The sequence below is a fragment of the Phyllobates terribilis genome, unplaced genomic scaffold (genome assembly GCF_046119375.1).
Source record: "Phyllobates terribilis strain yellow unplaced genomic scaffold, ASM4611937v1 Scaffold_5__5_contigs__length_657084704, whole genome shotgun sequence".
NCBI classification, from domain to species: Eukaryota; Metazoa; Chordata; class Amphibia; order Anura; family Dendrobatidae; genus Phyllobates; species Phyllobates terribilis.
In genome coordinates, this window is record NW_027362765.1 from 149315608 (window position 1) to 149603965 (window position 288358).

The 288358-nt window shown below is 45.0% G+C and overlaps 4 protein-coding genes and 1 long non-coding RNA gene across 6 annotated transcripts in view; 3 read left to right on the forward strand and 2 right to left on the reverse strand.

The window, feature by feature from the left end:
* The first annotated feature begins 377 nt into the window (after positions 1-377).
* Positions 378-35038, forward strand: PSMD11 (proteasome 26S subunit, non-ATPase 11). The gene is made up of 14 exons (XM_073683169.1): positions 378-543; positions 4836-4937; positions 15932-16056; positions 16481-16552; positions 16737-16794; positions 17644-17838; positions 18010-18154; positions 20808-20868; positions 21877-21939; positions 22056-22181; positions 22953-22988; positions 28965-29016; positions 30009-30151; positions 34332-35038. Exons 1-13 carry the CDS (start codon positions 453-455, stop codon positions 30149-30151), a joined length of 1269 nt encoding a protein of 422 aa, XP_073539270.1. The 5' UTR covers positions 378-452; the 3' UTR covers positions 34332-35038.
* Positions 35039-45629: 10591 nt separating this feature from the next.
* CDK5R1 (cyclin dependent kinase 5 regulatory subunit 1) lies at positions 45630-55706 on the forward strand. Of its 2 annotated transcripts, none has more exons than XM_073683170.1 (2): positions 45630-46410; positions 51132-55706. In XM_073683170.1, the coding sequence occupies exon 2, from the start codon at positions 51236-51238 to the stop codon at positions 52112-52114; it is 879 nt and encodes a 292-aa protein (XP_073539271.1). In that variant the 5' UTR covers positions 45630-46410; positions 51132-51235; the 3' UTR covers positions 52115-55706. The 2 variants fall into 2 exon arrangements, with proteins under 2 accessions (XP_073539271.1, XP_073539272.1); XM_073683171.1 differs by lacking the exon at positions 45630-46410 and adding an exon at positions 46517-46630.
* Positions 55707-59531: 3825 nt separating this feature from the next.
* On the reverse strand, positions 59532-156982 carry MYO1D (myosin ID). Its single transcript, XM_073683172.1, has 22 exons — positions 156289-156982; positions 101097-101305; positions 100611-100704; positions 100315-100480; positions 99943-99996; positions 98297-98392; positions 97486-97602; positions 94977-95180; positions 94759-94904; positions 92142-92256; positions 91861-92031; positions 88067-88137; positions 87441-87515; positions 85563-85695; positions 84951-85117; positions 84575-84782; positions 84262-84485; positions 84034-84178; positions 82874-82978; positions 81351-81464; positions 67690-67847; positions 59532-60420 (listed from the first exon to the last, which is right to left on the reverse strand). Exons 1-22 carry the CDS (start codon positions 156381-156383, stop codon positions 60264-60266), a joined length of 3024 nt encoding a protein of 1007 aa, XP_073539273.1. The 5' UTR covers positions 156384-156982; the 3' UTR covers positions 59532-60263.
* Positions 156983-229967: 72985 nt separating this feature from the next.
* Positions 229968-255096, reverse strand: LOC141270971 (uncharacterized). Its single transcript, XR_012321785.1, has 3 exons — positions 253865-255096; positions 232060-232191; positions 229968-231209 (listed from the first exon to the last, which is right to left on the reverse strand). It is a non-coding gene; the product is annotated as an uncharacterized lncRNA (long non-coding RNA).
* Positions 255097-275615: 20519 nt separating this feature from the next.
* The window catches only part of MAP3K14 (mitogen-activated protein kinase kinase kinase 14), a 39197-nt gene continuing 26454 nt past the window's right edge, over positions 275616-288358 (forward strand). Inside the window, exon 1 of the mRNA XM_073683173.1 lies at positions 275616-275818. The gene's annotated coding sequence lies outside the window, so the exon portion shown is untranslated. The remainder of the gene's footprint in view (positions 275819-288358) is intronic.

Sequence of the window (288358 nt, forward strand, 5' to 3'; positions counted from 1 at the left end):
AGGCTCCACAGCGGAAACCGCCAGAAGACTAGACGTCACTTCTTCTAACCACTTGGCGTTCCTAGAAACCTTAAGTAGTTATACAAGACGTGCAAAAGGCTGAAGACAAATGAATAGGACTCTTTCAAGCGTTTCCTTGTCGCTTTTTCAGAACTCAAAAACAACTGACTAAAAAACGTTGTGTGAACATACCCCAACTAGTCCTACTCCTCCTGTATAACCAGTTATCACTATGTCCTGGCGGACCCGGCCCTGCGTCCCGCACTACCCCAAGCGCCTCGGTGCCTCCTGGAGACGCCACTCCCTCATACGCCTTCACTTCTGCTGAAAACTACACTTCCCACGAGCCCCCGCGGTTATCCCCCGGAACAAGCTTGCACTGAGGGGGTGAACTTCCGGTACCGCTACTTCCGGCCCGGAAGAGCTGTGTCAGGGTGCAGGAATAGGGCAAGATGGCGACAGCGGCTGTGATCGAGTACCAGAGAGCCCAAGAAATGCTGGTGACGGACCGGGCGGCGAGTATAGACATCCTGCAGTCTATAGGTGAGCGGGGCCGGCCAGGGAGCCGGGGGCAGGCCGCCAGTGCCGGCTGTGTGTGCGAGGAGCATGGAGCCCACAGTGCTGACAGTCTGCCATTGTTATAGATGGGGGCAGCTCGTGTATGGGATGGAGAGGAGCCGTGGCACGCAGCATCACTGGGGGCACTGCACGTGTGCATGTGGTGGGGTGGGCCGTGTGTATGTGTGTATACACCTCTGTGTGTCTGTATATAGGTATATAATATATACAGGTCTCGGGGTTTAGTTATATCCATCTCCAGGAGAGCTGGGCGACCCCTATCTCTGTGTAGATGTGTGGGTGCGGGGTATGTGTTACCGCATCAGTATGGAGATCAGCTGGGCGACAACCCACCGGAGTGCCATAATAGTGGCGTATTGGTTGTCATCAGCGCTAACCGAGACGTGTGAGTGGGATCTCTAAATAAGGGAGGTTTCCTGCAGATTTTAGTAAAGTGTTAGGGTACGTGCACGCGGTCAGTAATTGCTGTGGATTGGACGCAGCGCACTTGTGCAACCCGCAGCGGCCAGGTTTTACAGCATAGTGGATGGGATTTCAAGATATCCCATACCCACGGACATGCAGCGCGTCTTTACAGACCGCAGCAAGTCAATGTATCTTTCAGACACGCTATTTTCCATAAGAGAAATTATATACAGTGCAATGTATAGGATGCGGATTCACCGCATGGTTCAATGCACACAGGTGAATCCGCGCTTTGAACGCAGCATAAAGTATGCCATTACCGACCGTGTGCACATACCCTAATAATTGTATCATGAAGAATTGTTAGAATTTTGTATTTCAGTTCCTTGCCAAGATCTCTGCTTGCTGTCAGGAAATAAACACTTTCTTATTTACATCCAGAGGTTAAAAAACTGCTCCAGATTGAATAAGCCTCATAGTTACAAGGGTTTTCTGGGCACAGGCTATTGAGACCCTATCATGAGGTCATGGATATCAGATCGGTGGGGGTCCGGCAACCTCACGTATTAGCTGTTTGCACCTCCTGCAGACAGGTATAAACATTGAGGCGGAACAGAATGGCTCCTTTTAAAGCAGCCCTCCCAAGAACATTTTTTTTTAATTAAATGTGTGTATATATTCATGTAGTGCGAGTGTATTAATATACTCGCCTACCAGCTCTCTCTCCGGGATCCAGGGCCGTTCTGCTCCTCTTCTCGATGATGTCGCCGCAGTTGTGACTTGACGGATCACTTTATGCTCTATGTGTGAGCCAGAAGTCTCCTTTGCAATGTAAGTCTATAGAGTCCATAGACTTACATTGTAAAAGTCACAGAGCGCAGCGTGACTCGAAGAGTCTGCAGAGCGCTGACATCACTGAGAAGAGGAGCAGAACGGCACTGGAGAGAGCAGCAGTAGATGAGTATACTAACACACTACACTACATGCACATATACACACTGTTAATGGGGGAAAAAAATCTTCGTAGGAGGGCTGATTCACAGCTGGTTTCAGAGGAGCATATACAAAATCTGATTTTCATCCAAAAAAAAATAGATTATTATCTGCGTGCCGTCTGTAATGTACATCCATTTTTTTACAAACAATTAATAAGTCCAAATGCAGGTTTTTTTCTTAATAATTGATCCGTGAAAAATACCTAACATATGGATGGTAACCTGTATGTGATCAGTTTTTCACACACCCATTGACTTGTAATGGGCAAGTCTGACATGAAATACGGATCAAAGTAGTGCATGCTACAATGTGTTACAACGTTCATGTGAACTACTACATTGACTTGTATTGGTCCATGTGCTGTCTGTTTGTACACTAGTCTGAATGAGCCCTAATGTGTAGTGGCAGCTGCCAGGTACTGCAGGCAAGGGAATAGGAGCCGTTCTCTGCTCAGTGTTACCGTTCAGCTAATAGTGGCTGACTGGTGGGGCTACCAGGTGATGGACACCCAACGGATATTATTATCCTCTCTTGAGGATTAGATTGTCAGTATCCGATCACCCTTTACCAGTGATGCCAGAAGACTGTAAATGACGCGAGCTGAACCACATTATCGGTCATTTTACTGGAAAAAAAACTCATCGGATTTCTCGTTTTGTTTTTTTTTTTTCTGCAGCAAATATAATTGAGTCTGTGACTGGCTCTGTCTGAGGTGTGAACGTGGCTAGAGAAGTGTAACATCTGTGCTGGTTTTCTGCCTCTAAATAAGCGTGAATGTTTAATTTTATTGACAGCAAGCAGAGTTCTTGGCAATGACGAGCAACTGAAAGATTTATTAATCACTTAACGTTATTATTTTTGGGTTGAAATGAAACTTTTTCATACAATAATTACATTAATATGAAAATCTGCACAGTAGTTTACTAGATATGAAGAGGGACCTGGCCTCATACCTACAAGTATCACAGTCTAATCCTCGTTATATGGACGATCCCAGCGGAGGAAGCCCTGCGTGTTACCCATAGCAACCAATCACTTCCACCATCATTGAAATGTATCATTGTTGTAACTATGGGTGATAAGGAGACTAATGGTGACAAGTGCCACATTCTCAAGGCTTCAGTTGTGAAAACTTTCGACTTGTTTTGGTCCTTGTCATCTGTGATGACATGTGAATAGCACCTTAGATTATAATAGGTACGTGTTGTATCTGTGTAAAAGAAAAAAATCATGTATCTGCATCACAAACTTCTGAATAAGGCCTAAGCCACATCCGGTCCTGAATCTACTCAACCCTGAGGCGTCTGCACCATTACTGCCTTACACGGTAAGATGCATATCCCCCTGAGGCCACTACAGTCAATGGGTTTTCTCCCTGAACTCTCCCAGGTCTAGACCCTTGCCCGTGGCGGCGTGATATCGGCATTTGAGTTGTCTATTGTGTAATTTACATAATTTAATTCCTGAGAACAACATACCTTGTATGATCTTTGTATATATGTATATAATGTCCTATCTCATCCTTTTTCTGTGTCACGATTTGTACATATCCTCACTTTATCGTTTCTTTTGTCAGAGGCGACTCTATATGAATAAGACCCTGGTGGGTCGAAACATTATTTCTTACAGTCGCATAACCTGCACCTTCATACTCATGTGCAATCACTATTTGTGTTTAATAAACTTTATTGCATTGGAATAATTTACAACTGAGCGTGCGGTGAATCTTTCTACTCATCGTGAGGCCTAATAGAGACAGTTGTTCCTCGCTATGGCCGTCTGTAGAAGAAGCTAGCCCTACACATGAGAGATTATTTTCAGACGATTGGGTAGTTTTTATAAGACCCCAAATCCTGGACCAGGTTAATGGGGTTGTCCCAGGACATAGTTCTTTGGATGTTTTGCAATTGAACTTACTAATACACTTTAATTCTGAAATCAGGCACAATTTTATACCTCCTCTTGCGGTCCCTCTTCCACGTTAGTGATGTCAGGGGCTGGCTTTCAGGCTCACTTCATTATCTAAACTCTATCATCGCTGCTGCAGATACACAGAAGGGGGCTGGTTTATCTAATGGACTCCAGCCTGACTTCCAACCCCCTCCTGGTGTCAGTAATGTTCTGGTTGGGGGCTGGAGGTCAGGCTCAAGTTCAGTAGCTAAACTGAACCCTTCTCTGTATCCACATCAGACATGGCAGAGAAGGGGGCTGACTTGGATAATAAACTGTGCCTGACTGCCATCCCCAACCTCATGGAAAGGAGTTTGGCTCACAGACCTAGGACATTAGGTGAGCCAGCCCCCTTCTGTCATGGTTGATGCTGATACAGAGAAAGAGGATGGCTTAGCTAATTAACTGAGCCTGACAGCCAGACCCCTTCCAGCATATTACTGACGTCAATAGCCTCTATGTGTCAGAACGCGTGCAGAGCTGAAGCTGCCGGGACCACTAGACCAGCAGGGACATCAGGACAGGTGCAGATTTCATTTTTGCAATATAGTAATCCATTCTATTATTTCTATCTGAACATCATCCAGATATCAATCTATGATGCCGGACTACCCCTTTAATTCTCTGCTGCTCCTTCTATATATACTCTGCACAGGCAGAACTGTTAGGATCTGGGGGTAGAAGGGTAGATGGTGAATGGAAAAGTGAGGCTGCCAATATCAACCAATCAAATTAAAGCATTCATTTAAGAAAATAAAGGCGTACGCTGATTGTCTGTTTTGGTTTCCTTGCCCCAGTTGTGTTCGGTATCACTGGTCGTGCGGATGTGGTAGTACTTATATCTGCTGTATACGTGGGCCATATATCAGTCGGACGCTGAGTCTTCACACTTTCTTTGTTTGCAGTGAAGCGAGACATTCAGGAAAGCGATGAGGAAGCCGTGCGTGTCAAGGAGCAGAGCATCTTGGAGTTGGGTGGGCTCCTGGCCAAGACCGGACAGGCAGCAGGTGAGTTCAGATGAAGGCGATGCAGTCACTTTCTAGCATTTCTTGCACAAATTCTCATCTGCAAACCCCCGGTCTTCTCCATATATACTATGCTAGGGGCTCATTTATGGAATCCCTCACAAATAAACGCGTTGTTGCCCATAGGAACCAATTGCAGCACTACTTTCATTTTACCAAAGTGTTTTAAAACAAGAAAGCTGATCTCTGATTGGTTGTTGTGAGCAACAAAGACCATTTTCTAGTAGTCAGTTTTGATAAATGAGGACTGTTCTCTTGGAGGGCATGGCCACAGCCCCTCTACTCTATTACGTGGAGATCCTAATATATATATATATATATATATATATATATGTATATATATATATATATATATATATATAGATATAGAAATAGAAGAAGGGCATTAAAGGGGTTACCCTTGTTTTCACCTATCTACAGATCTGACCTTAGGGACCCCGAAAGCCACAGGAGCAGCAGTCTTATGTCTACCATATGAATGGGTTGATGGTGTGTGTGATCATCACCTCTCCAACCACTTCCACGGGTCTGTGGAGGGTAGTGCCAATGTGGGGCCCCAGCTCCTCTAGACAGTGGATATCACACTACCCCTCCATTCATACCGGGCCTCCTATAATCATACATTTATTACCTATTCTGCGGGCACGTGACTGATTTTGTTGGTGGCATACCTCTTTAGGGAAAGGCTAGGTTCACACTGGCATGCTTTCAGACCAATGTTAGTCTATGTGCTGCTGCACACAGGCTATTTTCCATATAGACCTCAGGTTTTGGTAGAAGAAAATAGCACCGGATTTATGCTACAACCTAGTGCAGGTAGTCAGTAGGCATCTCAGCAATGTGGGAACAGAGCAGTGATGGAGGTATGGTGATGATTAGACTTGTTGATGAACTCTTAGGTTCTGTCCCTTTAAGTTTTGTAACTTCCATGATGTGATGGGTACAATCTCATCCTATCTAGTGTCATTATTCCCATCATCCACTTCCTGAGCACACATAAATAACAGCAGGTGGTGGCTCATCCCGGGATGGCATCACAGGCTGGCAGTCTTCTGCATGGAGTCACATGGCAAGTCATTGTCATCAGTACTCTGGTCATGTAATATAGATCTCATAAGGCTTTCATGAAGTGAACAGAAAGACAGGGACCTGCTGCCAGATTATTACATTTTCAGGATTATTGGACAATCCTAACACAACAGATAAAATGAAGTACATGTCACATTGGTGGCTCATAATAAGCCGTGTGATATCCTATATGCTCACCCTTGTCTGTGTCTGATACGAGTACAGGACGATCAGATGCCGATATTGCTGAGGCACTTCATACAATCGATCAGTTATTCGTAGCTGAATTTAGAGGTCACTAGGTGTTTTTTTCTGCAGCAAAACCTGATCTCTTGGCAGGAAAGAAGCGGTGTAAAAAAACGCAGGTCTTGGTGCATTTTTAGTTTTTCTAAGACATTGGCAGTGCATTTAGTTTGAAGGACACTATTTATTTTCACACTATGGTCTGCCATTGAGTTGCTCATAGATTGTTAAGTTTCACACCTCTGTGGGCCACAGGTATTGTTCAGTCTCACACCTAGCTCAGTCAATGTTACATTTTACACATCACTAATTTAATTAAACTGTACTAATCCAAACTGCCATCTCAGGTGACAGACAAGATGGTAAATCAGAAAAATAAATGAGTTTCACATAATGCTGTACTTGCTTTTTTTCACTAAAAACGCATCAAAACCTGATAGCTATGGTCACACTAGGATTTTTTTTATAATTTTTTTCACCACCAATTACTTTCAATGGGTGAAAAATGCTGAAAGAAGTGACATGCTCTATTGTGCAAAAAAACATGCAAAACACAAAATACTGATGACCCAAAACAATGTATGTGCATGAGATTTCTGAAATCTCATAGACTTTGTTGGTGCTGTAAAACACAGCTGAAAATTTGCATAGGAAAACGCCTAGTATGAACATAGCCTTACGCCTTCCACATGGCATGCACCGAGTCTCATCAGATATTCATAATGAAGAAATAAGGAGGTGGTTTTCTGCGGTGTTGGTTGAGTTCCATGGATGAATCAGGACACCCAGGAGGAAGAAATGTGCGGTTTTTATTATCTACGCTTTTCGAAGTTATCTAACTGTAGTTTACTGTGGTTGTATCCTGAAAAAGTTGGATAACTTTGAAACGCTAATAATAAAAACTGCACATTTCTTCACCCTGGGTGTCCTGATTCATCCGTGGAACTAGACCAGCAGTGAAGAAGACCACTTCCTTATTCCTTCATTATACTCTTGTTTTTTTGACCCGTGGCTTGCAGCAGCTGATTTTAATGCTCAGAAAGCGTTGTGGGTTCACAACCTCATCAGGTGAGCAAATTTTCTATATCCTTCGTTCTTTTTCCATTGGATAAAACCCTAATGCGCTCTGTTTGCCACCCATCCCAGCTCTCTCCTGGTCAGAAATTCATGGCATATCTATAGTGGGTTTTTGTGAAGCCCATGGAAGTGACAGGAGAGGGGTGCACGTGTCCACACACCTCCTGCCATCACAGCAGCCTGCACACTGCTCCGTTCAGGAAGTACTATGGGTATGCATCAATGTCTTGTGATGAGACCACCACCTCTTAAAGGTGTTTTTCCCTTTTAGAAAGTAATGTCATATCTAGTATATGCCATCATGTTATTATTGCTGGGGTTCCATTTTCTGGGACCCCCACAGGTTCTGATAATTATGGGAACATAGTGCTTTTTCTCATTTCTTCTTTCACGGCAGCGCTCCCTGCACACGGACATTCAGCCAGCCCTATTAGAGTAAATGGGGCCATGCTGGGCGCCGCTATGCAGGGGATACAGCATTACACCGGCAGCCCTTTATTCCCAGAATCAGTGGGGGTCCAGCGATATGGAGGGAGCACTGAGCTCCGGAGGTATAGCTTAGTTATTGCTGTCCGGAGTCCAGCTGTTGGTAGTTTTTTTTTTTACCATACAGTGTATTAATAGAAAGCTGTCAATCAGTTTGGCCTGGGAGAACTGGGATGTTAGATATTGTTTAATGGGTAAATCACAGGGAACCTTTTGACCTCCGAGCTTCCACAAATCTCTATTTTCTATACTTGAGGCTCAGATGCCTGAAACTTACTATACAACTGTCAGTAATATTACTGAAAGTGTAAGGAGGATGGACAAAATCCTTCTTCTACCCTTCTTTTTTTTCTTTTTATTATTTAGGTACAAAACATAAAACACAGCAAGTATATTATTATTATTTATTATTATAGCGCCATTTATTCCATGGCGCTTTACATGTGAAAAAGGGATATACATGGCACAAACAATTACAATAAATTTTGAACAATACAAGTTGGCGACTGGTATAGTAGGAGAGAGGACTCTGCCCATGAGGGCTCATAATCTACAAGGGATGGGTGAGGATACAGTAGGTGAGGATAGAGCTGGTCGTGCAGCGAGAGTTACTGCAGATTGTAGGCTTGTCGGAATATAGAAAAAGCCATACACTAAACGTATTTTTGGCAGAGTAATACAGTAGAATACAAAAGTATCAGAACTCTCAATATATCTAAATATAATACACAACTGTAACGTGATCAAGAATCCACATTGGGGCTCTAGTTTTGTCCAAATTTTCATATTTAGACAGGAAGGAGAAAAAGAGCGGAGAGAAAAGAGAAGACCTTCAGGCAAAAAGGAAGGGAATAAGAGAAATGTAGACAAGAGGGAGAAAAAAAAAACACCCAAAATACACCCCATCCCGATCCAGACAACCATTCGAACAAAAATCTCCCAATGGCACTCAAGTCTGAGAGTCGAGCTGCACAAGGCTTCCATATTCATTCGATTGCTTAAACGCCATCCAATAGAAGCATGTTTTATAGAAGACCTCATATCTACTGTAGAGAGAAGCTGTCAAGTCTTCCATATACAATAAATCATTGACCTTAGAAATCCAGAGGGACGGGCTAGGTGGATTAGCTTTCTTCCATAACAACGGAATACAAGCTTTGGCAGCCAGCACCAAAAATCTTAATGGGGACCATTTGTAGGAGGAAACAGAAGTCTCACAGAGCTGTGGAAGGAATAGTTCAGGACTAGTGTTGAGCGATACCTTCCGATATCAGGAAATATCGTATCGGATTGGATCGGGCCGATACCCAAAAAGTATCGGATATCGCCGATTCCGATACCGGAAACCAATGCAGGTCAATGGGACACAAATATCGGAATGAAAATAAACCCTTTCTTTCCTTGTAGGTTAATTCTACATGAAGTAAAACAACTAAGAATAATGTAGAATGACATGAAAAGCCGGCAATTCATCAGCGGCATACACCGGTACCCGACAATTTACAACAGAAAGAATAGAGCTTCACACATAGATTAGATAGATAGAAACATGTCAGTCACATATATATGAAGTACTGTGACAGTGTTGCTTACTGTACTTGTCATTTAGTGTAAAGGATTTATTTAAAAAAATATTAGTGTTTTCGTGCACCGTCCCTTTAAGAAAGCCGGCCGGCAATTCAGCGTCTGTACCCGACAATTTATAATAGACAGAATAGAGCTTCACACATAGATTAGATAGATAGAAACATGTCAGCCACATATATAAGAAGTACAGTGACAGTGTTGCTTACTGTACTTGTCATTTAGTGTAAAGGATTTATTTAAAAAAATATTAGTGTTTTCATGCACCGTCTCTTTAAGAAAGCCGGCCGGCAATTCAGCAGCGGTACCCGACAATTTATAACAGACAGAATAGAGCTTCACACATAGATTAGATAGATAGAAACATGTCAGTCACATATATATGAAGTACAGTAATAGTGTTGATTACTGTACTTGTCATTTAGTGTTAAAATAAAGGATTTATTTAAAAAAAAAATGGCGTGGGGTTCCCCTTAATTTTAGGCTCTAGCGGAGGTTAAGCAGACAGCTGGGGCAAATGTTTGATGCCTGGGAAGGGGGTAATACCCACGGAGCTTCCCAGGCTACTAATATCAGCCTCCAGCTGAATACCTAGCCTTTACTAGCTATTAAAATGGGGGAACCCCCCAAAAAAATTAACGTGGGGTCCCCCCTAATTTAATAGCTAGCACAGGCTAGGCAGACAGCTGGGGGCTGATATTAATAGCCCAGGAAGGGTGCCATGAATATTGGCCCCCTCCCAGGCTAGAAACACCAGCCGTCAGCCGCCCCAGAAATGGCGCATCCATAGGATGCGCCAATTCTGGCACTTAGCCTCGCTCTTCCCACTGCCCTGTAGCGGTGGCAGTGGGGTAATAGGGCTGGGGTTGATGTCAGCTTATAATGCCAGATGACATCAAGCCCAGGTTAGTAATGGAGAGGCGTCTATAAGACACCCCCATTACTAACCCCATAGTCAAAGTTAAAGAAAAACACAAACACCCAGAATAAAGTCCTTTAATTGAAATAAACACACAATTCTTTATTGTTCTAAATTAAACCATACTTACCATCACGCCCATTCCAGCTGAAGCCAACGATCTCCTGCAATAAAAGAAAAATAATAAAGCAACATCATCCTTACCTTTCAATGGTTCCCAGGACAGCTCCAGCTCTGCTACATCGAGATGACAGGCTGGACCGCAGCAGAACGCTGCCATCCAGCCTGTCATCCCGCAGACACTGAGAAGCGCAGGCATGCTTGCGCTCCTCAGTGTCTCTGTGACGTCATCCAGATGAGCCGAGGTCATGTCCAATGAACTCAGCTCACCTCATGTACGTCACTGACAGCGTGGGAAAATTCTCCTGCACTCAGCGCTTCAGCGTGAGAATTCTCCCACGCTGTCAGTGACATACATGAGGTGAGGTCATGTCCAATGAACTCAGCTCACCTCATGCACGTCACTGACAGCGTGGGAAAATTCTCACGCTGAAGTCAGGAGAATTTTCCCACGCTGTCAGTGACGTACATGAGGTGAGCTGAGTTCATTGGACATGACCTCGGCTCATCTGGATGCCGTCACAGCCAGACACTGAGGAGTGGAAGTATGCCTGCGCTTCTCAGTGTCTGCGGGATGACAGGATGGATGGCAGCGTTCTGCGGTCCAGCCTGTCATCTCGATGTAGCAGAGCTGAAGCTGTCATGGGAGCCATGGAAAGGTAAGGATGAGGTTGCTTTATTATTTTACTTTTATTGCAGGAGATCGTTGGCTTCAGCTGGAATGGGCGTGATGGTAAGTATGGTTTAATTTAGAACAATAAAGAATTGTGTGTTTATTTCAATTAAAGGACTTTATTCTGGGTGTTGTGTTTTTTTAAATACTTTACTAGAAATTCATGGTGGTCATGTCTAATATTGGCGTGACCCCATGAATTTCGGGCTTAGGGCCAGCTGATAATGCCAAGCTGGCCTTAACCCCTTTATTACCCAGTGAGCCACCGCACCAGGGCCCTGGATGAGTTGGGTACAGCGCCAGAAGATGGCGCTTCTATGAACGCGCCATTTTCTGGGGCGGCTGCAGACTGCAATTTGCAGCGGGGGTGGCCCAGAAAGCTTGGGTCTCCCTGCGCTGCGGATTCCAGCCCCCAGCTGCCTAGTTGTATCTGGCTGGGCACAAAAATAGGGCGAAGCCCCACGCATTTTTTTTTTTTTAATTATTTCATGAAATTCATGGAATAATTAAGAAAAAAAGGGCTTCCCTATATTGTTGTGTCCGGCTAGGTACAAATAGGCAGCTGGTGGTTGGGGGCAGCCCGTTCCTGCCTGCTGTACCTGACTGGACACAAATATAGGGCGAAGCCCCACATAATTTTTTTTTAATTATTTCATGAATTTCCTGAAATAATTAAAAAAAAATTGACGTGGGGCTTTGCACTATATTTGGGTCCAGCCAGGTACAGCAGGCAGGAACGGGCTGCCCCCAACCACCAGCTGCCTATTTGTACCTGGCCGGACACAACAATATAGGGAAGCCCTTTTTTTCTTAATTATTCCATGAATTTCATGAAATAATTTAAAAAAGCAAAACGTGGAGCTTCTCCCTATTTTTGTGTCCAGCCAGGTACAACTAGGCAGCTGGGGGATGGAATCTGCAGCGCAGGGAGGCCCAAGCTTTCTGCCCCCCCCCCCGCTGAAAATTGCAGTCTGCAGCCGCCCCGGAAAATGGCGCGTTCATAGAAGCTGGATGCTGTACCTGGCTGGCATACAAAAATATGGCGAAGCCCACGTCAAAAGTTTTGGGAAAAATTAATTAAAAAATAAATAATAATTTAGGGACTGCATCTTTATTAACTCCTCAAATGTCATTTAGTGTTAAAATAAAGGATTTATTTTAAAAAAAAATGGCGTGGGATCCCCCATAATTTTAGTCTCTAGCGGAGGTTAAGCAGACGGCTGGGGCAGATGTTTGAAGCCTGGGAAGGGGGTAAAACCCACGGAGCTTCCCAGGCTACTAATATCAGCCCCCAGCTGAATACCTAGCCTTTACTAGCTATTAAAATGGGGGACCCCCCCCCAAAAAAATGACGTGGGGTCCCCCCTATTTTAATAGCTAGCAAAGGCTAGGCAGACAGCTGGGGGCTGATATTAATAGCCCAGGAAGGGTGCCATGAATAATGGCCCCCTCCCAGGCTAGAAACACCAGCCGTCAGCCGCCCCAGAAATGGCGCATCCATAGGATGCGCCAATTCTGGCACTTAGCCTCGCTCTTCCACGCTGCCCTGGTGCGGTGGCAGGGGGTAATAGTGGTGGGGTTCATGTCAGCGCCAGCTGCCATGAAGCCCAGGTTAGTAATGATGGGCGTCTATAAGACACCCCCATTACTAACCTACAAAGTGTTAAAAAGAAAAAACACACACTACACCCAGAAAAAAATAATTTATTTGAAATAAAACACACAATTTTATTTAATTCTTAGTTTACTAAAAATAATAGTTACCTGTCCACGTTCCTGCGCTGATCTCCCGTGCACAGCTGTCACATCTGGAGATGGTGACAGCTGTGCATGGCTGCTGTAAGCTCACGCTGCCGGGAACACGTCCGCTCCCGGCAGCGGGAGCCACTGACTGAGGTCACCGGAGTGCATTCAGGCAGCGCAGCTCCGGAGACCTCCTTTACGGCACTGCTGTACCGTGGGAATTTCTCACGATACAGCAGGGCCGTAAAGGAGCTAACCGGAGCAGCGCTGCCTGAACTCCGGTGAACCCGCTTATGCAGTGACGGGGCTGCTTTACGGCCCCGTCATTCTAGCGGCGGCAGCGGTTCAGAGTGGTCACATTCTATGTGGCTGCTCTGAACTGGAGATCTTCGTGGGACACTCGTGGACTACTCCGGAGGGGTAAGGATAAGGTTGTGGTTTATTATTTTATATTTTATTACAGGAGATCGATGGCTTCGGGGAATTAGGTGTCTAGGTGAGTATAGGTGTAGTTTTTTATTTTTTACTTTATTTTAGGTGGCGATCGGCGGGGACAGGTAATGTATGAACTAATTTCTTTTAGGTAACCACTGGCCACCAATGACATGTATTTAACATTTATTGGGGACACAGTAGGGCAATTTAAATAGCAGGATCAGGCTGATGGGAACTACTGCTCCCATCGAGCTGATCCTGCTGGCACGAGTGGACGGGGGACAGACATAGGCCGATGGGAGTAGTAGTGTCACATCGGCCTATGTCTGCCTGCACGCACACACACCCCGCACACACACCCCGCACACACACCCCGCACACACACCCCGCACACACACCCCGCACACACACCCCGCACACACACCCCGCACACACACTAATCATGACGGGTCTGGGAGGTGAGGCTGACCTGTGCGGCCGTGGGAAAGTTCATGTGAGTTCATGCAGTCAAGCATGAACTCACATGAACCCTCTGAGGGCACCGCAGCGACTTCAAATGAACAGCTGATCGGCATCACCTGATACCTCAGCTGTTCATTTGAAATAACCGGCGGGAAAGCGCAGCACAGAACGGGAAAGCCGGCGGTGAAGTATTTTCACTGCCGGCTTCCCCGCCCGGGTCCTTCGCTCCTTGGTGCTGCGCTCCCCGCCCGGTCCTAATTTACGATTGGGATGGGAGGTGGCGAGGGGAGCGGAGGATCGGGGTGGGAGGCTGCGGGGAAGCAGTATGGGGCTGTGTGATTGTTTAAAAGCCGGCGGCTTTTTACCGCGCGCCGGCTTTTAAACAATCAGGAGAATTCTCCCACGCTGGGATGGCATTCTGATGACAGGCTGGATCTCAGCTGAGCGCTGCCATCCAACTTGTCATCCTTCACAGACACTGCAGAGCGCAGGCATTATGGGAACTTCCGATTCCGGTATCCGATATTGTAAAAGTATCGGAATTAAGTATCGGAATTCCGATACCGCGAATATCGGCCGATACCCGATATTACAGTATCGGAATGCTCAACACTATTCAGGACCCATTTCAGATGAAATGCCTGTAATCGACCTGCTAATGCTTTTCACTTTAGTCCAGGACGGTTGTAAAACCGGACAGGACCAGAAGATATGAAGGAAATCTCCCTCGCCTGATCCACATCTTCAACACTTAGGGTCAATAGAGGGGAACATTTTGTTTAACTTAACCAGGACCCTGTACCATCTTGAAAGAAGTTTGAAGCTATCTTCCTGAAGCAGAGAACTTATGGAAGATTTATGCGCTGAGGACAGCAGCTTTTCCCCTTGTTCCATGGAGAGAGCGATACCCAAGTCCTCTTCCCATTTTGTTAAGAATCTGGGAGGAGGCTGATCTATTGGGTTAGTTAGCATTGTGTGTACGGAGGAAAGTGCATGACGAATCACCCCCTTACCCAGGCAAAGATTTTCAAATGTGGAAGGGATTTGTGTATATTGAGCGGAATTTGGAAGGGAGTGAACAAAGTGACGCAGTTGAAGAGAACGCCATGTGGTAAGGGATCAGTAATAGCTTGAAGCGCCTCTGAAGAAGGCCAATCATTATCTGGAAAGCCCTAAACCTTAACTCAAGAGATCCAGTCTTAAAACAGGATCTGACAAACCAGGGGAGAAGTCCGTAGAGCCGATAATAGGCGATAAAGGAGATGGAATGGGAAGGAGAAGTTTGCATATCTCTGGTCTGGAGCAGCAGTGGAGTGTAACACTAATTGTAAGATGAGATTTCAGTTAAGATTGGGAAATGAAGGGTACCCAGGGGAGAGCAGCTAAAGTGGCCTCTGAGAAGCTTTGTTCTATTTGTACCCATAGCTTCACCGAGGCATGCCTACACCAATCTATAACTCTAGACATATGAGCAGATAAATAGGATGTTTTTACATCCGGGAGGCACAAGCCTCCCCGACTTTTTGGTCTATATAGAGGGGAACGCTGGAGGCTAGCTGGTTTGTTAGCTCATGAAACCTATTTGCAAGGACACGATAGATTTAAAAAAGGATCTAGGGATTTTCATGGGGAGAGTTTGAAAGAGATATATACGAGGAAGGACGTTCATTTTAAAAATTTCACATCTGCCAAACCAAGCAAAGTTTAGACCATTTTAAACAATCATCTTTAATGTTCTCTAACAATGGTAAGAAATGAAGTTTGAAGATGGAATTAATATCAGCGGAGAGGAGAATGCCGAAATATTTCAGGGACTGAGATGACCAACCAAATTTGAATGAGTTCTGTAATGAGGAAACTAATTTCAAAGGGAGATTTATATTCAAAGCCTCTGACTTAGTTAAGTTGATTTTTAAAATTAGACAAAAATGCATATCTTAAATTCCAACATCAAGCCAGGGTGAGATGCAATCGGGTTAGTTATGAAGAATAACAGGTCATCTGTATAGGTTGCAATTTTGTAAGGGATATTTTGAATCTTTAGAACCATAGTATCATCTGGGTTGGACTGAATACAGCGAAGGAAGGGCTAAAGAGTGAGGATAAAGATTAGGGGGGAGAGGGGATCTTCTACCCTTCTAACTTCATTGTCTCGTTTTGTTTCAGAGCTCGGTGGTCTTCTGAAATACGTGCGCCCCTTCCTGAACTCCATTAGTAAGGCCAAAGCCGCCCGTCTTGTGAGATCTCTCCTGGATTTGTTCTTGGACATGGAAGCTGCAACTGGACAGGAGGTGAGCGCATGGTGATTTAGGATTTCCTGAAAACGCTATAGCAAGCTGTGGGCGTATAATGTTGCTTTTGTTAGTTCAGTGTCACAGAGACCAGAGATAAGTTGCAACCAAGTACAACAGACTTCGCTTAATGCTCTGGTGGGAGAAAAAGGGTCCTGCATGTTGGATCCCAGACAGACATGAGCATCCATACTCCTCATGACCAGTCCTGATCATACAGAGTCTGGTACAGAAAACTCCCAACACTAAGCAAAAGCCGGCTGGCTGTATGTCAGATTCTGCAAGAGAAAATGTAGTATTTTATGCCCGCCATCGAAATAAGTGACCTCCGTCATATATTCTACTGTCATATGCTGGTGATATATAGAAATGGGACCCATCCCCCCAGTTCTAGCATTTCATCTGGTTGTATCATGTCCTTCAGGTGGAGCTGTGCTTGGAATGCATTGAATGGGCCAAGGCTGAGAAGAGAACTTTTCTGCGCCAGGCACTGGAGGTAAGCGAAAAATGGGTCTGTTCCCTTTATATGGTGTGCGAGTATATAAACGTAGATGTGCTTACCGTATAAGCCTTAGGTGTCTGCATCTTATGACCAGATCCCACAATAGGATCACCCAGTAGCTTGAATAATATCAGTCTTCCATTCTTGCAGTCGCTCACTGTCTGGTGTTTTCTCCTAGGCTCGACTCGTGTCTCTCTACTTTGACACTAAACGTTACCAAGAGGCATTGCAATTAGGTACGTTTGCCAGCAGGTGGCAGCATTTCTCCTCTTATCGGGTTACAATGCATCATTCAGGCTCTGAAGCCTCCATGTCTCTGGGACTATGTGGTGAGAAATGACGATGCAATGGGACATTTACATTGTGTAAATGATAACTTTTCCTGTTAGTCATTTTATCAAAATAATTCTAATGTGCCATTGCTTTGCTGAAATTCTAGAACCTTACTCCAATTACCTGATTTTTTTTTTTTCCTTGGGCAATGTCATAAATGTCTGATACCTGCAGGTCCCACCTCGGTACATGAGGGGCTCTATTGTTAAGATGGTGTTGGGAGCCAAAGGTGTGTAATATCCTGCGGATCGTGAGATGGGAAAACCCCTTTATATAAATCTTCAGCTTTTACTTTGATACCTCACAGGAAAGCACTCTGGCTCCTGATTCATCAAGCCTTTTTTTTTCTTTTACAAAACTTTGAAAAGTTGCATTTTTTTGTGTAAGGCTGCCCTAAAAGTTTGCGAAATTTTGCGTTTTTATGCCATTTTTGCCCAGCTCCGACAAAGTGGGCCGAGCTGGTTGGAGGATGAGGCATGATGTTACTTACACGACAAATCTTATTCCAGCCCCTGACTGGAGTAAGGTTTCTGGCAAGTTGCATATGGAGGAGCACGCCACTTTGCACCTTGTCGGATTGTTTAAGAGGTATTACTTCTTAATAAAACAAGCTCCCTAACTTCACCCTGCCCCCTCATCAAGATCGGTGTGATGAAGCTGGCCCTTTGTATTCTTACACATCCCTAATGTTCACCTATTAGTTCTGACCAGCCTCCGTCCTTGTAATTTAATCCAACTTTCTCTGCTGCTAGGTTCACAACTTCTACGAGAACTGAAAAAGATGGATGACAAAGCCCTACTGGTGGAGGTTCAACTCCTGGAGAGCAAAACCTACCATGCCCTTAGCAACTTACCCAAAGCCAGAGCCGCCCTGACGTCTGCCCGTACTACAGCCAATGCCATCTATTGCCCACCCAAGCTCCAAGCTGCACTGGACATGCAGTCAGGTCTGTCACTGGCATTACTTTTTATTAACACTATTGCTTTTGGTGCTATATACAGATTTTCTGTATATTTTCCTACTGGCATACATTTAGATGTATTGACATTACCGATGCTAAAACCTATTACTGTTATGTAACTAACAAACCATTTACTGCACCTTGCATCAATTTCAGGTATAATCCATGCAGCGGAGGAGAAGGACTGGAAAACGGCCTACTCCTATTTCTATGAGGCATTTGAGGGCTATGACTCCATTGACAGTCCCAGAGCTATTACAGCTCTTAAATACATGCTGCTCTGCAAGATCATGTTGAACACGTAAGCATCGCTTTAAAAAAATAAAATAAAAATTGTGAGATTTGAAAGAAATCCGTTTTATCCCCAGAAACAGTGCCACACTTGTCCATGGACTGTGGGTGCAGTACCAGACTCAGAACATGGATAGGAGTGGTGCTGCTTTGGGGAAACATTCCTGTAGCATTTCATCATCACACATTAAACAAATATCTTTCTTCAGTAATATTGTTTTTAGGATTTTACATTTTTTACATTTTGGGCGGATTATTATATATGATATAGATCCTTTCAGGGGAATTTTTCTTTAATTTAAGTGAGAATCCTATACTGGGATATGTTGAAGATCTGACTATAGATGAGTACGGCAAAATTGCGGCGGCACATATGTTATATATGGCAAGAAAATTGATAGCTTAAAAATGGATAGCAGATCAGGAGCCTATGGAATCAGAATTTAATTGATAAAGTTAACTGGCTAGTAAATTTGGAAAAGGGCATATACCGTATTTTTCGGACTATAAGACGCACCTAGGTTTTAGAGGAGGATAATAGAAAAAAAAAATTAAGCAAAAAATGTGACCATGATGCCCTGTTAAGGGGGAGGGGCTCTGCTGATGACACTGTTATAGGGGTAATGTCCCCCCATCCTGGTATACATGGCCCCCTTCTTCCAGTTATACGTGGCCCTCATCCCCATCCTGATATGCATGGCACCCCAATCCCCCATCCTGGTATGCATGCCCCCCCCTCATCCCTCTTCCTGGTATGTATGGCACCCTTCATCCTGGTATGTTTGGCCCGCCCCTTCACACCCATCCTGGTATGTGTGGCACCTTCATTCCTTTTCCTGATATGTATGGCACCTTTCATCCCTGTATGTATGCCCCCCTCATGCCTCTTCCTAGTATGTATGCCCCCCCCCCCCCCCCCCATCCTGGTATGCTTGGCACCCCATGATCCCCGTTGCACTGCACAGAAAAAAAAAAATAAACAATTATACCATGGGTGTGGTGAATATTCATGGTCTTTAATAGCGGGCACACTGACCGCCAAGCGCAGCAGTAGCCGCACTGCGGCTACAGTGTGCGCGCTATTAGGGAGAATGAATGGTCACTGCTCCCCACGCATGCAGTCCCAGCATGGGGAGCAGTGACTATTCCGGCACAGAGCGGGACACAGTATAATTGTTTTTTTTTTTTGTGCAGAGCAACGGGGATCGGGGTGCCAAGCATACCAGGATGAGGGGGGCCATGTATATATAGGGATGAAGGGTGCCATACATACCAGTAGCCGCACTGCAGGCACAGTGTGCCGGCTATTTAGTAGCGGGCACAGTGTAGGCTGCAGCAGGCGGCTGCTGTCGCTTCCCCCCACAGCCACAGTATTTATGTATATCGGACTATAAGACGCAACCCCCCCACTTTCCTCCAAAATTTTGGAGGAAAAAAGTGCTTCTTATAGTCTGAAAAATATGGTACCTTAAAAGAGATGCTATCTCTCAATTTGACAAGATATGGGGTTTATGGATTGATGGCTCTGGTTTGACATCTTGGGAACTGAGGAGATTTCGCCTCGGCTTGCTTTGAGTTACGTTGATATGATACCTCAAATTAAACTTCTTTGAAAATTAATAAAAATGTTATTAGTACTTCCACAAGTTATATGTAATTGGATTGACTATTGTTACTATGTTCAAATATTTGTTCATCTAATTATGGTGGTTTTGCAGAGCGGAGATGTATAAATAACTCATGTTTAATGCTTCTTAAGGTTGGGGGGTGGAGAACTGTGTTTCTCAAATGTTTGTCTGGTTGTTGTGTTTTTTTTGTTTTTTCTTTGTTTGATTTTACCTTTGTGAAAATCTTTATAAATTTAATTTATTTATTTTTTTAAAATCAAATGTTTTTCCATCAGTGAGCTCGTTCTGAGAGTTTGTAACTCTACATCAGGTTTTTTTTGTTCTTCTGAGCTCTTGTTATCACGCAGTTCAGTTCAGCTCAGGTTTGATATGGTCATAAATCAGGTGAACTGAGCTCAGAAAGAGACAGATAAGTTATCTCTCATCAGAACGAGCTCGCTGATGGATTCGGAGTTAACTAATTTTACAGCTTGCAATGTGCAGGGAAACGGCTTGTAAAAGCCAAACGATGCGAAAATTTTAATTAAACCCAAGTGTATAAATGATTTAGCCTAAATACATGCATTTAAGTAAAAAATGCCCCTGATTGTGTCTATACTGTTTTAAGTAAAGCCTGAAACTAGTTGTATGAGGTCATGACAACACTTCCTGACCTGTGATCTGTCTTTATATTACTTGGATGAACATGATGAATCTTGATAACCAATGTCCACTGTTTAAAGGATGGATATATTTATGTTCAAGTAATGTCCTCTGGACCGATCTCGCCAGCCACATGCGTAAGCTGGAAGTGTTGTCATGAGTACGGCAGTGGATCGAGATGTGCTGGATGTTCTAGGCTGGTATCTGTATAGTTTGCTGGTATATACATTTAAGCCTAGATCCTGAATACAAGGATGTGCTGTTTGTTCAGCAGCATCGGTGCTAGAGAAAAATGGATTTTCTGTAATTTTGGGATGAGCCATTAATTTTTCATGTGAAATCATGAAATCATAGAAAGTGTTTTTAGAATTATTTTTTTTCTTCCGCGTACAGACCAGAAGACGTGCAGGCTTTGGTTAGCGGGAAACTGGCACTCCGTTACGCTGGACGACAGGTTAGTAGTCTGCCGCTTGACAATGTGATTGTACTGTGGGGGGGTCCTTCAATCATTTACTGTTATTATTGCTACTGCACATCCGCCTCTTATTCAAATCAATAGGAGGCGGATGTGCAGCACCCTGCGGAGGCCATTACAAGTTAACGGAGTAGCTTGGCAAGTTAGTACTGGTGGCCGCCGACACCAATGACAGCTGATCGGCGGGGGTGCTGGTTGTCTGATCCCGGCTGATCAGACATTGATGGCCATCAATGTAAATGTAGTGGACAACCTCTTTAAACCAATAATCCATCACACTCACAAGTTACCATTTCATACTACACCCCCTGTCTATTAACTACCGTCTACATAATACTCAACATTACGTTGTCTTCCTGGGACCACTGAAACAATAGTGACCCATTGATTTCAATAGCTCCCTATAATGCAAGGAAAATGAGTGCTTATACATAGAAGATCCCTACAACTAAGAGCTGAATGTGAATGATCCCTGCAGCATAAGCAACTTGTGCTTAATAGACCGTATAAAAGGGGCCTTTCAAACTAAACAACTCAAAGGAGTCTGGCTTATCTCACCACTTTTGTGATCCGCTGTCATTACCAGGCAAAACCACAGATGACCACACATTTTCCCTGCTATGACTGCTGGAGGAGCATTACTTGTCAGCTTGTCAAATGAATGACCTTGCATGGTACACTACTGGTCTGGCTCTACATTCTGTCACATTAGGGGATCCCAAGCTGGAAAACGTCCTTAATGATGTCCCAATGCTCTAGTAAGGCAGGGATTGTCCTGGTAGGAATAGCAGATCTATGGAATATCTCCCCATGCTTTGTAGATGTCACTCATCATAGGCTATGCCATATTGTGCATCTTTAGAGACACAAATTCTACTGTACGGTAATATCACCATGTACATGACAAATAACGACTGTCATCTGTATACCACTGTGCTCAATAGCTGTCTTGAAACTAAGGAATAATGATCTGTATTTGCCTTTCAGACAGAAGCACTGAAGTGTGTGGCCCAGGCCAGCAAGAACCGCTCCCTTGCCAATTTTGAGAAGGTAAAAGCTGCCATTGTGTGTAGAGCCGGGTATAAGACTTGTGTCATGAGTCATGTTATCCCTTCTCTGTGGCAATAGTGACTGCAGAACTCAGATACATCTTCTAAATCCTACAGGCACTGACAGACTACAAGGCAGAGTTGCGGGAGGACCCCATTATTAGCACTCACCTGGCTAAACTCTACGACAACCTGTTGGAACAGAACCTTATTCGAGTCATTGAGCCCTTTTCTAGGGTACAGGTAAGTTCTGGGGAGACGGTAAAGATAGATGTGTTTACTGTGATAGTCTTCCATTATATCGGCGTGAACAAATATGTCCTTCATATAGATAGAATGAACATCCATATTACGGACACAAGAGCCACACCACATGTGGTTTACTCAACTGACACCATATTGTTCTATTAAGATATCGCTTCAGTTCTGGGTTCTGCAACAGTAAAGTATGTATAACAGGGGGTCTAAAGCCAGCCATATGCTGCCATTTGTTTAGACTTTGAGTATATGGACATTTTGCATATATCAGTTACTTTTTAACCTTGTGAGTTATAATGTGAATATTTTCTTGCTACTTGGCATCATTATCAGTATTTGACCCTTCTTTAACCAAGGGCACATATGAAGGTCTGATGGCTCGTTGCACTGTGCCCGTAGCAAGGTCTGATGGTGCGTTGCACTGTGCCCGTAGCAAGGTCTGATGGTGCGTTGCACTGTGCCCGTAGCAAGGTCTGATGGTGCGTTGCACTGTGCCCGTAGCAAGGTCTGATGGTGCGTTGCACTGTGCCCGTAGCAAGGTCTGATGGCGCGTGCAGAAGGGTACATGAGTTAAAAATAAATTTACTGACTGTCAAGTTATAAACATCCAGTCACTACACCAGCACGGCGATCATTGTGGGTACATGTCATGCAATCAGTTTATTTTGTTTTTTTAACAAAAAGGGATGGTCACTATATGATCTGTTGCTACATGAGCTTTTGGATGTAATTTTTTTTCTATGCTTTTCCTTGTAGATTGATCACATATCCAGTCTCATCAAACTGTCAAAGGTAAGAAATATTTGTCGTACTCTGATTCACTGAGAGATTTTGACATCATGCTTGTCTGTCATCTTATTCCTTTTGATCATGCTGCCTAAACAAGAAGGCATGTGAAATCTAGACCAGCTCCTTCATTACCGAAGGCTATAAACCACCCAGGCAAAGGAGGAGAAGCTTTCTCTGGCTTCTCCTAACTTGGCATGATTAGCAGGTGTGTTCCCCTTTTTCGCATGCCAATCAAGTCAAGCTGTGTAGGGAGAATCCGAATGGAGGCGCTTATCAGACTTTTGTATAGCTCATGATGCCCCATAGTGTTTCAGTGTAAGGGTATGTGCACACATTCAGGAATTGAAGCAGAATTTTCCTGAGCATTTTTGCCTCTCCCTGGCACAAAAAAACGCACGCGGATTTACATGCGTTTTTGATGTGGTTTTTTAAGCGTTTTTGAGCATCAGTGAATGATTTTTGGAGCTACGTAAAGTTGGTGGGACATTGCTTAAGCCCTTGGATTACCATAAGAACTGGGGTGAGTATATTGGATCTTTTAAATGATTAAATAATGGGTCTGTTGTATTTCAAATAAAGTGTTTACACTGTGTTTGTGTGTTTCTTTACTTTGTTTGGTCATGAAAAGGTCTGATTGACACCTTGACATCACCAAACAAAAGAGCTGGGTGTCAGCTAGTACTATTCACCCAATCTTCATTAGCATTTCTATTCACGTAATTTATGCGACTGCTGTAAGCTGTTTTCTTTAGCCTGGGAATGTGTCACTAGGCAAACATTTTCCCTGGCAATAATTAACATCTCACAGCTGGTTCGTTAGCGCCTATGTCCCCCCTCCCTGATCAGCACTCAGCAGGGCTTTGGACACAACGTATTTCTGACTTCGAACCAGTCACGGAAGATGAAGTGATCAGGCTCCTTGCATCTTCTCGCCCTACCACCTGCACCAGTGACCCTATTCCCTCACATCTCCTTCAGTCCCTTGCTCCAGCTGTCACCATTCACCTAACTAAAATTTTCAACCTCTCCCTCTCATCTGATATCTTTCCCTCTTCTTTTAAACATGCCAGCATACATCCATTACTTAAAAAACCATCCCTTGACCAGAACTGCACGGCCAACTACAGACCTGTTACCAATCTTCCCTTTATCTCTAAACTCCTGCAACGCCTGGTCCATTCCCATCTAATCCGCTATCTCTCAAGACAACTCTCTTCTTGACCCTTTACAATCTGGTTTCCGCTCTTTACATTCTACTGAAACTGCCCTCATTAAAGTCTCTAATGATTTACTAACAGCTAAATCTAATGGTCACTACTCCCTGCTGATTCTCCTGGATCTCTCTGCAGCATTCGACACAGTGGATCACCAGCTCCTCCTCACTATGCTCCGCACTATTGGCCTCAAGGACACTGTTCTCTCCTGGTTCTCCTATCTCTCTGACCGCTCCTTCTCTGTGTCTTTTGCCGGCTCCTCCTCCTCCCTACTTCCCCTTACTGTCGGGGTTCCTCAAGGATCAGTCCTAGGCCCCCTTCTTTTCTCCTTATACACCGCTCCCATTGGACAAACAATCAGTAGATTTGGTTTTCAGTACCATCTCTATGCTGATGACACCCAATTTTACACCTCTGCTCCAGACATCACCCCTGCATTACTACAAAAGACCAGTGATTGTCTTTCTGCTGTGTCTAACATTATGTCCTCCCTCTACCTAAAACTGAATCTGTCAAAAACTGAACTACTCGTCTTTCCTTCCTCCACTAACCTACCTGTGCCCGATATTGCCATTTCCGTTTGTGGCTCAACTATTACTCCCCAGCAACAAGCCCGCTGTCTTGGGGTCATTTTTGACTCAGATCTTTCCTTCACTCCTCACATCAAATCACTCGCTCGTTCATGTCATCTACACCTTAAAAACATCTCAAGAATGAGGACTTTCTCCCCTTTGACTCGGCAAAAACTCTTACCATAGCTCTTATTCATTCCCGTCTGGACTACTGCAACTCTCTACTTATCGGGCTCCCTCTTACTAAACTCTCCCCTCTCCAATCCGTCCTTAACGCAGCAGCCAGGATCATATTCCTCGCCAACCGCTACACTGATGCCTCTTCCCTGTGCCAGTCATTGCATTGGTTACCCATCCAATATAGAGTTCAATTTAAACTTATCACGCTTACCCACAAAGCGCTCCATGCTTCAGCACCCCCCTGCATCTCCTCCCTTGTCTCTGTCTACCACCCTATCGGTGCCCTCCGGTCTGCCAGTGACTTAAAACTAAAATCCTCCATAATCCGAACTTCCGACTCCCGTCTCCAAGATTTCTCGCGTGCTGCGCCAATTCTTTGGAATGCACTACCCAGGACAGTTCGATTAATTCCCAATACCCACAGTTTCAAGCGGACCCTAAAAACGAATTTCTTTAGACTGGCGTGTCACCCCCACACACTATCTGTCCGTCCCAGTTTTCCCCCATATTAAAATCTTCTTCAATTTCAGGTTCATACCAACCATGCACATAATAGCTTCGATCAGGACTGCACACATACTGGCAGGCGACCAGTCCATGTATTATTTATCCTATTTAGTATATCAAGGCTGCATTATACAATATATGTTCATTCTACCTTTTGTGTCTCCCCCATTTCCTCATAGACTGTAAGCTTGCGAACAGGGCCCTCACTCCTTTCGATATGAAATATGGTTATTCTGTATTGTCTGTATAAGTCCTCCCTAAAATTTGTAAAGTGCTGCTTAATATGTTGGCGCTATAAAAATAAAACAAATTATTATAAAATTATGTTGCGTCCAAAATGCAGAGTTCTAATGCTGCACTTTTGTTGTCGGTACATGTGAATCCATCGTATATAATGACACTTCAATTGGTCAAAATCTGCAGCGGAGACTAGCGTGTCCGCTACAGAAGTTGACGTGCTTCGGGTGAGTTTGGGTACATGGCCACGGTCAGGAGCCGCTGCAGGTTTGACGCTGCGTGTTTATACAGCATCAAAACCGCAGCGCCCAAGTGTTACGTTATAGTGGATGGGATCTCTAGAAATCACATGTCCGCTATGCGTGCATCTGAGGCTGCGAATCACCCGCGGACACTGACATGCGGCGCGTCTTTCAGGACCGCAGCATGTCAAATTCTCTCGTGGAGTCGCTAGTCTCCGCAACAGAAATTTGACCACTAGAAATTATTGAATTGGGTAAATCCACATGGTTCAGTGAACACATGTGGATTTACCGCGTTCAATAGAATGCAACGTTTTGGACGCAGCAAAAATTTGCGGTGCTACGTCTAAATTATGGGCACAAAACCTAAAATTTAAAAAAAAAAAAAAAAAAATGGCATGGGCTCCCGCGTCATTTTTCTAACCAACAGGGGGATGATATTAGTAGCCGCGGAAGGGGCCATTAGCCAACAATGTTCTCTGGCTATTAATATCAGCCCACAGCTGTTTAGCCTTTACTGGCTAGATTACAGGGGGACTCCAGAAAAAAATTCACATGTGGTCCCCCTATTAAATCTAGCCAGCAAAGGCTAAACTAGACAGCTGCGGGCTTATGTTAATAGCCATGGAAGGGGCCATGAATACTAGCCCCCTCCGCAGCTATTAATATCACCCCTCAGCAGTCCCAGAAATGGACTGGCGCTTAGCCTCGCTCTTCCACACTGCCTTGTAGCGGTGGCAGGGGGTAATGGGGTTGGGATTCACGTCAGCCTTGTATTGGCGGCTGACGTGAAACCCAGGTTAGTAATGGAGGGCATCTATAAGACGCCCCCATTACTAACCGCGTGTCTAAATGGTCGCCGCTTTTTCAATAAAAGACTTTATTCTGGCCGAGTATTTTAATGAAATAAAAAACACACTTCTACAATTTTTTTATTACAAGCCTCCGCGAAGCCCTCGATCTCCTGCAAAAAAAAACCCCTAAAAAAACCAATATCCCTCACCTGTCCGCCGTCAACGACGTAGTCCACGATCACAACTGTCGCACGGCCATCACTGATGTCACAGCTGTAGAATACAGCACTGTATACTGGTATACTGACAGAGGTGTAAAATCACCCCCTGTCAAGTATTCAGTGCTGCTCTGGGGTTCATCAACTGATGAGCCCCGGTGAGCTTAGAGACTGTGGGAACATTCTTCCGAAAGTTCCCACGGTAAGCATCAGCTGATCAGTCTCATGACCGATCACCTGATTACCAGCTTCAGCAATCAGCTGATGGTCACGTGACCATCAACTGATTGCTGCCAGCACTGACCACCTGATGGTCACGCGACCATCAGGTGATCGCTGTCGTCACGTGATCATCAGGCGTTCAGTGACGTCACCGCAGGTCCTGGAAGAGATGACATCACAGAGGATGACCACGGGGGGGCGCCGGACAGGTGAGTATAAAGTTTTGGGGTTTTTTAACTGCTGCTGGCACGCGGGCTGGGAGGTGCAGACTGCTGCTTCTCCCATCCATTTTGCTCTCACTGTTATCAGCCAGAGCAGCGGTCGGATGAGAGGAGTTGCAGCCTCCTCTCCCGACGCGGGTACCAGCCGTGGCGCGATTTTGCGCCTATTGATTTACATTGAAACGCAGCAAATCCGCGTGTATAGATACTTTATATGCGGGTTTGCTGTTATTCAATGCAAGTCAATGGGCGTGATTTCGCAGCAAAATCGCACCTGAATTGGTTGTGCTGCGGTTTGTGCTGCAATGAATCCACAGCGGAAATTTCTGCATCATGTGCACAGCACATGCGGATTATCATTGCTCTACATGGCAGACCTATTACCTAAAAACCGCCTCGGAAGCGCATTAAAACCGCATCGTGTGAACTCCGCCTAAAGCTAGCTTTATGTAGCGGGGGAGCCTGACTGTATTCATTCTGCCCAAGCTTGAAACATTTGACAGTTTTTCATCTAATTTGTTGGGGAGGTGCGATGGCTAGTCTTTGGCTAGAGACCAGCAGTTTCACAGATTTTCGAGTCCATTAGATACAATGGGAGATTACATTTGCCCGTGCCTCCTAATAGACGCATTCAGATGACATATCTGTCAGAGTCCAAAGGATCCCAAATAAAGGGTCCAGTTCACTTTGAGAGCAGATTTGTAGTGAGCAGGACATGCAGAGAACTGGAGAAGGATGCTCCTTTGACTGTTTCTCCCAAATACTATAATGGAAGCGTATGATGTCGAGGGCTGCGTATGATGCTGCTGTGCAGGAGGTGAAATACCACGAAATTGGCCAAATTCAGGCTTCACCTTAACCTGTCATGAGCTTTTACACCATTGAAACACCAGTAGCTGTCATTAATAGTTGCTGTAGATAGTATGAGGCTTTTTTCTGGTTGCAAAATTGCTGACCTACCCCTGCTACATCCTATGGAATCTAACTAAAAGGACAGTGCCCCCTCCCCTATGACCCAGCCTTCTGGCCAATGATTGCCCCCAACGTCCCCTAAAGCATGCGTTGTCTTACAGGAAAACGTGGGGAGGTTAGGGTGCCATTTAGCACTAAACACGCAGACATGGGATTTCATATCTAGTGTGCAGGGGGTGGCTGTGCATCGGGTGAACAAAGGTGCAGTTCCCATGTAAAATGCTGGACCCTTCTTATGATAAATGTCTAGTGGACTCCTCTATTAACATACATGATAAGACATTTGGGGACAGATGGGAAATGTATAGGGTCTCCTTTGCACACAATTTAGGACTGGGGTACACATTTTCTGACTATATACACTCTTTAGTAGCTGAAATCATGCATACATGTGAGCTTCCAGCTGCTCCATAACCAGGAACTCGTAGGTCACCCCAAAATTTTGCAGATGGATTTACTGATCCAAATCCAGTATCTGTCACTGACCAATATATACAGGTTCACTCTCTTTTTAGCAGCCCATCTTGGGTTATGCCATCCTACACTTTGTCAAAACGTCACAGGTCACACCTGTAAATGCTGTCTCTTTTCTCCCTGTAGCCGGAGGTAGAACGAAAACTCTCCCAGATGATCCTAGACAAGAAATTTCACGGTGAGCATCCGAAGTACACCCAGAATGCTAGTACATGACTTCCAGCTTTATGTATGACATTCTCTTGTTTTCCCGCATGCCAGGCGGTGCCTGCCGGGGAAGAGTTTAATATGTTGGTACATTTAGTCTAAATAAGATGTTCACAGCCATCTGGGCAGAATTTATTAGCACATCCGTGCGGAGGATTAGCGGAGGCTCCGAGAGCAGCCTGCAGTCTACAGATAAGGGATCAAGGAGATGAGCGCTCCCTGCAGGCCATTTAAATACGTGTTATGTAAGGAGCTTAGCCCTTTCCTAATTGTTGGGTTACTCTTCGGGTAAAGAAAAAAAAAAAAAGCAGTTTGACTACAGTATATTTTACAGTGTCAGTGTAATTAACAGCATGTCTGTGGTTACCCGATACTCAGTCATGAAAATCCACTTGACTTGGCCAAGGGTGATACATTAGAAATATGTAAAGTGAAGAAAGTGCAGTTATTTCCTTATTGTATAGTAAAATATCCTCTGTACAGATAGATCACTCGCCAATGGCTATGGCAGGAGTGGTAGAATGGCATAAGATGCCCTTAAAGGGGTTGTACAGGTAGAAAGACATGGCTGCTTCCTTCCATGAACAGCACCACTCCTGTCCTGGTATTGCAACTCAGCAAAACTGAAGTGATCGGGGCTGATCTGCAGTACCACGAGCAACCTGTGAACTTGTATGGCTCTATTGCTGGAAGAAGCGGCCATGTCTAATCCTGTACAATGCTTGAAAGGGTTTTTCTAAATCCTGGGAAAGTGGTAGGTGGGGAGCTTGGAGCGGTACAACTGTCAGACCATGTGGGGTCCTTAGGCGAGCTTAAGAAGGCCTTGGAGCAGAAAGGCAAAAGCTCTCTTGATCTTGGATACAATTGTAGCAAACTCTCAGGTGAAAAGTAGCTGGTCAGGATGTCTTATTTGTCTAGATGAAGGTTTTAATCTTTTTTTTTTTTTCCTAATTTTCTGTACAGGTATCCTAGATCAGGGAGAGGGAGTCTTGATCATATTCGATGAACCACCTGTAGATAAGACATACGAAGCTGCTCTGGAAACCATTCAGAATATGAGCAAAGTGGTGGATTCTCTGTATAACAAGGCCAAGAAGCTCACATAGGTGAGTAGTAGTGGCGGCAAGTGATGGCTATCTCTGAGGTCGGAGCTTAAGGAGGGAGAGGTGACAAGGGGCAGATATAACTGTATGATCAGCAGATCAGGAACCTACTAAGATCGGTGCTGTTGGCTGCTCTAACCTGAACATAGTGTGACCCACTATGGAAGCTAGCACTGCAAGACAGCACTTCCCAGCTGGGTTTCTGTGGCGATCAAGCAGCAAAGTGAGATGATGAAATAGACTTTTATAGGAAAGGTCATGTTTATCCCTAGAGCAGAGCTCCTCGTCTCCTAAACTGTGATCCAGGTTGGCACAATGCTCCCCACACAGAATGGTGCCAATCGCAGCCCAGTAGGCCAGAAGTTCTTGTCTGTCATTTTGGACCAAATGGGCCAGAACTGTAGAAAGAAGTCCTCTCAGTGGGATCCTATTCTAAAGGCAGCACTGCACAGTGACCTCTTCAATGCTGTACCCAACAGCACATATGCTTCCTGGGAATTCCCCCATGGCCCTGGGTCCCATCCCCTTCTCAGATTTAATGGGGTCACTTTGGCACTAAGTAAAACTAAGTCGGACAATAAATGACAAATGCACACAGAAGTCAGTGCCTTGTTAGTAATCATTTGCCCTTTGTCACCCTTTTAATGCTATTCAGTCCTGTTCTTCTTTAGTTCTCAATTGCCATTATAGGCAACATGACTGTGAATACCTGCTGCCCGATCCACAGACAGCATGTCAGTCACTGGCGGTTTGATATCAGCCAGGTGTGTTTGACTCTTAAAACACTGCGACGTTTCAGAGGAAGATAGGCTTTAAAAGCTGGCAGGTAACAAGACACACGGGAGACTAGTCGAAGAGGTTGATCTCCAGTGGCTTCTCCCTGCCCACTCCCCTTGGGTGGCGGGTCTTTCCCTGTGTGGATGTGTATGGGAGTCATTGGCAGTGGGTGGGGTAAGCTGGCCAGGGACCCACCTCTTAGAATATATTTTATTCTGAAATGCCACAGCGAATCAGAGTCAAACATACTGTATATGGCTGAAATCATACATTCTGCCTGATCCACAGCCACTGTATCAGCTGTCAGGTTCCCTTTTAACTGCATTTTTTGTGCGCTTCTGGGGTAGAAGATGCTAAAAAAGCAATGAATGGAAAATGGGTTTCCAGTATCCACTGGATTAAAGGGCTCTAAAGTGGCATTGAATGGCAAATTGGCACTAAGGAGGCACTTATTGCTTTGTCTATTTGGCATTTATTCTATTATTGTACTTCTTGCGTAATGCCATAGTTCAGCCCATTTGACTCTTTAGTGCCAGTCTGTGATAGGCAAATGCAAAATAAGCACCAAGAATAAGATACCAAAGGCATTAACGCTTGAAGCTCAGTAAAGCTGTCACTTTTCTACATAAAGTGAACATATACCCTGTTGTAAGTAATAGCAATAGTGCATATAAATAACATAGGGTACTTACCAAACACCATTTTGGATTTTTTTTAAAAAAGCGTAAAAGTCATCTCACCAACATTAAGGTGTACCCAAATTGAGGGAGTCCTAAAGACCTTCCCGATTTGGGTACACCTGGACGCTGGTGGGATAGCTTTTACGCTTTTTTTTTTAATCAAAAACTGTGTTTAAGTACCCTATGTTATTTATATGCACTATTGCTATTACTTATTTACTTACAACAGGGTCTATGTTCATTTTTATTTCTGCCTTAGGTTTCGTCTGTATAATGACCAGTGTGAACGTGCTCCTATTTTGCATGCATACCAACTTATTCTCCAGTTCATTTTTTTTCGGTTCACTTTTCTACATGCAAAAATGTTCCATATTTCTTTCTAAGTCAGCCATGCACAATTTTATTTAAAAAAAAAAAGTAAGTTATTATTTGTTGAGGATTCCTTGAGACTTTTTTTCATCAGTGCTAATATTCTTGGCAAACACAGCTGTGGGGAGTTGCCATTCATTTCTGGATCACAGACTAGAAGAGACGCCGCTCACAGTACGGGCCATGGCCGGTCTCTGCTGCTGTTTAGAGGCTGAATCTTCTTAAGTCCTATAGCTGCCATTCCTTCCTCCCTCTTATCATACATGCATCCCTTTACCAGCGTGCATTGCCCAGCAGATGTTCAGAACAAGATCCGTATTCTGAGGTTAGAGCCACATCGATGTCTAGGACACAAAGATCTTTGGTAATTGGGCATTGCGCAACATCAGCTGTGGTGAGGACGGCTCCTACTGATAATGACACGTTACAATGGGCAGGAACAGCCTCCGTGCCATCTGTGGAACAATGTAGCCAGCTGCTTCTGCTTTCCACACCAGGCGGACAGGATGTGCTCAGTTATTTCATTACTACAGGGTTTACACAGCCGCTGTTGTTCTGGGGCTGCAGCCTGGATAAGGTCGCCATTCTCAGAGCTCCATGTACCGCTGCAGATTTCTATTCATGGATTTTAATACATTTTATTCAAGATATCTGACAGGGGTGTTAAGATTACAATGCTATGGCTGCTTTCTTCCTAAAATTACTCCATTCTTACCTATGAATGTGGTGTTGAAGCTCAGCCTCATGTTCTTCGATAGCGGAGTCAGTCCATGGCATTGATTCTAGAAGTAAGCAGACATCTCTTTATACTACTCATTAAAGATGATCATAAAGATTCACAGAATTCTGGTCTAGCGGCCTCATTAATAGTCCGTGGCCACCAGATCAGAGCCGGCTGCAATCCCTGGCATCTCTTCTTATTCATAGGCCCGGAGCACTCATGACATTACTTGGGCCTACTGAAGAGAAGGGCCAGGGATTCCAGCAGGTAAGAGGAGGTTCACAGGCGGCTAGTCTAGCAGCCATAGACTACCACTGTGGCCATTGGACCTGGGCCCTGGAAATCTTTTTGATCATTTTTACTATTTAGCATTTTTTAAAAATTTGCTTCATTTTATTAGAGAAGTCATATCAAGTCTGACCATGACTATGGTGATGGAGCTGATTTCACCCATATTCATGGTCTGATTAAGGACCGATGTCCTGACTGGCTGTTTCTTGACTCGAACTCGCCGGCCTCATAAATGCCTTAATCAGGCTGTGATTATCTGATTTGTGAAACCGACCTAAGGGCAGATTCACACGCCTATGTGTTCGCAGACCTAGTACAGGCTGTGATGGACCAACTGCACAAACACAGCCTCATATAGTTCAGGTCAGGAGACCTGTGGCTGGTACAGATCATGAAGCACGGACATATGAATGAAGCCTTAGACTCATATCAAATGTGGCCCAAGTTTATTAGAATGGGGATGGACATGTATGTTTTACAATTAACAAAACTTAAAGGGAATCTGTCAGCAGTTTTTTTGCGATGTAATCTGAAGACCGCATGCGGTAGGGGTTAAAACATAGATTTCAGATCAAGCCCTGTTGTGTACTTGTAATGATTGTTTTAGCACCAGGAGCTTAATCCTTGCTGGACTAGCACATGCTTGGTAGTCTTGACTCCACCGCCTCCTGCGATAAGCAGCTCACTGTCTATAGACATTGTATATACAGAGTCTGATGGGGGCGGGGGAAGCTTTCTCGGCTCTGCTACATTACTAAATCTAAAAATTCAGTTTACTGATAGTGATACATCGCTGGAATCAGGGTCTCTTTGCTACCTCATCTGCGAGCATCATGATGTAGGCAAAAACCTGCTGACAAATTCCCTTTTAAAGGGGTTGTCCAGGGTTTAAAAGAAAACAAAATAATAAAATCGGGGAATGCTATAAATTGAAAAAAAATGTAACCATTAATTCCCTTGCCACTCAGGTTGAGCCCTGCAGTCCTTCACTTGTCCTGCAGAGATGAAGTGCTGCACATGTGCTCACTGCAGCCAATCACTGGCCTCTAAGGTCACATGCTGTACCTGCAGCCATCACCCCTGAGGCCAGTGATTGGTTGCAGCGAGCACATGTTTATGCACCATATTTTGTCATCAAGACTGGGGCCACTGAGGGGCAGCAACGGAACAAGATATCATTTTATAGCCATTTTATTATTATTATTATGTCAATCAATTAGTTCTATTTTTATTTATTTTTAAATCCTGAACAACCCCTTTTAAGGCCACATTCACACAGTTGCAATTTCTGGTGTATTTAACAGAACGTCACACTGGTCCTAATGTGTTTCATATTCACTTTCAGACCATTGAAATCATCAGCCATTGAGAAATCAGAGCGGCAGGAGCAGCGGACACCTCTCCTCCTCGTGTGGGATGGTGGAAAAGGGGCAGGGGGTGCTGAAGGGAATCCTTTTTTTTTTTTTGTTTGTTTCCATCTTTCCCAGGAACATCTATTGTTTTGAATGATCAATTTTAAAATCTCAATGAATGGGCGCATCCTTGGCACAGGCCTCTTTTAGGTTCTGGGTTAAATCCATGCTCTGACTATTTCCACTCTTCCATCCCACGTCCGGGGGGCCGGGTTAGAACACTTGCTTGTTTTATAGGTTTTTCTGTGTACTTACCTGAAGCAGTGCTTGTTGGGGGGTCTCTTTGAGCTTACCCATGGTCCCCAGAGCCTTTGTTCCGTGGACGCACACATGACCTATACTGTATGTGCCACGAGCCCCAGAGGCTGGCTAGGGAAAAGACTCATTTGGGCTCACGGTTCAGCTCTAGCGGGGAACCCTCACTTTTCATAAATTAAACGGGTTTGCTGCTTGCAGGGATTTAACGAAACAAAAAATTGCCATTGCCGCTCCTGTTACCACTCCTTTAAGACATGCCCCCTCGTCCCTGCTGATGTCCTTTGGGTTTCGATATCCCATAAGAGGTGCACAATTTCCACCCAGCTGAAACCAGAGTATATCTGATGTTCAGATGTGTTCCAATAAAGATCTTTTTTTTTTTTTTTCTTCTTTTTCTTTTCCTGGTCTTTGGTGTGTTAAAGCTTTCTACAGAATGCTGCCCAGGTGAATAAGCTGAAGGACTTGGTATCCACACATAGGACGTCTGCAAAGTTTAGTTGGCTTTATGCAACATGGATGATCTTTAATGTTTTTTTTTTTTTTTACTGTATTTGGTTATCTTAGAGGACCCGTCAGCCCTTCTAATATGTCTGTTTTAGTAAACTATGATATAACACTTTCCTGGCATCTCCAAACTCTGTATTGTGACATTCCTCTGTTATCAATTAAGTTGTCCAGGAAGGCTGACAACAAGGAGCCACCGTTTCACTCACTAGAAGGGAGTCCCTATAAAGTCTGATACTATAAGCATGGGATAGTACAGGACTATGGAGGGGCACACACCAGGAACAGAGGAACAGCACAACTCAGAAGTCTAATATGCTCCAGAGTTGTTATACAACCGCTGGCAAAAATTATGGAATCACTGGGCTCGGAGGATGTTCATTCAGTTGTTTAATGTTGTTGAAACAAAGATCACAGACATGGCACAAAACTAAAGTCATTTCAAATGGCAACATTAGGGCTTTAAGAAACACTAAAAGAAATCAAGATTAAAAATGTGGTACTTAGTAAGGGTATTTTTTTTTTCAGACCAAGCAGAGGGAAAAAATTATGGAATCATGGAAAAAAAAAACACACAAAAGAACACTCCAATACATCACTAGTATTTTGTTGCACCACCTCTGGCTTTAATGACAGTTTGCAGTCTCTGAGGCTTGGACTTAATGAGTGACAAACAGTACTCTTCATCAATCTGGCTCCAACTTTCTCTGATTGCTGTTGCCAGATCAGCTTTGCAGGTTGGAGCCTTGTCATGGACCATTTTTTCTTCAACTTCCACCAAAGATTTTCAATTGGATTGAGATCTGGACTATTTGCAGGCCATGACATTGACCTTATGTGTCTTCTTTCAAGGAATGTTTTCACAGTTTTTGCTCTATGGCAGGATGCATTATCATCTTGTAAAATGATGTAATCATCCCCAAACATCCTTTCAATTGATGGGATAAGAAAGCTGTCCAAAATATCAATGTAAACTTGGGCATTTATTGAAGATGTAATGACAGCCATCTCCCCAGTGCCTTCTTTACCTGACATGCAGCCCCATATTATCAATGACTGTGGAAATTTGCATGTTCTCTTCATGCAGTCATCTTTATAAATCTCATTGGAATGGCACCAAACAAAAGTTCCAGCATCATCACGTTGCCCAATGCAGATTCGCGATTCATCATTGATTATGACTTTCATCCACAGTCCACGATTGCTTTTCCTTAGCCCATTGTAACCTTGTTTTTTTCTGTTTAGGTGTTAATGATGGCTTTTGTTTAGCTTTTCTGTATGTAAATCCCATTTCCTTTAGGCGGTTTCTTACAGTTCGGTCACAGACATTGACTCCAGTTTCCTCCCGTTCGTTCCTCATTTGTTTTGTTGTGCATTTCCTGTTTTGGAGACATATTGCTTTAAGTTTCCGGTCTTGACACTTTGATGTCTTCCTTGGTCTACCAGTATGTTTGCCTTTAACAACCTTCCCATGTTTTTGTATTTGGTCCAGATTTTAGACACAGCTGACTGTGAACAACCAACATCTTTTGCAACATTGCATGATGATTTACCTTCTTTTAAGAGTTTGATAATCCTCTCCTTTGTTTCAATTGACATCTCTCGTGTTGGAGCCATGATTCATGTCAGTCCACTTGGTGTAACAGCTCTCCAAGGTGTGATCACTCCTTTTTAGATGCAGACTAACGAGCAGATCTAATTTGATGCAGGTGTTGGTTTTGGAAATGAAAATTTACAGGGTGATTCCATAATTTTTCCCTCTGGTTTATCTGAAAAAAATTACCCTTACTGAGCACCACAATTTTTATCTTGATTTCTTTTAGTGTTTCTTAAAGCCATAAAGTTGCAATTTGAAATTACTTTAGTTTTGTGCCATGTCTGTGATCTGCTTTTTTTCAACAACATTAAACAACTGAATGAATATCCTCCGAGCCCGGTGATTCCATAATTTTTGCCAGGTGTTGTAGTGAAACGGACATGTTGGGAGAGATGATAGCTTCCTATGGCGCATAGAAAACATGTCAACGCGATAATTCTACAAAAAGTCCATGAGGTTGATTCTGATTTAAAACTTTTTTTTTTTTTTTAACTTTTCAGGTTCCATAGTATGGCACTGTTTGGTGGTAGTACGAAGCTACCACCCCATAGGCACTTCATGTAGTGTGACACCCCAAAAAAAATTATGATGCCATACTCTAACACTACAGCCTATAGATAAGCAATTCGATCTACTCCAGCCTGTTCCTCTGCGGCAGCTGGTCTTCACTTCTCTGCCCAGCATCCTGGGCATCCCTGGCCCTTCCTAGGCTCCTTAACATATGTTATGTGAGAGCTAATAAGTGCCAGAGGCGGTTACAAAAGTGGTGACCTGCTGTTGTGGACCGGATTGGACTCTAGACAAGGGTAATGCGAATTGCTCCTCTCTAGTACAGCTAAGCTGTGTGCTACTTACCCATGATTCCAAAATGGTGTATCTTCCCTTGGACACTTTATGGAGCCGACGTTCCTCCATGTGCCGCAGTACAGCCTCTTGCACGCAGTTAGCAGTGCAACACCCAGCGGGGAACTCCAGTCCCTAATAAATGAGTTATTACAGTCTTTATTCATGCGCCTTATCTACCTGTAAGTTATTGTAAACTTGCTCCTACTTCCTCTTATTGACCATTATGTCTGATAACAAAGCTTCGGAGGGCAGATGTATATGCAAATTTTCATTCTTTACACAGATGTCAGGCGCGCACAAGTCAGTCTCTCCCATTGTGTCAGTTAGGTAAATCCTGCATAACAGGGAATTTCTCTGTCATCAGTGTTTCACATGCCTTCCTCGTCATTGCCCTAGTATATTCTAATATTGTGATCTAATCTGTTGTGGAAAGAAGTGTTGAGCGTGACTAGAGAGAACATCTAGAGCCACAGCAGCTCATCCATGGGCTGATGAGAGGGGTGAAGAACAACTCCAGCAGAGATCAGGCCTTGTCTCGTCCTTAGCGAACGTATTCTTCTGACTTTGGGAAAGCTGGGTGACAACCGATTTGATGTCTCCCATTTTTTGCCATTGAGTGATATATTGATGTTTGGTACTGCAAAAAATTGAGAAAAGCTTAGGTGCAGTTGTCCTTTTAGCAAAAGTATCTACTCGTTTGTTAACTGATTGCTGTCAAAACAGATTTCCCAAGGATGGCACTCGTGTGCTACTTGTGATTTTCATGAACCCATAGACTTGTATGGATGATTTTACTCCCTGACTCAGATCAAACATGGGCATGTTAACTGCCACATAGAACACATACCCATTATAGTCTATCTGTGAACATGGCCCAGTGATAATAAGTGCACTTATCAACACATATTTGGCCTATTATTAGCCTTTGTAAAAGAACATTAAGCTACTGTTTGACATCTTTGAGGGCAGGTAATCTAAAAGCCACAATATTCCTTACTACATATGTCAAACTTTAGGCTGTGTTCACATGTTGCATTTTTTGTTCTTGTTGGAAAAACACGTTTGCAATTTCCAAACTGCAAAACAAAAGAGACACGACCACAAAGTGCAAGTGTAGCGTTAGAGTAGGCCAGAATGTTACAGCTCCCCATTCATCATTGCTGTTTCTCCAGTTTTCTGGAGTCATTTGTTCTGTTTAGTGACTTTAGTATTTGTGCCTTAATCTCTACATTTTGTGCCACTCTTTTAAGTGTGTATGTATATATATTTTTATATATATTATATTAGTGAACCAGACAGCTGATACATGCCGACTGATTTCTGGGGGCAGCATGTATCAGGCATTGCCTGTATGATCTCAGCCAGGTATGTATGACTCTGAAATGCTGCAGAGTTTCATAGAAAAACATACTTTAAGAGCCATCAGGGACTGAGCCTCACAGGAGACTAGTCAGACAAACTGGTCCCAGCCAGCTTCTACCTGCTGCCCTGGATTGTCAGGTCTCTGCCTCCATGTGTGTATAGGCCAGTGTTTCCTAAACCCCGTCCTTACAGCCCCCCAACAAGTCATGTTTTCAGGATTTCCAGTTTCTGATGCCTTAATAACAATTCCTTCAGCTGTGCAAAAATAAGGAAATCCTGAAAACATGATGTGTTGGGGGCCGGGAGGACTTGAGTTGGGGAAACATTGGTATAGGCAGAAACCTGTCACTCTAGGCCACTGGGCGAGGAGTCGGCGCCGGGTACCCGCCTGTCCGACTAGTCTCCAGCACAACTGAACTTAAAGTATGTTTTTCTCTGAAATGCTGAGGTGATACAGCTGGTGCCTGATACATGCTGCCCTTTTTTTTTTGGTTGCACAGGTAATGTCTAATGTAAAATTTGCCATAAGACAAAAGAGAAGTAACTTTAAAAAATCAAAAATGATTAATCAAGCCCAATGTATATACCTTTAACATCTAGCTGTGCCATTTATTAGGTAATACCATCTCACTATATGGACTTTAAAGGGAGCCAGGGAAGAAAAGAAAGATGGAGAACAAGCAGGTGCGAAGGTGTTTGTAACTGATATGCCCCGAGTGGTGGGACTCAAACTAAGTCTTGCCGCACGATGCATCATGGTGGGGCCAATCATTTATATACACCTTCCCACCTGCTTATCGTCACCACCCCTCTTATTTGATTGACAGTTTTGGTTTTCTAGACACACAGAAGGGAGGAAACAGATGGAAAACAAGCAGGTGGGAAGATGTCTTTAAATGATTGGCCCCAGTGTGATAAAACAAGCGGTGGGCCTCAAACTAAGGCCACGGCCCCACTATCAGTATGTGGTCAGTATTTTTTCTCAGGGGTGGGTGATAAATACAGAATTGGTGACTTGTTTCTATTATACCTTTTCTCTGATTGTTCCTCACCTGGTTTTGGCTCCCACTCCTGAGAAAAAATACTGATTGTGGGGCCCTGGCCTTAAGGCCCCGTCACACTAAGCGATGCAGCAGCGATCCCGACAACGATACGACCTGTCAGGGATCGTTGCTGCATCGCTAATACTTCGCTGGTGAGCTGTCAAACAGGCAGGCTCACCAGCGATGAGGGGAGCAGCGATATCGTGGAAAGAATCGTTCCACGATGTCCTGCTCCCGTTCCCAGCCTGCTGCTTAAGCAGGAGCAGGCTGGTAACTATGGTAAATATCGGGTTACTAAGTGCGCGTGTGCCCCTAGTAACCCGCTGTTTACCATGGATACCACTCTGCTACCGTGCGCTGGAGCCTCCGCTCACCGTAGCAGAGTGGTATCTATGGTAAACAGCGGGTTACTAAGTGCGCGCGTGCCCCTAGTAACCTGATATTTACCATGGTTACCAGCCAGATCGTTGGTCCCGCTGGTCACACACAGCGATGTGTGCTGGCCAGCGGGAGGCCAACGACCAAAAAATGGTCCAGGACACTTTGCAACGATCAGCGACCTCACAGCAGGGGCCTGATCGTTGCAAAGTGTCACACATAGCGACATCGCTGGTGAGGTCGCTGGTGAGTCACCAAAACCGTGACACAGCAGCGATCTCGCTAGCGATATTGCTTAGTGTGACGGGGCCTTTAGTCTTTGTGGCAGGATCAATCATTTATATACACCTTCCCACCTGCTTGTTTCCTTATCTCCACCACCCCCTTATTTGATAGCTCCGGCTTCATAGAGTCAGAGTAGGGAGGATATAGATAGAAACCAAGCAGGTGGGAAGGTGTATATAAATGATTGGCCCCACTATGAAGCACCAAGCGCCTGGACTTGGCTTAAACAGTCATTCTGTGCTGAGAGTCCCTTTAAGTGGGGGCAAAAGAGAGTACAAGTTTTTCAAACTGCTTCATAGAAATCTGGAATGGACAAGGCAAGGTGTATTCTTCCAGTTGTCACGGACAGGCGAGCTTGTTGGTTTCCGCTACAGGCGCACAGAGGTGGGTCTGGCTTCAGCTGTATTCTGGCCCCATTCTCACTTTTGTAATATGGCCACAGTGGGTCTAATGCCATGAACTAACAGAATTCTAGATGCATAGGATCGTCTGCGTGCTGGATGTAAGAACAGTGGTTGGACCAGGATGAGCAGCCATATTGTGGTTGGCAGAATGAAGCACGCATTATGGAGGTGCATATTGATCACACTCAAGCGATCAGATGTTTTGTCCAGTATGGGGAGAGAGGGGGTTGTTTTTCCCCTGTGTTGTTTGTGTCTGAAGTTCATGAGCCATTGAGGATGTCTTCAGAAAGAGAATCTGATCTGGCCAGTTCTGAATAACCCTGTTTTCCTGTACTTTCTAGGGCAATTTGCTGTCTCTTGCTTCCTTGTCTGATTGCCACAGGCCTCTTCATGTTATATAGGCTGCGCCACACACATGCTAATCTTAGTACACAAATCCCACTATGTCATATTGTATATTTTGTAAATCACTTTAGTTTACAGAAATTATATTTTCTTCCTGTTCCTGGATGACTCCTGATCTGGACTGTGCACATTTTGGAATTTTTCTGTAACCATCTAGAAGATTTCCCAAAAATGGGGGATAAATCACAGTGGCATCATTCCAGGTCATTGATTCCAAGACCCTATTCGGGCTGTTTTATCGAAGATCCAAACTGAATGCAAGGCCTGGACCCTCCACCTTTAATGGGAATTTAGGTTGCCATATTAAGTAATTAGAAACTAGTACTAAAATTTGTAGCTGTATCTGAAAGGAGTTGCATAATCTAAACATATTGATATCCTATCCTTCAGATAGATCACCAATATCAGATTGGTGGGATGTAGCACCTGACACCCTTCACTGATCCGCTGCTATAAGCTCTGCTGGAGCTGTGCTTCGGTACCCAGCAGCAGCTGCTACACATTGAATGGAGCTCCAGTGCACAGAACCATTCACTGGTTTTTCCAATGTTCAAAGCCTATAGCAGCTGATTGGTGAGGCGGCTGTTGGATCTCACCAATCTAATATTGATTATCCCAAGAATAGGTTGTCAACATCATTAGACCTTTTAAGTGTTGCTAAAAAAATAGGATGCTGTCCACTGTAGGGCTTCACAAACAGACTAATTCCTTTTTTATTATTTTTTGACCCTATAAAGCATTATAAAATGAGCAAATGGCAAGAATTTATTTGCTAAACTTGTCTAACTGCAGTGGGGAAAATAAGTATTTGATGCACTGCCCATTTTACACGTTTTCTCACCTGCAAAGAATGGAGAGGTCTGTAATTTTTAAAGTAGGTACATTTCACCTGTGAGAGACAATGTTAAAAAAATCCACACAATCACATTGTATGATTTTTACATTATTAATTTGTATTTTATTGAATGAAATAAGTATTTGATCATCTATCAACCAGCAAGAATTCTGGCTCTCACGGACCTTTTAGTTTTTCTTTAAGAAGCCCTCCTACTCTGCACTCATCTGTATAAAATTCACTTGTCCACACAATCACACTCCAACCTCTCCACCATGGCCAAGACCAAAGCGCTAAGGACACCAGGGAAAAAATTGTAGACCTGCACATGGCTGGGATGGGCTACAGGACAAAAGGCAAGCAGCTTCGAGAAAAGGCAACAACTGCTTGTGCAATTATTAGAAAATGAAAGAAACACAAGATGACTGTCAATCTTCCTCTGTCTGGGGCTCCATGCAAGATCTCGCCTTTTGAGGTAAGGATGATTCTGAGGAAGGTCAGCAATAAGCCCGGAACTACACGGGAGGACTTTGTTAATGTCCTGAAGAGAGCTGGGACCACTGTCTCAAACATTACCATTAATAACACACTACTCCGTCATGGATTAAAATCTTGCAGTGCATGCAAGGTCCCCATGCTCACGCCAGAGCATGTCCAGGCCCGTTTGAAGTTCACCAATGACCATCTAAATGATCCAGAGTAAGCATGGGAGAAGGTCATGTGGTCAGATGAGACCAAAATAGTACTGTTTAGTAACAATGCCACTCGCCGTGTTTGGAGGAAAAAGAAAGCTGAGTACAACCCAAAAAACACCGTCCCAACCGTGAATCATGGTGGAGAAAACATACTTTGGGGGTGCTTTTCTGCAAAGAGGACAGGACGACCACAGTATTGAAGGAAGGATGGATGGGGCCATGTATCGTGAGATTCTGGCCAACAACCACCTTCCCCCAGAGCATTGAAGATGGGTCGTGGCTGGGTCTTCAATGTTGCCCTGATCTGTATGGAGGAGTGGACCAAAATCCCTGCTGCAATGTGTGCAGACTTGGTCAAGAACTACAGGAAACGTCTGACCTCTGTAATTGCAAACAAAAGTTTCTGTACCAAATATTCAATTCTATTGTAGCAAATACTTAATTTGTTTGCATTTTATTGCATGAAATATGTAAAAATCATACAATGTGATTTTCTGGATTTTTTTTAGATTCAGTCTCTCACAGTTGAAGTGTACCTACAATAAAAATTACAGGCCTCCATTCTTTGTAGGTGGGAAAACTTGCAAAATCGTCAGTGTATCAAATACTTATTTTCCCCATTGTATATGTAATGTAGTGAAACAAAATACTTAGGGATCACCCTCTTCTGCGATTTCTAGATCCTCTATGGTCCACTTCTCACTTGATTAAAATTTTGACTAGCTTGTTCACGTGCCTCATTCTGACGCTACATAGATTTACATTGTAAAAATGATTTCTATCTCACACTTAAACCCCAGTCTAAGCCGGCAACTCAAAAAGTTAAGTCACTTGAGTTAGAAGAGGACTAGAGCGGTGCTGGAAATTGGGAAAGATGACTATCGGTAACTATTTTACTCGACTCACACTACATTATTTACTTATTTAGGTTTAGGGACTAAAAAAAAATGCTTGGTATTGCTTTTTTAATATTGCCACACTCATAGAAAGGATTGTGCAAAACCTAGCAGGGACATCGCTGGCAAGGCCAGCTTCATAGTTTAAGACTGGTCTATTTCTACTGGCTTAACAAATCTTAACGTCTGGCTGATTAAGATTAGAAGCTGTGTCGGCAAACTAGAAGTCTCCATAAGGGTTCATGCAGGCGTTTGTGGATTTTGGTCTGATATCAGACCACAATGCATTGACTGGCCGTGGGTCTCCCGACCTGAGGGTAACATCCTCATAGAAATATATGAAGCTGTCACACTTGGGTCGAGAGAGCCATGGCCAATCCATGCAGTGTGCACTCAGACCAATTGCCACTGACGTTTGAATGAGTCCTAAGGAGAAGGACCACCATGAAACTCCAACTCTTGAGTCAGAACCTTCGACAAAGGTCAGGGATCAATGGCCTTGTTTCACCAAAGCTTAATCCTTGAGGCGACTTGGACTACATTAGGAGTGTTTTCAGATGTTTTTCACAGATAGAACTCATTATACTTTATGGAGCTTCTCACATGTCCGTGTTTCCATTTTGTCGACTGAGTGGTCTGCACCAAATCACGGCGACATATCCAGTTTTGATCCGAGCCACAGATGAAACTCACCAATACAAGTCTATGAGTCTGTGAAAGAATCAGACGGCACTTGCATGCCAACCATTACTGTCTGGTTTTTCTCTGATTCTTTGCTAGGAGAAGCTTGAGAAACCTCAATCATTTTTCTTTTTTCTATCTGTGAAAAACTAATGAAACTGAAGATAAAAACTGACACAGTGCCCAAATTCTGAAAACAATGATAAAAATCTACATGTTTTGTATATGAGAATAATAACTGATGTCTGAATGAGCCGTTATGTTGGTTTATTACTGCTGCATGCTAAACGAGCCCGTTTTATCTAGTGTCTATGTCTTACCTTTTGTATTGTATTAAGCTGGCCATAGACATTAGATGGCTGTCGACCGATCGTACGGATGACAGACATCCTGGCCAAGTGCTCCTTTGATCTCTGTGAAAAAGCCACCAAATGACAAGTTAGCCGGCGCCTTATCTCTCGGAGAACAATTATCGGACATGAACAATTGACATCTTCCCTGACCATCAGCCAGCTAGCCAAACCCGTTGATAACAATGAGCTTGGGTGACAGTCCAATGTGTAGGTGATTGCCTTTGACATCATTGAGTATATAACTAAAGAGGTTGTCCACTACTTTATCATTGATGGCCTATCCTTAGGGTAGGCCAACAATGTCTGATCGGCCGGGGTCCAACACCCGGCACACCCATCCAACAGCCGTCATCGGCAGCCGCCAGGTGGAAGTACTCACTTGCGAAGCTGGCCGTCTACGTGTAGTGGCTGCCGCAGGGTACAGCCTTGCGAAGCTGGCCGTCTACTTGTAGGGGCTGCCGCAGGGTACAGCCGCCTCCTATTGATTTGAATATTCCTTAGGATAGGGCATCAATGTCTGATCAGTCAGGGTCCGGCACCCTCCGCCGATCAGCTGTTCTCGTTGGCGGCCTCTGGCCGGAGATACTCAATTGTGGAGCTGCTCCTTTCTATAGTGGCTGCGGCCCCGGGTACTGCACATCCACCTCCTATTGATTTGAATCGGAGACGGATGTGCAGTACCCGATCACGGCCAGTATCAGAAGAAGGAGCACCTCCGCAATTGAGCATCTCTTGCCACCGACTCCGAGGACAGCTGATCGGCGGGGGTGCCGGGTGTCGAAGTCATCAATGATAAAGTAGTGGACAATCTCTTTAAATTGCACATTGTTACTAGTGCTGCTAATTTCATCCTTGTAGCTTTGCCCTAAAAACTAGGCTTTGCTTTCCCATATTAAACCTATGTACACGATTTCGAGAGGGATGAATGAGACGTGAGCTTGCAATGGGCTGTGCTGGGAAGTGCAGCTGTTTCCTGGGAGGAGCAGAAGCCTGTGCTGAATCTGTCAGTCACTCACAGATGCTGGCTGCATTCAGAACTGCTGAGAAGAGCTCATCCTGAGAACATTACTATCAGTGCCATTCACCACCATGCAATAACATGGGCACTGGGCCTCTGCGGCAGGGCATGCACAGTGCATATATACAAGGAATCATTCACACATGAAAGAGCCAGTAATCAAGGCGGAATAGGCTGCTCACAACTGCTGGAGATCTGGGACACTGGATAGAGCCTGATGTCTCAGCTGGGGCACATAACAAGCTGCAGGAATCTACAGATTTAGGTTTAAAGGGTCAACAAGAGGCAGAAGATTTCCTGCTGCAATCCCTGATTACACGCCAACAGAATCTGTATGGAGCAGATCAGAACCCACTATTCTCCAGAATCCATAGGAAATAAGATCTGAATACGGGTAATCTGGTGGACCCCGCACACCTGCAGCACCTTGGACAGACCCAGGGGCATCAGAGGTAGGTGTTTAATTCATTGTGTATTCCCTGAAAGCGGTTGTGATTCCCTGGGGGCTTTTACAGGAGTCCCCATCCCCCCTCTCTATATAATTAACTGTAACCTGCCATAGAACCGCTGCAAATGGGAGGGAGGAACAATGGAGAACCCATAATAATGAGGTTACTCTGTTATTGCTGCTTGCTGTGGCTATACGTGTGCTGAACAATGGCCGTCAGTAAGGTAAGAGCTCCATGTAGGGAGGGATAAAGCCTTCACGTGTGTATAGGACAATCGGTGAGACCCAGAACAAGCCTACGAGCATTAATGTCCATAGGCAACCGATGGATTTCTATACATTTATATGCATAATAGGGAATGACCGGATCAGCAGATGTAGTGAGGACGAAGACCTGCTTTTCCATTCATATTTTTCCATGATTTAATGTCCCCATTGCCCTGATTGCGAAATTCCTGACCAAGTGAATATTACATGGAGCGAAACCCTTTTCCTTTGTAGATGCTCTGATTATCTCCTCGTGTGTTATGTATGGATTCCTTCTTTGTGTCATATGATTGCATGGAAATTGCTTTGTTATAGCTATTTATGGATAATTGAGACGTCCATTGATTTCGTCCCCTATCACAACGACCATGACCATCCACATAATCCATATCCTATTACATGCCATGGTGCTCCTCCTCACTTACATATCATCAATATATTTCTCCTGACATCTCCTCCTCATCTATATGTGCTCAGCAGACCACAACATCTTCTCCTTTTTACTGCAATCTGCAACTTTCCATCCCCCACACCATAATGTTCGTCATTCTATGATGTGCTCCTGGCAGGGACCTGTCATGGCAGCTGGTGCCCCTCACTTGCAGGTCTGTGCGTGAACGCTACATATACCATCTTCTATATTGTGTGCATCACTTATTGGCATCTTTTAAACCTGCAGTACTGAGCAGTGTAATGGTGGCTCCCTTGATGCCCATTGTTTGCATCCTCTCATGGATACACCACCAGGTAGGCCTTGTTTACCCCAGTGCATGCGTTACGTAATGTGGGATACATGGCTACACATGAGGCCATGTTCACATTGCGTTTGGGCCACATGTTGGTGGCTCTTTTAGGGTGTCCGGCTTAAGCCCTGAAAAACAAGATTCTGATGGAAACCCCAACTGACATTCACTTTATTGAGGCAAATAGTCACTTTGTGCTGTGCCTGGCGTCCATTTTGGCAGTGTCAAATTTTTACCCCTGGCACAAAGGCAATGTCAAACATGCTTTTGTGCCCGCCTCAAAAAGGTGAACACTACCGAAGCTAAACAGAGCAAAAAGAGGCGCCTTCTGCCCAATTAAAAAGTGAATAGGTTCCACCTTTTTTTTTTTTTTCCAGAGCTTCAGATTGAATCCCTGAAGGAGCCACTGACGTGTGACTCCAAACGCAGCGTGAACATCGCCTAAGTCTAAAGTTAATCAAGATGTAAAATTTCAACCAACATGATCATTCGTTGGCTTTTTTACTCAATAGTCGCTAGTAGAATACAGCAAAAAAATTGTGCTGCCATCCAGTCTGGTCATCTATGGCAGCCAGACCAGGCTTTCTGCACTCCTCCGGCTGCCATCCTTAGCACCTCTTGCACTTACTAGGCCCATAATGTATGTCATGACTTTGCACGGCCTAGGAAGATGCGCCCAGACTCTGGTCACCCGTATTATGGTCACTCGACTTTTACACAAACAATCATTTCTTAAAAAAAACCTACCACACTGAAAATTTATGGCCAGGTTCAATTTTGGATAAAGATATGTATGGCAGCATTGACCTAACATTCGTTCATTCAACCATCAAACAGCTTCTATCCAATCTATCGCCACCTTTAGTCAGGCGACAAATGCATCCCCCCTCCCATAAAATTCAATATGGAGACCATACATGCCAGCTTATGCACAGCACACAGTGATTCAGATTTATTCTCTGTCTTCAAAGGGATTGTACAAGATGTCTTCTAGAAACAGTGCCATTCCTGTCCATTGGTTGTCTCTGGCAACGCTATTTAGCTCCTTTTTTAAGTGAATGGGACTGAGCTGCAGCACCAGAGACAACCGTGGAGGACTGAGGAGCTGTTTCTGGAAGAAAACAGCACTGTCTTTCGAATTCTGGACACCCCTTTTGGGTAAAACTCCAGTTTCAGGATATTTTTATACACGCTACCATAATTACAATATCATAATACTTAGCAATCTATGATTACTATATGTTGTGATTTGTGCCAGGTAATTAACCCGTGAAACACGAGCACTATTGCAGGAGAGTTCTTGGAACAATTAGACTGGTGGAGCTGGTTACCTAGAAGGTGCTTATAATAACCTAGTTAGAAGCCTATGGGTTTGATTCTGAGAATGGCATGTCTGTATGAGGTAGAAATTCCTCCGACAGATCAATAACTTAGTTTTTTATAAAATTGCCTCTAGTGTAAATGTGGTGGGGAAATAGGTTGTGAGCGCCAAGTGTGACAGGAGCTACTGTTGACTGTTTTGGACGGGCCCTCCAGTGGGATAAGGCTCTAACGCAATAACTGACTCAAAGGTCCATCAGAAGACAACCCTATGTGGAGCCATTCACTTTAGTTTATTGACATATCTAGAAGGTTTAATATGTTATTTAATGTGTGTACAACTGTTGTAAATGACCTGTGTAGATAGGAGGGTCCTCAGAGTCATATCCTCTTGTGCGCCCAAGGGTCTTCGTACAATAACAATTAGGGGTGACCTGCATACAGGACTATATGTTGTCATAAGCAACACAAAAATGAACACCTGCGTTTACCCCATATAATAGAATATAAAGGTAACTTGGTTTAGTGATTGATAGAAAAGGTTGTGTGGGGGAGTGAGCAATAGCAATATATTCTCCTGTCCTTCACATGACTGCTTACGCTGAGAGGATAAACTGGTTTGAAAAGCTAATATTGGTTGAAATTACAAGGAAGTGGAGAAAAACACAGGTGACTCTGCTCACCAGGACAAAACCACCTTTTTTTTGCAGACTGTGCTTTGTTATATTTATGACAGCAAGTCAACAACATGTAGACGTCATGAAAAAGTCCAGGTGGTGATCCATTGTAGAATGTATTCCACACGTTGTGACCAAAAAAAATCACCAAATCTGTCCACAGAAAATAGCCTTTTTTTTCTAGTTCAGGACAATCTCTGTAATTTTAATGACTTTACTTCAAATTTTATCAAATTTCCAGTACAAGAACAATTGCAAAGGGTTTTGATGGCTCCATAAAACCATTTCTGGAAATCCATTGCAGTCCAAGATCTGTCTCAACAAATATGATCTTCTCAGGTGGATCAGACTGGATTTCCATGTTGCAAAATAATTTTAGGGTCCTGTCCTTGAGTTGCTTTTTGGGCACCTTGATATTGAATTTTATTTTAATGCTATCACACCCTTTCAGAAGCTCAGAGTAAGGCTGGATTGACACATCCTTTGTTTCATGGTCCAAGCATGGACAGCAATGCATGGGCCGGATGAGGGTTTCCTGACCTGAACTCGACAGGCTTTCCAGTTTGGGTCAGGTCACCCACGTCTGGCCCGTGCATTGCTGTCCATACTCTAACCACGAAACACTGATGTGCGAATCTGGTCTAAGGAGATCAGCTTCCTCCTGTTGACCACATTTTATAACAGTTGTGATTAATTTTTCACCATTGGATGTAACATCACAGTGCATGAGACTTTATGCAAATGATAAACTTTTTAATTATTAATGACTTTAATTGTCTCAGTAATTTCCCTGTCTATATTAAGAGCAGTGTGCTCACATAGCTGCGTATTGTTAGGAGCAGGGCTTTACCTCGTTGCTAATAACTAATTATTATTTATACGACAGATAATATGCATTGTCCATCCAACTTCTGACAGCTATAAAGTCATCTACTGTACCCAGATCCGATGCAGTTGGGCTACAAACCGGTGGATTGGACAATGCAGACAACAGTAATTTTACAGATGACTCATTGTTGTTTTCACTTATAAGACAGGAGCAAGTCGATAGTCATTGATGCACACACACATAGGAATGTAGACAACTCTCGGCATAGATACTAATGCTCTACAAAGTTTATATTTAGGTTTCTAGACTTTTAAATTATATAGTATATACAGCATGGTGGCTCAGTGGTCATCACTGTGCCTTGCAAATTCGACAAAGGGCAACCTCTATTTGGAGTTTGTAAGATTGATTTAATCAGGTGAAAAAGATTGGGAAATTAGCCTGTGACCCCCAATGGGGGCAATTTCAATACATCAATATGGAATATTTTGGTGCTATGTAAACAACAAGAAATATACACCTATCGTGGCAGTTCACGCTGATATACTAAGGGCTTCCGAATCATCTGGTGATGGATGATTGGATTTTTCTCTTGTACATTATGCATACTAGCTTTTTGTTTTGTGACATAATATGAGCTCTGCTTTTTGTGCTGAAAGCCACTAGGACAGTTCGATTCAATTAATAAAACATATGCTCACTCTTTGAGCCAGACTTTGACCCTAACTCAAGTCTCAGTATGGAGAGTGTCACGTGTTAGTTATGTGATCTTTCATTCAACCCTACAAGGCATCCCCAAATACTTAAGTAGATATGTTACTAACTCTATAAGTCTCCAGTATATTTTAGGTCACTCAGAACTAAATGTTTGTTTCGTCTTCTTTTCCAGGCGTCTTAATTTCATGAGAACAGCGATGAAATGATATATGAAAATTTCTGAATATCCAATCGTATCATCTATAATAAGAACAAAACCACTAAGTGTGAACAATCATGGGGACTGTCCTCTCTGTGTCCCCAAGCTACCGCAAGGCAGGACTCTTTGAAGGGAGCTCCTCAAGTGTGGCCCATTATACTGCCGTCCAAAACAGCAAAAATGGAAAATCTCTGAAGAGACATTCCTTCATCTCTGTCTTGCCATGGAAAAGACTGGTGGCTGTTTCGTCCAAGAAGAGACAGCCGAAGAAGGGCCAAGCCAATGGCAGTTACCAGAATAATATTACTAATCTCAACAGTGAAAATTTAAAGAAGTCTTTGTCTCCTTCAAATCTATCAAGCTTCACTCAAGACTCTAAAGATTCCATTATTAAAGACTCTGTTTCCTCTGTCAACAAGTCTGTTCAGCAGCAAGTGCACTCTTCTCCAAAGCGGGTGGTGGTTCAGGCATCCACCAGCGAGCTGCTACGATGTTTAGGGGAGTTCCTATGTCGAAGGTGTTACAAACTCAAGCATCTTTCTCCTACAGAACCCGTACTGTGGCTAAGAAGTGTTGACAGATCTCTTCTCCTCCAAGGGTGGCAGGATCAAGGCTTCATCACCCCCGCCAATGTAGTTTTCCTTTACATGCTCTGTCGAGACGTCATATCATCTGAACTTAACAGTGAGCAAGAACTTCAGGCATCTTTGTTAACTTGTGTCTATCTCTCATATTCTTACATGGGCAATGAGATCTCCTACCCACTCAAGCCTTTCCTTGTGGAGAGCTCAAAGGAAGCCTTTTGGGACCGTTGCCTTTCTGTTATTGGACTAATGAGTCCGAAGATGCTGCGCATCAACGCTGACCCTCAGTATTTCACTCAGATCTTTGCTGATCTAAAAGCCGAAGGTGGACAAGAAGAAAAGAACCGACTGTTCATTGGACTGGATCGGTGAACTAACTGGTGAAACAACTGCAAGGACTGCTGGAGTGGGAGAACGGACTGTGTTGGGGTCATATTCAAAAGAGGCCAATTAGCTTAGTTTTATATTTCAAAGGAGAGACAGAAAAGGGCATTGCCATGTGGATGATGGTGCAAGGTTGAAATGTTTTGATTTTATTTATTTTTTTGTGGTCCCTACTGGTTAGTCTCTTATATTGTATTATCGCTTGACAGGTCTCAAGCAGGAATAGGTCTACACATTGCAATGTTTTACTCTGTGTTGCAATGCTCTGCAGGTCTCCAATAAGGAACTTGGATTAGCACTGCTGGTAGATTAGAAGTATAACAAGTCTTGTCACAGATATCACTGTGTCTGTGTCCTCGTAATCCTCTAGGTTTGCTTCAGGTTGCTTTTCGATTTAAGTCTTCAGACATCACCTTTAACGAACCTCAAATCTTATTCACCAGTCACTGGCGTGAAAACTCCAGACAAGTTGCTTTGCAGAGCAGGGCCGGATTAGCATGAACTCTGGAGTTATTTAGGTCACATATGGAACTGTAAATGGTAGTACTCACGAGCGTAAAACAGCTTAGCACTTTTCTACTCCAACCCCCAATCCTACAGGCAGATGCCTATTAACCCAACATCAAGTGCTGTAGGTACAGTACATCCATATGCTGTGGTAAGCCAGTATAGGAGATCAGGAAAATGGGGATACCCAATCTTGACCAACAACTAACGAGCTAGGCTGGCACAAATCAGTACCTTCTATACAATTTAGGAGAAATTTGACTTGTTCAGGTGAGATAAATGCGGTTTGTGGTCATTTATGAATGTGGTAAATGCGAGATACTGATGTAAGGAGAGGTGGGACTGATTTACTAATTACATGAGGTTTCTTGGCCTGCATTATCCCCGGGTTGGTTTTTTATCTATGGTTTCCAAACTCCACTACAACTCCATGTTGGAAGTTTTACGTTTGTAACAGCTCAGAAACCACAGGTTGGAAATCACTGGTTGATACGAACTAAACATAGTAGTAAAACGAACTCTAGTTAAGTATTTGACCACTATGACTTTGAACCAATATTCAACTGGGGAAACATGGACACTGATGATGCAATAGGCATTTTGTGATGTCACTATTGCCTTGTAAATTTTTAATGGGGGTTTCTTAATCAGTTGAGCACATAAGATGGCTGCTTTTGTTCGGTGTATGCATGAAATAGGAAGTAGATCAATATAGCCTTAAATGTTGTAGAAAGAGTTTGGGTGGGATAATACGCCATCACTAGCCTTGAGTGACAGGTTCAAAATATAATAGACGTCCTAAAACTCTATATCCCAGGAATGTGAACTGACCTAATTTTAAGATGCTAAAATAGAATTTTATTACCGTGAAATGGCCTGGGTTGGGCAGTAGAGAAACTTTCCTGGGCCATCTTTTCAAGAGGTAGCCTTAGACTTGCGTACACTGCCTCTACTATGTGCAGGTATGACCTTGCCTATCTTGACTTGTGCAACTACTTGAGTGAAACCTAAAACGTGTAGCTAATTACTTGTAAGCAGAGGCTAGGACCAAACTAATAGGATCAGGTTGGTGGGTAATGGCTAAGCCCACAATAACTTGGATACTTGACAAATGTCTTTATCAGTAGTCTGTTGAAGGTTTGTTCCACTTTCATATTCACTGGGAAACTTTAAAAGAAGGATAAAGCTGGTACCATGCAGAGGAACAGTCAACCAGATTTGTATCTGCACTGAGGGAGGTTCACCATTAAAGGAGTTGTACTAAGCAATTTCCATAAACAGCGCCATGCGAGGCCCCAGGCTGTCTCTGGTATTGCAGTTGAATATCAGATACCTGGAAAAGGATGGTGCTTTTTGTCTTGTACAACCCCTTTTAATTGTGGTAACTTTCCATAAACTTGCCTAGATCCCGCATGATGTGAAAAATAATGCAATTTTGTAATGTGCATCACTGCTTGACAGTGTTGAAAAATTGATCTCTACTTCAGAAATGTGCCATTATCACCTCGTTTGAGAAAACGGGGAAGGTTTCCCAGTTAATGTTACTAGTACAGTGTTAGAGAAAAGTTGTGCTCACTTGTATTTTCATGTATTTTTCTTTGGTGTTAGGATGCAGGTTCCTAATCCCGGTATATACACTGGGGTCGTACAGCTACACAGTAGTCATATGGGACACATGCAAACTGTATCTGCCTGAGTAATGCATTGAATGGTTAATGGTGACCAGCTCACATTGACACTTATGATTAAGTGTATGCCATGTTGGGAGATTTGGGATCCATGTATACAGCGCTTATTGGCAGCAATGTGAGGCCAGCTGTCGGTCAGTAGTGCAGATTCATATATTATGTGGCTTGGTGGTTGATGTTACCATGTGTGAATGCATGCTATCAAACCCGCCAGCTCAAAACTATTAGAGGCCATAACGGCACCCATAATGTTCAGTAGGGGACGACCCTGTAAAGTTGGCAGTAGTGCAAGTCACTTTCTGATTGGGAAACATGCAGTTATTTTGCATTTCTAAAAAGTGGACCCTCTGCAGTGCCCAATTCGTGGGTGTGTGGTCAGTCAAGTCACAGTTGGCCTCCAGCCTACTTCACCCCTAGCTTAGAGAGTGTGTGAGCACAAAATGATTGTTCAAACCAAAGCACAGAACTTGATGCACCCTTGCTGTGGCCATACAGTTCAGTGCACTACTCCACCTACATGTTTTACAACTATCTCCTGAAAAAGCCAGAGCTGTTAATTGAGGAAGAGGAAGCCAGAGATCCATACAAATCAAATAGTTGGGAAGGTGCATTGAGCTGTTTGGCCACTCCAAGAGGGCATCGAGTTCATGTGATTGGTTTGACCAGTCTTTTTGTGCCGACAGTCTCGCATAAACATAGACAACCAAGTGGGCCAACAGAAGTCTCTTGGGATTTACGAAAACCTTCAAAATAATTCCCTCTGCTGTGGCCAAGTTACCCTACTACAACACTTCTAGATTTGGCACATATGTAATGGAATTGAGTACTTGACCATACTAGAGCCCACTCATGGCTATCGTGTATACAGTGAATGATGGCACTTTGTGGATGTAATTTCTGACAATTTATGATATCACTGGCCTACGGTGGTCAGCTCGTCCCCACTGCTTGATCGCTGTACCTCATGTGGTCACTATCTGCTGAAATTACTGTTTATAAGTGTCTGTAACATGGTGACCTCTGATGGGTATATATGGTTTAGGTGGGCAGACTGAATTGGCATGTTACCCAACATCTGCCTGTATTATATAAGTATATGTATATAAATATGTTTGGTTTGTGTGAGTGCATGATTGCCAATCCCACCCCACACGTGTACGCAGGGTACGCATGCTTCCCGTACAGGAGTTTAGGCATGAACATGGCAGAGTACATGTGTGGGATGATCTCACTTGTAGCATCTTACGGTTTACATGAAGTTGTTCTGTGGTTTGTGTATGAATGACACTAACGATAGGTGTGGAGGTGACAACTTCCACCTCTTGTCTAACTTGTGTTTTTATTTATTTTTGTACAGTGAGGATGAAATAAAGACTCACAATCTGTGTCATGTGTGATCATTTCTGGGGTGATGATACAGCCGTCACTTTCCGGGACACTCAGCAATAAAAGCAAACTATTACACTCTACATATTGCTATCGGTATATTGGTGCTCCTGTATATACTCCCTAGAGCTCTACAGGGAGAGATGCCCATGTGTAACCTGTCTGAGATTTATAGAATTCACCATGCAAATTGCCTCTTCAGAGAAAAAGAGGACTTGTACTCTATAGCGCCACCTATTGGAAGTAGCAATCCTACAAGTCACAATCAACCCTTTAACAAGTCGTGCAATATGACTTGGGATAAAAGCCAAATCAGAAAGAAATGCCACCCCACACCATTACTGACCCACTGCCAAACCGGTCATGCTGAAGGATGTTGCAGGCAGCAGATTGCTGTCCACGGCATCTCCAGACTCTGTCACATGTGCTCAGTGTGAACCTGCTTTCATCTGTGAAGAGCACAGGGCGCCAGTGGCGACTTTGCCAATCCTGGTGTTCTGTGGCAAATGGCAAGCGTCCTGCATGGTGTTGGGCTGTGAGCACAACCCCCATGTGTGGACGTCGGGCCCTCATACCACCCTCATTGAGTCGGTTTCTAGCCGTTTGTGTAGACACATGCACATTTGTGGCCGGCTGGAGGTCATTTTGCAGGGCTCTGGCAGTGCTCCTCCTGTTCCTCCTTACACGAAGGGGGAGGTAACGGTCTTACTGCTGGGTTGTTGCCCTCCTACAGCCCCCTCCACGTCTCCTGGTGTACTGGCCTGTCTCCTGGTAGCGCCTCCAGCCTCTGGACACTACACTGACAGACACAGCAAACCTTCTAGCCACAGCTCGCATTGATGTGCCATCCTGGATGAGCTGCACTACCTGAGCAACTTCTGTGGGTTGTAGAGTCCGTCTCATGCTACCACGAGTATGAAAGCACAACCAACATTCAAAAGTGACCAAAACATCAGCCAGAAAGCATTGGTACTGAGATGTGGTCTGTGGTCCCCACCTGCAGAACAACTCCTTTAATGAGGGTGTCTTGATAATTACCAATAATTTCCATCTATTGTCTATTCCATTTGCACAACAGCATGTGAAATTGATTGTCAATCAGTGTTGCTTCATAAGTGGACAGTTTGATTTCACAGAAGTTTGATTTACTTGGAGTTATATTCTGTTGTTTAAGTGTATGGGTGTGTGTGTATATATATATATATATATATATATAAATATTCATTCATTCATTGTTATGCATGAAACTCTTTTAAGGACAAGTCCAGGAATACCTTTCCGTGGCCAGTCTGTTCCTGGTACTGAAAAATCAGTTTGAATTGATATGCAAATGAGGCTTAAGAGATATGGTAGATCTGAAGCCTCTGTCACTGCAGCTCTATTCCACACTCAGCTCCACTTCCTCCTGTTTAACTGTGACAGCGTCTATCCTCTGTGACTTCAGGCTTTCTGTCCTACTGTTTTGTTAACATGCTTGTCCACCTCGTGACATGAGGCAAATAGGGAAGGGCAGGGCAACAAATTCAGACATTAGATGAGTCAGAGCACATGGGTTGGTTATCTGTATAAAAAAAATGGCCCTGAATTTACAGTAAGCAACCTGTGCTCTTAACCCTAAAGTGATGCATCTATTAGTCCTGCTCTTCTAGCTCTCTAAGCTTAGGAGTCCCGAGGATTATGCATCACATTGCTGAACAAGGACTGTTTGCCCCAGATCGGAGTGAAAGTAAGTTTAGAGATCAGAATCAGCCTTCTTTGTCTCTTTAGCCAGGTACACATTATTGTTTGAGGGGCAGGTTTGTTGGTGACCGGTGGAAATACCATTGGAGAATAACAGGTAAAGGTATAGAATGGATTGTACAAATGTCACACCATGTTGTTTTTAGGCTATTGACCATCTTGCAGTGCTCACACCCTTTTTGGTCTATGATGATGCAGGAGTCGCACCTTGAACTACTGTATTACCTGGAATTTCACCTCCATAGAAAAGAAGCTTTTGTTCTTAAAAGTATCAGACAGGAATAGATCCATGGTTGCAATTGCTCTGCACAGAAGGTGGCTTAGCCCTGTCACTTTGAGGTTCCCACTGTTTGCCTAATTACCATGTCCTTCTAATCCCTAAGATTTGCCTCTCATGTTCTCGTGTTCCTCTCATGTCTGCACCTGTCTTGGAAAATATCCAGGTATCGACTTAATTAACCGGATGGTCTGGAAACTTCTCACCAGCGACAGGTGAATATTTTACTAAAAATTGTAATTACATAGTTAATGCTCGTAAAAATACTGAATTATTTGTGTTAGATGCTACTGAAATGGTCATCCTCACAGTCCCAGTTTACGAATAGTTTTCTGACAACTTTTCCAGAAGATCCTGAAAGGGGTTGTATCATTATTTCTAGTGATGAGTAACGAGCACTTGCACTCGAGTTTGCCTAGGGTGCTCGGGAATGCACCAGGCATCACAGGTGCTCCAGTGACATGTTCGAGTCCCCTTGGCCGCATGTTTCGCGGATGTCAGACAGCCACAAAATACGAAGGGATTGCCTGACAAACAGCCGTGAAACATGTGGCCCCGGGGACTCGAGCACCCGCGATACTCTGTGCAGACCCGAGCACCCTAAGCAAACTCGAGTAAGGAGCACTTGCGCTCATTAATATTATTTCTATTCAAGCCAGCCAACGGTACAGTACCCCTGCAGTGGCTGCTACAAGCGAAGTGTAATAGTGCAGGACACCTACTCACGTGTAATAGAGGAACAGGCCAGGTCAACCAAAGCAAGTGCCACAGTGACAGGTTGAGCTACCAAAAAATTTTTGTACAATCTTTTTATGATTTAATATTGAACAACTAGTTGAGATTTTACTAAAAAAATAAGCTGTATGCAAAGTACATGGTGGTCTATAATGGAAAACTCATATGCAACCTAAAGGGAATCTGGAAGCAGGTTTTAGCTATGTAATGTGAGGACAGCATAACGTAGGGGTTAAAACATTGAATTCAGTAAAGTGTCATTTATTAGGCTGTGTGCTGTTGTTTCCAAACAATGAAGGTTTTATCACAGGAGATTATCATTGCCCAGACTACAGCTACTGTGAGCCCTGGTCTGACCACACCCCTCCTCTGATAAGCAGCTCACTGTTAATAGACAATATACACAGAAAGCTGTGTTGTGGCGGGGTTAGCATTCTGAGCTGTGCTTCATGCTACAGCTAAGAACTCTATTTCCTGCACTCAGTAAACTAAGTGACACATCGCTGGAATCAGGGTTTCCTACCTTATGCTGCTCTCAGATGAGGTAGCAAAAACCTGGTGACAGATTCTCTTTAATGCCACGGCCCCACTATCAGTATTTGGTCAGTATTTTTCTCAGGAGTGGGTGATAAATGCAGAATTGGTGACTTGTTTCTATTATACCTTTTCTCTGGTTGTTCCTCACCGGGTTTTGGCTCCCACTCCTGAGAAAGAATACTGGCCGAATACCAAATACTGAGTTTTAGGCCACGGCCCCACTAACAATCCAGTTGTGATTGCGTCATGTGCTGCAATTCAACCACATTGACAAACATTGCATGTAATGTTGCTAAAAGTTGCTCACAGTTCTGACCCATGGATGGGGATGTAAGCAGGATCTGCCTTTGATGTTCATATTCCCTAAAGTGGCCTATGGAAAGAAGCTTTCCTGGAGGAAATACCCCTCCGTCATGTGCTGAACATATGAGATTTCTTTCTACACACACAAGATGATGGTATCAATAATTTATTATACTAGATTTGTTTTGCTTTTTTTGCAGGATATTAATCATTTATCACAGAGATTCATACATTCTTAAATAATTTACATTTATTGGAGAGAGATGCCATCCTGACAGCATTGTACATTTTTTTTTTGCATTGATAAACGTCAGTACCTTATTAAAAAAAAAAATGAAAATAACGGAACGCTTAATATACATCGACAAGCAGGTTAATCCCGCCAAAGCCATTCATAAAAGCCACAAAATTGGTTCCCAGTCGTGACTGTGTAAAAATATATACCCGCTGGTTCCAAATCTACATGCTTTGTATTACTGCAGTTTTATAGAACGACCACCGCAAGAATGCAACATGGACCTTCAACAACACAACTGCTTCTACCACACAGGGCGACACTGCCATGGTGTGGGGGGGGCAACCATCTACACATTTGGGCTGTGATATTCTGAGATTCAATGCAATTCTATAGAAGTCACTTGGCTTTGGAAACCATGGACCAGCGCAAGTCCAAAGATGTCATCTAACTCAAGTTTAAGAAATTACATATACACTGACCATCAAGAAAAATTACCAGAATTTTAGAAACCTACATTTTTATTATTAATAATATCTGGTCAGCACATAATTATATAGATAATTCTAAAAAGATACAGCTCCAGGCTGAAGAACCTGGGTTAAAATGGCGCAGTTGAGTTGAATGGGAGAACCAGTCCCCCAAACCCATTGTATACCTGGGTGGTTGGCTATTTAAGGCACAGAGCAGAGATACTTGGTATCACTATATGGTGAAGGCGCACATCACTTAATTGGCAGGCACACTTAAAGTGAAGCCGGAGCGGCTCTTGTTGAAGTGAGGTTGTGCTTGGTTTATCTTGGTTTCCACAGTGATGGAGCAGGACTTGCCACGCTGGCTACACTGGACTGGGTGCGACACTGTCACCTGGAGACGCCTCTTCTCACTGCCAGGATAGAAGAATGACAGACACTTAATGAGATATTCAGGAATATATCTCCTCACATTGTTCTCTACTCATAAATATAAATGATTGGCATATGTAGTCTGATTTGCACCCCGGAGACGACTCGTGTAATGTAAATTCTGTATTGGAGACTATTGAATGTAATATTATAGCAAGTTGTGCCAAAATGTACTTACTTATATACTACTGTAAGTCACACATACTATAGAGGCGAGTTTCCCATAGGGATCACCCCATAATCCAGAGTAAAGACTCTCATATACATTGGATTATGGTGGTGAGCTCAACTTTTCCCCATCGTAAAGGTCCACATCACATTAGAGAAAAGTTGAGACCACCACCATAATCCAAAGTAAAAGGTCCCCATACACATTGGATTATGGTGGTGGTCTCAACTTTTCTCTAATGTGTATGGGGACCTTTTACTTTGGATTTTGGTGGTGGTCTCAACATGTCTCTAAAGTAAAAGGTCCCCATACACAGAGAAAAGTTGAGACCACCACCATAATCCAAAGTAAAAGGTCTCCATAACCATTAGATACAAGTTGAGACCACCACCATAATCCTACACATTAGAGGAAACTTGGGAGCACCATAATCCACAGCAAAGTCCTTTATACCGATTAGATAGCTGTTGGCTGAAAGTTTTTTTGTCCTACAGTTATCTGTCTCGACTACCCCATACATGGAAGCGCTCTGCTGACCGTGCCTTAGTTCTCTGCTGAAGGATCGGATAATTGAATGCTAACCACCCCATCCTTATGTTCATTGTGGGGGGACAGTCAGAAGGCCCCCGTGCACATTAGAAGGTCTGCCAATCTGGATAAAATTGTTGGATTCTGTGAATAAAGGCCTTTACAGGTGCCTAATAGCGTCTCTCTCCCCTCACACCATTGAGTGGATCAGATGGCAGAGGGCCATCCTAGGAATATGGGCACCTTAAGAGCTAATCAAACAGACCAGCCCTTCCAGCTAGAACATGGAGGCCATTTATTTGAATGACTGGCTTGTGATACTATATTGCCCCCGCAACAGCCTTTGCATATGGCTGGCTTGTAACTCCTCCAGTGACCACAGCTGATTAGTAGCCCGGTTAAAACCGAAAATACATTTTCTATTGATACCTCTCCCCACCCCCATCTTCCCTTTTCAGCACAAGACCTATAGTCTTTCTTTACATCCCCCTCTTGATTTGTCTGATTTTAATCTATAACCATAACTGTAACTATAGCAGATATGGCAGCTGCCGTGGGGCCCAGACATTGAGGCGGCTCACTCAGATGTAGGACCATGGTAAATGTTATAAGGAATGACAAGTTGGTGGCTTTCTTCTATCTGGGTAACTAACATGTGCTCCCTGATATATGGCTCCATTAAGTACTGCTACTTATCAGTCAGATTTAGTTTAGTTTTCAAATTCTTGTTACGTCTCTGTATCTTAATGATTTTATCTATTACGTTGCACCATGTTTTCTGTCTGAACAGGATGCACAGAATACAAGCTAGTGGGTCACCTCTGCTGTACATGCGGCTACATGTAAAGTAATGGTGGTCACAAAGACAGTCAAGTGGTTGCCAGGTAACACACGTAATATATAATAGGGGCTGCAGTCTCATTAGTAGCTTTATCTGTATGAAGTTTCTGGAGTAGAAACAGATTTGAAAGACTGTTTCCCCCTCAAAACCACAGTATTATTACTCCTTAAAGGGGTTGTCCAATAAACACAAGTTAGGTGATAATTGTTGATCAGTTAGTGTTGCACCATTGGGAACTGCACCTATTGGCAGATCAGGGATTTTTTATCCCGGCTGAGGAACTTTTATCCTTGTTACAACATGGCATGGCAAGTCGGATGCACTACAACCACTCCATTCATTCTCTATGGGGCTGAAGGGGAAAAAAACGAGTGCAGCACTTGGCAGTCCCATAGAGCGAATGGAGTATACTGCTGCTCCATTCTCATGGGGATAAAAGTTCCCTGCTTTGATGTTCGGTGCAGGTCCCAGTGGTCGGACCCCCACCGATCAACAAGATATCACCTATCCTATGGATAAGTGATAACTTGTTTTAACCGGACAACCCCTCTAATCTCATTCTCATTGGATAGTTTCACTATTCAGTTGGTTTATCAACTCCAGGTTTAGATCTATTATCAGCCAGGTTGGGACAGTGAGGGTGATCAACGAGTGGAACAGGATACCACGAGAGGTGGTGAGTTCTCCTTCAATGGAAGTCTTCAAACAGAGGCTGGACAGACATCTGTCTGAGATGGTTTAGTGACTCCTGCATTGAGCAGGTGGCTGGACATAATGACCCTGGAGGTCCCTTCCAACTCTAACATTCTGTGATTCCATGTGATACCCTTATTCACCCAATATGGATTCCTGAAACTTTCAGCCTCCAAAATACCACTTTCCCCAAAATAACAAACAGAAAATGGTTTCCCTTAATGTTACTATCCTATATAAGTGGTTGTCTTATCTGCACCGCTTGATCCCCGAACATGAGTAATTAGGGGAACAAGTGATTCACAATGTTTTCATTACCACAGAATGCAATTACTGGATTGTATCACGTCTGTGACCTACAAACTGTAAGCCTCTACCCATGACATGCACCGATATGACACCCCGGACATCTTGCCTAGGTGTCCCAACATCCTCTTACATCAGTGAAGGCAGAGGCATACAGGAACAGATCACATCTGCTACAAAGAAGCACTATATCGGAGGTTGCAAAACGAACATTGTCAGCAACTTGTGTAACAACCCAACCCTGTGACTGTACGACTAGGGCAATATATGAAGAAACCGTTCTCAGCAAGTTTTTTTTTCTTCATTAGCCTAAAGATCTAAACACCCCAGGACAACAATAGACATAAATCAAGTTTCCTGTTATTACTCATTCCTGGAGCATTTCTACAAACTGGTTACTAACGTCTCCGATTTCCACAGGAGTTAAAAGATTAGATTTAGGCCGGGTTCAGATGGGCGTATTTCATGGTCTGTATATGGACCGTAATATCTGCACTGACGGCAGGTCTCCTGACCCGAACTTATGCCTCGTATAGACGTCAGTATTTTCAATGTATGAGAAAAACGAACTGAAATTATTCTGATCAGACTTTGATCAGAGTGTGGTCCGAGTTTCATCAGTTTTTTTTCATACGAGGAGAAAAAAAAAAGGTTTCTAAAGCTATGTTCACACATTGCGTTTTTTCAGTATTTTTTTATGCAAATTTTTTTTTCCTGCAGTTTACAGTATCAGCAAAGTCTATGAGATTTCAGAAATCTGATGCACACAGCTTTGTTTTTTTGTCCTCAGTATTTTGTCAAATACCTTGTTTTTTTTTGCAAAATGCAGCATGTCACGTCTTTCAGCGTTTTTCACCCATTGTAGTGCAAAAAATGCTGAAAAAACACATATCGGGTTTTGCTGCTTTTTTGGTGCCAAAACCCGAGGAAGTTCAATAAGGTTATTTTTTTTTTGCACAAGAGACAAATGTACCCTGACAAAAACGCTGCAAAAAAAACCACAGCAAAATCTCAGGAAAACCTATTTTTTCGAAGCAGCTTCATTACTGCCAAGAGAGCACGTTTTGCTGCTGAAAAAAAAACCACATTAAAAATGCAACATGTGAACATAGCATAAACCTTCTCCTTTCTGATAGTCTGTGAAAATCGGACCACACTCTAATGTCATCCGAGTGCGGTCCAATGTTACATGGTCCCATAGACTTGAATTGTCGATTTTGATCCGACCCTTGGATCAAAATCGGACATGTCTCTGATATATTCTGCGAACCACTTGGTCTGAGAAAAAACATTGGTCATGTGCACAGCCCCATAGAATATCATAGGTATGAGTGTTCTCCATGAAAACCACGGATAGTACTCTTACGAGATAATTGGACATGTGAACGAGCCCATACAGCCCCATTTGTGGTATCAGAGGATGAAAGTTCGGATCAGGAGACAAGCGGTCAGTCCGGGCATTACAGTCCGTATACGGACCGTGAAATACGCCCGTTTGAACACTGTCTTTGGTCACTTTTTTCTGAAAGTGCATATTGCTAGGTAGGAGACTATAGGAGGCTTTTACGTCAGGTTGTCATGCATGTTTTTTGTGCATTTTTTTAGGATTTAATGCTACTTTCATCATTTTTGGAACGTGGGTGGAAAACTGGGAAAGTTTAATTTAGCAAATAGATCTAAGGACACGGCCCCACTATCAGTATTCTGTCAGTATTTTTTCTCAGGAGTAGGAGCCTAAACCAGGAGTGGATGATAAATGCAGAATTGGTGACTTGTTTCTATTATACCTTTTCTCTGATTGTTCCTCATCTGGTTTTGGCTCCTACTCCTGAGGAAATATACTGACCGAATACTGATAGTGGGGCCTTGACCTAAGCCAGAGATTTATGAACTACAATTTGTTTAAAGAAAAAAAAAAAAAAAAAAAAATATCGCAAAAAAGTTGCAATTTTCACTATAGTTGGTGGCATTAAAAGCCAAAAAAAAAGAACTGGCCAGAAGTTGTTTTCAAAGATATCTCAAAGCTATCAAACATGGAACACTGGTAATTTTTAATAAAATAACGACAACGACGCCATGAGCAAAACGGGCTTCAAAAATTCCCTTTGTGATAAATTTTAAACAAGATTTGTCTCATTTTTACAAAAGAAAAAATGTTTATTTCATAGATTTCACCTGTAAAAAAAATATGATGTGTAGCCATTACACAAACGTGGAAACTGGTAGTAAAACTGCATGTGTTGTTTTTTCGGGTGACGTGTGAATATATCCAAATTCCTGTGAAGGCTGGTGAAGTGTCGGTGCATGTACTGACAAGCCATTACCCCCAGCTTTAAGGGTGTGTTCTCCAACAACTGGGGGTAGGCTAAATTATTTTCTTGTGAGATGCCCAAGAGAAAGCATTTGGACCATGCCAACATGTACCATCACTCACGGTCTACAGGCTTGGACTGGCCCACAGGAGAACAGGAGAATCCTCCGGTGGGCCACCACCCTCTTATATGAGCAGGACTTGGCACAATATACTTGAATTACTATGTACAGACGAAGGCAGCATCTTATTCATTTAACAATCTACCCAGATCATTGTTATATAAATTTGTGAATGAGGATAGTGTCACATTTGTATGTAGCTGAAAAGTGGGGCCCTGGAGTTGGTTACTGGTGGGTCCTTTGCATCCCAATCTGACACAGACATGATGACAGGTAAGCGTGAGAGTGATTAATGCTATCACACAGCTAATGATATAGGCCAGGATCTAGCTGGTCACTTATGAATGGACAGGATAGGCGTCCATTGTGTTTTTATTTGATCTTATAACAAAGGCCTAAATGGAAATATATTACGGCAAGACGAAAATATATAAAGCGCTTTACCAGAAGATATTCTGCTGTAAGTAAGAGCCACGTCTGGACCTTAGAGACTGGCATATTAAGAGAAAATCTATAATTGCTGGCGTGATTCTGGGAAATCCTTTCCCGAACGCCTCATGTGTCCTCGCTGCAGCAGTCTCATAAGAGAGGAAGAAGGAAAGCGAGAGAAGGGAGGAGGCCCAGGATGAAAGGACGGGGAGAGGAGGGGGTGCACAAGAGACAGAATGGGGCAGGGAAGCTGAAGGCTACAAAGAGCTTGGATGGCTGCCTGGTGCTGACCAGGGATTTTTAGTGGAGCTCATTAAGCTCTCCATCCTCTCCGTACATCTATTCAGAGACTGATGCAGCTGCCATGGAAACAATCAGACCCTTCTCCTAAGAATAACCCCCTTTTCCTAAAGGTTAAAAATAAGAAGGTCAAAAATCATATAGAGGAAGGGGTCACCCAACGCCATAGCACACGTTGTCCCGTGATATGTCGTAACCGAAGCCTCAAGAGAGGACTGGAGGGGAATGAAGATGGAGGAGAGGAGCGGGCTGTTTTGTAAGGAGGGTAAGGAGGAAGTGGGAGGGTGAGACAAAAGGTAATGAAGACCGCTGAAAGCTAAGCATGGAAGTGACAGGAACAAGCATGGACCCCCCCCCAGCTGTATGTGTCACTCATAATATTACGGAGCCAGGCGATGGAGGATAGGAGTGAGAGGAGATAACCTAGAAATGAGGAAATTTCACTTCTACCCCCTTGTAATCAGGGCATCTCCATGGCTGCATATCTGGTCAGGTTGGGGTCCCAGATTATACACAGGGTGGCCAAAAAGTAGGTATAGGAATGCTGCAACGCTGATGGAAGACAACAGTGTCAATCAAATGTAAGTGTAATAAATTAACTATGTAACAAAATGCGAATAAACTTCTTTTTTTGTGTCGGTGTGTGTCCAACCTGCAACATCAGCATTTTTCACCCATTCAGAAAAATGGGAAAAAAAAACACACACAAAAACACATGTATCTAACGCACCATTATTCCTGCCAACAATCTGCTTTTTGCAGCAGAAAAATCTGCTACAAATACTAAAATGTGCCCATAGCCTATAGCTACTTTTGGGCCATTCTGTTTTTTTTACTTTTAATATTTAGATCTGGGACCTCGGCACATCAGGGTCTATTAATCCATTAAAAACCACTGATATCACTGAAGCGAAAGGCGATCTATGCTAAACACATGAGAAGGACGTTTGCAAGCCAAATCAATAGATTTGAGCACTCAGCACTGACCATTGATGTCCTCAGTGAATTTATGGGTTGTAATTGCGAGTAATGCTTCAGCAAACAAATTGACTTTTTTTTACTTTTTTCTCTGTATCTCAGGCAAGGTCATAGTAAAGGCTCTACTCTCCTGAATATTGGGAGAATGCGAACATTTCCAACTATGGCCTCCATATACACATTAGACTAAAGTTGGCTGAACCTGATTATATAGATGGTCTAATATGTATGGGGGCGCCAGCTGACTGATGGTCGAGGATGGTCACCGCCAACCGACGTTTCAGCCTGTGGCTTTCCCATAGAGTATTCAGCGAGTGCTGCTGTGTGTGGGAGAGTCGGATGAGATGGCTGAAGCATCTTTCGGCCAACAGCCATCTAATGAGTATGGCCAACCTTATAAAGCTGGCCAGACAATCCGGATGTGAATGGTCATACTAGAGAGATCAAAAGCAATTTACCAATAATCACAAAGATTTTCAGAATGTCAGAGATATTTCAGGAAGAAGAGAAATCTTGGATAAAGAATAGAAATGTTCTAAAGTTTATTACGAGTCTGTACTGCTGTATACTTACTTCTTAAAGTGGTTGGCCAGGACTCCAACAACTTCCCCCACACGACTGTCTTGAGGGGATTGTCCAGCAAAACGTAGACATACAATAAGGTCTTTGCGGTCCGTCGTGTGGAAAACCACCAGCTGGTCCTTCGCGTCGGTTACACTGATACCAGATACCTAGTGAAAGAAAAGAGATCGATCTGTGGTTTTCAGACATCACTTAGATAAGTCCACAAAAATAGCTACAGAACTGAGCTGAGAAGAAGCGCGATACAGAGCAAGCTTAGTATCTTCCATATGGCCACCTGTTGCCACTACATTGTGAGTCAGCTGCACGGCAGCTTCTGAAGAAATTTCAAGGGATTGTTCATCTCTGGGCACAATTTTTTTTTTTACTAAAATTCATGTATGCATTTGGAGCTAAAAATCATTTTTGAAATGGGTTTTCATTAAAATTTTGCATCGTTTGGCTTTGTTTCCCTGCACATTAAATTATGATGTAGTCTGTGGTGATAAATCAGCTGAGAGGAGCTCAGAAAAAGATGGATAAGTGTAGTCACACTGGTGTATAACATGGCCGAGGGTTATCGGAGGTTATACTATGGAGCAGTGCAGATCTGCCATTATTTTCTCATGCCGATTCGGCATGCTGCGAGTGCATCCGATGATTGGACCACGCACACCCATAAAAATCCATACAACATCGGACTGCACTCGGATGACATCCAAGTGCAGACCGATGTATTCACACACAGTCAATCTTCTGTGCACCTGTGCTACGATTCTCTCGTGAGAGAATCGGAGCACACTCAGATGACACTCGGATCAAACTTTAACAGAGCTTGAGTCAAGTGTCATTAGCATTTGCAAGAGAGAATAGACGCCAGTGTGAGCTTAACCTAAAAGAGGTACAAACTACAGGTCAGACTGTCATAGCAAGCTGGTTGACAGATTCTCAGTTAACTCATTCTGCAGCCAACAATAGACAGTGCAACACAGGCTATAGAATGCAAAAGGTGCAAAAGTTTTAATGAAACCCAATTGCAAAAATTATTTAAAGCCCTAAATACATGCATTTAAATTAAAAAAATGTTCCTAAAGGTGGACAATCCCTTAAAGATGATTAGGTTTTTTTTTCCATGAGCTGTGTCTGTTATTGCAATTCAATTCAAATGAATAGGGCAGACCAGCCCATAGACAAGAGTGCCAACATTTTGCTTTTCTAATATCCTACAGCCTGTTATAAAGGGTTTATATAGATTTCCAGGAAATGGCAGGATTCGTTACACGATGGACACTGATGTTTCCCATTAGACCAAATTAATGTACAACCTGGAGAATCCCTTCATTTTTTTTTACACCTGTCTGCCATGTCGAGTATTGTTTTGGAATAATTAGTGTCAGCAATGCTCATCTATACTAATTATTTTCTGAGTCAGCAGTCAATAAATCCACAAATAGAACAGCTATTACCAAGCCCCAACCCTTCAACCTCATAAATATGATAAGCCACAATTCCCAATTTCTCAAAAGAACAGAGGAATAAAATGGGACTTAACATTCAGGGTGATGTCATACAATTGGAAAGGAGTGCTGGCTGCAGGTTCTGGTTCTGTTCTAAAAGGGAATCTGTCAGCAGTTTTTACTATGTAATCTGAGGACAGCATGAGGTAGGGGTTAAAGCACTGAATTCAAGGATGTGTCACTTATTGGGCTGCATGCTGTTGTTTACTTACAAGGAAGGTTTTATCACTAGGATTCATTGGTGCGATTAGCTGCCTTGTGCCAAGTCATCCGGCCAAACCCCCTGCTTCGATAAGCAGCTCGCTGCCTACAGACAATGTACATAGGGAGCTGTGGTGTTGGCGGGGGCAGCTTTGTCAGCTCTGCGGCGTCCTGCATCTAAGAACTCTGATTGTGTCACAACTGCTGCACCCAGTAAACTAAGTGATACATCGCTGGAATCAGGGTCTCTTTTCCTACATTATGCTCCTTTCAGATGAGGTAGCAAAAACCTGCTGACAGATTCCGTTTACAATGTATATTGGAGACTTGTTAGAAGGTCGGCTACCACACTCGCTATTTATGAGACAAGACACATGCCAGTTCCTAAAGACTTCGGGTCCAATTCATTATTGCATTGGCTCTTTTTTTGTTTAGTTTTTGGTGCTTTCCACATGCATCTTTTTTTTGTGTTTGCCTATTTGTTTTTCTTATTTTCCTAATTGTGAGTGAGGTTTGGGATTTCCAGATATTTTCAGCTTATTCATTAATTATGACTTTTTTAAAAAAATAAATAAATAAATCTCAACATTTTTGAGCAAATGTACTAATATTTTCCCCTGTAATGATTTTATGTATGTCTGATTTTTTTTAGTGAGAATCTTGCGACATTTTAGCGGAACTTGTCAAAAAAGACAAAAACGAAGAGTTACAATTTTTTATTTTGAGCAAAATCAATGAACTGTATGCCTTTTTGAAGAATTTAGCGCAAAAAAATATATAAATTTATACAAGAAAATGAAAATTGGTTTAAAAAAAAATGGAAATGATCGATTCAGCCCGTAAGACCCCTCAATAAAAAGTGTTAGTCCCCCCAAAATGTTTTTTTCCCTTTTTAAAGGCAAAGAGATAGATATATTGAAGATAGAATAGTCAATGATAAGATTCTGGAATCTTATCAGAATTCAAAAAAGATTTTTTCTACATTGCACTTTGCGGGAGCAATGGATGAACAATACGGCGACTTGTGTAGTGCGACATGAGATCATGATGTCACGTGACATTGCATTTAACAAATGTCAATAGGGTCGCAAAAACTCCAAAAATGCATTGGATTTTTGGCTATAGGTCGCAAGATGTTCACGGCAATGCCCCTATAGACTTCAATGCACGTCACCGCTGACAGCGATTTACATCAGACGTGTGTACGATTTGTCTGCATTTTTTGTTTTTAGACAAATTAAAGGTCTATAGAGAAGTGTGAAATAGATTAAAATATTCAGACAAGAGGCAATTTACACAGAAAATAAAGATAGCTAGTAGTAAGAGCAAACAGCTCTGCAGGCCGAGATGAATGAAGCCAGCACTGGACCAGACATCGGCTGCGCCAATCTCCATGGAGATCTCCATGGTAACCCCATCCCCCAGTACTGGATGCTTTTGGATGCAGAATTCCTTGCATGTTCCAATGTGGATGCTCACAGCCTCTTTTTCCAGTTTTGTGTTGTATTCCCATAAGCTCCTTTATTCTCCTTCTCCCTGTAGATACCACCATGTCTCCTCTCACATCCTTTGTCTATTTTGACACTGGGTACTATTGTGCCATTAGATTTTGCCAACCTAATCCATACAATTAGAAGATATGAACAGAAATGTAACGTTTTCATGACGGCCATAGTGCAGGCACATTTTACTGTCTACATTCGGCTACGTGCCTCGAACACAGGTCAGTGTGACCGTCTGAATGAGGACTTACATAAGGGATAATGATACAATGCCGTTCTTCTCGGCCTCATATGATGAATATGCATTATGTATAGTTCTTACGTCGCACAATGTACAGACTCTGAATTATTCATTGCTGTGTATAACAGGGGGGATGACATGGCAATAGCTGAATTTAATGTATTGATGATCTATAATTCTGTTATCTAAGGGATAACGTTTCTCCTTGTGGAGAGTGACATGCCAGTGTAAGGAGACTTATAGGCCATGCAATGATCCACTGGGAAATTAGATAGCCTCTTTATAGGAGGAGGAGGAGGACTTGAAATTTAGTGCCACCTATTAGGGTATGTGCACATGATCCGGAGCCGCTGTGGGTTTGACGCTGCGTGCTTATGCAATCTCAAACCCACAGCGGGCAGATGTTACATCATAGTGGATGGGATTTCTAGAAATCCCATGTCCACTATGCGTATCTGGGCACCTGTGGATCACCCGCAGAAACGGACATGCGGCGCATCTTTCCAGACCGCAGCATGTCAATGTCTCTTGCAGGTCCGCTTGCAGGCTTTTCCCATAGACCTTTAGTTAGGTCCGCAGGTGAAAAAAAAAATGGCTCCGCTCATTTGCATAATGAGCAGAAGCCGAGCGGCTATTCCGCAGCCGGCTCCGGACAGTGAGCACATACCCTTAGAAGTAACAATCCTAAAAGTCAATATTGAACCTTTAACGAATTTTGCCACATGATTTAGCATAACTTAGGATAAAAGACCTTGCCCTCACCTGGATCTCCTCATACCTTTCCAACTGCACATTTAGCATCTGCACTCCCACACTACCTCCTCATCCCGCCGTCTCTCTGTTGGTGTCCCTCAAGGCTCTGTCCTAGGACCCCTATTCTTCTCAATCTATACAACTCATGAAGTCCCATGGCTTCCAGGACCATCTGCACGCTCACGACACTCAGATCTACCTCTCTGGCCCAGACGTCACCTCTCTGCTGTCCAGAATCCTGGAGTGTCTATCAGCCATATCCTCTTTCTTCATCTCTCGCTTCCTCAAGCTCAATGTGGACAAAACTGAACTCATCATCTTTCCTCCATTTCACGTATCTTCCCTACCTGATCTGCCGTATCTAACAGTAAACGAAATCACGTTTTCCCCTGTACCGGAAATCCAATGCCTTGGAGTAACCCTTGACTCTGCCCATTCCTTCAAACAGCACATCCAAGCTCTCGCCACCTCCTGCTCAAAAATATTTCCAGAATCCGTCCTTTCCTAAACCCTCAATCTACTAAAATGCTTTTGCATGCCCTCACTATTAGTGTTGAGCAAAATTGTTCGGCATTTCAAATTCGGGTCAGTGTTCGGGGTTCCGGCTTGTTCGCGCCAAAAAAATCGGCTCCGCCTACGAACGTCCCTGATTTGCGTGACAGCTTGGCAAATCAGGGATGCCTTGACCTCTGTGGCCTGCCTGCTAACATTCTCGCACCTCTGCAGTGCATTCTTAACTCTGCTGCCCGACTAGTTCATCTCTCTCCTCGCTACTCCTCTGCTTCCCCCCTTTGCAAATCCCTTCATTGGCTCTCAATTCCTCAGCATATCCAGTTCAAACTACTAACCCTGACCTACAAAGCCGTCCATAACCTTTCTCCTCCGTATATCTCCGAACTAATATCCCAATATCTTCCCTCACGTAATCTCCGGTCCTCCCAAGACCTTTCTTCTCTCCTCCAGACTTATTCGTTCCTCACCCAATCGCCTCCAAGACTTCTCCCGAATATCCCCCATTCTCTGGAATCCCGTGCCTCAACACTTCTGATTAGCCACCACATTCAGATCCCTCAGACGGAAACTGAAAACCCATCTCTTCAACAAAGCCTACAACTTGCAATGACCATGCTGCCTCCTCACCACCACCAGAGCTGCTGCAACCCCCAACCTACTGTCTCCTTCCCCATTCCTGTAGACTGTAAGCCCGCAAGGGCAGGGTCCTCTTCCCTCTGTACCGGTCTATCATAGTTAGTTTGTTTACTGTAAGTGATATCTGTATTTTGTATGTGCCCCCCTTCTCATGTACAGCACCATGGAATCAATGGCGCTATATAAATAAATAATAATAATAATAATAAAAAGCCAAACAAGAATCTTAACTTGCAGAGACGTGTTTCGGGGTGTTGCCCCTCCTCAGTGCAAAGCATGAGATCTGATTTGGCTGTTTGATAGGCCTCAGACTGAAATCTAAGGGGCAACTTTTCTTCTTGTGGAGGCTGACAAAGCTGTGTAAGGAGACTTACACAACACTCCTGAGAAAATAAATATGTAAATTGCCTCTTTAGAGAGGAAAACCAGAATCTCAAGTTGCAGACACGTGTTTTGGGGTATATCCTGATTTTTAGGATTGCTACCTCCAATAGGTGGCACTAGAGTTCAAGTCCTCTTCTTCTCTGAAGAGGCAATTTGCATGTGTAATAGCTGGTAAAAAAAACACATGCATGGTTGAATTCAATAAGGGACAAATATTTTTCAAATAATACAATTTTTTCTTTCCATGATTATAGCATATTCACACACAGATATATACATACATACATACAGCAAATTATTATTATTATTATTTATTGTTATAGCGCCATTTATTCCATGGCGCTTTACATGTGAAAAGGGGTATACATAAGAAAAACAAGTACAATAATCTTGAACACAATGTGATAGCGACTGGTACAGGAGGAGCGAGGACCCTGCCCGCGAGGGCTCACAATCTATTAGGGATGGGTGAGGATACAGTAGGTCAGGGTAGAGCTGGTCGTGCAGCGGTGGTTACTGCAGGTTGTAGGCTTGTCGGAAGAGGTGGGTCTTCAGGCTCCTTTTGAAGGTTTCCACGGCCGACGAGAGTCTGATATGTTGGGGTAGAGAGTTCCAGAGTAGGGGGGAAGCACGGGAGAAATCTTGTATGCGATTGTGGGAGGAGGAGATAAGAGGGGAGTAGAGAAGGAGATCTTGTGAGGATCGGAGGTTGCGTGCGGGTATGTAACGGGAGACTAGGTCAGAGATATATGGAGGAGACAGGTTGTGAATGGCTTTGTATGCCATGTTTAGGGTTTTGAACTGGAGTCTCTGAGCAATGGGGAGCCAGTGAAGAGATTGACAGAGAGGAGAGGCCGGGGAATAGTGGGGGGACAGGTGGATTAGTCGGGCAGCAGAGTTTAGGATAGATTGGAGGGGAGCAAGAGTGGTAGAAGGGAGGCCACAGAGCAGGAGGTTGCAGTAGTCGAGGCGGGAGATGGTGAGGGCATGCACTAGTGTTTTTGCAGATTCATGGTTGAGGAATGTGCGGATCCGGGCGATATTTTTGAGTTGGAGTCGGCAGGAAGTGGAAAGGGCTTGGATATGTGGTTTGAAGGAGAGTTCAGAGTCCAGGGTTATCCCAAGGCAGCGAGCTTGGAGGACCGGGGAGAGTGGACATCCATCGACATTGATAGATAGGTCAGTTGGGGGGGGGGTGAATGGGATGGCGGAAAGATGATGAATTCTGTTTTGTCCATGTTAAGTTTTAGAAATCTATCAGAGAAGAAGGATGTAATGGCGGACAGACATTGTGGGATTTTGGTTAGTAGGGAGGAAATATCGGGTCCAGAGAGGTAGATCTGTGTGTCATCAGCATAGAGGTGATAATGAAAGCCATGGGACTCTATGAGCTGTCCCAGGCCTAAGGTGTGGATGGAGAAGAGCAGAGGTCCTAGGACTGAACCTTGGGGGACACCGACAGATAGGGGGCGAGATGAGGAGGTGGTGCGTGAGTGGGAGACACAATGTCCTGTCTGTTAGGTATGAGGAGATCCAGGATAGGGCCAAGTCTGTGATGCCGAGAGATGAGAGAGTTTGTAGTAAGAGGGAATGGTTCACTGTGTTGAAGGCAGATGACAGGTCTAGGAGGAGGAGGACAGAGTAGTGTCGCTTGGATTTGGCGGTTAGTAGGTCGGTTGTGACTTAAGTCAGGGCAGTTTTAGTAGAATGGTGCGGTCGGAAACAAGATTGTAGGCGGTCGAAGAGGGAGCAGGAGGAGAGGTGGGAGGACAGTTCAGAATGGACGTGTTGTTCCAGTAGTTTTGAGGCATAGGGGAGAAGTGATATGGGACGATAGCTAGTCAGAGAGGATGGGTCAAGGGAGGGCTGTTTGAGGATGGGTATAATCGAGGCATGTTTGAAGCATGAGGGGAAGACACCAGTTGTTAGTGACAGGTTGAAGAGGTGTGCTAGGGCTGGGATGAAGATAGTGGTAAGGTTTGGCATGAGGTGGGACGGGATTGGGTCAAGTTTACAGGTCGTGAGGTGTGATTTGGAGAGTAAAGAGGAAAGTTGATCTTCAGAAATTGTGGAGAAAGTGGTTTAGGAGGAAGAGAGTTGAGTAGGTGTGGGGTAGGGCTGTGGGGGCTTTAGGCAAAAGCTTTGTCTGATGGTGTCAATCTTCTGCTTGAAGAATGGAGCAAAGTCTTCGGCTGAAATAAGAGGAGAGGGAGGAGGCACTGCGGGACCGAGGAGAGAATTGAAGGTGTTGAATAGTTGTTTGGGGTTGTGAGACAGGGAGGATATGAGGGATGCGAAGTATGTTTGTTTTGCTGCAGTGAGTGTGGACTTGAAGGTAGTGAGGGATTGTTTGAATGCAATGAAGTGCTCATTGGAGTGGGACTTTTTCCATCTACGCTCGGCAACCCTGGAGGCCCGTCGCAGTTCTTTAGTTAGGCTGGTGTGCCAGGGTTGTCTGTTTGTGCGAGCTTTGGTATGTGTGAGGGGGGCGACCGAATCGAGAGCTGCAGCTGTTGTGGTGTTGTATAAAGTGGCAGCAACATCTGCATCATGTAAGGAACTAATGTCTGTAAGAGGGAGAAGGGATTCAGAGAGTGAGTGTAGGTCAAGGTGTCTGAGATTTCTGCGAGGGTGTGCAAGTTTGTGGAGTGGGGATTGTTGACCTGGAGAGGAGAGGGTAGAGAATGTAAGTAGGTTGTGGTCAGAGAGAGGGAGAGGTGAGTTAGAGAGGTTAGATAGGGAACAGAGGCGGGTGAAGATGAGGTCCAGCGTGTGGCCGTCTTTGTGGGTGGGTGTGGAAGACCACTGGGTAAGACCGAAGGAGGAAGTGAGGGATAGAAGCTTAGAGGCAGCTGAGAGGGAAGTGTCAATGGGGATGTTAAAGTCACCCATGAGGATAGTGGGGATGTCAACGGAGAGGAAATGAAGTAGCCAAGTGGTGAAGTGGTCAAAGAAAGTGGTGGTTGATCCTGGGGGGCGGTAAATGACAGCCAGTTGGAGGTTGGAGGGGGAGTAGATGCGCACGCAGTGCACTTCAAAAGAGGGGAGAGTAACTGAGGGCGGCAGTGGGATATGGGTGAAGGAGCAGTTATCTGAGAGGAGGAAACCTATTCCTCCACCGTGCTTGCCGGTGGGACGGGGGGTATGGGAGAGGTGGAATCCGCTGTATGAAAGTGCAGCAGGCGAGGCCGTGTCAGAGGGGGTGAGCCAGGTTTCAGTGATGCCGAGGAAGGAAAGCTTGTTAGTGATGAAGAGGTCGTGAATGTAGGAAAGTTTGTTGCAGACAGAGTGAGCGTTCCATAGAGCTCCTGATAGTGGGACTGGGGAAGCAGGGGCTGGGCGTATAGGTATAAGGTTAGAAGGGTTATGAGAGTTTGGGGTAGATCGTGGGTAGGAGGTGGAAGTGATTGTAGGGATGTGGTGGGGAGGGCCAGGATTAGGAGAGATGTCGCCAGCAGTAAGGAGGAGCAGAGAAAGCGTTAGCAGGTGGGAGCAGGAGAGGGCGTGAGGTGGCTGACTGTGTTTGGAGACAAAGTATTGTATGTTGAGGAATAGCTCTGAGGAGGAGGTGAGGTGGGTAGGGAGAATGGAGGGAGAGATGAAGAGTTCCTTACTAGGTGTAGGGATTAGGGGTGGTTGTAAGAAGTGAAGGATTAAGGGGGTGAGAGTGAAAACAAAGACAAACATTGTTTACTGTGACTTAGTATCCAGTTACCTTCAGTTCCAATTCAGGATTAATTCTAATTTCTCATACTTCAGCTAATGGCCATACTTAAGGTAATGGCCACAGACTAAAGTCTGACACAGACTCATGGCTCTCAATATATTTGTAACAGAATGCATTCAGCTGTGAACCAGGGGGAGTGGTCTGTGCTCATTACCATCACAATTCATTATAATTAAAGGAGACTTGTTATTTGCCAAATTTATTTTTTTTTGCCTGGTGCAAATGCTGCTGTTCTCCTGAATCTGGAATTGTTTTTTTTTATACTCCAGCTAAGCTTCAATCCTGAGATATAGTCCCTTTTTCTTAATGTTTTTTTTTTTTTTTTACAGCCAACTGGGCGTGGCACCCAAGAAGACTCCTATAAAGAAATGTTACAGACCATGCCCACTTGGCTAAAAGTCTAAATTTATATACTGTACTTGGAAGAGTAGGCCATATTTTCAGGAATGGAGAGGCACAGGAACAAAAGGAAAATAACACCAGATTTTGGAAAGAAGCACCGCTTATATCGGATAAAAAAAATGCCATGTTTATGGCAAATAAATCCTTTTTAAGTTTGATCCCTGCAAATTGTTATTGTATTATTAGTTTTCCTGTCTGGTTGGCTACAGTAAAAACTTGTAATCCTCATAAAATAACAATTGTAGTGCAACTTCTACTTAAATCTCTCTATTGTGCCGCCCCTCTGTTAATACTCCTGGAACTGTATGAATAAACAGACAACTCGACATTCCTTTATCCATTAGGTGTTTCCCTAGCTAGTCAGACAATGTCAGCACTGATTGGTCAGGGTGAAGTACGTAGGGACACAGCCCATTGATAAGATAAAAGCCATTTAATCATGCATTTCCAGGAGGAATCACAATGGTACAAATTGTTATCTTATGGGGAATGCAAGCGTTTACTAAAATTGAACTGAGACAAAAAGCTGTTTTATTTTTCAACAGAACTGGGTGAGGGGAGTACCTAAACTTTTGCATTTGAATATTGCTGCATATAATTAAAAAAAAAATGGTGTCCTTTCCATTACACCCTTCAATTAATAATTCATGGCATGTGCACTATGTAATTTAAAGCCCAATATTTATGAAGGAGGAAGCTGACAGCTTTTAGCATAAGTACATGGCACTGTGATCATCATACATTTACCAGCAGTAACAGTAATCCATACATGATCAATGTCTCTAAGTGCAAATAATGAAAACCTGGTACTAAACCATTATTATTTATGATTATTATTATAGCGCCATTTATTCCATGGTGCTTTACATCTGAAACATAGAAATTTCTATTTGTGTGAATGAATCAGAATAAATTTTGAGAAACTATAGATAACAATACTAAAACCTGGGCTTGTGACAGTACACATATTAATATGCAGGCAACAGAGTCGTGTCATCTGATAAGGTAAGGATTATATCGACTTTCACTGTAGACATGATCAGACTTGTGGTCGCGGACCCTCGACAGCTGGGACAAAGCTGTCAGCTGTCATTAAGGTAATTATGATCGCAGGGGAGATATTCTATACAGGGAGAGATGGAAATATTGCCTTAAAAGACTTGTATCAAATAGAGCTTGCTTTCTATTCAATCAACACTGACAATTTTGACTTTGGACTATAAGTTAGCAGGGCTGAGCTGCAATACCGGAAGCAGCCTATGGACAAGGGTGGCGCTGTATATAGCTTAAAAAAACAAATACACAGACCTTTTTTCTAATCTTCTTCAACCCCTACAAGCGATATTCCAAATACAGTAGACTTAATACAAATTTACCAAATTATTTTCATTAACATGGCTACTTAAAGAGAATATGTCAGTAGGATCAACCCTCCTAAGCAGTTTATGTGGGCATGTAGGTTATAGAAAATTATATGAAAGGATACCTTGATATCTGCAATCCCATGTCTTATTCCCGAGAAATCCACGTTTTTCTTGATATGTAAATGAGCTGTTCAGGACTATGGGCCGGACACTGATCTACCTGAGAATCTGCCTCCAGAGCTTATTTTAAATAAAAGGGGTGTTACCAGTGTGAGACATGTAATAACTGACAGTCTGCTCTCCTGTTCTACATGTCTCACACTTGTAACGCCCCTTTTAATTTAAAATAAGCTCTGAAGGCAGATTCTCCGAGAGATCTGTGTCCGGCCCATAGATCTTACCAGCTCATTTACATATTAAGAAAAGTGTTGATATCTCCGGAATCAGACATCTGATTGCAGATATGAAGGTATCATGTTATTCAGCTTCCTATGACCTACATGCCCATATAGACGGCTTAGGAGGGTTGAGACTACTGACTGATTCCTTTTAAGGACAATCCGAAACTCCCGGTCGATTCCATTAATTCATTACTTTTTCCAAAGAAGTATGACTTTGGCTACATCACATCTCATACATTTCACGGATTGCAATTTTAATGTAAACAGATGGAAAATCTATCCATAGCATGTATAACGTAGGCAGCCATTAAATACATGTGTGAAGTAAACAGTAAAGTAAATAACTACCTGCTGTATATAAGAAGAACGTGCTTAATATAAAATGTTGCTGATTGTGATTAAGGACACTTATCATATAAAACATACTGTTCGGTTTGGATTCATTGTGAAATGATATACTCAATATGGCCACAAGGGGCGCTGTTGTGTTAGGTCTGGGATGTCACTTAACAAATGTATGAGTCTTATTGCTAAGGTTTCACATGGATCTTATTATTACAATAAGATCAGCACATACATGCCGAAACCACGATCATCACTTCACCAAGAGTATGTACGATTCTTCTACATAAAAGTTGGAAAGCTAAAGCAAATCTGGTCACTGAAACACTTTAGTTTTTCTATGAATTTTTAATAAAGAGGTCAGGCATTCAATAATCTAACATTCTGAATACTTATATTACCATGAGAGCCTCATCAATGGGATTGTCTCATCATTGTAAATGGGTAAAGTTGAAAAGTGCTTGTTAAAACAAGCAACTTTGCAATTTGCTTATTAAAAATCCTCTCCGTTCCCAAAAACATAGAGGTTTTTAACTTCATTATTTTGCATGACTTGTTGCCTAGTTTATTGGCCACCTGTGCAATGTGTCAAAGGTGACCTGGTATCCTAGGCAAGGAGCACAGCGCTTACAGGCTCTTTTCTATAGAGCTTGTAAGAGCTGCTGTGAAGTTAGCCAATTGCTGGATCTGGCCAGCTTCAGCGTCCCTGTGCTCCTCTGATGACGCAGAAGCAAAGCTACCTCTGTTTGCAGGGCAACGATGCTGATGGCCAAAAAGGACAATCAATCAGGAGCACACTGCCCCCTTCAGAGCAGATAGTATGAGGCAGATAAACGATGTCCTCCCGATTGAGAACTTTGGACAAGCCCTTTAAGCCCCTGACCTATACCGCAATCCTGCATACATGCATGAAAATTGGACATTGGTTGCATTGCAAATCAAATTCCTCCTTCTATTCTCTTTTCATAAGACACACACTTATAGACTGATTTAAAGGGGTTGTGCAGTTTCAGTCAAAACTGGGGCCAAGGTTGGTAATGATTTAAAATAACAAAACAAGCATTACCTGTTGAAGTCCCTGCCTCTCCTCTGCCGCTTCCCCATTCTGGACTTTGTTTATAGGCCTGTCCTGTCGACAACGTGTGACCACTGAAGTCAATCACTGGCTTTGCGTGTCATAGTTTTTTACGTTTAAGGTAGACATAAGTCCATCGAGTTCAACCTATAGCCTAACATGTTGATCCAAAGGAAGGGAAAAAAAACCCATTGGGCAGATACTAAATTGTCCCATATTAGGGGAAAATTCCTTCCCAACTCCAATACGACAATCAGACTAGTTTCCAGGATCAACGTCACAACACTCATAACCTGTAATATTATATTTTTCAAGAAAGGCATTCAGGCCCTCCTCGCACTTGTGTGTTTGTCTACTTCAGCATCATTACTGAGGCCAATGATTGGCCGCAGCGGTCACGTGTTGTAGATGGGACATTAACTGCTGCAACTCTGGAAATAATACTGGTGGGGAGCACCAATAGGGGCTTCAACAGGTAAGTAGTACCTAGTTTCTTAACTAACAGCAGCCTTGGTCCCAATTTTGTCCGTTCATGGACAAGTCCTTTAAGCTGTTGGATAACCACTGCAAAATATCCAAGTAACTTTCCCTACTTGGACAGCATTCATCACTTACATTATAAAGAGGGGTGCTGCTCATGACTTTATACTGCTTTTTGGGATCCAGTTTATACAGGTGTCTATCAGTTATAAAGATGGCCCGATCTTCTACTTTATTAAATCTGTTGACCTGTGTGAAGAAAAGAAGGAGACAATCTGATAAGAAACGCTACTAGTTCTTCATTACCATCCGCTGCAAACAGTCATCCCATGCTATTGAGAATGCTGATACTCATTCTTTTCCATTCACTTTGCCATCACTACTGACAAATAGACCCTCTAAAACCCCATGGTGTTGAATTCAGTGCTAAAAATAAGAAGCACAAAAAGTCCCACTCCCAATATAAAATGTTAAATACACGGCCCTACAAAGGCACAGTATACAAAGTTCTACAATGTTTCTCGATTAAACGATTTCTACAAAAAGTACAAAAATTGTCTAAAAGTTTTTCCATTCTATAGCTACTGTATGTTCACACAGAGGATTTTTTGGAGCGGATCATCTCCAAGCTGCTCTGTAAAAACTGTTTGAAAAACTCTCTTAGGTTGTGTACACACAGACTTTTTTGTGGCATTTTGAAAGCATTATTTTGAGAGTATCCGCTCAGTTTCTGCTCCAAAAAGGCTAAGTGTGAATAAACCCTTACAATTAATTTCTCTGGGAAATCCAGTGTGGTTTTTCATATGAAGAATGTTTGTGGTGTTTTTTTTTACTTATTGAAAAGGTTTTGAAAAATGTCTGGTGGGAAAAAAAAGAAAGTGCCTGTCACTTCTTTGAAAAAGATCCTAAAGGTAACCTCCCTAAATTAGGTACTGTCCTTTCACAATGCTACAAAGAATGCTTCAGGAAAATCAAAAACTCTTCAAAAACCGCTTCTGGAAAAAGAAACGAAAGAGTGTCTTGACTCTGTCTCAGCTTGAAAAACTCATGGTTTTTGAACTCCTCAAAAAACTCTGTGTGCACATGTCCTAAAAGTTTATCAGGGGTCTGTAATTAAAGGAAAACATCAAGTAACATCGCCAACAAGCCAGAGTACTTGGGGGCAGTATATTCAACCTTTTGCCCCGAATGAGGGAAATCCTAGCTACAGCTCTGCTCTTCATTGTGCCATGTGAATGAAAGTACATGTGTGCTGATTGCAAGGCTCGTTAAAGAGTCGATATTGACTTTTAGGATTGCTGCTTCTCCTTGTGGAGAATGACAAGCCAGGCCTGGCATGTCAGAGTGAAGAGGCTTATATGCCATACATGGGTTTGGCTTTTATCCTAAGTCATATGGAAAGGCTTGTTAAAGGGTCGATACTGACTTTTAGGATTGGTACTTCCAATCGGTGGCGTTAGAGTTCTAGTCTTCTTCCTCTCTGAAGAGACAATTTGCATGTTTAATGTCCCAGAGAAGCATGCATGGCTTATAAGTCTCCTCGCTCTGACATGCCAGGCTTGGCTTGTTACTCTCCAAAATGAGAAACGTTATACCTTAGACCCCTGATCAGTTTCCCAAATTCTTGATCCCACAGATATCCAGATGTATGTATATACCTTGCGCACATTACAGGAGAAGAGAGGTTGCATGAACTTGTCTTTTCTCTGTAGCTCACTTGCTCGAGATACAAAGAATCCCGAATCTTGACTGTTTTCTTGTTTCTGTAAGAAGAAAGAAATATAGCTTTCTGACCTTCAAGAAATGCTGGGAGAGTAAAGCTCTGAAGCCTGAAGAATTGTAAATGCAGCTTTGAAAGGGAATATAAGAAGTATCTTGGGAATGGTATAGCATACATAAGGTATTATAGGGTTATTCCCATCCTCTGAGGCCTCATACAGACGTTCGATTTACAAGTACGAGTGCTAGCCGTGTTTTTCACGGATAGCACTTGTACCTGTGATAGTTCATGAGGCCATTCACAAATCTGTGATTTTTCGCAGACCGAGGGGTCCGTGGAAAATCGTGGTGACATGTTCGATTTTGATCCGAGGGTCGTATCAACATCGGCAAAGCAAGTCCATGAAAATAATCGGATCACAGTCAGATGATATCAGAGTACGGTCCGATTTTCACAGACTGTCAAAAAGGTAAAGGTGGAGAAACTTTTTCTTTTTAATGTCTTCACCTACAAGAAAAACAGATGACACTGAGACCACACTCTTATCAAACTCTGATCAAAATAATTGGTCCATTTTTCTCGTGCATGAGAAAAATTGTTGTCTGAATGAGTCCTTAGACAGATAAACTGGCAAAGTGCTTGTAAAAACAGGCAACGTTGTAATTTAACAGTTATTAAAGTTTTGTCCCCTTTCTCCTTAAATCTTTACTTTTATTTTATAATTTACAGCTCACTGGCAAGGGATCAGCCACCATTAAAGAACAGAAATGGTGGCTGAACTTGCACAGTGATTACAAGCTCTTTCACAGTGAGTTTGTAAGTGCTGCACTGGGGCTGGCTTGGGATCTTTGGGAGGCATTGTTAGCTCTGGATCCCAGCCACCTTCATTTGCACAGCACTTCCGATGATGCAGAGCTAACACCTATAACAGCATTGGGCGCACACACTTTGGGCCAATAGCATGACAATGTTGCTGGCCTGAACTGTCCGCCAATCAGGACTCCCCGACCTTCTAGCAATCAAGATGGAGAAACCGTTTAAACAAGTTTCTGGAAAGTGATGTTCAAAGACAGACATGTGTTTTTCATTAGAACTTACCGACGACAAGTAGTTCCCTTCCCAGCTCCTCTGAAGACCCATATCGACTCTCTGCCCCTTAAGATTTTCAAAAGCAGCAACTTTGGCCTTGATTTTTGGTATGTCAGCGGGAGGTATGCCCTTTATTAGCTGATATGCTCTCCATCTGAAATAAAGAGATTGAACGCTTTGTTAATTTGGTAACAGCATCTTGACAAATTGCTAAATTCAATGCGACTTCCCAAGTACCTGTTGAAGATGATCTGCATACATTCCTGGAATCGTCGGAGCACCTTAGGAGGTGTGGGCCATTTTACATTCCTCCCGTGGTCTCTGCTGTTCCGTACCCCATTGAACCTCCGGACCACCTCAAGAATATAGGACTTCACTTTGTAGCGTCTATAGTAGCGCATTATTGTGTGGGCAGCCTTCATTCTCTTATATTTCCAGCGGGCCAGTGTTCCTCTCCATATCTGGAGGAATAACAAGAATGAACTTAGATTCCAAATATAGGATGTATGCCCCAAGAAGTCGTCAATACTTCAGTTAAACTCCATCGTACCTTCTGCAGGAAGAGGATGATTCTTATCAACATCTCGCTTCGTTTCTCCTCCAGGGAAAACAGGGTACGTGGGGTGCGAATAAACACTTTAGTTCTTCCGTAGGCCGCATCCTGGTGGAAGCCACACTCTGTCAAGAGTTTTTGTACAGCAATTTGGTCTGAAGGCAAGTCGTGGTTTGGCCACGTCAACTGGGAAATCATCTTGTACCTGGAGAGGTGGATATAGAAGCTCGATGATGAATGAAACAGAAAATAAAGACTATAAGAAGTATCGGACAGGTCTTCACAAAGTATCACCCAACCCTCCCATTCCATGTGATGGAAACCTGTTATGTCATAATGTATGTAGAAGGAAAGTAAAAAGAATTACACTTACCTATGAAGAAACCTCTCATACACCTGACGATAGGCAAAACCAGCTCGTCGGACACGGACGTTCTCCAGTAAGCCCAAATACCCCACTTGGTGTTTGCATCGCTCCTCATCAAACAGAGATGGCGACTTTTTGTCATTTGGTTTAATGCATCGGACATAATATGGCTCCTGAGACATTACCAGAGAACACAGGGTCAGGTAGGATAGAATAGATTTTTTTACATTACAACAGCCTTTCCTATATTAAATGATGGAACAAGCCATGGTGTAAATCATACATATTCCATAATGCAAATCACCATAGTAAATGCGGTATAGATATTGAATTTAATTTGAGATTTCAGCTCTGAAGACTGCAAAAATGTGAGTGCAGCTCTGTACTACACTACAATCTGTAAATCAAGATCACAACACATAACGCAAAATAGTTACAAAACTAATCCCGAAATATAACAACTGATAGGAACTCTTTGAAAGAAAGTATAAAATAACTCAAAGCTCACACATTGGAGCTAAGCTTTTTTAGGGTTAGAGTCAAACGTTGAAGTCTAGGCATTACTCCTGTACACAGATGTCACATGGCAGTAAAACATGGCATTCCTCTTTCTTTTACCTTGGATGCCAGGTTGTCCACCAGGGCGATCATGGAGTTTTTGAATAATGTAGCTGCAGTCAGTGGACGCTTTGTGACCTCGGTGATGCTCAGCTTCCCTTCTGGCCACATATTCTTCAGCACAGGGTTAGCACTAAAAATAGAATATAAAGCAAACACAAAGTCAAATAGTAGAGTTTATCTACGGGTCTCACAAACATGACACACCGTTTATTGTGTATTATATTTTCTATAGAGCTGATGCATAAAGTGAGGCCAATGTATAGAGTCATGGTCAAAAGTGTTGGCTCCCTTAAAATCGTTCCAGAAAATGAAATTCAAGTGTCCTGTAGGCTCAGGGTGCATCAGCGCAAACTATCCGTCGACATTTGAATGAAATTAAATGCTATGGAAGGAGACCCAGGAGGACCCCCCTACGAACACTGAGACATAAAAAAGCTTGATTTCAGTTTGCCAAAATGTATGCGAGTAAGCCAAAATCCTTCTGGATTGTGGACAGAGGAGACCAAGATAGAGCTTTTTGGTAAAGCACATCATTCTACTGTTTACCGAAAACGAAATGGAGGCCTACAAAGAAAAGAACACAGGTTCTACAGTCAAATATGGTGGAGGTTCAATGATGTTTTGGGGTTGTTTTGCTGCCTCTGGTACTGGGTGCCTTGACTGTGTGAAATGCATCACAAGATCTGAAGATTACTAAAGGATTTTGGGTCGCACTGTAGTGCCCAGCGTCAAAATACTGGGTTTGTGTCTTAGGTCATGGGTCTTCCAGAAGGGCAATGACCCCAAACATACTTCAAGAAGCTCCCAGAAATTAATGGAAAAAGCGCTGGAGAGTTCTGAAGTGGCCAGCAATGAGTCCAGATCTAAATCCCATTGAACACCTGTGGAGAGATCTTGGAGTGGTTGTGTGGAGTGGGCCAACAATTTTATTCGGCCCACTATTGAGGTTTTGTTTTATGTCAAATTTGCCTTTTTTTCCTCTGTTTTTTTTTGTGTTGTTCAAATTCACACAAAGGAAATAAATTTGTATAACAAAACATGCATAACTGCAATAATGTTCTGGTAGAAATACTTCATTTTTTCGAACAATTTCAGGGGTACCAACACTTTCGGCTGTGACTGTATAATCTGATCCAGGAGCGGACACAGACAGAAGAGGACCCCTGTGCAAGAACAATATATTGGCCCTTTGCAGTCCAACAGCTCATCATAATGCCCAATTCCACCTGCTTTGGAGGTGGTAGTGGGCTACTTTACCTCTGGGGCATCTGGGCGACTGCACAGATTGCATCAATGGTATGTCCTGGCATATCAGAAATCCCATATCTGAGATAATCAGGACCATTGGTAAAGGCCCCGTCACACTAAGCGACGCTACAGCGATCCCGACAACGATACGACCTGTCAGGGATCGTTGCTGCGTCGCTATGTGGTCGCTGTTGAGATGTCAAACAGTCAGATCTTCCCAACGACGCAGCAACGATGCGGCGACCCGTAACGATCTGTATAACGATGCACGCCTATGTGTTTCTGTGTCTGGGTCGTTAACAAGGTCGTTGGTAAGGTGTCAAACACACCGATGCATGCTACCCAGCGGGGCTTCAACGATCAAAGAAATGTCCAGACCATTCTGACATGACCAGCGATCTCACAGCAGGGGCCTAGTCGCTGCTAAGTGTCAAACATAGCGAGATCGCTACTGAGGTCGCTGTTGCATCACAAAACTTGTGACTCAGCAGCGATCTCGCTAGCGATCTCGCTTAGTGTGACGGGGGCTTAACAGGAAAAAGTAACAGGACCATCTGTTCTACTGTGTGATGACCACAAAGGGCTTCTTTATAGTTCACACACAAGAACACCATTGCTTCTTCTCACCTGTTGTACATGAGTCTCTTGAAGTCCTGAAATAATGTGTCCTTGTTCTTATCAATGAATCCCACCACAGAGTAACTGGAATGAAAATACATGGACATCACAAAACATCCACGTACAGGTCTCCACAACCAAATGTTTGGACAGATGGCCGAGTTCCTGTGATGTTACTGAACGGTAAGAAAAAGTAGGCTGCGTGGCACTCTCTGATATGCGGGTGCACGGATAGGATTTCACGCCACAATAATATAGATCCGGCACTCCAGGTAAGTTGAAACATGAGTGTTTATTAATACAAGTTTATCCACTGTATAGACAATATTGATGTTTCGGCCAATAGCAAGGCCTTCATCAGAACATCAGTGGAACTAGATTCTAATGAACAAGAAGGAGTAGAATTCACAGTATTCACATTGGAAATGTTCCATATAGCAGCACAAAGGCGAGGAGGACCATCATAAATAAGCCTCAAGTGGCGCTGGGAATAAGCACTGCTGTGCTAGTGATGTGGATACACCGGATAAACTTGTATTAATAAACACGCATGTTCCAACTTACCTGGAGTGCCGGATCTATATTTACATCTTACATGTTACTGAACGGTCGCACTGGGGCTGCCCAATACTCACACGACATCTCCGGCATAGTGTCGAATTCGGAAATCTCTGTCGAATTCCAGAGCTTTATCTGTTGCACATACCTTAAAAGACAAAGATTTAACATGATACTACATACAACCGATAACAGTAATTAGTCTAGACTTCATTTGCACATCATTAACATATCTATCCATCCTGTCATTTCCATGATTCCATAACTTTTCTTTCTTGTTGTTGCAACTTTATTGCTGAATCCTAATTCATAAAAGCTTCATAACCAGGGTTGAGGGTTCGAAACTGTAGGACATATGACATATGTATCACGGACCTGTGAACTGACCCCTGGCATAACGTAAACCCTGAGGTCGCTATGCCATGATGCAACTAAATCTTCTGCACCACCTATAACTATGTACCTGTGGTTGTTCCATATATTATAGGATAATGCACACACTCCTCTGGGTTTACGTTATGCCAAGTGTCAAGCCAAGATGCCCAAAGGTCAGCTCATAGGTCCATAATACATATGTTAGATGCACAGCCATTTCGAACCCTCAACCCTGGTTATGACGTTTTTGCCAATCAGATGTGCATATACATATAACAATCTTGTAATGTTTGTGCCTCCTCCAGTGACTCAAGAAGTTATTAAATGGCAAGAACTGACCAGCAAGTCCTCAGTCTGGTGGGTAATATCAAATAGTTGGGAAATTCTGAAGGAAGAGAGTCTCTTTATAGAAAATACTTAGAACCATTCTCTGTTTTGTTGACATTTAACACACAAAAAAATCCCAAAATTCCACAGTAAAGTGTTAGAGCCCGACGCTTCGAAGTCTGGAATACCAATAGGCCTGTAAATCAGGCGACAGCAGCATACAATGTCCATTGGCTAGACATGACCTCATCTCTCACAGATTGATCCCTGTACAACTCCTGCAAGTCAATCAGCAGGGATCCAGGCGACCTCTGCTGGAACGCTTAAGAACAACATCAGGATTTTCTTTTTCTTCCATTATTATGTACTTGGATCTAAAGGGTAACATTTCTCCTTGTAGAGTGACAAGCTAGGCCTGGCATGTCAGATTGAAGAGACTTATATGCCCTGCATGCTCCTCTGCGAAATTAAATATGTAAAGTGCCTCTTCAGAGAGGAAGAGGACTTGAACTCTAGCGCCACTTATTGGAAGTAGCAATCCTAAGTCAATATCGATCCTTTAACGAGACTTGCCGTATGACTTCAGATAAAAGCCAAACCCATGCATGGCGTATAGGTCTCTTCACTCTGACATGCCAGGCCTGGCTTGTCACTCTCCACAAAGAAATGTTACCTCTTAGATCCCAGTCTTAAACCTCTCACCTAGCCAAATCAGATCTTATACTTTGCACTGATGAGGGGCAATACACCGAAACACAGAGTATGCAAATTGAGACTGGTTTGGCTCCAATCTGAAGTCATATGGCAAAGCTCGTTGAAGGGTTGACATTGACTTTTAGGAGAATGCTGCTTCCAATAGGTGGCACCAGAGTTCTAGTCCTCTTCTTCTCTGAAGAAGCAATTTCTATGTGTAATTGGATAAAATTCTTTACTTAAAACAGGAAAGCACAGGATGATAATTGGATTTATCTGTTAAGTTTGTCTGTTCTAAACTGAACAGGACAAAACGAAAAACATAAATGGACATGTGAACAGAGCCTAAGTCTTTTAACGATCTGAGTGCCCTGGTTTTGGCATCTCTCTCCCTCTGCTCTCCTCCTTCCTACTTTTAGTGTTAGAGATAACAGCAGGTAGAGGAGGGGATGTACACAAATCTCAATGCCATGGACAGATGTCAAAGTATCTACAGTTTCGGGGAGGGCGTAGAATACAGGCAATAGAAAAGAAGGAAAAACACATGATGAGTAAATAAATGCAGGATAGAAGCTTTGCTGATATATTAAGTCACGAAGACAGCAGCACTCTAGATATGAACAGACCTAATATCCAGCCTATATTACTGAGAGAAATACTGCCACAAGAAAACGTAGATCAAGCTACAAAATCCATATCAGGGATATCGCTGGCTGATATTTAGTGTAATTTTATTAACTAAAGGGTAACCACTGACATACATAAAAGTCATTTATTCCATGTCAAATGGGTCAATAGCCTTTAAATAGCATGCCAGAGGAAAAAGTGCAGTAATAATATGTAGATGCAAATGCTGTATATAATAGCACATTGTTCCAGGAGGGAAACACAAGTGCAGATATCATTGTGTAGCTACTGATATAGGTCACTGCAGATTCATTGTATGAAGTGGTTTTCTTTTATTTGGATATCAGGGTGGTCAGAATGTAGGTCTGGTACACGTGCACTGGATCCACCTCTAACTGCTATTGATTTTACTCATCAGACCCCTAGACTAGCGCTTCTAGTAAGATGGAACTGACATTAAAGCAATGAGAACTTTCATACAAGTGGCTACCTTTGGTGGCTAGGTATTCAACTTGGAATCATGCTTGTCTGGAGAAATAAAGAGTTTACTAACGTCCAATTATTTATAAGTTGGATATTACATGCTTTATAAAAATTCAGCGAAGCGCAGGAAAAGGTTAAAAATTAATAATAAAAAAAAACAACAAAAAAAAACAACAACTCTGCTCCCCTATTCATTAGGCTACCACTACAGTGATCCCGGGTGGTCTTTGTTAACTTCATGCAGTGACCACTGACCTCAGCGATCATGTGCCATACAGGTTGGCATGACCAGTGAAGTAGGATGACGGCATGTGATCGCTACAAGTAAGCAATGCCTAAAAAGGTGAGTACATTTTTGTTTTTAATCCTTTTAATTGAACCTATTTCCTGAGGTGGGCTACATTATTATAAATTCAGAAAACTCCCTTTTAAAGTGAACCTGTTAGCATGTTTTTACATACAGAAGTAGTGGTATAGCTATCTAGGAGCTTATTCTCCTATGATAATGATACCTTTTTGTAGATCTGATGTGCAGGTCATGAGAAATCTAAAGTAGAAGCCGCTAGCGAATTAGACTGGAAGTGCATTGGGGGCATGTCACCCGTTTCTTTCAAGTGCTCTGACACGCCCCCAGTGCACGTCCTGCTTGATTTACATATGGCTTCTATATTAGATTTCTCATAACTGGCACATTGGATCTCTACAAAAAAGGTAGCATTTTTATTGCAGGACATTTACCTCTACAGCTATTCAACGGCTTCCATAAATAAAAGCGTGAGGACAACATTCCTTTAGAACCATGTAGATATCATCTTTACTTGAAATAAATTGAGATATTGTTCATGCCCCCTCATTTTTATAGTCCTAGCAGTTTCTACAGCCATGTACACACATTAGAATCAGTTATATTGGCCTTTTGGGGACTCACAACAGAGTTTACCTCTCTTACAAACTGGAGCTAGCTTCCTTGTAAGATTGTTAACCTTCATGAGCTTTTTTTTTAGATGTAAAACCCAAAGTATCAGGCGAAACCATGAAGAACAAAAAAAATCCATGCTGATGCTGCCTCGTGGGTCAGACACTGGTGTATTAGAGGGGGTCTCCGGTCTACGGCTGTAACTAGACCTCTTGCTTTTGAGAATTTGGCATGAACTTGTTACTAATGTAATAGTGACCTTCCCTGCAGAATGGTGCCAATGGTTTTTATTGGCAAGAACAGCTGATCACTAGAGGTGGCAGCAACCAGACCTTTCAGTAGTAACCCCACTTTATGCAGACCCCTCACTATGGAGTCTATGTCCACCAATGAGACATAATATGGACTTTCTCTTTACCCATCAGCCTTCCTTCACTTGACCATCCTTACCTTCCTGCTGGAGTAGTGGGCATGTTTTCCGAGCTGCTTGTTTAGTGCATCAAGGAACATGGGGTCCGTCACTTTGCCCACATTCATGCAGGCGTCATCCAGCAGCGATATGATTCCCCGATGTTGCTGCTCCACCAAATCCACAATGATTTGGTTGTTAAAATAATCTATCTGTGAGAAGAAAAAGAGGAGAAGTATGAGAAGCCAATCAGTGCAAACCATAGTACAAAAACTGCTCAGGATGAGACGTGTCCTCACTAGTGAATGATGGGGCTACTTACATGCTTCCAGGGAATCCCTTCCCTCTTGTATTCCTCTTGCTCCTGGGTCAGGACGAGCTGGATAAAGAGCTGCTGCAGTTTCTCATTACAATAATTAATGCAGAACTGCTCAAAGCTGAAAGAGAAGGAGAAGTCATCAGACAGTGAAGACATCACAAATATAAGAGGTCACCAAACACAGCTCACATGTTGGAAAAAGTGATTTTCCAAAGGCAAGACACAAATGTATTACTTCCTATTATTATATCCCGTCTGTTGAGACATGAGATATCTCAGGGATGAGCTAAATAGATTTAAAGGAGTTTTCCCACAAACGAAAGTTGATTTTAATCAATAGATCTTGGAATAATAATAACTTCCACAATTGGATGTGTTTAAATAAAATGTCCCTGTGCTGAGATAATCTTATAAATGTGCCCCTGCTGTGTACTGTGTAATGGTTGTGTCTGACCGTACAACGACATGGTCTGATCATACCACAGCTCCTGGGCAGGGGAGGAAGGAAAAGAGTATACAGACATTACAGCTGGGGATCACAGCTGATTCTTTTTGTGAGGTAAGACATTTCACTTCAAAGAAAGAATCAGCTGTGATCCCCTGCTGTAATGTCTGTATACTCTTTTGCATCCTTGTTCGTGAGAAAACCCCTTTAAGAGAAAGGAGTGAAATTTCTGCCTAAAATTCATTTGAATGTTTTTTTCCTGCATAGATGTCCTCACTCCAAGTTGCAGAAGTTTCTACAATACTTCTGTCATGTGAGCATACCCGAATCAACCAAAACATTTCGGTTCCAGCAACCCATTTCTAGGGAAATCTGCGACAATTTATCAACCCATTTATTTCTGTTTTTTGAATCATTGAAACCATTACTATCACTCCATTCATTCTTTATGGCACTAATGGTACTCAACTATACACGGCAGTCCCTTTCTGACCGGACATTTCAGAGCATCGCTCTCAAGATCTGTACTGGTCTCAAGAGTAGGACACCCACCGATCCACAAGACATCACCTATTCATTGGATAGGAGAACGTTTAGTGATAGGAATAACCCTTTAAGTCAGGGGGAAACTCATGCCCGTGGGCCATTTACAGCCCTTGATGATCTTTCATCCGGCCCCCAGGCAGATTCCCGTGGACCACAGTGCTCGGGTCGGCAGCTGTATTTTGACGGCCACGGGCCATTAATTTCTTCTTGCTCTGTGAGTATACGCACGCAATGTTCACTACTGAACGCTGAGGTGCGTACAATGAAAGATTACATCCTAAACACTAGTGCCATCGTCAGGAAGTACTTTGTGGGCAGAGTTAGCTCACGATTTGTACGGCCCCAAAGGATGGTATAAATACCCAAATGGCCCTTGGCAGAAAAGAGATTACCCACCCCTGCTTTAAGTCAATGGTAGACTCATCAGAAGGGTGTGGACCCTTCACACAGTACACAAGTATTAATAATTTTCCCTTTTTGACTTCTGTGCTCCACAGAAATATCCAATCATTAGATTGATTTCTTCACAAACAATATTTGGCATGTCAAGATTATTGAAGTGAAAAGTATCAAGGGATATAGTTACTGATGCCTATTATTTCACTAAAAGAGTAGAGATTGCTTGGACAAATGCATGGGATAAACATATATCTATGTATCGCCATCTTGGGGAAGAGGGACATGTGTGAAGCATATCCCCACTGACAGGTCCTTGCAATATATAGCACTAATTATACTCCTTGTTTTTATTCCACTGACACCTCCTGATGAATCTATTAATGAGCGAAACGCACATTGAGGGTCTTTGTGATCTGTCCGTGCAGCACTCTAATTTTAATATATCATTAGGTGATATTTGATTTGGCATTGATATGCATGTATTTGCTAACCATGAACTGTGGGGTGACTGGTAGATCTATACCTAATTCTGCTGACAATGCCTTTGATAACCAGACAAGTTTTACTTGATCTAGCAGTGCTCATTACACTTTGTATTATATTGCAAGCATTTATTTAACTTATTGTATCCTTTTCAGTATAGTTCTGGTATATTCCATATTTTGTGTACTAATCGCGATACGATACCGCACTTAGTGTATATTAGCATTTTGCACATTTTTTTATTACTTTTCTTCATAATTATTCTCTATTTTTTGGTGTGTGTAATACCAGTGCAGCATGACACGCCTGTCTTTTGCGTTCACCATCTCACCCATATAGGATATACTTCTGTTTTTAGCGATTTTTGTTTATTTGTGGGATACAATTAAGGTTTTTGATTAATAAAACAATACTTTTTTTGTTACAATCTCTGTATGGGTTTTTGGTGTTCTAGTCTTTTTTCACTAGGGTTTTCTATATATCTATATGAAGATAAAAAGCAAAATATATAAGGGTAATCTGGAGACTTTGTGTTCTTTATGTGTCGTCAGTCTTTTGTATTTTTGACTTATGGGGCTAAATTGTTATTAAAGGAACAGACAGTTTTGCATGTGCTTTTCTGTCCCTTTCGGACTACTTTATAAAATCTGAAAATTGGCAGATATCTGCCAAACTTTGGCAGCTACTAGAAAATTAGGTTTTCTAATTTATGACTCGTCGTTGCACTTTGGGTGGTCGCCATCATACCTGTTACTGTCGAAGATCTCAAATCCGTAAATATCCAGCACTCCGATAACTGTGTTTTTGCCATGGAGAGCTGCGTCCTGTTGTTTTACATCAATGACGTCATTAATACGACTCACAATCCAGCAGAACAGACGTTCATAGATGGCCTGTAGATATATATAGCATTTATCAATCACCTCCACAGCGTGGCATCACCCTAGCTGCCAGCCTGTTTGTACCTTGGCGAAGGCATCCCTGCCATAGCTAGCTTCTTTCTCAGTATGCTGCTTGTCGATGATGTCTCTGCCCGTGGCCACAGTCCGGAACAGAAGAGCCTTCTCCAGAAGTTCATATTTGGAGCCAAGTAAGTCAGCCACTACGGACACAACTTTACTATTCTCAATCAGGGGGGTATCTCCATCCAAAATAAACTTGAGGTTCCCCTTATAAAAAGATGACAAATTATAAAATCAGGCAGTGACAGAATGCATTATTATTTTATATACCGTCATGGAAGCCAGATAACAAAAAAATAATAACCATAATTTAAAAAAAAAAACATCTTTGTGATTCCCTGTGACGTTCCATGGGTGGGTATTGACAGATGACAGATGCAGAATGTAGTTAATGACTTAAAGGAATTGTCCAGGTTTGTGATGAATCCTCACAGCTCACGCACTGTGCCCTGACGGGATTCTCCAGTGCCAACTACGAGCGACGCTGTGCACGTCTAGTCAGAATGTGTCCGCAAGTATGCATTTTGCATACTTGTGGTCACATAACCACCCACTCTCGCTGCCAGAAATGGAGAATCCTGATGCGCTGTGAAGACTCATCACAAACCTGGACATCCCCTTTAAGGTCCCATAAACATTAAATGTCTGTCGGTCGAACAATGTTTTGGCCGATCATTTGGCCAACAGCCATGTAGACCGACTCTCCCATAAACAGGAGGGCTCTTCGGCTAAGCGCTCCTGTGTTCTCTATGAGAAATCCCCCACCAAACCCCTCTGTCACAAAGTGATCGGCTGTCCGAAATCAGAAATGTTCAATAGCCATATCACCAGACAATCATTTGGCCGGCTCCCCCATACAATTAAAAGTGTTGGCCGCACCCGTCAATATCGACTAGTGCGGCCGACAATAGTCTAATGTGTATGGAAGGCATTACTGTGTGGGACTGCTGTGCAGAATTCTTTATGTTTAGTACCTGAAAAACTGACAGGTGCCCATTAGGGACCCTGCGGTATAGAAAATCATGCCTCTACATTTCTGTATAAATATTTTAGAGTTGAAATACTGGGGTTTTGTATTCCAAATCCATTCTACAAACGAACACTAAATATTGAAAATGCAGCAAAAAATCCACAGCATTTCTACCCTTCATCTCACTTTATTTTTATGCTATATTTAAAACTAGTAAAGACATAAAATAACATTTTGTGTCTTAGGAGCTCAGTCATGTCTCCCTTCCTTCTAATCACTGTTGTGAGTAGTTGTAAGATAAGTGACTGCAGCAGACGCCTCCCCATACTGCCCCTCTAGATATCTAAGCCCCCCTAAGAGTTTGGTGTTCATCCAGCTTACTCTAAAGAGTAAGCAGGCCAGCATATGGTTAACCTGTGTTCTCTGCATGATTTCTTCAAGGCTCATTGATTTTAGGATCATAACAAAAATTCAGTAAGAGTGAGGACAATTCTATTTCTAGTTTCATTTTAACATTTATTTCCGAAGTTTATTGTTCCTTTAAAAAGGGAAATGATCTGCTGAAAAGTCATATGTACGCTTGATTCGATAATCCTTTGATCTTTAAGCACTATTCACTTCCAAAATTAAAAAGTGTTCATACAGTGCTTAAACCACTTTTGTGCTGCATAGAGATTTCTGACACCACAGTCAATTTCGGTAACAGAAATCTCTGAATATGTCAAAGGAGATACAGTGCTCCATTCATTCTCCAAATCAGCATTGGTTCAAGGTTACAGACTTCACCAATACGATCCTCTTTGATATATCAAAATATATTTTTATCTAAATTTCCCCTTTAAAGGGAATCTGTCCCTAGGTTTTTTGCTAACTAATCTGAGAAGTAGCATAAAGTAGGGGCAGATACTCAGATTCCAGCAATGTGTCACTTACTGGGCTGCTTGCTGTAGTTTTTATAAAATCACTGTTTTATCAGCAGGAGATTATCACAAGAGGACTGCTGACAGGTAGTCCAACTCCGCCCCCGCCACTGATCGGCAGCTTTCTGCCTATGAACAGTGTGCACAAAGCTGCCAATCAGTGGTGCTCAGCAGTCAGGGAACTGGTAGATCTGCGGCTGATAACATTTGGATTTTATAAAAACCACAGCATGCAACCCAGTTGGAATCAGGATCTCTGACCCTACATCATGCTGCTCTTAGATGGGGTAGTAAAAACCTTGATTACAGATTCCCTTTAAGAGGCGAGTTAGAGACCAATCTGATGGTCTGAATTTTCCATGTGAAAACAGGAAGCTGGTAGAGTCCTGCAAAGTGCTTGTTGGGTCTTATAAACCGGTGTGTATGTGTCTTGGCTGTAGTATGGCAGATACATGTTATTGCTGCACTAGAGATGTATATTTACACAGCTGTAGAGGAGTTCTGCCAAGTTTCATAGTCTTCTTCTTCTGGAGGATCAGCAGTAGCAGCTGGTTCTCCACACTGTAACCAAAGCGCTGACACTTTCTTCCTGGATCTCCACCGCATACTCGCACCTACTCACCAGATGTAGAATAGTGGCCAAGACTTTGTAGACAGTCTGGATCTCTTCTGGTTTAAATCCAATCACTCTCATGGCCTCCGACACTTCTTTGAAGTCTCCAGCATCATTGATGGATGACTGGACGAAAAGTGAAGTAAATAGCATTAGTCACTAAAGATGACTGAATCTTTCAGATCTCAGAACACTTTTCAAGCTCTAGAACATATACATAGCCTTAATAATGTCAAAATGAACTCAACATATATGGCTATGTGTAAATGGATGATAGCTGTTTATCACTGCTGTGGTATCACACATTATCTGTAATGATTATTCAGTGCTTTAGGACTTTCTCTCCTAATCTCCATTACTGAGCTGTGACTCCTCTCATCCTGATTTACTACAACGTGGAAGCTGCATTCCCTGCTCCTGGTTTTATACGGGCTATGATAGTCCCTGCTGATTAGCTGTACTATACCATGTAATGTGATAGCTGCAAGGTATTATGGGAAAGTCTGCGTGGCCATGCCTGGGGTCATGTGAGCCTTCTCTGCTCATGCAATCTTCTGCTTTGTGCAAAATAGCGGTGCGTATTTTTTAGTGATTCACGTGAGTCGAATCGAAAATTATGAATACTCTCTAAATCAAGCAAATTTACAACACAAATTCGATTTGTTTCACTCATCTCTATTAGTTATGAATTATATATTTGATTTTATAACATTTATTATAGTAGTAACATAACTATCAAACTTATGGAGAAAATATTAGGAACTGGGTAAACTTTGGGTTCATGTGTTTATCATGTAGCATCTTCAGAACCTGTACTCACCTTCATCTGAACCATGGATCTGGTATACGTGTAAGAGGAGATATCCTTCTGGAGATGGAGGGAACGTAGGGTCTGCTCAGGTGCCCCCAAGATCAACTAGAAAGAAAAAAAATAAATCTTTATCCTGTTCTTTTCCTTCTCCACTTTTAACCTCTTCTTGCCATGGCCCTGATTATTTTTGTGTTTTTCCTTTCTCCCCCCTTCTTCCAAGAGTCATAATAATTTTGCCGCTGACACACCCATATGAGGGCTTGTTTTTTTTCCAGGATGGTTTGTAGTTTTCAATCCCACCATTCATTCTAACGCTAAAATCTACTGAAAAAATATTTAAAGTGTTAAAATGGTAAAAAAAACTACATTTGACAGTGTTCAAAGTGTGTTAAAAAACTAATATTTTAGTTGTAGCAAAATTCTGAAATTTGTAAAATTTAGTTTGTGTTGCTGTTTTCTGAGACTCGATCGATCTAGCTATGTGGGGATTGATTTTTGCATAGGAAGTTGTCATTTTCATTGGTATCATTTTAACATACATACATATTGTTCTGAATGCTTTCACTTGCATTTTTGTTGGGAAGTGATGTGACAAAAACAGCAATTCTGACATCTCAATGTTTTAAATTAACAATCTCCTATGAAGTGCAACCACAAATTTCAGCAACTGCTATATCAACCCATCGGCACCCGATGACTGATGTTAAATGCATGTGCTGGCTGCATAACACAGCCGGCACCTGCCATCTCCTGGGCACACTCCATATATATATGTACACCGGATGAGGGAAAAGGATTAAATGCAGTAACTATGTGCAACCAATCATTGGCAAGTACAATTATTTGTACTCTTTGCTTCTGCTCCCTCTAGGTTCTTGCATAGAAAAGTGACTGCTGATAACTATCATATTTTCTCTATTTAAACTACTAGTCACAAAAAAGAGCCTCCCCTTCTCTTAAAATGGCACTCCAGCAAAACATTTTCTACCAACAATGCAAACTCACAAGCAATATTTTAGTTGCATGATTGGTATTATTCCAGCTCAATTACATTCATACATTTTAAAGCCTTCATTAATGATAGCAATGTCATGTGAACACCAGTCTGAATCAAGACATGCTCTCCTATGTAGTCAGGTCAGTCAGTTTCTGACTTCTTATGAACTAATAGATGACATCATCACCTATTAAATCCCTCCTTGAAGCTCTCAAACACTTCCCTTCCCTACTCAGGCCCACTTCTTTTGTTCCTCTGTATGTCCATGCATAGAATGCTACTGAAGATTTAATTTCTGCCTGATTTAGGAGAGCAGTGATTTAGTAGGTGTGTCCATACAATGATTAGCTGCAGATTTATAAAACTCCCCTCATTCACACTGCCTGCAAGTACAGATTCTCCAGTTTATGGTAAGAGATACAGCTTCAGCCTGTCGTCCTCGTCTCCTGCTTGTAAGAGTTGACAGGGAGAACCCTATCACAAGCAGGAGGCAGTGGAGTCAGGCTAAAGCTGCCTTGCATACAACAGAATGACACTCTGCTAGGTTTAGTTAAAGTGTAGCACAAACTTAACTATTTTTGCTGTCCTTAGATAAGAAATCAGAAGAGCAAGTGCAATGGCACATCAGATAAAACAGGTATACACAAGAAAACCTAACCTGATAAAAAGAGTGAAAATTCCTTTCTCCCAGCTGCTGAACAATCACCCGAGACTGAAAGAAAACACATGTAAATACAAATTAATTGCATTTAAAATATTTCACATTAGCAACAGGGTGTAACTAAATGAGATAACGTATGGTAGATTGGGGTCTTATGTGGTCAACTCACCCATATAGATATGATTATGTATATCCAGAACCCAATGGCAAGGGCTCCCACCCACCAAGGGCTATAATACCAGTCTCTTATTTGGCAGAGAAGTCTATGTAACACAGTATCGACTTGATTTATGAGCAATACCGCTCGTAAATCGACTATATTATTGCAGAAAAGTCTTTAAAGCTGTTCACACCAATTGCTGTACTTACTTTCTCCAACAGGTAGTTACTGATGTGTCCCCCAATAGGATCTCCTTTGAAGTCAAAGTTAATGTCCATGTATTTTCCAAATCGGCTGGAGTTGTCATTGCGGGTAGTTTTAGCATTCCCAAAAGCTTCCAGCACACAATTAGACTTCAGCAACATATTCTTCACCCTGTCAAATTATATAAAATGTGGTGGATGTATATGGTGTCAAAGAAACAATTGACCAACTCAAAGATTTCAGCTAAGCCCTCTAATATTAATGATGTTTAAAATATAAAAAAATAATTATATTTATATACCTCTCCACCTCGGCTCGCTGGCTTGGATTAGTAATGGCGGCTATGTACTGCATTATATATTTACTGGCTTCAGTCTTCCCGGCACCACTTTCTCCTGCAACCAAAAAAAATCAATCATTATATAACTGTAGAAAAATGTAATATAAACTGAAGGTAAGAAAAACTGGAACAAAGAGTCAAAAGACAAGGTATTGAGTAAATGTCTACTTTTTTTTTTACATCACACCATGTTAAGGTCCAACATTCTGTGCTGATTAAAAGGAACCTGTCATATTAAACATATACAGTATTATCTGCAAGCAGAATATTATAGGGCAGCAGGAGCTGATAAGATTGATATAGGCTTGTGTAAAAAAACAGAATAGCTTGTATTCAATTAATTGAAATTCTTTTTACGCTGAGGAGTCCAGTGGGCGGTCCTAATCAATGATTGACAATTATGCTAAATTATGGAACCAAGATGAAGAGTGATCATAGAAAGTATACCTGATATTACTATACACGTGTCTTTACAGCGTCTCTTCATGGCCTTGTAAGCTGCGTCTGCGATGGAGAAGAGATGTGGAGGTCTTTCATACAACTCCCTTCCTTTATACTGTTCTATTGTATCCTTCCCATAGATTGGAAGATTCTTGTAGGGGTTCACAGAGACCACCACCTCCCCAATAAAGGTATAGATACGCCCTTTGTCAAACCTGAATCAAAAGGACAAAAAAAAGAGAATAAATTAAAAGCACAATGCAGCTGGCTCGATACCTCCCTGCAATTTATGCAGCCAGTAAGTTGCCATTTAGCTATATCACCACAAGAGGGAACTGTTCTACCATTTATACTAAAAAATGTATCAAAAATCACAAACTCCAAAGTTGTAACATTGTACAGTGTACTCCTCTACTGCTCAACAGAATGCAACCATTGACTATAATCATGGTTTATAATCCACAATCCAAAGCAATCATCCCAACCCATACAAAAATTGTAATTCACATTCTTTACATTTTTTTTTCTTCCTTGAATTTGTGTTGGACTTTTGAGAAAAAGGCAAGAATAAAATGTTGAATTTAAAGAAAACAAAAAAGAGGCAGAGAGTGATAGAGTAACAAGAGGCTAAGGATTGTAGTAAAACAGAGAAAAATGAAGATTTGTATATACAGATTTCCTGAAACCTCAACCTGCCATGAATCGAAAATAACTAAGGAGTCCCATTCCAGTTTTTAAAGGGAGTCAGCCTACCCCAAAATTGAACTATTCAGATATTCATTGAGGGGATTAAGCCTTCATAAAAATCACACTTGTCCGGTAGATTTTAGTTTTCATGTTATAGTTAAATAGTATTATTAGCAATGTAAATAAGGGGGCTATGGTGCACACTTTGTGTAGCATAGGGGCTCAGTGTACGATCTGCCCACTCAATTACCATCCTCTGCATCTCTTATGGTGCTCATTTTGGACTCTTGCCTGATATAAATCCCCGCCAGCACATACTGACACTGCAGGTGCCATGATCTCAGTGTCAGGAAAGGCATAAGAACGCACCTGAAAACATTGTGTGTAGCGGCCGCGTGCTGCACGCAAAATCACACAGCAATGAGCAGCTGCTATGTAAGGAGATGGACATATTACCCGCGTTTCCCACTTGAAGAACAAGTGTGTTATCGTAATGTGAATTGTGCTATACGTTAGTGCCGGAAATTATGTGTGTTGTTCGACAGTAGGAAAAGTGAGAGTCAGTGTTTGGGACTAGCCCAGAGTGGGAGGGGACAAGCTGAAGGGAGAAAGGCAGTTTCCGGTCAGAAAGGGACCAGTGTGCGTAGAAAGCGGACCTAAGGACTAATGTGAGCAATGCCGCATGAAGTAGGTGTCTCTAACGCGGGAGGTGATACAGTGATCAATTGGAGGTGGTTCCTGGGAGAGGACGCCTAGCAGTACCGCCCAGAGTTTATAACTCATAGAGGTAACAGGCCTAGACGGGACACAGTACTTAAGATGAAGAGAGTGCCCGGGGCAGGAGGTTAAGAGCATCAGAGGCAGAGAAGATAAGTACCGGCCATACTGGCAATGTAGTTCCCTAGAGGGTGAAAAAAGATGCAGAACCGCAGGTTGAGAATAGGACTCTTACAAGCTGGACTGCAGTACTGAGCAAAGCTGTGGTGAAGTAGAGAGGAACAGTGAAGATGGAAGAAAAACCAAGCAAAGAGGAAGGAATTGAAACCGTATATGGAAAATTGTATTATTATTATAGTGCCATTTATTCCATGGCACTTTACATGTGAAAAAGGGGTATACATACAAAAACAATTACAATGATCTTTAACAAAAAGTGACGGCAACTGGTAAAGGAGGAGCGAGAACCCTGCCCGCGAGGGCTCACAATCTACAAAGGATGAGTGAGGATACAGTAGGTGGGGGTAGAGCTAGTCATGCAGCGGTATGGTGGAGCGAGGGTTACTGCAGGTTGTAGGCTTGTCGGAAGAGGTGGGTCTTTAGGTTCCTTTTGAAGGTTTCCACGGTAGGCGAGAGTTTGATATGTTGGGGTAGAGAGTTCCAGAGTAGGGGGATGCGCGGGAGAAATCTTGTATGCGATTGTGGGAAGAGGAGATAAGAGGGGGCTAGTGCAGGAGATCTTGTAAGGATCGGAGGTTGTGTGCAGGTATGTACCGGGAGACTAGGTCACAGATATATGGCGGAGACAGGTTGTGGATGGCTTTGTATGCCGTGGTTAGGGTTTTGAACTGGAGTCTCTGGGCAATGGGGAGCCAGTGAAGGGATTGACAGACAGGAGAGACCAGGGAATAGCGGGGGGACAGGTGGATTAGTCGGGCAGCAAAGTTTAGGATAGATTGGAGGGGTGCGAGAGTGTTGGAAAGGAGGCCACATAGCAGGGAGTTGCAGTAGTCGAGGCGGGAGATGATGAGGGCGTGCACTAGTGTTTTTGCAGATTCGTGGTTGAGGAATGTGTGGATCCGGGAAATATTTTTAAGTTGGAGTCGGCAGGAAATGGAAAGGGCTTGGATAGGTGGTTTGAAGGAGAGATCAGAGTCCACGGCTACCCCAAAGGCAGCAAGCTTGCAGGACTGGGGACAGTGAACAGCCGTTGATAGTTAGGTCAGATGGGGGGATAAATGGGAAAGTGGAAAGATGATGAATTCTGTTTTATCCATGCTAAGTTTTAGAAATCTAGCAGAGAAGAAGGATAAGATAGAGGACAGACATTGTGGGATTTTGGTTAGTAGGGAGGAGATATCAGGTCCAGAGAGGTAGATCTGTGTGTCATTAGCATAGAGGTGATACTGAAAGCCGTGAGACTATGAGGTGTCCCAGACCAAAAGGTGTAGATGGAGAAGAGCAGGGGTCCTAGAACTGAATCTTGGGGGACACCGACAGATAGGGGGCGAGATGAGGAGGTGGTGTGTGAGTGGGAGACACTGAATGTCCTGTTTGTTAGGTATGAAGAGTGTAACATCCCTGGCGGCATGCTTGCATGGCTTACCACCTTCCACCACGCAAGACCGCAATCTTACCTATCAGGCCAGGCTGCACACTTTTCTCCAGTACCTGCTGTTTGTCTCCTGTCTGCTCGCTTAGGGCGGCGGCGCTGTTACTTTCTGATTCTTAAAGCTACAGTATGCGCAGTCCTAATGCGTCCCCAGCCTATTGCTGTGAGTCACTGGATACTTAAACCCCCTCCACCCAGTAGGAGGGGCCTGAGCAACACTTTCCATCTGTTTGTTCCTTGCAACTGAGTTGCCAGGTCCTGTCCTGTATCTAGTCTGTTTCTGCCACCCTGGGGGCTGTATACCCAGGCCTGTTACCTGTACCTGTGACTTCTAGTCAGTTTCTGCCACCCTGGGGGCTGAGTTCCCAGGCTCGTTCATGTATCTTGTTCCTGGTTCAGATCCTGTCTGAACAGTGTCCTAGTCCATTACCCGTTTGTCTCTATGTCTGTACCTTCCCCTTTTCCTGCAGTATCTGAACCTGCACCTAACTCCAACTTGTTGTCTCTGTACTTCTGTTTGTGAGTTTTGTGTCCACTCGCTACTTCACTGCAAGTACCTTGTGAGTATCTGGTTCTGCTCGTTCTGTTTCCCTGCCTCCGTATCTACCTCCTGTGTTCCAGCTATCGTCTTGTGTTTTCCAGTCTGTTCCATGTGAACAGAGCCCTGTCCTGTCTACCGCATCTGTGGGTTTTGCTCTGCTCTGCTTGTTTACCGCATCTGTGGGTTTTGCTCTGCTCGTTTACCGCACCCGCGGTTTTGCTCTGCTCGTTTACCGCACCCGCGGTTTTGCTCTGCTCGTTTACCGCACCCGCGGTTTTGCTCTGCTCTGCTCGTTTACCGCACCCGCGGTTTTGCTCTGCTCTGCTCGTTTACCGCACCCGCGGTTTTGCTCTGCTCTGCTCGTTTACCGCACCCGCGGATTTGCTCTGCTCTGCTCGTTTACCGCACCCGCGGATTTGCTCTGCTCTGCTCGTTTACCGCACCCGCGGATTTGCTCTGCTCTGCTCGTTTACCGCACCCGCGGATTTGCTCTGCTCTGCTCGTTCACCGCACCCGCGGATTTGCTCTGCTCTGCTCGTTCACCGCATCCGCGGATTTGCTCTGCTCTGCTCGTTCACCGCATCTGCGGATTTGCTCTGCTCTGCTCGTTCACCGCATCTGCGGATTTGCTCTGCTCTGCTCGTTCACCGCATCTGCGGATTTGCTCTGCTCTGCTCGTTCACCGCATCTGCGGATTTGCTCTGCTCTGCTCGTTCACCGCATCTGCGGATTTGCTCTGCTCTGCTCGTTCACCGCATCTGCGGATTTGCTCTGCTCTGCTCGTTCACCGCATCTGCGGATTTGCTCTGCTCTGCTCGTTCACAGCATCTGCGGTTTTGCTCTGCTCTGCTTGTTCACAGCATCTGCGGTTTTGCTCTGCTCTGCTTGTTCACAGCATCTGCGGTTTTGCTTTGCTCTGCTTGTTCACCGCACCTGCGGTTTTGCTCTGCTCGTTTACCGCACCTGCGGTTTTGCTCTGCTCGTTTACCGCACCTGCGGTTTTGCTCTGCTCGTTTACCGCACCTGCGGATTTGCTCTGCTCGTTTACCGCACCTGCGGGTTTTGATTTGCTCCTCTCGTCTATCGCACTTTCGGGTTTTGCTTTGCTCTGCTTGTCTACCGCACCTGCGGATTTTGCTCCGCTCTGCTCGTCTACCGCACCTGCGGGTTTTGCTCCGCTCTGCTTGTCTACCGCACCTGCGGCTCCGTTCCTGTATCTCAGTCTGTACTGGTCCCTATCCTGCCTACGTTCCTACCTGCCAGTACCCGCCTCTCTGCATGTTAGCCGTGCCTGCCTGTGCCCACCTGTCTGCATGCCAGCCATGCCTGCCAGTGCCCACCTGTCTGCATACCAGCTGTGCCTGTCAATATCCACCTGTTTGCACACCAGCAGTGCTTGTCAGTACCCACCTGTCTATATGCCAGTCTAACCTGCCTGTTCCTGCATTCCCCAGTGTGGGTCAACAGCTGTGACCGGGGTCTGACCTGGAGTAGCACCTGGTCCCTCTGCTCGGTTCCTCCCTGGGTCACAGAGTCGACAGCTGCCGTGCGACCTCGGTCGGACCGGGTTGATACTTAGTTACGCCCCTCCAGGAACTCCTCGGTTCATAGTCCAGTGGGATCACTAATCAAGCTCATGCCAGTCAGTCCGGGCGCGAGCGTAACAAAGAGATTCAAGATAGGGCCAAGTCTGTGATGCAGAGAGATGACAGAGTCGGTAGTAAGAGAGATTGGTCCACTGTGTCGAAGGTAGATGACAGGTCTAGGAGGAGGAGGACAGTAGTGTCGCTTGGATTTGGTGGTTAGTAGGTCGTTGGTGACTTCAGTCAGGGCAGTTTCAGTAGAATGGTGCAGCCGGAAGCCAGATTGGAGGCGGTCAAAGAGAGAGCAGGAGAGTTGGGAGGACAGTTCAAAGTGGACATGTTGTTACAGTAGTTTAGAGGCATAGGGGAGAAGTGATATAGGGCGCTAGCTTGTCAGAGAGGATGGGTCAAGGGAGGGCTTTTTGAGGATGGGTATAATCGAGGCATGTTTGAAGCATGAGGGGAAGACACCAGTTGTTAGTGACAGGTTGAAGAGGTGGGTAAGGGTTGGGATGAAGATAGTGGTAAGGCTGGGGATTAAGTGGGATGGGATTGGGTCAAGTTCACAGGTGGTGAGGTGTGATTTGGAGAGTAAAGAGGAAAGTTGATCTTCTGTAATGGTAGAGAAGCTGGTTTTGGAGGAGGAGGATTGAGCAGGTGTGAGGAGGGGATGGGGGGACTTTAGGCAAAAGCTTTGTCTGATGGTGTCAATCTTCTGCTTGAAGAATGAGGCAAAGTCTTCGGCTGAGATGAGAGGAGAGGGAGAAGGCGCTGGGGGGCAGAGGAGAGAATTGAAAGTGTTAAATAGCTGTTTACAGTTGCGAGATAGGGAGGACATGAGAGATGAGACGTATGTCTGTTTTGCTGCAGTGAGTGTGGACTTGAAGGTAGTGAGGGACTCTTTGTATGCGATGAATTGCCCATTGGAGTGGGACCTTTTCCATCTACGCTCAGCAACCCTGGAGGCCAGTCACAGTTCTTTGGTTAGGCTGGTGTGTCAGGGTTGCCTGTTGATTGTGTGAGCTTGGGTATGTGTGAGGTGGGCGACCGAATTGAGATTTGCAGCTGTTGTGGTGTTCTATAAAGCGGCAGCAACATCATGTAAGGAACTGATGTCTATAAGAGTGAGGAGAGATTCATTGAGTGAGTGTAAGTCAAGGAGTTTAAGATTTCTGCGAGGGTATGCAAGTTTGTGGAGTGGGGATTGTTGCCCTGGAGAGGAGAGGGTAGAGAATGTAAGTAGGTTGTGGTCAGAAAGAGGGAGGGGTGAGTTAGAGAGGTTAGAAAGGGACAGAGGCGGGTGAAGATGAGGTCCAGAGTGTGGCCATCTTTGTGAGTGGCTGCGGAAGACCATTGGGTAAGGCCGAAGGAGGAAGTGAGGGATAGAAGCTTAGAGGCAGCTGAGAGGGAAGTGTCGATGGGGATGTTGAAGTCACTCATGATGATAGTGGGGATGTCAGTGGAAAGGAAATGAAGTAGCCAGGTGGTGAAGTGGTCTAAGAAGGTGGTGGCTGGTCCTGGGGGACGGTAAATGACAGCCAGTTGGATGTTTTAGGGGGAGTAAATGTGCACTCAGTGCACCTCAAAAGAGGGGAGAGTAACGGAGGGTGACAGTGGGATTTGGGTTAACGAGCAGTTATTTGGCAGGAGAAAACCTACTACTCCACCATGCTTTCCAATGGGGCAGGGGGTGTGGAAAAGGTGGAATCCACCGTACGAAAGTGCAGCTGGAGAGGCCGTGTCAGAGGGGGTGAGCCAGGTTTCGGTGATACTGAGGAAGGAAAGTTTGCTAGCGATGAAAAGATCGTGGATGTAGGAAAGTTTGTTGCAGACGGAGCGCGCATTCCATAAAGCTCCTGTTAGTGGGACTGGGGAACTGGGGGCTGGGTGGATGTGTATGAGGTTAGAAGGGTTGTGAGAGTTTTTGATAGATTGTGGATAGGAGGTGGAAGTGACTGTGGAGATGTGGTGAGGAGGGCCAGGATTTAGGGAGATATCGCCAGCAGTGAGGAAGAGCCGAGAAAGTGTTAGTAGGTGGGAGCAGGATAGGGTGTGAGGTGGCTGTCTGTGCTTAGAGACACAGTACTGAATGTTGAGGAATAGTTCTGAGGAGAAGGTGAGGTGAATGGGGAGGACTGAGGGTGAGATGAAGAGTTCATTGCTAGGCGTAGGCATTAGGGGTGGTTGTAAAAAGTCAAGGATTATGAGGGTAAGAGTGAAAACAAACACAAACATTGTTTACAGCGTCCAAGTATCCAGTTACCTTCAGTTCCCTTCAGGTTCAATTCAGGTATAATTCATATTTCTCACACTTAGGGCAATGCATTGCAGACACTTCTATAGCAGACTCCTTGCTCACAATATATGTGCTACAGAATGCATTCAGGTGTGAACCAGAGGGGAGTGGTCTGTGCTCATCTTGATTAGCTGATTAAGGTTAAAGGCCCCGTCACACTTAGCGACGCTACAGCGATCCCGACAACAATACGACCTGTCAGGGATCGTTGCTGCGTCGCTATGTGGTCGCTGGTGAGCTGTCAAACAGGCAGGCTCACCAACGATCAGGGGAGCAGCGACATCGTGGAAAGAATCTTTCCACGATGTCCTGCTCCTGGTTACAAGCCTGCTGAAGCAGGAGCAGGCTGGTAACCATGATAAACAGTGGGTTACTAGGGGCACACGCGCACCTAGTAACCCGCTGTTTATCATGGTTACCACTCTGCTATGGTGAGTGGGAGGTTACCGCTCACCATAGCAGAGTGGTAACCATGATAAACAGCGGGTTACTAAGTGCGCGTGCGCCCCTAGTAACCCGCTTTTTATCATGGTTACCAGCCTGATTGTTGGTCCCGCTGGTCACACACAGCGATGTGTGCTGACCAGCGGGAGGGCAACGACCAAAAAAAGGTCCAGGACATTCTGCAGCGATCAGCGACCTCACAGCAGGGGCCTGATCGCTGCAAAGTGTCACACATAGCGACATCGCTGGTGAGGTCGCTGTTGCGTCACCAAAACCTTGACTCAGCAGCGATCTCGCTAGCGATCTCGCTATGTGAGACAGGGGCTTAAGCCAGATGCAAGATATTCAAGGGCCAAGTAAACAAGGTCATAAATAAGAGTGGGGGGTAGTAGTAGTAGTAGAAAATGCTCCGTATTGTGAAGGAAACGTTCATAAAGTTGTGTGTCCGCTATCTACAGTATGTTATCCCCCCCAAGTTTATTTTTGACTGGTGGTCTCCCTCACTGAAGTCATCTGCATCTGGTCCTGGAGAACCAAAGTCATCAGTTACATGGGGTCTGCAAGGTCGTAGCACCCGCCCATAGCATAAGACCACACACCCAGCTAGGACCACCACCTTCATGTAACGTGCTGGGGTGTAAGAGATGAGTACCTCACCCACGTCACAGCTACACACAGTATAGGGATATTAGAGCGCACACACACTGACATTGTGCACGTTCTCATCTCCCTCTCATGCCATTATTGGTGGCAATCTCCTGATGTGTAATCCTGTGTGCAGCAAGCAGCCGCTACGTACCGGAGAGGGATGAGGATGCACCTGTACACACTGACACTGACATTATGTGCCCTTGGCCCCTGCAGCGTCAGTATGTATAGAGTTGGGGGATTTAGATCAGGCAGCACACAAAAAAGACAGCTGTCAATCACCATGAGGAAAGGGACAGAGGATAGTAATTGGGAGGATGGAACAGTGCACTGAAGCCCCCTAATTTACATATCTAATAAAAACATTTTTTTTTATATAACATTGTTTATATAACCAAATGTTTGTTTTTAATATAAAAACAAAATTACTAAACTCTACAGAACCAGTATAACTTTTATAGGGGCCAAGTCTCCTATCTTCAATGCCTAGTTCAATTTCAGTTTTGGGGGGTAACAGACTCCATTTAATATAGGGCAAATATTCAAGTTGCGCATGTTATTCTGAAGATTTACTTGTAAGTGTATTTCATCTATTCCCCAGTGAGACAATCACATAAATGGTTTTCTTTCCATTCACTGCAGGCAACAACTGTAAAGGGCCACAGCTGCATCTACCTGCAACAGGTATCCCAATGTATTTTCTCACCATAGTAATAATTACCGGCACCCTGATGATTTAACAATTATATTAAGTCATGAAAAAAATCATATGCATAAATTTCCCAGATTTTTTTTTATCCTCCACGATACTAAAGTGGAGTGTGGGGGCGGTTGGTGAAGGGGATTTATTGTTTTGGAATATCTTGTAATATGTATGAAGTTTCCAAGTTATAGTATTTTCACTGATTCTTTATTGAAGTGTGACCTGATCAGTGAAGCACAACGAGGAGGGTGGTGTTGATGCCTTTCAAAACATTGAGATTAGCACAAATATGGCGTTATGAAATCACCCCTATCCTTCTACCTGACGCCCAAATGACCAGACTGAACCTACCAAATAGGAGATCCAAGAATAGAAGGATAAAGAAGAAGATGGGCAGTGACAAGACAAGATGGAGGAATGCAGACGCTAACCTGATGTTTAGTATTGCTATACCTTCTTACTGGACATATTAAAGTGCAGTTATTGATAATTTGGCCATACAGATAAGCTGGCCATAGCTGTCAGCTGAGCATTAATGTATTTTAAAAAATAGGAACAGAGAAAAAATGGTGGCACTTACCTCGTGGCTAAAAATTTATTACTTTATTACATACTGGGTGGAGGACACAGACAGAAAGAAAAAAAAAGAGCGACGACTGTTTCACGCTGCCAAAAGCTTCATCCATCATCATTCAAGAGCCTGGATGAAGCACTTGGCAGAGTGAAACGCCCGACGCTCTTTTTTCCTGTCTGTCTGTATCCTCTGCCCGGTATGTAATAAAGGAATAATTTTTTAGCCACGGGTGAGTGCCACAGCTTTTTCTCTGTTCCTATTTTTGATAGTGCCTATCTCCTGTTGAGCACCAACATAATTGACTCAGGACTTAAACAATGATATTAATCTTCATATGTTACTTCATTAATTTGATTGCAAATACTAGTACTGCCGACTTACCCTCTTTTCATTTATAAATGCATTTTAAATTTAGCACGAGGAGCAAAGCAACCGCCAAACAGCTCTGGCAGCGGTTTATCTCCGTTGAAAACAAAAAGGATGAGACATTGACATTCCAATTACCTGATCATTCTCTCACCGACATTATCTGTCAAGGGAGAGACGGGAAGTCTCCACTTATGGTCAGCAAGTTGGACCAACTTTCATCTAATATATGTGGGGGCCTTTTCCCAATGTTTATTGTGGTGCATCATGCCCAACACAGCCCTGGGTCATGGATGGTGGGGTGTCCCTCAGTGCCACAGTCAGTTTGAGTATGCAAGGGTAGCAAGGTGATGCACCTTTCTCCTTGGCAGGTGGAAGCATTAATTTAATAGTGTCATTCCCTCTGCAGTTTTAGATGTATAGTATGGGTCAAGATAAGGTCCAGAGTTTGGCCAAGTTTCTGGGGCAACCTAACATACCACTTTTCAATGCCCTTGTATTGGAGAGGCACAGCCAATGCAAATGGAAGGTGTGCGAGTCACCGTGGCCAGAGTGGACTGGGACTATTGCCAAAAATTATTAGACCTGGTCTTACAGCAATAGGCCTGAGGACCAAACAGATGAAACAGTATGAAAAAACACCACACGTACAGTCCAAGATGACAACCCATAATAATGCCATGATTCAGTACAATATAATCTGACTATTACCCCTCCAAAACAGAAAACAGACTGTACGCTGCTTGACTAATGATATCCAGTCAAACACATCATCTCTTCTAAACCAGTCACAAACCAATAAAATGTCTAAAACTGACCATTGCTTTTTCTCGTAGACAGTGAAGAATAATTCTAGACCTTGAGGCGACTCTGGGGTTAAGCAGGGGAAAGCTCTAAACGGATTCGAAATACTGGCTATAAATAGGTCGCGTTTCCTTTCCCAAATTTTATATAATGCCTCTTTATACCTCAATGTCAGCAAAAGCACGAAGTGAAGAAAGAGGGGCCCAGAGCCAGCAGGAGGGGTGGAAGCAAGCAGCAAAGTCAACTAGTAGAACAGTATGGGTTAAAGGGTCAGCCTAACACCTCTGGGATCATCATAACTAGAATACACAAAGCTCTGACTAGACATGAGTACATCCAAAAACATGGGAAAATTCACAATGCTGAGGGTTATATACACTGAAGAACTCTACAACTGTGATTGTAGAGCTCAACTTTTCTCGAAAGTACAAATATTAAGACTGTAAAATCCTAAATGGCAATGATCAGGAAAGTTGACCAGGAACAAAATAGGGCACTTGACAGATTCAGTACAGGGGGTCTGGTTGCATCATGAGACCACCCTGTCTAAGCCTGCATTCCTTGCCACCTTTTGCAGCTAGAATGTGATGGTACCTACAGTTTTAGGCCGCCCATGACACTATGTGGGGTACAAGTCAGAAGGAACCACAGTGCCCCATGGAGTACTGTGGTACCATCATTATAGTCCCATCTGTCAGTGGCATATGCCATTACCTGCCCTGGCTTTAATATCCCAGCAAAATCTTACTCTCTATCTCACTCTATATCTCAGAATACTGAAGAATGTAAAATGCCGTCAACAACAGCTAAAAGTGTGTTTCATTGATTAAAGGGGTTATCACTAGAGGACAACCACTTCTTAACAGCTATAGTTCCTACATAAAAGAAAAAAAACAAACAACATGTACATACTTCTTGGACAGACACTGTTCGGCTGATGTTGATGCTGTGCCTACCAGCACTCACGTGATATTGTGATGTCACTTGACCACTGCAGCCAGTCAGCAGATGCTTCATTGGCTACAGCCTTCACTATTCCATCATAGTGGGACATACAACACGCCAACATCAGAGGAATGAAAATGGTCCCAGAGTTTATTTATTTTGTGTGGGGCACTTTATTAAGGAGGGATTTTGCAGTAGTGGACAAGCACCTTAAGTTATGCAATTTCCTAATATTCTTCTGGTCTGAAAGGTGCCGTGATCTTCTGCTACAACATCTGGTCGTGGGAGACCCTCCCCCAATTTGTGTCTCACAGTGTTTTCTGTGATGGTGCGTCATTACTGCTGTGTGTGAACCAGACCCTTCATTGTCTACACATCTTGGCTACTGAAAAAAAAAATCATTCATCCCACCTAGTCTTCGATCACAGCTGAGATATAGGTGGAGAAGGGGGTCAGGTTTAGCAATTAGTCAGCCAGCCCCCTTCTCATACAGCTCTGGTCATATGCTGATCAGGAAATGCTGTCCTGTATCGGAAACAATCTGGAAGATGACCTGACAGGACTAGAAATTGGAGGCTATACATGAAGAATAAGGGATGATGTATACAGGAAAGCTGCAGAACTTAATCATTTAAGGTCATTTTTAGCTGGAAATCCACCTTAAATGTTAACGATGTAAGTTCTTATGTACCAGTCAATCTGACTGACAATATTGAGCAAAACGTGTTAACCCAAGAATGAAATGTCCAGGTAGAAGTAATGTCTTGTGTAATAAATGAGACGTCGCTATGTTTGGAGACTCTCCCATCCTGTTCTGGGGTGCGGCAGCAGGAGAAGTAGTTCCTTCTAGATTACAAAATACTTCTTGATTATCTTCCCCTCCCTAGAAAAGGAATGAGTGAGAAGAGTGGGCTGTAGCTGTGCCAGGGTGTGATCTAATAGACTGGGCATTTACATGACGTATTGGTATATAAGGAGAACGGTGGTGGTGGAATCAGGTAAGACATTCACCATTGCAGCACTTGTTACAGGAAATCAGGGATTTGTTGACATGGTGGTTGACTGTTTCCAATAGCAACCAGCAAAATGTTGAATGCAGCTCTGGGCTAATGGAGACTGTAAAGCCCCCATATACATTACACTAATGTCGATATCAGAAGGATTGGTCGTTAATCTAATGTGTGTGGGCTTTCCGGAAAATGGATTGTCAGGGGAGTTAGATTGAACTTGTCATGTCAAAAACCACTATCAACCTGCAGATGTGGGATTAATCTGCATGTTCAGTCACAGCTCAGTACATAGTGAGCAGCAGCTGCAACAACGCCCTAGCTGAGCAGTGCATCAGTGGAGAGTTGACTGTCAGTCAGTACCAGGATGTACTTACAGCCGCCACTATGAACTGAACGGTGACTGAAGCTGTGCCGGCCGCACATCTATGACTGAAAGCTGGAGGCAGCTGGGAGGAAATAACCTATGTACCGAGCGGTGACTGAAGCTGTGCAGGCTGCACATCCATGACTGAAAGCTGAAAGCTGTTGGGAGGAAATTAACTATTTACTGACTGGTGACTGAAGCGGTGCTGGCCGCACATCCATGACTGAAAGCTCGGCAGCTGGGAGGAAATGAACTATGTACTGAGTGGTGGCTGAAGCCGCGCATCTATGACTGAAAGCCGGAGGCTGCCAGGAGAAGTAAAGTATATTTCTTCACTGTATCCAGGCTTTCAGTGCGGCGACCACACGGCTTTAAGACACCATTAACCTACAGGTTAATCCCATATCCGCAGGTTAATAGCGTTTTTTTGACATGACAGGTTCCCTTTAAGAATCCGTCATTTTATATATATGTTTGACCTCCCTGAGATAAGTCGCCACCAGAGATATATGGAAGAGGCTCTTTCACAGAAAACACAGGAGCGCTTAGCAGTGCGAGTGCTGATGTGTATGGCAGAGACAGCTGAGATATCTGCAGGCCAAATGATTAAACTAATGTGTATTGGAGGCTTTACTCTTGATCAGTAACATTAATATAATGTATTTCCAAGGTATTCAGCACAGTTCATACATCATGCATGGGATTCTTCCCTTCTCCATGGGCTTCAGACCACCAATGTGCATGATGTCACTTACCATGGGCTTCAGACCACCAATGTGCATGATGTCACTTATGATGACACGTACATTGGGGAAGACTTGGGAAATCATGTCAATGATGTACGATACAGAACTGAGAATAAGGTGACGCACACCAAAAAAAGCAGGTCTGTGAAGATATTATTAAGGTAAAATATAAAATGATTATTATAAAATATATTACGTTATTCCTGGACAGCCCCTTACTGCAGGACTCCAGGAAACTTTGCTGAGCGATCTGGAAGCCACAACTCAGTGTAAGTCTATGATGGCCAGAACGAAGGTCTCATAGACTTACACTGAGAGCTTGTGACCGTTACAGCTGATTTCTGGTCAGTCAGAAGTTGCGATCACAACATGGTGATGTGGGACTGGAGCTGTGCCGGGAAGAGCAGATGACTGTAAGCTGGTAAGTATAATACTAGGGTCAGGGAACTTATATTAGTGGCACCACTCCAGCAGAGCAATAAAAAAAACAAAACGCTGGAGCGGTTTTACAATTTATCTAGATATTTAGTAATGGGGGCTGAATCATACAAAACTAGGAACTTTCACCCATGTAGGAGTTAATGGGAGATAACCCAAGTGGCAACTGTTTAACGATCACATTGATTATTTGCCAGTTTTTTATAGAAACAGATATAACTAATAAGTGGAAGAAAAGAATATTAAACATAATTCTAGAATTTCTGGATTACAGGAATTTCAGAACCAAGCTCTTAATTTTTACATTATAGGTACAGCACGTTCCGATCACCCTTTTCCGTAGTTACATGTATGTTCAGGCTTCCACACGTCAAGTACACACAACCCTATTGAGATGAAGCAGCTGATTTCTCTAAGGTAACAGTATGATCCTCATTTTGCAATTTACTACAGTTGATTAAATTTATAGTTACATTAATTACTTATCTTGTACTCATCTTGAGGAACAGCCCATATCAGGGTGTGTTCACACGTGTCAGATGTGTTGCATACATTTTTGAATGGGGTTTATAAAAATCCATGCTGAAGAAAACAAATGTACTCCCATTAATGGAACAAATTTTCAATAGCAGGCAACACATTTGCTATGTCTGAACATCACAATTTAGTCCAGAGCTGCATTCACAATTCTGCTAATTCTCATTGTAAACTAGTGACAAAAGCATGTACAGACAAACCATTACCATGCTAGCTGTAAGAAAGTTAAGCTGGGCTTAACATGTGCCATCCGTGGTCACTGCAGATTGGCTATACACAAATCAACTGGTGTTCATTCAATTGTTCAGTGCAGCCAGAATATCAAGTTATCGGCAGCACATCATCTGTTTAGAGAAGACGATGTGCTGTCGAGAACAAACATTTTTACGCTGGCCAATGATCAAAAGACAAAATGTTCCTAGGAATGCTTATTCACAGTTATCAGATAATATAAATGAGTCCTTAACCAGCAGAAACTACCAAATTTTGGAATATTTGCTTCATTTATCATTTTGGAAATGCGATTCTAAGATTTGCCTTGCAGAGGATAAATCAACAGCAAAATTATACTTCCCATAGAAGACAATGTAGTGAGCAAACTGATCCAAACTCCAAAAGTCACACTCTGTAAAGTGATGTTTCTTGAAACCCTACAGACAAATGTGCCCCATTAAGAGAGCAAGGAATGCTGGGATATCTCTGCTCTGAAGGATGCAGCACTGAATGCAGCTCTGTATTTTAGGACCAGTAGAAATATTTTAGGCTCCTGCTACACTGACCGATAAATTGCCAGCAATGAATGCCTATAAATGTTATATAGGAAATCCATCGCCACGCATTAACTTTCAATCATCATGCAAACTAAGAGGTGTTACTGATCACTGCACGGAAACAACAAAATGGCCTGATGAGGCTGATGTACTTACACTGAATAAAGTCTGTAAGAACGGCTACATAATCCTTTTTAAAAGTTTTCCTGCCTAAAATTTAAATGAGCATTTTAGGAGTCAAGCTCTATCAGCACTCATAAATTGCCCATTGTAATTTAAGGATTATACACCCATTCTCACATGATTTTAAAAATAAGTACACCAGACTCATCAAGTCTAGAACAAGAAAATAGCAATGTAAGCTGTTTTTGTTAGGAATTGTGGTTCTGTACTCCTACCAGGTATTGGAACAGGTCCAGTGCTATGCTACTCCGGTCGCTGGCACCGCCATTGTCCTGACCCTGGAGGCGGAGTGACTATGCATGCACGGAGACGGTCCCAATCTTCTGGAACATTGCGTTCTGGTGTTGTAGGATGTTTGAGGACACGGGACACCATGTCTCTCACTGATTTCCCTTGTTACCAGGCAACGAAGGATGCTGCTGTGTCTGGCACTAAGCAGTGGTGTAATTATGTTCATTCTGCTGTAGCTAGCAGGGAGTGCCTGTCTGGGGATGATTGGGAGGTATTAAACACATGATCATAAGGCAGGCTATTTAACCCTGCTCCCTGCTCAGTGATTTGCTGTTTATTGCAGTTCCTATGTGCTGTGGTGGTGAGTGGTGCAAGCATTAGTGTTGCTATCTTTTCAGGGGTTTTCTCATTTTCTCTTCTCGTTTCACTTCCTGGGGTTCTTACAGAGGTACTCACCTGATTCTTGACTAGGCACCAGCCGCATCACCAGACGCCAGCTGTCTGGCGACAGTGGGCCTGGGAAGGGCTCTGCTAAAGTCCCCCTTCCATTTACTGGGAGCTGGGTGAAGAGTATTACCAGCCCTCAAAGGCTCGCCTAGCTGGGCAGCTTGTGCCAAGTGCATCTGTGGCTGCACCTTTGCTGGTTTGGTGCCAGTCTTGCTGGGTCCCTCTGCAAAGTGCATAACAGTTGTATGTTGTGAAGTTATTTATTTATAATATATATCATATATGCTGATTCTATCCATTCAATCATGTCCGACCCTTGGATACTATGTAGGCCAGTTCTCGCTATGCTTTCCTGTTTTCCATGCATCTTTCCAATACTTGATGTTCATTCCTCTGTCAATCATAATGATTATATAATATACACACACATGCACATATACACACCACTCTAATATTCTCTAATTAAAAATTCTCTACTATTCCCTGATTACTCTAACTCTTTATTTTTTTTTCTACTTCCTTCTTGATGACTTCTTGCTTGCGAATCCCAGTGCATGCTGGGATAGTCAAACGAATCATCATCAGGGGGCAGAAGCTGCTGTCACTAGCACAGCCTCTGCCCCCTCCCTGAAACAAAGCGTCATCAGTGACATCAGTTTCAGGGGCTGGGCTAAACCCTGCTATACTGATTATGTGCCGGTTATCAATTCTGATGTATGCTCAGTAGGATCTGGCCACTATGTGATATTACTTTAAATACACAGTCACAGTGCGCTCCCTCGCCGGCTCTGATCATAAGTAACGAGCTGGAAAGAGTGCACTGTCAGTACGTGTTGTAAGAAGATTACCCAAAGTGAAGAAAAAGCAGAGAGCAGCTCCGCCCCCTTGCCTGCATAGTTATTTAGGATTAAAATAAATTTTAGTTTTGGTCCACCCCTTTATCCTATAGTTAATAGTAAGTGCTAGTCCTGAGTCCAGGACACTGGTGTATTTTAAAACAAGAGGCTAGAAGAGGAGGAAAGGATCCTTCCTGTTTGTGCTATTTATATAGCCTTTTTCTGACTTTATAGGTTATATGAACACTCGTGTGCCTGCTAATGTAACCACTCCCTGGTTGTACAACACTATTGTTAACTTTTCAAATTGTTCTCCTAACATCCACAATAAACCTTTATAACCTTATCTTAGAAATTACAGCAATTAACCCATAAACTACTTTATTTCCTAAGGCCTGGAGAATTGCAAAAGAGGGCAGGGATGTTACTAAATCAGGTAGAGATTTTGTAACAGCTGTCATTTTTTCATCCTCTCACTGATTCATCATGCACTGTTCTATATGGCAACAGAAAAAAATGTAAAACAAAAAAAATAAAAAATAAATATTCTCTATAGGTTTCCCTGGAGGTATAAATTTTACCCCCCAACCTTTCCCTTCCACTGGGAAAAGCAGCCAAGCTTGATTCGAGCGCTTGCCGGGAGGCTGCCTGCTGCTGCTGAAAACTCCTTCACTGCCCTGTGGGGGACAAAACTATCCCGTCACTTTCTGTTATAACAGCAGTTACAGATGCAGGGGATAAAAACAGGGCCGGCGTCAGCACCCGGCGCACCCGGGCAAATGCCGGGGCCCTGAGCAGGCAGAGGGGCCCACTGGCGGTCGCGCACCGCGCTGGGCTACGGGCGGAGGAGAGCGGTGTCAGCGCCCGCCCTTCTCCGCCGCTTGCTCAGGGCCCCGGCAGCTGGATACTTACCTCTCCCCGTGCCTCCACAGATCCGCTGTCTTCCTGCTCTGCGCTCCCTGTGACGTCTCAGGTCAGAGGGTGCGGTGACGTCTTTTCACCGCGCCCTCCCCTGAGCCGTCACAGGGAGCGCTGAGCGGGAAGACAACGACAACGCTGGAGTTCGGACCCGAGCAGCGGGCACCGGGCAGCAGGTAGCAGGTAAGGAGAAGGGAGGTGAGTATTTGATTTTTTTTTTAATGTATGGAGGCATGTGGGGGGTAACAGCCAGCATGCAGCATTATATGGGGGCCAGTATCCTGTATGGAGAGTTATAAGGGGACCGGTATCCTGTATGGAGTTTTATAAGGGGACCAGTATCCTGTATGGAGCGTTATATGGGGGCCAGTATCCTGTATGGAGCGTTATATGGGGGCCAGTATCCTGTATGGAGCCTTATATGGGGGCCAGTATTCCGTATGGAGCCTTATATGGAGGCCAGTATTCCGTATGGGGCCTTATATGGGGGCCAGTATTCGTATGGAGCCTTATATGGGGGCCAGTATTCCGTATGGAGCCTTATATGGGGGCCAGTATTCCGTATGGAGCCTTATATGGGGGCCAGTATTCCGTATGAAGCGTTATATGGGGGCCAGTATTCTGTGTGGAGCGATTCACCGGTTTCTGAGCTATTGTGGAATTTACAATAGATATCACTCATGTAATGTAAGAAGTGAAATCTTTGCATTGTAATATATATATATATATATATATATATATTTCTCCGCTGTATCTCTGCATCATGAATCGTGGTATGTGTTAAAGGGGCCCACTGAGACTCTTTCGCCCGGGGCCCAGAAAAACCTGGAGCCGGCCCTGGATAAAAATACAACCCCTTCTTTTGCAGCTAGATTATTATAGGTCTGTATCAGAAGACTGCAGAAAGTTTTCAAACATTCTGTTTGACTGTTCTGTTTTAAGGAACAGACAAATGGAATTAATGTCTAAAACAGATCGGTTGCGTAACTGATGCAAACAGAAGCAGAGAGACCCCATTGATGATTATGGTGTCTGTCTGGGTTCCATTATGTGTCCGGTTTTAGAACTGAAGAAAAAAAAAAAACCTTCCGTCATAATGTTCTCTCTTCTTTTCTAAAAACAGACATTTTACAGAGCTCAGACTGTCTATAATTATCAGTGAGCCACTCTGCTTTCATTTGTATTAGTTTTGCAACAGATCCATTTTGGTTTTGGACATTAATTCTTTGTTTACTTTTTATTTTCTCAGGGAGAATTGCCAAAAAGACTCCATATACTGCTCGCCTCCTTAAAGGGGTTGTCCAGGTTTGAGATGAAAATCTGCAGTCACTCTCATGTGACGGCAAACTTCTGAATCCTTACAGTGTGCACACTGCACACAGTCAGGATTCTCCGATGCTGGCCACATTCCAAGTAGACATGTGCCGCCTCGCTCAATATAAGTGAATTGAGCAAGGCCGCACATGTGTAGTTGGTATGTGACTGCATATATGCAAATCGCACACTTGCAGTCACGTGATTGCCCACTCTTGCCGCTGGCACTGGAGAATCCTGACAGTATGCGGTACGCACACTGTGAAGATTCAAAAGTCTGCAATCACATAGAATGACTGCAGGCTTTTATCGCAAACCTGGACAATACCTTTAGGATGTCTGCAGAAAACTTGAACGATTTTTTATAATTTTTCAGCAGCATTTCAACCATGGGCCATCCGTGTGTCTATTATACTATATACAGTTGTGCTCAAAAGTTTACATACCCCAGCAGAATTTTTCCTTTCTTGGCCTTGTTTCAGAGAATATGAAGGATAACATAAAAAAAATTTTGCCACTCAGTTATTGGTTGGGTGAAGCCATTTATTGTCAAACTACTGTGTTTTCTCTTTTTAAATCTTAATGACAACCAAAAACATCCAAATGACAACTCACAGCTGTCATCAACCCCAACTTCCAGGGCAATCTGGAAGAGCTGGGTAAAGAACTAGAATTGGCGCATCTAATAGATGCGCCAATTCTAGGGCAGCTGTGGACTGGTATTTTTAGGCTGGGAAGGGCCCAATAACCAGGGACCTTTACAGCATGATAATATGAGCCTGCAGTTGTCTGCTTTACCTTGGCTGGTTATGAAAAATAGGGTGGAACCCACATCGTTTTTTTCATTCAATTATTTATTAGCTAAATACATGCACAGTAAACTACACAAGCACGGCACTAATTATGTATCTCACGGATATCTTTCTATCTATATACACCATATCTATATATCTCTATCTTTGTACATCTAACACCTAAACATCTGTCATTTCTATTCCGGTACGTGCCACATGGAAGGCGCAGAGATATCACACTTTAGGTCATCCGTGACATGTCCACGTGTGGGTCATACAGTCCGTGTGCACATGCGGACATGTGGACAGCCCCATAGATTATAATGGGCGTGTGCAATGGTCACCACACGTACTGGAAACACTGACTATGAAGGGGGCCTTAGTCTGCAGTTTTCCAGGACGTTCGGATAATAAGCACATGAACCTCTTCTGTATATGTGTAAATCTATTTACATGGATCCACGTGCACAGCTCCACCCGGCCGCTCTGATCCTGCAATGTGTTTTTAGCTAGAAGGGACATTTTTGTGGTGCGGTTGGCTTATTCCACAGGGGAAAAAAACATTAGAGACTTGAATTCCTGCACAGACCTTTGGCAGCATGATTTTAACTCATTCTCACTCTTTCACGGTTAATTGTCCAAGTAAGACCGGAGTCAGACAAGAGTATGAAAAATTGTCTGATTTTCATCCAGTAAACTTCCCTATTGTGATCCATGTGACATCCGTATGTCCATATGTGAAATCCGCATGGCATCCATATTTATGTAAAATGTACCTGATCAAATACAATTTCTGATGTTAAGAATTGCAATGAATCTGCTAAAATTGAATGCAATATGTATGATTTGTATGGCATCTGATTTTTTCTTTTTTGTGCACCCATAAACTTGAATGTGCAATGAGTAAATAAATAGGGTTGGGACTACAGTGTCCCGCTGCGGCCACTTTGCAGCTGACGGAGCTGTGCTGTTCCCCTCCGCAACTAATCACAGCCGGCATCAGGAACAGCTGACCGGTGGGGGTGCCAGATATCGCACCCTCGTCGATCTGGTATAGGTGACCTATGCTAAGGATAGGCCATCAATATAAAAGTATGCAATAACCCCTTTATAAGTATGTGCACATGACATCGTTTTCGGGCGGATTCCGAAGCAAATAATTGAACATATTGCTGTGCACATGTTCAGACTTTTGGTACTTCTTTTAAATGTTTCACGATTTAGAAACCTGTTAGCGGATAAAAGAAGTAACATGTACATTCTTCCGTTAAGAAGCCTCTCGCCACCATTATGGAAAGTATAGAGAAAAGACACTGGAGGAGGAACCATGGCAAGATACAACGTGAAAGCCGCTTCAGAAAATAGAACATTTTCATGAAGTTACTTTGCCTAAAAAAAATTGGCAGCTCCCTTAGGGTACATTTGCACATGGCCGATAAGCTGGGATTTTCCATACAGATCTGTGTATTTTATCAAATATCATCTACATTCTGTGGGAATAAATTCTGTAGCTGAAATTGACTAGCACCGCGAATTTACCATCTGCTGTATGTCAAATTAGACTGGTTTCACACAGTCCAACCACGGACTGTGGTTGGATCGGAAGCCCTGGTCCCACGGTTCACTTGACCTCAGCTAACGGCTTTATATATGCCTATGAGAAGCAGATAGATCAGGCTGGGAAACCAAGCAGTCAGGTTGGGTCTTCCGACACGAAACAATCCATATTTCACAGAAATGTGAAAACCACCTTATCCCGTGGATTTTGACTACAAATTTCACCATTTGCAATGAGTATGGTAAAATCTTCATCAAAATATGGATTTTGGATGGAGAAAGATTGAACTTGATGGACCTAGGTCTTTATTCCACCTACATAACTATGTAATAATTTGCAGAGGACCTGGAAGAAAATCCTCAGCAGAAAAGTAGTAACTCAAAGCACCACTCCAGCGTTCCTTTTTATTTCAGTGCTGGAGTGGTGCCACTAATCTAAGTTCCCTGTCAGTCTCATACTCACCAGTTACCGTCTTCTGTTATCGGCGCTGCTCCAGTCCCGCACCACCATCTTGTGACTGCAAGTTTTTACTGACCAGAAGCGGACGGTCTCAAGCTCCCAATTTAAGTCTATGAGGACCTCGTTCTGGCTCTCATAGACTTACATTGAGTTGTGACTTTATGCTCGCCCAGCAAACACTGGACGGTCCAACAGGTCATAACCGGCAGATGACCGACCGAAGCGGCAGCGATAACAGATGAAGACGGCGGCTGGTATGTATAATATCAGGGGTAGGGAACTTAGATTAGTGACACCATTCCACTGGTCAAAATGTAAAAAAAAATGCTGGAGTCGTGTTTTAAATCACTATATTGCAGGTCAGCAACTTTGGAGAAACACGTGACCAAACCAGTTGGTCAGACCTCTCCTACTGTAAAACATGTGCAAAAGCTTCCTTTGTATTGGAAGAGTCTGCTCACATCCTTCTCCACCATCAGCCATTGTATAGACAGAAGTATTGGTCAGTTTGTGAGGAAAACAGCACTAACCAGAGCAAATGACCGACCTCTTTAAGGAAAACCACATAAAACTAAAAATTGTCAACCCAAATCAGCTAGTGACCGGCTGAACAGGAGCCTCTGGAGTGTGGAAGACGGGACCAGGAAGCAGAGACCAGCAAGGACTGGGTAAACCCCAGGACAGAGCCAACAGAGGGCCGTTGAAGAGTATTACTATGTATTCTTTAGTGGTCTGTGGATTTGAAGCAATCATTTTTATTCACCAGAATAGCCCTTGATATGGATAAAAAAAAAAATGTTCTGCCGTTAAATTTTTCTCAACCAGCAGTGTGTTTTGGTATAAATAATAACACTAGGGATTGATGGGGGAAGGTGCAATGTCTATTTGTCTGTGCTAAAATATGGAAAATAATACAACCCCCTACAAAAGTATAATATTCTGCCGCCAACTAGACATATGCTCTAAAAAAAGCAATGAAAGAAATCTTTAAAAATGTTTTTAGCGAGTGAACACCATGCAGCCTTCACCATAGCACAATGATTGCTCTGACCTAAATTTAAGCACGTCTCAGGCCAAAAATAAAAACTTGACTGTGATCCTAAATCTTCATATGCGATGACTTTTTTATACGTTTTTTTTTTTTCTCCAGACGTCTCCAGCCTTTAGTTTCCGGGACAGGAAGTAGCTGTCTGACACCAATCATTTCAGCCAGATTAACTCTGATCTCGTTGATTTTTGTCATTCTGGAGGCCCAGCCCAAAAGTTTTAAGGACTATCTGTCAATCACAACTGCTGGGCACAAACATACTTCAATGAAACTATGGCTGCAATTGCCAAAAGATTTAGGACTAGTGACCAAATGATTGCTGGTCCATAGGTTCAATTTGTCAGACAGACTAGACTAGAGCCTTCATCCTCACACAGAGGTTATTTTCTAAAGTTTTGAAAACCCCATTTTCATACACCCATTATAGAAGGAGGAATACTTTGTCCTGGTCTTCATCTCTTGATCTCTTGGTTAATGTAGAGAGAGATTACAAAGAGGGTCACCTTCTAGAGGAGTTGCCCTGTTTTACATTACACAGACAACTCATTGATTTAAGGATTACCCTGTCACCAGGTTGAAAATTATTGCTCTTATTTTACTCCAACTGTTCCCCTGAATATGTATGTATGTATGTATGTATATATATATATATATATATATATATATATATATATTTATTTATTTTAAATCCGCTATATGGTTCCAGAGATATGGGCCCTTTTCTTTAGTTCTAATTTTCATGATCTTTACAAGAGGGTGTGGCTCATGGGATTCTCTGGGGGCATATCTTTAGGCTGTTCTGCATAATTATCCTGTGAGTCACACCCCATTAGTAAAGACCATATTAGCACTAAATAAAAAGGCTCATAATATCTCTGGAACCGTATAGCGAATTTAAAAGAAGCAAAAAAACCTGAATATTCAGGGAAGCATCGGGAATAAAATGAGAGCAACGATTGGTCACAGGTCCCCTCTAAATAGTAACTATGTAATGCTTCATTGTCCCTGTACTAGCACTGCAAGAAAATTGAACACTTACTGCCAGATTATCGCTGGGGGTCCCAAAGGGGGACAAATTGCTTTCATCTTATTGTCAAAGGACAATAAAAAAAAAAAGTAGAGGTTAAAGTAAAAAAAAAAAAAAAACGTTTTTGCAAGAAATTCTGATGTGTATCAAAGCCTTTTCTGAGACAGAAGCGGACAAGTCGCAGGAAATTATCGGGAATATGATGACGGAGGAGGATTTGAGAACTTCTGCCATTTGTGCCAGTTTCCATGTTGATGTGCTTCCGACTGGAATTGCTGGACCAGCTGATCCTTGGTGGAGACCTGCTCTGTGTGTTGTTTTCCAGTCTGGAGAAGAAACAGTTATTCGGGCACACCCATCCTGGAGAGCAGACACCCCTGTCTATTTTGAGATTTGGCTAATTGCAGAGTAGTGTGCAGTCACAACACCAGACACTGCGCTTCAAACAATGTTTGCACATGAGGATGCAGAAGGCGCTGGCACTTGGCTTTGAAGTAGAAGATACCAGTCCACAGCCATGGTGCTGTATTGCTAGTTCCCATCCACTGCCTTTAGCTTCAGGAAGAGCTGGCGATTCTGTGCTGTAAATATAATCTGACGTCATTTTATCATATTATAGCCACAATTCTAAAGTTAGCTCTGAAAGCCGGAGGTGAAGCTGGACGCTCCATCTGCAGCTTTATTCACAATATCAGATCCAGATATGTAGCCACAGGGGTAATTACTATTGGGTCTACACCATCCCATCCACAATGGGACTGACCAACTCTGATCATTGTAATTCATTAACACCTAGGTCATGATAGAAACAATAGTAATAAGCTAAAGGCCCCTATACACATTAGACTAATGTCGGCCGATATAGATGGATTTGTCTGATGGTTTACAGTGCATGGGGGAGCCGGCAAACTGATTGATCAGAGAGATGTCAATCGTGCATTTCTGATTTTGGACTGCCGGTTGCATTATCCTCCCAGAGATATGTTGGCCGACAGCTTGGCAGTCAGTGGTTTTCTCATAGCGAACGCAGGAGCACTCGACTTAACAAGCGCTGCTGTGCATGGGAGAGTCGTTTGAGATGGCTGTCGACCAAAAGATCAGTCAAAGCATTTTTCAAGCCAAAAGCCATCTAATGTGTATGGAGACCAGCTTAGTCTATACATTGAACTCAATGTGCACCTAACGAAGAGGTCCTCATATGCACATGATCGTTTTTTTAAGCCCCCCATTTACCAGAGGCCAAAAAAAGTCTCTTTTTTGCATATCTTTCTGGCCAGTATGTGCCTGCAGATCGTTAATTTAACTGCACTTTGCTATAAAGAGGACCACTGCAAGAATACATATGCTGTGTAGTCAATATCATGGCCACTATCACAAGTATTCCTTCATGGGTGTAAGCCCAAAATGAGCTCCAGACATAAGGTGCTCTGCCTTATTTAGACACCAATCTTGGCTACATTTATTATTATTATTTGGCGCTATATGATGATATTTTAACCTTTCCAAAAAAAGTCAATTCCCACTTCCTTTGATTCCAAAAGCCTCCGCAGACCCCGAACTTTACTTTGCATTGTCCATTTAGAATATTACAAAAGCAGGGCCCTTAGGCACAACTGTATCCCTATTTTGCCTATAAATTTACCCTTTTTACAGATCATGTGAAAATTATATTTCTATTTTTTTGTCTCATGCTTCAGAGATTCCCTAGTATAGCAACTACTGGAGTGATATAATGGCAGTGTAGAATAATAGGTCTTAAGGGATACTGTTCCCTTGAAAAGAAAAACTGGAACAGGCCACTACCAGTGTGTACACCGAGGGACAATGGTACAGAGCGGCAAATGTAAATTATCACAAAAGATTTAAGAGCCCCACAAAAGCTTCACATTCTACCATTGTATCACATATGGAAAGAGATAAAGCTGTGTACACACCAGTCAGCGAACACGCCTAGGAGAACCACATGATGGTAGATGGGCAAATTGGTGTCATCCCGCTAACACATAGCGCAGAGGACTTTACACTTATGCCTTATTTCATACGCAATAAAGAGTTAACTCTGCAAAAGAATAATGCTGCAATGCTTTTATTGCAGCAATAAAGAAGTCATGCAGAGAAGGTGCTCTCCAGAATCTGGACTTTGGCTCTAGAAACCATGAAAAAAAAAATCTGCACAAATCTCTATTGACCAGATTTGATAACCAGTGAACAATAGGTTAATTAGATAGGCAAATTTTCCTTTATTTAATGTGAATGGGTACAGATTTTATATATAGGTGTAATAGTCAAGTTTATCATGGTCCTACATGTACGTATTTCAAACATCACAATTCCTCTCTGTCTCAACTGAATGTAATCCCCCCAAGTGTCTTTTTCCACTTCTAGAAGGCACCTCTTCTTCATACGCCAAGAAAGCAGAAAAATGCTCAATGCAGGTCACCGCTTCTTTGGTGGACAGAGACTCCTTTCTACTGAGGACGCATGAGTAATACATTTAAAGACTATAATATTGCCTAGTTATTCTTAGGCTAGGTCATCAACATAGGATCAATGGTGGTCTGATCTCTGACTTCCTTAGATTTTAATAGGTACTGTGTTGCACACTTGGCAGTGACTGTACCTGGTACTGCAGCTGTGTATCATTCACTTGAATGGAGCTGAGCTGCAGACAGATGCAGTACCAGGTACAGCCAGTGCAAAATACATGGGGCTACGTCTGATAAACAATGAAGGGGACACATCGCTCTTTTGAGCTTAGCATCCCCTTAAATCAGATGATTTTGGTGGTGCACAGTTATACTATTACCATTTTGATAATGATCACCTATCCTAAGAATAGGTCATCGACGTTAAAGTCCTAGGAATAGTCCTTTAAGTTAGGGGATTACTCTAGTAAGTGAAGAGCATGTAACCTAGGGCTTTTGGTCACTTATCTTGGCCCCAACTATCTCCATATTCCATTATATCGGCATTTACCTTCTCCACCTGTGCCCCAGGAATCTATCACCACCCCTGGGGATGCATAAAGGAAGAGGTTTTTTCTCCATAACAGAAGAGATCATGTTTGCAAAATTTCTCCTTTGTGCTCTAAACATCTGTATAAAACACGACACAGATCTGCATATCTTATTTTCTTAGAAAATAAAAGTGAGTAAAGGTGTTTGGCAACACATCTATCGCTTGCAAGAACTCAACCAGTACATTGAAGTCTATGATAATGATCAACTGCGGCACAAATACCTTCTGGCAATAAACCTGCAAAGCTTTAGCGACAGCTTCAGAAGACAAGATAAAAAGCCTCATTTACAATGGAATCAATGGTAATAATACCTCCTGAAGATAAATCAGTTACTGTCTAGTAACTTATTGAAAATAAAATAGAAATACCTGCTTTAAGTGACAAATTTGGTTAGTATGAGCTCATCTGTCCAGGAATCATCAGTTTGAAATTGATCCAATTTTTTGTTTACTGGATTCGTTTCAAACTCATGAAAAGGCGATAACTGTAAACTGATTTGTTCACATTGTTTTCAATCAATTAACATATGGATTCAGCAGGAAACATTTTATTTTAGCCGGACCAAAGAGTTGTGCAGACATGCAACATGAAGCTCATCAACAAGAGGTCTACACCATAAGGTAACATAATAACATAGTATTTAAGGTTGAAGGAAGACTAAGTCCATCTAGTTCAACCCATAGCCTAACATGTTGATCCAGAGGAAGGCAAAAAAAAACCCCCCAAAAACATGCTTTTTTCTCTAATGGTAAATGAAGGTATGAGGCTATGTGCCCACGATGCAGAAATGAAGCAGAAAATTTCTGCAGCATTTCTGCATCTCCCTGGCAGAAAAAACGCATGCAGATTGTGCATGCGTTTTTCCTGCAGAATACATGCGGATCCACATGCGGATTCACATGCGTTTCCGCATGCAGATTGACAAGCGCTTTCCAGGCGATAGCATCACTTGGAAAGTGCTTGACAACTAGGTCACACTGTATAAATCCATGCAAACAGCATGGATTTATATAGTGTGAACCGTAAAAATGAAAACAAATAAAGCTATACTCACCCCCGAGGCCCCGGTGTGTGCTGCAGAGCTCGTTCCTGTCTGGTTCCTGGCTGCCGGCATATCGCGAGACAGAGCGGTGAAGGGCCTGCGGTCACATGACTGTGACGCCACCGCAGGTCCTCAAGCGATGCCGGCATTCTGAGAGAAGCCGCCGGACAGGTGAATATAAACTTTATTTGTTATTTTATTCTTTTTTTACAGGTACAATGGTACCCAGGTCTGGATGAGAGTCTCCTCTCCTCCAGAACTGGGTACCATCCGCACATAGAGACGCATAGAAGCCGCTTGTAAAAATGTACAGTCGCGGTTTCTATGCGTCTCAATGCAAGTCAATGGCGGGAGTTCCGCTGCGCTACCGCAAAATTAAATGACATGCTGCGGATTTTTGTACGCAGCATAAACGCTGCGGAAAAATCAGCAGCATGTGCATAGAACATGCGGAATCCCCTTGGGGACCATGGGGTGCGGATTACCTAGCGTTTCACAAGCGTTTATGCTGCGGAAATTCCGCAGCATAAACGCTTGAAAAATGCTACGTGGGCACTCAGCCTGATAGCTTCAGTCTAAAATATGACCACCCCAAAAATCAGAGGTGTACCTCTGCATCTTTCCACAGCTATGCCACTGCTACACATTTATGTTACCTCCGCACCTTCCACAGCTATGCCACTGCCATGCATTTATGTTACCTCTGCACCTTCCACAGCTATGCCACTGCCATGCATTTATGTTACCTCTGCACCTTCCACAGCTATGCCATTGCCATGCATTTATGTTACCTCCGCACCTTCCACAGCTATGCCACAGCCATGCATTTATGTTACCTCCGCACCTTCCACAGCTATGCCACAGCCATGCATTTATGTTACCTCCGCACCTTCCACAGCTATGCCACTGCTACACATTTATGTTACCTCTGCACCTTCCACAGCTATGCCACTGCTACACATTTATGTTACCTCTGCACCTTCCACAGCTATGCCACTGCAACAAATTTATGTTACCTCTGCATCTTCCACAGTTGTGCCACTGCCACATTCGTGTTACTTCTGCACCTACCACAGCTATGCCACTGCCATACATTTTGGTTACCTCTGCACCTTCGACAGTTATGCCACTACCAAACAAATGTATTCCTTCAGTAAGGTTTCCACCTCTAATGTATTGATTAAAGTCCAGTTCAATGGATTGTGCCTTGTGCAACATCATCATTTAAAGAGGACCTTTCACCAAATTATTCATGTTGAACTGGACGCATGATGTAATAGTGGCTGCAGAGCGGAATAAAAGGTTTAGTTGTTTTTTTTTTTTTTATAACGCCTCTTCATTGTGGAGATATTAGCAATCCAAGTATTTGTCAACTAATAAATTAGGTTTTTTTTTTACGTCCAAGTGGGTGTTATCAGACAGTTTTCACTGGGGGCGTGGCTGTATGATGTATGATGCTGACCAATCATAAGCAGGCAGCAACAATAAAAAGGAAAAAAAGAACACACCTCAACCATATCATAGAGCAGAGTAAAGTCTACTGTACACTTTAGATAGTTGGTGGCCCCAATGATTTTGCCCATCATTCAGCTGGCAATTATCTTGCCTGGCTCTCCCATGCAAAGAAGCGCTCAGCTGGCCTAGTACTCAAGTATCTTCTCAGAGAGCTGCTGCAGGATCTGCAGTCCGAAATTAGATATGCCGGATCATTAACTACCCAAACAATCATCTGCTGGAGGCCCCTATACACCTTAGACTGTTGGCCGAGCCGGTCGATATCGGCGGGTTCTGCTGATTTTAGTCTAACTTGTATGGGAACCTTAAAGAAAACCTGTCACCATGAAAATGCAGTATAATCTGCAGCCATCATGTTCTAAAGCAGGGGGAGCTCAGCAGAATAATGTATAGTGTTGTGAGAAAAGACCAGGTATAACCTGTATTTTCATTATTTAAGCCTCTGCTCTTTCTGGCATTTTTTGTCCAGTGGGCAGGGCTATCAATAACTGACAGCTATCTTTATACAAGTGTGCATATGGAAATAACTGTCAGTCACTGATAGGACCGCCCACTGGACCAGGAATCCCAGAAAAAGCAGAGGAATAAATGAATAAATCACAGGTTATACTGAATCTTTTCTCACAAAAACCACATATAATTCTGCTCACCCCCTCCTTCTCTATAACACGGTGCCCGCAGATCGCATTGCATTTTCTTGGTGACAGGTTCCCTTTAAATCGATGCCAGACTCAACTGTCAGCGTCTTATCTGCCTGCAGAACAAAAAGGTTCAAGGATTTGAATTCAAACTGATCCTTATTTTCCCTGACAGATGATGAAAGTAAGGAGGCCCACATACACATTAAATGGTCAGCAAGAGGACATCATAGAGGGGGAAATCCCACTAAGGACCCACTCTATATAATATAAGAGCGGCTCTGTTCTATTGGCTCCTGTTCTGGTGGACTTTAGTCCTTGTTTGGTAAAGATGTCTTCTAAAAGACATCATGAAGATTCCACATTTGCGGTGATAAAAAACTGAGTCAAGTCAAGAACCCCACAGCCGTTTATGGTTTTCCATCCCACGCCGTCAAACGTTTTTCACTTCTAAGTTTGAATATCAATTTAAGCACAAAGCTTTCAGATCCCCTTTGGGATAGCTTGGGTTCAGAATAGTATTTCCTGTTGTTTCAGTTCTACAATAATAAAATGTTATAATATGAATTCCATCTATACCATGACCACAGTACACTTATCTATTAACAATACATGCATTATTTAACACCCTACAAACCGCCAGTTGACCAATGACATACCCCTTTCATTACCCTTAAATAATACCTCCTACTCCACAAACAGTCATGCACAGACCCATCCCACTACATGTACATTGATGCACAGATCCATCACACATAACCACCATAGACCCAATTCTGTACACTGATTTTTGCACATCATTCTTCCTATCTGGCCCTTATTCTTTCCTTGCTGCCATACTTTATTTTTTTTTACCCATTGCACTTTTTACCACACAGTCTTATCTCCTTTACTCTTAACAGATACCTACTTTATCCTCTCCCCTCTTCCCTCCTGGCCCTTATTATTTTCGTATCATACTAATTTGTTGGAACGATTTTCCCTTTGGAAGCTTCATCATTGTTTTTTTCTTTTATAAAAATTATTTTTCCTCAATATAGATTTATTCCTTTGTAACGATAATTTTTCCTCTGTACATATTTTTTTCCTCTATAAGTTTTCTCCTTTCTATATTTAAATATTATTTTTCTGCTTAATTTTCCGTTGTAGCAACTCCGTCCTTTTCATCCTTATATATGTTTTTGACACTGTACAGATGACACGTTTACTTGTTGATAATTCTATGTTTGTATAACACAGATGTCCCTGATAAAGACCTCACGCAGGTCGAAACGTTTGACGCTATCTGTTCCTTATCCTTGATGCCGGATCTGATAATAAATCAGATTTTTCTCAAGCAAGAAAAATCTCATTTGTGTCAGTGCTGAGATTCTCTATATTTAGAATATGAATATCAGTTATCGCTAGTGATCCACAAAATGGACAATTAGGAAGATCAGCTATGTGTTTGCACAATCGGGTTGTCCAACAATAAGCTGCCGAAGTTGTGATGTGATGGCCCCACATTGATGGTTAATAGATAATAGACAATGATCCATATAACACGCTAATTCATTTTTATTCTCAGACAGCAATAATATAAAATATCCAAGTAGATCTGCAGGTGCTGAAAATAAATACGCAAATGAGCAAGTCATACAAGAACCGTATATAACGATGCTAGATCTGTGCAACGTGGTGCTAGGATTCATTTGCATTACAAATATCAGTATCATCATAATAAGTGTCATGTTCTTACACGAGATGGGGGGAGGACGAAAGGATACATAGGAGCGCTTACTCGGCCGGGTTCATTATTCTGGTAGCTTATCTCCAAAAATACGATCAGCAGTCCGAAATCAGACATGCCCGACAGACAACTCCCCCGAGAATCAGTCAGCTGTTGCTTCCATACACATTAGACTGTGGGTCAAACCCATCGATATCAACGGGTTCAGAAGACATTGGTCTAATGTGTGTGGGGGCCTTAAGTTGAAGGCAAGCTGCACAATTGATCGCACAACATATGTTGCCATATACAGCGAAGGGAAAGATGCGATCAAAGCTACACAGCAGGTAATTATCATAAAATATAGCTTTTATTAAATATATAATTAAGAGAGAATACACCACATAATATAGCAGAAACAGTGCACAACATACATATCAAAAATATCTTAAAATACCATCATGCTCAATGGACACAGAGGTCCACATATAGGGCACCCACCAGGACTATAATATAGACTCTAATGCACCTGATTAACAGATCTCTAATATATGTGTCCAAATAGTGTATCATTAGTGGTCAGCTAATATTGCCTAACTGTATATTGACATAACCATGTAAATGACCATATAGTATGGTAATAGAATCTACCTGGACAGAGGGCTATCAGCGGGGGTGCTCCAATGTGGACCACGCGTCCACCCCGACGCGCGTTTCAGCGTTACCTGAAGAAGGTAACGCCAAAACGCGCGTCGGGGTGGACGCGTGGTCCACATTGGAGCACCCCCGCTGATAGCCCTCTGTCCAGGTAGATTCTATTACCATACTATATGGTCATTTACATGGTTATGTCAATATACAGTTAGGCAATATTAGCTGACCACTAATGATACACTATTTGGACACATATATTAGAGATCTGTTAATCAGGTGCATTAGAGTCTATATTATAGTCCTGGTGGGTGCCCTATATGTGGACCTCTGTGTCCATTGAGCATGATGGTATTTTAAGATATTTTTGATATGTATGTTGTGCACTGTTTCTGCTATATTATGTGGTGTATTCTCTCTTAATTATATATTTAATAAAAGCTATATTTTATGATAATTACCTGCTGTGTAGCTTTGATCGCATCTTTCCCTTCGCTGTATATTTATGATTAGCGATTTGCCTACAGTAAATGTCATTAGGTGCTAGCCATGGAGCTCTAATCATTAGTTAATATGCACCTGCTGAGAAACTTTGATTATATAACATATGTTGCCATGTAGCCTTAACCCAAGTACTCATATACACAGAAGAGCTGTGTGCATGTAGGATGCACAGCACGTCACGGAGGTACTGTAGTACACCTGCCGACTATGGAGCTACAGACTCTCACAGGGTTTCCATAAAGCACAAATTCTGAGTTTGACATATTTACATGCTTCTAATGTAATTTGGAAGGATATGGAGTTTTCTTTTAACCCTAAATGTGCAGCTAATAAAACTCTATACAGACACAATTCAGCTCGTACATGAAGTGTTAGGGCAATCAGTAGAGAGAGAGGAAATACATATTAATTTGGGATCCTCTCAAGTTTCGCCTTGTTGCCATGTTCTGTGGTGTGGGCCAGAATTGGACCAGGACATAACATTAAATGTTATCCTTTTATACCAGGGATCCCCCAACCAGTAGCTCGTGAGCCACACGTGTAGTTCGTGGCTGTATGCTCAGGAGAGTACTACTCTCTGTATCAGTGTCCATAGAGGACTTGATCACTTGTTAGGGAGGGCGATCAGGGGGTATTATTTTAGAAAGGGCACTCAAGATAATATCACTTGATAAGGCTCACTTGGGTATAAGGGGGCACTAACGGCATTATTATTTTATAATCGGAATGGGACTAATTATGGCTTTATATGAGGGCACTGGGGTGGGCTTTTATTGCTTTATTAGGGGGCACACTAATAATTATAACCTTCAAAATGAGTAAACAGGGAACTACTAGAATTTCTTTGACTATAGTGTGGCTCCCAATCATCTCTCAGACCTGAATGTGGCTTTCGTGGTAACAAAAGTTGGGGACTCCTGTGCTATACCCATCACATAGGGATACAAGACTCAAACCGTTTCTTGGTGCAGATAAAAAAACGAATAATTGTCAATACCAATCATATTCAGGAATAGTACTTGAGCACATGTGGTGTGTCGCAACCACCTCAGGGTTAACACTATGCAGCCACATCTCCTTTGATGTTTGAAGTCTTCAAAGATGACTGCACACATTGACTAATACAAGTCACCTTCTGTCATGGCATGAACGATCCCTTATGTAAGTCACATATAGATTAGATTTAGTGGTGAATGCCACATTCCTGTACTTGTATTTCATCATTTTGATGACATTTTTTTTCTGAAAGGCCACAGTGGTATTTAGAAGAGAAGACGATGACACAAGAAGTGTCAAAACAACGGTGGAACAACCTCCCATAAAGTAAAAAGGGTCATCGATGGAATGAGTAACGCAATCGCAAATGGCTCAGTATTGTTCATCTGGGCGTTTAGTACTTAAGGAACTTTAGACAACACATACAGATCAGAACAGGTTTTTATATAAACTTTTACAGGGCTAATAAAATGATGCAATGCTTGCGATTCAGCATCTCCGGTGTTTGCAGGAGATGAAAGAGGCAATAAGTAAAACCTTTGGATCTCTTCATAGGAACTATGCAAGTCGTATTCACGCTAAGTGACAAGAATGTAATAAAATTGTGGGAGGGAAAATTCAGAAAACCGCCAAACATGGTTTGTTCTCACACTGCGTCTTTTTCCACGGGCGATTTCCAAGGGTAAAAAACAGTGCCAGCAAAGTGAATGACATTTTTGAAATCTCATTAACATGGTGCTTATTTTTTTACTTGTTGATTTGAACCAAAGAGTTTTTTTTAAATTTGCAGCGTATCAGTTCCTTCACCGTTTTGACATCGTATTTCACCCATGTTAATGAATGTGGAAAAAAAAACAAGTAAAACACATAAAAAATACGTGTTTTTTACGCAGCGTTTTTTTTCTGACAACACGGTGTTTCTTTGGTGCAGAAAAATATGGTGCAAATACTCAACTTGTGCATATACTGTAAGGCCTCATTCACACTTATCTCTTTTTTTCACGTAAGAGAAAAACAGACCGATCATTTTGATCAGATTTGTCAACAGTTTTTCTCGTACGTGGAGAAAATATATATAGCTTCTCCTGAGAGTCCTTGTAAATTGGACTGTACGCGGATCTCATCCAAGTGAGGTCTGATTTTTGTCACAGACCCATAGACTTGCATTGCCAATTTTGATCCGACACTTGAGAAAAATCACAGACAAGTAAATAGACCTAGACTATCACAGGTATGAGTGCTATTTGTGAAAAACATGAATGGCACTCGTACGCGAAAAATGGACATCTGAAAGAGGCCTCAGGCTATGTGCCCACAATGCAGAAATGCTGCAGATTTTTTCTGCATCTCCCTGGCAGGAAAAAAGCATGCGGATTGTACATGCGTTTTTCCTGCCAGGTAGAAGCGTTTGTCAAGCGTTTTTGCATGCATTTCTGCATGTGGGTTATCAAGCGCTTTTCCAAGAGATTTTAGCATCACTTGGAAAGTGCTTGACAACTTAGTCACACTATATAAATCCATGCAACCGGCATGGATTTATATAGTGTGACCAAGTAATAGTTAAAAAAAAAAAAAAGAATAAGGCTGTGTGCCCACGATGCGTTTTTAATGCGTTTCTGCAGCGTTTTTGCAGCTGTGGAAACGCATTGAAAACACATGGTAGAAGGTCTGCCATGTTCCCCAATGATAATCCGCATGTGCCATGCACATGCTGCGGAAATTTCCGCTGCGGATTATCATTGCGGAAAAAAACGCAGCACTACCAATTATTTTGCGGAAGTGCTGCGTTTTCGCCGCCATTGACTTGCATTAGAACGCGCCAATTCCGCAAGACTGCATTTGTACTTGCGTAATTGGCGCGTTCTAATGTGCGGATGGTACCCGGGTGTAGAGGAGAGGAGAGTCTCATCCACAGCCAGGTACCATTAAAAAATCTGTAAAAAAAGAATAAAATAAAAAAGAAATATATATTTACCTTCCGGCGGCCCGCACTGCTTCCCGGTGGATTGAACGACCTGCGCTGACGTCAGAGTCATGTGACGGGTCACGCGACGCTGACGTCAGCAGGTCTTTCAATCCACCGCTGTCGGCAAGGGAGAACGGAGTGAGCGGGACACCGGGGGCCATCGGAGGGTAAGTATACATTTATTTTTTTATTTTTAACCACTCTCTCGGGTCACACTATATAAATCCATGCCGTTTACATGGATTTATATAGTGTGACCTAGTTGTCCAAGCACTTTCCAAGTGATGCTAATCACGTTATCTGTTCAATCACATTTCAGTTCACTCTATTTAGAGTTTGTCTAAATCTGGTCAATTGAATGTCTACAGTGAATGGACAATGAAAGGTTGTCAAGCCCCTCTACTGCCCACCTTTCAAGCTAGGTTTCCACCCTCAGAAGTGCAGACTCCTTGAACCAGCTAATTTAAAGGGAGTCTGTTAGCCCAAAATGACTTTTAAAACCAAGCAAAATGTGCTCAATGCATCCTTGTGTGGCCAAACATTTCAGTGCACCTTCCTACTTACTTATTTTGCATGTATCTACCCCTTCTCTGGCTCTTTTAAACCCAGATCTGTCAATCAAGGAAGAGGAGGACGGAAACATATGGAAAACAAATCGGAAAGCTGGAGCACTGAACAGCTGGCCCCGCCACGAAGCAACACGCGCCTGTGCTTGGTTTGAACAGTCATTTTGTGCTGAATGATTCCCTTCCATAGCCTATCCTCAAGATAGGTCATCAAGTTGCAATTGGTGGGGACTGAGGACCCCCAGTAATCAGCAAAACAAGGTTTGTACTTTTTTGGGCTGGTTATTTTGTCTATATAGCTTTCCACGAGCAGGTATCTGAACAGTCGGGTCTGGGCCTGATCTGACCCCGTCATTTTGAGGTCTGCTGACACAGGAGAACTACAAGAGTTAGGGTCCATCCTGATTGGGTGCACCTTGTCGTGGTGGGATCACTTTTTTGATCAAAAAGAGTGAACTAAGCATGTTGTTTACATGTACCATTACTATTTATTTACTTACTGCAGTGTATTTGCTCATTTTGTTTTTATCCTCGGTTTTGTCTGTTAAATGACCACAATGTGAATTTGCACCTGCACATTGCATTTATACCAACATATGTCCTGGCTCATTTCTTCAGCTTTAAACTTTAGTGTCAAAAAGAGCCAAATGTATTGACACACTGTTCCACTTGGACAAACATAGAAGGGATTGGATAGTCACTGACAAGGCCGCTGTGATGAACCCGTAGCCGCCATCTTGGTAATGATAAATCATATCCAGGGATGGCCACACTTCAGCGGCCCCCACCCTTGGGACCTTCTGTTAAAACGTCAACTAGATAGTTTCCCCCCATCCAGGCTCCTGTAAGATAAGAAGCCTACTTAACACTTGAATGCTAGGAGCTTCAAAGACTTCGAGAGGAAACACAGCCAGCAGGGGGGGGGTGCTTCGTCTATCTGTACCTGACCATTTGTCCCATAGGACTAGTTTCTTTGTCTGTCACAAGCATGGAGGCATAAGATATAGAAACATGAATAGTACACGCATGTTGCGTGGGATGGGCCAATAAAAAAAATATCACGGCGTCCCGGAGCCATTGCGCACACAAGCCTCCGCGGTAGACGTTTGTACGTGCTCTGGAAGCCAAGATATAGCGCGGAGCCATTCCTGAGGACCGTATGGTATCATAATTGATATCAAAAGGTCGGTTACGGCGGCCCGAATCCATGGGAACCCCTGGGGGTATCATGAGACCATCCCAGAAGAAGTTATTGGGTTCCATAGAATTTGGGCTTCTGATCGAAGTTAGACCTGAGGGTGGAGACTGAGCCAGCTGACCTCACCAGCAGTGGGCGGGACGGGGCAGGTAAGATAGCAGGACAGACAAGAGACAAGTCAGTTTTTGACCCAAGAGTGGTGTGCTGAACATCTGAGCACCAGCTGAGGCCACCAAGGGGAGGAGCAGTTTGACCATGCGGTGGTAGGCCTCAGCCTGTAACAAAGAACCGTGCCTGCGACCGCAGAATCCTCTCCCTGCGTCACAAGAAAATCAAGAAACCGGTAACTGATATGCTGTGGTGATTCTGTGTGTTGTATTCCATTGTTGTATAGTTTAGCCTGACCTTATACCTGTGTATATTTAGTTGTATATCGTGTATCTAGTGTATTATTATAATCAATTACCTCAAGTAATTGTGGGCCTGCCTTTTATTCTGCATAACGAACGCACGTCCGTGTGAGCTCGGCTCAAGCCAAAAACGCTACCCAGGGTTGGTTCCTGACCCGATATAGGCCCATTCACGGACTGGGCGTATATCTAAAATAGGGACTGGTGGCAGCATACCAACTGGGGATTGGGGAAGGCTGGTAGTGACGGTCGGAGGTTCAGATATATATATTCCTGGCGCGGCCAAGGAAGATATATATACCGCCCTCACTACAGAGGGCCCCGATACCCAGTAGGTTACAGGACAGTCTCCCTGGCGACCGCTTATCCTAGGTGCAGTTCCTTGACTGACCTGAGGCTAAGAGGGCGCTAGCGAGTTGTGCTGTGTAGTGACGTTACGGTTTAGTGACGTTGAAGGGATAACACACTACCGTGTTCCCTGCGCTGGTTGCAGCTTCCGGGCACTACTTTCTCTAGGTGCAGTACCTTGACTGACCTGAGAGGTAAGGGGGCGCCAGAGAGCTGCACCCACCGGCCGGCTTTCATCACATTGGTGGCAGCGGTGGGATTGCAGAATAATAGTGTTGTGGGACCCCTACTCCCAGGCACTAAAGACTGCCAGTGGTAACTTCCACTGCTGGAGTCTTAAGGTCAGCCCAACGTTAGACGGTCAGGCTAAAAGTATAACAAGGTGTGTGCAAACTCAGGGTTGCAGCGGTGTCGGTTACCAAGATGGCAGACGGCACCAGGAGCAAGACCCTGCAGGAGGCTAATGCTACGGTCCGTGTGGCAGGAGGGGAGGACATTGTTACTCATGGCGAGGAGGAGTCCAGCCCGGGCACCTCAGGGAGCCAGTCCCCAGTATACGGTCCCGCAGTGGGCTGCCCACCACCTACCCAGCCCAGCCTGTCCAGATCACAAGCCCTTTTACAAGCGGCTATGGCAAGTCTCCAGTCTCATGGCGATGCCGTCTACAAAACCCTCCTGGCAGCATCAGAGAAGGCAGCGGAGGAGGAGCGCGAAGCTGCGGAGCGCCGGGAGGCTGCGGAGCGTGAAGCTGCAGAGCGCCGGGAGGCTGCGGAGCGTGCAGAGCGAGCTGCGGAGCGCCAGCACCAACTGGACCTGGCCCAGCGGGGGCTTCCGCTAGAGCAACCAACCCATCAGGAGACCAAGTCGTCCAAAGTCCGAGCTGAGGACTTCCCTCTACTGGAGAAGGATGGGGACCTGGACTCCTTTCTGGTGGCATTTGAACGGACCTGTCTTCAGCACCATCTGGCCCGGGATCAGTGGGCCAGATACCTGACCCCCCGTTTGAGGGGTAAGTCCCTGGATGCCTTGGGGGACTTACCTGCCGGGGAGGTACAGAACTACGACTGCATCAAGCGGGCCCTGATCCGGCAGTACAACCTCACTCCCGAGTCGTACCGCCAGAAGTTCCGGAGCCTGCTGCGTGGCCCCAAGGACACCTGGACCGATCATATGCGGGCGCTGTTGAGAGCCGCAGAGCACTGGACCTCGGGTCTAGCGCTTACTACCCGCCAGGAGGTCCAGGAACTGTTCGTCACGGAGCAGTTCTTGTGGAACTGCCCAGAGGACCTCCGACAGTTCCTCCGTGACCGAAAACCAACAGGGGCTTCTGCTACAGCCGCCCTGGCAGACGAGTATGCCAATAACAGGGCGCCTGAGCTGAAGAAGTCTGCCAGCAGCACCTGGAGAGGGGGTAAGCCCAGTCATGCCCCTGTTTCCCCGGCCCCTAGAACACAAGGGGTGTATCCCCCTGTTGCCCTCTCCAGGCAAGGACCAGACGTAAGACGTTGTCATCTATGCAACAAACCAGGACACTTTAGGGCTGAGTGTCCCCAGCGCCAAAAGACCCCATCCCAGTCCCAGAGAGCGCCCAATGTTTTGTGTGTGGGAGGGGGTGGTGGTAGGTCCCTGGACAACATCCAACCCGTCACCATAGGCCGTTCTGCGGTCATGGGACTGCGGGACACGGGCGCTGAACGAACACTGGTACGGCCTGAGGTGGTGTCCCCCCAGGACTTGGTACCAGGAAAGACTCTTTCCGTCTCCGGGGTTGGAGGCGTGGAGCCGGCACTTCCCGTTGCCATGGTGTATTTGGACTGGGGTGCCGGAAGGGGGATGCGGGAGGTGGGAGTAACGCCAAATATTCCCGCAAATGTTTTATTAGGGACCGACTTGGGGCGTCTAGTATCGCAGTATGTACCCTCTGAACCCCCAAGTTCGGCCCCCCAAGAGTGTATTGATTTGTCTGCTGCTAATGCCAACCATGTTGTATGTAGTGTGTGTCCTGCTGAGGAGGAGGGAGTGAAACCTGAGGGTAACACCTGCACAGACACAACACAAACAGGGTTAGTGAAAGCAGGTGGGGAGTGTGGGGATGCCCGCAGAGGTGCTCAGCCGGCGTGCCGTGACCTCTTGTCCTCCGGTGAGGGAGGGGGCGGGCAGGATTCTGTAGAGGGAAGCTCAGGGATGGAGAGGGGGGCAGCTACCGGCAGTGTAGGGCTCCCAGGGGTATCCAGGCTGCTGAGTATAGGCCCACTGCAGGGGGAGGAACAGGCCATGGGAGGTGGGGGTGTCCCAAGAGAGGAGCCGCCAGGTAAGACCCCAGGGCAGGAGTTCCCCACATCCGAGATGTCCAAAGGCCTAGGAAGCCTGCCTGATCGGGCGGCTTGGTCAGAAACAGAGGGGAAGCAGGCACTACCCACGGTCACAGCGGTCATAGCCGCTGTCACCAGGAGTGGGAGCGCCGGAGCCCAAGGAGCCTTGCAGAGGTCCGACGGCTTCCCCACTTCTGACCAAGTGTCTGCCGGGTCAGACAGCGGCCAGGTGACATGCCCGGAGGGGCTGACAGAGGATGTGGCAGTTTCGTCGATTCTGGCCACATCAAGTCAGGAATTTCAGGCTGCGTTGGAAGCAGACGACAGCCTGAAAGCTCTCAAGGAACAGGCGGCACAGCCTCCCATGGAGTCAGACTGCGAGCGGGTGGTCTGGGACCAGGGACGGCTGTACCGGGTAACGGTCCAGCAGGGTTCACCGGAGGCGTGGCCCAGGGACCGACAGTTAGTGGTACCCTATCCGTTCAGGGCGGAATTGTTGCGGATCGCACACGAGATTCCGATGGCCGGACACCTAGGGATCGCTAAAACCAAGGCCAGGATAGCTCAGCATTTCTACTGGCCTGGGATGGGAGCCGCGGTGGGTGCCTACTGCCGTTCGTGTGACACCTGTCAGAGGGTGGGGAAGGCGGGGCCGCGCCCCAAAGCCCCACTGGTAACTCTGCCAATCATCGAAGAGCCTTTCTCGAGGGTTGCTGTGGATCTTATTGGACCTCTGTCCACTCCCAGCCACTCCGGGAAATGCTTCATACTCACGGTAGTGGACTATGCCACCCGGTACCCGGAAGCGGTAGCTTTGTCGTCCATTCGGGCCGACAAGGTGGCTACCGCCTTACTGGAGATCTTCTCCAGAGTGGGTTTCCCCCAAGAAATGCTCACCGACCGAGGGACCCAGTTCATGTCGCGGCTGATGGAGTCCCTCTGTAAGCAAATGCAGGTGCAACATCTGGTGGCCAGCCCGTATCACCCACAGACTAATGGCCTGTGTGAGCGGTTCAATGGCACCTTAAAGCAGATGCTTAAGATGTTGGTCGACTCCCACGGGAGAGACTGGGAGCGTTACCTCCCACACCTCCTATTTGCTTACCGGGAGGTTCCGCAGGCCTCAACGGGGTTCTCCCCCTTTGAGCTCCTGTACGGGCGACGGGTACGGGGCCCCCTGGCTCTGGTGAAGGAAGCATGGGAAGGGGATTTGGCCACCCCCGAGGTGTCGGTCATCGAGTATGTCGTGCGCCACCGGGACAGGATGATGGCCTTGGCAAAGCTGGTGCAGGACAATATGGCCCAGGCCCAGGCCGACCAGAAGCGGTGGTACGACCAGAATGCTTGTGAGAGGACCTACCAGGTGGGTCAAAAGGTGTGGGTACTGGTCCCCGTACCACAGAACAAGCTTCAGGCAGCCTGGGAAGGTCCCTACTTCGTGCACCAGAAACTCAATGCCGTCACCTATCTGGTCACCCTGGATCACGCCCGTGGAAGGAGGAAGGCCTTCCACGTGAACATGATGAAGGCTCATCATGAGCGGGAAGCGACTGCCCACCCAGTGTGCAACCTTCCCGAGGAAGGAGAGGTAGAAACCCTCCTGGATCTGCTCACCCAAGCCAAGGCGGGTGGGTCCATCGAGGATGTGGGGGTTGGCCACCAGCTCACGGAGGACCAACGGTCCCAGCTGGGGACCACCCTGCACCCCTTCCGGGGGCTGTTCAGCAGCCTGCCCGGAAGGACTGAGATGGCTGTCCACGACGTGGACACTGGCGATCACCCGCCGATCCGGCGTTCAGCATATCGGGTCTCTTTCGAGGTGCAGGGAAACATGCGCCAAGAGATAGACGAGATGCTGAAGCTGGGGGTGATCCAGGCATCCAGCAGCGCGTGGGCCTCGCCTGTAGTCCTCGTACCAAAGAAGGACCGAACTACACGGTTCTGCGTGGACTACCGGGGGCTCAACGCTGTAACGGCCACCGATGCGTTCCCCATACCACGCATCGATGACCTGCTCGATCGGATGGCCGGGGCTAAGTACCTGACCATCATGGATCTGAGCCGGGGGTACTGGCAGATTCCTCTGACCCCCGCGGCAAGGGAACGCTCTGCCTTTATCACCCCTTTTGGACTGTACGAGTCCACAGTGATGCCATTCGGCATGAAGAATGCCCCTGCCACTTTTCAGCGGATGGTCAATACGCTGCTTGAGGGACTTGAAGGGTACGCGGCTGCGTACTTGGACGATATTGCAGTCTTCAGTCCCACTTGGGAGGATCACCTAGAGCACCTGCGGCAGGTGCTCGGTCGGATCCACCGGGCAGGCTTGACCATCAAGCCGGAAAAGTGCCAGCTGGGCATGAGTGAGGTCCTCTACCTGGGTCACCGGGTAGGCGGGGGGGTTCTGAAGCCAGAACCGGGGAAAGTGGATGCCATCGCATCCTGGCCCACTCCTAGGACCAAAAAGCAGGTGATGTCCTTCTTGGGGACCGCCGGGTACTATAGGAGGTTCGTCCCACACTATAGCACCCTGGCCAAGCCCCTGACGGACCTCACCAAGAAGAAGCTGCCCGTCGCAGTCGACTGGACAGTCGCCTGCGAGACAGCTTTCGGGGCACTCAAGGCCGCCCTAAGTAGCTCCCCTGTACTGCAAGCTGCCGACTTCGACCGGCCGTTTGTGGTACAGACCGACGCCAGTGACTTTGGCCTCGGTGCTGTGCTAAGTCAGGTCAACACGACAGGCCAGGAACATCCTGTCTTGTACCTGAGCAGGAAGCTACTGCCCCGGGAGGTGGCTTACTCCACGGTGGAAAAAGAATGCCTGGCAATTGTATGGGCCCTGCAGCGTCTGCAGCCCTACTTGTACGGGAGCCATTTCACCGTGGAGACGGACCACAACCCCCTCAGCTGGTTACACACGGTCTCTGGGTCGAATGGCAGGTTGCTACGCTGGAGCCTCGCTCTCCAGCAGTACCACTTCTCCATTCGCCACAGAAGAGGCCGTGACCACGGTAACGCTGACGGGTTATCCCGGCAAGGGGAGGGTGCAGAAGGACGCACGGGGGAACACAGGAATGTGCTACCCCCTCGCGCCCTCGTATAGGGGGAGGTGTGATGAACCCGTAGCCGCCATCTTGGTAATGATAAATCATATCCAGGGATGGCCACACTTCAGCGGCCCCCACCCTTGGGACCTTCTGTTAAAACGTCAACTAGATAGTTTCCCCCCATCCAGGCTCCTGTAAGATAAGAAGCCTACTTAACACTTGAATGCTAGGAGCTTCAAAGACTTCGAGAGGAAACACAGCCAGCAGGGGGGGGTGCTTCGTCTATCTGTACCTGACCATTTGTCCCATAGGACTAGTTTCTTTGTCTGTCACAAGCATGGAGGCATAAGATATAGAAACATGAATAGTACACGCATGTTGCGTGGGATGGGCCAATAAAAAAATATCACGGCGTCCCGGAGCCATTGCGCACACAAGCCTCCGCGGTAGACGTTTGTACGTGCTCTGGAAGCCAAGATATAGCGCGGAGCCATTCCTGAGGACCGTATGGTATCATAATTGATATCAAAAGGTCGGTTACGGCGGCCCGAATCCATGGGAACCCCTGGGGGTATCATGAGACCATCCCAGAAGAAGTTATTGGGTTCCATAGAATTTGGGCTTCTGATCGAAGTTAGACCTGAGGGTGGAGACTGAGCCAGCTGACCTCACCAGCAGTGGGCGGGACGGGGCAGGTAAGATAGCAGGACAGACAAGAGACAAGTCAGTTTTTGACCCAAGAGTGGTGTGCTGAACATCTGAGCACCAGCTGAGGCCACCAAGGGGAGGAGCAGTTTGACCATGCGGTGGTAGGCCTCAGCCTGTAACAAAGAACCGTGCCTGCGACCGCAGAATCCTCTCCCTGCGTCACAAGAAAATCAAGAAACCGGTAACTGATATGCTGTGGTGATTCTGTGTGTTGTATTCCATTGTTGTATAGTTTAGCCTGACCTTATACCTGTGTATATTTAGTTGTATATCGTGTATCTAGTGTATTATTATAATCAATTACCTCAAGTAATTGTGGGCCTGCCTTTTATTCTGCATAACGAACGCACGTCCGTGTGAGCTCGGCTCAAGCCAAAAACGCTACCCAGGGTTGGTTCCTGACCCGATATAGGCCCATTCACGGACTGGGCGTATATCTAAAATAGGGACTGGTGGCAGCATACCAACTGGGGATTGGGGAAGGCTGGTAGTGACGGTCGGAGGTTCAGATATATATATTCCTGGCGCGGCCAAGGAAGATATATATACCGCCCTCACTACAGAGGGCCCCGATACCCAGTAGGTTACAGGACAGTCTCCCTGGCGACCGCTTATCCTAGGTGCAGTTCCTTGACTGACCTGAGGCTAAGAGGGCGCTAGCGAGTTGTGCTGTGTAGTGACGTTACGGTTTAGTGACGTTGAAGGGATAACACACTACCGTGTTCCCTGCGCTGGTTGCAGCTTCCGGGCACTACTTTCTCTAGGTGCAGTACCTTGACTGACCTGAGAGGTAAGGGGGCGCCAGAGAGCTGCAACCACCGGCCGGCTTTCATCACAGCCGCCATCAGGGCATTACTGCCCTTACTGGCGTATGGGGCCCGGTGAGCAGAGTCGGGGCCCAGTTCTTCTACTCACCGGGCCCGAGTGGCAGCATTCTGCCCTTTCAGTGAACCTGATGTCAGCGCGCACATCGCTGGCGTAGACGTCACCAACATGCGCCAGCGATCGTGCTTCCGGCGCACCAGGACAGGATGGTGAACATGGGGGGCAGCCGAAGAAAACATGGGGGCAGAATATGGAGACAATGGGGGGCAGAATATGGAGACAATGGGGGGCAGAATATGGAGACAAAGAGGCAGGATGGAGAGACATTATTACTGTAGGGGCAAATTAAAGGATATTATTACTGCTGTGATGTATGTTATTTTTGAAGGTAAAATTGGGGAATGTGCTTTGTAAACTGCTTTATATAACTGTTATTTTATGCAGAGACGAGTCCTGGCTGGAAGAAGTGATGGCAGACTGTGCTGGATGAAGAGGACAAGTGAAGATGAAAGACTTCAACTAGAGACGTCACCGGTGAGTCGGTGTGTTATCTGTACACTGACACTATACACTGTATACTATCTACAGAGATCCTGTGTATAATGGTACTGATGGTAATATTAGTATTCTGTTTTTTATTAATGTATTGTCAGTATTGTAGTATTTGGTCACTATGTGGTGTGGTCATGGTGTGGTGGTATTTGTTCCTTGTATGTGGTATTATTCGGTCACCATGTGATGGTAATATGTGTACTGGTCATGGTGTAGCGGTATTTGTCCCTTGTATGTTGTATTATTCGGTCACTATGTGGTGGTAATATGTGGTCCGGTCATGGTATGGCAGTATTTGTCCCTTGTATGTGGTATTATTCGGTCACTATGTGGTGGTAATATGTGGTCCGGTCATGGTGTGGCGTTATTTGTCCCTTGTATGTGGTATTATTCGGTCACTATGTGGTGGTAATATGTGATATGGTCATAGGGTGGTCGTATTTGTCCCTTGTATGTGGTATTATTGGTCATTTTAAAAATGGATGTGACACATTCCCATGAATAAAAATATATCTAAAAGAGTATTGGGTATTATAAGAAATGTTTAATAGGTTAGAGTAGAGTAAGGCCCGGCCAGAAGAGTCTACCTTGTCGTGGTGGCGGCTTAAAAAATCTTTTGGCCAAAACAAAAGCTGCTGGCTATGTATGTGATGTGGTGTTCAATGGGAACTGTTAATGTGTGATTGGTGAAGACGTGGTGCAGAAAGTAGAGTTTTTCCCAAGAGTGGGCAGTGGGACTGTGGAACGTTCGAGGGGTGGAGGCGGAGCTGGGGTGGCACCTGGGCGGAGTCTCAACGGGGCCCCGTAATTCCTAGTGGAAGCCCTAGTCACCGATAACAGGACAAAGCTATTAATGTGTTCAGACATACAGTTTCTGGTAAGGTTTAAATGCCCTTTTACACAGGCCAATGCAAATTGTATGGCGACATACGATCAGTTTGTATATTATTGAAGCCAGTCATGTTCACACATGGAGATGGGCTACTGATGCTGACAATTATTTTCTAGACCCCATAAAATATGCCATCAGCTGATAAATAAGCATTGTCTATGATCGGCCTCCGTAAAGGGATTTTTCTGCCAGACACCGCACTACCTTTACCTGTGGGATGTATCTGTACAGCTGTTTCTGGGGAAAAAAATTACCCCTTTTTTCTAAGGCTATGTGCCCACGATGCAGAAATGCTGCATATTTTTTCCGCTTCTCCCTGGCGGGAAAAATGCATGCGGATTTTACATGCGTTTTTCCCGCCAGGTAGAAGAAGCGTTTGTGCATGCATTTCCACATGCGGGTTGACAAGCGGTTTTCCAGGCGATTTTAGCATCACTTGGAAAGTGCTTGGCAACTTGGTCACACTATATAAATCCATGCAACCGGCATGGATTTATATAGTGTGACCAAGTAATAGTTAAAAAAAGAAAAAAGAATAAGAATGGTAAAAAATAAAGATTACACTTACCTTCCGATGTTCCCTGGTATTTTCTCCGCTCCATCTGGTCTGTTGTATGGGTTGCAGTGGTGTGAAGGACCTGCCATGATGTCATTTAGTCATGTGACAGGTCATGAGACCGCTGATGTCGGCGGTCGCGTGACCTGTCACATGACTCAATGACGTCATCGCAGGTCCTTTCACACCACCGCAACCCATACAACAAGCCAGACGGAGCGGAGAAAATACATCGGAAGGTAAGTATAATCTTTAGTTTTTACCAGATTATACTTACCTTCCGATGTATTTTCTCCGCTCCGTCTGGCTTGTTGTATGGGTTGCGGTGGTGTGAAAGGACCTGCGATGACGTCATTGAGTCATGTGACAGGTCACGCGACTGCCGACATCAGCGGTCTCATGACCTGTCACATGACTAAATGACATCATGGCAGGTCCTTCACACCACTGCAACCCATACAACAGACCAGATTGAGCGGAGAAAATACCGGGGAACATCGGAAGGTAAGTGTAATCTTTATTTTTTATTTTAAGTTCTTTTTTTAACAGGTTCTATGGTACCCGAGTCTGGACGAGAGTCTCCTCTTCTCCAAACCCGGGTACCATCCGAGCATATAATCGCATATTATCCGTATGTGCAAATGTGCTGACACGGATAATATGCGTTTCAATGCAAGTCAATTGCCGCAATTATGCAGCGTGTCCGCAAAATTAATGGACGTGGTGTTCATTTTTTCCGCAATGATAATCCGCAGCGGAAATTTCCGCAGCATGTGCACAGCACATGCGGATTATCATTGGGGACCATGGGGCACGTATTACCAAGCATTTTTTAAGCGTTTTCGTTGTGGAAATTCCGCGGCAAAAACGCTTGAAAAACGCATAGTGGGCACGCAGCCTAATCCTTAACAACCTCCTTATGCTTACACAAAGGAAAGTGTATTATGTCTTCGGAAAATGCAACTCAGACAATATTTCATCCAGCATCCAAAAACAGAACGTCTTGAAAAGAAATGTGGATGATTTCAAAATACCGCCTATAGATTGTGCCGCTATAGATAACACTGCCCCCCTTGTTCTCCCTACTGACTACATGCAATGAGTGTCACTGCCATTCATACCCTTTGTACTGGAGAGGAAGGTCGTTCGATTATCTCACGGACATTGCACAATTCTATATTTAAAGAATGGAAGAGAAGCAGACCGCTCTTTAAGTAAACATTACAGTTTTATTAAAAAGGTTTCTGCCGTCTCTTGGAGCCGCTCGCTCTGTTAAATTTGCAAAAATAAACAAAAAGTTAAGAAAAAAAGTGAAAAGTTTTCGCAGTGACAATATGAGGTTTGTGTTCTGGCATCGTCATTTCCTATCTGGTTCCTGAGCTCCCAGACATTAAATCACAAGAAAATGCCACTTGGCGTTCACCTATGACTCAGTGCCAAGAGAAAGTAGGGGCAGAACGGGGTGGACTGGCTGAATGAGGAGGAGGAGGAGGAGGACGACGACTGAGTCCTGCACATAATTACTAAAAACAAGACCAAACATTAAGAATATATTGGGATCTGCTTTGGAAAGTTCCTGAGAAATGTGCAGAATATTCACTTTACAAGGATTATAGTGGGATTGGAAAGCAAACGGCAATACAAAATGATATTTGCATGAGTCAAAGCGAGGTGCGAGGCGTATTAGTACCGCAAACGGGCTGAAGCGAGGGAGAAAGGAAAAGCAGCCCCTGCCCAATTGTCATATATAGTATGTGCAATCTAACGCAGATACATATGTTGATCACGTGATCTGTGATCTTCGATAATGTCACCGCCACTCTTCACATGTGACTGCTATGCAGGCCCCTGATAGGAGGTCACAGTATACCAAGTCATCATAGGGCCAACAGATAAGGCCGGCTATATATGACACCGCTTGTGTTTGCAGAGGGAGTAAGACAAAATTGATTGGGGAGATACATGACGCGCCCATGGGATGGGGACCACTCGGCACCCAGGCCTTGTTGTTAGTTTTTGGGGGGGGATGTCGCGGTGGTCAGCTCCCGAGCCCGTACCCTGGGGTCACTCTTAAAAGCAAGGAATAATGGGGAAAAGGTGTATGGGAAAGGGGAATGTTCGTGACGCCACCCGTGGTGTCTGGTGAGGATTACCAGCGCTGCTACAGTCCTCTGAGGCCGGTGATCAGTCAGCTTAGTTGGTGCGGCTCCCCACAGGTGGAGCGGGGCCCCAGGGCAGCGTAGGAGAAGGAATGCAGAACGGAGCGCGGGCGGGTGCAGAGCCGCGGAGGAAAGAACAGACAGAGTCAATATTTGAAGTCATCCAAGTCTTTACTCACAGTGGTGCTTTCTCATTCAGAGCTTCTCTCTGCTGTCACACGGCGAGCTGCAGCCGCCAGGGTGGGGTTCAGCACACTCCAGGTAGTTCAGGAGCGCTTGACAGGACCCCCGCTCTAAAGTGTTCCTCACCTGTTGTAGCTTTTCCCGCCTTGTGTCCCCCACTGTGTCCCGTACGGGTACTGCGATGTCCTTGATGGGTAGCTTGTAGCTCCCGGACCGACTGGGTGCCCTTCTTGGTTACTAGTGGTGAGAACTTGGCGTAAGGCCGGGTCCTTCTGGATGAACTCAGATTAAGGGATACAGGTGGTGACTCCGCTCCGTCCCTATCCCCTGGGATCCACATAAACCTCCGGACTTTTCCGACAGAGACGTGAAGTGCAAAGTCAGATAATCGGGGACCGGTACCCCCTCTTGCGGCAGGGTCTCTCTGGCAGGGCCAGAATAAGGTATGCAGGTGGCGACTCCGCTCTGTCCGCACCTCCTGAGATCCTTTCGCCTGTGTAGCTTAACTCCTCTGCTCCCCTTCTGGGCCTTCTTGGTTGGACTCTGACCGGGGACAGAGCCGGTTTTAACTCTGCCCCAGTCCCCCGTCTCGAAGCCTGAGACCGGGAACCGTGGACCCTCCAGCCGGCAGCAGCTTCGTACTGACTTGCCGTCCCAAAGACCCACGACTAAAGACCCGGTTATTAAGATGGCCTCCAGTTATATATGATTCTATCAAGTGCTAAAGTAAAATGCTTCCTCCACCCTCACTCACTACTTGGTTCCCCCTAACTTTGGTTCCCTACAACTCCTCCATTCAGGACCGGGGCAGCACTATGGTGCTTTTAGGCCCCCTGCAGAACTGGAGTGGTGTAGTGTTGAGTGTGTGGTTGGGGTCCTGTGTGGTGCTCCATCCTTACCTTGGAGAGGAGATACCACACCTCATTCTGAGGTGCAGTACCCCTGTGGCGACTGAACCCTCAGGGGCGCCACATACATTTTATTGGATCCCAGTTTCATAGGAGTATAGATCTGAGGTCCATCACATATGATATGTGCTCTTTCCTACCAATCTGCTCTACAGACTAAAGACCCCCTTCATATTAGGATGACACATATCGAGCGCTCTCCATTGCACACTGCATTGGAGTTTCCATTTGAGTCCCCGAAGAACAGAATTCCAATGGAAACCCTGATAGTGCCCTGACCGAGCCATTGAAGGAGTTGCCCCCTTTCATATAAACTTGGTCCCCATATGCAATCAGTTAAAAAAACAAACAAACATACTTTACTAACAATCCCCAGCACTGACACTGTGGCACTGCTCCCGATGTCTGCAGCGCTGACGCCACATCAATAGCCAATCAGTGAGCTCAGCAGCTCTACCCATTTAGACAGAACACCCAGCTCTGAGCCGCTGACCTCACTGATTTGGGTACCATGCTGTTGACATTACGTCAGCATTGCAACCACTACCAGACACTGGGAGCGGCACCAAAGTGACAATGCTGGACCCAAGAATGGTGAGTAAAGCACATTTTCTTTTTTTCTAATAACAAACTGTATCTGCAGACCAAGATCATCTGAAAGCAGAAAAATCCCTTTAACTATTATGGGGTTGATGAAGTCACTTTGGACTCCAGCCCAGCAATGTCCATCTTTTTCAGACATCACAACAGCTTTGCAGACCATCAGCGCTCAGTAGAGAGGCTACATGTGTGTGAATCTAGCCAGAGAGGGGAAAAAAAAAAAAAAAAAGTCAGTCAAACATGACTATCTTACGTGTACTGCTGGTCTTCCGACACTCTTCCCAACAGATGATGTTGGGGAAAAGAAGGATAGGGAGGAGGGTATTTTAGGTGAGATAAGGAGCTGCCAGAGGTGCCTGGCGGCGACTTATGTCCCCAAAATACATTAGATGAAAATTGGCTGAATTCATCAATTTTGGTGGGACTGACTGACCATCTGATGTAATGGAGGCATCCCGATTCTCCCCCAAAAGGTAATAGCAGGGAAGAGAAGAATTGGGGGAATTGGAATTTCACTGCCAGATCCTTTTATTTTCATTGGAGGTAGGCAGCTGCCAGATGTGGCTGACGGCATCTTTCTCCTCTCTCCCCATTGAACACACACAAATGCTTGGCCAAATTGAGTGCTCAGATGTATGGGGGTCAGAAGACCTAGCTGTCTGCTAAACGCATATTCATCTGACACCCCTCTCATGTGCATAGCCAGCCTTCCTCTACTCATTCAGGATCCATGCATTTGTATGGCAGGGCGGGTCAGACAGGATAGCTGCTGGAGGAACAAGCTATTGAAGGCCTATGGGCATTTTTAGAAAAGATGAAGTTCACAAAGGCTGAAAACAGGCTTAAGTTACGTGCACACTTTAGGGAAAACCGGAAAAGCGGTATCATGATGAGCAACGGGGAGGTGCCTGATGACAGCACACAAAGGAAATGGATCACCTACAGTTTTTGCTAAACAGATACTGTGACAATAAGATGACTACGAAAAGGGATTTCTACAGTACAAGCCAACGATGAGGCTGATCAGCAGCTAATTACATAAAAATATTTTTTAAAAAATCCAAAAATTCTTGAAAAAAAATGTTTAACATAATAACTTGATATAAAACAGGTCATTTTCTGCCGACTCTTCAACCTGTGGCTCTTTAACTGTTGCAAAACAGCATCTCCCAACATATCCTGCAGCTATCAGGTCAGGATGGGAGTTAATAATAATTCACTATGTTGCAAAAATGTGAACTATTTAAGCAATTCCTCTCTGGTATCAACCATTTAAACCTGGGCAACATCCAATGTTTTTTTTGTACGTGGAGGACATGAAGTCTGCTGTGCACTGGAAAAATGTCTTCTACATAATAACAACTGTCTAACATCTGCCACATCTGTACAACAGACTGTCAGTAGGAGCCCCTGAATACAGTAACAAACCATATATACATAACCTCCACATTTTGGCCACGCCACTCTTATAATAAAACGGTAAATGTGTATTTGATGCCTTGGGATTGAGGCTAGCATTAAAGATACAGGGGGTGAGAGAAGATGTATCAGAAGTTGTGCATAGGAAAAGTAGACGAGTTGCCCACAGTAATTCAATTTCATCTATTATTTTTCATTGATTTCTATGGGCACTTACTCCAGTTTGCACTACTTTTGATAAATCTCCCCTACAACGTAGCCCCACCCTAAACATCATTATTCATAGTTATTTCAATAGAATACCTATACATTTACCATGATAATGCCTGTACAGTGATGCTCTTACTGGGATGCCAAGGGCCCACCAGTAACATTGACTCTGGGGGCCCACTGTTTAGTTACATGCAAATATTACATTACTCTCATTCACAAATATTCTCCAAGGTAATAACATACTGGGTAATCTTAATTCGATGTTTAGATGCTGCCTGTATTTGTAGTGCATCAAGTGTATTGTGCCAACTATTGTTCATATAGGTGTGTGGGGGGCCCACCAGGAGATTCACCTGTTTCCCCATGGGCCAGTCCGATCTTGCTCTCTTTACAAAAGTGAAAGCTGTACATTATGGTGGTTTCATTGACGCATACCATTGCACCTGTAGCCCTGTACTGTGGATTTGTTTGCTAAACAGAGGTGTGCCTAGCAATGGCTCTAGTGTAAAATTCATCCTATGTGCATTACTACTTTTATTGTGATCACTTATTTTTCTATTTGTGTTGCATAAAGAAAAATTGCTATCTGGAAACCATCAACAAGATGTTGTTAACAGATACATGACATGCCTATTTTAGATCGGACGGTCCTCCAGTGCCAAGAGATGTAGAAAAAAAGTAAGGCTGGGTTCAAAGAAGCATTTGTCAAATTATCTGTATTTTCGTCCTGAAATAAGTGACATTTTTACACCTATGTTAACTTTTGTATGTCCGGTTTTTATATTTGTGTAACATCCCTAGGTCTGTTTTTTACGTCAGTGTGCCATCAGTATGTTTTGTACATGTGTAAGGTATTCAGTTTTTACATGAACAATTTCATAAATAATTAAGGTGAAATACAGGTTTCTTAATAAATGTAAAGGATCCGTGGAAAACGCATGACATACGGGTGGCAACCTGTATTTTATTCATTTTTTGAGCACCCATTGACTTATAATGGTTGATTCTTATCTGGAATACGACCCAAAGTAGTGCATGCTTACATCGACCAATGTATTACAACGTTCATGAGAACTACCACATTGATTTGCATTGGTCCTTGTGTTGTGCATATGCTATCAGTTTTGCATATACACAGCAAACGGACATTTAATACGCCCATCTGAACAATCCCTTATCTTAAAATCCCCTGATGAGCCCATGATGATGCTTTCCTAGTCCCACTCTCGTCTCTGAAACACTGGCAGCACCATCTTCACCAGTTAGGAACTGGCTGCTGTGGTCTTGGTCAACACGACCCATAACTACTGGACTTGGTAAACCAAGGTTGTGAGGAACCAATAGGGGAGTGGTAGGGGATTAATATGGTATTAAAGCCCATATTAGAGCAGCCTTGGGATCCTGGGTTCAAATCCCACCAAGGACAATATCTACAAGCAGTTTGTATGTTCTCCCCGTGTTTGTGTGGGTTTCCTCCGGGTTATCAGGTTTCCTCCCACACTCCAAAGACATACTGATAGGGAATCTAGATTGTGAGCCCCAATGGGGACAGTGATGCTGATCTATGTGAAACGCTGTGGAATTAACGGCGCTATATAAGCTAAATGAAATATTACTAAAAGTGACAGTTCACAGAACGAAGGGCACATGCAGGTGCACTTACCTGAGTTTCAGATTATCCATAAATTCAGGTAATGTGACAGAGTCCATTAGAACAAAGTCTGCTTTGCCATACTGCAAGCCCTCTTGTTCTGCCATGATGTGCCACCACAACCAATTCTGTCCAACTCAATTGCAGGTTTTAAACTATATCCAAAAGTTACACAATCAGTGCAGAACTATACAAAAGTAACATAAACAGACAATTGCACAATATACCACACCGATGCACCCTGCCTGCAGGAGTACAGCCTGTCTCTGTCACACCCAGACTGTATGGTCATCCCAGGTGTGTGATCTGCAAGTGCAAAATGCCTCAAAGATGTAGAGGTCTTTTAGGAGAATTCTTGGAAAACTGAAGAAAGGTCTCAAAGGACTTTCTGGAGAAAGGAAGTTTTCGGAGATCACACCAGTAGTAGAGTGCTAGAGGGGTTGTCTCCTTCACAAAATCTTCTCAGTGCAAGATGTGAGTCTTCTTCATTAAAGGTCTCAGTGCAAGAAAGGATGATGTCTGGGTCAGTGCAGGTAGGGTGTCTCAGGAGAGGTCACTTCTGGACAAGCTGCTGTCAGTTCCAACAGGGGTTAGATGTCTTTTGTGTCTCCCCTGTGTAAATTGCTGATCAATCTCCTGTCCATCCATAGAGAGACCAGGAAGAGTGTGTGGGAGAGGTGAGAGGAGGAGAAAGGGGAGAGGTGGAGAAAAGGGAGGCTTCAGAGGTAAGGGATGCAGGGAGGGGAAAGGGAAGGACAGGCGGACTGAGTGAGTGGAAAGGTGAGGTATAGGGGAGGGCAGACGTATGAGAGGAGGGGATGAGGGTGGGATAGCATGACAGCAGCTATTGAAATAGGAGGGGGAGGTAAGGGAGGAAGTGAGGGAGGGCTGGAAAGGAAGGAAGGAAAAGAAGTAGCAATATGGGCAGTGAAAGCGAATAGAGAGAAGAGTTAGGAGGAGTAGCATGGGGCAGCAGGGCGGGTTTGGGAACAACCTTGGTATAGGTGGAAAGATGGTAACAGGTGAGCACCAGTCTCCTAGGAAGGCACCTGGCGGAGGAGCTATGTGTACAGGGTGTGCCCGGCCATATGTCACATAGCTGTGGATTTCTGTAACCCTCATACGTGGAGTGTATCTTCTAATCAGTGTAATAATGGCTGGTGACACTATAATCGCCTCTCAGTGACATACAATAATTCACTACTTTCATGGCTATAATGTTACCTTACCTTTCCATAGCTAATAATGTAGATAACTGAGTGAGTGCTCAGACCGTATAAGCGCATGTGCACACAAGACTCTTTTACTGTGGATTTTAATGTGGAAATAATCCAGATTAGCTGTGGAGCTATCCGCAGCATAAATTCACATCCTATAGTGCCGGTCTATATACACTGCAGATTTTCCCCACTGTAATGTTTTTCTTGAAATCTTATTCACGCTGCTGCTACTGTAAAATGCTGACTGTCCTGAAAATCCAGAGGGAAAAATCCTGCATATTCACTCCGGGTGCACATAGCCTAAGGGCTCATTCAGACGTCGGTATTTTCCACATATGAGAAAAACGGACAGAATATTTTTATCAGACTTTGAGCAGCGTGTCGTCGGTTTTTCTCGTACGTGGAGAGAATAAAAAATAGTTTCTCCACCTTCTCCTTTCTGACAGTCTGTGAAAATCAGACCACACTCAAATGTCATCTGAGTGCAGTCTGATTTTTTTCATGGAGGCACAGACTTGCAGTGCTGATTTTGATCCAACCATCAGATCAAAATCGGACATGTCTCCATTCCGAAGGAAAAAAATCGGACATGTGAATGGCCCCATAGACTATCCCAGGTATGTGTGCTATTCGGGAAAAACATGGATAGCACTCGTACAAGAAAATTAGACGCGTGAATGAGCCCTGAGGTTCTGCAAGTTGAATTTTTTTGTAACGGGCACATTGCTTCAAATCACAGGTTGCAAGAACTGATCACACTGTGCCCTAGGCAGCTCAATTTTACATGTATAGTTTATGTGGCAGTAATGCAGTTCACAAGTCCTATATGACAGTGTTCGCATACACCTCAGCGCGCAGTTGTATCTGTATTGTATTCATGCAGACCCTGCAGCCTGAACCAGTATATTTCACTCTACTACCAGGCGCTCCCTTATTTTGTGTGGTCTTGCAGCACAATCTTAATGTCAGGCTATTCTAATCATCAAGCAGATTTTGCAGTAGGACTACATGTCACAGCACTTTGCTCATTTATGAGGCTGGGGCTACACTATGACTTTGGCCACAACACCGGTCACGTGTCCAAAGTTCACTACATCTCAGCCCAATAGAAGTAAAAGGGGTCGCATTCTGACCCAGAGGCGAGGTACTGCGAACGCAACAAGTAAGTCACAAAAAATCTGACGCGGTTGGACTTCTGGCGACTTCCTTGTCGCAGTACCCTCAGGACTGCAATGTGCCCCTTTCACTTGTATTGGGCTGAGATGTAGTAGTGATAACTAGCGAACTTTGATCAAGCAACAAGTATCACAGACAAATTCGCTGTGCAGCCCCAGGCTTTATGGATACTGCAGTTCTGTAACACAGATATAGCTCACCATAAATGTAAAAATGCAATGCCTCAGCACGCCATTTGTAACCTTGGCCATTGAGCCTGGAAGTAAATAGAGTAATGTACTCTGTGGTGTGTTTGGCACCTGTTTCCTGGAGTAAGTGCTAGGCCACATTCACATGTTCAGTATTTGATCAGTATTTTACATCAGTATTTGTAAGTCAAATCCAGGAGTGGAGCAATCGGAGGAAAAGTATAATAGAAACACATCACCACTAGTGATGAGTGAGTATGTTTTGTTAACCCTTTTGCCGAGCATACTCGGGCGAGCACCGAGTATTTACAGCGTGCTCGGTGATATGTGTGCATGATTTGCGACTGTTTGACAGCTTTATTACATGTGAGGAATGTGTAAGAAGCAAACATTCCTCACATTTTTTTAAGTTGTCAAACAGTCGCAAATCATGCACACATATCACCGAGCATGGTGTAAATAGTCGCTGCTCGCTGAGTATAATTGGTGAAAGAGTTAACAAAACATACTCGCTCATCATTAGTCACCACTTCTGTATTTATCACCCACTCCGGTTTTGGCTTACAAATACAGATGTACAATACTGAACATGTGAGCGTGGCCTTAGACTGGGGCTACACAGCAACTTTGGCTGTGACACAGGATGCACCAACACTACATTGCAGCGTAATGCAAGTTAATGGGGGGGGGCAAAAAGTCAAACCCAATCAGACTTTTTGCAAAATGATTGTATGGGTACCTTAGGGGTCACAATTCACCCCCATCCACCTGCATTTTGCTGCGATGTAGCAGCGTAGAAAGTCACCATGTAGTCCCTAACTTAGGTCTCGTACATATGACTGTAAAAATCAGATGATTGCTATCCGTCATTTTATTCTCATGTTATTTAATGAGGGCGTGCGCATGTACATGTTTTTTTTTCCTCCGACCGATATTCGGATCACACTCAGTCATTCAAGTCTATTGGTACGCGGAAAACATCGGACAGCACTCGGATGACATCTGAACGCGGTCCGATTTTCACACACAGACTGAATAGACAAGGTGGAAAAACTTTTTTTCTCCACCTCTGAGAAAATCAGATCACACTCTGATCAAACTCTAATCAGATTGTGATTAGCATAATTGGCCCGATTTTCTAGGATGAGAGAAAACCGGTTGTGTGACCTTACCTAGCCTTAGGGTCCCAATCCAGAAGGCAGACGAGAATTTCATGTTAGAGTTGTAGATCAGATAAATTGCCCCCATCAGCTTTCTAAGATTTAGTGAGCACCTCGTTACCTAATCTGTGTTTGCTGTTATTCCATATGATCTTAGTATATGCTCTCTATAATGGTTTGGTGTAGCTGCTTGGCGCACAAATACTGTAGCTATAGTCTGAGATAAATACGAGAATTTGGGTAATATATCCATTTTAAGCACATTCATGTACCCAAATGATGAAAGAGGCTTCTTTCTATATTTCTGTAGGCCCCCCCCCCCCAAAGTTCTTCTATTTAGTGGAAGGTAATTAAAAGAAAAAGCTGGTGATGCAACATTTTTTTAATTCTTCTTAAAGGAGTGGATGAGGAGACGCAGGTCATTTGTAAGGTTTCTGTTTTAGTAAAGCTAATTTAGAAAATTGAAAAATGTCCTATTAGGTATTGGAGAGCAAGATGTCATTCGCATGACAATTTTTCACATACATGTTTTTTACAGATAGACATGTCCAATTTTTCTCTGAGTCATGGATCCAACTCACCAATGAAAATCCGATCAATCACTGTGATGTAAATCAGTCTGTTTTTTTTTTTTTAAAGTACAAGAAAAAAAACGATGTGTGACTGAGACACAGCGATCCCGACAACGATACAACCTGTCAGGGATCGTTGCTGCGTCGCTATGTGGTCGCTGGTGAGATGTCAAACAGTCAGATCTTCCCAACGACGCAGCAACGATACGGCGACCCTTAACGACCTGTATAACGATGTCGGCGGTCGTTGGGACCCTGTCACATAGCTGCTACTCTGACAATTCAGACCTCGATGAGGGACGACTTCTTAGTTCTGAGTCGCCAACAAGGTCATTGGTAAGGTGTCAAACACACCGATGCATGCTACCCAGCGGGGCCTCAACGATCAAAAAATGGTCCAGGCCATTTTGACACGACCAGCGATCTCACAGCAGGGGCCTGGTCGCTACTAAGTGTCAAACGTAGCCAGATCGCTGCTGAGGTCACTATTGCTTCACAAAACTTGTGACTCAGCAGCGATCTTGCTTAGTGTGACGGGGGCTATACATAATGGAAAGCCCACGGGTTTCAATAAGAACTATGCAATTTTTTTTTGCTGTGGCAATGCACTGGAATTGAACAATTGTTACTGGTTTTGCCCCTGTTGATTGCTAAGGGTCCCAGTAGCAGGACATCCAGTGATCATCTTATCATTGAGGGACACTTTTCAGACCACGGTCAGTATTTGGTCAGTATATTACATCAGTATTTGTAAGCCAAAATCATGAGAAATCAGAGAAAAAGTATAAGGCCACGGCCCCACTATCCGTACTCGGTCAGTATTTTTTCTCAGGAGTGGGAGCCAAAACCAGGTGAGGAACAATCAGAGAAAAGGTATTATAGGACCAAGTCACCAATTCAGCATTTATCACCCACTCCTGATTTTGGCTCCCACTCCTAAGAAAAAATACTGACCTCTGATAGTGGGGCCGTGGCCTAATAGAAACACATCACCACTTCTGCATTTTTAATCCACTCGTGGTTTTGGCTTACGGATACTGATGTAAAATACTGACCAAATACTGAACGTGGCCTTACAGAAATAGGTTTTCCCAAATGGACAATCTCTTTACAAAGAACAGGACCTGTCACTATTCCCAGCATGTCTGTTTTAGTGAATACTTATGTTCCCCATAAAAGTTTGATGTTCCTGTTATTCCAAATTTTTAAATTAACAATTGGGTATTACCTCCTTGTCAAACAGGTGTCCCTACACTGCCAGCACTGATTGGATAGTGTCAGAATGGGCAGAGACATCTCTGCAAATGGCAACACCCTGTTGTCAATGTATTCATTCTCTTTCAGTAACAGAGCAATGATAGGATGCAGAATTATAGGAAAAGTCGATCCAGAATTGTTGTTGGATAGAAATACACAGTATCAAGAAAACAGACAAGTCAGGAGTAGTGACAGGTCCTCCTTAATCGGAATGGCCATTTGGGAAAATCTTTGTAAGAAGAGTCCCTCAATGATAAGATGATCACACGATGTCCTGCTGCTGGTGTAAGGGGGTGGAAAGCAGAAGATGTGGTTCATAAACGTCCTACAGCACTTGCGATCTGCTGAGTGAACCGAGTAGGCAGGAACTAAAAGATGGAAGAAGAATTTCTGGGGGGGAAGAACTTGAAAGGGACACCGGGTCAGGTGATAGTTGTGGCGCAGTTATCAAATATAAAAGGCCGGGGTAATAAGGCGGGAAAGCAGTTGGCGCCAGAAAGCGAGACAGAGAGGACGTGTGAGCAGTGGAACGCAGAGGTGGAGCAACCAAAGTGTGGCTGGAGACTGGAGCAGGCGAGACACCATTGGTCAAGTACCGAAGCCCAGACTTTGCCGGTCAAGACCTGAGACCCAGACTACGTTGGTCAAAACCCGAAGCCCAGTCTTCACCAGTCAAGACCCGACATCCAGACACCGCTGATCAAGAACCAAAAGTCGGACGCCTGCCGTGGTGATCAGGAGACTCAAGTGAACCGGGTCCTTACCTCCAGCTTAGACGTACGGAACAGTATGTTGGCTGTGGCCATGCTCCAGAAAGGAGCAAAGGCGGCCAGTGTTACGAACACACACTTTGTATTAAGTGACTCGCTTGTGAAGGTCTTGCGACCCAGTGAGAAATACCGGTGACCCCCGTTAGCACCAGTATGACAATTGAAGAGCATATTACAGCAACATGCCTATTGTTGGGAGTGACGCCCGTCGAGATAAACCGAAAGACATTAATAGTCATTTAATTGAGAGATAACTAGATAGAACATAGCATAGGATATCACAACTGTTATATTGTTGTTATTGTCATTATTGTAAAGATTGTATACTTGAATAACCATCTGTTCCTATAGTTAAACTTTCATTTTGTTGTAGGAAAATAAATAGCTTTTAGTTGACTACTTCTGCATCATCACTATCTGCGTTGTTGCATCCAGTAACCTGTTCACACTGGGACCACTGGCGTTTAATTTGGGGAAAACCTGTTAACAGCTGTTCAATTCCAGTGCAGTGTCACCAATGAGGCATTACATAATTGGCATTGAAATCCGTGAGTTTTCCTATAATATAAGATTACGCTGGGTTCTAGGTCAAAAGAAACCATGTACTGCCGCTATAATCCCTACTAGGGCATTTGAAAATTAGTTTTCTAAACCAATCACTGTAATTTCAACTATCCAAGGGAATCTACTACCAGGTTCTATGAACAGCATCATGTAGGGGCAGAGACCCCGATTCCAGCGATGTATCATTTACTGGGCTGCTTGCTGCAGTTTTGATAACATCACTGTTTTCTCTGTTGCAGATCTACCAGTTCTCTGAATGCTGAGCGCTATATAACCCCTCCCACACCACTGATTGGCAGCTTCTTGTGTTCACTGTTCATAGGCAGAAAGCTACCAGTCAGTGTTGGGGGCAGGGTTTTACAGAGCTCATGAATGTGGAGGACTACAAAGCAGCAGCTTTACTAGTCCTCTAGTGATAATCTCCTGTTGATAAATCTATGATTTTTTCAAAGCTACAGCATCAGCCCAGTAAGTGACACATCACTGGAATCAGGGTCTCAATCTCTACATTTTGGTGCTCTCAGATTAGATGACAAAACCCTGGTGACAGATTCTCTTTAATAACTGGCCCTTCTTTCATGTCCTATCCTTCAGTATACCCCTGTCTGTGTACATCTGACATGTCTATAGGCTCATATGCACCAGGCGTATGGCACAAGAGCAAACGCTGGATTTTTTTTCTCACTGATAGGGATCATGTTGTCTACTACATTTTCCTAAGCAGAGAGTCAATGGCCTACATATGCTACTGTATGTGTGCCTATATAGCAACATATATTTCAGGCTTTCATCAGATTTAGGCCACATACACACTATCAGTATTTGGTCAGTATTTTACCTCAGTATTTGTAAGCCAAGAGTGAAACAATCAGAGGAAAAGTATAATAGAAACACGTCACCACTTCTGTATTTATCACCCACTCCTGGTTTTGGCTTACAAATACTGATGTAAAATACTGACCAAATACTGAACGTGTGAATGTGGCCCTATGACAGGGAACAGCCCAGACGTACACCTCTGCCCTTGCCAATCATCAGCTTCACATCATTGTCATCTGTTGATGTAATATTGAGTTTCAGTCCTTTTCCTTGTGTATCTTGTAATATTATTTTCAAGTCAGTGAATGGAGGCAATCACCAACATGAAGCTGCCAGCAATCAAACCACACACGTAACGTGCCAAGATGACAACAGTGGCGGACATTTATAAACAATGCAAATGAAAAGACAAACACAACGATCATAAATCCGTCTGGATGGAAAATTTCTACACAGGAACGCAAATCCAGGCAATTATAAAGGCAGTAATTGATTACAGCAATCGCTTTGTACGACTTACACTGTGAACAAAAAGAGCAAATCTTTTGACGTTTTAAATTGACAATTTCAGCGAGTGCTTTCAAAAAAATGTGACTTGGGGCGAATTGCAAGTTCTCCTATTGCCTGAAACGACCTGTGTAAGGCCACGTTCACACGTTCAGTATTTGGTCAGTATTTTACATCAGTATTTGTAAGCCAAAATCAGGAGTGGGACAATCAGAGGAAAAGTATAACAGAAACACATCACCACTTCTGGATTTATCACCCACTCCTGGTTTTGGCTTACAGATACTGATGTAATATACTGACCAAATACTGAATGTGTGAACATGGCCTAACACTTTGAGGTCTCCCAGGACTATATCCAACCCCTTTCAAGCAAACACAGCCTCAGTAATGTAAAAGTGACCTCAACATATATGGCTATAGGTAAACAGGTGGTAGCTGTTCTTTGCTGCTGAGCTGTCACACACTATCTGTACTGTTTCTTCAGTGTCTTATGGCCATCTCTCCCTATTTTTAGTTATTTATCTCACTTATATACCACCATTAATTCCACAGCACTTCACATACATCAGCATCGCTGTCCCCATTGGGGCTCACAATCTACATTCCCTATCAGTATGTCTTTGGAGAGTGGGAGGAAACCGGAGAACTTGGAGGAAACCCACGCAAACACGGGGAGAACATACAAACTCCTTGCAGATGTTGTCCTTGGTGGGATTTGAACACAGGACCTCAGTGCTGCAAAGATACAGTGCTAACTATTGAGCTGCCTTATTTTTGGCAGAGCAGTGACTGAACCGGCACCGCCCCACTGTGACGGAAACCAGAATTCTGCTGGGGGGAATAAAGTTAATTTCCTCCTGGCAGTGGGGGTCTAAGTGCAGGCGCCGGGCAGATTCGCAATAAAAACCCAATATCTGCAGGTTAATAGCTTTTTCTCATGTGACAGATTCCCTTTAGAATGTAATACTGCATCGTAAAGGTTTGTCCACTAGAGGGTGCCAGCTTACTTTTGAACAAATGTGAGAGCTCAGTATAAGGGCTTGTTCAGATGAGTGTATTAAGTGGAAGTGTGTTGTCAGAGTAGAAATGGGACAGAAAAATATCTAATATAATTCAATAGAGCTGTTCAGCTGACAGTTTTTTCACATGGACTGAATGTCTGTGTGAAAAAATCCCAGCATGCACTATTCTCTTCTGTATCTCAGATGAGACCTATGACAAGTCTATGGCATGTCACTCTCCATAAGGAGAAACGTTACCCCTTACACCCACGTCTATAGGTGGGCAAAAAAAAAAAGGATCCCATATGGATCATCTGTATTGCATTGGATACATTTCCATGTTGATGTATAAAAACAGATGTCACATGGACTAAAAATACGCACGCAATTCATGAATTTGATGCAAAGTAAAAAATGTTTTTTCTTCCTGTCTTGAACTGTTTTTGTGACTTTTGGTGTCAAAAGAATCTCGAAAATTATCCAAGATGTTGGCGTACTCAAAAATACACCAGGGTGGGATGGGGACTGCAGGACATAGCTGTAGCTTAGGTATCCATGGTTATGATCACTATCAACTAACAAACTAACTGTCACTATATTAGTGGTCATAACCATGGGCGTACCCACCGTGGGGCGGGGGGGGCAGCTGCCCCCCCCCTAGAAGCAGGGCCGCACACGAGGGCCAGCGTCAGCACCCGGCGCACCCGGGCAAATGCCAGGGCCCTGAGCAGGCGGGGGGGGGCTCTCACCGTCAGTGCCCGCTCCCCCTCCAGCTTGCTCAGGGCCCCGGCACCCGGCACAATACTTACCTCTCCCCGTGCCTCCGCAGCAGCTCCTGCATCCTCTGCGGCTGCTGCACTGTGACGTCTCAGGTCAGAGGGCGCGGTGACGTCTTTACACCGCGCTCTCTCCTGAGCAGTCACAGCGCAGAGCGGGATGAGGCCGGTGACGCTGGAGTCCGGAGCAGCGGCAGCAGGTGAGACGTGAGGTGAGTATTTGATTTATTTTTTTTTATTGTATGGAGGCATGGAGAAGTATAAGGGAGGGGGGTGAGGTGGGGGTGTGTGACATCCTGCATGGGGCATTATAAGGGAGGGGGTGTGTGTGACATGGGGCATTATAAGGGGGGGTGACATCCTGCATGGGGTATTATAAGAGGGGGGGGTATGACATCCTGCATGGGGCATTATAAGGGGGGGTGTCATCCTGCATGGGGCATTATAAGGGAGGGGGGGTGACATCCTGCATGGGGCATTATAAGGGAGGGGGCGTGTGTGACATCCTGCATGGGGCATTATAAGGAAGGGGGGGGTGTCATCCTGCATGGGGCATTATCAGGGGGGGGACATCCTACATGGGGCATTATATGGGGGGGAACAGCCTGCATGGGGCATTATGTGGGGGGGAACAGCCTGCGTGGGGCATTATGTGGGGGGAACAGCCTGCGTGGGGCATTATGTGGGGGGAACAGCCTGCATGAGGCATTATGTGTGGAGAACAGCCTGCATGGAGCGTTATATGGGGGCCAGTATTTTGTATGGAGCGTTATATGGGGGCCAGTATTCTGTATGGAGTGTTATATGGGGGCCAGTATCCTGCATGGAGCGTTATATGGGGGCCAGTATCCTGCATGGAGCGTTATATGGGGGCCAGTATTCTGTATGGAGCATTATATGGGGGCCAGTATCCTGTATGGAGTGTTATATGGGGGCCAGTATTCCGTATGGAGCGTTATATGAGGGCCAGTCTCCTGTATGGAGTGTTATATGGGGGCCAGTATTCCGTATGGAGCATTATATGGGGGCCAGTATTCTGTATGGAGCGTTATATGGGGGCCAGTACTCTGTATGGAGCATTTTATGGGGGCCAGTATTCTGTATGGAGCATTATATGGGAGCCAGTATTCTGTATGGAGCGTTATATGGGGGCCAGTATTCTGTATGGAGCGTTATATGGGGGCCAGTATTCTGTATGGAGCGTTATATGGGGGCCAGTATCCTGTATGGAGCGTTATATGGGAGCCAGTATTCTGTATGGAGCGTTATATGGGGGCCAGTATTCCGAATGGAGCGTTATATGGGGGCCAGTATCCTGCATGGAGCGTTATATTGGGGCCAGTATCCTGTATGGAGCGTTATATGGGGGCCAGTATTCTGTATGGAGCGTTATATGGGGGCCAGTATTCCGTATGGAGCGTTATATGAGGGCCAGTCTCCTGTATGGAGTGTTATATGGGGGCCAGTATTCCGTATGGAGCATTATATGGGGGCCAGTATTCTGTATGGAGCGTTATATGGGGGCCAGTACTCTGTATGGAGCATTTTATGGGGGCCAGTATTCTGTATGGAGCATTATATGGGAGCCAGTATTCTGTATGGAGCGTTATATGGGGGCCAGTATTCTGTATGGAGCGTTATATGGGGGCCAGTATTCTGTATGGAGCGTTATATGGGGGCCAGTATCCTGTATGGAGCGTTATATGGGAGCCAGTATTCTGTATGGAGCGTTATATGGGGGCCAGTATTCCGAATGGAGCGTTATATGGGGGCCAGTATCCTGCATGGAGCGTTATATTGGGGCCAGTATCCTGTATGGAGCGTTATATGGGGGCCAGTATTCTGTATGGAGCGTTATATGGGGGCCAGTATTCTGTATGGAGCATTATATGGGGGCCAGTATCCTGTATGGAGCGTTATATGGGAGCCAGTATTCTGTATGAAGCGTTATACGGGGGCCAGTATTCCGTATGGAGCGTTATATGGGGCCAGTATCCTGCATGGAGTGTTATATGGGAGCCAGTATTCCGTATGGAGCGTTATATGGGGGCCAGTATCCTGTATGGAGCGTTATATGGGAGCCAGTATTCTGTATGGAGCGTTATATGGGGGCCAGTATTCTGTATGGAGCGTTATATGGGGACCAGTATCCTGTATGGAGCGTTATATGGGGACCAGTATCCTGTAGGGGGCATTTTATGGGGGCCAGTATACTGTGTGGAGCGATTCGCCGGTTTCTGAGCTATTGTGGAATTTACAATAGATATCACTCATGTAATGTAAGAAGTGAAATCTTTGCATTGTACTATATATACTCGTATTTCTCTTCGGTATCTGTGACCATGGCTTGCCTCCCCCCTAGTTTTGATCCTGGGTACGCCCATGGTCATAAAATTGAATACCTAAGCTACTGCGCCCTGCACATGGGGTAAGCGACATAGTGTATCTGAAGAACTATACTGCATTCATAATTGGAGGTATTTGCTTATTATTGGTACACCTACTACATATTGGTATAGGATCTTAGAGATGGGAATATCTATTTAAGTGTCTCTACGCAGCTATAGACTATGGCACCGATTTATCATTGCCTTTCCTCTTTTGTCTAGTTTTGTGCCTTTTTTTGCCAACTCAATTCATTATTTTATTTGCGCCTTTTTTGAAGTCTATATTATATGTGCTCAGCAACTAATACCACAAGACAAAGGAAAGTGACTTAAGCAAAAGGCAAATGATGAATCAGGGCCTGTGTGTTTTGGCTGCAGTCGATAGCGTGCATTACCACTGCCGACAATTACTGAGCCCTGCGGCTCGTGCCATCTACATGGAAGGTATATTAGAGGGATGGTTAAAAAAATGCTTCTATGCAAAGTTTAATCTATTACAGGCTAAAACCTAAAGAGATGATCTGGAATATAAGTTGGTGTGCATGCAGTAGGCGCTTGTTCACACTGGCCAATAAACAGACAAAACCCACCATAAAAATAAAATAAGCAAATACCCTCCAGTAAATAAATAAATAAATATCAATAGTGCATTAAAATAATATAGGGTGCCTAGTTAACATACTTTTGATAAAAAAAAAGTAAAAATTATCCCATCGCGTCACGGTGACCCTATTAGGGGCGGTCCTAACCTTTAATATTAAAATATTACCATTTGTCAAATGAAATACATGTGAATAAGTGCTGAGAAGGACTGAGACCCGGATAATGGACACCCAGACATGGGGAACTACATGAATGTAATATCCAGCTCCAAAAAAATGGAGGCAACACCTTTATTTGTTTCCTGAAACAAAAATCTAAAGACATGAACTGAAATATAAGTTGGTGTGCATGCCGCATGTAGTTGCATGTTCACACTGATCACTAAACAGACAAAATCCAAGATAAAAACTTAAAGGGAATCTGCCACCCCCCTGGGTCCTATCAGACCGCTAATATGGGCATACAGGTGATAGAAATGTGAATCTATACTAACCTGTATGTCCCATATTAGCGGTCTGATTGCTGTGAAATTGCTTTTTATTAAATTATTTCTGCCAAGCTTTGCATCCGGGGAACGCCAATAAATCCCCGCCTGCTAGCTTCATTTCCATAGTCACCCCACCTCCCCTGCACGTCACAGTACCCTGTGACGTGCAGTACCCAGCCGGATCCCGTGCCTGCGCAATTTACCTTGTATGGACGGCGCTCTTCTCCCTGCCGTCTGTGTAGTGTTCTACAGCAGGAAACTTTGTGCACAGGCGCTGGGAAGGCAGAGTGACTCACCGGCGCCTGCACACAAGTTCCCTGCTCCACAAGGCTATACAGATGGCAGGCAGAAGAGCGCCGGCCGAGAACTGCATGTCACAAGGCCCTGTGATGTGCAGAGTAGGTGGCGGTGAATATGGAAACGAAGCAAGTAAGCGGGCATTTCTTGGCGTCCCTCGGACTCGAAGCTTGGCAGAAATAATTTAATAAAAAGCTATTACACAGCAATCAGACAGCTAATATGGTCCATACAGGTAAGTATTGATTTAAATTTCTATCACCTGTATGCCCATATTAGCGGTTTGATAGGTCCCAGGGGGTGACAGATTCCCTGTAATAAGCAAATAAGCAATAAATAAATAGCAATAGTGCATGAAAATAATATAGGGTACTTAGTTAACATAATTTTCATTAAAAAAATGTAAAAGCCATCCCACTGCGTCAAGGTGACCCTATTTGTCACGGTCCTAACCTCTACTATTACAGGCTAGCAATGAAGGAAGTAGGTAAATTGAATGGTGGTGGATCTACATATTCTACCATCAGCTCTAACTCTTGAAAATGGCCCCGCATGATGAGGACACTAGCAAACATTTACCGCAGCATTGAAGATGGCAGACATGTGTTTTCCCCTATGCACATACATAATTAAGCAGTTAATTATAAACTCCTATAAATCTATGAGCAATCCAGAAATGCTATGTACAAAACGATCAAGTAATAGATCACATGCACACCACCATCATTACGACCACAACTATTTAGGCTGCGTTCTGATTTGCAGTGGAACCCCTGTTCATATCTGTTATATCAGGGATCTTGAAACTGCATTTTTTGGGGGTGAAAAAGCCTTACATGTCCCCTTACTTTTTCTTTTTCTTGCAATTAAACCCGCTACAGCCAGATGTTTGTTGGTAGTTGATAAGGAAATAGTGAAGGTAGCACAAGTGTATTTTTTTTCAATGTTGCAGCATGGCCTTTGTATGTCGTCTGGTCATTTTTTTCTTGCCTTTTTATTTTCTTTCAGGCAGTTTGTGCCCTTTTTCATCTTATAGATCTCTGCTGTACTTTTTCCTATGTTAAAAAAAGCATGTGTTATAGGTGTCTGTCACCTGAAAAAAATCTATTTACCTGCATATATGGGGTTAATCTGCAGGTTAATTTCTTTGTGAACCTGCCCGATGCCAGCACTTGGAGACCCGCTGCCGGAAGGAAATGAACATTATTCCTCCCGGCAGCGTTCGAGTTTCAGTCACGGGGGCGGCGGCGGTGCGGGTTCAGTCACCTCTCTGTGAATGGAGACCAGCAGCTGTAGCAGCGCACCTGGCACTGACTGACGGCCAACCCTAATGCTGAGCGTGCTGTCAGTCAGGGTCAGGGGCGCGGTTACAGCAGCCGCTGTCTATACACATGACTGAACCAGCGCCGGCACCTCCCCTATGACTGGGACCCGAACGCTGCCGGGGGAATAAAGTTAATTTCCTTTCCGGCAGTGGGAGACAAAGTGCCGATGCCGGGCAGGTTCACAACACCATTAACCTGCATTTCTGCAGGTTAATAGTGTTTTTTCAGGTGACAGATTCCCTTTAATGTTTTTTTTGTGGTTTCGTGCCATTTTTTTACATTACAAATCATAGCAGTATAAAAAAGCAATGAACCGCACATCCAGGTATTATACAGTGATTATACAGTTTTCAAAAAAGAACATGTAGTCTTAAGTTAATATTTGGATCAAGGTTTGTAAGTTAGTGCTTTAGGGTACCTGGACATATGACATCTTTTTCAGGTGGATCTACTCTGAAACCTGCCAGAAAAAGAGCCCTAAAAACAATCAAAAGATTAAACATATGCATTTCTGGGTCAAAACGACTTGCTGTTCATATGTTCAGGCTTTTGATTGCCTTTTAACAACTTCAGGTTTCAATCTAAGGGGTAACGTCTCTCCTTCTGTAGAGTGATATGCCTGATATGCCAGTTTAAGGAGGCTTATAAGCCATGCAGTGCTCCGCTAGGAAATTAAATATGCAGATAGCCACTTCAAAGAAAAAGAGAACTTGATCTCCAGTACCACCTATTGGAAGTAGCAATCCTAAGGCTATGTGCCCACGTTGCGGACCTGAAGCATATTTTTTACGCTTCTCCCTGGCGGGAAAATCGCATGCGGATATTACATGCGGTTTTCCCGCCAGGTAGAAGCGTTTGTGAGGCGTCTTTGCATGCATTTCCGCATGCGGGTTATCAAGCACTTCTCCAAGCATCACTTGGAAAAGTGCTTGACAACTTGTTCAGAATGGTAAAAAATAAAAAAATAAACTTTATACTCACCTTCTGATGCATTCTCTGCCCCGTCCGGAGTCTTGAGCGGCTCACGCTGTTGTGTGCAGGACCTGCGGTGACGTCATTGAGTCATGTGGTGGGTCACATGACTCAATGACGTGGCAGGTCCTTCAGACAACAGCGCGACGGAGGGAAAACATCAGAAGATAAGTATAAACTTTATTTTATTCTTTTTTTTACAGGTTCTTTGGTACCCAGGTCTGGAGGAGAGTCTCCTCTCCTCCAGACTTGGGTACCATCCGCACATTGATTCCGCAGCGCTTCCGCAAAATTAATGAACATGCTGCGGATTTTTGACTGCAGCATATACGCTGCGGAAAAATCCGCAGCATGGGCATTGACATTGCGGAATGCCATTGGGGACCATGGGGTGCGGATCTACATGCGTTTTTCAAGCGTTTACGCTGCGGAAATTCCGCAGCATATACGCTTGAAAAACGCTACGTGGGCACACAGCCTAAAAGTTCCATATTGACTTTTAGAATTTGCTACTTCCAATAGGTGGCACTAGAGTTCAAGTCCTCTTCCTCTTTGGAGAGACAATTTGCATATTTAAGTTTCAAAAGACACATTACAGTAAGAAGAAGCGACTGCAACAAACTAAATACAGAATTCTATAAGGAGCGCAAAAAGACAGACGGAAGACACTTGGCATGTTTTGTAACATTTTTAAAAACTCTGCAAAAAAAAAACGGCATTTCTTGAGAGGGGTTCTGCTTAACAAATTTGGCAGGACGCCCAAGTTTAACAGAGTTTAACAGATGTCATGTACACATACTATAGTGGTGGCAATAGTTGCTGCAGTGCTGTGTCTGTGGGGTGGTATGGCCAGGGTGGCTTTACCTGGCAGTGGGGGTGCTGTTGGGTACCTTGGTGGCGCTCCATGGTGGCATGGTGGTGCACCATGAAGTTAAAAGAGTAAGGCTCCACTTCAGACATTATTGTGATATTGTGATGTGGCAGTGGGCTTAAACAATTTGATCAAAATGTTAACGAAGAACCTCATGTTAATTTTTGCAAATTTTGCCTAGCCACAGTAGATGTATGTATAATATCTAGATGTCAAAGTCTTTTTTTCTATAACTATGGTATAATTATATTATAAATCACGTGTTTATAAGAGGGATGTTGTAATCCCATGATTTATAAAGTTATAAAAAGCAGCTAAAATAAAAAAACAAAACCAAAAATTACTAAAACATGTTAATTCCTATATTCTCACCAAAAACACTGACAAATTGCCAAACAACAAACACATACAAAACTTCTGGAATTTTTTTAAAGCATTATTTGGAGCTAAAAAAATGGCGCATAATAAAATGTGTATTAAGAGGCATTAGGCAGTATACCATTTAGGCCACTTTGACACATTTGTGAAACATGGACTGTTCTCGCATCGAAAAAACCCAGCCCAACCGCTGGGTCTCCCAACCTGAGATGACTATGACTCGCCCCCAGGGCCGTGGGGTACTTGGCAGCCGGGCCTTATGGCTGCTTTTGGGGGAGATCACGGTGGCTGGCCCGGTCCGCGACCCAGGGCGGTCAGTGCAAAAAGGGGAATATTTATAGGGGATTTGTTGTGACGCCACCTGTGGTGTCTGGTGAGGATCACCAGCGCTGCGACAGTCCTCTGAGGCAGGTGTTAGGGCAGCTTAAGATGGAACGGCTCCCCACAGGTGGAGCAGGCCTCAGGGCAGTGAAAACGAGCGATGGCGCAGCAGAAGTAACGGACAGAGACAGGGGCTTTGCTTCATTACCTTTACTGGTGCTGTTGTTAGGTACGGTCCAGGGTACTCCAGGTGAAGGGCGCACTTTTGGACTTCACCCCAGTGAGCGGGTATAGGGCCTCCTGATCCGTGTCTGTCTCTGTGTACGTTCCTGGCCAGCCTGCAACTGAGCCTAGACTATGTGTCCTGCTTTTACTTCACCTGTTGCTCAGAAATAGGACCTCTGGTTGGTAACCACTTTCCCTGGACGTCGGGGCCTTCGTGGTTCCTGGTCCTGTAGGTGTCTAGCTTCAGGTTTGCCAGGGACTTGTAGTCCTCCTGGGATTCCAGTTATCCCTACTGGGTATAAAGGGTCTCTGTAGGCTCGGACCCGGTGTCCGGTTTGTATAACGGGGTGAGCTTACTATGCTCCTCTGCCCCCTTAACTCCACTCTCCTTTTCTCCTCGCCGTCGACCACACTCGGGGCCCTCACTACTCGGCAGCTGGCGTGCTGCGTCTTCACCGCTCTCTGAGCGTCGGCACGCTCTCAGCTCACAGACTCACTTCTGTCTGAGCTAACAACTAACTGAGCTGCCTGGCTCCGCCCTCCCTATATATATCCCTATCAGGGCTCCCTCTGCTGGTCTGAGGTGGTAGGGTGGAGGTGTGTGAATGTAGTGAGGGCCTCTTGTGGAGAAGTCCATCCATGCACCCTTCTGGGTTCTGTGGCACCAATGCGCAGCAGGGCGCCACAACTACTTCATACATGCCTTTGAAGCAGCTGGCTCGGATCGGCAGACTTTCCTGTCTAGCTGGGTTTTCTGTTGCGAGAATGATCCATGTTTCACAGATGTGTTAAACTGGCCTTAACTTGTTTATTGTCTTTTTTTCTTCCAAAATCACTTTTTCTCATGTTCTAATGTTACTTGAAATTAGCTTTTTTGATATTTTTATAGCACATTTTTTTTCAACACATAATATGCAGAGTGTATGGTATTTTTCAAGGCATCATCCAATAGGTTTTTTCATGGGAATTGAAAAATGCCAAATAAAAAAAACGTTTTAAAATACTACGTAATATTGTGCGTAGGTGCTCTTAATGATTGTGCACATTTGGCATTTTTTAATGCGTTTTTTCTGTCTGCTTTCTCATGTGGAAAAATGTAGCTTTTTATAGTAACAATCAAATTAATCAGTATCAAATTAATGTGATTTGTAAAATCTCATTCACACAGTGTTTTTTTACTTGTAGCCATCTGTCGGTCACAGGCGAAAGTGAAAGTAAAAAAAGAATTACAGTAGTAGGAATCTAATAGTGGAAACTTATGTTCCCAGAGGAGGAGATTAAAGACGACACCAGGTCAGGTGACACCTGTGTCGCAGTTACTAATTATAAAAGACCTGGCAGGGCCGAGAAGAGGCAGTTGGTGAAAGAACCTGGACGAGGCAGTTCATGTGGCTGCTAGGTGGGCTTACAGCCACCATCGCCACACAAGGGTCCAAGAGCGGTCAGATGCTGGAGGAGGCCTGAGCTGAGTAAAGGATCCATGAGCAGCACCAGTAGAAGATCCGTGAGCAGCAACGGTAGCAACGCCAGCAGAAGATCCGTGAGCAGCGCCAGTACTGTGACCAGCGCCAGTAAAAGACCATGACCAGATCTGAACCAGGTTGGGGAGATGATCCAGCAGTAGCAGAAGACCATTTCTGTGAGCGATGCCGTATGGTACAGGGTGTGGGCTGAGGCTGTGCTTCAGGGAAAGGAGACGGCCAGTGCGACAAGCACACTGTATTTCCAGTGACTCAAATCTAGGACTCGCGGCCTAGCGGGAAATACCGGTGAACCCCGCCAGAACCAGTGTAACGATCAGAGGTGTTTAAAGAGACTACGATTTCCCTCCTGTGTTAGTCAAATACATAGTATTGGTTAAGTACCACTGTCTCCTCACTGTCTGCGCTGTTGCATCCAAACAACCTGCTTACACATATTTTTATTGAAGAAACACTGGGAGCCTGCACTTAGAAATGCAACTGTATTTCTTAGGGCTTTTTCACACGGTGTGTATTTGCAGTGCATTTTTTGTACTGAAAAAAATGCAGCTTTTTATAGTCCCAGCATAATGAATGTAATTTCCAAAATGTCATCCATATGTTGCATTTTTTCCCTTGCCCTTTTCAAGTCTACATTTCAAATTTTTGTGTAGTATGTTTCGCCCATTGAAATTAATGCCTAAAAAGCACAACCGAAAATGCATGAAAAATGCATGAAAAATGGGAGAAGCATTTTTCCTGAAGACAACTGTTTTTTTTTTTCAGGCTCCCCATAGAAGCCTATCAGGTTTAAAGGCACCAAACACAGTTCACCAGCGCACAATGGACTGGAGGTTCTCATGAAATCACATCCACTTTGCTTGAACTGTTAAGTAGAGTAGATTTTCTGCACACAAAAAAAACGCAATGGGAAAAACACAGCACTTTGGCTACATGGGAACTGTATGCTGTTTTTTTTCTGTGTATAATTCCACTTACTACAGCATGGTGTCAGCACTAGTATAGATATATACTACGATAATGGATGTGATGAGACTGAATCCATAACCAGCAACTCTGGTCACCGTCAGCCATGTATATTAGAGAAGAGCAGGAGTGTGGGTGGATAAAATGTAGTCATATGATGCAGAAGGATTTACTATCACACTATCCTATATGTAACATTATTACATATTTAGAATTGTTGTATTTACCATACAGACCAAACAACTCTTAAAAAACCCTCCCATCTATATATATTTTTAAATGAAATGTGTGTATATGTGCATGTAATGTAGTGTGAGTGTTAGTATACTCACCTACCGATGCTCTCTCCGATGTCACCACTGTAGAGACTCTCTAACTCACAATGTGCTCTGCGTGACCTGAAATTGGCATCAGAACGAGGTTCCATAGACTTACATCTTAAGGGTTAACCTATCTACTAGGAATTAATTATAGACGATACTTCCCTGAATCAACAAAAACCTACAAAACCCTGGAAGCAAACAGCTAGGTAGCATAAAATAATCATCTTTATTCAAAACAACAGATTAAAAACACATAAATAAGGAGAAAGAACTAGCTTGAAAAAAATCCAAAAAACACACGGTCATATCAGGCTAAACACTAGAGGGAGCCCATAATAGAGTATGCATAACCAGATAAAAGTCACTTTAAATGATGTCAGAAACTCTGCATATTCAGATTAACATATTGGTCCACTGATTATTAATAAAAATAAGCATAAAAAATAATTATATACAAGGTCCTGAAGCATAAATAATTATTAAGGTGCTTAGTGCAAAAGTGCAAAGATAATTAAATAATAAAGGAAACCCAAGGTAAAGTTTCCAAGACAATCGTATTATGCATAGTGCACAGAGGTTCCATAGACTTACATCTTAAGGGTGTAGCATCGGTGTCTCTGCCCCCTGCCAGGCAGAGACGCCGTCCCACTCACCTCCTCTCTCCCCGCGCTCCCCGCTCTGCGTTCACCAGCGCTCCTCTTCCTGCTGCCGTCCTAAGGTGTCCCCGGCCAATAGCCGAGGATCCTCCCATATATAAGGCACCTCCTCCAAAATGGAGGTGCCCAAGCAAAAGTTGTTGCACAGTGTTTCTGACCTCTGCTTCAGCCCTCAGGTCCCGCTGCTAGCCTGACTACCAGTCTTGCCCGCCAGCCTGTTACCTGCCTGTTACCTGCCGTGCCAGCCAGCCCGCTCACCTGGGAGCACTTGCCTGTTGCCTGCCTGTTACCTGCCGTGCCTGGCAGTCCGCTCACCTGGGAGCACTTGCCTGTTGCCTGCCTGTTAGCTGTCGTGCCTGCCAGTCCGCTCACCTGGGAGCACTTGCCTGTTGCCTGCCTGTTACCTGCCGTGCCTGCCAGCTCGCTCACCTGGGAGCACTTGCCTGTGACCTGCCTGTTACCTGCTTGTTACCTGCCGTGCCTTCCCGGAGGCTCCTGCTGTCACTTGCCTTGACCACCTAGAGACTCCTGCCGTCACTTGCCGTGACCACCTGCCAGCCCACCTAGAGACTCCTGCCGTCACTTGCCATGTCTACCTGATAGCCTACCTGGAGGCTTCTGCTCGCCAGCCTGCCTGCTGTGCCTACCTACTATTCCAGTCAGTCCCTGCCATCTGTACCGTTGGAGTCACCTGCTCCCTTACAAGGTCGTCCCCAGAGTAGCACCTGGTCCCTCGGCTCGGTCCCTCGCTGGTCACGGAGTCGTTAGCCGCCGTACGACCAGGGTCGGTCCGGTTTGATACTTAGTTACGCCCCTCTGGGTCCCTCCTTGCACCGTAGCACAGAGGTTCCACCCCCCGGACCCGTTACAGTTTGCTCGGGCCATGGAACCCGGTGGCCCCCAGACCCCCGCAATCTCCGACCTGCACCAGGAGGTCTTACGTCAGAGGGCTCAACAGGAGTCGGTCCTGTCCTTCCTGCGGTCTGTTAACTCTCGCCTAGGCGCATTGTCCAATCCGTCTGTGTCCATCTCTGGTCAGGCAGCGCCTGCTTCCGCGGCACCACAACCTAGTCCTATTATGGCGTCCGGCTATGGACCCCGGCTCTCGGCACCTCCACGTTTTGCTGGCAACCCCGCCTTAGCTCGAGGTTTCATAAACCAGTGCACCCTGCACTTTGAACTCTTGGCACATCAGTTCATCTCCGACCTGGCCAAGGTGGCATTCATCATGTCCCATCTCACTGAGGAAGCACTGGCATGGCTAAATCCCCTGTGGGAGAGAGGGGATCCCCTGGTGTCTGACCTATCGTCTTTCCTCGCTGCTTTCCGGAAAGTCTTCGATGAACCAGGACGAAAATCCTCTTCAGCCTCCTCTCTTCTACGTCTCCGCCAAGAGAGTCTCACCGTGGGCCAATATGCCATACGGTTCCGTACCCTCGCTTCTGAGCTTGCCTGGGACAACGAGGCTCTGGTGTCCGTCTTCTGGGAGGGTCTTTCCGGTCGGATTAAGGACGAGTTAGCCGGTCGGGACATTCCTACCACCCTGGGTGACCTAGTGTCACTAGCTACTCAGATTGACATCAGTTTCCAAGAACGTACCAAAGAGACTACCCGGGAGAGAAGGCTTCCTTGCCTTGCTCCTACTTTCCAGAGACCTGCCTCTCAACCAGTCACTCCCCGGGCGCACTCGCCCAAACCTATGCAGATCGACCAGACCAAGATGGTCAAATGTCGCCAAGAGTCACACCGAGCCGAGAGGAGCTGTTTCTATTGTGGCAGTAAGGAGCACTTCATCCGTTCCTGCCCGGAGAAGCCGGGAAACTCCAGTGTCTAGGACCGCTCGGAGAGATCGTCCTAGGCAAAAGTAAGCCCTCTCCGTCCCTGACTTTGTCTGTCTCTATCTCCTGGGGAGAGAACCGTCACTTTGAAATTGCTCACCTGGATTCTGGAACTGCTGGAAACCTCATTTCCCAGTCCCTGGTAGAGAGATACCGGATTGCCACCAAACCTCTGGCTGAACCATTGGCAGTTGCCTCCGTGGATGGAAGACTCCTTCCGGTGACCATCCTGCTCGTCACTGAACCCATAACCCTGCAGGTGGGAATGCTGCACTCTGAGAAGATCTCCTTCCATGTGCTGTCCGGACTCTCTTGCTCCCTATTGCTAGGTCTACCCTGGCTCCAGACACATGAACCCGTGCTGAACTGGCATTCCGGTGAAGTACTCCGGTGGGGGCAGGACTGCCATAGGACCTGCCTGGTTCCGGTTCGCCCGGCTCGTCCTCCACCTACCGCAGCTAAATTACCCGGTCTACCGGCCCCTTACTGGCCCTATGCAGATGTCTTCGGTTAAAAGGAAGCAGAGACACTGCCACCTCATAGGCCATATGATTGCCCGATCGACCTGGTACCCGGCGCCACTCCACCCCGTGGGCGTATTTACCCGTTGTCGTCGGCCGAAACCCGGGTCATGTCGGAGTACATCGAGGAAAATCTGGCCAGGGGATTCATCCGGAAATCTACCTCCCCGGCTGGAGCCGGATTCTTCTTCGTTAAGAAGAAAGATGGTTCATTACGCCCCTGTATTGACTATAGAGGACTCAACCAAATCACGGTAAAGAACAAATACCCCCTGCTGCTCATCTCCGAGTTGTTTGACCGTCTTAAGGGAGCTAGGATCTTTACCAAGCTAGATCTACGTGGGGCGTATAACCTGGTCCGAATCCGTCAAGGAGACGAGTGGAAGACGGCATTCAATACCCGGGACGGTCACTATGATTACCGTGTGATGCCCTTCGGTCTCTGCAATGCTCCTGCCGTCCTCCAAGAATTGGTCAACGACATCTTCCGTGATCTTCTTTACTCTTGCGTGGTGGTGTACCTGGACGATATCTTGGTCTTCTCTCCGGATTTTCCCACACACCGGAGGGATGTTCATCAGGTCCTGCTTAGGCTCAGGCAGAGTCACCTCTATGCAAAGTTCGAGAAGTGCCTCTTCGAGCAGACCTCTCTTCCTTTCCTGGGCTATGTTATCTCCCAGACAGGCCTACGAATGTATCCTGGGAAGCTCTCTGCTGTCCTAAAGTGGCCCGTCCGGAGGGGTTGAAGGCGATTCAGCGATTCCTGGGCTTCCCCAACTACTATCGTCTCTTCATCCCGCACTTCTCTTCCTGGACAGCTCCCATATCTGCGCTCACCCGTAAGGGAGCAAATCTCAAGGAATGGTCGCCCGAAGCTGAGGAGGCCTTCCTTTCCTTAAAGCAAGCCTTCTCCTCTGCCCCAGTGCTGCACCGTCCGGATAGCAGCAAACAGTTCTACCTGGAAGTTGATGCTTCCTCCTCCGGAGCCGGAGCAGTACTCACCCAAAAGTCTTCATCCGAGAGAATGGTAACCTGCGGCTTCTTCTCCAAACTCTTCTCCTCGTCTGAGCGCAACAATGCCATAGGAGACCGAGAACTCTTAGCCATTAAATTGGCACTGGAGGAGTGGCGTTACCTGCTTGAAGGGGCTCTATACCCGGTGATCATCTATACGGATCACAAAAACCTGGCATATCTCCAGAATGCCCAAAGACTCAATCCGCGTCAGGCCCGGTGGTCTTTGTTCTTCGCCCGCTTCGACTTCGTCCTACATTTCCGCCCGGCGGACAAGAATGTCAAAGCCAGCGCCTTGTCCCGATCCTTCCTGTCCTCCGATCAAGAGGAGGAGCCTATGCACATCATCGACCCCTCCAAAGTGATGAATGTGGCCCCCTTGGATCTGACTTGTCTTCCACCCGGTAAGACGTTTGTAGCGATACCAGATCGTGAGAAGGTTCTTCACTGGGGTCATTCATCTAAACTAGCCGGCCATGCTGGCCAAAAGAAGACCTTGCTACTCATTACCCGGCATTACTGGTGGCCCACCCTGCGCAAGGATGTGGTAGACTTCATCTCGGCCTGTTCGTCCTGTGCCCGCAACAAAGTTCCCAGACATCTTCCAGCCGGTCGCCTCCTGCCTCTTCCCGTACCTGCTGCCCCGTGGCAGCACATTGCCATGGACTTTATTACTGATCTCCCTGTTTCAGCCGGTTGTACTATCATTTTAGTGGTCTCTAAGATGGCTCACTTCATTCCTCTGCCTGGTCTCCCATCTGCATCGGAGCTGGCCAAGGATTTTTTCCGTCATATTTTCCGTCTCCATGGCCTACCCCTCCACATTGTATCAGATCGAGGGGTTCAGTTCACCTCACATTTCTGGAGAGCTACCTGTAAGCTACTGGATGTCACCCTGGATTTCTCCTCCGCCTACCATCCACAGTCCAATGGCCAAGTGGAGCGTATCAACCAAATCCTTACCAGCTACCTCCGGCACTTTGTTAACGCTCACCATACCGATTGGGTGGAGCTCTTACCATGGGCCAAACTCTTCTACAACAACCATGAGAGCGAATCTACTTCTAAATCCCCGTTCTTCGTGGTCCACGGTTAACATCCCCGGATTCCGTTTCCCATCTCCGCCTCGGTGGACAACCCTGCTGCAGAGGCTCTTGTCAGCGAATTCTCCACCATTTGGGAAAATACTAGGTCTGCACTTCTTCAGTCCTCAGAGCGAATGAAGAAACATGCTGACAAGAGACGTCTGGATCCGCCTCAATTCCGCCCGGGAGATAAAGTATGGCTCTCTTCCAAACATGTCTGACTCAAAATACCTTCCTATAAGTTGGGTCCTCGGTTTATCGGTCCATTTGAAGTTCTCAAACAAATCAACCCAGTGGCCTACAAGTTAAAACTCCCTGCCACCTTACGGATTCCCAACTCCTTCCATGTATCTCTCCTCAAACCAGTTGTGTTTAACTCTTTTTCCAATCTAGGTACTCCACCTGCTCCAGTTTCCGCTGAGGACGTTTTTGAGGTAGAGAACATTCTGGCCACTAAGAGGGTAAGAGGAAAGACCCTTTTTCTTGTGGATTGGAAGGGGTTTGGCCCAGAGGAGAGAACTTGGGAACCCAGGGAGAACATTCATGCTCCGCTTCTCCTTGAAAAATTCCTTTCTGGCCTAAAAAAGAGGGGGCGTAAGGGGGGGGGGGGGGTATTGTAGCATCGGCGTCTCTGCCCCCTGCCAGGCAGAGACGCCGTCCCACTCACCTCCTAGCTCCCCGCACTCCCTGCGCTGCGTTCACCAGCGCTCCTCTTCCTGCTGCCGGCGCGCGCAGCTCCCTGGGCACTGTGCTTAGGGCGCGCGCGTGCGCGCTCCCTCCCTCTTAAAGGGGCCGTGTGCGCCATCCTAAGGAGTCCCCGGCCAATAGCCGAGGGTCCTCCCATATATAAGGCACCTCCTCCAAAATGGAGGTGCCCGAGCAAAAGTTGTTGCACAGTGTTTCTGACCTCTGCTTCAGCCCTCAGGTCCCGCTGCTAGCCTGACTACCAGTCTTGCCCGCCAGCCTGTTACCTGCCTGTTACCTGCCGTGCCAGCCAGCCCGCTCACCTGGGAGCACTTGCCTGTTGCCTGCCTGTTACCTGCCGTGCCTGCCAGTCCGCTCACCTGGGAGCACTTGCCTGTTGCCTGCCTGTTACCTGCCGTGCCTGCCAGTCCGCTCACCTGGGAGCACTTGCCTGTTGCCTGCCTGTTACCTGCCGTGCCTGCCAGCTCGCTCACCTGGGAGCACTTGCCTGTGACCTGCCTGTTACCTGCTTGTTACCTGCCGTGCCTTCCCGGAGGCTCCTGCCGTCACTTGCCGTGACCACCTAGAGACTCCTGCCGTCACTTGCCGTGACCACCTACCAGCCCACCTAGAGACTCCTGCCGTCACTTGCCGTGTCTACCTGATAGCCTACCTGGAGGCTTCCGCTCGCCAGCCTGCCTGCTGTGCCTACCTGCTATTCCGGTCAGTCCCTGCCATCTGTACCGTGGGAGTCACCTGCTCCCTTACAAGGTCGTCCCCAGTGTAGCACCTGGTCCCTCGGCTCAGTCCCTCCCTGGTCATGGAGTCGTTAGCCGTCGTACGACCAGGGTCGGTCTGGGTTGATACTTAGTTACGCCCCTATGGGTCCCTCCTTGCACCGTAGCACAGAGGTTCCACCCCCCGGACCCGTTACAAAGGGCTTGTACACACGACTGTAAAAATCGGACAAATGCTATCTGTCGTTTTGATGGATAACACTCGTCTCCATGTTATTAAATGAGGCCATACACATGTCCTTTTTTTTTTTCAACAGACTGAGTGGTCCGAGGAAAAAGATTGCAGCATGCATATTTCCCTCTGGGAATCGAAATGCACTCTGCCATTCAAGTCTGTGGGTCTGTCAGAGATTCCAAGGGGCGACAACGGGGAGATTACACAATATCTCATCGTGCCGTCACTCTGTCAGGATTTCGTCAGGGATTCGCGAGCACACGATCAAGACTACTCACTACGCAGCTATCGGCAAGCGAGCAGAAAGCGTTTGTCATCACACCTCCGGATTCCAACGCATGGATTATGTGTATACACCCGATACGGTTACTGCCAGCTTCATGGTAACCCAATTATTATTATTCGCTGCCACCACCGACCCACTTTGAAATATAACACAAGCCGGGTCGGCGCCTGCATTCTGGTAGCGTATATGGCTTTGGGGGAGGGAACGATTACAGGACAATATAGACAGAACTATTACATTTTATATTTAATCCAAAAGGGAGGCAGTGTTTAGGAAAAATATACAAGATTTTACAAAAGGGGACAATACAATACATATGCAGTTACACAAAATAATAAGGATTAAAGCAGAAACTTACTATAAGACCACTGAGACGATTCAATATAGGTGGAGGGGAGACACTCCGCTTGATTATCGAACAGAATCCTTTGCTATAATAAATATATACTCCAGGCAATGAATACTACTCCAACCTCAGCAGATTCTTTTATGCTGAAGGGAGAGACTTGCCCACACACCCCCTGGGATGACATCACGGGAGCTGGTCTCCAGCCTCCATATTTTTATTAGATATCTGGTTTTTGTGATAACTTATCGTGGGTTGATCGTTGAGGCCCAAAAGTCATACAATTTTTTCCATTATGATTTTACCTTTCTCCATAGACCATATACGATTTAGCTGCAGTCTGCTATTTTGTTACCTTTGCGCCACAGCCCCCCGGAGGGGCTTACAGCGACGGGAAAATATCTACATTGTTCCTTAGCTGACCCTGTCACTAAAAATATGGGCCCCATTACTATCGGACGTATGGAACTTTAGTTATTTCATATTTAGTTTCAGCTCTGAAGATCCTGCAGTTTTCAGCCGGGAATTGTGAGTAGTGTAACAGGGGTCCTTTGAAGTCAGGAACTGTATGCTTCTCACCCCCTTGTCTAATTATCCCTGGCCTCTGCCAGGGGGAAACCCACCAACATGTTAATTGGTGTTGTAGCACCTTTCTTTTGCTGGCATTTGTTTACAAGCCCCTTCTGCTGTGTAGTCTAATTTGCATGGAAGCAGTTGGTCCAAGTGTCAGCGCTTGGTCCTTTGACAAATACTATAGGGGAGGGGTGAGAGGGGCTTCAGGGAGAGAAAGAATTGTTAATATTTTCTTAATACTTCCATGACAGGGTCCGTGAGAAAAATCAGACCGCACTCGGATGACATCCGATTGTGGTCCGATTTTCTCAGACAAAATGCAACAGACTTTTTTTTTAAATTATTCTCCACATCTGACACAGTAACAATCTTCTCTGATTTTTGCATGTTTACTGCGTTTCTTTTATGCGATTTCGGAGCAGATATGAAGCAGAATTTTTAACACTTTTTTAATAGTACAGTAAAGCTTTGATTCTCCGCTTAAAAATTCAACAGCATTTTTAACTGGAAGAATTTTCCAAGAACGAATGGATGAAAATCCCTCAAACAAGAATTGAAAGACTTTTATCTGGCTACAAAAAGCGTTTACAAGCTGTGATACTTGCAAAAGGGGGTGTTACTAGGTACTCACCATGCAGGATGCCCAAACTTTTGCATCGGCCCATTTTCCTTTTTGTAATTTTTAAAGTTGTAAACAATGATATATACACTGTGTGCAGAATTATTAGGCAAGTTGTATTTTAGAGGATTATTTTTATTATTGATCAACAACTATGTTCTCAATCAACCCAAAAGACTCATAAATATCCAAGCTTAATATTTTTGGAAGTTGGAGTGGGTTTTTTTTAGATTTGGCTATCTTAGGAGGATATCTGTTTGTGCAGGTAACTATTACTGTGCAGAATTATTAGGCAACTTAATAAAAACAAAATATAATCCAATCTCACTTGTTTATTTTCACCAGGTAAACCAATATCAGTGCACAAAATTTAGAAATAAACATTTCTGACATGCAAAAACAAAAACCAAAAAAATTAGTAATCAGTATAGCCACCTTTCTTTATGATGACACTCAACAGCCTTCCATCCATAGATTCTGCAGTTTCTTGATCTGTTTTCGATCAACATTGCGTGCAGCAGCCACCACAGCCTCCCAGACACTGTTCCTAGAGGTGTACTGTTTTCCCTCCCTGTAGATCTCACATTTTATGATGGACCACAGGTTCTCTATGGGGTTCAGATCAGGTGAACAAGGGGGCCATGTCATTATTTTTTCTTCTTTTAGACCTTTACTGGCCAGCCACGATGTGGATTAGTTGGATGCATGTGATGGAGCTTTGTCCTGCATGAAAATCATGTTTTTCTTGAACGATACTGACTTCTTCCTGTACCACTGCTTGAAGAAGTTGTCTTCCAGAAACTGGCAGTAAGTCTGGGAGTTGAGCTTCACTCCATCCTCAACCCGAAAAGGTCCCACAAGTTCATCTTTGATGATACCAGCCCATACCAGTACCCCACCTCCACCTTGTTGGCATCTAAGTCGGAGTGGAGCTCTCTGCCCTTTATTGGTCCAGCCTGTGGCCCATCCATCTGGCCCATCAAGAGTCACCCTCATTTCATCAGTCCATAAAACCTTTCAAAAATCAGTCTTAAGATATTTCTTGGCCCATTCTTGACGTTTTATGTTATGTTTCTTGTTCAAAGGTGGTCGTTTTTCAGCCTTCCTTACCTTGGCCATGTCCCTGAGTATCGCACACCTTGTGCTTTTTGATATTCCAGTAACGTTGCAGCTTTGATATATGGCAAAACTGGTGGCAAATGGCATCTTGGCAGCTTCACGCTTGATTTTCCTCAATTCATGGGCAGTTATTTTGCGCCTTTTTTGGCCAACACGCTTCTTGTGACCCTGTTGGCTATTTGCCATGAAACGCTTGATTGTTCGGTGATCACGCTTCAAAAGTTTGGAAATTTCAAGACTGCTGCATCCCTCTGCAAGACATCTCACAATTTTGGACTTTTCAGAGCCCGTCAAATCTCTCTTCTGACCCATTTTGCCAAAGGAAAGGAAGTTGCCTAATAATTAAGCACACCTTATATAGGGTGTTGATGTCATTAGACAACACCCCTCCTCATTACAGAGATGCACATCACCATATTTACTTAATTGGTAGTTGGCTCTCAGGCCTATGCAGCTTGGAGTAGGACAACATGTATAAAAAGTATCGAAGTGATCAAAATACGCATTTGCCTAATAATTCTGCACGCGGTGTATATTTTTTGCCTAAAATACAAAGGAATGTGTCATCTTTATCTTTAGCCCTTTTAGAGATCATTTCATCTTCAACTTGCTCAATTGTTCACAATAAAAGTAATTTTGACCAGGAGTGCCCAAACTTTTGAATTGAAAAGTTTGAATTGAATTGAAAAGTACATTGAATATAATCAGGAGAAAGTGTTTTGGGTGTGTTTTTTTTTAAATTGGCTACATAGATGAAGAGGATGGAGTAATCCTCAATCACAACTATTTCACCATACTTGGAGGATGCTCACTTGTATAATTTGATCTTACATTTATGGCACACCTGTAATCTAAATAGCCCTCAGACCTACAAATTTTGACTGGAGGTCAATAGCTAGGCTGATTTATTTGAGTGATGCAAGTATATAGCACTTATGGCACCAGTTTACAACTCTTGCATTTGTGAGACCTGACTTAAGGGTCCAGTGGCTCAGTGGTTAGCACTGCTGCTTTGCAGTCCTGGGTTTAAATCACACCATCACACAGACTGTAGTGGGCCCCTGTGCAAGAAATTTTTGCCCCCCCGCCCTTCATAGGGCAACAAAGTTATGTAAACATAACCCTCCCATGTGAATCTCTCACCCCTCCATGTTCAGCTCTCACCCCCCCATGTGCAGCGCTCCCCCCCCCCATGTGCAGCTCATCCCCCCGTGCATCTCTCACCCCCCCCATGTGCAGCTCTCATCACCCCATGTGCAGCTCTCATCCCCCCAGGTGCAGCTCTCATCCCCCATGTGCATCTCAACCCCCCCGTGCATCTCATCCCCCCCGTGCATATCATTCCCCCCGTGCATCTCATCCTCCCCCGTGCATCTCATCCCCCCTGTGCATCTCTGATTCCCCCCACTCCTAGTTAATTAATTGTATTTAAAAAAATAAAACTTGTTATACTTACCCCCATGCGATCCCTGCAGAATCCTGGCGCTCGTCCATGTCGCTGCCACCAGGTTATCCTGACTTCCGACCATGTGACGGCTCCGTCACATGACCGGAAGTCAGGGGAATCATGAAGCCGCTGCTGCAGAAGCGCTGCACTGCTACACAGAGGAAAGCAGCGCTGAGATGTCCCGGCGCTTAGCACTCAGCATGGGGCCGGGAGCCCAGGGCCGGCTCCAGGTTTTTGTGGGCCCCGAGTGAAAGAGTCTCAGTGGGCCCGTTTAACACATACCACGATTCATGATGCACAGATACCGAAGAGAAATATATATATATAGTACAATGCCAAAGATTTCACTTCTTACATTACATGAGTGATATCTATTGTAAATTCCACAATAGCTCAGAAACCAGCGAATCGCTCCACACAGTATACTGGCCCCCATAAAATGCTCCATACAGGAGACTGGCCCCCATAAAATGCTCCATACAGAATACTGGCGCCCATAAAATGCTAGATACAGAATACTGGCCCCCATATAACGCTCCATACAGGATACTGGCCCCCATATAACGCTCCATACAGAATACTGGCCCCCATATAACGCTCCATGCACGATACTGGCCCCCATATAACGCTCCATGCAGGATACTGGCCCCCATATAACGCTCCATACAGAATACTGGCCCCCATATAACGCTCCATGCAGGCTGTTCCCCCCACATAATGCCCCACGCAGGCTGTTCCCCCCACATAATGGCCCATGCAGGCTGTTCCCCCCCATATAGGATGTCACCCCACCTTATAATGCCCCATGCAGGATGACACCCCCCCTCCCTTATAATGCCCCATGCAGGATGTCACACACACCCCCCCTTATAATTCCCCATGCAGGCTGCCCCCCCATATAGGATGTTACCCCCCCCCCCTTATAATGCCCCATGCAGGATGACACACACACCCCCCTCCCTCATAATGCCCCATGCAGGATGTCACACCCCCCCCTACCTTATAATGCCCCATGCAGGGTGTCACCCCCCCCCTCCCTTACAATGCCCCATGCAGGATGTCACCCCCCCCTTATAATGCCCCATGCAGGCTGTTCCCCCCCATATAGGATGTCACCCCCCTTATAATGCCCCATGCAGGATGTCACCCCCCCCTCCCTTATAATGCCCCATGCAGGATGTCACACACCCCCACCTCACGCCCCTCCCTTATACTGCCACAGGCCTCCATACAATAAAAAAAAAAAATCAAATACTCACCTCACGTCTCACCTGCTGCCGCTGCTCCGGACTCCAGCGTCGCGGGCCTCATCCCGCTCTGCGCTGTGACTGCTCAGCAGAGAGCGCGGTGTAAAGACGTCATCGCGCCCTCTGACCTGAGACGTCACAGTGCAGCAGCCGCAGAGGATGCAGGAGCTGCTGCGGAGCCACGGGGAGAGGTAAGTATTGTGCCAGGTGCCGGGGCCCTGAGCAAGCGGGGGGGAGCGGGCGCTGACACCGCTCTCCTCCGCTCACGAGTCCCATAGCGCGCGGGGTGCCCGACGGTGAGGGCCCCCCCACCTGCTCAGGGCCCCGGCATTTGCCCTGGTGCGTCGGGTGCTGACGCCGGCCCTGCGGGGGCCCCATGAGCAGATGCACAAGAGGGGGGCCCCAAAGGGGCTCCGAGGGGGCCCCGACCGGCTGGGACCCATACTGGAGTCAGGACAGTCATGCCCTGATGGCGGCCCTGCTCGAGGCTGGAGGGGCCCCCGTTCCCTCGGGGCCCCCGTTCAATGAACGGGCTACACGGGCGGTAGGTCCACCCCTGTCCCCATGTTTGCGTGGGTTTCCTCCAAGTACTCCGGTTTCTTCCCACCCTCAAGGACATAAAAATAGGGAATTTAGATTGTGAGCCCCAATGGGGGCCAGTGATGATGATGTCCATATTGAGACTGATTATTCTTTTTTAATTAATTTGCAAAAATTTCTACATTTTTGTTTTTTTCAGTCAAGAAGGGGTGCAGAGTGTACTTTAATGAGAAAAAAAATGAACGTTTTAGAATTTACCAAATGGCTGCAATGACACAAAGAGTGAAAAATTCAAAGGGGTCTGAATACTTTCCGTACCCACTGTAAAGAATTGTCTGTTAGCTTTGGCTGTAAGTAAGTCGTTAGTAATTTTGATCAGGGCAGTTTCAGTGGAATGATGGGGACGGAAGCCAGATTGTTGGTTGTCGAAGAGAGAGTTAGATGAGAGGTGAGAGGAAAGTTCAGCGTGAACATGTTCAAGGAGTTTGGAGGTGAATGGGAGCAGCGATATGGGGCAGGGCAGGACAAAGCTGTCGGGTCGAGGGATGGCTTTTTGAGGATGGGCATGATTGTGGCATGTTTGAAAGCAGAGAGGAAGGTACCAGAAGTTAGTGATAGGTTGAAGAGATGGGATGAGTGTGGGGGTGAGGTTTGGGAGGAGGTGGGATGGTGTTAAGTGCACAAGTGGTGAGGTTTGATTTGAAGAGGAGGGAAGTTATGGGGGGGAAGAGCATTGGTCTGGTAAACAAAGGGGTTGTGGTGGTTGAACAATAAAGACTTGCCTTGTTTGGTCGATTTTGTTTTTGAAATGTGTGGCAAAGTCCTCAGCAGAGATTAGAGGGATTGGAGGGGACAGTGGAGGGTGGAGGAGGGAGTTAAAAGTGTTGAATAACTGTTTGAGGTTGTACGATAAGGAAGATACTAGGGATGTAAAGTAGACTTGTTTAGCAGAAGTAAGTGCTGACTTGAATGTGAGTGTTGCTTGTTTGAATGCAGTGAAATCATCTTGCGAATGTGTTTTCTTCCAACGCCGCTCCACAACCCTGGACGCTTGCCGAAGCTTTTTAGTGAGGTTATTGTGCCAGGGTTGTCTATTGATTCATCGCACTTTGCCATGCATGAGAGGGACGGCCAAGTCAATAGCTGATGCGAGAGTGGCATTGTAGAAAGCAGTGTCACTGTCTTTATCGTGGAGTGAAGATATGGACACCAGTGGTAGAACAGAGTCAGAGTGTGTGTGAGTGTCTGGGTGTGCGAGGTTTCAGCGGGGATGCGCTAGTTGCTGGTCATGGGTGGCAGGTGAGGAGGACAGTGATGAGAACGTCAGTAAGGGGAGAGGGGAGGTTGTGAGGTTAGATAGGGAGCAGAGTCGGGTGAAGATAAGATCCAATGTATGTCCGTCTATGTGGATGGCTGATGAGGACCACTGAGTAAGTCCAAAAGATGAGGTGAGTGACAGGAGTTTGGAGGCTGCTGACTGGTGGGTGTCAGTGGGGATGTTGAAGTCACCCATGTTAATAATGGGAATGTCAGCAGAGAGAAAGTGGAGAAGCCAGGTGGAGAATTGGTCAATAAAGGCAGTGGCCTGGCCCGGAGGTCGGTATATGATGGCCACTTGGAGGGAGAGGAGATGCGGACAGAGTGGACTTTAAAAAAAGTGAGGATAAGGGAGGGTAGAAGAAGGTTTGGGTTGAAGGTACAGTTGGTAGAAAGAAGAAGACCCACTCCTCCACCATGTTTGTTACCAGGGCGAGGAGTGTGGGTGAAGTGGAGGCCACCGTAACACAGCGCAGCAGCCGAGGCAGGGCCTTAGGGTGTCAGCCATGTTCCAGTGAGGCCCAGGAAGGAGAGATTACAAGAGGTAAAGAGGTCATGAATCACACGGAGGTTGTTGCAGACAGAAGGGCGTTCCAGAGTGCTGCATAGAGAGGGAGCAGGGGAGTGGACGTCAAGGGCATGGATTTTATGTAGGAGAGATTGCAGAAGTTTAGATTGGGTTGGGAGCGATAGAAGGGGGAATTAGTGGAAGGTATCAGCTGTGGGGTCCAGGATTGAGAGATATATTGCCAGCAGTGAGGAGAAGCAGGGAGAGGGAGAGCAGGTACGAGAAGGAAAGTGGTTGGTTTGTTTTATGTTTTAGTAGAAGAGATCTGAGATAAGGAGCAAATCGTCAGATGAGATTAGATGGGGAAGGAGAGATAACTATTTTGTTGGAGGGTGCTGGGGTTTGGGGATAGCTAAGAAGAGTGAGGATTAGTGGAGCAAAAACTGTAAGGGCAAATGTAAGCATGGTGAAAGAGTAAGTGTGGGAAGGAAGCTTAGTACATTTATAAATGGTTACTCGTACCTTCTGGTCAATTTCTGGCATATTTCAACTGCACACTTAATGAGCCACACTTATGGAGACAGAGCATGGTCATGACAAACCTGTGTCTCTAAATTGATAAAGCTTTAAGAGCACATGGAAAAGGTCAGGTGTGAGCAGGAGGTAGTAGCGTCAGGGAGACGGGTCACAGAAACACAGGAGTGGATAATTAAGAGACAAGAGCTAAAATGCATTCAGGATGAATTGCATTCAGGAAATAGACATATAAAGACAAGTATGTATTAGCATCAAAGAATTGAGATGATAAACATGCAGGAAGCCACATACCAGCAAAGACAGTTAGATACAATATGAAAGGGGATCAGGAAATATGCACAAAGATTATGCAGATGGAAAGCAACACACCTGTGGATGAAGCAAATGGATTGTCAGATCAAGAGTAATTATGAAATTGAAGCATGTAATCCAAGGGGTTAAAAGTCTGGCATATTTCTACTGCACACTTAATGAGCCACACTTATGGAGACAGACCACCTAGTAAACAGATAGACCACCTAATAAAGAACAGTGCAAAAAGTACAAATTAATACATGAACAGCAGTAAACGACCCTGTGAAGATTCTGGAGAAAACGGGTACAAAGGTGTCAATATCAATAGTAAAACGTGTATTATATCGTCATGATCGGAAAGTCCACTCGGAAAGGAAGAAGATACTTGTCCAAAACCACCATAAATAAACCAGGTCACAGTTTATGACTGTTTGGAGACAAAAATCTCACTTTTTGGAGAAATGTATTCTGGTCTGAAGAAACAAAACATGGAACTGTTTGGCCACAATGATAATTGTTATATATGGATAAAAACGGGGATTGGCAGCAACATTTTGCAGAGTTGGGACCGATGCATTTCACAAAAAAAGATGGAATTTTGAAGAAGGAAAATTCTGTGTAGATATTGAAGCAACATCTCAAGATATCAGCTGGGTAGTTAAAGGGATCCTGCTAGTAGGTTTTTCTACCCTAAATTAAAGGCATCTTAGCAAATTATCTGTAAATGAGAGTACATTCATACCTTGGCGGTGTGAGTGACCTTCATCCCCTGCCCAAATTCTTGCACATACGTCGTCATTCCCCGGGACGCCGCATTCAGAGTAAGGTCCTGTTGACGTCGTGAGAGCCGAACTATGAATTTCCGCATGTACAGTGCTAGGGAATGATGGCACCTGCAAAAGATCTTAGGATGGGGAGGCAGGTCCTTCAGACAAGACCCGTCAAATTAAAGGAGGCCGGGAAGGCTGGGAAATCCCAGCAACTTAAAGTGAGAAGATTCTTGGAGGCTACCTAAAACACATAACTTAATAATAATGACTGTGTCTAAGTGGTATGTAAACTTATGACTTCAACTGTACAAAAGCAAGTAGCCACAGAAGTGGCCAAAGAATGTTTAGATTGCAATCAAAGAGAAGTTGCTAATCTTTAGTCAGAAGTATTTAGGTGGATCTAGAACAGGGGTGCACAATCTTTTTGGTCCAAGGGCCATATTGTCATACTGAACCAATCCGAGAGCTGTACTAAAAATTAAAGCGAGTATATACCATAAATGTCTGATAGGTACAAATTTTACTTACAAGGCTCTTGCCTCCAAAAATCAGCACACTTAATTTTTTGACGAGGATTAAGAAATAGATTCAGATGTTAAATCCACATAACAAATTGCCTCAAATACTAAATGAATAAGGTTTCCACTGATTTTAATGGGAAAAGCTCCTTCGGTGCACACAGTGCTGGTTGTTCATGTTATTTTGACCATTTCCCAGTAAAACTAATAGGAAGCTTATTCAAAGAGTATTTAATGCATTTTTTATGTAGATTTGCAGTAAAATCTGCTTCTAAATCCTTGTAAAAACATGTTTGGATAGGAAGAGATGATGCATGGTGAGGTGAGCCACAGACACCGGAGGCCACCTGTCTCATTCACATACTGCTTTCTGGAGTGCCACTCTATTACCTTCACTTTGTTGTCCTTGGGTCACTCTGCTCCAATATTGGAAGTATACTCAGATAAGCCAAGCGTACTGTCAGCTTAAGGCCACGGCCCTACTATCAGTATACTGTCAGTATTTTTTCTGAGGAGTGGGAGCCAAAACCAGGTGAGGAACAATCGGAGAAAAGATATAATAGAAACAAGTGCGCCAATTCTGCATTTATCACCCACTTCTGGTTTTGTCTCCCACTCCTGAGAAAAAAATACTGACCAAATACTGACAAAATACTGATAGTGGTGCCGTGGCCTAAGACTACAGTCATGGCCAAAAGTTTTGAGAATGACACCAAAATTATATTTTCACATGATCTGCTGGCCTCTGGTTTTTATTAGTGTTTGTCTGATGTTTATATCACATACAGAAATATAATCGCAATCATATTATGAGTACCAATAGGTTATATTGACAGTTAGAATGAGTTAATGCAGCAAGTCAATATTTGCAGTGTTGCCCCTTCTTCTTCAAGACCTCTGTAATTCTCCCTGGCATGCTCTCAATCAACTTTTGGACCAAATCCTGACTGATAGCAGTCCATTCTTGCATAATCAATGCTTGCATTTTGCCAGAATTTGTTGGTTTTTGTTTGTCCACCCGTCTCTTGATGATTGACCACAAGTTCTCAATGGAATTAAGATCTGGGGAGTTTCCAGGCCATGGACCCAAAATCTCTATGTTTTGTTCCATGAGCCATTTAGTTATCACCTTTGTTTTATGGCAAGGTGCTCCATCATGCTGGAAAAGGCATTGTTGGGCGCCAAACTGCTCTTGTACGGTTGGGAGAAGTTGCTCTTGGAGGACATTCTGGTACCATTCTTTATTCATGGCTGTGTTTTTAGGCAAGACTGTGAGTGAGCCGATTCCCTTGGCTGAGGAGCCACCCCACACATGAATGGTTTCAGGATGCTTTACAGTTGGCATGAGACAAGACTGGTGGCAGCGCTCACCTTCTTCTCTGAATAAGCTGTTTTCCAGATGTCCCAAACAATCGAAAAGGGGATTCATCAGAGAAAATGACTTTGCCCTAGTCCTCAGCATTCCACTCCCTGTACCTTTTGCAGAATATCAGTCGGTCCCTGATGTTTTTTCTGGAGAGAAGTGGCTTCTTTGCTGCCCTCCTTGAAACCAGCCCTTGCTCAAAGAGTCTCCGCCTCACAGTGCGTGCAGAAGCACTCACACCAGCCTGCTGCCATTCCTGAGCAAGCTCGGCACTGCTGGTAGTCCGATCCCGCAGCTGAATCAGTTTTAAGATACCGTCCTGGCGCTTGCTGGTCTTTCTTGGGCGCCCTGGAGCCTTTTTGACAACAATGGAAGCTCTCTCCTTGAAGTTCTTGATGATGAGATAGATTGTTGACTGAGGTGCAATCTTTGTAGCTGCGATACTCTTCCCTGTTAGGCCAATTTTGTGCAGTGCAATGATGGCTGCACGTGTTTCTTTAGAGATAACCATGGTTAACCTTAAGAGAAACAATGATACCAAGAACCAGCCTCCTTTTAAAGTGTCCATTGATGTCATTCTTACTTAATCATGACTGATTGATCGCCAGCCCTGTCCTCATCAACACCCACACCTGTGTTAATGGATCAATCACTAAAACGATGTTAGCTGCTCCTTTTAAGGCAGGACTGCAATGATGTTGAAATGTGTTTTGGGGGTTAAAGTTCATTTTCTGAGCAAATATTGACTTTGCAAGTACAGTAATTGCTGTTAAGCTGATCACTCTTTGACATTCAGGAGTATATGCAAATTGCCATTACAAAAAATGAAGCAGTAAACTTTGGAAAAATTACTATTTGTCTCATTCTCAATACTTTTGGCCATGACTGTATGTTCCCACGATAAGCTTTTGGTGAGTTTTTGATGTTGCAGATTTTCTGCACTCTTTAATTAAAATAGGTTACTTGCATTTTTTTGAAAATATGCAGCCTAAAAAACTCAACAAAACTCATGGGACCATAGAGTAGAGAAAACATTGGTTACAACTTCAGTTATTAAATCTGATGTCTGGCACACACAGTGACATCCGGCCCAATTTTTAAGGAGCTAAAAGTATTAGAAACTTATGGTCAATCTTTGACACTTAAAATGACATTTGAAGCCAACACTAATAAGTAAAGGGAAACAGATGAAAGAAGAGGTCAAAAGGGCACATTTAAAACTATGGACACTGAAAATTAGTCACATGAATGGGGAGGCTTTAGTGCATTCCAGCCTAAGTATGTTCTCACAATGTTTTTTGAGGAGGATTTTGTTGTGGATTGTCAGGGTTCACAGAGACGACACCGGCGAGATCACGCAATATCTTGCCGTTGCCATCACTCGATCAGGATTTCATCAGGAATTCGCAAGCACACGATCCAGACTACTCGCTACTTTGGTATCGGCGAACGACCAGTCCAGTGAGCATATAGCGTTACACCTCCGGATTCCAACGCATGGAATATGTGTATACGCCCCCCGTACGGTCACTGTCAGCTTCACGATAGGCCAATTATTATTATTCACTGCCACCACCGTCCAGTTTTGAAATATACTACAGGCCTGGTCGGATGCCTGCATTCTGGTAACATATATGGCTTTGAGGGAGGGAACGATTACAGGACAAAAGTAACAGAACTATTACATTTTATATTTAATCCAAAAGGGAGGCAGTGTTATGAAAAATATACAAGGATTTTACAAAGGGGACATTACAATACAGAATATACAGTTACACAAAATAAACAGGATTAAAGAAGAAACTTACTCTATACAGATCACAGGGACAACTCAGTATAGGTGGAGGGGAGCTCTCCTCTGACCATTCAGCGAACAGGATCCGTTGCTATATTTAATATAACTCCTGCAATGAATATGGATCAATCTTCAGTTTTCTCTTTTATGCCGAGGGGGGAGACCAGCCCACACACACCCTGTGCTGACATAACGGAGGCTGAACTATAGCCTGCACATTTGTATTAAGATATCTGTTTTTTGGGATAACTTATCGCTGGTTGATCCCAAAAGTGATACCATATTTTCTATTATGATTTTACCTTCATTTAGAGACCACACATGGCGTTTTTGCTGCTATTTTGTTACTTTTGCGCCACAGCGCCCCAGAGGGGCTTACAGAGACAGGAAAATATCCATATTGTTCCTTAGCTGATCCTGTCACTAAAAATGTGGGTCCCATTGCTATCAGAATTATGGAATTTGAGCTATTCTATATTTTGTATCGGTGCTGGACGTCCTGGGAACTTGTGGCTGGGAATTGTTCTGGTTATTTGTGAGTGTGTTTGGGCCCTAATGACCTATTTCCTCTTTCCTTCAATCTCTGCCCATCTGCTGGATGTGTCTATTTCACAGGTCTGTGTTTAATTATCCCTGCCTCTGCCAAGGAGAAAGACCCTTGCATTTTAATTAGGTTATAGCTTTAGAAGTCACTTCTGCTGTAGGTGATAATTTGCAGAGAGATCGCTCTTTAGATTGTCAGCTCTCCTCTTGTGACAAATGGTGGATAAGGGAGGGGTTTGGGAGAAATGGTTAATATTTTCTTAATATCTCCATGACATCTCCCTCTCTTTGAGGTGGCGTACGGGCTGATTTACAGATCACCCCTTAAGCCCACCTCCTGACTCTTGCTGATCCGACAAGCCTTGGACCCAACTCGCCCACTACTCTGACCGACTGGGGATCCAGCTTTCCAATCACCCTGACCGGTTCGGGATACATTTTCCCCACACCTCTGACAGGCTAGGGGTGTTAGAACCCACCTGTTAGTTTTTTTCTATTTTGTGGTCACGTGACCTGCTGCCTATTTATTCCAGCTCCGCCCTCCTGGCTTTGCTGGACTTCAGTGTTACTTTGACTCTTAATCTAGCCAGGTGCTTTGTACCTATCTCTTTAGTTTGCTTGGTCCTTGGACCTCTAAGTACTTTTTGTCTGTTTGTCTTTTTGCTCCGCTACAACTTCTGCTAGGAGGTGTCCAATTTTGTCCCAGTCCTTAGTACTTTTAGGGACCCCTCCCTTATATCTATAGGTTTGCGTTCAGACTAGCTGAGGACGAAGGCGGGTCTGTTCACAAGGAACAGGTTGCCCGCTGCATCGTAGGGAATCAGCTTAGTCCTATTGTAGGGACAGTTTTCCTTTCTTTCCTTAGTTCTTGTAGCAGATCATAACAGTAAGTCCAGCCCAAAACAAAAGAAACTTTTAGGAAAGAAATCCGGAGATCAGCATGGTGTCTGTTCAGGAATTGGCTCAACGCCTGCAGGGATTGTCTCTTGAGGTTGGCGAGCTCCAGCAACACGTGAGTAGCTGTCCTGGAGTGCATTTTGTGGAACCGAAGGTAGGACTGCCTGATTTTTTTTATGGTAAACAACAAGATTTTTTTTCATTTAAAAATGCTTGTTTATTATATTTTCGTTTGAGACCCAGGTCCTCTGGGAATGAATCACAGCGCATAGGGTTTATCATGTCACTTTTGCGCAAGGAACCAGAGGGATGGTGTCACACTGTCACAGAATACTGGAGGTAGGGGGCCTAAGCTGACCCTAAGCTGGGGCCCTGACTAATCCCTCATCCTGGAGGTACTGTTAAAGGTACAGAGGTCCAGGCCGCCAGCGTAACCCCTACCTTCTGAGGATCCCTGCACCTAAGTAATCTAGTCCTGAGAAGGACCCCGATCACAACAATAGGGAACCAGAAATAATATGCCCACACACAGTATTTAGACGAACGAGACAGTACAAGGGAAAAACCAAAACCACCTTGCATACAACTTCTAAACAACTACAACAGAGGGAACACCAACGGGAAAGGAGATAAATGATAAAGCGAGGAAAGGGAAAACACACTTCCAAATACACTTATCTCAGCAACTCCAAACACCACGATCCGCTCTGTAAGTCTGAATGAAAAGCTTTCACCGACACCTCCCAAACAGACCTGCAGGAATATAAAGGAGTCTCACTAAAGAAGAATTGATTGCAGCTGGGCGAGGCTGGACCTCAGCTAGCCCAGAGAGAGAGAGAATTAACTCCTACACTGCCGAGAAAACACAAAGCACCAACAAGTCAGCTGCGAGAAGTCAGGCTGTGTACTCGTGACGATCTTCGTGGCAACACACCCGTGACAGTACCCCCCCTTCTACGAGGGGCCTCTGGACCCTCAGGGCCAGGTTTATCCGGGTGAGTCGTGTGGAAGGCCCGAACTAATCGGTCTGCGTTAATATCCGACGCAGGAACCCACATCCTCTCCTCAGGACCATACCCCTTCCAATGAACCAAGTACTGAAGGGACCGGCGATTAAAGCGTGAATCAATGACCCTCGATACCTGGAACTCCAAGTTACCATTGACAACCACAGGAGGGGGAGGTAAAGGTGACGGTACCACCGGCGCCACATACCTCTTAAGCAATGATCTGTGAAACACGTTGTGAATTTTAAACGTAGGGGGGAGGTCAAGACGGAATGCCACCGGATTAATAACAGAACTGATTCTGTACGGCCCGATGAACCTGGGACCCAGTTTCCAGGAGGGAACCTTAAGTTTAATATTCCTGGTAGACAACCATACCTGATCGTTCACACTTAGGTCCGGACCAGACACTCTCCTCCTATCAGCCATACGTTTGTATCGGTTCCCCATAGTATTCAAATTCTTCAGCACCCCTCTCCATACTGAAGCGAGAGATGAGGAAAATCGTTCCTCCTCCGGAACCCCCGAAGAGCCCCCCCTACTGAAAGTACAAAACTGGGGGTGAAAACCATATGCCCCAAAAAACGGGGACTTACCAGTGGACTCGCTCCGCCTATTATTGAGAGCAAACTCTGCCAGAGGTAGGAAAGAAGCCCAATCCTCCTGGTTCTCTGACACAAAACACCGAAGATATGTCTCCAAGCTCTGGTTCATACGTTCCGTCTGACCATTGGTCTGAGGATGAAAAGCCGACGAGAATGACAAATGCATCCCCCGCCGTGCACAAAACGCCTTCCAGAACTTGGACACAAACTGAGACCCCCGATCAGACACCACCTCGGAGGGTACCCCGTGAAGCCTCACAATCTCCCCAATGAACACCTGCGCAAGAGTTTTAGCATTAGGGAGAGCCGGAAGAGCGATAAAATGTGCCATCTTGCTGAACCTGTCCACTACAACGAGTATGACCGTTTTACCCGAAGACGGAGGGAGGTCAGTAATAAAGTCCATAGACAGATGAGTCCAAGGACGCTCCGGGATCTTCAAAGGTAAGAGGGCCCCAGACGGACGGGTATGTGAGGTCTTAGAGCGCGCACAAACCCCACAGGACGCGACAAAAGTTACCACCTCTTTATGTAAGTTAGGCCACCAAAACCGACGCGAGAGGAGATCCACAGTTGCTTTACTCCCCGGGTGTCCTGCAAAAACTGAGTTATGGTGTGCCTCGATCACCTTTTGTCGCAACTGATCTGGAACGAACAGTCTCCCTGGAGGTCCAACAGGGGCGTCTCCCTGAGCCTCCAATATCTCCTCCTCCAGCTCAGAGCATACTGCCGAAACCACCACCCCCTCCTGAAGAATAGGAATCGGGTCGTCCGTATTCCCGGCCCCAGGGAAACTACGAGATAAGGCATCCGCCTTTACATTTTTAGACCCAGGACGATATGTAACGACGAAATTAAACCTGGTAAAAAACAATGACCACCTAGCTTGTCTGGGATTCAGACGTTTAGCGGACTCCAGATATAGCAGGTTCTTGTGATCGGTGATGACGGTGACCGGATGAACTGCCCCCTCCAAAAAATGGCGCCACTCCTCAAAAGCTAACTTAATGGCCAAGAGTTCCCTATTGCCGACATCGTAATTCCTCTCAGCGGACGACAATTTTTTAGAGAAAAAGGCGCACGGATGCCACTTACCAGGGGAGGAACCCTGTGACAATACTGCTCCCACCCCTACCTCGGAAGCGTCTACCTCTACAAAGAATGGCTGAGACGCATCAGGTTGAATGAGTATGGGTGCCGAGGCAAAACATTTTTTCAAGGAGGAGAATGCTTGACAAGCCTTGTCAGACCACCTAGAAAAATCCGTCCCCTTTTTAGTCATGTCTGTGAGAGGCTTAACCATGGACGAGAAATTACGAATGAACTTCCGGTAATAGTTAGCAAACCCCAGGAAACGTTGTAGTGCCTTAAGATTCTCCGGCCGATCCCACTCAAGAACTGCCCGCACTTTCCCAGGGTCCATACGAAAACCGGACGCTGAAACCAGGAAGCCTAAAAACTGGAGTTCCTGTACGGCGAACACACACTTTTCCCACTTGGCATACAGTTTATTATCCCGCAAGATCTGTAACACCTGTCTAACGTGCTCCTGATGAGACACCAGATCCGGCGAGTAAATTAAGATATCATCCAGATATATGACAACAAACTGTCCCACCAGGTGGCGAAAAATATCATTAACAAAGTGTTGAAACACCGCCGGGGCATTAGTCAGACCGAATGGCATGACAAGGTTCTCATAATGCCCCTCCGGAGTGTTAAAAGCCGTCTTCCACTCATCCCCCTCCTTCATCCTAATCAGATTGTACGCCCCCCTGAGATCCAACTTAGAGAACCATTTGGCGCCCACGATCTGATTAAAGAGATCGGGAATAAGTGGGAGCGGATACGGATCTCGGACCGTAATCCGATTAAGTTCACGGAAATCCAGGCAAGGGCGTAGGCCTCCATCTTTCTTCTTAACAAAGAAGAACCCCGCGGCCACCGGAGAAGATGAAGGTCTAATATGCCCCTTAGCCAGACTTTCAGAAATATAATCCTTCATGGCCTGCCTCTCAGGACCAGAAAGGTTATACAACCTAGCTTTAGGTAACTTGGCCTCAGGGAGCAGTTTTACAGAACAGTCATACACGCGATGAGGAGGTAGTTCCTGACACCCATTCTCCGAGAATACATCCTCAAAGTCCGCCAGAAATGGAGGTAAGACCCAAGGAGTAACCGCACCGATGACCGTGTTCATGCAGTTTTTATTACAGAATTTACTCCATTGGCTTATCTCTCTGGTTTGCCAATTAATAACCGGGTTATGCTTAGCTAACCAAGGAAGGCCCAACACTATAGGAGTGGGAAGACCCTCCAACACGTAGCAAGACAACAGTTCTTTATGTATTGCCCCCACTTGAAGTTTTACGCCATGCACAGCTTGCAAAAAACTTCCCTGACCGAGAGGTCTGGCATCGATCGAGAATATGGGGATGGGTTTAGCCAACTCACTCAATCGCATACCTTGAACCCGGGCAAACCGAGCATCAACCAGATTAGCCCCGGCCCCACTATCCAGAAGAACAGATATCCTCTCAGTTCTCGTACCCACCACCACCTCCGCCGGTACGAGAAACTGAGACGAACCTAGGGACGAAATACCTACTCCCAGATTGCCGTCCACCACACAACCTGGGATCAACAGTTTTTTCGACGACTCTTTACTCTGCAAGGGACGGGATGGACACCCCCCAATAAAATGTCCCTTTTTCCCGCAGAGAAAACACCTTCCTGTCTTATGGCGCACCACCGGTCCCCTTCCCCGAAATGATGTCCCTCCTAATTGCATAGGCTCCTCCGGACTGACCAGGGGAACCACCATATGAGGGGACCTTGTAGGAGGTGGAGACATTACAGGGGGTAGAGTTATCCCGCACCTCTCCCGAAGCCGTCTGTCAACGCGAATAGCAAGGGCCATAGCGGCTTCCAGTGACGCGGGAGAGTCATACTGTGCCAACACATCCTGTAATTTGTCGGATAAACCATGACAAAACTGGCTCCTAAGAGCCGGGTCATTCCACTGGGTGTCCGTGGCCCACCTACGGAACTCCGAACAGAATTCCTCCGCCGGACGATCTCCCTGCTGAATCCTACGTAACTTAGACTCAGCAAGGGAGATCCGATCTGGGTCATCATATACGAGTCCCAGAGCAGCGAAAAACCTATCCACTGACTGGAGAACCGGGGAGCTTGGGGGAAGAGAGAACGCCCAAGATTGTGGGTCCCCTTGTAGGAGCGAGATGACAATTCCCACCCTTTGTTCTTCACTGCCCGATGACCGAGGCCGCAGCCGAAAGTACAATTTGCATGCCTCCCGGAAAACAAAAAACTTATCCCGCCCCCCAGTGAACCTGTCAGGGAGAGCTACTTTAGGTTCTGGTCCGGCTTGCTCCAGAGGATGCAAAACCTTGGACCTAACGTCCGCCAGCCCCATGGACAAACTCTGCAACTGCCGAGCTAGACCGGCTACTGGATCCATGGTAGCTGGAGAAAAACTAAGTGGGTCGGTGAAAATGTCACACTGTCACAGAATACTGGAGGTAGGGGGCCTAAGCTGACCCTAAGCTGGGGCCCTGACTAATCCCTCATCCTGGAGGTACTGTTAAAGGTACAGAGGTCCAGGCCGCCAGCGTAACCCCTACCTTCTGAGGATCCCTGCACCTAAGTAATCTAGTCCTGAGAAGGACCCCGATCACAACAATAGGGAACCAGAAATAATATGCCCACACACAGTATTTAGACGAACGAGACAGTACAAGGGAAAAACCAAAACCACCTTGCATACAACTTCTAAACAACTACAACAGAGGGAACACCAACGGGAAAGGAGATAAATGATAAAGCGAGGAAAGGGAAAACACACTTCCAAATACACTTATCTCAGCAACTCCAAACACCACGATCCGCTCTGTAAGTCTGAATGAAAAGCTTTCACCGACACCTCCCAAACAGACCTGCAGGAATATAAAGGAGTCTCACTAAAGAAGAATTGATTGCAGCTGGGCGAGGCTGGACCTCAGCTAGCCCAGAGAGAGAGAGAATTAACTCCTACACTGCCGAGAAAACACAAAGCACCAACAAGTCAGCTGCGAGAAGTCAGGCTGTGTACTCGTGACGATCTTCGTGGCAACACACCCGTGACAGATGGGCCTTTTTTCTCCAACCTAATGATCCGTGTTTTAGATCAGTGGAGGATTTTTTTTCTGCTATGGGGTTGTTGTATGAAAATCCTGATCGAGTCTCATCTGCTGAGACAGAACTGAGACGTTTGAAGCAGGGGTCAGGTGATGTTGTAAATTATTGTACGCACTTCAGAAGGTGGTCTTCTGAAGTGGAATGGAATGATTCGGCGTTAAAATGTTCGTTTCTTGCTGGTCTAAGTGAAAGGGTTACGGATCTGCTGATTGCTTTCCCTGCACCTGGAACCTTGCAAGAAGCCATGCAATTAGCTATACGTGTGGACAGGAGACTGCGTGCCAGGGTTAATGAGGAGAAAACTCCTGCTATAGCAGCTCCTAGTCATCAGAGGGTCTGCTCGGACAACGGAGAACCGATGGAGATTGGGGCGATGTCACTCCGCTCTCAGGAAAAAGACCGCAGGTTTTCCAAGGGATTGTGTTTTTATTGTGGTAAATCTGACCATTTTATTAAGAACTGTGAGCTTCGATTAAACAAAGAAAAAAAAAAGGTCAGTTACGCCTGTATTGCTTGTTTAAACTCTAAGGGAGTATTTCTTTCAGGGAGTACCTCAGTGCAGGAGGAGTTGATTGAATTTCAGGTATTTGTGGATTGTGATTCAACACTGAATGTGATTGATAAGGGATTTTTGGAAAAACTTAAATTAGAATCCAAACCTTTGTCATCTCCTATTTCTGTGGTTGTGGTTGATAACACTCCTTTGAAATGTATTACTCACAAGGTTGCTGAATTTCCCCTCACTATTAATGGTATACACCAAGAGAATTTGGATTTGGTGGTATTGGATAATTTACCTTCTCCAGTAGCTTTAGGTTTGCCTTGGTTAAACTGCACAATCCTTTACTAGACTGGTCTACTAATGAGATTAAGTCTTGGAGTCCTAAGTGTTATGATAAATGTTGTAACGGTCGCATTGCTGCTGTGGAAAAAGGGGAATTACCTGTACCTATTCAAGATTTTTGGAATGTTTTTTCAAAGGAGGAGTCGCAAATTTTACCTCCTCATAGGGATTATGATTGCACCATTGAGTTTATTCCGGGAGCTACTCTTCCCAAGAGTCGTTTATTTAATCTGACTATCCCTGAAAGAAAGGCCTTGGAGGAATATATACAGGCGAGCTTGGCTGCTGGTCACATTAGACCTTCTAAGTCACCTGTGGCTGTTGGATTTTTTTTTGTAAAAAAAAGGACAGCGGTTTACGTCCATGTCTGGACTTTCGCGAAATTAATAAAATTACCGTACGCAATTCCTACCCACTGCCGTTAATTCCTGACTTGTTTAACCAGTTAGTGGGGGCCAAGTGGTTCTCTAAAATTGATCTCCGGGGGGCATACAATTTGTTGCGAATGAAGGAGGGTGATGAATGGAAAACTGCTTTTAACACTCCGGTGGGTCATTTTGAGAATCTGGTTATGCCTTTTGGTCTTACCAATGCACCAGCGTTTTTCAGAACCTTATTAATGACATCCTGAGACCTTTGATTTGTAAGAATGTGGTTGTGTATTTGGATGACATTTTGATTTATTCGCCGAATCTGGAGTCTCATTGGCAGAGCGTACGTGAGGTATTGCAGTTATTAAGTGACAATTCACTTTTTGCTAAGCTGGAGAAATGCGAGTTCGCTGTGCAGAGGATTAGTTTTTTGGGCTACATTATCTCCAGCAAGGGCTTTGAGATGGACCAGGTGAAGGTTCAGGCTGTGCAGGAATGGCCTAGGCCTATTAGTTTGAAATCGATACAGAGATTTTTGGGTTTCGCCAATTATTACAGAAAATTCATTAAGAATTTTTCTATAATTGTTAAGCCACTGACCGATCTCACCAGGAAAGGTGTGAATACGGTTCAGTGGACTACTGAGGCCATTAAAGCTTTTGTGTATCTCAAGGAGAGGTTCAGTTCTGCCCCCATCCTTATGCAGCCTGATGAGACCAAGCCTTTTTTAGTCAAGGTTGATGCTTCTTCGGTGGGGGTCGGTGCGGTTTTGTCTCAGGAGAACAAGGATGGAGTTCATCCCTGTGCCTTTTTTTCGAAAAAAATTTCTGAAACCGAACTTAATTACGATGTTGGTAATCGGGAATTGCTGGCTATAAAACTCGCATTTGAACATTGGCGTCATTTCTTGGAAGGTGCTAAATTTCCCATTCAGGTTTTCACTGATCATAAGAATCTGATCTATCTAGATGCTGCCAAGCGCTTGAATGCCCGTCAGGCTAGGTGGGCACTTTTTTTTTCGCGGTTTAATTTTTCTGTTACTTACATCCCGGGTACTAAGAATGTTAAAGCCGATGCTTTATCTCGCAGCTTTTCTCCCATGGTTGGTACCGAGGAGGAGGAGAGCATTTTACAAGAAGGAGTTGTGATAGCAGCATTGGACTCCGTTTTGGAAGATGGGATTCTGAAAGCCCAGGAGGATGCCCCATCTAACACTCCCCATGGGAGGTTGTTTGTGCCTAGAACCTTTAGGAGAGATTTGTTTGTTGAGTATCATGAGTCTCGGTTGGCAGGACATCCAGGAATTTCTGAGACTAAGAGACTTGTAGGTCGCAGTTTTTGGTGGCCTGGGTGGCAGAAGGAAGTCATTAAGTGGGTGCGTCAATGTACTGTGTGTGCTAGATCAAAGGCTTCACATGCTCCTGCTACGGGGTTGCTTTGCCCTCTGGAGGTTCCTAGTGCTCCTTGGACGCATCTTGCAATGGATTTTATTACTCACCTTCCTGTGTCCGAGGGTTTCACTGTCATCTGGGTGGTCGTGGACCGTTTTAGCAAGATGTGTCACTTGGTTCCTTTCATTAAACTACCCTGCGCTAAGACCAGGGTCGGACTGGGGTGTCTGGGGCCCACAGGGAGAACTGACTCTAGGGGCCCACCTACAGCCATATGCAAATATCTGTTATCCGCTATCCCCGTTATAGTGGAGCATTGACTGGCGGCTCCTGCACATCTACTGTGCACCACTATAACTGGGATGTACAATTACGGTAGTTTGCATTAAAGGGCTTCTTTGGTTAAAACAAGTTATCACCGATCCATGGGATCCACAGGATCGGTGATCACTTATTGATCGTTTGGGTCCGAACATTGGAAAAGGCGCCTATCAGAAGAATGGGGAAGTTTCATCCCTGACAGGACACTTATCCCCATTTTAAAATGCAGCTTCCAAAAAAGAGCAGCGCTCACAGTCACTGAGGGAATGACTGGATGAGTGGTCACATCTCACATGCCGCTCCAGTCTAATGGGGAGAAAACCTCCACATTCTGCCGATTGTGTCCCAGCAGTCAGACCCCCACCAATCAATATCATCACTGATCCTGTGGAGAGGTGATTACTTGTTTTCACCAGAGAACCCCTGTAAGTGCATCTCTGCCGCTCTGGTCCAAGTATTTAATCTCTAAGGCTGCGGCCCCACTATCAGTATTTGGTCAGTATTTTTTCTCAGGAGTGGGAGCCAAAACCAGGTGAGGAACAATCAGAGAAAAGGTATAATAGAAACAAGTCACCAATTCTGTATTTATCACCCACTCCTGGTTTTGGCAGCTACTCCTGAGAAAAAATACTGACCGAATACTGATGGTGGGGCTGTGGCCTAATGGAAAAAAATCTTTTCCTAGTTAATATCAGCAAGAACAAAATGACTGCCATACACAACACAGTCCACTATATCAACACCAATAATACCACATACAAAAGAGACAAATATCGCCACACCATGACTAGATCACATATTACCACCACATAGTGACCGAATAATACTACATACAAGGAACAAATACGGCCACACCATGACCAGACCACATATTACCACCCCAAAGTGACCAAATACTACAATACTGATCATGAATACAAACCACAATACTAACAACACTGTTATTACCACCAGTGACATTATACACAGGAGCTCTGTATATAGTGTCAGTGTACAGGTAATACAGGGATCACCAGTGACATTATACACAGGAGCTCTGTATATAGTGTCAGTGTACAGGTAATACAGGGATCACCAGTGACATTATACACAGGAGCTCTGTATATAGTGTACAGTGTACAGGTAATACAGTGACCACCAGTGACATTATACACTGGAGCTCAGTATATAGTGTCAGTGTACAGGTAATACAGGGTTCACCAGTGACATTATACACAGGAGCTCTGTATAGAGTGTCAGTGTACAGGTAATACAGTGATCACCAGTGACATTATACACTGGAGCTCTGTATTTAGTGTACAGGTATTACAGTGGTCACCAGTGACATTATACACAGGAGCTCTGTATATAGTGTACAGGTAATACAGTGGTCACCAGTGACATTATACACAGGAGCTCTGTACATAGTGTATAGTGCACAGGTAATACAGTGGTCACCAGTGACATTATACACAGGAGCTCTGTATATAGTGTACAGATAATACAGTGGTCACCAGTGACATTATACACAGGAGCTCTGTATATAGTGTACAGGTAATACAGTGGTCACCAGTGACATTATACACAGGAGCTCTGTATATATTGCACAGGTAATACAGTGGTCACAAGTGACATTATACACAGAAGCTCTGTATATAGTGTATACATAATATAGTGATCACCAGTGACATACACAGGAGTTCTGTATATACTATATACACACGTGGTCAGAATTGTTGGTACCCCTCGTTTAATGAAAGAAAAACCCACAATGGTCACAGAAATAACTTGAATCTGACAAAAGTAATAATAAATTAAAAATCTATGAAAATGAACAAATGAAAGTCAGACATTGCTTTTCTGCTTCCACTGAATTTAAAAAAAAAAATTAAACTCATGAAATCGGCCTGGACAGAAATGATGGTACCCCTGAAAATAATGTGACAAAATGGACATGTTAAATAAAGTTGTGTCCACTAATTAGCATCACAGGTGTCTACAATCTTGTAATCAGTCAGTGGGCCTGTATATAGGGCTACAGATACTCACTGTGCTATATATAGGGCTGCAGATACTCACTGTGCCTGTATATAGGGCTACAGATACTCACTGTGCCTGTATATAGGGTTACAGATACTCACTGTGCCTGTATATAGGGTTACAGATACTCACTGTGCCTGTATATAGGGTTACAGATATTCACTGTGCCTGTATATAGGGTTACAGATACTCACTGTGCTTGTATATAGGGCTACAGATACTCACTGTGCTTGTATATAGGGCTACAGATACTCACTGTGTTGTTTGGTGACATGGTGTGTACCACACTCAACATGGACCAGAAGAAGCAAAGGAAAGAGCTGTCTCAGGAGATTAGAAAGAAAATTATAGAAAAGCATGTTAAAAGGTAAAGGTTATAAGACCATCTCCAAGCAGCTTGATGTTTCTGTGACTACAGGTGCACATATTATTCAGAAATTTAAGATCCATGGGACTGTAGCCAACCTCCCTGGACGTGGGTGCAGGAGGAAAATTGATGACAAATCAAAGAGACGGATAATATGAATGGTAACAAAAGAGCCCAGAATAACTTCTAAAGAGATTAAAGGTGAACTTCAAGCTCAAGGAACATCAGTGTCAGATCGTACTATCCACCGTTGTTTGATCCAAAGTGAACTTCATGTAAGACGACCAAGGAGAACACCATTGTTGAAAAAAAAAATAGTAAAAAAGCCAGACTGGAATTTGCCAAATTACATGTTGACAAGCCACAAAGCTTCTGGGAGAATGTACTATGGACAGATGAGACAAAAATTGAAGTTTTTGGCAAGGCACATCAGCTCTATGTTCACAGATGGAAAAATGAAGCATATCAAGAAAAGAACACTGTCCCTACTGTGAAACATGGTGGAGGCTCTGTTATGTTCTGGGGCTGCTTTGCTGCACCTGGCACAGGGTGTCTTGAATCTGTGCAGGGTACAATGAAATCTCAAGACTATCAAGGGATTCTAGAGAGAAATGTGCTGCCCAGTGTCAGAAAGCTTGGTCTCAGTCGCAGGTCTAGCAACAGGATAATGACCCAAAACACACACAGCTAAAAACACCCAAGAATGGCTAAGAGGAAAACATTGGACTATTCTGAAGTGGCTTCTATGAGCCCTGACCTAAATCCTATGGAGCATCTTTGGAAAGAGCTGAAACATTCTGGAAAAGGCAACCTTCAAACACGAGACAACTGGAGCAGTTTGCTCATGAGGAGTCGGCCAAAATACCTGTCGAGAGGTGCAGAAGTCTCATTGACAGTTACAGGAATCGTTTGATTGCAGTGATTGCCTCAAAAGGTTCAACAAAATATTAAGTTAAGAAGAAGAACCATCATTTCTGTCCAGGCCGATTTCATGAGGTTAATTTTTTTTAAAATTCTGTGGAAGCAGAAAATCAATGTCTGACCTTCATCTCTTCATTTTCAAAAATTTGTAATTTATCAGATTGAAGTTATTTCTGTGACCATTGTGGGTTTTTCTTTCATTAAACGAGGAGTACCAACAATTTTGACCACGTGTGTAGTGTAAGTGTACATGTAATACACTGACTCACCAGTGATGTCTCTAGGTGAAGTCCTTCATCTTCGCTTTTCTTCTTCATCTGGCACAGACAGCCATCACTTCTTCCAGCCAGGAATCATCTCTGCAGAAAATAACACACAGTTATTAATAACTGATCTCTTCTAGAGAATATTCCCACTTTCCCCCCCCGACCTCTACACTATACCAGTTGAAGAAAAAAAGCAACATAGTGCCGTCCTGCACAGTAACAGGACCTCTCTTTTGTCCCATCCCATGGAAAACAATTTCCTAAAAAGTAAATTATATTACAGAAGTAATAATGTAATAATAATTGGAATCTAAAGTAATAATGTTCCCCACTGGTCACCATAAACTAATAAAGTATGTTCCTCAATCTGGCTCCCAAACAGTAATTAAGTCCCTTGTCTAGCCAGGCACCCCCATATGTCCCTTCTGGCCACCATTTGTCTAGTGTGACCCCTCCATATATTTATCCTAGCACATGTGTATCGAGCCTGCCCCCTCCCATATACCCATCCTAGCCCCCCCATGTGCCAGTCTGCCCCCCCACATATCCATCCTTGCCTCCATGTTTCCAGCCTGCGCCCCCATATGTCCCCCCCATATATCCTCCATGTGTCCAGCCTGCCCTCTACATATTCATCCTGGCCTCCATGTGTCCAGCCTCTCCCCTCATATATCCATACTGCCCTTACCCCCTGCATATATCCATCCTGACACCCCCCATATATCCAGCGTGCCCCTCCATATATTTATGCTAGCCCATGTGTATTGAGCCCGCCCCCCCCACATATTCATCCTAGCCCCCCATGTGTCCAGCCTGTCCCCCCCATATATCCATCCTGGCCTCCATGTGTTCAGCCTGCCCCCCCTCCCCCATATATCCATCCTGGCCTCCATAAGTCCAGCTTGCCCCCCCCCATATATCCATCCTGGCCTCCATATATCCATCTTGCCCCCCCATATATCCATCCTGCCCCCCCCATATATCCATCCTGCCCCCCATATATCCATCCTGGCCTCCATGTGTCCAGCCTGCCCCCCATATACCCATCCTGCCCACCCCCCTTTGCCTGGGTCCACCTTGGTTCCCCCTTGTGTGTCCTGCCAGGGCTCCCCCTTGTGTGTCCAGCCAGGGCTCCCCTCCCTTGCGTGTCCAGCCAGGGCTCCCCCCTTGCGTGTCCAGCCAAGGCTCCCCCCCTTGCGTGTCCAGCCAGGGCCCCCCCCTTGCGTGTCCAGCCAGGGTTCCCCCCTCGTGTGTCCAGCTGGGCCCCCCTCGTGTGTCCGTCCAGCTGGGCCCCCCCTCGTGTGTCCGTCCAGCTCGGCCCCCCCTCGTGTGTCCGTCCAGCTGGGCCCCCCCTCGTGTGTCTGTCCAGCTGGGCCCCCCCTCGTGTGTCCGTCCAGCTGGGCCCCCCCTCGTGTGTCTTTCCAGCTGGGCCCCCCCTCGTGTGTCTGTCCAGCTGGGCCCCCCCTTGTGTGTCTGTCCAGCTGGGCCCCCCTTGTGTGTCTGTCCAGCTGGGCCCCCCCTTGTATGTCTGTCCAGCTGGGCCCCCCCTTGTGTGTCTGTCCAGCTGGGCCCCCCCCTTGTGTGTCTGTCCAGCTGGGCCCCCCCCTTGTGTGTCTGTCCAACTTGGCCCCCCCTTGTGTGTCTGTCCAGCTGGGCCCCCCTTGTGTGTCTGTCCAGCTGGGCCCCCCTTGTGTGTCTGTCCAGCTGGGCCCCCCCTTGTGTGTCTGTCCAGCTGGGCCCCCCCTTGTGTGTCTGTCCAGCTGGGCCCCCCCTTGTGTGTCTGTCCAGCTGGGCCCCCCTTGTGTGTCTGTCCATCTGGGCCCCCCCTTGTGTGTCTGTCCAGCTGGGCCCCCCCTTGTGTGTCTGTCCAGCTGGGCCCCCCCTTGTGTGTCTGTCCAGCTGGGCCCCCCCTTGTGTGTCTGTCCAGCTGGGCCCCCCCTTGTGTGTCTGTCCATCTGGGCCCCCCCTTGTGTGTCTGTCCAGCTGGGCCCCCCTTGTGTGTCTGTCCAGCTGGGCCCCCCCTTGTGTGTCTGTCCAGCTGGGCCCCCCCTTGTGTGTCTGTCCAGCTGGGCCCCCCCTTGTGTGTCTGTCCAGCTGGGCCCCCCCCTTGTGTGTCTGTCCAACTTGGCCCCCCCTTGTGTGTCTGTCCAGCTGGGCCCCCCCTTGTGTGTCTGTCCAGCTGGGCCCCCCCTTGTGTGTCTGTCCAACTTGGCCCCCCTTGTGTGTCTGTCCAGCTGGGCCCCCCCCCTTGTGTGTCTGTCCAACTTGGCCCCCCCTTGTGTGTCTGTCCAGCTGGGCCCCCCCTTGTGTGTCTGTCCAGCTGGGCCCCCCCCCTTGTGTGTCTGTCCAACTTGGCCCCCCCTTGTGTGTCTGTCCAGCTGGGCCCCACCTTGTGTGTCTGTCCAGCTGGGCCCCCTCCTTGTGTGTCTGTCCAGCTGGGACCCCCCTTGTGTGTCTGTCCAGCTGGGCCCCCCTTGTGTGTCTGTCCAGCTGGGCCCCCCCTTGTGGGTCTGTCCAGCTGGGCCCCCCCTTGTGTGTCCTGCTGTCCCCCGCCTTGTGTGTCCAGACCATTACACACACACACACACCTCTTACCTTCCTGCGATCCCGTGCGGTGTCCTCCTTCTCCTGAGTTGCGCGCCTCCTTCACAGCAGGCGCATGACGATGACGTCATAAGCCGGCCGGCGAAGGGAGACACGCAGCTTCAGCTGCTTCACTGGGACGTGCGCCGCGGTGGTTCAGGTAATGAACGCTGCGTGCGCGCGTCCCTGCATACACTGTGCCTGCGCTTTTAAAGGGCCCGTGCCCCTTAAAACCGCAGGATTTTTTTTTGTTCTCTTCTCCCCCCTCTACTCTGCAGCAGGGGGCGGGGCCCACCGGGAAATTTCCCGGTATCCCGCCAGCCCAGACCGACTCTGGCTAAGACACTCGCTAAGGCTTTTGTTAAGGAAATTGTCAGGCTCCATGGCGTTCCCACCGACATTGTTTCTGAATGGGGACCCCAGTTTGTGGCTCGTTTTTGGTGTGCCTTTTGTGACAGGTTGGGAGTCCATTTGTCAATTTCATCTGGGTATCATCCTGAGTCTAATGGACAGACTGAAAGAAAGAACCAGGATGTTGAACAGTTTTTGTGTTGTTTTGTGGCAGACAATTAAGAGGGGTGGTCTGAGTTTCTGCCACTTGCTGAATTTGCTCTTAACAACCATACATCCTCTTCTGCTGGGTGTTCTCCGTTTTTTTGTTGTACTGGGAGACATCCGTCGTTTGGTTCGTTCTCCAAATTGGTGTCGGCTGTGCCGGAGTAGGAGAATTTTTCCGGTGATTTGGAGAGAGTTTGGACTGATGTATGTTGTAACCTTCAAGAGGATAACAAAAAGTCCAAGAAGTATTTTAACAGGAAACGTCAAGAGGTTTTGTTTACGGTTGGTGACATGGTTTGGTTGTCCTCAAAGTATCTGCGGTTGAGGATTCCTTCTAAGAATTGGGTCCGAAGTTTGTGGGACCATTTAAGGTGCTCCAGGTGGTGAACCAGTCTGCTGTTAGGTTGGAGGTTCCCACCTCCTGGAAGATTAGTCCGGTGTTTCATGTTTCCTTGTTGAAAAAAGCTGATGTATCGGATAGGGATGCCACTGTCACAGTTCCTCCGGTGGTGGAAGACGGTGAATATGAAATTTCTCGTATCTTGAATTCCAGAAGGCATAGAGGGAGATTGCAGTATCTCGTCGCTTGGAAAGGTTTCGGTCCTGAGGATAACTCCTGGGTAAGGGCGGATGATGTCTCTGCTACTAGACTTATCAGAGCATTTCACAGGAGGTTTCCTGATAGGCCTGGGCCTGGAGGATCCGGAGGATCCTCATAGAAGAGGGGGCACTGTTAGAACCCTCCTGTTAGTTTTTTTCTATTTTGTGGTCACATGACCTGCTGCCTATTTATTCCAGCTCCGCCCTCCTGGCTTTGCTGGACTTCAGTGTTACTTTGACTCTTAATCTAGCCAGGTGCTTTGTACCTATCTCTTTAGTTTGCTTGGTCCTTGGACCTCTAAGTACTTTTTGTCTGTTTGTCTTTTTGCTCCGCTACAACTTCTGCTAGGAGGTGTCCAATTTTGTCCCAGTCCTTAGTACTTTTAGGGACCCCTCCCTTATATCTATAGGTCTGCGTTCAGACTAGCTGAGGACGAAGGCGGGTCTGTTCACAAGGAACAGGTTGCCCGCTGCATCGTAGGGAATCAGCTTAGTCCTATTTTAGGGATAGTTTTCCTTTCTTTCCTTAGCTCTTGTAGCAGATCATAACAAGGGGTACCTTCCTCCCATAATTCTGACAGACAGGGGGACACACCTTTCTTTTACCTTGCCCGGTTGTGGGGCCTACCTTGGGAGCCGTGCTCACTAGGGGGGAGCTGTGACCGGCCATGTCACAGTCCGTCGTGACACTGGTCGGCGGCACAGGACCACTTTCCCTATGATCCCCGTGTTTCCCTCCATCCTTGCTCAGTACCTCTGGAGCCGTGCCAGTTATGGGGCAGCTATCATTGACCATCCCACTCTCTGGTGTGACACTGGTCACCTGCACGGGACGACCTGTTTCCTGGTGTCTGTGCCTACCCCCATTGCCCATAGCACTTATACTGGCTCGCTTTAGGGGATCCTCAGTAGCATCACCCCACGGGGTGAGGTGGCTGAGTCCTCCTTTACCACAACACATACTTTTATTATGCATCACATTGACATTTTTGACAGTGACATTATATGACATATCAGATCTGGGAGGGTTGTCAGGAATGTATCGGGCAACCAACCGTCCCAGATCAGTTCCCAATAGCACATTAGTGGGTAGATTCTCCGACACCCCCACTACCCTTAACCCCCTCCCGGCACCCCAGTCCAGGAAAACTCGGGCCATTGGTATGGGACTGCGAAAACCCCCAAACCCGGTGACAGTCAGGGTCTTCTCAGGAATGAGTTCCTCTGGTAACATGAACTCAGGGTGGATGAGGGTACATTCTGCGCCAGTGTCCTTAAGGCCAACAGTAACGGTGTTGCCCACAGTAACCGGTTGTAAGTTCTCCCGGGCCCTGCCAGCCGCCCCAGCCACAAAAAGAATAGCTGCAGTAGGCCCTGAGGCCTCAGGTGTGGGGTCCATCTTCTGCCTCTCCGGGCAGACAAGGCTGATATGACCTGTTTGGTCACAAGTATAGCACTTACTGGAGTCAAATGCAGCCCAGGTGCTGGAAGATGGGGCAGAACCCACTGAGGGCAGGCTGGCTGGAGCACTGGGAGTGGGTGTAGGTTCACCCCCTTTCCAGCTGGCGGCAGCAGGCTTCTGCACCTCTCGTATGCGGTTGGCTTCATAGGCATCTACGATCTGGGCTGATTTGGAGGCTTCCTTCGACTCCAGGTCAAGCACAAACTGTCTCACTTCCACAGGGCAAAGACGAAGAAACTGGTCCTTCACCATCAGATCCTTCAGGTCTTCAAAGGTGGTGACTGACAGTCCTTGGACCCATTGCTCAAAGTTGGTTCTGAGCCCATCCACCACATCACCGTAGCTGTCATGTGGTTCACGTTGGAGGGCTCTGAACTTTTTCGGGTAAACCTCCGGAGTCAGCTGGTACTTTTTTATCAGGGCCTGCTTGATGGCCTCATAGTCTCCATCTTGTTCTCGAGGGAGAGAAGCAAACACCTCCAGAGCTTTTCCTCTGAGCCCTGGGGTTAAATATCTGGCCCACTGGGCTTCAGGCATCTGATACTGCCTGCAGGCTTTTTCAAACCCTCGCAGAAATATGTCCAAGTCCCCATCTTTCTCCATTACAGGAAAATGCTCAGGACGGGGTTTAAAGCTGTTGGTGCTGTTGGACTCACGGATCTGCTGGGTGGATGGCTCCTTCTGAATCTGGGCTAGCTCCAGCTGGTACTGTTGGCCTCTCGCTCAGCTTGGTTCGCTTGGGCCTGTCACTCAGCAGCCTCTCGGTCAGCTTTGGGATGTTGCTCTTCTCGCTCCTGGAATTTCAGGATCAGCTGCAGTCGTCCATCACGATCGTCTGCGGCGAGCTGATCCAACGCCATCTGCAGGTGGGGGTCCACACTACACTGGCTGCAGGTCTGGCTGGCAATCACAGGTGGGACCCCTTCAGCAGCGCCATCCGGGCCTTGACTGGCTGCCCCATCATCAGGGCTCTGCTGCCGGACTAGCTATGCGGCACATTGCAACAGTTCAACAATCATTTGGGCCTTGTTTTTGCCCATGGGGTCAATCTGTCTCAACTCACAGAGGGCAGTGAGAGTGACCTTCGACTGCTGGGTATACCAGGGCTCTCCACGTGTAGCCTATAGTGCCAATTAAAAGATAGGACAGAAAAACAAGAGAAGGGAGGGGTTGCAACTGCTACACGTACTGTAATGTCCCAGATAAAAAATATGCAAGTTTTCAGTGACAGGAATGATTGCTCAATCCAGCCACTGATGTTCTGTAATATCCCACCGCGTGCCACCTATTTGTCAGGGTTCCGCAGAGACGACACCGGGGAGATCATGCAATATCTCGCCGTTACCGTCACTCGGTGAGGATTTCGTCAGGGATTCACGAGCACATGATCCAGACTATTCGCTACTTTGGTATCGGCAAGCGACCAGTGAGCGTTTGGCGTCACACCTCTGGATTCCAACGCATGGAATATGTGTATATGCCCCCCGTACGGTCACTGTCAGCTTCATGATAGCCCAATTATTATTATTTGCTGCTACCACCGTCCAGATTTGAAATATACTACAGGCCTGGTCAGACGCCTGCGTTCTGGTAGCGTATATGGCTTCGGGGGAGGGAATGATTACAGGACAAAAGAAACAGAACTATTAAATTTTATGTTTAATCCAAAAGTGAGGCAGTGTTATGAAAAATATACAAGGATTTTACAAAGGGGACATTACAATACAGAATATAGAGTTACACAAAATAAACAGTATAGGTGGAGGGGAGCTCTCTTCTGACCATTCAGCGAACAGGATCCGTTGCTATATTAGATATAACTCCCGCAATGAATATGGATCAATCTTCAATTGGCTCTTTTATGCCGAGGGGGGAGACCTGCCCACACACACCCTGTGCTGACATCACGGGGGCTGGACTCTAGCCTGCACATTTGTATTAAGATATCTGTTTTTTTGGGATAACTTATCACTGGTTTATCCCAAATGCCCAAAAGTGATACCATATTTTCTATTATGATTTTACCTTCATTTAGAGACCACGCATGGCATAGTTGCAATCTGCTATTTTGTTACTTTTGCGCCACAGCCCCCCAAAGGGGCTTACACCGAGAGGAAAATATCCATATTGTTCCTTAGCTGACCCTGTCACTAAAAATGTGGGTCCCATTATTATCAGAATTATGGAACTTCAGCTATTCCATATTTCGTATTGGTGCCGGACGTCCTGGGAACTTGTGGCTGGGAATTGTTCTTGTTATTTGCTAGTGTGTTTGAAGCCTACCAACCTATTTCCTCTTTCCTTCAATGTCTGCCCATCTGATGGAGGTGTCTATTTCGCAGGTCTGTGTTTAATTATCCCTGCGTCTGCCAGGGAGAAAGACCCTCGCATTTTAATTAGGTTATAGCTTTAGAAGTCACTTCTGCTGTAGGTGATAATTTGCAGAGAGATTGCTCTTTAGATTGTGAGCTCTCCTCTTGTGACAAATGGTGGATAAGGGAGGGGTGAAGAGGGGTTTGGGAGAAATAGTTAATATTTTCTTAATATCTCCATGACATGGATCTACACCAAAATTCATTTCAAAACCACGTTAATTGTGCTTTTAAAACCATCACAAATAAAAACACTTAAAAAATATTTTTTTAGGAAAAAAAGCCTCCAAAAACAAAAAAAAAGCAGTGTTCCTAAAGTGGATCCCTCTTGATCAACTTGTTGGATTTCAACTCCTCCAAGAAACTCTATGGGAACTTACTCTTCTTCTGTTTTCTTCTGTCTTGTTCTGTCTTCGGTCTTGTCTGAAGACCCAATACTCCACTTATCTGCAAGGTTTGGACATTTTAAATTATCATTACAGAGCACACAGTTTAGATGAAATAGTGGGCAGAATAATCTGTCATCAGCTCATTATTTGGGGACTCTGCAACATATCTTGTAAAAATAAAAAAATAAAAAGAAAGAAACAGATCAGTAATCTACTATTAACCCACATATTGTCAATATGGTGAGATTAAAAACCAGATGCCTTTAGATGAGTACCTTATACTGAGGAACAGACAAGGGCAGGACATTTTATCAGATTTTGATATAAACATAACTGCAAAACTATGCCAGGGTCTGACCAGTGCTATTGAGAATTACATCATACTGTCATGTGAAGGTTATTGTGTGGGCTGATGTTTGTCCAGGCGGAAATGCAATGAATGAGGAACTAGGCTGGAGAACAACATTACTGATATACTAAGTATACAACACTGTGTACAAATGATAGTCCTCATGTAACTATAGAAAGTCAAGTTCTTATGGATTAGGTGAATAAAAAATTCAATATTACTAGGAGAAAAAAAAATCCAAAATGCAGGTGAAGATAATTGTGTATAATGTAGACTGGAGTCTCCTACCCAAACCAGGGACAGCAGAGTGGCACAATGAAAATGCAATATTTCAATGCCATCTCTATAATAATCTGATTCCAAAACATTCCACGGATATATCTGTGATTGGGGATCCTAATTGCTTCTGTGGGCTCAAGCACCAGTATTTTCGGCCTCGAGACTCCATAGATATGTAATATCAACCTGAATTATGGATACATAGTCATGTTTGGTGTGTCTAGTATGGTAATAATTTTTTCATGAGCATTGTGGTCATATTATTTCACTAGGAGGTCCCTATGGGAAAATGTGACATAAATTAGAATTCTGAAACAGCTTTTCCTTGCATATAATTAGCTAAGGGTCAGAGGTCTGGATGTGACAGTTAGAAATATCTCATCCAGTGTCAGATCCAGAAGAAACAATGAGGATTGTAGATCTATCCAAATTTCAGCAGTGTCTGCTCTACAAGTACTCCCTTACCAATCTAAGTTGTAAGAGTTTTCATAATTTATTCATATTATTTTTGTAGTATTGCCCTTTTTATATGTCTTTTGTTATTTCATCATTTTGTCATTTTTGTAAGCACTGCACCTTTTGAATATTAAATCTAAAATGTAATAAATGTGTTTCTTGCTGCTCTAAACGTACCCATTAGTGATGAGCGAGTATGAATTGTTAACTCTTTTGGCAAGCACGCTCGGGTTCTCGCCGAGTATTTGCGGCGTGCTCGGCATCAATGAAAGTGTCGCTGCGGCTGTATGTGTCACATCTGTGAAATACCTGTGACACGTGCAGGGATTGCTTGTTTATTAGGCAATTCATACTCGCTCATCACTAGTACCCATGTCATGGCAAGGAGGAATTAATGAGAATAAGTGTTATATGTGCATATGGTATGATTACATGTTTGATAAAGAGGGTTGCATTTTATTATGGACGGTTTGTATCTCAGTTTTCCTGGAGGTTTTATCCTCAAGGCCGTCCCCAAGAATGGGGGAGGTCTGTCCAATAGAGGAACCATTACAAACCATAGGGATATAGTTTGGATCACACAGGGTAGTATACAGTTATCAGATTGGGATTAGCCCACTAGTTGGGAGGGTATAGATGAGATAATAGGGGAAGCACTTCCGGCTTTTAGTTGGTTGAGGGGTCTAGGAGAGTCAAGTTCAGAATCAAGTGTGTGAGTGGAGTTCTAAGGAAGAGCTAGATAGTGACAGTGTTCAATGGGTTCCAAGACAGCAGATGCAGCAGAGGCGAAAGGGTTCTGTCAATGCCAAGTCTCCAAACAGTATGAGGACACATCTGAAGCTTTGTGATGACGCCGGGGCAGTCTTGGGTCTAGGGCGCAGAAGAGGCATTGAGTGTCATGTCTCTGTCTCCTCTGTGAGGAAGATGTGGGCCAGGTCTCAGCGAGAGGGAAAGATTGTGCGTCTCATGGAAGCTGTTATGCCAGATAGAAAGTCCCTGGTACTAACAGGAGTTATGGAGGTAGGGACAGGTCGGGCAGAACAGAGGCAAGGACTGATAGTACACTAGACAAAGGGAACATTATTCGGAGGGAATTCTGTCTCACTCTGTGTGCCACAACCGCATGTATCCGAATTGCACAGTAAAGCTGAACCTGAACTGGACCCAAGGTCTCCTGTCATGTCTGTAGCTGTATCCGGTCGCATTGACGGGGAGGTAACAAGGACTTCCAAACTACAATTGAGTAAAGAAAGAACCCCACAGCACAACAGACACAAGTTAGATTCCTGTTTAGAAGTGGGATTTCAGGGCAAACAGAACTCAGTTCTGGCCCACAGTAACCAGCCCTGTACCCCACTTCACCCACAACCTTGAAGAGGGATAGTATGGGTGAGTTGACTTATTCGGTGTATTTATTTATTTTATTTATTTTACTCACTTATATAACGCCATTAATTCCATAGCGCTTTACAGACATTATGCGCACTGTCCCCATTGGGGCTCACAATCTAAATTATGCCAGAGTTCTAGAATTGTACCTGTTTGGTGCTGCAAAGCTGGGTGTGCGTGCAGGGTCGGACTGGGTGTCTGGGGCCCACAGGGAGAACTGACTCTAGGGGCCCACCTACAGCCATATGCAAATATCTGTTATCCGCTATCCCTGTTATAGTGGAGCATTGACTGGCGGCTCCTGAACATCTACTGTGCACCACTATAACTGGGATGTACAATTACGGTAGTTTGCATTAAAGGGCTTCTTTGGTTAAAACAAGTTATCACCGATCCATGGGATCCACAGGATCGGTGATCACTTATTGATCGTTTGGGTCCGAACATTGGAAAAGGCGCCTATCAGAAGAATGGGGAAGTTTCATCCCTGACAGGACACTTATCCCCATTTTAAAATGCAGCTTCCAAAAAAGAGCAGCGCTCACAGTCACTGAGGGAATGACTGGATGAGTGGTCGCATCTCACTCTGCCGATTGTGTCCCAGCAGTCAGACCCCCACCAATCAATATTATCACTGATCCTGTGGAGAGGTGATTACTTGTTTTCACTGGAGAACCCCTGTAAGTGCATCTCTGCCGCTCTGGTCAAAGTATTTAATCTCTAAGGCTGCGGCCCCACTATCAGTATTTGGTCATTAATTTTTCTCAGGAGTGGGAGCCAAAACCAGGTGAGGAACAATCAGAGAAAAGGTATAATAGAAACAAGTCACCAATTCTGTATTTATCACCCACTCCTGGTTTTGGCAGCTACTCCTGAGAAAAAATACTGACCGAATACTGATGGTGGGGCTGTGGCCTAATGGAAAAAAATCTTTTCCTAGTTAATATCAGCAAGAACAAAATGACTGCCATACACAACACAGTCCACTATATCAACACCAATAATACCACATACAAAAGAGACAAATATCGCCACACCATGACTAGATCACATATTACCACCACATAGTGACCGAATAATACTACATACAAGGAACAAATACGGCCACACCATGACCAGACCACATATTACCACCCCAAAGTGACCAAATACTACAATACTGATCATGAATACAAACCACAATACTAACAACACTGTTATTACCACCAGTGACATTATACACAGGAGCTCTGTATATAGTGTCAGTGTACAGGTAATACAGGGATCACCAGTGACATTATACACAGGAGCTCTGTATATAGTGTCAGTGTACAGGTAATACAGGGATCACCAGTGACATTATACACAGGAGCTCTGTATATAGTGTACAGTGTACAGGTAATACAGTGACCACCAGTGACATTATACACTGGAGCTCAGTATATAGTGTCAGTGTACAGGTAATACAGGGTTCACCAGTGACATTATACACAGGAGCTCTGTATAGAGTGTCAGTGTACAGGTAATACAGTGATCACCAGTGACATTATACACTGGAGCTCTGTATTTAGTGTACAGGTATTACAGTGGTCACCAGTGACATTATACACAGGAGCTCTGTATATAGTGTACAGGTAATACAGTGGTCACCAGTGACATTATACACAGGAGCTCTGTACATAGTGTATAGTGCACAGGTAATACAGTGGTCACCAGTGACATTATACACAGGAGCTCTGTATATATTGCACAGGTAATACAGTGGTCACAAGTGACATTATACACAGAAGCTCTGTATATAGTGTATACATAATATAGTGATCACCAGTGACATACACAGGAGTTCTGTATATACTATATACACACGTGGTCAGAATTGTTGGTACCCCTCATTTAATGAAAGAAAAACCCACAATGGTCACAGAAATAACTTGAATCTGACAAAAGTAATAATAAATTAAAAATCTATGAAAATGAACAAATGAAAGTCAGACATTGCTTTTCTGCTTCCACTGAATTTAAAAAAAAAAATTAAACTCATGAAATCGGCCTGGACAGAAATGATGGTACCCCTGAAAATAATGTGACAAAAGGGACATGTTAAATAAAGTTGTGTCCACTAATTAGCATCACAGGTGTCTACAATCTTGTAATCAGTCAGTGGGCCTGTATATAGGGCTACAGATACTCACTGTGCTATATATAGGGCTGCAGATACTCACTGTGCCTGTATATAGGGCTACAGATACTCACTGTGCCTGTATATAGGGTTACAGATACTCACTGTGCCTGTATATAGGGTTACAGATACTCACTGTGCCTGTATATAGGGTTACAGATATTCACTGTGCCTGTATATAGGGTTACAGATACTCACTGTGCTTGTATATAGGGCTACAGATACTCACTGTGCTTGTATATAGGGCTACAGATACTCACTGTGTTGTTTGGTGACATGGTGTGTACCACACTCAACATGGACCAGAAGAAGCAAAGGAAAGAGCTGTCTCAGGAGATTAGAAAGAAAATTATAGAAAAGCATGTTAAAAGGTAAAGGTTATAAGACCATCTCCAAGCAGCTTGATGTTTCTGTGACTACAGGTGCACATATTATTCAGAAATTTAAGATCCATGGGACTGTAGCCAACCTCCCTGGACGTGGGTGCAGGAGGAAAATTGATGACAAATCAAAGAGACGGATAATATGAATGGTAACAAAAGAGCCCAGAATAACTTCTAAAGAGATTAAAGGTGAACTTCAAGCTCAAGGAACATCAGTGTCAGATCGTACTATCCACCGTTGTTTGATCCAAAGTGAACTTCATGTAAGACGACCAAGGAGAACACCATTGTTGAAAAAAAAAATAGTAAAAAAGCCAGACTGGAATTTGCCAAACTACATGTTGACAAGCCACAAAGCTTCTGGGAGAATGTACTATGGACAGATGAGACAAAAATTGAAGTTTTTGGCAAGGCACATCAGCTCTATGTTCACAGATGGAAAAATGAAGCATATCAAGAAAAGAACACTGTCCCTACTGTGAAACATGGTGGAGGCTCTGTTATGTTCTGGGGCTGCTTTGCTGCACCTGGCACAGGGTGTCTTGAATCTGTGCAGGGTACAATGAAATCTCAAGACTATCAAGGGATTCTAGAGAGAAATGTGCTGCCCAGTGTCAGAAAGCTTGGTCTCAGTCGCAGGTCTAGCAACAGGATAATGACCCAAAACACACACAGCTAAAAACACCCAAGAATGGCTAAGAGGAAAACATTGGACTATTCTGAAGTGGCTTCTATGAGCCCTAACCTAAATCCTATGGAGCATCTTTGGAAAGAACTGAAACATTCTGGAAAAGGCAACCTTCAAACACAAGACAACTGGAGCAGTTTGCTCATGAGGAGTCGGCCAAAATACCTGTCGAGAGGCGCAGAAGTCTCATTGACAGTTACAGGAATCGTTTGATTGCAGTGATTGCCTCAAAAGGTTCAACAAAATATTAAGTTAAGAAGAACCATCATTTCTGTCCAGGCCGATTTCATGAGGTTAATTTTTTTTAAAATTCTGTGGAAGCAGAAAATCAATGTCTGACCTTCATCTCTTCATTTTCAAAAATTTGTAATTTATCAGATTGAAGTTATTTCTGTGACCATTGTGGGTTTTTCTTTCATTAAACGAGGAGTACCAACAATTTTGACCACGTGTGTAGTGTAAGTGTACATGTAATACACTGACTCACCAGTGATGTCTCTAGGTGAAGTCCTTCATCTTCGCTTTTCTTCTTCATCTGGCACAGACAGCCATCACTTCTTCCAGCCAGGAATCATCTCTGCAGAAAATAACACACAGTTATTAATAACTGATCTCTTCTAGAGAATATTCCCACTTTCCCCCCCGACCTCTACACTACACCAGTTGAAGAAAAAAAGCAACATAGTGCCATCCAGCACAGTAACAGGACCTCTCTTTAGTCCCATCCCATGGAAAACAATTTCCTAAAAAGTAAATTATATTACAGAAGTAATAATGTAATAATAATTGGAATCTAAAGTAATAATGTTCCCCACTGGTCACCATAAACTAATAAAGTATGTTCCTCAATCTGGCTCCCAAACAGTAATTAAGTCCCTTGTCTAGCCAGGCACCCCCATATGTCCCTTCTGGCCACCATTTGTCTAGTGTGACCCCTCCATATATTTATCCTAGCACATGTGTATCGAGCCTGCCCCCTCCCATATACCCATCCTAGCCCCCCCATGTGCCAGTCTGCCCCCCCACATATCCATCCTTGCCTCCATGTTTCCAGCCTGCGCCCCCATATGTCCCCCCCATATATCCTCCATGTGTCCAGCCTGCCCTCTACATATTCATCCTGGCCTCCATGTGTCCAGCCTCTCCCCTCATATATCCATACTGCCCTTACCCCCTGCATATATCCATCCTGACACCCCCCATATATCCAGCGTGCCCCTCCATATATTTATGCTAGCCCATGTGTATCGAGCCCACTCCCCCCCCCACATATTCATCCTAGCCCCCCATGTGTCCAGCCTGTCCCCCCCCATATATCCATCCTGGCCTCCATGTGTTCAGCCTGCCCCCCCTCCCCCATATATCCATCCTGGCCTCCATAAGTCCAGCTTGCCCCCCCCCATATATCCATCCTGGCCTCCATATATCCATCTTGCCCCCCCATATATCCATCCTGCCCCCCCCATATATCCATCCTGCCCCCCATATATCCATCCTGGCCTCCATGTGTCCAGCCTGCCCCCCATATACCCATCCTGCCCACCCCCCTTTGCCTGGGTCCACCTTGGTTCCCCCTTGTGTGTCCTGCCAGGGCTCCCCCTTGTGTGTCCAGCCAGGGCTCCCCTCCCTTGCGTGTCCAGCCAGGGCTCCCCCCTTGCGTGTCCAGCCAAGGCTCCCCCCCTTGCGTGTCCAGCCAGGGCCCCCCCCTTGCGTGTCCAGCCAGGGTTCCCCCCTCGTGTGTCCAGCTTGGCCCCCCTCGTGTGTCCAGCTGGGCCCCCCCTCATGTGTCCGTCCAGCTGGGCCCCCCCTCGTGTGTCCGTCCAGCTGGGCCCCCCCTCGTGTGTCCGTCCAGCTGGGCCCCCCCTCGTGTGTCCGTCCAGCTGGGCCCCCCTTGTGTGTCCGTCCAGCTGGGACCCCCTTGTGTGTCCATCCAGCTGGGCCCCCCCTTGTGTGTCTGTCCAGCTGGGCCCCCCTTGTGTGTCCGTCCAGCTGGGCCCCCCTTGTGTGTCTGTCCAGCTGGGCCCCCCCTTGTGTGTCTGTCCAGCTGGGCCCCCCCTTGTGTGTCTGTCCAGCTGGGCCCCCCCTTGTGTGTCTGTCCAGCTGGGCCCCCCCTTGTGTGTCTGTCCAGCTGGGCCCCCCCTTGTGTGTCTGTCCAGTTGGGCCCCCCCTTGTGTGTCTGTCCAGCTGGGCCCCCCCTTGTGTGTCTGTCCAGCTGGGCCCCCCCCTTGTGTGTCTGTCCAACTTGGCCCCCCCTTGTGTGTCTGTCCAGCTGGGCCCCCCTTGTGTGTCTGTCCAGCTGGGCCCCCCTTGTGTGTCTGTCCAGCTGGGCCCCCCCTTGTGTGTCTGTCCAGCTGGGCCCCCCCTTGTGTGTCTGCCCAGCTGGGCCCCCCTTGTGTGTCTGTCCAGCTGGGCCCCCCCCTTGTGTGTCTGTCCAGCTGGGCCCCCCCCTTGTGTGTCTGTCCAACTTGGCCCCCCCTTGTGTGTCTGTCCAGCTGGGCCCCCCCTTGTGTGTCTGTCCAGCTGGGCCCCCCCCTTGTGGGTCTGTCCAGCTGGGCCCCCCCTTGTGTGTCCTGCTGTCCCCCGCCTTGTGTGTCCAGACCATTACACACACACACACACCTCTTACCTTCCTGCGATCCCGTGCGGTGTCTTCCTTCTCCTGAGTTGCGCGCCTCCTTCACAGCAGGCGCATGACGATGACGTCATAAGCCGGCCGGCGAAGGGAGACACGCAGCTTCAGCTGCTTCACTGGGACGTGCGCCGCGGTGGTTCAGGTAATGAACGCTGCGTGCGCGCGTCCCTGCATACACTGTGCCTGCGCTTTTAAAGGGCCCGTGCCCCTTAAAACCGCAGGATTTTTTTTTGTTCTCTTCTCCCCCCTCTACTCTGCAGCAGGGGGCGGGGCCCACCGGGAAATTTCCCGGTATCCCGCCAGCCCAGACCGACCCTGTGTGCGTGTGTACTACTACACTGTGTGCCGAATTATTAGGCAAGTTGTATTTTAGAGGATTATTTTTATTATTGATCAACAACTATGTTCTCAATCAGCCCAAAAGACTCATAAATATCCAAGCTTAATATTTTTGGGTGTTGGGTATTTAGGGGTGGACGCGTGTCTGGTCTGTGGGAGCTTTCCACTACATACCTGTAAGTAACTTTCAGCTCTGCTACATGTCTATTATGTTAGGATAGATATTTACTTCCGGTGTACATTGATCTAATTACTTACCTTTAGGCATCTGCACTGATGACTTCTTTTGTATTTTGATTATGGCATTGGTTCTCTCTGCCCTGTTTCCCCTGTATATATATTGATAGGCATAGATTATGCATATATGCTGCTACTGATTTATTATATATCTGTATACATTCTATATATTTTACATATAATCCTGGGGTAGACATTAAAATACTTAAAGCACTGACACTTTCAAATATATATAATTATCACTCTTATACATTGGAATCCTGTGCACCTTATCTATAATTATTCATTTAACTTATTCAATGAATTTATAGACTATTTATTCATTTATTAAAAAATATATATATTTTTTTATTTTTTATTTATTTATTTTTTTCCATTTCCTTTCTTCCCACATGAACTGTTATATACTACCCGGACACTCGCCCCTGTTTTTAGATGTTTTTAGTTATTTTAATCATGTATTTGATCTGTTATTCATTGTTGTAACCTGTTGTTAATAAACATGAAATTATTCACTATAATTGATATTTGGGACTTGATGGTCGGCCTTCTCCTCTCTTTGTTCTTGTTGTTTTTCCGATTGTCCCTTCTGCCTATATTGGTCCTTTACTCTGGTTGGTTTAATATTCATCAACTTTGTGTATATATATTTATATCTATCACCACCGGAAGTATATCTTGGTTTGGCTTCCTTGTAATATTCTATCATTCTGTACCACTGCTTGAAGAAGTTGTCTTCCAGAAACTGGCAGTAGATCTGGGAGTTGAGCTTCACTCCATCCTCAACCCGAAAAGGTCCCACAAGTTCATCTTTGATGATACCAGCCCATACCAGTACCCCACCTCCACCTTGCTGGCGTCTGAGTCGGAGTGGAGCTCTCTGCCCTTTACTGATCCAGCCTCTGGCCCATCAAGAGTCACTCTCATTTCATCAGTCCATAAAACCTTTGAAAAATCAGTCTTAAGATATTTCTTGACCCATTCTTGACGTTTTATCTTATGTTTCTTGTTCAAAGGTGGTCGTTTTTCAGCCTTCCTTACCTTGGTCATGTACCTGAGTATCGCACACCTTGTGCTTTTTGATACTCCAGTAACGTTACAGCTCTGAAATATGGCAAAACTGGTGGCGAATGGCATCTTGGCAGCTTCACGCTTGATTTTCCTCACTTCATGGGCAGTTATTTTGCGCCTTTTTTGGCCAACACACTTCTTGCGACCCTGTTGGCTATTTGCCATGAAACGCTTGATTGTTCGGTGATCACGCTTCAAAAGTTTAGAAATTTCAAGACTGCTGCATCCCTCTGCAAGACATCTCACAATTTTGGACTTTTCAGAGCCCGTCAAATCTCTCTTCTGACCCATTTTGCCAAAGGAAAGGAAGTTGCCTAATAATTAAGCACACCTTATATAGGGTGTTGATTTCATTAGTCAACACCCCTCCTAATTACAGAGATGCACATCACCAGATTTACTTAACCCTAGAACGCATACCTGGGGCCTCGCAGGCCAGCCCTGTTAATTGTTTTCTATTTTCTGCAAGATTACTTTAGTTAGAATTTTGAAACTCTAGGTATTCCTCAGGTATATAATTGTTTGTCATTTTTGTTTGAGTTATTCCATGTTATTTGCACACGGGCCTAAAAGGCCCCAGGTATGTGAAAATGTAGATTTTTATGGTCATGCGTTCTAGGGTTAATTGGTAGTTGGCTCTCAAGCCTATGCAGGTTGGAGTAGGACAACATGTATAAAAAGTATCATGTGATCAAAATACTCATTTGCCTAATAATTCTGCACACAGTGTAGTGTCTTACGAAAGGTAGGCATCTTGCTGGCCTAACAAAATGGCAAGTGGTGGTAGCAATACATATGGTGAGGATGGGTGAACTTACTGTGGAGTGCGCCTAACTCTTTGTTAGCCTATTTCAATAGGTGAGTGGATATGTGAGAAGCAGAGTCCCTCTTTATAGTTGCATCTAGGTCACGTGAGCAATGAGCGGGTGGTGTTTGTGACACCATCCTCGTTTACACATACTGATCTCCCATGTCCCATCTGTTACACAGCCCCATCTATCTAACTCAGATTAATTCAGATGGTTACCTTTGGTCCTTTCTTATAGACTGATTTTCATGTCCTCTCTTGACACAAAATGCTCCCATGCCCACTTACACAGTTCCCCATGGTCCTATCTTACTGAGATGTCACTCTCCCTTCCTCAAAGACTGCACCATCCACTACTTTTGCAGACTGCTCTCCATATCTCTCAGTCAGACTGATGAGATCCACAACAACGATATTCCCATGAATAAACAAAACCACACAATATAACTTTTAAAACAACTCCTTTAATGGATGAAGGTCAGTCACAGCATAATAGATGTAAACGGTTAAGGAACCTCTCTGTTCCAAGTAGCACTATAAGTGCAAAAATTGTGCAAAACAGCCGGACTCCCGGCGAGAATAACCAAGAAAACATAAAATGCCATAACTGACCGCTGCTGTGACTTAACACAAGGTATTGACTCATAACATAAGTATTAACCAGGGCAGGAGGGTGGGACAACCAGTCTCTGGGTTCCACGCTGTGGGGAGTGACCGGAAGATGACACACAAGGACACTTATAGAAACAGGAATGGGAGGAGGACAGGAAACATGGGACCATTGGGCAGGCCAGAACAGGAGGAGGGGACATGGGAATGTACGGGATTTTAACCCCTTGTAGCAGAGCACCTCAGTTAGAGGCATCTGACTACGGGTCAGACTGCCCTGCAGACTGATGAGACCCAAAGCCCACAACAACAATATTCCCATGAATAAACAAAACCACACAATATAACTTTTAAAACAACTCCTTTAATGGATGGAGGTTGGTCACAGCATAATAGGTGTAAACGGTTAAGGAACCTCTCTGTTCCAAGTAGCACTATAAGTGCAAAAATTGTGCAAAACAGCCGGACTCCCGGCGAGAATAACCAAGAAAACATAAAATGCCATAACTGACCGCCAAGGAGGGGCACAGGACTAAACTGCGCTCCGACCCCCACCCATTAGCATCAACGCCTGCTCAATACCATCCTGGATGCCGGACAGGAAAATATCCAGGCCGATATCGGTGAGATGGACACCATCATTAAGCATGAGCCTAGAATTGTCCCCCTCAAGCTGGCGGTGTCGTATAACGACACCCCCTTTGAAACGCACAAAGCGGGACATGCGAACATTGAGTGTTCTTCGAGAGCATTCAACAGCCGTCGACTCCCTAGTACCCTGCCACACAACGCGAGGAATGACTTCGGACCAAACTAAAACCAGCTCTGAGAAGAAGCAGTGAAGCTTGTCCACATCAGACCGCATCATCGTCAGCAGCTCGGCAAGGCGGAAGGAGCAGAGGTCATTCCCGCATAAAGAACAAGGATGACGGGGGAGGAGGCAGGCTGAGCAATCCTCACAATCTCCGGAAGGACTTGGGACCAGGTTAGGCCACGGATGCCTTTCCAAAACACCTCCAAACCCCGGAAACCGAGGCCTCTTCCTCCTGGACGGCTCTCTGCTCTTTGGGCGGCCCAGAAAATGTAGGAGTGACCTAGGATCCACACAGTAGGTCTGGTAACACCTAAGGGAAAAAAATATGTTACTAAATCAGCAAATCCGGTCTGATATACTTCTCAAAGCAAGCAGAGCGCCACCTGCCAATTCGTTGAATATCGACATTGGATAAACCCGCTCGAGCAGCTTTGGTAGCTGCCCCGATTCTAAACGAGTGGGTACAAAAATCTTTCGGGGGAAGACCTAGGAAACCCAGGTCTTTACGAAAAAGGGAGTGAAATTGAAACTTTGTCAGAGGGGAACAGTCTTCATGGGACAAAAATGAATGACCACAGCGTCTGTGTTGAAGGTAATTCGTCACTAAGGTTAGTGGGCATATCGGACCCAGAATGGAAAACAAAGGGACCCATGTCCCTGCGCCTGAAGGGTCTGTTTTAGATTTACGTATGCGAATATGTAAGCCACCTTGACAGAAAGATACATTGTCGTGGCGAAGGCCTCCTGGGCTGCGCTTAGAAGCTGATACCAACTCACTAATGCGAAATGCACCAAAGAATGCAAGTCAAAAGCGGCTGAAAATAAAGACACCTCGTAAGGAGGGGAGCAGAGGGCAGGGGTGCACTCAATGAGGCGCTTAAGGAGGTTAAAGGAAATGGGCCATCTGCTCTCCTCCCAGGGGTGACTCCTGCTCCAACCCCTGACAGCCCGCCGTATTATAAAAAATGTTGTCACATCCACCCATTCACGTAGCTGAAAGTGAAAAGACAAACCTGATAAACGGCTCTGGGCAACTGCACCTGAGGCACCCGTACTGTGAAGGTGAAGAAGATACTGTATAGTAACTTCTAAGCAGGCAGAATCAGAAGAGGAAACCGGTTTGTTACCTACGAATACAAGCCACTCATTCCATGCCTTACCGTAAGCCCGCCAAGTCATTGGGGCCACAGATGATCTAACCAGCGGCATTAGCTGCTCTCCACCACCTCCCATACACTGGATGGGCATGGAAGACCCTCTCACTGGGCACTGGGACACAGCTGTCGAAATCTCTGCAAATCAAAACATGAAAGTGAGTCAGCGACAACATTCATAGAACCAGGAATATGGCGTGCCCGAAACCATATGTTGAAAGATAGACATTGTAATACTAAAAACCTAATTAGCTTTATCACCGGAATGGACGAGGATGTATGATGATTTATCACGTGGACGGACTATACTCATGTTATCAGACTAAAAGCAGATGCGCTTATTACGCAAATGGGGGCCCCAGATGCAAATTGCAACTCATGGGGAACAGTTCCAACAATGTAAGATTTTTGACCCAGTCCCTGGCGTGCCAGGACTCAGGCCACTTTTCGGCACAACACTGGTCTCGAAAAATCACACTGAAACCTAAGGATCCTGAGGCGTCAGAAAAAAGAGACAGATCCTCGTTAGAAGACTCCGCTGACTGGAAACAAGTACGGCCGTTGTAAGAGGAGAGAGGAACTGTCTCCAAACCACCAGGTCAGCCCGCAAAAGGGGGGGGTTATACGGATCCGGTGATGGGGAAGCTTTATTCTTTTAGTAGAAAGGGACAAACGGCAAGAAAAAATTTCTTCCCATGGGCATGACCCGGCATGCAAAAACAAGGAGGCCCAACAGAGACTGCATTTGACGCAGAGTGACGCTTTTGACAGCGAAAAAACCTTCAATGATAGATAATAATTTTGAAATCTTGTCCTCGAGCAGATGAAAAACCATTTCTACTGAATCAATTTCAATACCTAGGTAGAGAAGACGGTGGTCTGACAGTTTTTTCGATGGAAAGGGGAACGCCAAAACGAGACATAAAAGAACAAAAAGTGTGCAACAAAAATTGACAAGTACCAGAATCCCGAGGGCCAATGAACAAAAAATCATCGAGATAATGAATGATTACAAAGGAATTTGTTTCATACTTAATGACCCATTCAAGGAAGGAGCTCGACAGTTCGAAATAATGGCAAGAAATAGCACAACCACTGGAAGGCAGGTGTCGTAGTAGTATTGCCCGTCCACCAAGCAACCCAAGAGGTGACGACAGTCGGGATGAACCGGCAAGAGGCGAAAGGCCGACTCAATGTCAGATTTTGCCATTAAAGCTCCTTGACCGGCATCCCTGACCAGGGCGACTGCTCTATCAAAGGAAACATATGTGACAGATACGTCACTATCAGGAATGCCGTCATTAACAGAGGAACCCTTAGGATGTGAAAGGTGGTGAATCAAGCTTTCCTTCTTCGGTACAATACCTAGCGGAGATACCCACAGATTGTAAAACGGGGTCGTTGAAAAAGGACCCTGAATTCTTCCCAAAGATATTTATTTTTGCAGTTTCTCAGACAGTATATGAGGGAAATCCCTGGCAGATTTTAGATTTGAAGAAAGAAAGAGAAACCTGCTGAAAGTGAAAGGAATAAAGAAACCAAATGTAAAACCAAAGCAAAGTTGGGTCCCTGCCTCTTTATTGGGGTACAGGTCGAGCCAAGGCCCCATCTCGGACACGCTCACTGGAGTCCTTTTTTTCTGATTGACCAGAGGGCATTGTCGGAAACTTTGCGGATGGGTGGGAACATTTAATGGCTGCATGGGGGGCTAAGCAAGCGGAACACTCATGCTTATATTTACAGAGTCTGTAAAAACGGCAGTGTCCCTCATTGAAAGACCAGCATGTACCCGGTCTGCGAACGGCCGCTGACCCGGGACCAGCGAGGGGGCCAGGGGCTGCTGACTGAAAGGAAGTTCATGCCTTTTGGGCCATCATTAGTCTGAGCCATGTATCCGTGGCTTTTACACCCCATCCCAGATGAGGCAGAAGGGCCAAGCGCTTTCTAAAATCCTCATTGTAACGCCACCAGGCACTGCCTCCATGGGACTTGTAAAAATTATAAATTGAATCTATATAAACAAACATCTCTGAGCATCGCTCAGGGTGCTTCTGACCCATAATGCAACCCATAACAAAGAAGGCCTGAAGCCAATTATTCATTGTCCTCTCAACCTTTGGTTTGCGGTCATAAGGTCTATCGGCCACACAGCATTCCTTGTCAATGGTGTGTTGGTCAGTAGAAACTGGTGACCAAATGTCAATGTATTCATTTGACCAAATTTTATTTAGAGTTTCCTCATCTAAGTGGGATCCTAACGGAGAAATACCACAGAAGAAAACATCTTTATGTATGAGGGATGGTGAGCGGCGCTTTTTTTAAACTTGGTGCCGAGAATGAGGAGGGGGGGGCCTGCCCTGAGCTGCTGCACACGCCGCGTGCAGCAGCCCAGGAGGAAGCATGATGGTGGGTGGGCGGGGCCACGGTCAGACCCGGCGCAGGAAGCGCGGAGCGTGACAATGGCGGTGGCGGCTCTGGGTTGCCTTCAGTACATGTAAGGCTTACAGCTGCCGCCATTAAGCCCCACTGTGACGATGATCTCACCGCCGACGAGCGCACAGCTTTTTTGAGCACCTGCCGGGATGAGTCACCACTGGGGCTGAGTCTAGCCGGCGGGCGGATACGCCGAGCGGGCCGCCGACTGCCAGAGGGGTCTTTATTCTGCTGGGGAGGAGGAGCTCCCGGCTCACCAAGTATGCAGGTAAGGCAGGCGTTCCCCTCCTTCCTGATCTTCTCCCTTATAGCCTGGGCAAGGCTGTCACTGTCTGCCATCTTACCGGTCTCTCACCAGCAGACAACCAGTCTCCGGGTCCCACACAAGGACACTTATAGGAACAGGAATGGGAGGAGGACAGGAAACAGGGGACCATTGGGCAGGCCAGAATAGGAGGAGGGGACATGGGAATGTACGGGATTTTAACCCCTTGTAGCAGGGCACCTCAGTCAGAGGCATCTGACTAAGGGTCAGACTGCCCTGCAGAAACTCCTTTACATGTCCCCTCTTTGCATTCCTTCCTGTGACTTCATGGTCTGTAGCAGATAGGTTCATCTATTAAAATGAGCCTGACAGCTAGCCCCTTTCATCACCTGTCTGGTCACATACCATCATAGGGACATTAGAAGATGGAAGTATGAGACCTTGGGTTCAGCACTAAAATTGTGAGAACGGTTCAGATTTCCTAAATACACTTTATTGGTTGTTGTTGTTATTAAATAATATCTGCAAACTAGCAAAATAACTTTTTTTTGTCTCTGGACAACCCCTTTAAATCCTCAGTATGTCTTTACAGCATGAAATTTTAACTGGAGTATCCAAAAAATCACAGGAAGGATACACAAATTTCATGCAGATTCATACTCCGATAACTAATGATGCAGTGGTGCTAACTGCTATCAAATATTGATAGCAGTTTACTACAAAAAGGGTGATTCATCAAAATGGTTTTGCCACTAAACTTTCGTATATCACTTTGCAAAGTCTCAAAATTTTCGCACAATGCAAAGATGCGCAAAAATTCAGCGACTTTTGAAGTTTTCACATCAATTTCAAGCAGCTCCGCTAAAAATGGATGGAGCTGGGGAGGAACCTGGACGAGGCATGGTTACTTTCACCTATCAAATTCATTGAAAGTGGCGAAATACATTTCTGGCAAGGCGCATACCATTAATAAGATGTGATGAATTCACTAAGTTGTCTTGCACCTGTCAATGAATTTGGGGCATCTTATTCTTCCATTCCTTTGATTAAAACTGGCGTCCAAAATGCTGGTCTTAATGAATTGGGACTTATGTCTTCAGCTACTTGGGAACTAATGAAGTCACCCATGAAGGTATTTGTGCTCAGGGCTGACATTATGACTAGTCTTCTTAGTAAGAGATGACTCATGATCCAGCTATGTAGACTCATGATGCAACTAAGAAGATTAACCTTGGCAATCAAGCATTCAAGGGAGACTGATCCATAAACTAAAGTCCCACAGTTGTGCCATTGTACAATATAAGCTGAGGCATTCTGAGCGACCATTGTGACCTCCTTGTTGACTCTCCTGCTCATGGATCACATGAGAAAATACTGAAAAAAAAGACTTAGCACATGAAATAAATGTTGTAATGTCAAAATAACAGCTACACTACAAAGCAAAAATAACTGCTGATGAATATACAGTATATAATACATCCCCAAGGGCCATGTTATCAGACTTTAATTACTTTATGTTAATAATCCTCTTTCATTGTTTCATGAAAAGTTGAAAAACTCACTGACAAAAAATGCTTGTTACTTCATGGTGGTTCCTCCATGCAATTTAGGGGACCTCCCTTTTAAAAACAGGGAGTAAAAAAACCCTGAAATTAAACATTTCTGCAATGTTACTACTTCTGCTTTATTACTTAAAACTATGGGCCCTGCAGGCTCTAACTATGGATGGTACCATTTCCTAAATTCATCAGAGCTTGTATTTTTTGGCTACTTGTACACAGCGTCTTTTTCAGGCGGATTCCGCCACGGGAACCACCTAAGAAACCTATCATAAAACCCTCAAAAGCAGGGGTGGATTAAGAGTAGCAAGGGCCCCGGGCAGTTTAGAAGGCGTGTCCCCCCCCCCCACACACACACCCAGGGTCGGACTGGGGTGTCTGGGGCCCACAGGGGAAATTAACTCTAGGGACCCACCCTACAGCAATATGCAAATATCTGTTATCCGCTATCCCTGTTATAGTGGAGCATTGACTGGCGGCTCCTGCACATCTATTGTGCGACACTATAACTGGGATGTACATGTTTGCATTAAAGGGGTTCTTTGGTTAAAACTAGTGTTGAGGGAGTATGTTCTGTTAACCCTTTCGCCGAGTATGCTCGGGCCGAGCTCTGAGTATTTATAGCTGCTCGGTGATAAGGTTAAATCACTCCCGTGTGCATGATTTGCAACTGTTTGACAGCTTTATTACATGTGAGGAATGTCTATTTCTTACACATTCCTCACATGTAATAAAGCTGTCAAACAGTCGCAAACCATGCACACGGGAGCGATTCAAACATATCACCGAGCAGCTATAAATACTCGGAGCGCGGCCTGAGCGTACTCGGAACAGAACATACTCGCTCAACACTAGTTAAAACAAGTTATCACCGATCCATGGGCTCTACAGGATCGGTGATCACTTATTGAGCATTTGTGTCCGAACATTGGAAAACGCACCTATCAGAAGAATGGGGAAGTTTTATCCCTGACAGAACACTTATCCCTATTTTAAAATGCAGCGACAGGTGGGACGTCTGACCGCAGCTCTATTCATTCTCTTAGAGACTTGCAAAAAACAGCAGCGCTCACAGCCACTGAGAGAATGAATGGATCAGTGGTCGCATCTCTCATGCCGCTCCAGTCTAATGGGGAGAAAAGCTCCACATTCTGCCGGTGTGTGCAAGCAGTCAGACCCCCACCAATCAATATTATCACTGATCCTGTGGAGAGGTGATTACTTGTTTTCACTGGAGAACCCCTGTAAGTGCATCTCTGCCGCTCTGGTCAAAGTATTTAATCGCTAAGGCCACGGCCCTACTATCAGTATTCGGTCAGTATTTTTTCTCAGGAGTGGGAGCCAAAACCAGGTGATGAACAATCAGAGAAAGAGCTAATAGAAATAAGTCACCAATTCTGCATTTATCAACCATTCCTGGTTTTGGCAGCCACTGCTGAGTAAAATACTGACCAAATACTGATGGTGGGGCTGTGGCCTAATGGAAAAAAACCTTTTCCTACTTAATATCAGCGAGAACAAAATGACCGCCATACACAACACAGTCCACTATATCAACACCAATAATACCACATACAAAAGGGACAAATATCGCCACACCTTGACTAGATCACATATTACCACCACATAGTGACCGAATAATACCACATACAAGGAACAAATATGGCCACACCATGACCAGACCATATATTACCACCCCAAAGTGACCAAATACTACAATACTGATCATGAATACAAACCACAATACTAACAACACTGTTATTACCACCAGCGACATTATACACAGGATCTCTGTATATAGTGTATAGGTAATACAGTGATCACCAGTGACATACACAGGAGCTCTGTATATACTATATACACACATGGTCAAAATTGTTGGTACCCCTCGTTTAATGAAAGAAAAACCCACAATGGTCACAGAAAAAACTTGAATCTGACAAAAGTAATAATAAATTAAAAATCTATGAAAATGAACAAATGAAAGTCAGACATTGCTTTTCAACCCTGCTTCCACAAAATTTAAAAAAAAATTAAACTCATGAAATAGGCCTGGACAGAAATGATGGTACCTCTGAAAATAATGTGACAAAAGGGACATGTTAAATCAAGTTGTGTCCACTAATTAGCATCACAGGTGTCTACAATCTTGTAATCAGTCAGTGGGCCTGTATATAGGGCTACAGATACTCACTGTGCTGTTTGGTGGCATGGTGTGTACCACACTCAACATGGACCCGGGAAAGCAAAGGAAAAGTTGTCTCAGGAGATTAGAAAGAAAATTATAGACAAGCATGTTAAAGGTAAAGGTTATAAGACCATCTCCAAGCAGCTTGATGTTCCTGTGACTACAGTTGCACATATTATTCAGAAATTTAAGATCCATGGGACTGTAGCCAACTTCCCTGGACGTGGCCGCAGGAGGAAAATTGATGACAAATCAAAGAGACGGATAATATGAATGGTAACAAAAGAGCCCAGGATAACTTCTAAAGAGATTAAAGGTGAACTTCAAGCTCAAGGAACATCAGTGTCAGATCGCACCATCCGTCGTTGTTTGATCTAAAGTGGACTTCATGGGAGACGACCAAGGAGAACACCATTGTTGAAAAAAAATCATAAAAAAGCCAGACTGGAATTAGCCAAACTACATGTTCACAATCCACAAAGCTTCTAGGAGAATGTCCTATGGACAGATGAGACAAAAATGGAAGTTTTTGGCAAGGCACATCAGCTCTATGTTCACAGATGGAAAAATGAAGCATATCAAGATAAGAACACTGTCCCTACTGTGAAACATGGAGGAGTCTCTTTTATGTTTTGGGGCTGGTCTGCTGCATCTGGTACAGGGTGTCTTGAATCTGTGCAGGGTACAATGAAATCTCAAGACTATCAAGGGATTCTAGAGAGAAATGTGCTGCCCAGTGTCAGAAAGCTTGGTCTCAGTCGCAGGTCATGGGTCTTGCAACAGGATAATGACCCAAAACACACAGCTAAAAACACCCAAGAATGGCTAAGAGGAAAACATTGGACTATTCTGAAGTGGCCTTCTATGAGCCCTGACCTAAATCCTATTGAGCATCTTTGGAAAGAGCTGAAACATGCCGTCTGGAAAAGGCAACCTTCAAACACGAGACAACTGGAGCAGTTTGCTCATGAGGAGTGGGCCAAAATACCTGTCGAGAGGTGCAGAAGTCTCACTGACAGTTACAGGAATCGTTTGATTGCAGTGATTGCCTCAAAAGGTTGTTCAACAAAATATTAAGTTAAGAGTGCCATCATTTCTGTCCAGGCCTATTTCATGAGTTTAATTTTTTAAAAATTCTGTGGAAGCAGGGTTGAAAAGCAATGTCTGACTTTCATTTGTTCATTTTCATAGATTTTTAATTTATTATTACTTTTGTCAGATTTAAGTTGTTTCTGTGACCATTATGAGTTTTTCTTTCATTAAACGAGGGGTACCAACAATTTTGACCACGTGTGTAGTGTAAGTGTACATGTAATACACTGACTCACCAGTGATGTCTCTAGGTGAAGTCCTTCATCTTCGCTTTTCTTCTTCATCTGGCACAGACGGCCATCACTTCTTCCAGCCAGGAATCATCTCTGCAGAAAATAACACACAGTTATCAATAACTGATCCCTTCTAGAGAATATTCCCACTCCCCCCCCCCCCCGACTTCTACACTGCACCAGTTGAAGAAAAAAAGCGATATAGTGCCGCCCTGCACAGTAACAGGACCCCTCTTTTGTCCCATCCCATAGAAAACAATTTCCTAAAAAGTAAATAATGTCCCTAATTGGACTCTAAAATAATAATGTTCCCCACTGGCCACCATAAACTAATAAAGTATGTTCCTCAATCTGGCCCCAAAAAGTAATTAAGTCCCTTGTTCAGCCTGGCACCCCCATATATCCATCCTGGACCCCACTTCCCTGCATATATCAATCCTGACACCCCCCATATATCCCTTCTGGCCCCCATATGTCCAGTATGACCCCTCCATATATTTATCCTAGCCCACGTGTATCGAGCCTGCCCCCTCCCATATACCCATCCTAGTCCCCCATGTGGCCTGCCTGCCCCCCCCCCACATATCCATCCTGGCCTCCATGTTTCAAGCCTGCCCCCCCATATACCTGTCCTGGCCTCCATGTGTCCAGCCTGCCCCCTCCCATATATCCGTCCTAAAGCCCCATGTGTCCAGCCTGCCCCCCTACATATCCATCCTGGCCTCCATGTGTCCAGCCTGCCCCCCCCAATATATCCATCCTGGCCTCCATGTTTCCAGCCTGCCCCCCCATATATCCATCCTGGCCTCCATGTGTCCAGCCTGCCCCCTCATATATCCATCCTGCCCTTCCCCCCCTACATATATCCATCCTAACACCCCCCCATATATCCCTTCTGGCCTCCATATGTCCAGCGTGGCCCCTCCATATATTTATCCTAGCCCACGTGTATCGAGCCTGCCCCCCCATATATCTATCCTAGCCCCCCATGTGTCCAGCCTGCCCCCCCACATATCAATCCTGGCCATCATGTGTCCAGTCTGCCCCGCCCCCATATATCCGGCCCCCTCATATATCCATCCCCCCCACATATCCATCCTGGCCTCCATGTGTCCAGCCTCCCCCCATATATCCATCCTGCCCCCCTTTCCCATGTGTCCAGCCAGGGTCCCCCCCTTATGTGTCCAGCCAGGCTCCCCTCCTTATGTGTCCAGCCAGGCTCCCCCCACTTATGTGTCCAGCCAGGCTCCCCTTTGTGTGTCCAGCCAAGGTCCCCCCTTTTGTGTCCAGCCAGGGTTCCCTCTTGTGTGTCCAGCCACGGCCCCCCTTGTGTGTCCAGCCTGGGCTCCCCTTTGTGTATCCAGCCAGGGCTCCCCCTTGTGTGTCCAGCCGGGCCCCCCCTTGTGTGTCCAGCCAGGGTTCCCCCTTGTGTTTTCAGCCAGGGCACCCCCTTGTGAGTCCAGCCAGGGTTCCCCCTTGTGTGTCCAGCCAGGGCGTTCCCTTGTGTGTCCAGCCAGGGTTCCCTCTTGTGTGTCCAGCCAGGGTTCCCTCTTGTGTGTCCAGCCGACTCCCCCCTTGTGTGTCCAGCCAGGGTCCCCCCTTGTGTGTCCAGCCAGGGTTCCCCCTTGTGTGTCCAGCCAGGGCTCCCCCTTGTGTGTCCAGCCAGGGTCCCCCCTTGTGTGTCCAGCCAGGACTCCCCCTTGTGTGTCCAGCCAGGGTTCCCCCTTGTGTGTCCAGCCAGGGCTCCCCTTTGTGTGTCCAGCAAGGCTCCCCCTTGTGTGTCCAGCCGGGCCCCCCCTTGTGTGTCCAGCCAGGGGCCCATCCCATTCTGCATCCACTCATATACATATACATACACACACACACACAGACACACAGATACCTCTTACCTTCCTGCGCTTCCGTGTGGTGTCCTCCTTCTCCGGCGGCTGAGTTGCCCGCCTCCTTCACAGCAGGCGCATGACGATGACGTCATACGCCGGCCGGCGAAGGGAGACGCGCAGCTTCAGCTGCATCACTGGGACGTGCGCCACAGCGGTTCAGGTAATGAACACCGCGTGCGCGCGTCCCTGCATACATTGTGCTTGCACTTTTAAAGGGCCCGTGCCCCTTAAAACCGCAGGTTTTTTTTTTTTCATTCTCTTCTCCCCCTCTTCTCTGCAGCAGGGGGCTGGGCCCACCGGGAAAATTCCCGGTACCCCGCCAGCCCAGTCCGACCGTGCACACACCTGATGTATCATGTGACATGTGACATGATCCCCTGTGATAGATCATGTGATAGTTCACGTGAAATTAATTTTGCACAATATTAATATATTATAAGCATTTTTTACATTAATTGTATGACTTAATATTGAGCACAATTAAGTATGCTGACATCCCCTATATACAGTATGAGACCCTACACACAATATGAGCTGCCACATAATCCTCCTATACACAGTGGGAGGCCGCATGTAGCCATCTATACACAGCAGGAGGCTGCACGTAGCCATCTATACACAGCAGGAGGCCGCACGTAGCCATCTATACACAGCAGGAGGCCGCACGTAGCCATCTATACACAGCGGGAGGCCGCATGTAGTCATCTGTTCACAGCGGGAGGCCGCACGTAGCCATCTATACACAGCAGGAGGCCGCACGTAGCAATCTATACACAGCGGGAGGCCGCACATAGCCATCTATACACAGCGGGAGGCCGCACGTAGCCATCTATACACAGTGGGAGGCCGCATGTAGCTATCTATACACAGCGGGAGGCAGCACGTAGCCATCTATACACAGCAGGAGGCGGCACGTAGCCATCTATACAGAGCATGAGGCCGCACGTAGCCATCTATACACATCGGGAGGCAGCACGTAGCCATCTATACACAGTGGGAGGCCGAACGGCGACATCTATACACAGCGGGAGGCCGAACGGCGCCATCTTTGCACAGCGGGAGGAGGCGCACGGCGTCCCCCAGATACAGCGGGAGGAGGCCACACAGAACCCCCCAGATACAGCGGGAGGAGGCCCGCCCGGCACCCCCCAGATACAGCAGGTGGAGGCCGCACGGCGCCCCCCAGATACAGCGGGAGGAGGCCGCATGGCGCCCCCCAGATACAGCGGGAGGAGGCCGCACGGCGCCCCCCAGATACAGTGGGAGGAGGCCGCACACAGTCACACATACACAAACATATACAGACATATACATACACGCATAAACACATTTGAAACACAAAAATACATATAAACAGACATCACACAATGATATCTGCCTGCACACACACACACACACACACACACACACACTGTGACACGCACACACACACACACGTCACTCACCATCCCCCGGCTCGGCTCCAGACGTCGTCCAGCTCCTCTCCGGTGCAGCAGTGCAGGGCGCACAGGGCCGTGTCTCCTAGCTGTGACGCGGCCGGGCCAGCACAAGCTCACAGGGAAGTTAACAGGTGCAGTGGCCCTGCGCTGCTGCTGGGGGAGCGGTCCGGGGGCCCCCTGCCTCTGCCTGCCGGTGTTTTCCGCCGCGCCACACATATTATATTGAGAGCAATCTGGCCAGTGGCCCCCCGGAGCCCCGGGCCCCGGGCGGTAGCCCAGATTGCCCTCATTATAATCCGCCTATGCTCAAAAGAGTGAACATATGCATTTCTATGTACAAACAATTTGCTGTGAATATGTTCAGGCTTTTGAATGTTTTTTAACTGCTTCAGGTTTGTAAAAGCATCAATCGCCTAAAAAAACTGACGTCCATTTTTCTGGTGTTTTCTCTTGGAACACGCTGTATACTTTACAATACAAGTCATTGGGAAAGCTCAAAAGATGACTGGAAGACATCCGGATTGAGTGAAAAAAAACAACAACCAGAAAAAGTCACTAAAAAAAGGGCACAAAAATTACTAAAAGAAAAAACAACACAAAAGGCCAGAATTTGCTAAATCATCTTCTGTTTGAAAAACTTGTCAGGTTCGCATGAGTTGTGTGAACATACCCTTATACAAAAAATACATATGCAAATTGTCTCTTCAGAGAGGAACAGGACTTGAACTCTAGTGCCACCTATTGGAAGTAGCAATTTTACAAGTCATTATCAACTCTTTAACAAGCCTTGAAATATGACTTAAGATAAAAGCCAAATCAGAATCTCAATTTGTAGACACAGTGTTTCAGGGTGCTGCCCCTCGTCAGTGCAAAGTAGGAGATCCGATTTGCCTGGGTGAGAGGCTAAGACTGGGATCTAAGGGGTAAGGTTTCTCCTTGTGGAAAGTGACATGGCAGGTCTGGCACGCCAGTATGAGGAGACTTAAACGCCTTGCATGCTCCTCTGGGAAATTAAATATGCAAATTGTCTCTTCTGAGAGGAAGAGGACTTGACTAGAGTTCAAGTCCTCTTCCTCTCTGAAGAGCCTTTGTAGTCTACCTTCCAGTACAATATAAGGGCAGAGTAAGGGCCGGTTTCCACTATACAATTTGTGGCCAAAAAGATCGCTTATCGGTGGTCGTTTAATAATCTGTTTAGACAGGCTGACCGTGTTTCCGGCGCACACAGAACCATCAGTAATGGTCTGGGCACATAGGCTGTCATTGTTCTCGGCAGCACGTGTCCTATTTACACAGAACAACGTGCTGCCAAGAACGTGGAATTTTTTAAGCCAAAAAACAGCCAAAAGAGGTCATCGCACCTGACAAAAGCGCATTCCTAGGAACTGTCTTTCTTAAAAATAGGGCAGTGTAAAAATAAAAGTTTTTAGTAACTTAAGGACTTATTGATTTGAGTAAATTACCCTGCACAAATATAGATACTGCAGCTGTCATCCCTACTTGCACTTTACAGCTACACCATGAATCCCACAAAAGAAGAAGCTGGCTAACTTTACACAGCTAGTTCCTGAAAATGAAATGTGAGAGTGAAGCTAGAGTGAATGTCAGCACTTTTATATCGTAAATGACCTTTCTGGAGAATCTCCTTAGCGGAAGAAAGAAGCAACGTAACAAAACTGCCATGATAAGAATGAAACCACATTCAATTGGTATCGCCACTTTCAACAAACTGACATACAACATTATCGTGTTATTTATCCCATGCACACAAAACCATATTAAAAAATTAAAAAGCAATGTCATAATTGCTGTTTTTTGTTAAATGCCTTAAAAAAAGATAAAAAAATAAGATTTATGCGTAAATAAAATTTGTACCGATAAAAAAATGACAACAAAAATGAAACAGTTATTTCCTCTTGGAAGGCAAAATTCAAAATATTGCTTGGTTATTAGTTGCCAAAATGCATCCAAAGAGTAAGTAAGTGAATATTATAACCTTCATTTGATCCTTATCTCTACCATCTGATAAAAAGTCATATCATACTGAAGTGGAAATTGATGCAATTTTTGTTAAATGGGTTGTCCTTTCAGGAAAGGTCTCAGAAAATTGATGGGGCAAAGACTCCCAATGATAACATCTTCTGTCATGTTACTGAAGTGTGACAGGAGATGTGATATCTGAAGATGAACCTTTATTTTTCATGGTAAAACTCTTCATGGAGGCAAGCCAAAAAGATTAAAATATCTCTGTGGAAATCACCAGATACTAATTGTTAGGTTCACAGAACTGCACATTAAAGTACTACTAGAGTGATGATAGTTATGGTCCACATGAGTAAAATTATAACTTGCCTGCTGTAAGAAAAATGTCCTTGGTCACTGGACATTGACCATTACACCTAGGGGCCGAGTTGGCATTCAAACAATTATTATTATTATTATTTATTATTATAGCGCCAGTTATTCCATGGCGCTTTACATGTGAAAAAGGGTGTAAACAAAGCTCAAGCAATTACAATAATTTTGAACAATACAAGTCAGCGACTGGAACAGGAGGAGAGAGGACCCTGCCGGCGAGGGCTCACAATCTGTAAGGAATGGGTGAGGATACAGTAGGTGGGGGTAGAGTTGGTCGTGCAGCGGTATGGTGGAGCGGTGGTTACTACAGGTTGTAGGCTTGTCGGAAGAGGTGGGTCTTCATGTTCCTTTTGAAGGTTTCCACGGTAGGCAATGTTTGGGGTAGAGCGTTCCAGAGTAGGGGGGATGCACTGGAGAAATCTTGTATGCAATTGTGTGAAGAGGAAATTAACAATCCAACACAATCTATTTCTTCTCCAAACTGGAGATCACTGGTATAGATCCAATTCCAACAGGTATGTGGTTGGGGTAAGTAGCAGCATAAAGATAAAAAAAAAAAATATCCAGTAATACTAAAGTCCCATAAACATTGGATAAGTTCAAGGGTGACTTACTCCACTGTAGGGAGTAGTAGATACACATTGATTTACCCCCTTCCTGGATCCTGGACCCATCAGGGTCAAATAGTCTTGTCATCCATGATGAAGATGTTTGTCCACATATGGATCCTTGGTGCTCCATCAGTAATTGTCCAAATACAACATACTTCAAAAGTATATTAATCAGATATATAAAATTAGAATAACGCATTTCAGCGTTAAGGACTCCTCCGTCCTCAGACATCTTCTTGCTCATATGGTTCGATTTACAATATGTCTAACCTGAAAATAACTTGGCCTCAAAACATTTGAAGTGTGCGCCTTATAGGTCAACTCCTGGATAACCATTTATAAGTACAGTATATATAATTATACTTGAAGATGCAGATCTGGGAATGACCAGGAGGAATGAATATGAATAGGCTTATTATAGGGACAATAATTAATTTGTTTATTCTGTTTGGTCTGGTTTTATAATTGTAGTTGGACACGTTTAATTTAAAATGCTTTAAATAGCCTGTCCCTTGGAAAAGTAACCTGCTAAATTTCAAGCACGAGTTTGGCGGTCCTGAAAGATAGAAGCCTCGGTTTATTCATCTTTGCGACAGAACACCATCTTTCTGACACGATGTGCACAGAAATACTGAACAGGAAGGCAAAATAAAGCCAGAATGCTGCATACTGGGCGACACCACATCACCAGAGAGAAAGCAAGGGGCTACGGCCTCCTCCATGGCACTGGTATTGGAGGTAGGCTACTTTTCCATGTGCCACCCTTTATTAAATCAAAAAGATTATTGGAGTAACTGCTTTATCTAAATTGAAATACAGAGATAACAGAGATCTTACTATCCTCGCAAAAAATGATGCAAATTTTAGCAATAAAAATATTAGATATCCAGGATTGGACAGGATCACCAGGGAGCTAGTGAATATACACTGCTCAAAAAAATAAAGGGAACACTCAAATAACACATCCTAGATCTGAATGAATGAAATATTCTCATTGAATACTTTGTTCTGTACAAAGTTGAATGTGCTGACAACAAAATCACACAAAAATCATCAATGGAAATCAAATTTATTAACCAATGGAGGCCTGGATTTGGAGTCACCCCCAAAATTAAAGTGGAAAAACACATTACAGGCTGATCCAACTTTGATGTAATGTCCTTAAAACAAGTCAAAATGAGGCTCAGTATTGTGTGTGGCCTCTACGTGCCTGTATGACCTCCCTACAACGCCTGTGCATGCTCCTGATGAGGTTGCGGATGCTCTCCTGTGGGATCTCCTCCAAGACCTGGACTAAAGCATCCGCCAATTCCTGGACTGTCTGCGGTGCAACGTGACGTTGGTGGATGGAGCGAGACATGATGTCCCAGATGTGCTCAATCTGATTCAGGTCTGGGGAACGCGCAGGCCAGTCCATAGTTTCAATACCTTCATCTTGCAGGAACTGCTGACACACTCCAGCCACATGAGGTCTGGCATTGTCCTGCATTAGGAGGAACCCAGGGCCAACCGCACCAGCATATGGTCTCACAAGGGGTCTGAGGATCTCAACTAGGTACCTAATGGCAGTCAGGCTACCTCTGGCGAGCACATGGAGGGCTGTGCGGCCCTCCAAAGAAATGCCACCCCACACCATTACTGACCCACTACCAAACCGGTCATGCTGAAGGATGTTTCAGGCAGCAGATCACTCTCCACGGCATCTCCAGACTCTGTCACATCTGTCACATGTGCTCAGTGTGAACCTGCTTTCATCTGTGAAGAGCACAGGGCGCCAGTGGCGACTTTGCCAATTCTGGTGTTCTGTGGCAAATGCCAAGTGTCCTGCACGGTGTTGGTCTGTGAGCACAACCCCCATTTGTGGACGTCGGGCCCTCATACCACCCTCATGGAGTCGGTTTCTAACCGTTTGTGCAGACACATGCACATTTGTTGTGGACGTCGGGCCCTCATACCACCCTCATGGAGTCGGTTTCTAACCGTTTGTGCGGACACATGCACATTTGTGGCCTGCTGGAGGTCATTTTGCAGGGCTATGGCAGCGCTCCTCCTGTTCCTCCTTGCACAAAGGCGGAGGTAGCGGTCCTGCTGCTGGGTTGTTGCCCTCCTACGGCCCCCTCCACGTCTCCTGGTGTACTGGCCTGTCTCCTAGTAGAGCCTCCAGCCTCTGGACACTACGCTGACAGACACAGCAAACCTTCTTGCCACAACTCGCATTGATGTGCCATCCTGGATGAGCTGAACTACCTGAGCAACTTCTGTGGGTTGTAGAGTGCGTCTCATGCTACCACGAGTGTGAAAGCACAACCAACATTCAAAAGTAATCAAAACATCAGCCAGAAAGCATTGGTACTGAGATGTGGTCTGTGTTCCCCACCTGCAGAACCACTCCTTTATTGAGTGTGTCTTGATAATTGCCAATAATTTCCATCTATTGTCAATTCCATTTGCACAACAGCATGTGAAATTGATTGTCAATCAGTGTTGCTTCCTAAGTGGACAGTTTGATTTCACAGAAGTTTGATTTACTTGGAGTTATATTCTGTTGTTTAAGTGTTCCCTTTATTTTCTTGAGCAGTGTATATACTTCAGAGTGTGCTATATTATTTGATTACTTTATTTTGATAATATTGATAACCTCACTGGATACTCACCAATTCCATGTATTTCCCCATTTACTCACCCTTCAAGCTCTATCTGTGTTGTTTGGTGTCATGAATCAACACCACGGCCGCCACCGATTTGTCACGAACACCACTCGCAACACATGTGCCTCGGATGCTGCAGTAAAGTGGGACTTCGCTTCCCACACTCACTAGTCCACTTATCTACCGCAATAGGCTGACAATGAACTAAGCGCACCCCACAACCAGTTCTAAAATCCACACCACACTTTTCACTGCCACCATTCCTCATTTTGAAAGGTCAGCGAGACACCTGCTCTGGGTGACACACTAGAACATATGCCACTCAACTTTTCCGAGCACTTGATAGGTACTCTTCTTGCACTGTGGCATATCACAGGGTAACATAACCAAACTGTTCTCACCCCCTCAAGGTTTGTAGGTACGTTTAGAACAGCAAGGAACAAACGTATTAAATTTTAGATTTGCTATACAAAAAGAAGTACCGTGCTTAAAAAAGGTTGTAAAACATTTAATAATAAAAAGACAATCATACAGGCAAAGCACAGTATAAAATGGAAGGGATAAAATACAGATAATTCTTATGAATTGGATCCGTTAGAGCTTCTGGGGGAGGATAACACCGCAGGAAATATGGACAGCTCTGCAATACGTGTTGCTTTTCCTCTGGTCTGACCATGATATTCGGTAGATGAGATGTTATCAAGGGATTTACCCCTCACTCCTCCCTCTGCAGGATTAAAAGGAGGAGAGCTGATTGGATATGATTAAACCTCAATTTTGTCCCTAATTTCTACTCTGGGTCATATTATTCCACAGGAACCTCCTAGAGAAACAATATGGAGGTCAACTCACCGAAAACACTAAGTGTTCTATACATACGACACATGAATATGATATAACCATAATTCAGGGAGATATTGTGTTCCTGTGGCTTGCTAGATACCAAAACTTTTGCTATTTTACCCACAGATTGAAACATGTTCCCTGATCATGGATATAACAATGGATTCTGTAAAAATTAGAATTACAATACAAAAAATTGAAAATATTGTTTTACCTTCTGCTGTTTATGGAGTACAGTCAGAATGGATACACAAGGTGAAAACCTTGATGCCTGGAGTTTAACATCTATGTGCCAGGGGAACCATACAGGACACCTCTGCTGGCCCAGATGGTCATCCAACATTAACAGATCCTTGTTAATTATTTTAGTGTACACACTCCATGTTTGCTCTTCATCAGATAACCTGCTTCAGTTACTTGTTCACAGCAGGGGGATTAGGCAGAGATCCAATGCCCCCAGCCTTTGATCTGTATAATTATAACTCCATTTATGACATATACCATACACATTATTCCACATGCGGTTTGATTAATGATTACTAAACTAGTGAAACTTTGTTTTTATTATGTACATCTATATCCTTTTTGATGCACCCCATGATCTTACTTGCTTTGGCAGTAGCTTCATGACACTGGTTGCTACAGTTGAGTTTCATATTAAAGGGGTTGTTCACTATTCGGATAACTCCTTCTAAATTCCTATGTCCCCCCACCCCAGTAAAAATATAACACTTATACTCACCTACAGTGCTGTCGCCGTTCCAGCGGAGTCGGCACTGGCTGTCATTGTTATGTCACGTGATTCCTGAAGTTGATCACTCTTCTCTCCTACAGGCGTAATTGACATATGGGAAAAGTGAAAGCTGTGGCTGCCCTCTCACTTCCTCTGGATGTCTTGGTTTGTCCACAGGAGGGGCAAGTGAAGCCAACGCTGATTGGCCACAGGGAGCTCGTGAAATAACAATATCACACAAGCCCAGGGAGAGTCAGTGTCAACACTGCTGGAATGGCGACAGCACTGAGGTTGAATATGTTTTATTATTTTTCTGGGTGGAAACATAGGGATTGAGAAGAGGTTGACCAAGTAATGGACAATCCCTTTAACTAAATTTCATAGGTCCTTTTCTACATCCGTGTTGTCCTATTTAGTAAGAAATCATAGCATGGGGTTTCCCTTCCCATGTGGACATGCTAGCAGTGACTGCGATTGGGCTGCTGCACTCTCACTTCTTCTGCTTATTCGATATTCGTCAGAGGGAAGTAAGAAAACAGTAGCCCAACAGTCGGCACTGATTGCCTTTAGGGTGCTTTCACACTGCGTTCAGGCACCCGTTTAGTGGTTCCGTTGGGGCTTAAGTCCGAACTCTCGCAAAACAGGATTTGGGTGTTTGCGCCAACAGGGCTATAGACTATAATGGTGCTGACATAGCGAATGTGCGCTCTGACGTGCATAATTTTCGGGTGTGTACGCCTACTGGAGGAGGACACCCAAACGTAGTACGAGTGTGCATCTCCAGTAGGCATACACTTCCGAAAATGATGCACGTTAAAGCGGACGTTCGTTCTGTAGGCACCATTATAGTCTATGGCTCCGTTGGTGCATATGCTTGAATCCCGTTTTGCGGTGGGTTTGAACTTAAGCCTCAATGGAGCCACTGACCGGGTGCCTGAACGCAATATGAAAGCACCCTTAGGGCTCACGTGACATAACAACACCACACAAATCCCGACAGACCCAGTGCTGACATCGCTGTAATGACGCCAGCTCAGAAGGTGAATATAAATTGTTTTTTTTTCAATTTATGTTGGACAGCAAACCATATATAAGGTTATTAATAAATATAGCAAAAAAAATAGGCCTGTCATGTCTGTAAGATGCCACAGGCTCATAAAGGCTGCCTTGGACAGATTTGGCACAAGCCACTGCATCTGGCAGATTCCAGAGGTACCTTGACTTTCACCCTTTAACCTCTGTACAGGGAATTGGCCTTACAACGGGGTCCAGCGGATTGCTTCCATGGAAGGGTTGCCATCCAAAGGAACGAATCAGAGGCAGGAAAGGTTGCCAAGCAGGTTCAGATCAAAGAGGTGACATCAGGAACAGAATCGAAAGACAAGAGGATGATCAAATTTCACGCAGAGTTCAGAAAACAGGAGAAATCAGGAAACCACCAGAAATAAGGACTAGATAGAGCACAAATCAGGTAGCAAAACTAATTGGCTGGCAATGGAAGTCACAGACCTAGAGGTTTAAATAGCAGGAAGCCCAAGGCTGTCAGAAAGGACTGATAAAAACACAGACAACTAACCCCATAGCTCCCTGATCTAGCAGCATCAAAAGTTCAAGGAATTAAACAGGACCAATGCTGTCATGCATCAACTGCAACAAAGGCGCGGCACTGTCCAGCGGCCGAAGTAGGAGCAAAAGGGACAGGAACCGATACAGATGTAAGAAGGCCCCAATATTGACCCCTGTGGAACTCCACTAGCAACGGTAACCCAATCTGAGTATGAGCCCTTTACTTTCTATCATTGAGCTGGGAACATGTCCTTTTAAACACAGTGTGTCTGGCATTATGCTTCAGGTTATTGCTATGTACAGAATATTTGCATAGCACCATATTCTGGATGCTGGCAGATTTTTATATACACTTCCTCTTGTCAATGGATTGCAGCTACTATAGACATGTGCACAGATATGGCGATTATTTAATGTGGCATAAGCATATCAGCATGTAAATGTTAATGTAGGGTGTGTGTCAGACAATGCCAGTAATAAATCCACCCCTACCTATAAGTCATACATTACATAGAATGCATATGGACATACATTACATTTCTGTTCAGTTCCTTCAATTTCTGAAGCTCATATGCAGAAGGTGCACAGATTTATGACAATATTGACTTTAGTATTGGGTGAATGTGCCCACTATGGACAAAAGACTATCTTTCCCAATTAGTATGACCTGTCCTTTAAAGATGAAGCTCCTGTTGGAGACATTTAACATTTTATATTATTATAATACACATAAGGGCTTAACGACTGGACCTATGCGGGAGAGGGGCCCACTGATGCCAGTAGCTATTTCAGCTGGATGTACAGTGGGTACGGAAACTATTCAGACTCCTTTAAATTTTTCACTCTGTTTCATTGCAGCCATTTGGTAAATTCTAAAAAGTTCAGTTTTTTTTCTCATTAAAGTACACTCTTGCACCCCATCTTGACTGAAAAAAAAACAGAAATGTAGAAATTTTTGCAAATTTATTAAAAAAGAAAAAAGCCACTGTATGTCCGAGGATGCACATTCAACTGAACTGTATTACTGTAACTGTATAAATGATGCCAGCCAATCACAGGCCGGCAGCTGAAGTCAGCAGGAGGCGCATGGCAGGGACGTTAAACATTGCCCATAGCAGGCATGCCGATGTCATCTGCCGGCCTCTGTGCCAGCTACATAAGAGGATGAGTGGGAATTGCGGGAAGGTGAGTAGAATGTTTTTTTCTTTATTATGTGTTAGAGAACAGCGTCAGAACAGAGAACATATATACCACCATGGACCCAAGATGGGGGGTATATATACCAGGATGAGGGACATATACTGTGTGATGAAAGCCGGCCGGTGGGTGCAGCTCTCTGGCGCCCCCTTACCTCTCAGGTCAGTCAAGGTACTGCACCTAGAGAAAGTAGTGCCAGGTAGCTGCAACCAGCGCAGGGAACACGGTAGTGTGTTATCCCTTCAACGTCACTAAACCGTAACGTCACTACACAGCACAACTCGCTAGCGCCCTCTTAGCCTCAGGTCAGTCAAGGAACTGCACCTAGGATAAGCGGTCGCCAGAGAGACTGTCCTGTAACCTACTGGGTATCGGGGCCCTCTGTAGTGAGGGTGGTATATATATCTTCCTTGGCCGCGCCAGGAATATATATATCTGAACCTCCGACCGTCACTACCAGCCTTCCCCAATCCCCAGTTGGTATGCTGCCACCAGTCCCTATTTTAGATATACGCCCAGTCCGTGAATGGGCCTATATCGGGTCAGGAACCAACCCTGGGTAGCGTTTTTGGCTTGAGCCGAGCTCACACGGACGTGCGTTCGTTATGCAGAATAAAAGGCAGGCCCACAATTACTTGAGGTAATTGATTATAATAATACACTAGATACACGATATACAACTAAATATACACAGGTATAAGGTCAGGCTAAACTATACAACAATGGAATACAACACACAGAATCACCACAGCATATCAGTTACCGGTTTCTTGATTTTCTTGTGACGCAGGGAGAGGATTCTGCGGTCGCAGGCACGGTTCTTTGTTACAGGCTGAGGCCTACCACCGCATGGTCAAACTGCTCCTCCCCTTGGTGGCCTCAGCTGGTGCTCAGATGTTCAGCGCACCACTCTTGGGTCAAGACTGACTTGTCTCTTGTCTGTCCTGCTATCTTACCTGCCCCGTCCCGCCCACTGCTGGTGAGGTCAGCTGGCTCAGTCTCCACCCTCAGGTCTAACTTCGATCAGAAGCCCAAATTCTATGGAACCCAATAACTTCTTCTGGGATGGTCTCATGATACCCCCAGGGGTTCCCATGGATTCGGGCCGCCGTAACCGACCTTTTGATATCAATTATGATACCATACGGTCCTCAGGAATGGCTCAGCGCTATATCTTGGCTTCCAGAGCACGTACAAACGTCTACCGCGGAGGCTTGTGTGCGCAATGGCTCCGGGACGCCGTGATATTTTTTTATTGGCCCATCCCATGCAACATGCGTGTACTTTTCATGTTTCTATATCTTATGCCTCCATGCTTGTGACAGACAAAGAAACTAGTCCTATGGGACAAATGGTCAGGTACAGATAGACGAAGCACCCCCCCCTGCTGGCTGTGTTTCCTCTCGAAGTCTTTGAAGCTCCTAGCATTCAAGTGTTAAGTAGGCTTCTTATCTTACAGGAGCCTGGATGGGGGGAAACTATCTAGCTGACGTTTTAACAGAAGGTCCCAAGGGTGGGGGCTGCTGAAGTGTGGCCATCCCTGGATATGATTTATCATTACCAAGATGGCGGCTACAGGTTCATCACACCTCCCCCTATACGAGGGCGCGAGGGGGTAGCACATTCCTGTGTTCCCCCGTGCGTCCTTCTGCACCCTCCCCTTGCCGGGATAACCCGTCAGCGTTACCGTGGTCACGGCCTCTTCTGTGGCGAATGGAGAAGTGGTACTGCTGGAGAGCGAGGCTCCAGCGTAGCAACCTGCCATTCGACCCAGAGACCGTGTGTAACCAGCTGAGGGGGTTGTGGTCCGTCTCCACGGTGAAATGGCTCCCGTACAAGTAGGGCTGCAGACGCTGCAGGGCCCATACAATTGCCAGGCATTCTTTTTCCACCGTGGAGTAAGCCACCTCCCGGGGCAGTAGCTTCCTGCTCAGGTACAAGACAGGATGTTCCTGGCCTGTCGTGTTGACCTGACTTAGCACAGCACCGAGGCCAAAGTCACTGGCGTCGGTCTGTACCACAAACGGCCGGTCGAAGTCGGCAGCTTGCAGTACAGGGGAGCTACTTAGGGCGGCCTTGAGTGCCCCGAAAGCTGTCTCGCAGGCGACTGTCCAGTCGACTGCGACGGGCAGCTTCTTCTTGGTGAGGTCCGTCAGGGGCTTGGCCAGGGTGCTATAGTGTGGGACGAACCTCCTATAGTACCCGGCGGTCCCCAAGAAGGACATCACCTGCTTTTTGGTCCTAGGAGTGGGCCAGGATGCGATGGCATCCACTTTCCCCGGTTCTGGCTTCAGAACCCCCCCGCCTACCCGGTGACCCAGGTAGAGGACCTCACTCATGCCCAGCTGGCACTTTTCCGGCTTGATGGTCAAGCCTGCCCGGTGGATCCGACCGAGCACCTGCCGCAGGTGCTCTAGGTGATCCTCCCAAGTGGGACTGAAGACTGCAATATCGTCCAAGTACGCAGCCGCGTACCCTTCAAGTCCCTCAAGCAGCGTATTGACCATCCGCTGAAAAGTGGCAGGGGCATTCTTCATGCCGAATGGCATCACTGTGGACTCGTACAGTCCAAAAGGGGTGATAAAGGCAGAGCGTTCCCTTGCCGCGGGGGTCAGAGGAATCTGCCAGTACCCCCGGCTCAGATCCATGATGGTCAGGTACTTAGCCCCGGCCATCCGATCGAGCAGGTCATCGATGCGTGGTATGGGGAACGCATCGGTGGCCGTTACAGCGTTGAGCCCCCGGTAGTCCACGCAGAACCGTGTAGTTCGGTCCTTCTTTGGTACGAGGACTACAGGCGAGGCCCACGCGCTGCTGGATGCCTGGATCACCCCCAGCTTCAGCATCTCGTCTATCTCTTGGCGCATGTTTCCCTGCACCTCGAAAGAGACCCGATATGCTGAACGCCGGATCGGCGGGTGATCGCGAGTGTCCACGTCGTGGACAGCCATCTCAGTCCTTCCGGGCAGGCTGCTGAACAGCCCCCGGAAGGGGTGCAGGGTGGTCCCCAGCTGGGACCGTTGGTCCTCCGTGAGCTGGTGGCCAACCCCCACATCCTCGATGGACCCACCCGCCTTGGCTTGGGTGAGCAGATCCAGGAGGGTTTCTACCTCTCCTTCCTCGGGAAGGTTGCACACTGGGTGGGCAGTCGCTTCCCGCTCATGATGAGCCTTCATCATGTTCACGTGGAAGGCCTTCCTCCTTCCACGGGCGTGATCCAGGGTGACCAGATAGGTGACGGCATTGAGTTTCTGGTGCACGAAGTAGGGACCTTCCCAGGCTGCCTGAAGCTTGTTCTGTGGTACGGGGACCAGTACCCACACCTTTTGACCCACCTGGTAGGTCCTCTCACAAGCATTCTGGTCGTACCACCGCTTCTGGTCGGCCTGGGCCTGGGCCATATTGTCCTGCACCAGCTTTGCCAAGGCCATCATCCTGTCCCGGTGGCGCACGACATACTCGATGACCGACACCTCGGGGGTGGCCAAATCCCCTTCCCATGCTTCCTTCACCAGAGCCAGGGGGCCCCGTACCCGTCGCCCGTACAGGAGCTCAAAGGGGGAGAACCCCGTTGAGGCCTGCGGAACCTCCCGGTAAGCAAATAGGAGGTGTGGGAGGTAACGCTCCCAGTCTCTCCCGTGGGAGTCGACCAACATCTTAAGCATCTGCTTTAAGGTGCCATTGAACCGCTCACACAGGCCATTAGTCTGTGGGTGATACGGGCTGGCCACCAGATGTTGCACCTGCATTTGCTTACAGAGGGACTCCATCAGCCGCGACATGAACTGGGTCCCTCGGTCGGTGAGCATTTCTTGGGGGAAACCCACTCTGGAGAAGATCTCCAGTAAGGCGGTAGCCACCTTGTCGGCCCGAATGGACGACAAAGCTACCGCTTCCGGGTACCGGGTGGCATAGTCCACTACCGTGAGTATGAAGCATTTCCCGGAGTGGCTGGGAGTGGACAGAGGTCCAATAAGATCCACAGCAACCCTCGAGAAAGGCTCTTCGATGATTGGCAGAGTGACCAGTGGGGCTTTGGGGCGCGGCCCCGCCTTCCCCACCCTCTGACAGGTGTCACACGAACGGCAGTAGGCACCCACCGCGGCTCCCATCCCAGGCCAGTAGAAATGCTGAGCTATCCTGGCCTTGGTTTTAGCGATCCCTAGGTGTCCGGCCATCGGAATCTCGTGTGCGATCCGCAACAATTCCGCCCTGAACGGATAGGGTACCACTAACTGTCGGTCCCTGGGCCACGCCTCCGGTGAACCCTGCTGGACCGTTACCCGGTACAGCCGTCCCTGGTCCCAGACCACCCGCTCCCAGTCTGACTCCATGGGAGGCTGTGCCGCCTGTTCCTTGAGAGCTTTCAGGCTGTCGTCTGCTTCCAACGCAGCCTGAAATTCCTGACTTGATGTGGCCAGAATCGACGAAACTGCCACATCCTCTGTCAGCCCCTCCGGGCATGTCACCTGGCCGCTGTCTGACCCGGCAGACACTTGGTCAGAAGTGGGGAAGCCGTCGGACCTCTGCAAGGCTCCTTGGGCTCCGGCGCTCCCACTCCTGGTGACAGCGGCTATGACCGCTGTGACCGTGGGTAGTGCCTGCTTCCCCTCTGTTTCTGACCAAGCCGCCCGATCAGGCAGGCTTCCTAGGCCTTTGGACATCTCGGATGTGGGGAACTCCTGCCCTGGGGTCTTACCTGGCGGCTCCTCTCTTGGGACACCCCCACCTCCCATGGCCTGTTCCTCCCCCTGCAGTGGGCCTATACTCAGCAGCCTGGATACCCCTGGGAGCCCTACACTGCCGGTAGCTGCCCCCCTCTCCATCCCTGAGCTTCCCTCTACAGAATCCTGCCCGCCCCCTCCCTCACCGGAGGACAAGAGGTCACGGCACGCCGGCTGAGCACCTCTGCGGGCATCCCCACACTCCCCACCTGCTTTCACTAACCCTGTTTGTGTTGTGTCTGTGCAGGTGTTACCCTCAGGTTTCACTCCCTCCTCCTCAGCAGGACACACACTACATACAACATGGTTGGCATTAGCAGCAGACAAATCAATACACTCTTGGGGGGCCGAACTTGGGGGTTCAGAGGGTACATACTGCGATACTAGACGCCCCAAGTCGGTCCCTAATAAAACATTTGCGGGAATATTTGGCGTTACTCCCACCTCCCGCATCCCCCTTCCGGCACCCCAGTCCAAATACACCATGGCAACGGGAAGTGCCGGCTCCACGCCTCCAACCCCGGAGACGGAAAGAGTCTTTCCTGGTACCAAGTCCTGGGGGGACACCACCTCAGGCCGTACCAGTGTTCGTTCAGCGCCCGTGTCCCGCAGTCCCATGACCGCAGAACGGCCTATGGTGACGGGTTGGATGTTGTCCAGGGACCTACCACCACCCCCTCCCACACACAAAACATTGGGCGCTCTCTGGGACTGGGATGGGGTCTTTTGGCGCTGGGGACACTCAGCCCTAAAGTGTCCTGGTTTGTTGCATAGATGACAACGTCTTACGTCTGGTCCTTGCCTGGAGAGGGCAACAGGGGGATACACCCCTTGTGTTCTAGGGGCCGGGGAAACAGGGGCATGACTGGGCTTACCCCCTCTCCAGGTGCTGCTGGCAGACTTCTTCAGCTCAGGCGCCCTGTTATTGGCATACTCGTCTGCCAGGGCGGCTGTAGCAGAAGCCCCTGTTGGTTTTCGGTCACGGAGGAACTGTCGGAGGTCCTCTGGGCAGTTCCACAAGAACTGCTCCGTGACGAACAGTTCCTGGACCTCCTGGCGGGTAGTAAGCGCTAGACCCGAGGTCCAGTGCTCTGCGGCTCTCAACAGCGCCCGCATATGATCGGTCCAGGTGTCCTTGGGGCCACGCAGCAGGCTCCGGAACTTCTGGCGGTACGACTCGGGAGTGAGGTTGTACTGCCGGATCAGGGCCCGCTTGATGCAGTCGTAGTTCTGTACCTCCCCGGCAGGTAAGTCCCCCAAGGCATCCAGGGACTTACCCCTCAAACGGGGGGTCAGGTATCTGGCCCACTGATCCCGGGCCAGATGGTGCTGAAGACAGGTCCGTTCAAATGCCACCAGAAAGGAGTCCAGGTCCCCATCCTTCTCCAGTAGAGGGAAGTCCTCAGCTCGGACTTTGGACGACTTGGTCTCCTGATGGGTTGGTTGCTCTAGCGGAAGCCCCCGCTGGGCCAGGTCCAGTTGGTGCTGGCGCTCCGCAGCTCGCTCTGCACGCTCCGCAGCCTCCCGGCGCTCTGCAGCTTCACGCTCCGCAGCCTCCCGGCGCTCCGCAGCTTCGCGCTCCTCCTCCGCTGCCTTCTCTGATGCTGCCAGGAGGGTTTTGTAGACGGCATCGCCATGAGACTGGAGACTTGCCATAGCCGCTTGTAAAAGGGCTTGTGATCTGGACAGGCTGGGCTGGGTAGGTGGTGGGCAGCCCACTGCGGGACCGTATACTGGGGACTGGCTCCCTGAGGTGCCCGGGCTGGACTCCTCCTCGCCATGAGTAACAATGTCCTCCCCTCCTGCCACACGGACCGTAGCATTAGCCTCCTGCAGGGTCTTGCTCCTGGTGCCGTCTGCCATCTTGGTAACCGACACCGCTGCAACCCTGAGTTTGCACACACCTTGTTATACTTTTAGCCTGACCGTCTAACGTTGGGCTGACCTTAAGACTCCAGCAGTGGAAGTTACCACTGGCAGTCTTTAGTGCCTGGGAGTAGGGGTCCCACAACACTATTATTCTGCAATCCCACCGCTCTGCCACCAATGTGATGAAAGCCGGCCGGTGGGTGCAGCTCTCTGGCGCCCCCTTACCTCTCAGGTCAGTCAAGGTACTGCACCTAGAGAAAGTAGTGCCAGGTAGCTGCAACCAGCGCAGGGAACACGGTAGTGTGTTATCCCTTCAACGTCACTAAACCGTAACGTCACTACACAGCACAACTCGCTAGCGCCCTCTTAGCCTCAGGTCAGTCAAGGAACTGCACCTAGGATAAGCGGTCGCCAGAGAGACTGTCCTGTAACCTACTGGGTATCGGGGCCCTCTGTAGTGAGGGTGGTATATATATCTTCCTTGGCCGCGCCAGGAATATATATATCTGAACCTCCGACCGTCACTACCAGCCTTCCCCAATCCCCAGTTGGTATGCTGCCACCAGTCCCTATTTTAGATATACGCCCAGTCCGTGAATGGGCCTATATCGGGTCAGGAACCAACCCTGGGTAGCGTTTTTGGCTTGAGCCGAGCTCACACGGACGTGCGTTCGTTATGCAGAATAAAAGGCAGGCCCACAATTACTTGAGGTAATTGATTATAATAATACACTAGATACACGATATACAACTAAATATACACAGGTATAAGGTCAGGCTAAACTATACAACAATGGAATACAACACACAGAATCACCACAGCATATCAGTTACCGGTTTCTTGATTTTCTTGTGACGCAGGGAGAGGATTCTGCGGTCGCAGGCACGGTTCTTTGTTACAGGCTGAGGCCTACCACCGCATGGTCAAACTGCTCCTCCCCTTGGTGGCCTCAGCTGGTGCTCAGATGTTCAGCGCACCACTCTTGGGTCAAGACTGACTTGTCTCTTGTCTGTCCTGCTATCTTACCTGCCCCGTCCCGCCCACTGCTGGTGAGGTCAGCTGGCTCAGTCTCCACCCTCAGGTCTAACTTCGATCAGAAGCCCAAATTCTATGGAACCCAATAACTTCTTCTGGGATGGTCTCATGATACCCCCAGGGGTTCCCATGGATTCGGGCCGCCGTAACCGACCTTTTGATATCAATTATGATACCATACGGTCCTCAGGAATGGCTCAGCGCTATATCTTGGCTTCCAGAGCACGTACAAACGTCTACCGCGGAGGCTTGTGTGCGCAATGGCTCCGGGACGCCGTGATATTTTTTTATTGGCCCATCCCATGCAACATGCGTGTACTTTTCATGTTTCTATATCTTATGCCTCCATGCTTGTGACAGACAAAGAAACTAGTCCTATGGGACAAATGGTCAGGTACAGATAGACGAAGCACCCCCCCCTGCTGGCTGTGTTTCCTCTCGAAGTCTTTGAAGCTCCTAGCATTCAAGTGTTAAGTAGGCTTCTTATCTTACAGGAGCCTGGATGGGGGGAAACTATCTAGCTGACGTTTTAACAGAAGGTCCCAAGGGTGGGGGCTGCTGAAGTGTGGCCATCCCTGGATATGATTTATCATTACCAAGATGGCGGCTACAGGTTCATCACATACTGTATACCAGGAAGGGGCCCAGGATGAGGGACATATATACCAGGAAGGAGCCCAGGATGAGGGATATATATACCAGGTTGAGAGACATATATACCAGGAAGGAGCCCAGGATGAGGGACATATATACCAGGATGGGGGACAAATATACCATAATGGGGCATATATACCAGGAAGGAACACAGGATGGGGGGCATATATACCAGGATGGGAAATATATATACAAGGAAGGGGCCCAGGATACAGGACATAACACAATGGGTGACATGGAAGTGGGAAGGGGATACATGGAAGTGGCCCATTATGGGGAACATATATACCAGGAAGGGGAACATGATAGGGGACATATATAGCAGGAAAGAGCCCAGGATGGGGGACATACATACCTGGAAGGGGCCCAGGATGGGGGACATTACTACATAATGGTGTCAACATATATCTCCTTATTGGATTTAGAAAACTACAAGGGCCCATACATCTGACCAACGTGTGGGGGGTACAAGGTCAAATTTTTACACCGGATCCCATAGGACTCCAGTTACGCCACTGAATAGACATGAATAGATGTTCTCCGTTGACACGACAGTATCTAATATTGAGCATATTGATGTAGGAACCTGACAGTCAGGGTTAAGTGATGCTACATACAGTAGGTGCTGCATAGGTGTTCCCGCAGAAGGTGTCAATCACAGGTCACCTTTGTAGGGAGTCCACTAAGTGACATGAGGAGCTCCCTTTAGTAGGGGGCATGTAGACGTATAGGAATAGTAGAAGATACATTAGATAGAAGGCGCAATTGTGTCTTGCAATTGGTTAACAGGAAATGTTCTGAAATTAAAGTTCAAAAGATGTTCCTCTTTCTGGTTTCTGTTGCTCACTCCTCCATTCTCTGCCTGCCTCTCCCTCAGCTGTCTTACTTCCTCCAATCTCTAACTTTTTTCTTTCCAGATATCCTATCCAATTTCTCATCTAGCCGTACACCCACATTATAATTTTTTTCTGCCTCTACACAGACTGTACCCTCTTACTGATCACAGCCCAACTCCTCTTCTCTTTGTATTTACCTCCGGTATCTAAAGCTCAACGCCCCCCTTCCCCATCTAAAAAGAAAAGGAGAACAGACAGCTGTTAGGTGGAAGTCCTTTTTATTGGCATGTCAGAAACTGTACGCCCACGGCTGCAGACAGCCAGCCAAAGCAAATGCACTGTTCCTGCAGACAGTGTTTTCTGGGGTCCTCTTAAAGTGCCCACCAGTAGCTTGGAAGATGAAATGTAATATAGCTACATCTGCCCACATGGTCCTAGTGTTTTATAGTACAAGATAAATCTGGTAGTCCAGCAGTCACTGGAGTACATAAATATAAGACTATCTGGTTATTCATGTTGCTTATACACATGGTCAAAATTGTTGGTACCCCTCGTTTAATGAAAGAAAAACCCACAATGGTCACAGAAATAACTTGAATCTGACAAAAGTAATAATGAATTAAAGATCTATGCAAATGAACAAATAAAACTCAGACATTGCTTTTCAACCCTGCTTCCACAGAATTTTTAAAAAAATTAAACTCATGAAATAGGCCTGGACAGAAATGATGGTACTCTTACCTTAATATTTTGTTGAACAACCTTTTGAGGCAATCACTGCAAACAAACGATTCCTGTAACTGTCAATGAGACTTCTGCACCTTTCGACAGGTATTTTGGCGCACTCCTCATGAGCAAACTGCTCCAGTTGTCTCGTGTTTGAAGGTTGCCTTTTCCAGACGGCATGTTTCAGCTCTTTCCAAAGATGCTCAATAGGATTTAGGTCAGGGCTCATAGAAGGCCACTTCAGAATAGTCCAATGTTTTCCTCTTAGCCATTCTTGGGTGTTTTAGCTGTGTGTTTTGGACTATTATCCTGTTGCAAGACCCATGACCTGCGACTGAGACCAAGCTTTCTGACACTGCGCAGCACGTTTGTCCCTAGAATCCCTTGATAGTCTTGAGATTTCATTGTATCCTACACAGATTCAAGACACCCTGTGCCAGATGCAGCAAAGCAGCCCCAGAACATAACAGCCTCCCCCATGTTTCACAGTAGGGACAGTGTTCTTTTCTTGATATGCTTCACTTTTCCGTCTGTGAACATAGGGCTGATGTGCCTTGCCAAAAACTTCAATTTTTGTCTCATCTGTCCATAAGACATTCTCCCAGAAGCTTTGTGGCTTGTCAACATGTAGTTTGACTAATTCCAGTCTGGCTTTTTTATGATTTTTTTTCAACAATGGTGTTCTCCTTGGTCGTCTCCCATGAAGTCCACTTTGGATCAAACAACGACGGATGGTGTGACCTGACACTGAAGTTCCCTGAGCTTGAAGTTCACCTTTAATCTCTTTAGAAGTTATCCTGGGCTCTTTTGTTACCATTCATATTATCCGTCTCTTTGATTTGTCATCAATTTTCCTCCTGCGGCCACGTCCAGGGAGGTTGACTACAGTCCTATGGATCTTAAATTTCTGAATAATATGTGCAACTGTAGTCACAGGAACATCAAGCTGCTTGGAGATGGTCTTATAACCTTTACCTTTAACATGCTTGTCTATAATTTTCTTTCTAATCTCCTGAGACAACTCTTTCCTTTGCTTCCTCTGGTCCATGTTGAGTGTGGTACACACCATGTCACCAAACAGCACAGTGAGTATCTGTAGCCCTATATACAGGCCCACTGACTGGTTACAAGATTGTAGACACCTATGATGCTAATTAGTGGACACAACTTGATTTAACATGTCCCTTTTGTCACATTATTTTCAGGGGTACCATCATTTCTTTCCAGGCCTATTTCATAAGTTAAATTTTTTTAAATTATGTGGAAGCAGGGTTGAAAAGCAATTACTGAGTTTCATTCCATAGCTGTGTACAGAGAATGCCACCATATCACCAATGGGGGTCTGTGATGAAATGCCGGCCGGTGGGTGCAGCTCTCTGGCGCCCCCTTACCTCTCAGGTGAGTCAAGGTACTGCATCTAGAGTAAGTGGTGCCACGAAGCTGCTACCAGCGGGGTAAAACACGGTGGTGTGTTGTCCCTTACACGTCACCAATCCGTGACGCCACGATACAGGCACAACTCTCTGGCGCCCCCTTGCCTCTCAGGTCAGTCAAGGTACTGCACCTAGAGGGAGTGGTCGCCAGAGAGGCCATCCTGTAGCCTTTTGGGTATTTGAGGCCCTCTGCAGTGAGGGCGGTATATATATTTCCCTGGCTGCGCCAGTAATATATATCCTCACCTCCGGCCGTCACTGCCAGCCTTCCTCAAATCCCCCAGATGGTATGCTGTCACCAGTTCTCGTTTGATACAAGCCCGGTCCATTAACAGACTTGTGTCGGGTCAGGAACCAACCCAGTAGTGTTTCAGCCAAGCGTTTCCGGGCCAATGGATTTTTTATACAGCCCACGATTAATTTATGATTTAATCGATTATAAGAATACACTAGATTACAAGGCTATACAATTAACTATACAACAGTATTTGGCCAGAATAAGAGATATAACAATTAGGATTACAAAACACAGGAATAACAATGATAAATCAGTTACCGTTCTTGTGGTGCAAGGGAGGTTCTGCTATCCCACAGGTTCAAGCTTAGTTGCAGTCGTCCAGGCCTCAGTAGCACATGGCGAAGGTGCTCCTCCCACTCAGAGACCTGGACCCGACGTTAGGAGTTATTCACATCATCTCCTGGGTCAAAACTGAGGGGGTTTCTGGCTGTCGGCTATACTAAAGTCCTGTCACGCCCACTCTTGGTGATGTCAGTTTACTAAGCCCCGCCCCCCCTACCAATTCCAGTTTTGGCTCCATTTGAGGAAAGTACCCATAACTTTCCCTGGGGTGATCTCATCGTATCACCAGAGGTCTCGTCGTGATACTACTCTTCTGGGGAAGCCATTGACTCTAAACATGCCTCCCCTGGGACCTTGTATATGGTTCTTCTAAATATCTAGCTTTCCAGGGCCCGCATGGATTTATAAGTTCCATGATTGTGTCCGGGGGCACCTTCCCCACATGATACATTTTATTTGGGTTCCCTAACTTGTATCATATGGTTATGAATTGATAGTATGTCTGTAGCTTTTGGCGGCCATTTTCCACAAAGAAAGCACATGGTTCCTTGGGACAATGGAGAGGTTGGCAGGCTTGCACAAATGGTTTGCTTCTGGTTTCAAGTGACATCAAGGTGTTAATTAACCCTTAGGTCTCTCTGACTCTGTCCTGCTTGGACACAACAGAGCTGGCTCATCTATTTACCATATCAAAGAAGTTCCTTGAGACTGATCTCCAGAGGTGGGGGCGAATTGCTCTGTTTACCAGGGGCTGGAGAATTGTGACATGGTAGGAGCTGTGTGAGGGATTTTTAGAAATGACAATAGGGAATATCTTCAGGTATGACGTATCATACCTAAGATGGCGGCTAACTTTCATGACAGGTCACAATCTAATTCCTAGACCTCTTAAATACTTTTAAGCCAATTGCATAGGAAAACAACCTATCAGCATGGTTTTTATTTTGAGTGTGGGAGGAAACAACTGTGCCCAGAGGAGACCCACACCAACAGAAGGGGCCAGAGCCATACTTGTAGGCAGAGGCCCACATGACTGTGATTGGGCCCGGAATGGAAAATAAAGTTTGAATGGGGGCTATGGGATTGGATTAATAGGGAGTGGGTGGGGACATTAAAAGGGGGTATAAAAGGAAAAGTGCAGGAAAAGGGGCCATTCCTTTGGGGACAGCAATAGGAAAAGTCCCACTCACCCACTCTCTTTTTTCAGAGAATTTAGAGAGGTCTAATGGAAATATATATCTTGTTATGTTATATTGCCCGGGCTTATGTTGAAAGTTAAACATTTTCACTGTGAGTCACAGTGGCTGGGGCGATGTGGGGGGGTCCTTGGGGTTGGTGGAATTTATTATGGGGGGGAATTTACAGAGATGGTTCCCTTCAGGGTGGAATTATTGATTGGCTGATCTGGCACTTAGTGGGGCTCTGGACGGGGGTGTACCCTAGAAGCCAGTGGTGGTGTTTCTTTTACCACTGATTGTGGTGTGGTGCCCTCAAGCTTGCGGTTACGGCTGAGGGTAAAATAATTCTATGGATAAATGCTTTATTCTACATGTGCCGGATCTTGTAGCCCCAAGGACCTCCCCAATACTTTCATTGGTTATTGTTGTTTCTTAATCAATTGCCGCTGTGGCCAATTATATCCAAAAAGAAAGTCTCCTGTGTATCATTTATTATAAGTTAAGTGGTATGAGAGATTGGTTGAGGGAAGGAAAATAATTAATATAAGGGATGGTTTCAGGAGAACGATTTGGGCCATACACTGTCAAGGCAAAGAACATGCAAACAACATGCATGAAGATATTGTCCTCCATTAGATTCAAACCCAGGATCCCAGGTGTGCAAGGCAACAGTGATAAAAACTGGGACACCATATATACTGTACATATAGTTACATATAGATATAAACATACGTGTATTCACACATATATTTATAAATATAAATATACACTGCTCAAAAAAATAAAGGGAACACTCAAATAACACATCCTAGATCTGAATGAATGAAATATTCTCATTGAACACTTTGTTCTGTACAAAGTTGAATGTGCTGACAACAAAATCACACAAAAATCATCAATGGAAATCAAATTTATTAACCAATGGAGGCCTGGATTTGGAGTCACCCCCAAAATTAAAGTGGAAAAACACACTACAGGCTGATCCAACTTTGATGTAATGTCCTTAAAACAAGTCAAAATGAGGCTCAGTATTGTGTGTGGCCTCCACGTGCCTGTATGACCTCCCTACAACGCCTGGGCATGCTCCTGATGAGGTTGCGGATGGTCTACATTGAGGTCGTCTGACACGAGTTGAGGTACTCCAATCTACTTATCTAAACCAAGTGCATGCTGCTATACCGTATGTTGATACAATACTTAATAAGGCTGTGTGCCCACGATGCGGATGTAATGCGTTTCTGCAGCGGCATTTCCGCTGCGAAAATGCATTAAAAACGCTTGTTAAGTTGTCTGCCATGTTTCCCAATGATAATCCGCATGTGCTGTGCACATACTGCGGAAATTTCCACTGCGGATTATCATTGCGGAAAAATCCGCAGCGCAACCATTTATTGTGCGTAATCGCGGCAATTGACTTACATTGATCTATATAACAGCCGCATGTATACATGGATGCATGTGGATGTTATGCGGTTCAATGCGCGGATGGTACCCGAGTGTGGAGAAGAGGAGACTCTCCTTCAGACCCGGGTACAATTAGTAAAAAAAGAATTGAAATGTAAAAAATAAAACAAAACATTATACTTACCTCTCCGGCGGCCCCTGGTCTCCTCTCCGATGGCGTCCTCTGTCCTTGGTGTCCCTCGGTGTTCTGAAAGGACCTGTGGTGACGTCATTTAGTCATGTGATCGTCACGCGACCGCTGACATCAGGGGTCGCGTGACCTGTCAGCTGACTAAATGACGTCACCGCAGGTCCTTTCAGAACACCGCGGGACGCTGAGGACAGAGGACGCCACCGGAGAGGTAAGTATAATGTTTTTTTTTTATTTTTTACGTTTTAATTCTTTTTTTTTTGTACTATTGATGCTGCATTTAAAGCAGCATAAGTTGGTCACACAATATAAATCCATGCCGGTTGCATGGATTTATATTGTCTGACCAATTTGTCAAGCACTTTTCCAAGTGATGCTCAAAATCGCTTGGAAAAGTGCTTGAAAAAACGCATGCGAAAATGCATGCAAAAACGATTCTCCCTGGCAGAAAAAACGCATGTAAAATAAGCATCAATTCAGCATCGTGGGCACATAGCCTAAGACCCTGGTTAAACAAGCAGCCACAGTATAATGCGGAAAACTGACTTACAAAATCACCTCAACCCGTTAATTCAAAGTCTCTCTGCTGTAGCACTTGACTGGAAGGAGCAGCATGCCTCAGTTTTCTGCAATAAGGTTGCTAATTTAAATAATGCCATCTGATTAACTGCCAACTGCACACGCACCCAGCAAACATCATTAGACGTGACCACACCTACCCTGATCACCTGATGCGGAAGTAATTGATGCAGGACTAACCCTTTAAGCATGTGTAGCATATATCATAGGGAAACATTATAGATAAATGCAGCGCAAATGCCATATATTACATATGTGACGCTCGCAGCCCTGCCCTGGGAAGATGGGGGGATACTCGGGGCCGGGTCCTATGGAAGGTGGAGCGCAGCCGTGGCCTGGACCCGTCCCGTGCCCAGGGCCGTCACATTAAAAAGGATGTAAGGGCTATCAGGGTTGAGTGGTTGCTATCGACTACGCCACCTGTGGTACCTGGTGAAGGCCACCAGCGCTGCAGCAGTCCTCCGAGGCGGGATGTTGTGGCAGCCGAAGTTGTTACTACTCCCCACAGGCGGAGCAGGGCCTCAGGGCAGAGGAGAAGGATGGAGGGAGTCGTAGTGTAGGGTGTCTGGTGCTGCGCGGTGTGGTGCAGAAATAACGAGTCCGGAGACCATAGGGGTCGACTTCCAGGGATGTTTACTCACGGTGGAGAGTGCAGCTGCAAGGCTTCTCCCTGCTCCTCACGAAGTTCTGCGGTCACCAGGGACGGGGGTCCGACAACCTCCGAGTAATTCAAGTGCTCAATCAGGACCCCGCACCAGAGTGTTCTTAGACTTCAGACTGAGTCCTCTCCTGCCTGTGTGTGTAGATAGACCGGGTGTCCCTCTGGACTAAGCTCAGAAACAGGGTACGGGTGGCAGCTCCACTCCTTCCATTACCTGGTGGGATCCTCAGGGCCTGCCGGGCTTCCCTGACTAGGACGTGGAGTAGCAAAGTCAGGTGTCGGGGGCCGGTACCCCTCTTGCAGCCGGAATTCCTCTGACTATATCAGATTAGCGAGGATAGGTGGCGTATACCGCTCCGTCTGCATCCCCCTGGGATCCTTTTGCGGCGGAGCTACACTCCTAAGCTCCGGGCCTTCTTGGTCATGGTCCTTGACTGGGTTGAGACATATGTTAACTCGAACCTGCCCCTCGACCCAAAGCCAGGGTACGAGGGCCGTGTCCCCATCCACTGCAGGTCCACACAGGATCCACGTTCAGGGAGGGAGATCACAATCAAAGAACCAAGATGGCTGTGTATTAAATATGAAATATTAAGTGTAAACTAAATTTGAGTCCTCCACCCACACCCACTACATGGTTCCCCCTATCTTTTGGTTCCCCAGTCTCCCAATTCCCAGTAGGGGCAGCACCTAGTGCCTACTAGCCCCCTCTGGTGGGAGAAGTGTGGTGTTGGATGTGGAGGTGAGGTCCTGATCATTGCACCGTTCTTACCTCAGAGGAGGGATACCACACCCCATGAAGGAGGTGCAGCATCCCTGTGGCGGTCGAACCCTCAGGGGCGCCACACATACATGTTGTACACATCAGTCACACAATATGTACATGCTGTACACACATCATAGACGTTACACATTTCATACATGTTGCACACATTGCTCTCACCATATGTAAATGCTGTACACACCATACATGTCACACATTACATACATGTTGCACACATCACTCACACAATATGTACAGTACATGCTGTAACCACATCATACAAATGTCAGACATTACATATATGTTTTACACATCGCTCACACAATATGTATATGCTGGACACACATCATACAGTGGCATGTAAAAGTTTGGGCACTCCTGGTCAAAATTACTGTTATTGTGAACAGTTAAGCAAGTTGAAGATGAAATGATCTCTAAAAGGCCTAAAGTTAAAGATGACACATTTCCTTTGTATTTTAGGCAAAAATATATATATATTTTTTCATCTTTTACATTTTAAAAATTGCAAAAAGTAAAATAGGCCGATGGAAAAGTTTTGGCACCTTGCATGGTTAGTACCTAGTAGCACCCCCTTTTGAAAGTATCACAGCTTGTAAACACTTTTTGTAGCCAGACAAGAGTCTTTCAATTCTTGTTTGAGGGATTTTCATCTATTTTTCCTTGGAAAATTGTTCCAGTTCTGTGACATTCCTGGCTTGTCTTGCACACACTGCTATTTTGAGGTCTAGCCATAGATTTTCAATGATGTTCAGATCAGAGGACTGTGAGGGCCATTGTAAAACCTTCAGTTTGTGCCTTTAAGGTAGTCTATTGTGGATTTTGATGTGTATTTAGGATCATTATCCATTTGTAGATGCCATCCTCTTTTCAACTTCAGCTTTTTTTACAGATGGTGTTATGTTTGCATCAAGAATTCGTTGAAATTTCATTGAATCCATTTTTAGCTCTACTCGTGAAATGTTCCCCATGCCATTGGCTGCAACACAACCCCAAAGCATGATTGATCCACCCCCATACTTAATGGTTGGCAAGATGTTCTTTTCCTGAAATTCTGTGCCCTTTTTTCTCCACACACCTTTGATCATTGTGGCCAAAGAGTTCTATTTTAACCTCATTGGTCCACAGGACTTGTTTCCAAAATGCATCAGGCTTGTTTAGATGTTCTTTTGCATACTTCTGATGCTGAATTTTATGGTGAGTATGCAGGAGAGGTTTTCTTCTGGTGACTCTTTCATGAAGGCCATATTTATGCAAATGTTTCTGAACAGTAGAACAATGTACTGCAACTCCAAAGTCTGCTAAATCTTTCTGAAGGTCTTTTGCAGTCAAGAAGGGGTTCTGATTTCCCTTCTTGCAACCCTATGAGCAGCTCTCGCATAATTTTAGCTTGGTCTTCCAAACCTTATCTTGATCTCCGTTGTTCCTGTTAACTGCCATTTCTTAATTACATTTCGAACTGAGGAAAGGGCAATTTTAAAACGCTTTGCTATAACATTTTGCTTATAGCCTTGTCCTGCTTTGTGGGCCTCCACCATTTTCATTTTCACGGTGCTAGGCAGCTGCTTAGAATCAATGGCTACTGTTTTTTTGGCACAAGGTTAGAGGAGGCTGAGTTTTTATAAACCTGAAATTTGCATCACCTTGCCTTTCCTAACAATGATACTGAATGTGACATGCAGAAGTAGTGCTGTTGCTTCCAAAGCATCCAGCAACTGTTACAAATAACACAAGCACAAGGGACAGGAAGTGTTGTGCTTCAGAAGCATCCAGCAACTAGAGGGGTCACAGGAGACAGGGAGTGTTTTTAGTAGAGCCCCAGGGGGATTGTGGGGAACTTGTTATTGTGGTCTGGCTGAAGCCGAAGAGAAATGTGGTGTGTTATCTGGATCTGACAGAAGGCAACTAAACAGGATTCAGATCAGGAGAGAAACTAAACACAGGTCAGATAAAGTCCCTGAACTAAAAGTGCAGAGTATTATCGGGCAGGAAGATAAGGACTGGAAGGAATAGTGTCACAGGGATCATCTCCCTCATCAAACCCTCCCCCCTCCATCTCCATGCAGGATAAAGAATGCTGTGTACTATAGTGTCCTTGTGAAGGAAAAGCCTGTGTATGCATAAAAGTGTGCTGCTAAGAGATCTAATCTATGCTGAATTATGCTACTGAAGAGACTGTAATACTGTGCCTTGTGAAGAAACTACTGTATTGTTACTGGCGCTGGTTGCTCAAGAAACTCATACTGTACTGTAATGAAGATTGTTGCTGTAATATCCCTGAATTGCACTGGCCGTGCTTCAGATTAAATTCCACTGTTAAACTGTTGAAAAAGACTCTTGTCAGATGTGTCTGGTCAGCAATTTAATCTATCATGTGTCTGAGAGAAGCTGCAGCCTATGGTCGCCCTGAGTAACAGTTCCCCCAGGATTCCAAAGAATTCATGAAACCCGTCTCGCCCTATCTGAACCTAGCGGCGTGCATGTAACATGAACAAGCCATAACCCTAACAGACTAATTAAGGTCTAAAACCTTGGTCAACGATATCTCAGCACACAAATCTCCAAGGGTGCCCAAACATTTGCATCGGCCCATTTTCCTCTTTGTAATTTTTAAAATGAAAAAATAACAATATATTTTTGTTGCCTAAAGTACAAATTAAATGTGTAATCTTCAGGTTTAGGCCTTTAAGGCTGCGTGCCCACGATCCGTAAAAGCAGCATTTTGGCTCACCTGTGCTGCATCCAAAACGATGTGTTCTACATTAGAAGCATAGTGGATGGGATGTATAGAAATCCCATGCCCACTGTGCTTCTATTTGACGCTGTGTAAACTCACCTGTGGCGCGGTTTTATGAGCCGCAGCATGTCAATTTCTGTTGCGGAGACTCTAGTTTCTACAACAGAGATTTCCCCAATAGAATGTATTGGATGCGGATTTACCTGCGTTGTCGGACGCAGCGCTTTGGACGCAGCAAAAATACGCTGCATCCAAAGGGCTGCTATAGCCTGATCGTGGGCACATAGCCTTAGAGATCATTTCATCTTTAACTTGCTTAGCTGTTTACAATAGCAGTAATTTAAACCAAGGGTAGCCAAACTTTTACATGCCACTGTACACTTCACACATTATGCATATACTGTACACACATCATACAAGTCACACATTATGTACATGTTGTACACATTACTAACACAATATGTATATGCTGTACACATGTCAAACATTACTTAGATGTTGTGCAGATGTCACACATTGCAGATGGTGTACATACACATTACATACATGCTGTACACATGTGACACACTACAATTACGCCACCATGCCTGAGGTGAGGTGCTCATCTTGCCTCATGGCAGGAGCGGCCCCTTGTACTTCCCTTCAAAATTGGAAGTTATTCAGTACTGCCAGAACTGGCAGAATCCAGTGGAACCCAGCTGGAACTATTTACTGTTCAGAGACGTTTATTCAGAAGTGGTCTTCATTTAAGAATTGCTGCCAAAAAGCCATTCATTCTACATGGAAACAAGGACAAGCGACTCAAATATGCAAAGTTGCTTCTGCTTGCAGCACAGTAGAGTGCACACTCCAAGCCGACGGTGCAGATGTGCTGCTGAAGGGAACTGTCAGTCATCAAGAACACACTGCTATCAATACTGTGTTGTCGGATATCCTTGGGCCAAGGGCTCCTTCCCTGTCCCTAGCGCAAGTGGTGCCCTAGCTTTCCCTGTTACCCGGATTACTTCTAATGGTGAAGACGCCGAGGCCACGTATCTTGCTGAGCTTTTGAAACCGCCCATAATCTATTCCCTACCCCACCCAGGGAAGTGGGGAGTAGTAGTGTATGGAAATACACAAACCAGACTAACAAGGGAATACGTACAGGGATAAAGGAAAATACCAATCACACAAATATGCAATCACAAACAACAGATTGGAGCACCGGAGTGTTAAGGAAAAAAACAAATAGGAGAGGATGAGGATATGCACACAACTGAATAACCAAGCAACATTCTTTAGAAAATCACTCCAAGCGCCTCCTCAAACAAACAACTCTTCTAGATCCAGAGCCAGCAGCTTGAAACTAACACTGGCATCCCTGATAGCCATAGGCGGAGTATATGTAGGAGAGGGGAGTGGCCAACACTGAACAGCTAAGACCATCAACCCTGGAAAGCACTAGAAGCTCTTAACTGAACAGTTTAGCCCCTGCACCGCAAGCAGAAACCTGCACCGTTTAATATGATGGTGAGGTGTTTCTAATCAGTGCAGGAGTGCGGGAAATCAGACGCTCGGGTCTTCTGGCACCTCTCTGTCGTGGTAAACCAGTGACAACTGCCCCCTGGCAAGCAAGAATTTAGGAGCCTGGGGTCCTGAAGATAAATCATGTGATAACTCCTTTCAGCCAGACATAACATAACCGTATTCAACTTGCACATTCACTAACTGTCTGTCAGACATCACTGTAATGACAACAGTCAATTAGTTGTCCCAGTTTGGGCAGCTTAATAACCAATGAGAGAAGCCCCAAGTATAAAGGAGGGTGGAGAGGTTGACCCCATTTCCCTCTTTTTGTTATGCTCCATGTGTGACACCATTTCCATACTTGTTCCCATTGCTCAGAGACTTTCTCCTTTTTAGGCTAAGTTCGTATGTCATCCAGAAGGTAATAGACGATTTTTCGTCATCTGTATGCAATCTGTATATCCGTTTTTTACATCCATAAGTCACTTATGTTTATACATCAGCACTGAATAAAACTTACAAGTCCAAAAACAGTTTCTAATATAAGGTTTTGTTCACATGGTGCGTTTTTGTCACATTTTCCCCAGCGCGTTTTTGCAGCGCTTTACTGTAGCGGCAAAGTGAATTAGATGTCTGAAATCTCATGCACACGTTGCTTATTTTTTCCTTGCAGATTTGAAGCAGTTTCAGATCAGCACAATGTTATTGCATTTATCAATTTTGCAGCGTTTTTTCACCCTTACAATTAAATAGGTAAAAAACTAATCAAAAACGTATTAATTAACGCAAGCAAAAAAGCAGGGAAAAAAATGGAGGTGTATGTTACTCAGCATTTTTACTGTCAACATTCCAGTATTTGCTGATGCTCTTTCTTCGTCGAGATGTATATGATAAGTCCGACGGCGGATAGAGCGAAGCGGACACTGATTGGCTGCACAGATCATATGATGTCACACTGTTACACGATCGCTGGGAGAGACAGTACCGACACCGCTAGAACGGCGCTAGGACCGGAGGTGAGTATAAGTGTTATTATTTTAAAAGGGGGAAACATAGGGATTGAGAAAGGGTTATCCGAGTAGTGGACAACCCCTTTAATAAAGCCAGATTAAAGTAACGGAAATATCGATAGGAACAGCGAAGCCTTCCGCAGAGGAGCTGTTTTTGTGGTTCCTCCAGAAAAAAATATGCCATGTGCTCTAATAAACAATAATAATCATTTTATTTCTATAGCGCCAGCATATTCCGCAGCACTTTACATTACAGCGAGGACGTGTACAGACAGTAAAGACAATACAAGGTAACACATAGATCACCAGTTACAGGAGAACTGAGGGCCCTGCTCACAAGCTTACAGGCTATAAATTCTTATTGCATCATGGAAAACTGCACGCTTATCTTTCTGATTCTGTAGAAAAAAAAACAACTTGAAGAGTTGTTCCCTCCTGTTATAAAGCAGCGTAGACTTTTTGAACAAGTACTAAAATGTTAAATTAACCACTAAAGTGCTGAGAGCCTATAGACCCATTGGCTACTGTGTTCTTCTCAGAAGCTTAGCCTTTGCCGGGAAATTCCATGAGTCTGTGGGCCAATCAGCCAGCAGAATAAGGTCTTGAGGGCAGGGGAGAGTGAGATCATCGCACATGAGAAGAGGAGGAGGAGGAGGAGGACTGAGCTGTAGCTGTGACTGAGGAAGAAGAATAAGAAAAAAAGAATTAGGGGGTGGGAAGTGGACAGTATAGACTGGATGCATGTATACAGTGTGAAGAAGAGTCAAGTGTCAAGCTCTAGGACAGAAAAGACAAAGAAGCAACAAGAAGCTGGTAAGTGTGGTTAGAGGTTATGTATTGCCGAGGGTGTGACTGCAGGTCTGGAGCCTGGGCAGAAGGTCTGGGGCTACAATGAGACTTTGTACGGACTAGGTGTGCGTGATTGAAAGCTCGGCAACAAGTGTGTTCACATATGCACCAACAAGCGAGAATGAAAGGGGTCCATTACAACCCTACGTACAGGATTGTCCGAAGTCTGGTATTGAGATAACGATCCTGTTCTTACAGACCAGGTAATGCGTGACCTCCGTGATCCGTGTACGCACCCCGTAAAGATCGCTTCTGCCTGTGCATGTCTACAACTGGCGTGCGTATACCTGATCTCTACATACCAGTCACGTCTTTCCTGTACACATACAAGACGATGGTTTTCGTGGCTACTTACGAGGAGGCCTTCTTCTTCTTTTTCATCGCTATGTTTTCTTTTCCGAGTTGTACATGATACACTGTCATATGTGCAAATATACACGTAACAAAAAACCCTCTGCATTTTTATATGTGCAAGCTTACAACATTGGAAACTGCAGCAGAAGTAATATCTGAGGCTAGTAATGACAATGGCGCATACATATGGCTACCAACTTTTCTTAGGGCAGAATTTATTATGACAGGAGGATATTTCAGCAACTTTGATGTTACTTTATGGCTTTAACGTATTTAATTAATGCATTCTATCTTTTATGCTTACATGACGCACTCAATCCTTAAAGGGGTTCCTCGGGAAAAGAAAAAAAAATTAGAAAATGTCATTATGGCTAAATTCTTAAATATCCTTAATTAGCAAATCGTATTCGTTTTGAACAGGGAGGTAATCACTATAGTATATAAATATGGCTTACGTTTTGTTGCAACAAACACCTGTTCTTATAATGTTATTAGGACTGGTGCCTGTGAGCATGTGCAGTAAGAAGCTGCACCGCCGTGACCTGTAACTGCTACTTCCAGGTCACAGCAGCGAGGACTACTGCACATGCTCACAGGCACCAGTCCTAATAGCATTATAGAACAGGTAGCAGTCTGTCCACTGCTGAATACAGACAGAAGAGGGACCTGTGCAAGAACATTATAAGGGCCCTTTGCAGCCCAATAGCTCATGCTAATGCACACTTCCACCTGCTTTGGAAGTGGAAATGGGCCCCCCTACCTCTTGGGCCTCTGTGCAACCTGAGTCTTTGTAACAAGACTGGCCATTTTAATAAAAATACAGTGATTACCTTCCTAGACAAAACAAAACAGCAAATGTGATTTGCTAATTAAAGGAATTAGATGACCTTTCTTTCTTTACTTTTTAACTTTGCCCTGGGGAACCCTTAAAGTGATATCTTTTTCTGGCTTAGTGACATTTAGTAAAACCCCTATAGTGGTTATCAACTTTCCCTTGTAGGGGTTAACACATCATAACCACATTAACAGGATAGGTGATAAGTTGCTGATTGCTTTCGGACCAAGTCCTTGGGACCGTCACTGATCCTGAGAAGGTGGCTCTGAAGTTCCCCATTTGAATGGAGTGATGGTCCCCCATACACACCACAGCTCCATTCATTGTATATGGTAGTAAAGCACTCAGCTGTCTTGTCAGTCACATTGGCTGAAGCATTAGGGTGCATGCAGAACCTTTAATCCACTGAAACAAGGGACTTCAAAGCCCCCTTCTTGGAATCAGTGGCGATCCCAGAGGTCGAACCACCAGTGATCACCTGACCTGAGGACAAGTAATAAATTATGATGGGCCAACCCATTTAAAAAATTATATGGATATGTAGTGATCTGGAGGGTAACTGTATTTCTGCATATTTAGGTAGATTTGTCAAAGTCAGAAGAAACAGGGTAAAAGCTTATATTGGGCGGTAATGCTGTTTTTTTGTGACCACCCAATTTCCCTAGAAATAGATGTAAGTAAGATTGAATTCACATGATGTACTCTTGTGGTAGTACTGTGCAGCAAGATCAAGAACCACGTGGTAAATACATAGGTGATATGCCACAAATTGCTGTCGATCTGTGGCAACTACAGTGGAAACATAGTGTAACTGGGATACCGCGACAGAGTGGGGTCAGACGATGGCAATGTCTGGTGACACATGCTCCTGTGGTAGTTAGAATGGCTTCACCATCCTATCAGCAGTTCTGGTCTTCTTTGCTTCTTGTGCTGCTAGGGATAAACTGCTTAGTTGGACTCCAGGAGTTCTCTGTCTTGGGTTGTATCAACTGTTCTGAATTCGTTACCCAGGTATAAGAACCCTCTTCCTTGCTTCTGACCTTACCAGTGATAGTTACCACTACCTGGTTTGGAGTTGAAGGAGAGAGTTCAGTGTTTGGAGGAGGCGGATGGAGAGTTTTTCAGGGGATTTCTGCATGGAGTTTGTTTGCAGGTTAATTCTCATCCTCTCCCATTTGGTTTCTTTCTTTTTTATTCCTCACGTTTCCCACTCTGTTGTTTTGTGAGTGTATTTGTATGATTGTAGTTGTCTTTTATCCCCTTCTGTTTACCCCTGGCTGTCTAGTTATTGTTTGCCTATACACTTCAGCCTCACACCTCCCTGGGTGGGAGTTGGAACAGATAAGGGTAACATAAGAGCATAGCAAGATACCAGACCCCGGCATCTCCACCAACTGGCATCTCCACCAACCGGGGTAATCTGGGGAACAGAGATAGCCTAGGGCGCACCTAGTTAATCAGAAGAGGCGCCGGGGATTCCGGCAGGAAGGAAGCGGTTCGCAGATCTCCTATCCCAACCGCTGTTGAAGCCACTCTGCAAATCAATTCACTAATCTCTAATAAACACCACTGAGCAGGCTACACTTCACTGATCCAATGGGCTCTGACAAATACTAACACTGCTTTATAAAATACTACTTTTTGTTTGTTTTTAACGGTATGTTCAGGCTTATTGCAAACATTCTTGTGATTGATCCATATATCTGAATGGGGATAGCTTAAATCCATACATGTGCTGCTGTAACATCCCCGTTTACAGGTATGAGACTATTATCCATTATGTAACAAATCTGCTAAATGTGAACATACCCTTATACGGTGAAGAGTTTCCTTTTTATTAGTAAGTGTTGATGGAGCAAGTGTTTATCCTGTAAAGTCACTGTACTTGTTTATTGACCGTTGTAAAAGATCGCAATGCTTCCGTGTTTACATACCGCCAAACCAGACACGCTATCAGTGATCATGGATACAGCAAACTGTAATTGTTCTTACCAAACATTAGTTCCAGAGCGGAAGTCTGCCAAGTCTGCGTCTCTGGCAGAAATATCCTATATGCTAAGCAAGTGGTACCTGTAGAAGAACCTTCCAAAATTTCAGGTTTTGTGGGGTGTTTCCAGAACACAATGGTTATTAAATACCAAAATGGTCCAAGGAAGAATATGTTTCCAGTATACAGTGATTATTACCTACCAAAATGGTCCAAGAAAGGATAACTGGTGGGCTGGCAACAGGATTATTACTATACAAGATTTATTAATGCTCATGGGATCCCACAAAAGAAATACTACAGCACAATTTTTTGTCAATGACTGTAAATGTTGGCATTGACTCCAAGGTGTTGATGCATTTCAGCTTACTTGCGTACCTACAGAATGGTCAGAGTACCTATGCTGACCCCTGTCCACCACCGAAAACACTATATTCATGTGAACCATAGGAGCTGGATCATGGAGAAATGAAAGGGGGCAGTCTTTTTCATATATTGTGTATAGGCAGGAGCATATGCATCACAGATGCTCCAATATGAGCTATAGAAAGAAAGGAGGCCAAAGCAGTGTGCTGCTCAAGGCGATGTTCTGCTGAGAAACCTTGGGTCCTTCATGTGGATGTAATTTTGGACCACCTACCTAAACATTGCTGCATACCAGCAGGATATTGCCCCCTGCCATACTGCAAAAACTGTACAGAAACGGTTTGTGAAACATGACAAAGAGCTCAAGGCAGTGACTCGGCCTCCAAATTTATCAGATTTAAATTTAATTTAATGTCTGTTGTATGCACTGGAACATATAAGTCCCTGTAGGCCACAAATCACCACTTACAGGACTGAAGGGATCTGCTTTGTGCCTGATACCACATCTTCAAAGGTCTTGTGGAATGCATAGAGCTTTTTTGGTAGCATGATAGGGACCTAGACAATATTAGGCAATATATATAGCTAATGCTATGGCGGGTCATTGTCCATGTACAACATACAATAATAGGACAGTTTATTACATAGTTTCAGTGTATATACTCACCTGAAATGTCTAGGAAGCCAAACATGACTGGGATTTATATTCTGGAATCCTGTTTACAGGGACATTATATTATATTATATTAGTATTATGATCATATTCTGCAACACTTTACAGACATTATCGACACTTTCCCCATTGGGGCTCACAATATAAATTCCCTATTAGTATGTCTTTGGAGCGTGGGAAGAAACCGGAGAACCCGGAGGAAACCCACGCAAACATGGGGAGAACATACAAACTCCTTGCAGTTGTTGTCCTTGGTGGGATTTGAACCCAGGACCCTGGTGCTGCAACGCAACAGTGCTAACCACTGAGCCACCGTCCCATGGTAATAAGACCATTCCCATAAGGACACCCTGTACCATATTTAATGGACTATTGTTTAGGTGTAAGAGATATCCATAATGGATTATTTTGTAAAATATTATAATGCTGAGTGAAAGTTTGCAATTACCAGCCAATGTAATTAACTTTTACAATTGTTCTTATTATCAATGGTGGCCACAGCGGTGGTGGCCTCAGTGATCAGACATTCACCACCTAACTGGTGTCTTTCATGGAAAAATCCCTTTAATACCTACATAATTCATTTAATACCTAATCTAAAGCAAATAGTATTTCTGTGGGAGGCAATGACCATTCCACTCATGTGATTACGTGAGGTCAAGGTGGCATTGGCCAAGCCGATACCTTAGAGTGGTATCAAAGGACAACTTCATATGCATATAAGTCCCCACCTCTTCTTACATGGCACCCAGCATGACCCACAACCAATTCCTCTTGGCAACAACCTACTCTTGGAGGCAATAACTAATGTTCCAGAGGTGGTAAAAGATCTGTATGTGACAGGATAGCAATGCAAGTTCAATCATCCATCATCCATTTATATTGCTTCATAGGTATGGACATATTTAGTTGGAGCTAATTATTGTATGCAATCTAAATTGTATAAGAAACTTTGGGAGTTCACACTGCTCTCATTGCAAATGTCTCCAAGGTGTAAGATTAATACATTAACAGCAACCAGAGCAAAATGTATCTCATTAGTTGGAGCTTGCTACAATAGGACACAGTGCGGCAGATTGTGATTATTACTATTGTAATAGGGATGGGTTATGGCGCTACATAAAAAAATGAATCCTCTTCTTTTAAATCAAGTTGGTCCAATGATCATCTGATTACATTATGACCCCCCTCTTCTGAAACTCAAGACAATCAGTTCCTATCTAAATGGAAAAATGCAACGTACATACAGGGAAAATGTCATATAATATGGTAGCCATATTAATATTAGTCACCCATGGAAATTGAGTTTGCCAGATTAGGAGCCACTGATGCCTAAAGGGAACCAAGACACAGTACAGGAAACATGGATCAGTCACTGGCTCCAATATTTCATCCAGGTATGTTTTACTCTGAAACGTTGTGATGTTTCATATCCAATCAAAGAATGGAGTGAAATGGGTTAAATCTGCGCTGCCGTGAATGATGATGGAAAAGGAGTCAGAAATCCAGGAATGTGGTGTATTAGTCAACGCGTTTCGAAGTGCCACACTTCTTTATCAGGACAAGCCACTCAGGCTGTGGTTTGTCCTGATGAAGATGTGTGGCACTTCGAAACGCATTGACTAATAAACCGCATTCCTGGATTTCTGACTCCTTTTCCATCATCATTCACGGCAGCGCAGATTTTACACATTTCACTCCATTCTTTGATGTTCTCCAAGCTGTAGGTCTGCAATAGCCTTGAGCCTTTGTGGTTGTGATGACACAACCCTACCAGGTTGCCACCATTGCCCATTTTACCCAGATAAGACCCTATTGCTCTTATTGTCCTTCCAGCTTTCTACCCAATATTTCATAGAAAGCATACATTTAAAAGGCCGGTGGTAGACCAGCAACTCTGGTAACTTGTCCAAGAGGCCTGTCCCCGACAGTTTCTCCTCACCCTGCTCCATTAGACTGACAAGTTTCTCTCTATACATACATAGGGAGAGATCTATCACACAAGGAACAGAATGGAACTAGTCAACAGCATAAATCAACTTTCAGGTTTCCTTTAATGAGTCTTTATTGTGGGTCACAGATGAGCTTTAAAAAAGAGACCCCTATTTACGATGTCCAGATACCCTACTAAGGCCACGGTCACACGTTCAGTATTTGGTCAGTATCATACATCAGTATCTGTAAGCCAAAATCAGGAGAGGAACAATCAGAGGAAAAGTATAATAGAAACAAGTCACCACTTCTGTATTTATCACCCACTCCTGGTTTTGGCTTACAGATACTGATGTAAAATACTGACCAAATACTGAACGTGTGAACTTGGTCTAAGGTACATGTACAGATTTTGTCAAAATTTAACAACTAAGACTGTTTTAAAGCAGAAATAAAGAAGTTATAAATTGGGTCTGACCTTTTGGACATTTTTAGGCCTCTAAAGCCCTAATTTATAATTTGTGGGAGGGAGCGGTGACTTTTCTTTTTTCTCTTGTCTGAAGTATTCGTTGCTGTTTTTGGGCCAAATTTTTCAAGATGGCACAAGCTAGTTAATGAATATTACACAAAGTCAAACATGCCTGTTTTTTTTTATTCTTTTTTATTCTTTTTTTAAAAGCAAAAAAAAAGCCTTTAGAATCAGATAAAATGTTGCATGTTAGTCTTCAACTATGCAGAAATAAAATCAGACAGATTTTGTATTCAGTAGGGAACCGGAGTTCAATTGTGCAAAAATTTTGCAACAGTTTGAAAAGCTGCAAATGATGAATTAGGCTAAAACATCTGGATAAGGAAAACCAAACTCATAATGCCGAACAAAAAAAGAAACAGATGAAACCAAGGTGCAAACACAAAAGTCACCACTAGAACTGTGCAAAGACAATAATGAATTGGGGCCCAAGTCTCTAAGAAGTTCCTAGGAGCCTCTTACTCAGCTTGTAAAGATGTGCAGAATCTGCCACAATATCATGCTGTTACTTTTTAGATTTAATTCACCACATTAAATGGCCATTAGGATAAAGTGTATGGGAAGATGGGATCTGTTTTTCATTAAAAAGCCTCAATGAAAAAAAGACGGGTCAGTTAAAGGCCCAGGCATTCTGAGTTACTTACTCATATGAAACATATCCTGCTGTCTCGCTGACTAATCTCCATTCCGCTTGGCAATGAGAAGAGATGGAGGAGGAGGGATCCTGAATACCGTTACACGAGTACATGCACATGGATACAAAACTAAACATCCAAATTTAACAGGATTCTTCACTTAAAACACAGCATTGGTTTCATATAGTTAGCTTGTGTCCATTGTTCTGCTACTTAAACCGAATCTCTCACCAGGTTTTTTCTACCTAATCTGAGATCTGCGAGTAGTATGATGTAGGGGCAGAGACCATGATTCCAACGATGTATGACTTACTGGGCTGCTTAGTGTAGATTTGATAAAATCAGTGTTTAATCAGCAGGAGATTATTACTAAGGGATTGGATTTATCAGCAGGCTGCCATGCAGTACAATCACACCTCCACCTCTGATTGACAACTTTGTGCCTATGCATAGTGTACACAGAAATCGGCCAATCAGCAGTGTGGGAGGGGTTATAGAGAGCTCAGCATTCAGAGAACTGCTAGATCTGCAGCAGAGAAAACAGTCTTAATCAAAACTGCAGGAACCAGTAAAGTAAGTGATATGAGGAGTCTGTTTAGCTTAGAAAAACGACGCCTCAGAGGAGATCTCATTTATATGTATAAGTATATGTGTGGTCAGTACAAAGGACTAGCACATGACTTATTACTTCCAAAGACCATACTAAGGACCAGGGGGCACTCATTACGGGTGGAAGAACGGCGATTCCGGCACCTAAACAGGAAAGGGTTCTTTACAGTCAGAGCAGTCAGACTGTGGAATTCCCTACCACAAGAGGTAGTGATGGCAGACACTATAACAGCTTTCAAAAAAGGGCTGGATGATTTCCTCGATACACATAACATTGTGGGCTACAGTTAAATTAGACAAAATATTACACCTATAGTAGTATACTACTATACTAGTTACTAATAGTAACTATAAAACTAGTATCATAATTAGGTTTGATCCAGGGTTCTAGGACTGATCGCGATTTCTCGGGGTCAAGAAGGAATTTTTCCCCGTGATGCAAATTGGCTGAATGTGTCTTGGGGTTTTTGCCTTCTTCTGGATCAACAGATTTAGGCATAGGGATTTAGTAATACCATTACTAGAATCACAAGAGTAATACAAAAAAATAAAACTAATTAAAAAATTATAAACTGGCTCATTTTTAATTGTAATGGTGCAACAATAAAAATGGTAATAATACATTTGTGAGGCCTAGTCCCAGTAAGTTAGTAAGTTAGTGTAGTGTTAGTGTAGGGAGTACAATTGGGGGAGAAAGGTTGAACTGGATGGACCTAGGTCTTTATTCAACTTACGTTACTATGTTAGTATAATGCTGGAATCAGGGTTTTTGCCCCTACAGCATGCTGCTCTTGAGGTAGCAAAAATTTGGTACAGATAAGATTCCCTTTAAATGTACTACTTTGAGAGTTCAACTGTTAAGGGGAAGTAGTTAGCACATGCACAAATTGTTAAATGTTGTCCAATCAATGGTTGACTGTGTAATAGTTGGTAGTGCGGGGTCCATCAGAGCATGAGTCACACTTTGCAGAAGCTCTCCATTCTCGCTGATGGGGCATATTTGCAGAAGTTCACTGTTCCAACCATGAGTGGTACAGTAACAACATTAAATTGACTGAGTTAGAAAAATGTCGCTCTGATTCATTAAAGCAATTTCTCCAGAATTCAGGAGTTAATTGTTTTGAAAAGTCACAACATTTTGTCTCAACTCCGAATTGCGCAAAAAAGTTGTGACTTTTGGCATTTTCACGCCAGTTTCTCCAAGGTCCTCCAAATTTGGTGGAGCGGGGTCATGGCATAGGCATGATGCTACAGATCGTCTATTTCATGACGAACAGTGGGGTTCCTTACCTTAGAAATCTTACTCCAGTCGGGGACTTGAGAAAGATTTCTGCCGTGGCGCACAGAGGCATACGCCACTCGTCCGTCAGATGCTCCAGATTCATGAAGCGACGTGCACCTCTTCATGAATCAGGAGTGTCTGCCTCCACCACGCCCCATGATCCAGACCAGCGAGAAAATCGCCGTTCTTAATGAATCTAGTCCAAAAATTCTCAATCTGGCTAAAAATAGATACAGTTTCATGAAGGTGTCTTCTGGGGTGAGAAAATCCGATTCAGGTGATGCCACTGTACGTAGTGCTGCCTCCTGCTTCCTGTTTATTACACAGATAAACTTTCCAGAATAGCAGAAAAAAATTATTTTTTTCAAGAACTGCAGCTCTTGGCCTAGGAGGCAGAGAGAGGGGGCGGGAGGTAGTGAAAGGCGTAGTATAAGCACTCTGTTAACTTTTTCATGTCACCCTTCCGGATGTTAAGCTAAAACTACATCTAGCTATATCCATTCCATTATTTAATCCGGACTTTTTGAAGCTTCAGATCTGATACCACTTTAAAAAATTCTGTTACAAAAACTGCAAAAAAAAATGCATACCTTGTCGAAATAGATATGGATTTTTCCCTCCTTGTTCATGTCTTTTTCTGTTACCTATAGCGAGCAACCCTTCAATCCCATCTTGGATATACGTGCCAAACCCATCAATCATGCTATGCAGAGCCCCAACAATTCTGCCGTAGAGGAGTCCATGGCAATGCAGTGGTCTCCCTCAATGGTAGGATGCCATTAGTAATTCCCACAGTGCGTGCGCTGCGGGGATTCGCCGGTTTCTGAGCCGGGAGCAGAGGATATGTATGAGTTATACATACTCCCAGCCAGTGGGAGTATGGAGTGAATCTGCGCCCTCTAGTCGACCATGCCCACTGGATGGCTGCGCCACTAGACGGGGAGCAGTCGACTAGAGGGTGCGGCCTCGCTCCATACAAGTGTATTGAACGAGGCCATGCCCATTGGCCGGAAGTATGTATAACTTATACATACCCAGGTCAGAGGCCGGTGAATCCCCGCAGCACACAGTCCATGCGCTAGTGGGATTCATAAGGCTGCAGTCACACAAAGTGACTTATCGCTTTGGACCGGACAATCCCTTTAAGTCATCTTTCAGAATTGCCCCTTTAGCCAAAGAAATGATCTAATGATGCAAGGGCTCTGTGGGATCTTTTACTTTCTTCACTTAAGCCTTTTTACTTTTTGCATGTAAATGGAGAAACTGTCAGATTTGTATTATAATATGCAAAAATAAATAAGATAAAATAATATAAAAACAATTGTGATAAGAAAAGTCAGAAGAAGCAACTCAGCTAAATATAGAACAGGATAGAGGGGTGGGAGCAAAAGGAGAGCCAGAGGAGTAAGGTGGGCTGAGGAATAACGGGAAAAGAGGAGAGGTGCAGCAAAGGGGGGCTGGAGAGGAGGGGACAGGCGAGCATGGAAGAGGGAGGCCCTGTTACTGGCAAGCTTCAGTGACCCTCCTATGGAAACTGAAAGTAGTTGCTGTATAGTTTTTCACCTCTAGTTTCCAGCACATGGATTAAGCAGACAGCTGCGTGAGTAAGTGCATCTGTTTACATGTACTGTAAGTGGGCTTGGGGCAGATGTGTTTTATTTGCCGATAGGTGTTGATCTAAAACACTCAGAGAATCAGATGTTAACATAATTTTATACTGATACAATCAGAAAATGCAGTCATGCTATATTAATGCACATCCAACTTGTTATGGGGTCTTCAGGGACTGTCACTATTATTTAAGAATCCCGGGGTTGGAACAACCATAGGGCACCTGCCACTGACAGTGTGTAAGCACCTGAAGGTTCGCATTGTGCCAGGTACATTTTAGGCAACAAAAACTTTCCCTGAGTCCATGTCCTGTGTATTGTCATCTATACCTTATGACCTTTGTGGCTACCGACAGACTAAATAGCTAGAATTTCTCATTGTGAGCATTATCTCCCCTTTTAAGATGCACGAGCGAAATGTACGTCGGGGTTTAGAGAGCTGGTAGAGTTGGTTTTGTTCATTTATTGATATATGCACTTGTCTCTTTGTTGTTTAGTTGTTAGTTGATTATGTTCTCTATGCTTCATGCTTTTAGCCAATGCTCAATTCATTATATTTAACCAATGCACTACTTTAATATTTCTGTGTCATATGTATTCTGTTCCATACAATCTGACCCCTGTTTTCTATCTGTGAGTTATCCCACCCTTACATGTGTTTGTTTTATACATTTTTTATGAAGGTTCTAATGAAATGACTATTTTGTAGTGATCTAGTGTTCACAGCTTCCAGACACAGACAGAAGAGGGTCCCCTTACCTTTTGGGCCCCTGTCCATCTGTACAGGCTGCACCAATGACATGCCTGCCCCTAATGTACAGTATCTGTTCTTTCAGTGTAAAATTGGAGATAGTTTTGGGCTCTATATCATTTGCTATGAGAGGCCAGGTTTTTTCTTTGTAGGTTTTCATAAGAACTATTATGTAGAACGTACTGTACATAGATATATAGGATCTAAGCAGATCTACGTCTATGGGCAATTTGGGGTTTGGTAAATGAGTGGTCGTATCAAGGGTTCCTGGACAGGATCAGAGCCCCCCAAAAAATAAGGGAAACAGCCAGCTTGGTCTTTGCCCTCTCTATATAGGAGCGTCATAGCAGCCGCTGCGGTTGAAAACCCTTGTTGTCAAGAGACAAAATTATATTTTAGTGTGAACTGAAGATTTATTGGGGCAGAAAGAGCATTCTTGACCCCACAGACATAATTCTCTGTCATCCATGTCATGCAAGGAATAAGTCAAACATTTCTATATTGTCAAACACATACGAAGATGTGACCTTCAAAAAAGCTTTGTTTCCCATCCAAGTGAAGCAATATAAGACTTCTCTATAGATTATGGGAATTTTAGGATTAATAAAAAGTATTTAAACTATAAATTAGAAAAACTACACTATGAATCCTCCTTATGAATATGGAGAAGTAAGTGCGTCCTGGACCACATGCTCCTTAATATCATGTTACAACAATGACATAAGGAAACGAAAATTAATTTGGCAAAACCAGTCCATCCAGTTGTACCAGTTTCAGCCTATCTTATTACTGGAAATATTTGCATTGCAACAAAGGGAGGAGCATAAATCAGCCAGCAATGTGTGCAGTTGCTTTTAGTTTTTGGTACAGGTTTGCTTCGGATTCATTTGGCAAAATAAAGAAAGAAACTAATAGATACTAAACTGGAGACCAAAATGGTG

Excerpts from the sequence above, each read along its gene's own strand:
- PSMD11 (XM_073683169.1), top strand. The coding sequence starts at position 453 with ATGGCGACAGCGGCTGTGATCGAGTACCAGAGAGCCCAAGAAATGCTG. Across the intron at positions 544-4,835 it reads AGACATCCTGCAGTCTATAG|TGAAGCGAGACATTCAGGAA; the intron begins GTGAGCGGGGCC and ends CTTTGTTTGCAG. Across the intron at positions 21,940-22,055 it reads CCCTTGCCAATTTTGAGAAG|GCACTGACAGACTACAAGGC; the intron begins GTAAAAGCTGCC and ends TAAATCCTACAG.
- MYO1D (XM_073683172.1), bottom strand. The coding sequence starts at position 156,383 with ATGGCAGAACAAGAGGGCTTGCAGTATGGCAAAGCAGACTTTGTTCTA. Across the intron at positions 92,032-92,141 it reads AAGGGATTCCCTGGAAGCAT|ATAGATTATTTTAACAACCA; the intron begins GTAAGTAGCCCC and ends TTCTTCTCACAG. Across the intron at positions 87,516-88,066 it reads CACTATGCCGGAGATGTCGT|TTACTCTGTGGTGGGATTCA; the intron begins GTGAGTATTGGG and ends TTTTCATTCCAG.
- CDK5R1 (XM_073683170.1), top strand. The coding sequence starts at position 51,236 with ATGGGGACTGTCCTCTCTGTGTCCCCAAGCTACCGCAAGGCAGGACTC.